Source organism: Centruroides vittatus, unplaced genomic scaffold, assembly GCF_030686945.1.
Source record: "Centruroides vittatus isolate TY-2023 unplaced genomic scaffold, ASM3068694v2 contig_927, whole genome shotgun sequence".
NCBI lineage: Eukaryota > Metazoa > Arthropoda > Arachnida > Scorpiones > Buthidae > Centruroides > Centruroides vittatus.
This window is the reverse complement of record NW_027122613.1, coordinates 1,182,916-1,471,273: the sequence shown is the minus strand read 5'-3', so window position 1 is coordinate 1,471,273 and position 288,358 is coordinate 1,182,916. Positions and strand designations below refer to the sequence as shown.

Below are 288,358 nucleotides of genomic sequence, written 5' to 3'. Positions count from 1 at the left end.
CTTACTGTCGAGCTTCTAGCAAGAAATTACTAATTCTACAAAAATCTTTGCAACACTGGGAAAAGACAGTCGAGTTAACAAGAAGAAACTAAAGAAGAAGAAAAAAAATGTTAAAAACATTTTTTGGAGAAAGGCTAAGAAAGAAAAAGAATTTGGACTGAAAATTCATAAACGAATCTATTAAGACAGACTTCTTATATAAATTAATTCTTTTTTCTTCACTAAATAATTAATTTGTCTTCAGTAATAGATTTAATGATGTTTTCTTTTAAATTTCCTTTTAAATTACTTTAATTTTAAAATATATTTTTTTTTATCTGTTAATAGTATAATTAATTAAGTTTTTAGTATAATAATTGCGAATAATCTTCAAATATTATTTTTATATTTTTCAGAAAATCAACGATATTCAATACTGTATATAAGTTATGTACAGAAGTATAAACACAATTTAAAATTAATGGAAAATTAAATTAATAATTTTTAAAAAATGAGGGGAAGAATGCAAATTTGAGAAAATGCGATGTACAGTATGATGAATGCATAATTTTATTGTATATAATGTTATAAAATGTATATATTTTATTATAAAATCGATTGAAAATATCAAATATTCGTATATATATTCTATATACGTCTAAAATAATGCTTGTCTGTCTTCTATAGTCTATCTATTATTCAATAAAACATCAGAAACCAATTCAAAACAAAATATAAATTTACTTTATTTATATAAATAAATCAATATATATATATATATGAAAAAATTTTACTTTTCCTTACATAATAACGAGGTATATTGACGAACAAGTCTTTGACATTTTATAACATTTAAAACTATATTTTCGATTAAATTTTACAAGATAATTAATCAGATTCTATAACTTTAATCAGTAGTAGCTTAAAGCTTCCTATTAACTGTAATAAGGTAATTAAAACATCAATCGATCTAAAGCATGTCTCTAAATATACCCACTTATATCTAATTTAGAAACGATGATGAATTTATAGATAGTTGTTGTATAACAGGTTTGAGTGAGGTAACATTTTATCACAACTATATGCTTATTATAAAAGATGTTTAAGAGCAATTATAACACCTCGTTTTGGTATTAGTTGTATCAACAGCGGGTGATTTCATTCAAATTCCGTCTGAATGCATTAGCAAATAACCTCTCATCTGTGATCGCTTAACCTTATTTAAATTTCAACGTCTGACGCATATTTTAGCATGAAAGTGCTGTTGAGACAGTAGAAGGGCTGTCGATCAATAACACTACTGTTTTGATTCAAAAAACCCACAGATCGATGCCGTCAGTTTGGCTTTAATGATTTTGTCTACCATTAGTTGGACTGTAATGTTATGTAGAGACAGAAAAGGGGCGGCTGTAAAACAATTATTGATCTTATTATTCACAAACTCTAAATGCGGTTATTGATAAGGATTAAATTTTCAAAACTTATAAAATATATCATTAACGACTTCAAAGAAAAGGTGGAAGGAAAAAAAATTAATAAATCGAGCAAAATTTATTATTTAAATGTAGAATTCTTGTAAGGAAATTGTTATGAATTTGTCACACGAGTTTTAAATGATTTTTTTATAATATTTATTATAGTAAAATTGACGAAATTGCTTTATAAAATAACAAAAGAAATGCTTTTACTGAAAAGGGATGAGAAAATTTAATAACGAAGTATCTATTCAACTAAATCTGATCATCATCACTCCAAGAGAAGCCTATCATTTCAGATTAGATCTTTATGCTATTATCCCACTCTCCATCGTTTTTAGTCTTCTTGCACTCTCATCCTATTTTTTTTTTCTTTTTCTTGCTTCCTTGATCAGTAACTAAGAGAAAAATGACATTAATAACACTACAGAACAAAATTAAACATATAAATAAAATTATTAAAAATGACTAGATCATATAAATCTCACAATATAGCAATTTCAACTTGTAAATATATATATATATATATATATATATATATATATAATTTAAAAGAAATTCTATATTTACTTATATTATTATTGATTTGATGGAAGACGAAGATATTTCTCATCAGTTTGAATCGTTTCGGTTTCTTTAAATCCAACACACGTTTGACTCTGTGACCCTTTCAATGAAGCACATGTTTCAGAAAATTGCTGGCGTAAAAAGAAAAACCTTCTAACCAGCATTCCGACAATTGTGGCTTGTTGGGTATTGAAGAGTGAAGCCACAAGGGAACACACTTTAACACTGGTACAGTTTTAGCCTCTCTAGCCTGTGGTCATGAATAATACATGGTGTCTTCCTTCGTCTCTAGTTTTCCTGCAGCTAATTCACCTAGATAACAAACGCACACCATGCTAAAGCTTTCCCCAAAGGTCAGACAGGAGTCTAGTATCGATTTTCACTACATCGATAGTACTTGGTATATTGCCCCAAGCTAGAATAAGGGTGTGAATCGCTTCACACACGCACAACACCGCTACAACGTTCAATAAATGTTGTCGTCTGGTTGGAAATAGGTCTTTCCTCTTAAAATGTCTGCGAAAGCCAGGAGTCAATCTATCTAAGTGTCTTTTCTACGTTTCTTAAGTAGAAAAACGGGATGGGGATTGAAACGAATTTTCTTTCATAAATCTGCATTTCCTGAGACGGGATGGACTTCCCAGATTTCTTTTTCCTCCTCCAAATGCACTTTACTTTCAATACGTTTCTGTCACCACTCCATTTTTCTCTTATTTTTTTTTTCTGTTTTTATTTAAAATATCATCATTCCTTTTACCTTTCAATCTCTATCTCTTATTTGTATTGTAAGATGCTTTAGATGATTTAGAGTAAATAAAATGTGCTTTAAGATGCTTCATTTTTGATGCGTATATATAGCAAATATATTAATAAAATAAATAACAAAACTTTTCAGCGGCGATATTCTGATGAAAAACATTAAAATAAATAGCGTAAACAAAGGTAAATTCGTAATTAAAAATGTTTAAAATAAATTTAATTTCCCTTAAAATATTTTTAATGCATTCATAAAAGTTTAAGAAAACTTTAAGAAAATGTAAAATTTATTAATAAATTCAAGTTTTCAAACGTTAGAAAAATGTAAATGTTAGAAAATCCAACCGTTTCACATCTTGAAGCCTTTACACAAACACATTTAATCTCCCTATTCTTCTTCCTCTTCCTCATCTTCTTCCTTCCCCGACTTTCAGATGAATTTATTTTGAAAAATTTAACAATCGCATTTAATATTTGTTTAGCCAACTTTTAATAAATTTATCATTAATAATTCTTTGCTCAAATAATTAAAGAAAAACAATAATAATCACCATATATAATTTCGAGAAGATAAAGCTAAAGAATAATAGATGATGGCATATTATTGTATGGCAGCTTTCAAGTGCAAAGTATGGTATCAATAAAAGGGGATAACTTCTGATTTGGTACCTGGTTTGTGTATTGGAGTAGAAAATTTGACACAATCCAACTCTTATCTGACGAGTTTTCTTATATATATTTTTATTATTTGATATTATTTTTTTTATCCTTCTTTTCTTTCTTACCTCCACTGTGAATTCTTAGACAATTTAAGGATGCTTCTCTAATGAAAAAAATGGAAAAGATGTAAATAATCACTCATGGAAATGAATTAAATCTGTATTTTCTTTGTTTTAAACATAATTTTAATAAAATTTTGTATTGATTTTATGTATTTTATAAATGTATAAAAATTAATTTTATTTGTAAATACACAAAGGAATCGATTTAATGTAGTTTTAATAGGAAAGAAGGATATTAAAATACGTCTTTTAATAGCTTATAATTTGCATATTTTAATTCTCTCGGAGGAAATTATCGAATACATTAAATTTTTACGCACAAAAATTTATTTAAAATAGATTTAAATTAAAAATTGTCCAAAAAGTGATTATTTAAATCAATTTTTATAAAAATTAAATTAATTTAATAAATAAAATAAAATCTAAAGTTTCTTATAAAAATTAGTTATACCAAACCGAATTTTTAATATAAAAATTATATTTAAAGTAAATTACGAAAGAATAAATAATTTACTTAAAATTTATGCTATTTTACGACCATAAATGACATAAAATTCGCTTAATTTTCTGGAAATTTTAATTGCCATATTTAATTTTTCTACTAAATAATACGCATTTAAAGGAGACGATAAAATAAACTTGGAGATAAAGGAATAAATTTGATAAATATCCGAATAGTCAACTATTCAGAATAAGATTTTTAACATCTAAATTTAATAGCGTAAACACTAATTCCGCCTTAATAACGGGATGTAACAAGATAACAACATTGTCCACAAACACTTCATAAGAAAAAGTATAAAAGTGCGACGTGTTTCGACATATTTTATCTTCTCACCCTAATGACATCCATAAGAGCAATTGAATATTCATGAAGCAGTTTTATAACCAAACTGCTTGATCAAAATGGAAATCGGGTATATTGAAGCCCAGCTTTAAGATACTTTCGTTCTTACAGAAATGAATCTAAACAGTTGCCAGGCGGGTGGTAGTTTTACATAAATTGAAACGGTTTCTGGGTAGTGGGTAGCACAGATAGCGTAGCTAACTCCTTGTGTTTTACGACTATCATACAGCTAAGACCTGTAGGTCAATAGCGGAGTTTGCATAGCTATTTTAACGCCTTGCTTGTTTTTCCAACCTGAAGAAGGGAAGAAAGGAGAATGTCTCCATTCTCTATCGTGTTTCTGCAGTAACGATCGTTAGATCTGGTCCAACATTTCATCTGGATGCGTGAACATTCTCAAAACTGCTGGATATAATGTTTGTTCAGGAAGTCGAAGCTACTTCTACCGGAAAGTTTCTTCTCTTTTTTTTTTATTTCTTCTTCTTCTTCTTCTTTTTTTAAAGCACCCTGACGGCTTTTTCCAGGTTTTGCCTGCAAGACGAAAAGGAAATAAATGACAAGGCGACAGAAAGAAAATTTTTAAGACTGATTTTTCAATGTATTTACTTAAGATTCCGTCTTGATATTTGAGTCTTGCAAATTGAAACTATGTCTTTTCTTCTAACATGTAAATGTTTGTCGGTAAAGATGTGTTTGATTTCTACTTCGATAGACTTGATTTTTATTATATCTTTTTAATTTCTTGTTTGATTTTTCTTATTATAGTAAATTAATAATAAATAAGTTAAGTTGTAATTAAATTTCTTAAATCAATATCTTTTATTAAAATTTTCTATGGTATTTTTTCGACTGCCATACGCATGCTTTACCTTTTCTTTTCTTTTTTATTTGTTTTTATTGAATATCTATATTTTTTCCGTATTCATATCAGGTGTTATCGAACATCTGTTTTGCCTGTTTCTTGAAAATTGTTATTGATCTCCCTTCATTCATTATTACTTTCTTAGCTTCATTTATTCCACGTTTTTACATTAATTTCGTATTATTTTACATCAGAATTCTTTCAACTTATAGCAGATTTATAATATATAAATTTTTAGTTCAGATTTATGTAAGGAAAAAAATAAGAGAATTAGAGCCCGGAAGGGAAAAAATGTAGAGAAAGAACAAGTGTTTTTATAAATGAGCCATAAATTACAAAACGCGGAAAAAAATTAATATAAAGAATGCAATAAAAATAAAATATATAAGGGAAAAAATGGAGGGTTTTTATAGATATATCATGCAGGTTAAGCTTTATTTCCTCCATTAAAACCTCTTAGGCTTTCATCACTAGAGAAAGAGAGAAAATAGAAATTTCTCGAACGTCAAATAGCTGACACTTAGTGAAAGAAAGACAAATAGAAGAAGAAAAATCGTGATAAGTACTGTTGAAAATCAGTAATACGTGATCTCTAGCAGAGTTTTATTTCGAAACGGGCTATCGATAAATTGGCACCATTGGCACACTCTCCCAGTGCAGTCAGTCACAGCTGTGACGTTGGAGCTTGTGTCCAGTCAATCTGATCGAGAGGTCGAGCGATCGATGCATCAGGTCGATATTTTGTGCTGGAATCCAATAAAGTCTGTCCGGCCAGCACACCCCACTTACACAGGATTGACGCTCTACTGAACTGTAAAAGTCAATGGGCCATGTCACCAGTTTGGCCCTCATTTATCAAGAAAAAGATGATGGGATGTAACAGTTACCAACAGTTTGTTTGTAGTACTATAGTATTTTAATCGGTATATTAAAGTCATTTATTCCGATGGGATTTTCATATTTTTAAGGGTAGAAGAAGGAACCGTTTGGGTTTGAAGCAGTTCATTAAACATCGTTTCAAGTGGCCCGAAGAGGATAAGACGGCTCGTTCTACTTGATAAAATTGCATCTTTATGGTGTAATTTCCAATTGGAATTAAGCTGTTTGTTTTGCTACACGATAAAATTAATCGAGTAATATAAGTGAAGCAAACAAACTGCGCTTGTTTAGTTATATTTAGCAACAAAAATAGCTTAGATATGTCGGATATAATGACTTCCCATTTAAGGTATTTAATTGCTGCTTTGCTACTGAGATAAGAAAATGGAGTATTATATGTTAAATGCAATATCCTAAACAATAAAAGTGAAAAATTAATTTAGAATATTTGTGTGCCTAACATTAACGTTGCTTATCTTTTAAAAATTACTTGTTTTACAATAGAGATGTACTATTTTGTTGTTGGATAATTATGAAAAGCATTTAATTGTTATATAGAAACGAACCATTCATGTGTAAGGCAATCTGTTAACCCTTTTTTCCCCTCCCTTTTAACGAGATAAAAAGAAGAAAATAAATTATTAAACTAGTAAGGAAGTTGATTAACATAGTAATTAAGAAATTAAATAATAATAAAGTGTTATAAATTATATAATAAGGAAGCAAATGTGATCTTAAAGCATTATGAAGGAAGGAAGCATATATAATAAGGAAGGAATAGTTAAGACAAAATAATAATTAACTTCCTTATTTGTCTACTTAATCCCGTATCGTGTCATTAAAACCAGCCTTATATTCATTAAACACATCCAGCAAAGTTCCTTAAAATAATATTAAATAAAATATCAAACTATAAATTTCCAGAAAAATTAATATTAATCGGAAAATACTTCAGTTCTTCATCAAGGCGAAGCTTCACTTCATCAGGTGCCATTTTTATTCCTTCTTATCCCATCTACGATGGGAACTTGTGCATTAAGACGATTGAGTGTGAGACAATTGTAATCCTTTATCAGTTTGCCGAGCTACTGTAATTCATAATGACGTCTTTAAGGAAGTATCCTGAGCATCCCACTCATCATTTGGATGGTTGCTGACAATGTCCTGCCATTCTTCATGTCTGCATTCGCCTTAACAGAAAAGGCAGTAAATTTATACTTTACGTTAAAACGGTTATTGCTTCTCTTTGTGTGTTTATCACCAACAGTTCGTTTTTTTTCCTCCCCCTTCCTTCCTTCATCCTCCTCTCTAAACCTGTCTGATGTTTATGCTACAACCTTGTTATTAACAATATACATTGAATATTTTTCATGATATATTTATGAAAAATTACATAAAAGATTTAAATATTTGGTTATAAATTTAAATAAATGTTCTATAATTAATATTTATACGTATCATTAAAGCTTCCTTACTGAGTAAATTGTAACATGTTTAATATCTTTGTAACGTTCTCGGTTAATTATTGTTATTTATCTATCCTTTAGATTTAGTTATAATTCTTAATAAGTTTATTTTTATTCGAAATAAAATATAATTAAATTGTCTTATTCGTTTTGGCAAAATGGAAAATTTTTTTAAATGTAATTTAAATTATAATATAATAAAATTTTTAAAAATACGTTAATAATTTTATTAAATTAATTGAAATAAATATTGTATATTTAACTATTTTATATAATTTTTGTGCGATTTTATTACTGATTTTTATAAATTTCGCGTTAATTTATGCCCTTGAAAGAGAACAGAAATGCTGTAAGGAAAGAAAAATATCGAAAGAAACTGTGGTTAACCTATAAAAAAAACCTTATTTTTACATATTAAATTTAGAATAAACTACATTATATTGTGGTTTTTACATCGTGAATTTTTAATTTTATCTCTTTACCAATAAATATTTAAATTGGTTTCTTCAACTATCACCAAGAATGGAAAAAAGTTCAAAAGTTGGTTGTTTAAACTATCACCAGATGGCGATAAACTGATAGTTCCCATGTGTCCTAACACCAGTAAGTCGTTTCGACTTAAACTTTCTGAAGAAAAACTCATTTCCGATATACGTTATCCACGAGAGAAAGAGAAAATAGAAGATAAAAACCATTTTATAATCAACCAAATGATCATTCTTGAAGAAAATCTTTTAACTTATCTGACACACTTCACCTACTTTTTTCGTTCTCAACGTATATAAATACCTATTTCTTAGCTCGTTTTGTACTGGTTTCCTCAGATTTGATTAAATCCCTCATACAGACTGAAGTGTGTCCTTCTCCTAGATCTTCCGTGATTATAGGAGGTCTCTTCCCCCTGCTGGGCATTGCTATGGGTTTCCACTTGCCATTTATCAATGTCACACAACAACGGGGACAGTATATACTCTAAAACCTGGCCATAACCGTTTTAATTCAATAATACCATCAGCAAAATGGTAAGAATCTTTTACAACCTGCACATCTTCCGACATATCTGAAGGCCATCTCTTCCTCTATTTTCAGTATCATTTTACATATATTCAATCATCGAGCAGCTTCCTACATAATATTTAATTTATGAATGCTTTAGAATGTTCAGAAACATGAAGAATCCTTTCAACTTTACCTGTTTCTACACTCGCATATCTCTGACTTAACCTATTTAAATTTAATTAACTAATTTGCCGAATGCCACAGTAATTTATCTAATTGGAATAGCCAAGAAAATAGCATTTTCTTGGCATCTTTTATGTTAATTTCTGCAAAAAAAAAAAATAAATAAATAGAAAATAAATAAAATAAAAGCACAATAGAGTGAAAATGGTTTAGAGGTATTCGAAACCCATATACGGATGAATTTTCCAATATTAATAACTTTAAAAGTTAAAATGCTATTGAATGGTTTCCATCTCTAAAGTGTAGTGGAACGTGAATTATATATATATATATGTAAAAAAAGAAAAAAAAAAAGATGTGCGAGGCCTCAAAAGGAAATGGTACAAACCAAGCCAAAGAAGTTGCATGAAAAGCTTTAGAAGTGCAGTGTGGTTATGCCTGGAAACTGCATGGGTGACACAGTGAGACTTTTCTACAATGACAAAGGCTTGTTGGTGACATAAAAAACGAGTGTCTGTCAGCTTTTTGTAAAAAGGGGAAGCGAGATTTAGTTCCAATCCACAGAATAGAATGCCTTTTGTCGATTTTTATTTAGTCCCCGTTTGAATTTTAAGGTAAAAATCTGTCACGTTATGCGGGATAAGTGAAATAATGATACGAAGAAAGAGAAGAATGAATCTTCTTCTTTGTTATTAATATGAATTGAAATTTTTCTCTGCGGGAGTTAATTTTGTATGGAGGAAGATGCATAACTTAATATACAGTTCTGCTTTATTTATATATAATTTATTTTAATATAAAATGAGCATTTAGAAGAAAATTCTTTCATATTAAAAATTTATGAAGGGTTTATAAAATTATATTAAAAACTTTGCCTTTTATATAAAAATAAAATAAAGTGCAAAAATATCGGATTTGCTAATAAATTTAGCGTTGTAAAATTAGAAAATTAATACTGTATTAAAAATTAAACAACATACAAATTTATTTTTAAAGAATTAATAAAATTAGCCATGAAGATTGGTTAACGTTTCTATCGATTAAAAAAATAGTCTTTTCAATGTAATCTATGTATTATTTGATGCAAATTTTTAGTTATTCTGACACAAAAAAGGAGTGTTAATAAAGTTAAAATTTAATGCCCGTTATCAATACAAGTCAGTTCATTAATTAACTAATTCTATCGACTAAAGAATTTAAAATGGTCACGCTTGAAAAATTTTTCGAATAAGACTTTTTTTTTTAGAATTTGCTTGGGGAGAAAGTATTGTTTGGCCATTTTTATTTAAATTGAAAATTCTAACAAAAGAAAAGCAGGAGAGGTAGCCGGGGATCAGAAAGAGGAGGAAACATCTGCTCTTTCTCCGCATCCCCCAAATATCTACTCAAATATTCATTTATCTAACTTTATAAGGATAGAAGGGCAAAAAACGATATATATATATATATATATATTAAATTTTTATTTTAACTCTTTTACTTTTAATTATCGAGAATTTTAAGAATCAATTTATTTTCTAATCGTTCCCGGAGGAAAAATTTTCTGGAAATCAATCGGTCTCCGGATATCTAGAAATTGGCATGAAACGAGCGTATGAATTGCATTATCCAATTTTATAGGATGAAAAGCGCTGCATCTGTTTTGAATGAATGATTGCCGTTGAAGGCTTCATTAAACCAAAAACTATTGTCCACGTTGCATATACTCGGATGTACCATTGTAGTGCGGTATTAGCGGAGTCATGACTTTACTGGATATAGAGAAAACTTCCATCTTTTCCGCTCTTGCTCTTCTCTACATCCTCCAAATCCCCTTTTGGTCACTAAAGCATAATTGGCTGCGGTGCGCTTGTCGCAACAAAGTGAGTTATTCCTGATAAGCGGATTTCTATGGTTTCCACTTCGCTGCACATAATCGAGTAATTCTCCGTCCATTCTCTTTTCCAACTACTCTGAGTGGATTTTCTTTCCTTCTTTATTCTACCTATAGGAATTATTGCGAATATTCTTCTATGTTTGCACCCATATGCACAGATGAATGATTGTGCATCTGTAGAAATCTATTTCTTTTTACTTGATTGCTAAACATCTATAATCAGTTCATTAAAGAAAAAAAAACCAAGATAAAGTTAGTTTTATTCTGACTTTTCCTTCTTTTTTTCCACGAAAATTAATAAAACTACTCTTGATTATTTTTAAGTATCGAGTTTTTTAATGAAAGTACAAATCTCCTTCACCCTTCAAGGAGAGTGAACAGAAGAGCACTTGCTGGGATGTGCTTCTCCACAATTTTTAAATCTTGTAGGAGAAAAAAAATGTAAGATTAATCGAAAGGTATTTTATAATCAAGCTTGTTATTCTTGTTAAGGTCTTTCTAAAGAGGAAAAAAATATGAATTTTTTATTAGTTACTAGCACAGCGTGGTATTACATTTAATATTTTAATGTTGACTATATCAGCAATAATTTCTGTATTTTATGACCACAACATTGTTCAGTTTTCAGCATTTTAATATAGAATTTCTGTCGACGAAAGTAAGCTATAGTTTCTATTATCGCTAGGAATTAAATCTTAGTAATGCTTTGTTTATATGCAATCAATGTATTCTCATAGTTCATTTCTAGAATTCAAGGTTAGTAAACATATTAACAATATAAATATCTTAAAAACATAAATATAATATCGAATTTTTACAGCGCTATACAAACATTTAAAGATCTAGAAAATTGAAAAACTATATATATATATATATATGAAACCGAAAATTAATATTTAATGTTTTAATTTTGAAATATTAGATTTTCTTTCTTTTATTGTATTAATCTTTCTTACTTATAAACTTCAATTTTCTTTTCCTCCCATCTTATTGCATAGTATTAACGAGAGGAAAGGAGCTTTAATATCCACCTGCAACCGGAAACAAACCTCGTAAAAATTTATGAGAAACGGTTATAAAACGACGAGAGAAAGAAAAAAAAAAGGAAAAAAAAAAAGGAGATGGGAAAACACCAAAAATGATTGATTCTTGTTATTGCGTTTATCTTCAGAATCTAAAATGAACCTGGACATCAAACCAAATTCCAACCCGCTTATCCAAGAAGAAAAGTTGATATATATGTGCGTTGATTTTCTTCGTCCCCTCTTCAATTTTTACTTTCGTTTCTTATTTCTCGATCGATTCATATACTACTTTACTCTTTCCATTGCTGTGAAAGAAAATTACTAAAATTAAAGGCTTGATGTATTTTGAAAAGTGCTCATTTTACTGTGCTTTCTGCTGAGTTAAGTATAGGAGAAGCTTCCTTTGTCAGGAATTGATGCACCGAAATTGAGAGTTTTACCACCAGAGGTGAAGGATTAATATTTTTCTTGAGATGAAAATCTGTCAGATTTGCAACAGTGTAGGATAATACTATGGAGATAATGGTTCTTAGGACAGAAGACATTTTTAAGTTTGCAACACTACGAACAGTTCTTCTATGAGAATCGAGGCTGCAATTTAAATATCACCTTTCCTTTAATGCAGCTTTTCGTATGCTTTAGTATTAATCTTAATTCAAAAAAGATGCTTGAATTTGAATAAATATCTGATATTAAAATGTATTTTTCTTTAAAGTAATGCAGAATATAAGAGAAACGGAACAATATTATTGCAGAAAAAACATTAGTTGTGGCAAATTACACTTATTAAATGCATGTGGAGTGAATAAATCGTAGGGGGAAAAAAAACCTCTCCAAAATCGAATAACATTATTAAAAGAAAAGTAAAGTAGAAGAAAATAAGCCCACTTCTGGAAGAAGAAACTAGAAGGAAACTACAATCTTTCCCAAGTTTAACAAAAGTGCTTTGCTTGTTATTAGATAACAAAGCACTTTTATGAAACTCATATTACCTAGAGTCAATGGTTGGAAAATTCTCAAAATTTGTATATATTTAACGTTCTAACACTTATAAAAAAAAATCCAAAAGGAAGGAGTAAGCTCTGGGTGATGAAAACTCAATTCAAAATCAAATCTTCAAGATAAAAAAAACCGAAATCATTTGTCAATTAATCTTAACCTTATCATAAAAATGAAAATGTAAAAAAACAAAACAAAAAAAATTCGAACCTCGAAAGCGATTCTAATGCACAAGAGACTGTGCCCCACAGAGGGATTAAAGAAAGAAGCAAAGCCCTTTTACAAAACGAGCAGCGATTGATGTTATTGAAGAAACATTTTTCGAGTTTAAATGGAAAGGATTAAAGAGAAATATTCTTTAACAATTCTTCGTAGGAAGATTGTGCGGATCAAGCGTGTTAAATTTATTTAATGGGTTTCCTGTCAAAGTGTTATTAGTCCTTTGCTCTTCTGCAGCAGAAAAAGGAATTTCTATTGATTAACCTTAACAGTTTGTGTGCTTCGAGTGAAGAAACGAGAAAATGGTACGTCCATTTGAAGGAAATAGATTGCACGTTTTATTGTATCTCACAACTGCTTCCTCCACTTACAAGCAAAATTAATGAGATATTATCAACGATAGCTGGCTAAAAAAGTTAATTAATCGTAACAAAGAAAGGAATTTGTTTAAAATATTTTCATTCTTTCGTTTTTGGTATTAAAGATATATATTTTTTTTAATTTGATAAACTGGCAATTCCTATTATTTATTACTTAATTGCTTCATCTCTTTGTTAGTTTATGCATTTTTGACTTTCATTCGTTTCTGCTTTTAAAAATCATTTATAATAGTAATATTTGATTATGTTGGGAAATAGCTACGTAATTTTTCATTTTTTCAAACAATAAAAAGAAATTTAATATTTTAAAGAATAATGTTGATTTGAAACCCTTTTCTAACTACAATATACTCGTCTTGGGCGTGTTTAATATTATATGTTAATAATAAAACTTCGAAATTAATTTTTTTGTCATTATTGTATAAATTTATTATTATATCGTAACAATAAAGTTTATACAATTGTGCTGCTTTAATGGAACCTCACGTCTTTCATTGTTAACCTTACAACAATCAAGATTTGGGGGTGAAGAACTGAGGCACTCGAACTATGTCCGCTGAGAGACGTAACATACGACAATTTTGGACTTTTTTAAAATAAAAATTTAATTCTTTCTGTTTTAATAAGCTTACTTTATATTTCTAAATTATATTTTCCAGAAAAAAACTCAAAAATTCCATCGAAATTTGTAGATTCCATTGCTAATTTATTGTTTGAAAACTTTACATAAAAAGATTGGAATAATTTAGTAGAATATTTGTATTTTTAGCTCTTGTAAAACTAAAAAATAAAGAAAATTCAATACGAAACATGGATATTATTCTTAAGATTAATTAAACAAACCATTTAACCGAGAAAAACTATGTCCAGAAATATTTTTTAAGCTGTCTATGCAGCCCGTGACTGTTATTGATAAGTTGAATACTGCTTGCTTACTCCCTAGTCTACAATATATTATTAAACTTTCTATCAAAAAATGTAGTATGGTCCTTATTTTAAAAGATAAGAAAGAATTTTTTACAAAAGATAAATAATAAAGCTTGTATTGCTTTAAAACGAATAGTAGCGAGTAAAATAAAAAAATAAAAATAATAAATAATACTGTTTATAACTTACGTGAAAGTAAATAAATTTAAAAAAATAATATTTAAGATATCTTAAAAAAATACAAATATAAAATATAAAGTGAATATTGGAAGAAAAGAATGGAATAAATACAATTTAATGAAACAAAAATATATAATATAAGCCTATATATATATATATATATATATATATATGTGTGTGTGTGTGTGTGTGTGTGTGTGTGTGTGTGTATAATATTGATATTGGACAGATTCAGCAAGTAATTTCAATATTTAAATTTAATGATAGGCTGTAGAGAAAGAGACGACAAAGAAGGAAAACAAATCTTAGTGGACAAAAGAAAAACAAGTAGAATATCATAAGCCTCGGAGGAAAAGGAGAGAGAACTATTACTACAGCATCAACGAAAACTATAAATGAAATAAAATGGAATAAATATGAAATTGTTAAAAATTAGAATAGAATAAAAATCGAAAAAAAAAGCTATAAAGGCAAAAATCTGAATATTTTAAACTAACATTTTTCGAAAATACGTGCAAAACGTCCGGAGGAATATTTCCAATTTATGTAAAATATCTCGCCGAACGGTGATCATTATAACATTATTACATTTATAGAAAAAAGAATAATAATAAAGATATTCCAAAATTTTATTTTGCTAAAAAATAAGAATGGTAAAAGAAGGAGATACTACTACTATATATATATATATATTATTAAAATTCAAGCACAGCCATTGCCAACGAACGTTTGAGCTCATCTATCAAGAAAATTGTTTTGTGTCGTTTCTCTAAGCGAATTACATTTTACTGTTTTGCATAAAATCTTGCTTTTGTCGTCTGTCAGACTTTTATAAAATTCACAAATCACCCTAATGTATTAAAATAATGCATAATAAATAAAATGCTTACATAATCAATGACGTTTCCATTCGATTTTCCTTTTTTCCCCGATTCCTATAAGGAGTATTGAGATAATGTTAATTTTTTTTCAGAAAATTTATTATTATCGTTATTATTAGAAAAATAAAAAATAAATAAATAAAACGAAATTTCTAAAAAAAAACAAAAAAAAATTTCGAATTGAATTAAACATCTGTACAATTTTTTCTCATTAACTACATTAATGCATTCGAGTAAATTTTATGAATAAAAATATTTTATAAAAGGTTGATTATTTCTCTTCATGAAGACGAGACAAATGTTTCCGAAGAATTTAATTTTGGCAAAAGATATTTGCATATTATTTGCAGTTCTCGAAAGAGCATTTTGTGCCTTCGGGACAAAATTCTCATTTCTCTTAATAAATTTCCTGAATGGAAATGAAAATTTTAAACAAGCTCTTATCGCATCTTTACATCGAATATTTTATCTTATTTATTTATTTATTTATTTTCGAATATGTGTTTTCAATATGTCTCCCGGAATTTTATTATAACTTCGCATCAGATTTTCCAATACTTTATTGTTTATTTTTTGTTCTTTTTTTTCCTGTAATACAGTCGTGTAATAGGTGCTTTAATAAGTAAAAAAAATGTTCGACACGTTCGATAAATCCGAAGAGAAAACGGTGAATAAGAAAACACGAGATGGAAAACTAATAAAATAAAAAATCAGTATAGAAGAGTGTAGTGAATATACTAGAAGAAAGCACGAATAACATAGATAAGAGTAACATAGAATGAAGTGTAAAGCTGCTATGAAAGATTAGAGATTAAAGTGTAAGCAGGTATACTATGAGAGAAGAAAGAGAGTGAAAAAAAAAAAGGAAATTATAAAAGATTGAGCGAATTTAAAAAAGCAGAAGCCATATGAAAAGCACGAATCGTGATTATAGACCTAAGTAGTGTATTGGTTAATGCACGAGAAAAGAGCATAATCTAACATAATAATAAAATAAAAGGTAAGATCAGAAGAAGAGGAGAGAAAACAGAAAGCATATGAAGAGTGTGAGCGAACACAGAAAACACGAGAGTAGAGCACGATCGAATATAGAAGACAGAATACTAGACGGGTAAGCAAACACAGGAAAAAAAAAACACAAGAGAGGAGAGCGAGAGCATATTCTAAACATAAATAGGAATCACGTGCAACGATGATAAACACGAAACAGAGAGTAAAAAAAAATCAAAGTAACAAATTAACAGAAATAAATATTAATCCGGTCGCATGCGATCTCGAAACCAGACGTATTAAATGACAAAAAATAAACAATAAAAAAAGCGAGGTCGTCTTTTAATAATAATAGCAAACACTAATAAGATAGGAATAATATTAATTAGACGTAAGTTATTCCCTGGTGTATTGTAAAAGCCAAACAAAGTAACGAACGCATTCTTCATTATCCAAATTTTTATCTGGGATCGGTACATCAAAAGACAGAATCACGCAACAAAGACGCGAAACTGCACTATTAATATACATTTTGACTAATGACCGTAAAGCACGAAGCAATTTTTGCAATATCAGCACTCTTTATGACGTCATTACTTTCTCATCGACGGGTGCTGCCATCTGTTTTATTGCATTATAACCAATTTAAAAATATATATATATATATATTTTTCCTAATTTTCAGAAAGGGTGAAAAGATTAAAAAAAAAAATATATATATATATATATAATATATTATATAAATATATATAAATATGAGAACTTCATTTTTGATCGTCTTGCCGAAGATGTAGAAATAAATTTTCTCCAATAAATATTCTCTTATCCGTCAGAAAAGAAGTAGAAAGAATTTCTTCCAAGAAAATATATCGAGCACATAAATTCCATTATATCACGTGGTGTGAAGAGATTATCAATGGTAGAAGTGGGTTGCAGCGTGTCTTTCTGTCTGTTTAAGTGCAGCCTTCGACTTCATACTTAAAAAACTTTTTTTTCCTCTCTCTCTCTCTCTCTCTCTATAGCAGAAAGGTGATTCGTTGGTGCAAAGTTTCGAATCGATTTTGTAATTTAGATAAGAAATAGCGATGAATGTTTTCTTTTGCGAAGGTGGTTCGACCGACTCTTTTCCCTTCGTCCTTTGCCTGTTTTCCTACACAACTAGACATTCATTTAAGAGACGAAATAATAAGAATCGTTTCCATTTCCGATTTTGCATCGTTGTTTCTTTCGATCCAATCGCTCTTTCCACTTTTTAAACTGCATCTATCGAATCTAGCTTAACCGTTCTTTCTTCTTCCCCCTTCCCTCGTTTTTTTTTAATGTAAAATATTCTGAACTCGTGACTTTCCACTTGCCATTAACCTTACGGACATTCTATTCATTTTTATCTCTAATCACATGCTTTGCTGTATATATTATTTACTGTATCCATTATCGCGTGAACTTATTTAGACGGGGTCATGATTGCATGATTTTTCTATTCATTTTTTAACTACATTATGCCATGTTTACTAAAGGTGATATCCTATGATTTTCCTCTTCTTTTATTTTATTGATTTCTTAATTATAATATACGTAATTTATTTTATTAATTTATAAAACATTTTTTAAGACTATTTTATATAATATTTATTAAAGATAATTAAGAGTTTTAGCTGCGTAATTTTCCAAATTATTTTTAATTGCTTGGCGTCATTTTTTAATTAATATTTCTTACGTAATTTGATTTATTAAATTATTTTACTTATATAATTTTTTTAATTAAGAAAATAAGATCAAGTAATTAATTAATTTAATTTTTAAGAACTTATTTATGCTTACTTCTAATTATGCTATATTAATAATAATTATATTTAATTACGGGATTTTTATACACATATTTAATATATTAAATGCATAATTTTATATGCGTGTATTTAAAATTAATGTTATAACTTTTTTCTTTTTTTAAAAATAGCCAGGCAATTAAATGTAGAAGATATTTATAAAGTATAATTTACTAAAAATGAACATGCACGTATTTGAGTCACGTTATCATTATTTATGCTTCCTTTCGGCTTATAAACTCGTCATTAACGATTTGTTTTGCCATGTGACTCACTTTCTGGACACATCAATGTAGATTTCTTTTCCATTCCAGTCACATAATTATAACTCGACTCTTATCTTCTTATCACATGACTAATAGTTCATTACGCATCCAAGACACGTGATTACTAATTAATTCTCAGTTTATTTAGACTTCAGTCGCATGATTATCACTTGCATTTTTTTTTTCCGGCTCTTTCCTTCCACTCACGTCAATTTTTCCTCTTTCTAACAAATTATTTCATTTACGAAATATTTTAAAAGTTACTCCTTGTTTTTTTATCTTATCAGATAGTAGCATGACTTGAATTAATTTTCATTTGATACATAATCATCTGCATGAAAATAAATTTAAACAGAGATAAATACGTCAACCCTTTCTTATGCATCACGCGATTTTTGCCACTCATCCATTTTTATTTATGTAAGAACAGAAATTAAAATTAATTCGTTTTATCTAAATAATCGATGAAGATAAAGGAAAATAGAAAGTAGAGAATTTAGCTCGGAGATCTTTAAAATTTTATTATTCCCAATACAATTATAGTAAAGTAATAAACCATCTTAAAAGTTTGCAAATTGCAAAAGTAAATTGGTACGTCACATAGCTACCATCATCATAAAGATGTCATAACTGATTGAAGCAGTATTGTTTGGTAAAAGGATTATATCTTAGAGGAAAGGAACTTCATCAGCACTGATCACTTTAAGACCTCCTGTGTTGACTATTAAGCTAATTGGAGACGGTAATTGCAACCATTACTTTATAGAATATAGCTGGTAGGTATTCATTATCACTTAATGATAATAGTCTTTGATATATATGACGTTCACGTCTTTAATTCCAATTCATTCCGTTCACTCGATTTGTATTTTCTATTGTTTCTTACTTGGCACATGGCTCCTTTGTCATTTTTCACTAAACAATTTTCGAACGGATCTCTTCATCAACATTATTAGTTCCTCCTCCTATCACTTCATCATCGTCATTTCTCTTTCTAAACTCGTGTCAAATATTGAAAACTTTTTCTTACGTGTCAAAAATTTCTAAATCACAAAACATAATTTTTCTTATTTTTTTCTTGTGTCTTCAGTTGTGTGATTAACTTTAAATTTTCTTCGGCCGATAACTTTAAAATCACCTCGAGCTACTGGACACTAACTTTCATACTCTTTATCATTTATCACGGGCGTGCGAGTCACTTTTTTCTTCTTTGTTCTTAATCACGTGGTTATCATAAATTATCTCAGGTTTAACCAATTAAAAAGAAAGCCTTTCTTTTCTCGTAATTCAAAAAAATAAATCGTTTTCTTAAAAATAATGAACGATATTGTAACAGAATGCCTTGATTGAATTCTCCATATCTAATCCCCTTTTCCCCCTTTGGGGTTAAATGAGAATGAAAGTAAATTTAGTCATAAATTTGACAAATAGATATCTTTGCTGTCACATTGATGAAAAATTTGACGTCTCCCATTGCTCATACTACTACTACTACTACATCTGTGCACATTTTCAAATATATTTTGTAGCAGATGTCTTCTGAATAACGATCAAAAGGTTTTTAGAAAAAAATATATATATGTGTATTCAAATGGGTGGAAATTAATGACAAAGTTTGTTAAATCGATAGAGTTTGCACTCATTTCTTCTCTAAAACAAACTGAAAGAATTATCGAGCGTCGATTTGCCTTCTTATCCTAGAATTATTGATATTAACGGAGAAATTATGTTCTAATGATTAATTGTCGTGGAAATGCAACTTCAAATAGTTTCAATTCGTATAAATTAGTAGTTTCCTCGAGTTGATGAGGTTTTTTCTATTATTAACGACATTTATTCTGAAAGGAACTCTTTTACTTTCCTATTTATATTACGTATTAACAGACAAATCGATGACGAAAAGAGAAATTGGAATTGGACTGAGTATCTACCTCTTTATCTCGTTGATAATCCACAAAATGGATAATCAATATCAAAGAATTTACACCTTGAAATTTAAGTATGAAAAGATAAAGAAACTTTTGTCTAGTCCATTGTTAAAAGTATTATTAGGATTTGGTTCAAAGAAAGAAGAAGTATAAAGCTGAAATACACAAAACCTTTTTTTATTTTCCTTTGAAATTTACTATTCTTATAAATTTAAACATTATCCATCAATAAATTAAAATAATGTTTCTTTACTTTAAAGCAATCGTAAGCTACAAACTTCGAAAGTATAAAACAATATAAATTGTCTTAAGAAAATGATTCAAACTTGGGATGAATTAAAATTGAAACCAGCCGAAAATTTTTTAATCTGCATACAGCACTCTTTACCACTCACCCCTCAGGCATTTGAATATAACAGAGAGTCACTCTCTAAGGACTCGGTTAATGAAGCTCTCATTATGTGCATGTTGTCATTATCTGATACTGTCCAAAAATGATGCGACAACAGTTTGCTGTTCCCCAAGGGAATTTATGGTTTTCCTCCCCTAATAAGTCTGATGGTGATGCCAATTAACTAGGATCTTCCCATGTCTAATGGCAACCTGTCGTTGCAGCTTTAATACTGTCATCCAGAGATTCTCACAGCTACCTTCTATGATTGATCATGTTTAGTTGTGTTTAAACTGTGATGTTAACAATAACAATAGTAGAAAATCGTCACATACGAGGCATTAATTTATTTCTGATAACGTGTGACATTTTCGTGTAGTTGCGGAATTACAGAAAGGGTAAAGTAACGTGACATTCGGTGACGTGTTCTATTAACGTCACAAATGGCGTCTGTAACCGAATCTTCCTAATTACCCCTTTAGTGAATCCTCTTCGGCTTCCGAAATTAGTACTCAATGTGATTGGACTCGGTTAATTGTCTTTTTCTTTTTTTCTTTGTTCTTTTTTTCTATTTTTGCCTTATGGGTTGTTATAAATTAGAGGAGAGAACTGTCATTTGTAATTGGGGTGTTAAACGGACTATCGTATTACGTTATGCAGGATTACTCGTAGGGATTAATACTGAATTATTAGAGGTGCTTACACCGACGAGACAATAAGATGTGTCAAACTGACAATAAATACGTTCTCGTTTATTTGTTCCATTCGTTATATTTGTCGTATGTGAATAATTACATCTAATAAAATTACCCTATTGAATTAAATTATTGTTAAAAAAATTACAAACATTTCGACATTAATAGTTAATTTTAAAATTATTTTAATACTACCAAAACTATAATAGATATTAAATTTCATCCCATCTTCCTGAATAATTAATCTAATATTTTAAAAATTTAATTTATTATGGAAAAAAACAAACTTCAAAATCTGGCTTACAACTTAAAATATACATAAATTTATAAGTCAAATTAGTTAATTACTCAGAAGCAATTTCAATATCGAGCGACTAAAAACGTGGATAAAAAATTTTAAAAAAATGAATTTAAATATATATTAATATTGAAAATATGCAAAAAAAATTAAATTACTTGACATTTAAAAATTCAACATTTTCTTATAATTGTATATAAGGGAGTGTAGGTTGATTAATTACGATCAATAAATCTACGCTCATAAATCGATAAATTTACATCAAACATGATATAAACGTATGTAAGATGTCTGAAATTTTAAATTTAATTTTAAAATAATTTTCGAAAAAATATTCATTAAAAACATACGCATGGACATACGAACGGAAAACAGTATTAAAATTAATATTTTTAACGCTAAAAAATTATTTAAAACCATAATAAACGTGTATAGGTGCTACATTTATTAAATACAAAATATTTTTTTATCAATTTTAAAGCATTAAAAAGGAAAAAGAAAAGAAAACTGTAAATTTAAAATGACGAATTTCGCGACACGTGGAAGAAATATCATCCGAAATATATCAATTTAAAAAATAACCAAGAAATACACAATCTAAAACATATAAATTTCATAGAAAAAAACCCAGAAAATTCAAAATGTGTATATATATATATATAAATAGATCAATTTAAAGAAATGTACGTCGTGAAAAATGTCAATATCAGGAAATATACCTTACATTTTTGTAGGAAAAAATATACATCTTACATAAGTTATATTTTTAAGACGTTACATAGGAAAATATCAATATCAAAAAACATATATATAACACAAAAAAACGCACATGAAACTATTGCAAGCTTGTAAAGACGTCGATCAATATCAATACCTGCAGCTTTAAAATATATATATATATATATTATTATAAGAAAAGGATAGTAATCCAAATCTGTTAATAGAAAACAGGAAACAGTAATATTAATGTATTTCCATTGATTAATATTTATTTTTAAGTTTGTGGAAGTGATGTTAAAGCACCATTCAGTTGTGATAGCTATTAAATAAGACTTGGTGAAAGGAGTAAAATCGAATATTTATTACATTTACAGAAGAAAAAAGTAAAAGAAAGAAAGAAAATCCAATTTAATTTCCTGAATAAAAGAGAAAGCAATCAAAGCAAAAAATATTTGTATAAATATCACTTTAGTAAAACATGAGAAATCTCATCATCCGACGTTCTTTTCTTCTTCACTCTTCAATTATTTCACAACTTCAATTCTTTCAATCCTTCTGCATTTCTTTGAATATTATCTTAAATAATGAATGCTCCAGAGGAAGGTATTTTTGAAAACATTCAAAACTTGCCAAAACACTCTTATTAAAATCGCCATATATATATATATATATACATGTATATTATTATTATTACTGCTTCTATCTATCCTATTGTTTAATGTCTGCTTACAAATGTTCTACTTAAAATAAGTAAAAACAAATATATAAGTTAAAGGAAATAAATATATATTTCTGTATTTTGAAATATTAAATTTTCAGAAAAATATGTATAAAAAATAATAAATATTATTTACTGTTTATATATTTATTGAAGAAAAAATTTTCCAACATAACTTTTAGGTAGAAACGTCTGTAAAAAAAAAAAAAAAAAAAAAAAGTCTAATTATGTATTCTATAAAATACACTGCAACAATAGTAAAATTTTCTAAACATATTCAACCCGCTAAACATAAATATTTTATAATCGCGTTTGAAAAATTGAATGGATAAATAAAAAAAGTATTATTCAACCCGAACTAGACAATTCGCTGTATGATAAACGGAATGCCAAACAGATAATGACAAATATAGATTGGTTTAGCTAAAACGAAAGCAACGTTCCGAGTAAATTTGATATTAAAAATAAATATAATATTAACTTTATACAAAAATAAATAAATAAATAAATTCTTAAGTTTTTCTTTCATTTTAAGTAAAAAATTATTTTTAAATTTTCTATAATTATTATTATTATCTCCAATAACGTCAACCTCTCAACAACGGCCATCTCTAAACGGTCGCCATTTTTTTTTTTTCTGGAAATTTTTTTGAAGAAAAATGCATAAAAATAACCTCCCAACAACGGCCATTTTTTAATGTTTCCGTCAATGGTTGTTGTTCAGAGGTTTGACTGTGTAATATAACTTGATATACATCATTTTATACTTTTTTATGATGTTAATTGATGCGGAAGATGCTTAACCTAAGTATTAAAATTAACCGAAAAAAAAAATATTTTTCTTGATAAAATTTTAAAAATTTTATTTAAATCAAGAATTGACAAATTACATTTTAAAAAAACGAAGCTAATTGTAAAATGCATGAATATATTGAACCAAATTAATAAAAACTGAATTATTGTATTAAAACGAATGCCATAAAATATGACATTAAATTTGTCATTTTATGAAATGCGTATATAGGCTTATATATATACATATAAAAAAAGTAGATTTTAATAACGAAGAGAAGGGAAAGAAAAAATTTCAATATCGAGAAAAGAAACAGCAGGAAACTTTTCAATATCAGAAAGTCGTTTTGCAAAAATTTATTCGACCGCAAACATTAAATTCTAAAATATACATTCGTTTTTCTGATTCAACATTAACTGGCACAAGTTATTTATATCGCTGGCCCTCTATCGAATTTCGATCTTTTAAATGCTATACAATGAGAAAAATTTCGAAAGTCACAAACTTCATTTAAGCGAGAAAAATACAATTTGAATGAAGAGAGAATAGAAAGGAGAAATTCGTTGTAACTTGCCATCTTTAATAGAAGAATGGAGACAACTATTGAAGTTCGGCCCTTTAGTGATTCCAGTTAATGAAATTACGTCGTTTTTCGACCTGTCCTGCATAATTGTTCTTTTAATCAAGCATAATAAGTCCTTCGTGACCATAAATGTGAGTCACTCGTAATCTGATCATGTTGGTAGCAGAGCAGCAACCGATTTGTCTGGCTTCTCTATACACCGACTTTAATCACGTCTCTTACGCAAGATTTTCCTCTATCTTTTCTTTGTGATGTGTCAAAATTTGTAAATGAAATATTCTCGCTCGATGAATTAAGTAGAATTAATATTTAATAAGTTTGTTTGTTTTTCATCGCATCGTTTCACCCTCCCAATGCTGTTAATGAGACTTGTAAATCCAACAGAGACTTACTGTAAATGTCAGAGAAGAAGTAAATTTAAATTTATCACATAAATTTAATAGGAAATCTTGCCTTACAAGTATTCATTATGTGAATATTATAAAATGAAATTTTCGAAAATATAAATTTGTAACAGTAAACTGGCAAAGGTTAATTACTACTACCCTGCTTAAATTTCGTAATAATAAATTGAAATTTAATAATTGTAATTTATTTAATTCGTTTTTAAATGTTTTCGGAAATAAATTTTGCTTTTCTAATTTATTTTTTTTATTATTATTATTATTTAATTATTTTGTAAGTAACACATTTTATAAAATGAATTAAAAAATAATCAAATTTCACTTTAATAACAATTAGATTTTAATTTTAATAATAATCACATTTCATTTTCATAATCAGTTTTATATTTTAAGAAATTTATTTCACTTTAACGATAATCACTTTCATTTTGGTAATTACTTTAAATCTTAATGGCAATTAAGTAAATTATTCGTAAGCAGCTAATTACTAATAAAGACTTTTAAATTAGAGGAAAAATAAAATAAAATTAAAGATTAGAAAAATTATAATTTCCTATAAAATAAATTCTTAAAATATATATATATATATATGTATATATGCATAAATATAAGTTTAATTATTTCGTAAATTAGTCTTTTATTTTATATCATTAATACTAAATTATCATAGGAGAAAGGTGATTTTTTAACTTATAATATGAAAGGTTGCTCAGATCTTTTTTCTTTTTGGTTAATTTGTAGATGCTACCATAAATTTCAATATTATTATACTATATTAACATTTTTTCTTCATTTTTTAAACTTTAAAATACAAGAAACTTTTCCAACTTAAGCATTCTCCTGGAAATAGCAATAGTGAATCAGTTTGGATGTAATGCAATGTCTTACAAAAGATATGAGGCTTTTTAAGAAACTACCTATTACGACCGAAAGTTATTTTTATCACTTGTACCCGAACATTGATTCTTTTTAAGTGCAATACTTTTTCCAGCCTACGGACTTTTTTCAAGCAAGTAAAATGTCTTTGCTTGTTGATGTAAAGGCTAACCTGGATACATCTCAAATGTCTTCCCCTGGAGCATAAGTTGAAGTAACATTCCGAAAAACCTTTAAGAGAACCACAGTCGAGAAGGGGAACAAAATAAATTTACTTTGTAAAGCTCGAAGCCAACAATACCGATTGTCTATTTTCCGGAAAAAAAAAGTATATAGTGAAACGACTCGGAGAGAAAAGAATATTTCCAATAACAGATTGAATAGCATCTCTGTGCTAGATAGTATCGTTTGAATAAATATGAAATACCGGACGTAGATGATCCTGACTGGTAGGAACCTACTATTTTTCACAGATTTATGGAGCCCAGAACGGTTGGGTAATGCGGGCTAAGGATCAGCCGGGGCTACATTCGTATGCAACAGAAGTCGAACAGGATTTGGTAGACTGCAGCGATTCTTCTCCCCAAGAGGTTCTCCTCTCCCTCTAATCCTTTCCGGACTTCCTCCCCTTTTTCCGGCCTAGAGGGGAGAGTAGAGTGGAATTTTACGGATGAGGTATGTAAAGGTACATTTTTCACTGACTGTCATAATTTGCCAAGCGTCTCCCTGATCTCTGCATTTTACTCCCCCCATTCGTACCCATCCATCCCCTTTCCTCTGCTTACCCACCTACTCTTCTTTACTACGCTGCTAGGCGAAAAACACAAGGTTCTCTAGCCAAACCTTGTGGTTAATACAACTTTATTTTCTAGTGAGTTATGACCTCGTTACAAAGCAGCTTCTCCGTCGTAAAAATGTCTAGCTTTACGCTCCGACAACGCTACTCCACTTGATCATTCCAGTAGCTGTAATGGTCCCAAATTGAATACCGTCGCACCCTATAATTCGGACATAATTAACATCTGTCTGTTATGCCTAGTTATGGTTTCGAGTGGTATAATTTTCCTTCAAGAAGCAATCGAGTATAGTTAAAACTTATCACTACTTATCCATATAACCAGCTAGTTGAAGAAAAGTCTTCTTATCGCCAGTTTTAAGATAAGCTCTTGATTTTCTACTCTGTGATAAATTAAGTGGAATCGTGATATTAAGATGAAGATAAAAATGTTAAATTGCTTCGTATCTGTCCAATTATCAGCGTAAGATATTTTAAATTATCGCAGATGCTTTTAAGTATTCTTAATCCGTAATAATTGCACGTTGTTTATTTTAAATTACTTTTCGTGTAGTAAAAATTTAATTCTTTATTTAAATAATGATATTTTATAAACAGTTTATTATTTTACAAATTTTAACATTTTCTCCTCTTACGCTACATGTTATGATGAAAACTAATTAAAGTAATTAGCTTTTCATAAACAACCATTAAGAAATGAAAGTTAATCCTTAGTAAAAAAAGAAAAAAGAAAGGTTATAATTGGAGTATTTTCGAGATAAAACTAAGAGAAAAGAAAAAAAGAAAAAAAGAAACAACAAAGTCTTTGATGAGAGTAAGATTGATAACTCAGTAGATCGGTTTTAAGTAAAAATAAAAATAGTTTTTACTTGAATTCTGAAAACATTCTCCTAGTTTTTTCCTTTTAAATACAGTAAAATCAATCAACCAAAATAATTTTCGATTACTTTGATAAAAAGTAGATATAATAAATTTCATTATTTTAGTTACTTCTATCATTTTAGACATATTAATCTCTTTAAAAAAAATAAATATATATATATATATTTTAAAATCCGAAATAAGATTTCTCTTATTAAATTTCTGATATATAGATATAAGTATTATTATAATAATTTAAAATAAATTATCAAAATTATTTGCTTATTTTCAATTCAGTTCAGGAGGCAGAGAATTTTATCAAATGCATAAATATATACTAAATTATGCAAAATATAAACACGATAATAACATAAAAATGTTTAAATAATAATATTATTATTACAGGAATACATACTTATAATAAAATATAATATTTTTATATTTAAAATAATTGTAAGTGTCAATCTGAAAAACATATCTAACGCTTATAGTTTTAGCAATGTCAACCAGACTCAGCAAATGAGAAATAAATTATTTAATCACTTTACGCTTGCTGAAGAATATTTATTTAAATCTTCACGAACGTTTTCAACCTAATTTTTATAGGTCTTCATCAGGGGTAATATCGTATTCGAGCCTTTTTAAATGGAACGTTTCATAATATACCGTTCGAAAACAAATAAATTAAACATATAAATTTAATGTTTTCTGCTCCTAAGTTTGTTTTCGACATTAAAGAAGCACAGACAGATAGCCAGACGGACGAGAATTTATAGGTCTACAGTTTTTTTTTTAAATTGTATTCCAAAATTGTATAAATCATTTTAATTTTAATTTATATTATAATTATTATAACGATATAATATAGAATTTCGACGATTATATAGTAATTAAGACAGTTTTTTTTTTAAATTTATTGTTAATAATAATCAATTAAAAAATAGAAAAATATTATTAATAAAAATAAATTTTCATTGATTTAAAATTAGAAAAAGAAAAATCTTATTCTAAAGTTTATAAATTTTCATTTATCTTCTATTAATACGGTATGTATTCATATTATTAATTTAGAAAGCGATAATTAATATAAATAGGTGGAAGATAATTTTTTGACAATGAATAATTTCGTACGAGCTTATTAGAAATTATATATATAAACTCGTATGATAAGAGTTAAAACTGACGACAGTTATTTCTATACTGTATAATTGATAGTTACTGTCAAGCGAACGTGTTGCTGCATCTGATTGTTTTCTCGACAGAAAATGAAATTTCTAACTTTGAACAGTCTTTGATAATTTATCACAAATACTTGCTGTCACAAAATGTCGATATTTTCTCAGTCATTTGAATTACTTGTGAACAGGTCGTTCTATATATATGCATACAGATGGCACATATTTAAAGCCAAACAGTCGTTTAGTGAAAACATTAAGAAAGAGATTGCTTCTTGGCCTTTTCTCAAACGATTTGGATAATTTATGTAACCTTTTCGGCTTTGGTCTTCATTTGGTTCGTTGCCTTGATTACACTTCCCGGTTTGTTCTAATGAATAGATCCAATGGACTTTTTTATTTGATGTTTTACTCGTTAGTTTACTTTAACTTGTTTCCTTCTTTTTTTTTTTTTGTTCTTTCTTCTTCTTCTTTTATATGTCATTCTTAATTTCTGAAGAATGTGTTTCGTTATTTTTGCCTTCTATTTCCTTCTTTTAATCTTTTCATCTTTAGTATTTTTCTATATAGAGAAGACTATTTCCTTGTTTTTATCTGATGCTAAGAAATTTATATTTTCTATTAATTTTTTATATCTGATTTTTCTTTTACTTTAACTCAGAATTGATATTTATTTCTTCTCCGAAAAATATTTTTTTTAGAATCATAAAAAAAAATTAGTTCTTGTTCTCGTATATATTATTTTTTATTTACTTTTAATGCAAAGTAGCATCTACTTTACTAATTTTCTCTTTATTTTTCGAATTACATTCAATATCTTTCTAATTATTATTCCGTTCTTCCATCATAATTACTTGTATTTCCATCATATCAAATGCAATTCTTCCTGTTTTAATATTCTAAATTGTGTAAAATTCAAATCAATTCTTAATTTAAAGTAAAATTTCAATAGATAATCTTATTACCAACCCCACATTACTTTTCTAAGTGTCTAGCTTTTTCAATTATTGAAAAAAAAAGCAATAAAGAATTTAATTATTTTCTTCTCTTAAAGCATAAACTTTTATTTTAAAATATGGATTCGGCCTTCAACCTTTACAAGTAAATTTTTATTCTTATAAATTATCAATAAAAAATATTTTTGGACATTTAATATTGCTGTTGAAACTTTAATCTTCTTCAACATTAAAATATTGGCAGTAATAAGACCTTTAACATTCATGCATCTCTTGCACTTAACTTTATTATACATAACTTCTTTCACACCCCCGGAGATCGTATAACTAAAATAAACAGTTATAAATTTAAATTTTCTTTAAAACTAGACTGTGTAAATTCTTGTAATGTTACAATTTCAGAAAGTAAACAGTAACACGTTGAGTAAAGATACTGTGAAGGTAAACGTATCGATTGTTGAGAAGCATCGAGAGTTATTGAAGCTTTTCTATGCCAAAACATAATCCAACAAAGTTTTTCCAAAATATCATATAGAATGAGAGTTTCGGGAAGTAAGCTCATTCCACACATTTTAATTTTTTTATATACTTTCTTCAAATACTACATTGAAAATTTACGACTCTCTTCTCGACGGTATGATTTGACTAAGGTACTGTACATATTCACACCTCGACATTCCCACTCCTTTATATCCTGCTTTGTAATAAAGGGCGGGTTATGTTCTCGCTATCCTTAACCCCCGTGGTTGTAATTGGGCAGCATCCCCCTTGTTTCCAAGGCAACCAATCCCCACCCAACTTCCACGAGGCTTTACTAGAATAAAGGTAATTTCCTTCAGTTGTGTGATGGCTAAATGCGGTTCGTGATTGAGAAATGGAAACTTCTAGATGTGGTTTATTCGAGTTGCATGCAGATATTAACTTAAGTTTTTTCGTTTCTGTAAATTTGAAATGACTTGTTTCACTTTGCGTCTATGCATTTTTTATATCCTTTGTGGAAATATTAAACTATTTACGAAAAAGAAAAAAACTTGCAGATTTCCTATATTTATTTATATTGCTAGAAAATATATATTTATGCACACACGATGCGGTTCACAGAAAAAAAAACAATCTTAAGCTAAATTGTGTCATTAATAATTTGAAGCATTCAAATTTTAAATATTTAATTTTGTTTCTCTCGATTAAAAAAAATACTTACTATTTCATATTTTTAAACTCGATTGCGGTATTTTTTTTTAATTTTAAACTAGTTTAACTGCCTTCCTTCATTAGAATTACATAATTTCCAATTTACCCCCAACCTATTCTCTTTCTAGCGCTAAAAATAACGTCAGTCTTCAACACATCAAATTAACAGGGAAAATTTTATTAAAAACAAAAATTTACTTTAGCAATTTGTCTTTCTCTTTTTATTTAAATTTTTAATCATCACTTGATGCGTTTCTAATAAGTTTTTCACGTTTTTTTCTTTGTTAGAAAGGATGGTTTTTAAAGGATGTAATCACAAAGTTACTTCACGAATTGACAAGACGTAATATCGAGTTAGGAAGTTAGCGGTTAACGTAGACATGCCGTAAATTAGATGACCATCGGAGGAAAATGAAAAATCTGTCATAGACGAGCGAAAGACGTCAGATTGTAAACTTAAATGAAGGAAAAGAAAAGCAACCAACGTTTCTCCTATGGTTGTTGACTCTATTCATTCACAGCTTCTTCCATTTTGCTAAAATGTGGCATAGAATGAATGAAAGGACAAGTTATTACACACGTGATTTAATTTTCGACGTCGAAAGTAAATGTCAACGTTATTAAATTGCCGAAAGTTTCGGATGCGATAATGACGTGGAATGGTGTTTAATTTGACGGTTCTGTCCGAGAATTTCGGATGAGAAAACGGGTAAAACACTGCAATAACGTTCTGCAGCTGACTCAGCCTCCTATATATGTTGATAGAATTTTTTTACGATTTTCTTCGATAACTCAGAAGGTGGCTAAAGTGACGATAAGCTTTCTAGCTTGAAGATGAAACAACAAGCTGTTCTTTCCTACTCCCAAATCACTATAAACTGGAAATGCTCTTAAACTTTATACTTTTAAATGCGTTCAACGCCACATCAGTTACTAAAGGTTTTTCTCCATTTCTTTTTACCGTTTTTATATTGGCGAAAATCCCATTTTAACTTTTATAACTTTTTAAAATTAAATCACTTGCGTTGCTTTAAAAGCAATTAACAGACTTTCTTATTTTTTATTATATTATAATTTAATTTAAAACGTCTGCAAATACAGAGCTAATTTTACAATTTATACAGAAAAAAATTAAGCTATGCAGTGAAGTATCTTCAATAAAGGAGAAGAGACATTTACAGGGGCTTGTTTATCATTTTTATTTTTAATCTGAGAAATTCAGGATTGTAAAAATGTTAATATTTTATATCTTTTATATGCTTCTATAACAAATTAATAGCTATATTGATATTAATTTGTGGGAATTATTAAAATTTACGTATTATTAGTAGTACTTAAGTATATTAACGTGCATTAGGCTATATCAATACTTAATGGATTATTGCATTTTAAGTATTATTATTTCAAAAATTGTTTAAAATTTAACGAATTTATTAATTTTAATATGTTATTTATTGTATTTTTAATGTAAAAATAATTTCTGAAAATTATTTAGAATAAACATGTTAAAATATTTTTTCTTTGGTACTGATATTTCTGGAGCAATGTGATTTCGTAAAACATGAAAAATGCGTAGAAGTGGTTACAACTTTTTGAATGATTTATAAAAAATAAAATAGGAACCGTATAAAGAGAACATATAAACAACAATGTTTGGTAAAGTTCAGCAATGACTCCATAATCTTCGAAGCAATCCATATGCCGTTTCTCCATTCGTTTTGCGATCTTGTTGTATGATAATCACTCACTTGATATTTCTACTCGGAGAGTGTTATCCTACAATGCACATTGCATCACAATCAACTGCAGAGGAAATATCGATCAGACAGTTCGCCGCCCCTGATTTGGATTCACTAGCTTGACATTTCCAAATTTTCTAGCAGATATCGGCACAAGAAATCACATTATAATAACAAAACCCAACCTTTTTATTGCCATTGAGTGAATGGCTGGCTTGTTTCCGAAGATTGTTTGCTGCTGTTTTGTTTTTTTTTTTTTTTTCAATAGAGGTTAGAGGCGATATAAAATTAAATTGACGATTTACAATTTCAATAAAACTGTAAAATTACAAATTATTTAAGAGAATTTTAAAACATTTTATGGAAAAATATAGCATTTTATTTTTAAAATATGTTTTATAAAAATGTTGTAGATCGTATCTTTGAAGATATAAATGCAAATTAGAAAGTTTTTAATTTTTAATAAAAATTTATAGCCGAGTTTTAAGCATATTAAACATAATTCTGTATTCGATGAATATTTTAAAGTTTAAATCCTATCTATTCTGCATTAAGAATTAAACAAGAGATAGATGAAATTAAAGTGAATGAATTATCAACCGGAAATTATTCCTCAGTCATTTATCGTGTTTCTATTTATAGCGAGATAAATAAACGGAGTTAAACAAGTCCTCAATCATCAGTTCCATTGACATATTCAATCCGACATCATGCTTCGTCCAATAATGCGACAGATTAGTGGAGTCCCGATGGGAATTATCTTGTATATACCCTCATGTCACACGAATTCCAGCAACTTATTGGTAAACGGAAAACATCTGTTCTCAGCCGGAAAATCCACATTAAAAAAAGAGTATATAAATACGCAAAATCGCATAAAAAACCCACAATCAAATCTTGCGAAAATTGATATATAATTTTATTATAAACTGTTGAATTTTATAAGAAAAGTATTTCCTACTTTCGCTGGAAAATCGTAAAATGTTTTCGTGAAATATATTTTTTTAAATTGCTGAAGAAGCATTTATATTTCGAGCTTGAATATAGTTGGAAGAAATCTTTATATTCCTCAGCAAAGAAACTGTTCTTTTCTTTACTACCTCATAAAATATTTATAGTTTAATACTAAAAAATTTTAATATTTTTTAATATATGTGATTCAGAAATTTACAGCTTAATAGTTTAAAATATTGCTCATTGATATGCATGACAGGAAAAAAGATATATAAAAATTCTATGTAGTATTTTATTATCATAATTAATATCGAAAACAGAATAAAACCGAATGTTTATAATATTGTTAAAGCTAAGTGGTTATGATTATGAATATAATGAAGCGCATGTTCATAACTATAATCATGATAATGAGCAATCATTATATCTCGGAAAATAGATTAATGATCTTGATAATACTTGATCATTAGATCTATATCTCATAAAATTGATTCTGGAAGCACATGAAACATAATTGAAAAGTTTATTATGCATTTTATTCATTTTTATTTATATAAATTTTAATAAGAAAAAAAATTATTGTTTATTGAATTTTTAAATATAAACTATATTTAAAGTTAAGAAATGAGTGATAATATCTAATAAAAACAAAATCAAAAGATAAAAAATAAATTTATAATGTATATTTTTTAAATTTCTTACAAAGGAATTTCATTAAGTATAGAAATTTTTCTATAAATAATTTTAAAAAGAGAGAGAGAAAATTCTTTATTTAAAATGAAATTTAATTGATAAAATGGAGTTGAATATTCATATTAAGATGTTCCGAATAGCGAAAATTGAACTCTATTTCTTCGTTTAACTAGTTGAAATATTCTATAAATGTTCAATTATCTTGGTAGCATAAGTAAAGAATAACTTTGAAGTTTCAGTAAGAAGAAGAAGAAGAAAGAGAAATCGAAATCAACATTAAGCTCTATATCTTTTACAAATTTGACAAATTGGCTTAACTTTCTCCAATCTTGCTATTTGATTTTTTTTATCTGCTATTGTCTTTTTTTTATAATGGTCAGAATTTTTTATTCTCTGCCTCCAATAAACTTAAGTTCATCTAAGTTGGAAGATGATGAGGAAAGTTAGGTCGAGTCCGTTTTCGCTCTTACAGTCTTTCTGATCAAATGACTGCAGAAAAGTATTTTCGTTTGCAGTAACAGAGAAAAAAAGTATTGAATTTTCTCCTAAAGTTATTTCCCGTCTGAGGCTGTCCAATCAGCTTGAGAGACGGTTTGTGCCTTGCCATTACATATGTCAATGGAAAGAAAATAAACTCGCCTATCTTCCATTCGTTTTTCCCTCATCGTTACAGAGTCCCAGTTTTCTTCTGAATCTCTGTTCTCCAAAAATTGGAGCGGGAATAGTTTGCTTGCAGAAAGTCTCACTCCTTTTCCAAAACTTTTCTTGCCAGGCCAATTGGAAAAGTGAAGTGTGGCTTTGCAGTTTGTTTTGGTGAATTTTTTCCTCCCTTACTGTTTTTTTTTTGTATTATATTTTTGCCTATAGGCATTCGATGAAATTTTTTGTTTAGTATTTACCAGAATACTTTCTGAATTGAAACATTTATTTATACTTTAGAAAATAATTTAATTTATATTCCAGAAACGTTTAGCTTTATAAATTACTAACTTAAAACTTAATACATAAGTATTAAAAATTCTTGAAAAATAATAAAATTTTCTACTACATTTTCTAAAAATATATCTCATAACTAAATTTAAGTAAAGTTCTTAGATATTAAAGTAAAATTAAAATGTTTATAAAACAAGACTTTGATACTGTTGAGATAATAATGTCGGAGTAATTTAAAGAAAAAGTGAGCTTAGTTATAGTTTTCTTAAAGAGTTTTCTTCTTATAAATTTAAGTGCTTACATACTTTCGTATCTCACATTATTTTAAGGAGAAATAAGGCAATCATTCACGTGAGAAACAGTTTAGATCTTTCGGCCAAGACTTTAACATATATCAGACGTTTACTCTTTATATCGATTCCAATATTTTAGAAGGAAATTGTAATTTCCTTTCTCGTAAGTGTACCAACGATGAGATTGAATTTCTGTGAAATCTAGTCGTGATTAATGTTTTCCCTTGAAACATGTCATTGTGACAAATGTTTGCTTTCTTTACTCTTGCATCAAACAAAAGAGAAATTGGGTGAATTGAAAGTTTTGTAGTTTTTGCTGTTGATACTTTTAAAAAATGTTCAGAGTTCTTTCATAAATATCCAATTTTTCGACGTGATCTAATAAATCTTTTATGTCTAATCGTATTCAAACAGTTATTTTTGAGTGTAGAAGAATAACAGTTTCATCCCCTTTAGTAACAGCACATCCTGATAAACTTCCATTCTTTATATTCGTCTTTCTTCATATATAAAGTATAAACCTTTGTTTTTTAAATTAGAATTTAATGTTAAATATTTTAATATTTAATCTTAACACACATAGATTAATCTGTGTTTATTTTAAACAGAATTTCATAATTTTATTAGTTCGAAAGAGGGGAAAAAAATATATCAAAACTCACAAAAATAAGCTTTTCTCGTTAGGAACGAGAAAAAGGATCATTTAGAAGGATTTTTTTCTAAAATCGCTAAACAAATACGCATATTAATAGAAAAATAAGAGGTGTTGGCTTATTAAAATGGCCAAATTTTCACTACAAAAATCGTGTTAACATGGAGAAAACATTAATTAACCGGATAGGAAAGCTCATTAAGGAAACACTTTAACCAAAACTTAAACCATCAAGATCGTTATAGAAAATCTCAGCATGTGACTTCGTTGGCTCATTAGAACTTTCTTGGAACATTTTTCAAGTTTTTAACAGCTACTCCAGAGATCATAAAAAGTGTTCAATCAAGCAAATTAAACAATCCAATCTGGGGGAAGCAATCACTCTGAAGATTGCAGTGTGCGTCTATAAAAAGGGATTTAATGTAGCGACCATGCCCTATAAGTGTTGTAATGTGATAGCTCCACCTACGTCCGTGAATCACGGCTCTTATCAAAGAATGGGTGGAGTTGCTGAACTCCCTTGGGTATGACTCATTGGCAATACACTGCCGTCAATTTGAACGTGCCAGTATTTTAACACAGGTACAGGTTGTAGTACATTCCTGTTGCATTTGTATCGCGTGACAATAGTAAATCATTGTGGAAACCAAATTGAAATCAATATAAAGAAGTTTTATAAAGCAGGAAGCCGAATGAACAGATCCATCAACTCTCTTTTCTTCCTTCCAAGTTTTCTACTCTCTCTCTCTCTCTCTTTTTCCAGATGAAAATTTGTATCATAAATTATCGGATTTTTCAGTAAATCAGGAAATTCTATTAAATTTTTCAAAAAGGAAAAATTTATGATGGAAGTATTGTTTATGATCCATATATTGGGATATCTATACAGTAAGGTTTATATTGCTTTCGAATAATCCGTCCAGATGAAAATAATAAAACAAAAAAAATATCTCGTAATTTCTCATTTGGATGAATTTCTTAACATAAAATAAAAAATTATTTTTTTAATACTAAATTTCGGCTTTTTTACTTAAAGTAATTTGCTTTACGCCGTTAAATTCGTATATAAAACGTTAAAAAATAATATTCGATTCGTAAGACAAACTTGTTTTTTTTATTTATTTATTTAAAGTAATAAATTTTTAAGAAAAATAATAAAATATTATTTGTTTAAAAAAATAAATAAATAAAAAGGAAAACACTTTTATGATAGTATAATTATGCAAAACCGAACGTTATCATTGGGATCGTGACACGAATTCAAAGAAACCTTACGAAGGAGAGACTCGTTAATTTTCTGATTCAACTATTGTCTGTTAAAAAATGGGTTCTTAAAGAATACAACCGAAGGTTTTATAATATATTAAAGCAAGGAGGAGAGTGTCTTAAATGCAAACATTCGAAGAGATGATGAGAAGTGCTTCATTTAACAACCGAGATCCTTCTTTTCTATTCACCAAAACAAGCAAGTTTTACTGATGCAAGTCCAACGACTGATGACCTAAACTATCGTAAAGGTTTTCACGTAATTGTTGGTGTGTTTCTAATGACAAAGAAGTTGAGAAATCTCCGTATCCAAGTGATGCCATTACTCAAGTCTTTTAATGGAGATTTCTTTAGCAATTCTAGTATAACATTGCGCTAAATGTGAAATTCCCTGCTAAAATCCTATCCTTAATTATCAGATTCCTTTAATGATGTAGTCATTTTATCCTTAAAGAGATCCATAGTCTTTTCGCCTCCTTAGGAGCCAAGACGTTTGGCTAAAGTGTTGTAAACTAGAGACTAGAATCTTGTTAATCCGCCTTCTCTTTGTGTTGGACATGACTGTCCAAACGATCGATGAAAAAAACTCTTCTTGTTTTGTTTACTGCATTTAAATTCTATTTTTAAAAACAAAAAATAATAATTTGTAGTTTGTTTTTTTTCAAAATAAATTCACTTCTTTTATTTTTAATTATTTAATGAAATTTACATTTTATAATTAACTTTTTTTAACCTCCGAATCACACACAACATTTGCATTTTATGTAATTATCAATTTAAAATTTTATTTATTACAATTTTACAAAAAAAAAAAAATCTGTCAAATTGCACTAAAAATAATCAATTTTTATTAAAAAATTCAATTTTCACAAAGCTATTTTATTATTATTTTTAAAAATAAATTTAATAAAACAAATTCCGATGAAAATAAATGTTTTGAGGCCATTAGGAAAATAAAATATCATTTTTTGATATATATATAATATTTTAAAATGTATACAAAGTTAAAATTAACGATTTTAATTAAAATAATTACACAAAATATCATTATTTTATAATATACATCGAATATTATACTCTTGAGTATAAGGCTATTAGAACAAATTCCTTTACTTTAATTATTATTTTTATTGAGATTTTAAGGTAATTTATGTAGGAAATATATTTTTCAGTCTTTCTTTTTATTATTTTATTCTCAAAGGTATAATTTATTTCGATTGTATCTTATTAGAAATAGTGATAAATACCGTTCTAAGCGCATCAGCTTACTAAGTAACATCTAGAGTGACTGATATCCTCAATATAGGTAACTTTAATGACGGATCATGGATATAAAATCGTTCTTGCGAATACATTCCTGAGAGTAAGATAGAATAAAAAAGGGGGGAATAAAAATGCCGAGTTTCTTCCCCCACTTTCCAACGTTTCAAAATTTCTTCTGGCAAACCTCTATTTTTCTTTTTTTCCTCTTTCCTTTTTTTTTTTTTTTTAAACTTATAGAGAATGGAAGATGAACTTTTGCTACTTAAGTATTCTGTTCAAATCCCTTCTCATATGTCACATTCACAAATGTCAGAAAATTTCTTTCTAGAACGCGCAAAACCCTTTTTCTTTCATTTATTACTGCTGGAGGTCCAGAGACAGGTTGAGGATAAATCTCGATGCTGTCCATACATCATCATCCCAGAAGAGAAGAAAAGCTTCTCGATCATTTCTGTATGAAAAAAAAAAGAAAAGAAAAATTATATAAAAACTTTCTTCGGGGCAATAAGTTTTATTACAGATATTTTTCCTCTTGGTGTAATTTATTATCGATTTTTTTTATATATTTTTTTTTATCCACTTTAAAAATACTTTATTTTTAAAATGGAGTAAATTGTGCGGATACTAAATCGTTTTAACTTTATTACATTTAAAAAAAATGTATTTATATATTTTACATATTACATATTTTTATCAAATACTTTCAAAGTTTTTAATGTTCCTCTCTCTTTTTTTTAGAATAATTCTTTAAATTCTTTAATTTATGCAGTGGAAACTTCCACTGTGGAAATATGAGTGAATAATTATGCTTTCGTTTATAATTACTATACACTTGATTGCTTATTATACATTTTAATTAATTTTTGATTAATTAATTTATTAAATTTTTTAATATTTTAAGAAATTGAATTTTAATTTCGAAAGAAAAAAAAAAAGAGTTTTTACTCGTCTCTACTCTTACGCGAGAGAACAATTAGAAGTGATATAAAGGAGTAAAAAATTTAAATCATAAATATTTTATATTACTTTATTAAGGAATTAATAAACTAATTAAGTAGTTTATAAGCTAAGTTAAAGATATATATAAAGTCTAATTGCTTATACACAAATGATTAAAGAAGTTAAGGTAGAAATTAATATTAAAAAGAACTAATTTATCTCCTTATCCATCACGACGTCAAGATGCCTTTCAAAACAATAATATTTTATTTGTATCGAAGCTAAGCTATTTTATATCAAAGGAAAAGTATATAATCTCCAGACGCAGCATCTTGTAAATAGTATATATGCGGGTGAATCATTTTTCAAGTAAGTTTATATGCTATCTACAATTTTTTGGGTTGTTTACACTAGATGGAGCAGCGTTCTTTGCACAGGCGTGCCTTATTTTAATCATAATCTACGTCGAAAGAGAAGCAGGAAATGTAATTCACTCTCTCTGGGAGGCGCTTCTCTGATTTTATAGCCTTCTACCATTGTAGCTTCACGCAGTTTCATTGAAAGTAACACATCTTATTCTCTATGGTGTTGAAAGCGCAGACTTGGCCTCTTTATCTTTACTAGAATGGTTTATAGTGTCTTCTAACAACTTCAAAATATTCTGCTCCTTTATATCGTACATCTTGTACGACACTTTTTAAGCATTAAATATAAAATATTTTTATTTAATTTACTTCTACGAATTTTAATATTAAATAATCTTAATTTAGACACGTTTTTTTTACTATTTTTTTATAAATTCGATTTAAAAAATCAAATTTTTTAAATAAATTTTAAAATATTTTAATTATTTATATTTAAAGATAATTTCTCATCATTTAATTTAGATTTAGATATATTAAATTATATATACTGTATATATATATTAATAAATATTTTCTAAACTCGACTTTATAAAATTAATTTCCTATCAAGAAAATTATTTTAAAGGGATATATTTAATTAATTTCTAATATTTACAACTATAAATATCCTTTACTAATTAGAAGTTTGTATAAATGATTACTTCATTTTACATAATAATTAATTATCGTTTTGTGTAGGCACTAAATTCATATAACTATGCTATAAACTGACCGACCTCGTATATATATAAATATAAAGTGTGTTACCTTCTAAACAGGGTTTCAAGTTTTATCAGCATTGAAGACATGTTTATCAAACGTTGCTCAAGATAAAGGGCGAATAACAATAAGAATATTTATTCAGTAACCAAATTTTTAGGCTCGAACGTAAGTGAACCAAGCACCAAACTAGTTTTTATAGGTAATAAATCCATTTTTATATTCTAAAATAACGACATTTTCATATTATAATGATCGAGTCGAGGTATTTTTTTATACGAGTTATACTTTAATGTCTAAGAAAATGACTATATTTTTTTACTATTATAATTTCTATTTTCTTTTTTTTTTAATTTTTAATTGTTATAATTTATGACCGATCGAATTATTATGATCATAAAAATATTTTTTTAAGGATTTAACTGCATTTTTATTCGATAACCACGGTTATAAAAGATTTATGGGTTATATTTATGGAAGTAAAGTGAATTTGCCTAGGGTATAGAATAAGAGAAGGTCCTGATATAAGTCGAATGTATTATGGAAGAAAGTTCCATCCTTTATAACGTAGGATGGTAGATGACATCGGTTATTTTCTTCTCATGATAGCATTTTATCATCTATGCCTCTTCACTTTTACAAAATGGCAGAACAGGTAAGAATGGAACATCTACTTTCCACTTATACTTGTCAAGAATTGTCTGAGTCATTCCAACGACGTTTTCTAAGAAAGTTGAAGACGTAGAAGCTTATCTAAATTTCAGCAATGTCGCTCTCGGCACTAGTCTAGGGTGATCAGAAGACCAATTTATACGTCATCCAGTCGATGTGAAGGAATGAATTATGGGCACCAAGAGTAGGTGTCGCCCCGTTGTGGCGTGGCTTATCTCGATCACCTCCAGTCAGAAGTAGGAAAGGCACATCATACAGAGCTTAGTTCGTGCCGCTTAACGTCTGCGCTGAAAGAGAAAGAGCACATAGCGTAGGAATTGTTTATAAAAAGAACAGAGATGGCTGATTGTTCGTCGTGTAGAAGGATGAAAAATGTGCCGTAAAGATTAGGAAAAATTGAGAAATTCGATCGATTTTTCATATATTTCACGTTTCCTCCCCATCTCGGACAGAAATTTTTAAAATAAGGGGCGGCTAAAATCTATGCCTTTTCGTGTCATCTCAATTACCCACGCCTGTCATTAGCAGAAGCTGAGGGTCAGCTGGTCCTCCTGTTTTGTCGTTCTAGTTCCAGACGCTACTGTCAGTCGAAAAGCAGTCAAGATAAACATTCCGACAATTTATACGCTAGATTTAACTATTTATGATCATCCGAAATGGGCACTTCCTTTCCAAAAACCTTCCGAAGTTATTCTATTAAACTGTCTCCGCTCCTTTGATAAACACACAATTTTACTAATAAATTACTTATATTTTTATTAAATGTTAAAGTAACAGTTATTCTTCTATTTATTCCATTTAAAATTTAGCATTTTAGATGCATTTTATGCATTATATCGCGTGCGACAGCTCTTTAAAAGTTGTACTGTACGTAATAAACCCATTTTGCGAAGTAAATATTCGTTAGTATTTAAAGTAAATGAAATTTAGCATCTCTTCTTCAAGCAAATTAAATAAATTTAAGTTTGAGTTATCAGAATTAATTAAGTTCTCCTTAGAGAAAGTACGCAAAACTTCAGGTAGAGCATGGGCGATGATAAATGGCTTCCAATAGAAAGGTGTAAGTAAAGTTAGGATAAGATATAAGTATGAATATATTAAGATAAAGCTACGGGATGATACAAATAAAATTATGATACATTCGCTAAAGAATAAACGATTGCAATAACTCCATTACCGAACAATATACTCAAAGAAATATCGTGTAACAGGACATTTGTCGATGTTATTGGTAACGTCGTCAGTCTTGTGACTGTATCTACAAATAACTGGTGTTATCAGCCGCCTCGAACATAGACAGACAACAGTTTCGTTCAATAAATGATGTCACAACTTCCTCTGGCAGAATGAAACCTGCCATGTTCGGAAATGAACGTGATAACATTACTTGCAAAGGCGGATATTACTCATTGGCGTACCAGATAAGAAACCAACGAGAGATTTGCTTCTTAACCCCCCTTTTTTATATGTTGAGAAATAGCATATAATATTTATACATTTGATACATGCTTCGCATTTGTAACGACTGTAGAATCCATTATGGAGAAGAATGAGTTTGAATTGGGAGGAAATGAGAGCGGGACGTCTTCTCCCAATTTAGAATTGGATGTTACGTTTTTCCTTGTATGTGTTTTTTTTTTCTGTGGGAGGTAGAAGTGAATAGTTTAGTTATAAATCTGGAATGGAAACTTATTTCAACCGAATTTTATTTATGAAAGCGACGTTAGTTTCTCAGAATATGTAACAACGGAAATGAGGAAAAAAGCTATCTCCGGGGCATTTAACAGTCTCCATTTTTGCAAATAATGCAAACATTTCGAATGTATAACCTTCTTTCTTGACAAATTATGACATTGGAAGAAGAAAGAGCTCTTAAATTCTTTGTTTTTTTTTTGTAATTTCACTATTATTTTGTTTAGTAATTGCATATAATTAAGTATTTGAAAATTATTTTTCTGTTCTGTTTAGGTTAATCAAGTTAATCAACAATAGAATAATATTTTTCTGCAACTTTCCTGTATATATACCTCTTTATTAAGAAAGTAGACATGTATAGCCTACAACGATCCTTAAAAATTTGTCTAATTATTAACTCACTTTCCTAAGAAAGAAAAAAAAATCAGTTCAAATTATTATTATTGATAAAAATTTTTTTCTACGTAAAAACGAATTAAATTTGCCTTTTCTTTTTACTGAAATATAATCTCAAATACCTTCTGTATAAAATCATGTTGCATCCAAAATTATTGATGTATTTTAAGTTATTCTAAAGCTGGTCGTATTTATATCATTTACTAATTATCCGAAATTGGAAAGGGATGAAAGAAAAATACAATACGTTAGCTATATCACTATTTTATCCGATATTTCTTCATAATTTGAAGTTAAGAAAGTGAAAGAAATTGTAGAATTGATGTTCATCTTAGATATTTCTTTGCAGAAGCTCAATTACTGCAACCATCATTCATTGATTCTTCTCCTCCCTTCTTTAGCCTGGAGCAAACTTGTGATGGAATCAAAACACTTGGTGTGCAAGCCACAAACAAAATGCCGCTGGTGGTCTCTCGATTCATTTCCACTTAGTATCTGACAGGACGGAACACAAACATCGGAATTCGGACGGAAAACCTGGAATATAAATCGTCTCCTACTTTCGTTCTAAGTCTATTTTTAGCTTCAGGCAAATAAGCAAACCTACCAGGATTGATATAATGTTCTTTATGCTCAAACCCAATGTGTGGAGTGCTCTATAACTTTTTTAACCTGGTTAAGTATTCAGAACAAACTTCCTTCCTTCCTATTGACTTTAAATTTTTTCCGCGCAGTAAAGATTTTCCTCTCGCGACTATGCAAACTTTATACAGTTTAATGAATCTTGTCATCGAATATTCCTCTCCCCCTCTCTAACTTCCTAAAGTTAAGGGAAAAATATATAAATTTTTCTTGCGTATTTTCTGACATATTTACTACCTCAAACAACTGAAAAGATAAATATAACCTTCGTTAACTCAGCTTCGTATTTTGTAATGCTTCTTGTAATAATTCTTGTAAATTTCTATTCGAGCTAAACTTTTGCGTAATTAAAGATTTTAATATAGAATATATTTCGTAAACGACTAGAGGAAAATTATCACGGATAAATTTATATCTTTCTAAGCTTAGGCGAAATCATGGGATGAAGTGCCTTGTGCTTCTCATGCAAATCACGTTATCAGTCACAAGCTTTCGCTTTCTGTCGCCAGATGTCGTTTATGTTTTGGGCATGCGCAATAAATAGCAACTGGAGCTGTACTTCTATAAATGTGACCCCCCATCCCTCGAATTCCTCTTGCAGCATCCATCTAAAAGTTTGAAATTCGAATAAAACTTTATTTTAAAAAAAAGATATATATTCTAATATTTAAATCAAGAACTGGATTTTTGAATCTGAAAAAAGACTGTATATATTTTTTAACCTCTTAAAACTTTATTAATATCTCTTAAACTGTCTTCATAAATTATTTTTCTTTCTTAAGACTTCATTACGCAATTAGAAAAGATAGGAGAGAGAGAGAGAGGATCATATAAATAGTAATTTTGAGACTAAGGTCATAAACTATACAAAATTGGGAGGAGAAAATTGACGTATTTTAAGAGGGATTTTTCTTTCTTTTTTCCTTCGTGTAAGAGAACTAAACAGGTGTTTGGAAAAGCGCAACTTCTATCTCAAAAAAACCACTAAAGAAACAAAAATATTTATATATATATTTCCACTGAAAAGTAAAATCAGAAAGGAAAAAAAAAAAGAAAAGAAAATTTTCCCCATCTCATTTGAATAAAGTAAAGACAGAAATCAAATTACTTCCACTCCTACAAAACATGGACCTATTTTATTTTTAAAATCTCGTCATAAGACAAACAAGGATCGTCATGTCGGACTTGCTTATAAACCATGTAAGCTTATGTACACTATCTAAGGATAAAAAAAAAAAGAAGAGGAAGAAAGAAGAATCTTCCATATCTAATCTCTCGGTTTTGGAATTTTTAGTGTTCTTGGACCGGTGTGATGGATTACACGCAATAAAAAATGCCAGAGTTCACATAAAATGGACTCGGTAGACAGAGCAGCTTGAAAGCCCGGAGGGAACCGAAGAGAAAAATTCCACTCTCCAAAATTCTGCGCGTACTTCTCTATCCATTAGATTTTATACGTCATACTGCACCATTTTCATATGCATATAATAAAAAGTAAGTATTTCGATAAATATACTGCGCTATAAATGCGGAAAATGTTTGGTTAAAACCATTCAACTTCTGATTTTCTGAGGGATGGGTTGTTGCTGCTTGATTTATTCTAAATAAACGTGATGCCTCGCTACTTTTTTCAACGCTATACGAGGATAAATCAAGTGGTCTAGACCGTAAACTGCGTTTTTTCTTCTTGTTTTTTTAATTATCGGGTTGAAAATCACATAGCTTGCTAGGTTTTTTTTCCTGTTCTTTTTGCAGGAATTATATAATGTAGACAAGCCATATTGCTCGTAAATTACATCCTCCTCTTCTTTAAGCTGTGGTAAATATACCGTTTACTTAAATTAATGCTAATTAACGTATCTTTAGAAATTATTTCCACTTTCTAAAATGTCTTCTTCAATTTAATTTTTTTTTTTTTTTAATTTTATATTCGGTTAAAGTCAACAAAATTTTTGTTTGTCTTTATGAAATGTTAGAAGAGAGAAAAATTAAATAAGGTTTAAAAGTATGAAAATATCTCATATTTTGATGTAAATATTTAAAAAAATAATAATTAAAAACTATTATTTTTTCTTGTTTATCTTTTCAAAGTTTATAATTTCGAGAAATGAGAATAAAAATTATATATATTTATTTATTTTTAAATATAAAAATAGAAGTTTAGAAGTATGAAAAAAATTCATTATTTTTCGAATTAAAAATTTAAGAAATTTAATATATAAAAAAATAATAATAATAATAATAATAATAATAATTAAATGTTTAGGATATTAAAATTAATCAGTATATTAATTAAAAATCTTCACGTATATTTTATGCAATTTAATAATCATTTTAGTAGAAATTTAACTCAATTTAAATGTACGATTTCCAATTTAGAATCTTAAACATTATTTTTAAGACAGATCAATAAAACAGAATCTAAACTTACCGAACAAGAAAAAGTTTACTGTAAAGCTCTATCGCAATCTGGAGAAAGAGTAAAACTTTTCCATTTTCTATTAAAGGAGGGAGGGTCTAAATAGCAAAAGTTTGATTTCCTTTAACTAAATAAGAATCTTTAATAGTTGATTTCCATAGGGGTTCGATTACGGTAATTAGAGAAAGAAAAACTCTTTTTAACTTCCGTCGTTTGAAATATTTTCGAGACACGTCTACACAACATTTTCTCGAGAGTCCATTGCGGACTCATTCGTTGTTTCTATGAAAGAATTCCAATTTGTTAAGTTCCTGATACGACTATTATCCCATTGGCTGAAACTAATTAAAGATTGAGACGAGTTCAGCCTCGCACTCCATCATGATGTCATCGAACCAGTTGAAGGAAGCCGTTACTATCTTCCACCCCCTCACTTCATTAATATCACCTATCGATTTTTATATTGTTTTTTGTTTATTCCTTCCAATTATTTTTCTCTATAAACTTTACGGGAAAATTACCTAGAGACATTCTTTCGTTTGTCTTTAATTAACTCTATAAAATTCTTATTTACAGTTTCATATATTATTTTCTCAATTTTTTCCCTCTCATCTTAACTCACTTGGGATTTTAATTCCTCTTACTCTTTTTTTATTATTATTATTCTCCTTTTTTTCAGTCTGGAGTGTTGATTAAGCGTTACGTAACGAATAATAATAAGCAGATGTTATTGAATATTCACTTTTTAAAATTTTATAATCGAGTTTTAAAGTAATAATATATATTTTATATTTTTAAATTCAATCTAATTTTAAATTTTTCGTGTTTAAATACCGTATCACTCAATAATTTTTTAGACGTCTGAAAAGTTACAACATAAAATATTAAATTTTAATTCGATGAAACGGATAAAGTATTTATTTTTAATATTAAATAAAATAAAAGTTTTGAAAATTTAATTGAATAAAATCAAATTTTTCAACCTGTTTTTGATTGAAACATTAACTTTTATTTGCGGTCTTTCACAAAATCTAGACACGAAGTTGTATAAAGATCAAGGGAAGAAAAAAATAAATAAATCTGATAACGCCGGGGTTTTTTTTTATATTTATATATATATATTTATTTCTTAAGCTATATTTATTCCTAAGGGAGTGATAGTAACGTGCTTCTGCACTTCTAACTGCAACCTGTTCGATGATAGGAGGAAAAAAAAAAAAATCCATTTATCCTTTAACAATTTATTGTTAAAGGTTAAATGTTTATCGTGGGAATTCTTTAGTTTTAACGAAGTGTACCTTACGACTTATTACGACTTCATCGTTAGAGAATTCTCACTCAACTCGTTATGCTCAGGAAAGTTATGTTTCCTTATCGCTAATGCGCGACGAAGGAATTGGATCGAATTAACAGTCAGTCTATTGTTAGGATGTGAATTGGGTGAGTGACGGTCATTAGTAAGGATCGTCATCTTGACGCCAGATGACTGCGTTTTGTCCCGAGTTGGTAACAGATCAATTCGTCTCACAGCAACTCTCTCTTTCACTTCTTTTACAAAAAAAAAGAAAAAAAAAATACTCTTATACCAGCTGAAGGTGATTGATAGGCCTAATATGGGCAATGGCGATTAGCTATGATGGAAGGTAGGACCAGATGGTTCAATAACCGTCGACTGACACCGTCTTGCAGTCAGAATAAAAGGACTACAATTTCCATTTGCACCCCTTTAATTCTTAACGCTTGAAATTTTTTCCCCCTTTGTTAAATATAATATCGTAGATTTTTGATTCGCCTGCAACTAGATTCTTCGATAATTGATAATCGGTGAGTTAATTGAAGTGTAGAAAAGTTTCGACCCGACCGAACAGGTTGGGGTTGGAAGTTTCCTGTTACATCACTTCCTTGGCAGAACTTAATTAAACGGTAACTAACTTAATAAAGTAAAAATTTAGTCACCATGTCCTTCTCTGATTAGATTCTGATACAAATCTTATTCAAAGTATCTTATTATCAAAGATAATTTGTCAATTCTCTAGATTGTACGTCTGCCACTTTGCTGTAATAAGACAGTATCGAATGGCATACGTTTTAGCCTAATTACTTCAAGTAGACAAGTGTCGAGTGCACAGAAATCAGTTTATCGTCTCTAATATTATAACACGTCGCGACGCGTCGCTTAGCTCTCCATGCGTCATGACGCGATTGTAATCTATATATATATATATGAGATTATTTAATTATACTTATCAAAGATTATCGTAAAATTCGATTATTTATAACGTTGCACTACTTAAATATGTATAAAAATCATTATTTGATGGGTGTTTAAAACTAGATATAAGGTTCAAAATTTAACGATTATTTATAGGCGATTTTAGCTGTTAAGAGAGAATAATTTATAGTTTATATTTAAGTTATATATTTTATAAAGTATCGAATTGCATTGCGTTGCTCACTGCAAAAACATTCGTTTACGCGAATCGATAGAACTAAATTAGTTGGCTGTATCGACGTCTAAATTTACCTATTAGTAAGACAGGTCCTATCTAAAAAGTGTAAGGATAGTTTCACACTTTATCCGTTAAAAGATTCAGACACCGAGATCCACCTTTAAGACCACAAGTGGAGGAATAGAAAATCGAATGATTTATGCCCCGTCAGACGATGGCGAAAAGAAGAGTGTTTTGTCTTACATTTATCTTCTTCCCCTTCCAAGTTTCTTATCTACGGAGGAGAAAGATTAGCCGCTGGTGCATCCACACCTTACCGACAACTCCAATTTACTGGCCAACAAAGTAACATTTCACTGAGCACCCTAAATTTACTGTTAAAGTTACTCCACAATACTCCTATTCGTTAATGGTTAGATAAAATTGCTTTTAAGAAATGGAAAAATCTTTGCATTCCAATAATGAGAATCTTTCCTCCGTTTTGCAGTTTTCGTTCTAATTTAATTTAAGTATGAATTGCTTTTATTTTCTTCTGTAATTTTACAAGATTTGAACATTGGGATAATTTCTCTTAGGATGCGGAGCTTTTCAGTCAGACGTGGCAAACAAAAGCCAGGAAGTCACCTATCCTAACAATGGATAACAAAGATGAGTCTGACAGTTCACGTCTATTCCAATAAGTGGGCGGTGTTCACGCTAAATTTCACCAACTTGGGGTTAGGGTGAAAAAAGGCGGACACCGAATTCGGCACCAAAATGACTCACCAATTTAAAAGTCACTTGCGAAGGGGGAACCGAGGGGACCAAGGTCCTCCGTCCCTACTGACACGTTGCCCAAGGGGTGGGTGAGACTCCAGTTACTGTCATGAATCACAGAGATCTAGTGAAAAGATGGGGTGGGAAATACGCACGAGCCATTGAGTTCGCGATGCTGTGTGTCGTCCCCCTTCGTGAGACAATAGACTGAGTCAGTCAACTTTTAAACAAAGTACTGATTTCGTTGGAGTATAATGAAGTGCATAAAACTTCGATGTCCGATAGAAAGACAGTTGTAATGTGTGGCCACGTCACACGAGGCCCCGAGCTCTTTAGATCCATACTAGTTTGGGAAGAACCCACCTGTTATCGGGCTTATTTTTCTGAACTATTATTGCTGTACTAGCGATTAAGCTTAAACAGTTCCTTCTCAAAATAATTTTTCCCCTGTCGTTTTAACCGTAACGTCCTTTTTTACCAGAGTTTTTTAATATATAAATATCTTATTTTTCTTCAAATGCACTTTACCAAAAGACGTCTTTATATCGAAACTCCGAGAGATCCATTGGAAAAATTAAAAAGAAAGTTTTGTAAATTTAATTTTGAAAATGTTTCTTGTACGATTCTTTTCTTTTCTCTAGAAGTTTTTGTTTGTCGAAGTACATAGCACCGATTAAGGAAACAGAAAAAATGGGGACATATTAGCTTCTTTCAGTTACTTTTCTTTGTTTTTTTTACGAATTTCTTTCTGATTTCTCTTGTAATTCACGAGAATCGACAACGGAAAGAAATTTTTCTGTACAGATAATAGATAGAACAAGAAACAATAGTGTAAGTTTGATAAGGAAAATTTCAGTCGTTCGAATTGCCGAGCAAGCATCCGAAGGAAAAAAAAAAAAAGTTGAGATGATTGATGGTGCTTCTAAGCAAAATGTCTCTTTGTCGCCTTTATCGTAGACACAACCTTTTAGCTTCCTAGTAAATTTTCCACCAGTGTTGTCGGGTTACATGCCTAGTAATGCATTAGCAGTCGGGTAGTCTTCTCCACTTAAGAATTTTCTTTGAAAAGTCTCTAAGGATAAAATGTGTAATGGTCGAAGGTACAAGACATCACACCTCCTTTCGTACCATCGTTAAAAAAGAAATTACTAGACAAATTGAAACAAATCATCTACTTCTTTTTTTTTATTTACTAAACACTCCTTTATCCGGGAGTTCAAATTTACAAAGAAAAATAAAGCAAATTACTATATTTGCAAGGGAAAAAAAAAAAGAATTCTGTCAGATCGTTTTAGATGATTAACCGTTTTCTTTCCGAGTAGATCATTAACATGGGAAGTAATGTTAGTATCGATAGAATCTTTCCCAAGACGAAAATTGTTACTGAAGCAACTCTATAACCACTGAAGATTCGATAGATCTATCGCCCCAGAGGCCTACTCCTTCTGATAGCCATTATAGATCTTCGTGAGGATGTCCTCTTTTTTTAAAACTTTTAAATTAAATTGCTTCTTTTTTTATGGAAGGGAGTGCTCATAATGCCATTTTTAATTAGAAAATTAATAAATTATAAATTTAATTTATATTAATTAAAACTTTTTTAATTAAAAAATGAAAATTGCTGAAAAATTTATTATTAAGAAACATTATTGTAATGAGTAAGTTAGGATAATGCATCATTTAATGGAGAAAGTTTTAGATGAATAAATGCAGAATAAGTAGAAAAATATTTATAAATATTCTCTCTTTTTTTCCTCTCTTCTTTAAAAGTCTGAATTTTTTTTATAATATTAAATTTAACGTTTTCTTAACGAAAACATCACGAAAAATTAGGAAAAGAAGTGTTATTTACGACCAAATTTATATAATATGATATTCTAAATCCCCATTTTAAAGTATATACCGTCGATTTATGAAAAAAAACTGCATTTAATTGTAATATAAAAATATTCTTAATGCCAGAAATAATATCGAAATTCTCGAAGTAAGTTATGGAAAGATCAAAATTTCTAAAGGAAAATGCATTAATGCATGGAGACATTTTAATAAAAATTCTATCAGGCGAAAGATATAAAATATTGAGGCAATCGAATGCCACAAAATTCTATAAAATCAAAGATATTGTAGATCTTTTTATTCGAAATGCAGCGAATCTTTCCTTAATCGTCGAAGATATGTCTAATATATTATATCTATGAAAGAGAAAGAAATCGGCTGATATTGCGATCAAAAGAGCATTTATAGGCCTATTAAATGGATCATAAGTCACTACAATGTAGTTATTTATGTTTCACTACAGTATTATAGAGGATTTCTCACATTGGCTATAAATATCGTCTTACACACGCTCGATATAGGGTCAATAGGAATGAGACACACAATTCTAATTTCTATACCGCAGCAAAAGAAATGGAAAAAGGAAATTTTCTCTAAATTGGGTAAACTTTCTACTGCTTAGAATTCCTAAAGCATTTACTTTTCTTGATGGGTGAGCCACATTTCATGTGAGCATGAACTGTGCAATCTAATACACCCAGACCATCGTGGCACGAATTTAAAGTACGCATTCCGTTCGGAAATAGAAATTTTTTATTATTATTCTAGTTAAATTTTCTTAGTAACAAGAACAAAATATTTTTTTATATATATAAAAAATGACAATCTATTATCATTTAACTGGTGGCATAGGTTCACGGAGTCCCCCGAGATTTATGATGGTTGGAAAGAAACAAAGCAGTTGCGATTCCGAAATAGCCGACATTATTTTTGGACTTTCACCATCTCTCTTCTGGTCTTATTCCGGAGATTGGTTGAATCTTTATCAGACAAAGTCCATCTTTTTTCCTTTAAATCACTCTCGCCTTTTTGTTGCATCTTGACTCTACTTCTATTTCATATATTTCAAGCTTAGGTTTGAGATACTTTTTTCGTATCGAGTGTGAAGTCTGTTACTAGACATAGTAGAAAGCGTGTCGATCTGAAACCGTAGCCCCCATTCACGTGTAGATATCTTGTTATAAAGCATTCCGATGCAAGAGATTGAGAAGGACATTAGAAACATCTAGATAGCTCCCTCAACTTCCGCCCTCATATGACACTAGAGCTATTGTCAAAAAACTATAGCAAGGTCTACCTTACTAAAGAAAGAAGAATCCAAATAGGAGCTTTAGAAGTCCTGAAAGTATACAGATAACAAAAAAAAAATTCTAGGGATTTCTTACTACTTTCGTCTGGGATTTAAGAAAGTTTGTAACTTCGATATCCCACAAAATGTGTGTAGCTTTAGTCCTATCAGATTTTTAGGGTTTTTTTTTTTTTCTTTTTTTCTTACTGCAGAAGAGATCGAACGTTGCAAATATTGCTTGTATTGTAGAGTGCCATAGAATGTTGTGGCAGCTGGCAAGTGAACTCTTTTAAGTAAGCAAATAATTGATCAATCTTTGAACACCGTTCCGTGTTCTCTGCATTAACAATATAATAGAAGAGTTCCTTACCGTTATGAATTTTTTATATCCAGAATTTTGTTCAGTAAATCGCTACCTTCAATTCTATTGATCTCTTGCTAAAGCTTTGTCAAATAATTATTTTATTTGGCTGCAAACTTTCAACTTAATTCAAAAAGTTTCTCAAGAATCCAAAGAGAAACAAATAAATACTACAAAGTTTTTATCTATAAAATTATTATTATTTTTTTAAATCTAGAAATTTTTTCACTATAATTCTTTATTTTCTCTACCATGTTAATTTTCTACAACATTCTCTAATAATATTTCAATTAAATATTAATTTAATTTAAAATTAAAAAATAAAATAAAAGCTTATAAATTTACAACTAATACCGGTTTATTAATATCTAAAAACGTGTAAATGAATCAAAGCTCTCCTAAATATAGATTTAGTAATCAATCTTGAAGGTAGTCGACCTGTATAACAAGTCAAGATTCGACTAAAGATGGGATGGAAACAAAACAATGGGCTCTAAAGGGGAATAAAACGGCTTTAAAGTGACACACCTTCTGATTTAAAAAAAGATTACCCCTTAACTTGCACCGTCAATTTGGCAATGATGCATGACGCTCTCTAATGTTACTGTTCAATGATAAATGTTCAGTCATAACATTGCTAAGTATCGAATTGTTTAAATATCGGTTTATGTATGTATGTATATATATATATATATATATATATATATACAGTTTGTTTTCTCGAAATGGTAGAGACAAGACATAAACCGAGCCCACCAATTACACCTGGTTCAAAGATGAAGCTGATAAAATCCGACTCCTCCCTAATTTTCTAGTGATACCTATACTCATTTCCAATTGTAATGAAGAAAAGAATATGAATCAGTCGTTTTCGAACCCCTCCCAAGATATATTTATATTTATCTTATCTAAAGCATAAGGAAAATATTCCTTTCTGAAATTTGTTTAGTTGGAATTTCTATAAGTATTTGCCTTGCTCTTGACTGGGGAGGAATGAAGGATGCTATGCAACCCTATCTTTCCTTTTGCTAAAGGTGAGGTGTTTACCTTCTTGGGTGGTCGAAGAGATCTATTATTTGTAGAATACATCTTGCATCTGGCAAATACCCTAATATTTGCTAGTTTATTTGAAGAGGAGTCTGTTTAGTTTACGGGAGATTCTTAAAGGTTAAGATGTTTATTTACTCGAAAATGACAAGTTAGACCCTTTAAATCATCTTAAAACTGCTCTTTAATGTATGAAGAAAATTAGTGATATTTATATAAGTTAACAAAATATTTAACTTTTAACGTAATTCGCCTATTCATACACTCGATATAAACCATTAAAAATAATTAAATTCATTTAATGATATCAATTTTAAATGAAAATTGCCTTTAAAATAATAATCATTTCAAGTTATTAATGCATAAAAATTATACCAAAAAAATTTAAAATATTATAAATAAAATCTTATATTTTACAAAAAAAATTTTTTTTCAGAATAAAATTCATATTTTATATTTTATATTTTAAAATATTTATATCTGTAGTTTAAAATCATTCAATATTCAAAATGTTATTTTTTTTCTATCACTTCCTACATCTTTTTTCAAGCCATAGAAATGTTTTAAAATAAGTTATTTTCAAAACTTTATCGCAAAAGACCTTTTTAAAATGACTAAAAGAGTATTATATCATCCATAAAAATATTAAATAAAATGTCGGATATTTTAAAATTTTACTTTTTAACACGCCTAATGCTTTCTAAAGTATATATATATATTTATTTATTTATATATATATTTATATATATTTATTTATTTATTTATATTTTATCCTTATTTTTTTATAAGACGAATAGTTAAAAAGTTTTTTTAAAAAAAATATACTTTTATAAGAGTATATTTAGATTTAAATGCAAAGGCATTTCTGCCAAGTGAAGCAGCAAACTTTACTTTATACATCAATTTCCTAGAAGCGACAAAACTAACGGAAATGCTTTAGCTTAAATATCACAGATATCTGGAATATTGACTGTACAGTATAAGTTCCGTATCAGCTGCACCTGACGCACTTCTGTTCCCAAGGCAACTCCGGGAGAAAATTACAGGTGTAATGACAACGTGTAGCCAGGGTGCAGCGTGACAGCACTTCCTCACCACTCGTCAATTTCCCTGTCGAAAAATGTCACTACCCTTCATCCGTTGAAGATCCTCTTATTCTTTTTTCTTAACCTGTTTTTTCCTGCTTTTTTTTCTTGGATAACGTCAAAAAATAAACTTTTTTTTTACTGATATTTCAGGTCTTATACGGTGTCAGTTTCTTGTTAATATTTTAAAGTTGTTTTCTAAGATTAACTCGTATTTCTTGTTATTACTTGATAAATTTCTTACGCTTGCTGGCGTTTAGATGCGTTAATATGCGTGTAACGTCGCGTAAATTCATAAACAAAATTGGAAACTGTAAAAAAATATATATATATACTGTAAAGGAAGCATGCGAGAGAATAACAGATAAGTTAACAATAAAAAGTTACAACTAGAAACGTTTATTGCAAAATTATAAGAGCAGAAAGCGTAGAGGAAACGAAACGAATAACATTTAGACAAGGAAATAACAAAGCAACAAATAAGAAAGTGAGCAGAAGCATAATAATTTGGAATATAATTAGAGCAGTTTGTTCACTTGAAAGACCTTTAACGACGAAACAGACGTTGCTAACGCAAACGGGATACAGTTCTGCAGATAAAGTTCTTAGCATCAGTTATGCAGGAGGCGACATTGGTCGAGTCAGAATTCTAGTCACACGAAGGACGAAATAGGTATCTTCTGTCTCAGTGTGAACAATAGGAAATAGTCTTGGTTACCATCGAAGTATTTACAGCTTTGGATGGCAGTCCCTGCGCTTATACGGTGGCAAAATCACCAACTGCTTCGCCTCGCTAGAGTATTGTTAAGAAATGTGTTTTCCTCGATCGCCTTCTTCTTACGTGATCAGAATTGTTGCCATCTCCTGGGTATACTGCAACTTCATCTCTCTGGACACTCGCTGTCAAGTCGGACGTCAAATTGAATCTGTGATATTTCTTTTAAGTCAACACTAATAAATGATTCGCTCGGTTAAATACTACACGCGACTTTCTTTTTATCTATGTAAATAATGTTTCGGTTATGTTTAAGCAAAATTCTTTCTCCTATCCAATATTTCTTCATTCCTCCTATCAAGGATATTCATCTTTATTTTTATAACGTGATACGCCCTTTATCTGAAGCTTTATGTTTCCTTCAGAGATAAATCCCTCTTATAATTCTGTTTTGTTAATCTTTTAATCCTCCATTATTTATAAATTTCGTAATATTTATCAGATTCTTTTCAAAATAATAAATAAAAAAACGTGAAGTTAGACAGAAGAAAATAACAAAAATTACAATAAATTCTTCAACTTTTATATTTTTACTATATCAAATTAAATTGTCTATAACAATATTTTCCTCGTCGATTTCGGTAAATTATATTTTAAGATTTATGCTAAACCCATAAAATATTAAGAAGTTGAACTCGACTTCAACTTATCTCGAAGGACATTGATTGAACTTGAGTTTATCTTATTAATGGAAACAAACTCTCATCGATCCATAATTAAATTAGGAATCCAATTAGTTTTAATTATTTGATTAGTAACTTTGTAAAGTTTTGCGTTCGGTTTTAGATTGGATAGATTATTATTCTTTTTATTGATTTTTATGTTGGGATAGATTCTAAGTTATTAATATAATCGAATTTTGTTTCGATCTAAAATGATAAATTAATCACGGTTTAGTGACATCTTCGTTTATATTTTCTCTCAACTACTTCTCCCCCTATTTTTTTTTATTGTATTTTATTTTTGTTTATGCTCCTTTCATTCAATATGTTGTTTGTCTACCCTCCTTTAGCATTTACGCCATCTCCTAAAATAATCTCTACATTCTTCCTCCTTTATTTTTGATTTTTGTTTTTCTTGTCACGTGTCCAATATTTTTACTTTACATCGCTTCCTTCTACAGTTTTCAATTTTGAAAATTTGTTTTTGTAATTACTTCTTTATTAACGTTACTCTATATAATACGTTCCCTCTTCTCTAATCGTTATAATTTTCGATTTGTATTGCCCAAATCGTCGATTTTTCCCTCCAGCAAATTATTTTTCCTCTTCCAACATTAATTTTTTTTTCTTCTTCTTTTCTTCTCTGACATCATTAAACTTTGCTCTTCTCGATCCCACAAAATTTTGTTCTCGTTTCGATCCCAAAACTTTTCCTGCTCTCCCTCTCTTCAGCATTCTTCTCTCCTCTTCATCCACAGAAAAGCATAAAATAAAGTCACGTTCGAGAAGGCGTTAACACGAATTTGTTTAAGAATAAAAGTCACTGCTAAGTTATTTTCTTAACCCAGAACTGAGTGAGAAAAGATTTGTTTATTCAGCTTATCTTTTAAGTCTTAACCTGTCTGGAAAAAGGGAAGGAAAAGTCTTTCTCCGACTGTGATACATCATCTAGAAATGTTTCCTCGCTGTCCGATCTATCTACACCTTGGTGACACTGAAGGATGAAGCACGCTAAAAGCTAAGGACAAATTAATGTTGTAAAGTGATAGGACACATCACCTTGTCACTAATATCGTATGCTGTGTTTATATATTTTCCATAGACACTATTAAAATTGATAACTCTATCAGACTTATTGGCAACTAGCGGTTATCATCACTTCTCTTTATTATCTTTCCATAATAATTTCTTTGTAAATCGATCCAGTTTGAAGAAATATAATGGTATTTTTAAGAAAAATAATTTTAATAATTCTGTGAATCAATATTAAATACTATAGGCTAAATATGGCTTTGTTAGCTTAATTAAAATAACTCAACAAAATAAATAAACTAATTAAAGTGGTGTTAAATATAAAATCTAGCCTTATATAATTATTAAAATAATATATAAATCGATGTTAAACTGTAATAAAAGTTTATTTTATTTAAATTTCATTTTAATTTTTAAATTATACCCTTAACATTTTCCAATTCAAACTCGTCTTTATGTAATAGTCAGCCTTCCTTTTATTTGGAAACACAAAATAATAACAACTGTAATAAAATGTAAGTTATCCTACAAGTATAAGATAAAATTTAATATTTTAATTTAAAAAAAAATATATAATTTTTAAGTTATAAATCTAAAAATTAATAATAAAAGTTAACAGATTTATATGATTTTTCTCCATCGTAACTCTTTTAAATACAGATTAATTTTTTAGATTTGATATCTTTTTCTCCTTGTAATATTTTTAAAATTTTCTGGCTTTTCCAGTCAGAAAAGAACTATTCTCACAAATTATCTCTACCATTTTTTTAAGAGGAAAAAAAAATCTAAAATAAATTCAATTTTTGTAATTTCTTACATCAACTTTTCTGCCAAAACAAAAATAAGATAAAACTTTGTTCTTGCCAATTTTTCCAACCGAAACAATTCCAAAATTACTATATTACTGTTTTTTCTTTATATATATATAGGCCTATAAGCTACATATAAATATATATATATTGCTCTATATATTTCTAGAAAAAGGATGATAAATTTTACTATACTGCAAACATGAAAAAGATAAGATATTCTGCAACATTATTCACTCTTCTTTTAGACATTTAAAACTAGAAACATCGCGACACGATTTATAAACGCCACTCTAGTAGAATATATAAAAGATCAGGCGACCAATTGTCTGCCTGTTTACAGTAAACACGCGACAGAATATCCCCCTCCTTCGTTAACTGAGTTATGCAGATTTTAAAACATGGTAGAGTCAATAGGTATCGACGTTGGGTTAAGGCAAAAGGGGCTCAAATAAAACCAGAATTTCTTTATATACTCCAGTGGTTTGTATAACAAATATTCCAGTGTATCTTTTTATGTGATATTTTTAGTTAAAATCCGTAAAGAAACCACCAATGAATCACCTAAACTTCTTTCGTGTCCGGCTTTGACGTCTCGAAGAAAAGAAGTCGGTTTACTTAGCATAAGAGGTCAAACAGTAGCTTGAAATGGGAATGCGTAATTTGTCAGGATCTAGTAGAGAATAAGAAGTCAGAATAAAAGAAAAGGAGGGGGAAAAGGGCTCACGTGCTATGTCACGTGGGACGTGAAGTCAGTGGGATAGGCAGCGTAATAAATTAGGTTATCGTAAGGCCCCACGTCTTGGCGACCTCTCCTATCCCTAGGGAAAAAGACCGTCTAAGATCGAATCTTGAGAGTTTCTCTTTGGGCAGGTGTACTTTGTCACTGTCCCGATTTCTGGTCACGGCTGACCTCGAGAAACATAGCACGATCCATAATGGATTTCGCTTGTCATATGCTTTATATAAACTTTCCAAAAATTTTATATAGGTGTGTGTGAATCTTCTTTACATAAATACATTGCTTATGATAAATATATAATAAAATTTAACCGATTTAAAATAAAATTCTACCCATTTTTTTAAAAATGATTAACTGTTTATCAGTTTATAAGGGTAGAAAATGAGATTCGATAGAAATTCGTTCGAGTAAATACATCAAAGTTGACAGCATTAACGACACACAACCATATTAATATGTATAGTTTTAATTTAATATTAATAAACGTTGAATAAAGATGTTTGAAACGTGATTCTTTTAATAATTACTTCTTTGAACGTGAACTGCAAAACACATTTGACAAGCAAACCTTTGATAAAAGAAGTGTTTGACATTGCCGAAACGCCTTTATTCTATTTTGTTTCGTCGCTTCTTTTCCTGTTTTTTAATTAATTATAATTATCTTTCTGTCATTATATTTGTTTATTGATTTCTGTTTTGTACGAGTGGAAGCGGAGGAGGGAGAAGAGGGGGAGAAAAAAGAGATTTAATTAGACATAAGAGTTATATTCGCTAAGTATCGTTTGTGCATGCTTTATCATAGAATCGCGATCACCCCTCGCAAACAAAATGTTCAAGTGCACGTGTCCTATTAGTAAAATGGACGTTTGTACATGTCACAGTCAACATAGGCACATTCTATCATGAAATGCTACACTTTGCTTATTCCATATACTAGCAAAATCCATAAGTGAGGTAACATTATTCAAAAGTGTATATAAAACTAAATAAAATATTAACCATTGTTTCTTCTATAAGTATATAAAATTTAAAATATTTAAATTGTATAATATAAAAATCATGATAATTTTATGTCATATCAGTAGATTTTAATTAGATTCTAATTCAAAGATACGCTATCTTCTGAATTTTATCTCGTATATTATACACTCGACAAATAATTAAATACATTAATATTAAATCGTGTCTTAAATATATTTATATTTACTATAAACTAATCATTTCATATTAGAAAAAATATCTTATTCGCCTTTAATAATATTTGATTATGAAAATTATATTTCGTACTTTTAATCAAAAGAAAATTATCATAATTATCTCCCTTTGGGTATCTTCTATGACCTATAATCTTTTTTTTTTTTTTCCTCTGTAGCTTTTAATGATAAGCTATAGAAAATGAGTTGCAAAAATAATATATATATGTGTGTGTGTTTTTTTTATTTTTTCAATCAAAAAAATACATTAAAAATTCTATTTATTTTTCATTTTTATCAATTTTTATTCTGTATTTTTTCCCATAAAAAATAAAATGGAATTTTAAAAAATTTATTTCTTACGTGAGACTACACAGAAAGAAGAAATACTTTAAAAGATTTCAAGTATCTTTTAATAAAAATTATATAAATATCATTTTATAAGAAATATTTCTTTAAATAATTAAAAAATAATAATTTTTTTAAAGAATTATTTTATCAGAATTATTAATTTTTAAATTATAATAAAGTATAAATGTTACGTATATTTAATTCACTTAATTTATTAAAAAAAAAATTAAATAATTGAATTTAAAAAATATTAAATAAATTAGATATAAAAATAATTTATTATTTATTTATTTATTTATAAGAATATAAATTTTGCAAGATGATAAAATTTGTTTTTGATCTTTGAAATTTATAACTAACATAAATATTTTTTTGTATGTTTTACATAATAAGCTACAAGATATATATATATATATATATATATAAACGGTTTTCTTTTCTATTTGTTTCAAATAAATAAAAAACATTTTTCCTTCGTGTTTTCCAACATATCAAAAGATCTTAGGTCCTGTATGGTAAAGTATTCTTGACAATAAAGCTCATGAAAAATAGAAGAAAGTAAAAATTCACTGAACCGAACTAGTTTATAAATAGAAACTTTTCTTTTGAAATTAAATGGTGTTTTAATGTTTAAAGGGATTAAGAAAAATATTTAATAAATAATTTCGTATTAAATTAATTAAATAGTTGATAAACGAAGACTCACCCTCCCTTTCTCTTGCTATTCTTAACTTTAGAGAAGAGATTTTTCGAAACAAATCTGACATAATAATATAATATTATTGTTGAATTTTAACATTTATGACGATGTTAGATTTGTTTAAATGAAACAAATTAAATTTGATGAAAGAGTAAAATAATATCCGAGGAGATTTAAACACAATTGGCTCGAAAATGAGAGAGATGAGTGAGTACTTATCACAACAGCGGATTTAACTGCCAAGTTCTGGTTTGTCGAGATAACGAGAATAATTCTCATCATTTTAGTCGCTGACTAGACTTAAAGACTCCACTACCAAATGCCATGTACAGAGATATCGTACTTGGCTTCTAAGTGACCCGTATAGGTCTATATTGTAAGTGTTAGATAGCGAGTTTCATAATGCTTGTGCCTAAGGGGAGGTTTCCCTTTGGCAACCAGAGGAAAATCCCCAATAGAAAACGGTGCGGTTGAATGTGGCAGGAAGGGTAAGTGTTCGTATTGTCATGCTCCCAGCTTCCACTTCACATGACTTCTCCCGTCCTGTCCAGGGGTTGGGTCACATCTTTTGTCCCCGATAGTGGACCGAACTCGGTCGGGTCGTGAGTCATCATGAGTGACAGTTGCAGGATCACGCTCCGTTGGTCCGTTTTTGTCACGTAATCCTGCAGTTCTCTAGGAACCATGAATGCGCCAACCTTTGTCGGTCGGACGAAAAGAGCGTTTTTTTTTTTATATCGTGCGGATTTCGCTTTTTTCTCTTTCTCTCTTCTTATAAGCTGTTTTCGTTTCCCATCATCAGATTTACAGATCTGTGGTCCTTCACTTCAGTAGGATTACACAGATTAGGGCGAGTGGATTGATTAAATATCCGTATAATGTAGGCTACCAATAAAGGGTGGATGGGATAGTCTCAATCCCTTAAGTGGAAACTTCCTTTTTAGAGAAGCGCCACCCTATTTTAATACTTTTATCTCGAAATCTTCTCTTTTTTCCCCATCAACAATTAGATAAATTAATATATTTGAAAACAAAATAACCGGCATCGACCTCGCAACACTGATAAAAAACAGTTTCTTGAGAACTCCCCTCAATTGTTTGTGTAAATGTGAAAGTGGGAGTTTTTTCATGCACGACAGACAAACAGTAGCAGGAATTGGAGTATCATAAATGCAATTAAGCTAATTTGCATCTATGTTGGCTCGGTGTTCCGCCCTATTTAGGTACTATAAAGATCTGGTACACGTTGATGGACTTGTCATTAGCAGAAAGCTATGAGGAAGATAATTAAAGGTCCCTAGCGTGTATCTCCTTGTATTCTATGAATCTCCCCAACAACCAATGCAGATTATTGATAGAAATGCAATACACGCTCAATGAGAAGATGGAGAAAGCTTTCTTGTAAAAATTATATTCCTTCCTTTCTTTATAAATTAAATTAGGATTAACGATTGCTATAAATTAGTAGGTTAGGCCAATATTTCATATAAACTGGCATCGGTGACAAAAGTTATTAATAACCGTAGCAATAAATGAGTCTGTGTCAATAGGGGTCCATAAAGGAGCCCGATGTATAACTTATGATGTCATTACAAGACAGAAACAGCGTGGCCTCGTACTTAAAGTAAATATGTGACGTGTATGTGTGCAGAATGTGTTAGTTTCCATCAGTAAAATGGCAACCGCTCCCCAGGGTCTTTTGGGATGGAAGAGACATGATACCACGGAAAGTCGATCGTCAATTTGCAATTAAAAAGCGATAAAAGTCTGATGATAAATGAATGACATCTCCCACAATAGAGACAAATCAACTCGATTCAGTAGAAGGTCTTTAGCCTCGGAGCCATACACTTTTTTTTCTATGATTCATCCCAAATTAAGCGTTTGTTACCGAATATGTTTAAACTTATCAACCTTCCTTCATTGAATATGACTCAATCATTGACTCATAGAATTTCAATTCCTTGCAGCTTATCATAAATAATTCCTATACTCCATTAAAGCTCCACCAAAATGAATGTTTGATATTTCATTCCAGATTTACCATAGAAGAAAAATAGGGATAAGGAAGAGGGAAAAAAGTTGGCTAACACCTCTAGGTGATGAAAGTTCGTCGCACCGATGCATGATTAACGCTGTGGGAAATAGCTGTGGTTAGCTTACTTCGTTTGTTACTAGTAATCAAGCAGTTAATTTGGCGGCTATGTTCGAGACTAACTATGTCCCGAGAGAATGGCACAATTTATTGCTCACCTTACACGTCCAGAAGTAAGTAAACAGATCGATTAGTAAGGTGGTCACCTCTTTTCCGAACGACGTCCGTCAGAAGACAAATCCTTCTGAACATTTCCCGTACAAACAAATGACCAAGGACTTACTCTCTATTCTAGGGCAGAAAACACTATTTATTTATCCACTTCCTTTTTACAAGAAGTGCTGCTGCGGTCTGAGAATCACAGTTTTCAATTATCCTTAATTGCTCCGAATAGATGGTGATGTATAAGTAAAGAGAGCTAGTTTGTGAGCTCTGTTTCAAGAATTCCAATTTATTCCATTAGCAGTTCTTTTGTTAGAGCTGAACAAAGCCGAAAAGTTTTGATAGCCAATTTGCAGTTTCTGTTCCTTTGTAAATGAGAATTGTAAGGGTTTACCTCGCATAACAATCGAGTTTACAGCCGTGGCAAGTCTTTATATCCACTTTTGTATCGATATAGTTGAAGGTTTATAAGATAGAAAGCGTCAGATTTGTGGTAATCGACGAGACAGAACTCTATTTTGCTGCCACAAACTATCAACATCATCATCGATTGATAGCTGTCAGTTGCGAGCTTCGGACCCAACGAAAGACCGAATCTATTGCCACTTCGCCGGCTACGTCTTATATATGATTTGATCCATTTTATTCAATGGTACGAAACAAACAACAAGCATGACCATTTGTTAAAAGTGGACAGCTGGTGATGAGTTTCACATTATTACATTAGTTTAAATTACTGGAGCCATTTAAACATATTAAATTGTGTCGAGTGGTAAAATTTTACACTGCTCTGAACATTCTGTTCTGTCTGGGTAGTTAATTATTCCAGAATTTGCTGACAGCACCTTCTCGTATAATATCCGAACAAGACTTGAACCGTTTGATGAATATTCGCAACGTGTAAATTGCATAATTAGCCTGTAGGCTTTTCAGTGTACAGTCTACAATCTACCATAAATTGAAATATTACACTTTGATTAATGCCTTAATTAGACTTTCATTAGCCTTTTTTGCTTATTTAAAACATAACCCAGTTGATCTTCACAATTAATCTGTTTATAATTGAAAATTAAAATTATTTATTCTATTTGCACGAACTTAAATTCCTTTTTAGAGAAATAATCCATTAAAACTAAACACATTTGTCGCTTTATAATAATAACAAAGCATATTTTTTTCTTCATAAATTAATCCAAATAACAAAAAATTGTTTTTAGAAAGGATTTTCCTGTTATTAAAACTGGTGATGTGAAGTGAATAGCATCGCTATGCTGCTGCTCCACTTATTTATTTATTTATTTTTGTATAAAATAAGCAAATTTATTTAATTTATGGCTGAATATTCTAATAAATTTTAAGAAGATTTAGCTCTTGTTATAAATAATAAATTATTTATAAAATTATAAAAGTGTTTGATATTCTTTTGTTGTAAGTGTTGTTTCATATTTCATACAACTCCAATCAAGTATACACAACACATTCTTTTCATGTTTTAACAAAACAAGTGATTTAAAATGACTAATTAATTTACCTCATCCTCTTAATTCACTTCTTCATCCTAACACGTGTTTTGCTCCCATTTTTCATTTTCTCGGTTACTTTCCAACATTCCTCCTCAAACGCCCACGCTACCTTATCACAAAATAACTCTTCTGAATACATCACATCTCTTTTATTCTCTACTAATCGTTTCTTAGATAAATACTTTATTCATTTCTAAAAATTGCATTCATATTTAAAAAAAAGAAGAAGAAATCAAATTAAGAAACTTTAACAGAATAAAAATTTAAAAATTAATCTTGTGTAACAAGTAATTCCTCTGATGAATATAATAAAAGAAAAACTGGAGAAAGGGGAAAGTAAAATCGTTTGGAATCGCTTCTTCTACATAAATCACTACTCAAATGTCTGCGAATTTATCACAGATGCAAACAACGACTTATGGAAGAGCGTGTCCCTCTTTCTTAAAGGATCCGAAACAATCCTAAAGTGATTATCAACAATACAATCTACGTTCTTGGAAAAGATCCTTTTGCTCCCTCCTATCATTATGGTAATGGAGGGCATCCCTTAATGATCGTTTGGTATTTGGGTAAATCACTTGGCTTCTTTGTAGCTTGCTACCATGGCTAAATAAACGTGTAATGACGCGTATTCAGTCAGTCTTGTCAAAGCTTGGAATGGGTGATGGTTAAGTGCTACCATTAAAGATCAGTTTGGCGTTTTAATGTTTATAGCGTTACTTCTACCTTCGCCATAGAAGTAATATCTGCGTAACGTTACACTTTGTAGCTACTTAAAGCTTTGTATCAATTGGCTTTACTTTTTTTTTATACGTCCTTCCTTCATATGCTTGTCTTGAATCTTGTAAGGGATTAAGTCTTGTTGCCTCTTCATGCTCTGATTGCTTCAATTTTTTCGGTTACAGTTAGTAACTATCCTATTCTTTTCTGTTAGAAAATCTTCGACAAATTTTAATTTTAACCAAGTAAATAAAGAATATCGCAACAACTTTAGTAGTTCTTAAATAAAAATAATAAATCGAGCGAGTGAGCGTGCAACAAGTAAATACATAGAGCTATTTTGTAGATCCGAGAACATTAATACTAGTCAGAAAACAATAGCTGCTGCTCGTAACTGGAATAAGTTTGATAACAGAAAAGAAGAAAAACTTTCAACATGCATATTTAATGCTAAAATAACAAATTTAAACTAATCTTGACGGTTTTATTATGTTAAAATTTATAAATTAATTAACTGGCTATAAAACAAAATTTAACATAACAAAAATAAGAAAAGAAACAGAATCCAGATATTATCGATCGGTAAGCAGTAGAAGCTTAAAAGCCATGGACTAGTTGTCATTGAATAGCTTCTAAAGAGAAGTTTGCGTAGTGCACTTATCATTCTTTTTAGCTTCCCTCATTAAACTATTGGTCACCTTCTTCATTCCGCTCCCTTGAACACTATTCTGTTTAGTTTTCGGCGGGTTTGTGTTTAAATGGCACTCTCATTTCCCTACTGTTGTGCATACAAAAAGGTAAGACTGCCTAATCCACAGCTGGTTGTGTGCATGTTGTCTCCTGATAAGGCGGATTCAACAGACGGCTTTCAATTGTTTTCTTTCTTAGAAACTTCGTGTCTTGTCAGATAAGAGAACCTTTAGTCCATGCATCTTTCCATCTACTTCTTTGTTGCAGATGAAAGATTCTTCTAGATCTATTCAGTGGTTATTTTGGTTTAAATTTTAATTCGTAAATTCGATCTCTTGTTTATTTAACATCTTAATTTATATGAATTTTAATTTAGAATAATTAATCTTTTAAGCATTCAAAAATAATAAAGAAATTCTAATTAAATAGTCGAAAGATTATGTAAATAAAATTAAATATATATAGGCCTATATATATTTTAATTTTTAATTTTATAAAGAAATTTACCATAATTTTCTTCAATGAACAAACACAAAATATTTTTAAAAATCCACAAATGAATACACTTTTTACGACAATTTTATGTTAAAAAATAATCTAACAAAACTAATACATTAAAGTTTTATTACTATAATAAAACTATTCGCGATAACTTAACTGAATATGCTTTAATGATAAACAGAACCAAAAAAACTAAGAAACGTTGTAATCAATTGTCTAAAAAATTTGCATAAGATTCGCAAGGATTTGCAGCTTACCCAGGACGGTGGTAAAAAAGCATTTTACAAATTGAAATTATCTCTAGATCTATCTAGATTTATTTGAGACTCGAATCAGATTATGAAAAACTAAAGAAAGAAATGGAAAAAAAGAGGTGTTGGCCCTCTTATCTCATAACGGTATAGAATAGAACATAGTTTTATTCCTCGCACAACATCCAGATGTAGTTTTGGGTGTGACCCCAACCATCGGTATGCCATGCGATGTCAGCAGCGATCTCATCAATCATGACCCAGACATTGAAAATTACAGCATCCGAGCAAATCGGCTTCAGTCCCTAATAAATTTCGTGTGACGATCACGTCATATGCTAATTAATTGTTCTGCCCTATCGATGCACCACATCACCTCTTCAAACTTACAACATGGCTTTTTTTTATATTACTATAACAGCCTTCCAGATGTAGTCTGCTTTAAATGCTGTCATTACTGTATGACATTAACGTTCGGGATCTAGACATTTGAGTGCAATGACTTCCGATGTGATAAGGCTAGACAAGAAAGAAGTGGCGACTTTATTTCATTTGCTGCATCCGATTCCACCCCTAAATAGTCTCTTCGCCATTTATCGAATTTTTTACGCTAATTGGGGGTAGTAAGAAGAGGCGAAACGTTGTAATAAAGTCATTCAGATAAATTATGCCAAATGAAGATTATCTTTTGATATTTCTTCCGATGCTAAACGTCAAATATGCACCCTTAGGGCGTGTGTAATATTTCCGGAATACAGTTTTATTTTTATTGAAACACTTTGCTTATACATGTACTTATTAAGAAAAACTGCTCTCTGAATATTGATTGTTTGTACTGCATAATAAAAATTTGGCTTGTTTTCATTCTGGTTTTATCTATTTTATTGCCCGTTATGAAAGTTGTTTTATATCGTAAAAACCATAAAGAAAAATTGCTCTTAATTATTCTAAATTATAAATGTTCTTTCTTCTTATTATTGGCGCCTTCAAACGTTTTATGGATAGCTATAATGCTCCAGAAAGGTAGAGAGCGTTTAATGATTTACATAGAACACTATCAGGCAACATAATTTTATCACACCTAACATGATTAATTCTTATCTTAAGCACGGCTTATTGTACATTTAATGCAATATAAGCTACATAAAAACATTTTATACAAACTAAAATATATGTAAGGATTGCATTGTGAGACATATCTTCGTCTCACATCTCCCTACATATCCAGAAGCCACGAAAATGTGGGCAGATTTAAGCCGCATCACTTTTATGGGTTCAATATTGTATTGCAAAGATTATTATACCGTTATGTGAAGCAATTCATTGAGTCTCCATATTGATAAAGATAAAGTTAACCAACCTCTTTTATGTAAAATAATTACTTTAAACAAGATCTTCGACATAGATGAATCATCGATCCACGCTGCTTAACAGTTGTACATTCAATTGTTATCTTTCCCCCTGTACGAAATATGGATTTATACTTAATGATTTCGAGCAACATTTCTCGTAATAATGAAAGTTAAGTATGGAATAAGTAAAATATATTTTTAACATGTATTTGAAAAGTTGATCAAATGTTAGTAGAAAATAAAGTATTTTTAATATTCATGAATCATATTGATTAATTCAGGCATGAAGTGTGACACACTTAATGATTCAGGGACACAGTGGAATAGTGACGTTTTGTTATCCATCATCATGATGGATACATAATCTTAACCAGCATATAGGGCTTCAAAATAATCGGTTATTTCTGTAATAAGCTTATAATTACTAGACGAGACTGTGAACGACCCCATAATCAGCCCCCCTTATTAATAATTTCGGTACGAAACTCCCCAGGCCCTATAAATCTTAACGTTGTTAATAATAGGAGTTTTACTATTATTTATTCGATAATTTATTTACTTGGTATAACTTTTATAACAATAGCTCGGTACAGTAAAGCTATACAATGTTTCTGGGGATCAATTTGATTGTGAAGAGCGTTGTCGAGGCAGTCACGAGTGCTACCGTCTGAACACGGGGAGTTAAAACACTTGAAACTTGGCGAATAACACGATCCACTCGATCTACCTCAGCATCCCATTAACAAGGACTTATATTGAATATTCCCAGCTCTTCTCACGAATAAGATCTTCAACGGTTGGAACTGTGGCTCCATTGGGAAGAAAATTGTTAAGTACAGACTTCACAGAACATTTAATAGGCTTTTGCCATTTCTAAGAAGTTTTAAACTGCATATTAATTAGGTGCATCAGGAAATATATCTTCTGAGATTCTACAATTGCTCTCTAAGTTGGTAAAGAATAGAGAAATTCTACATCAAATATTTCTTCCTAGAATAATTTTTAAGTGTAGAGTGGGAAAGTTTTAGATTAGTGAGGAAGAAAGACCACCCATTCCGTTTGAAAAGTTGTTTTACGATCTAAGAGTACCCCAAAAGATCAAACAAACATAGGAAGTCAACATATAGAATCAGTCATCTCGGGCGTGGTCTTCAGATAACTAGAGCCTTTTCTAATTTACCACATTCTCCTCTCTATTACTACATATACCGGACCTTATCACAGTTGAACAAGAAACGTGTCCAGGGACAGACAAGCCGACTGACCGAGCTTGCAATTAGGCACAACCGATCCTAGTGGTGAGAGGAGATAGCCCACTTTTTTCCACGTCCCACCGAGTTTATCGATACCATTAATCAGCTACGTTTGCAAAAGTTTCTCCCTAGCGAACTGAAAACCCCTACAGCATTTGGTGATATAATTACAGTTTTGTCTTCGATAAGTACAAAACTTTTCTTTTTCTCTATTTTTTTAACATTCTTTTTAATGACATTTCTTTAAAAGTTTAAAAGAGTAGAACGTCTCTTCGCTTAGATGCTTACATCGTTTTTCATACTGTTTATTATCCAGATATGGTATACTAAATTGTAGAGGCTGTATTGCTGACAAATTGTTCTTAAAATGTTCAGAAAGGCGTAGAAGAACGAATGTCATACATATCAAATAACGCTTTATCATCTCGTGTATGAGTAAGGTACTGTACTTTATATACATGAAAATTATTGCATACTCTCCCCCTTTAAGACTTACTTTTTTATTTTCTGCTTGATTAATCTTTTGAGAACAAAACGTTAAATAGACAATTCCAGGACATAAATGCTTCAAATCCATTCATGAAGTGGTAAATTTTGGAAATTTGCATTTATAAATGATTAAATTTTCAAACCATTCTCCTCCGTTCCTGTTGAGAGCTTGAGGGGAAAAGTTAATATAGATTTGTACCACCCCATCTCTTAAAAAGGAGAGAATTAAATTAATAGAATGCTTTCCATAACTGCAGAAACATATGGGGAAGTAGAGCTGATAGTAAATGTCACTCAACGCAACTCTAATTGCAACTCTTGCTCTCCTTTTCAGCTATATAATCACCGAGGAGATTATGTTATTGTGAGGAGGAAATGCAGGATGGCAGTAAGCATTGTGTCTATGGCATCATCTGCAGAATGGCGGTGTCATATAAGTAGTCAACAGGGCCATATGTCTTAAAGGGGGAAAGAATTTTCCTCTCCCTCTGCCAGGGAGGATAATATGTCGCAGCATAGCCGGACAGATGGGAGAAGTTGTTTTAGGAATTATGGGTAAAACTAGACCCTTGTCTGTTTTTCTCTTATTTCTCCACCAACAAAAACCCCAAATTGGAAACAGACGGTGGGATGATGTTACGTAAGAAAAAGGGCCCCCTACAGGAAAAAAGAGAAGGTTACCCACCGAGTACGGAGAATGTGGGTGGCAGCTCCACATTAACAATAGTCGATGAGCATGAATAGAAGCAGTCAATTTTAGATATCTCATTTCGTTTAGAACTCCTGACGTTTCGTGTGATGAAATGGATAAAAAGGAAATTAGAGCTGATTCTTTATCTAATTATTTCCTCTAGGATGTCAGATATGCTGGATTAAACACGTATAAATGTGACGGGTTGGCTATCTGAACAGAGATCGGGACTGGCCAGAGAAACGCATGGACAGTTCTCTTTGAACGATTTTCATCACGCTTCATTTAGAACAATTTGTGAACGTCGTTTTGTAGAAGATACGATTCCCTATCTGGGAAGTCAGCATTGCAGTCACTTAACTGAAACTAATTAGATTTTACAAAGAGAATATCGTACCTACTCATATTTGTAGGGCGAATTTAATATGATTGTTTACTTGTTTGCACAATGCAATTAATGTAAATTTTGGCTTAGTGCATTGATTTAATTATTTTCAATTTCGGTAGAATTTTACGATTCACATCAGATGAGTTATGAATTTGAATTATGTTTATGAATTATAAAAATTGTCGAAAAATAACATGTAAAATGTATTATTTTAAAATTAACCCGTAACTAAAGCTCTAGGCGTAAATGCATTTAGATTCAAACTGAAAGTTGTTGTGACTTCTAAAATCTCATTTGAACTTTGAATATTAAAAATAATACTTAGTTTCTAAACAAGTAACCAAGAAATGCAATAGAGGAAGTTGTTAAAAGTTGAAAATGGGGTGCGACAAGGGAAAATGTTTTTTTAAATACACCAATACCACGATATACTGCTATAGAATATAGTCAACATATTGCTCTTTAGCAGCTCTTTGGCAAAGAGTCGACCGAGACTCGCATCTTCCCCAATGGCCATTCATAGCCCTTGATGTCGACAAGAAAATGTCCAAGTTTGACGCAAATCCTTGTCACTCGAGCAGTAAACCTACTTATCAGTCAGACGCAGGCAAACTTACTTAAGGATACTCAAAAGAGTACCTTCGCCAATCTACGGCTCAAGCTTATAACTATTCCCATCGCCTTTAGCTTTATCCCCTCCAGAAAAGCAATGAGCCGTGCCATATAAAAACATAACTTGACAAACTGTTGCCATGGTAACACACACAGCATGCGAACGTCCAGGGAACAAGAAGATTTTTCAGACCAAGTGTATATCAGTAATATGGTTTCCACGTTCTTTGTCTACTTAACATTTCGCGATACTACCTTTAAATGTCGTCTTCGATTTTAAGTCTCTAATAACATTCCTGCTCGTTTCTGCAGAAACGATTCTTTCGCATAAGAACGAAAATAGATCCAACACACTGTAACAAATGCTTGTTAAGCACCCGATTCGTGTAGTTTTAGCATTATAGAAATCCGACTTCTTTGTACCGTTCACAAAGCTTAAAATAAATTAAGTAAAAATATCGAAAGAAACGATGAAAAGCGCTGAAGAATAATTAACTTTCTTTTAATGCGATAGGCAAAAAATCTTTATAAAAACAGCTTAGTCTAGCTTTAGAACTTTAAAAAGATCTAAGTCCTTGGAATAACGCAGGAGAATTAAATAAACCTTTTGTGAAAGACGGTCACTATGTGGGGAGTAAAGGCACACACAATCGACCAAGCAGCCATCGATTAGTTGCAGCAGCTACCGTTCCTGCTTCTGAAACTAACGAGAACCCGATATAAATATTTCACAGTCTACACTCTGTAAGTATTGCAGCAGAAATAAGCTTGACGTGACGGCCTCTTGTCACGATACATCGACGAGTTTGTCTTTGCCATTTCCATTCCAAGGCTTTTACTCCTCACATATGTGATGAAGCCTTTCCAGGTTATAAAAATGACGAGATATGTAGCCACCATAAAAAAAAGGAAACCGTAGCAATGTTTTTTTCCCTGCATACTTGTCAACTCTTCTACGTTGTTACTGCCGAACGGTCGAAGAAATAAATTTTCCTAAAGTTTAACTTGGTTGTGAATTAAAAAATAATAATGAGATTTGTAAGAAAAGTAAAGATACTATCCGACCTCCTTCCTATTATAGATATTACTAATCCATTGAAAATAATCTAAAGGATACTTTAAAGTGTGTAACGGATAATGATAAGCAAAGTCCATTCTTAAGAGAGGAAAAGTCTAATCGATCCTTACACAGAAACTCGACAAATAAATGCATTTATTAAGAAGCAGCTAGCGAAGTCGAAAGACGGTGTCAATAAGAATGTCAATGGAGAGTAGTAGAGAGAGAGAAGTAAAGTCGATAGAGAAGATATTTATCCTCAAAACTTGTGTAATGACGGTTGGTAATGTCAAAATCGACTGGCGCAAACAAAACAGTCGATGCAATTTAAGAGAAGCAGAGACTATCCCTTACGCGGCCGGGGAGACTAGTTGTAATCCAAGTAAAGCAATTATCTAGTTGAAGTGAGACTGTGTTGTCGACTAAAGCCTCTGGTCAGACATTTACTACTACGCCGCTATCCGGATGGGCAATATGGGGAATCCCTTTTGCTTGTTCCATTCACGCGATCAGGTTGGCAGCAAACGTGATTAAAACGTCCCTCGAATGCTATCTCTGTCGCCCTCTGCCAATGTCACCTCTCAGTCAGCTTAATCTGCAATCCATCGATTGAAGCGATTGTCTGCACAGAAATATTCCGAGCGTGTCTTCAGTTAATCTGCAAAGCAAATAAAACCACAGAACCGTACGAATGAATGTTTGAACTCGTCTACGTAGTTCTGTTCCAATATCGAGCATTCGATCGAATCCGGAGTGTCTGTGTTGTGATTGAAGAAACATGGATGGTGTACTTGTGCCTCAATTTTCTATTGTGTGTACTCGATGCTGATACGCTTTACTGGATGAGGAAATTGTCGGGTGTCCGCTTACTCTTGCTTCACGCCGGCACAACAGCAAAATCGATAAGTGTTGATGGTCAGTTTTTAATAATCTCTTTAGATGGCGAGAGATGATGCATCTCCCTATTATAAAAAAAAATCTTTTGGTAATAGTGGTATACAAAGGCTGGGGAGGAAGTAATTTACCATCGAAGTTTTCTCGCCTCAAGAAAATTGGCAATAGACCTTTTGTTAACGCATTCGATATTAATTCGGAAATAAAGTTTAAGTACTTTATTAAGAAAAGTAATAATATAAATTTTAATAAATATAATTAGTGAGATTTGTGTGAAGTTGTTAAACATTTGTAACAGTAAAAAGCGGCTAAAAATATGTATAACTTGAAACTTATTCTAAATCAATAATTATTGATTATAACAAAAAATAGATAATGTAATTTATATTTTAGAAAGTTATTTCGATATTTAAACATATTTTAACTAAAATTTAAACGTTTTTCTCTAAAAGTATGGTTAATTAATTAATAATTTTTAATTATCCAGTGTTAATTTCAATTATAAAGTTTCAAAATTGCAGTTTTTATGTACTGTTTGCGATTAGTACATCAAACGAGAGAAGAAAGTTTATAACTATAAACAAGAGTTGCCACCGTTCAAATAAATAGCAGAAAAAGTAAACATTTACCTACATCTAGTGACATATAGTTGGGTAAAAATCTCCTCCCTGATCCTGATCTATATCTTTCCTTCTACAATGACAACCCCTCTAGGTACGAAGGAACATATCACCAATAAACATCAGTTCCATTGTGCCAGAGATGTAGCTCAGTTAGGACCCACCTTTGCTTAACAGTGATCACACCAGAAGGGGGAAAAGTTGCGTATTGCTATCCAGCCATTCAAAATGACACAACAATCTGATTTATGATGTCCTACAAGGTTGGTGTTGGCACTCCAGACCCCCTCCTAAACTTTTGCACAAGTTCCTTTTCCCGGGTTGCAGTTTTGCCCTTCTCCGTCACTTAACACTTGACCTTTCTTGGAACCTCTCTAGTATTGCCAGACTCGGTAACAAACAGTAAATCAAGTCCTACTGTCCTTACACTTTTGGATTCCTAGCAGTTATTTCTCTCAACTGGATTTTCTCACTTCTCTTCCTGTAATAGAGCCATTCGCTCGAACAGTAACATTCTTACATAAATCTTCTTCTGGAATTTTAGAATTCTGAGTTGGCATACTAAATATATATATATTGCATAGTATAGACCTATATATTTTTACTTATGCTTGTGGAATTCTGCTTTAATTATAAATATTTGATGAATTTCACTTATATACATCCTACCACACATCCTTACTAAGAACTTCACGCGTTTTTGAAGACATACAGGATGTTAAATGTGAGATAACGAGAGAAATATCCATTCCAAGAAAGAGATAAAATACTTTATTGCTTTCAGATATTTATGTGACATTTTATCTATGTTCGTTTTTTCCTAATTTCTCTTCATATCATTCTGTTATTTTCACATTTTTGAGAATTATAAAAATAGATTTTAAAAAAGATAAGGTGATAAAAGATACATTAAACTCCATTTTAGAGAAGTACAAAGCTTCCCAGTTTGTAAAACCTTCAAAATGTAGGTTCAGCCACGATAGAAATCCTAAATTGCAGTTTCAGCAACGTCACAAAACCTCAAAGTGAATTTCTCTCTAGTGCAGCTCTACAAAATTCTATAAACTTAATGTAGTAAAGCACCATCCTCTAAAAGGAAAAAATGGACAATTGAGAAACGGGAGTAGAAACCCCTCAGACGAAATTGCAGGAGTGGTTTAATGATAAAGATTATACCTAGGTATGCCTTCCACAGTTTATTAACAACTAATGCATGAATGCTGTTCGGCAGTGATCGGTATAACTTCCTAACTTCTTACTTACTCTGCAGTTTGCATTGATTTCCGTTCAGTCCAGTATTGATTGTGAAACAACTGCTGCTCACAGAAATTTCATCAAATTCAAATAAAAGAGGGAAACCATTCTTCGGTCGGTAAATGAAAACTTAGCAGAATTTTAAGAGTTTTCCCTCATAGAATTACAAATGTTTCCTTATTGTATAACACAAGTTGAATTTAAAAGATGAAAGTGGAAAAAAGAATATTCCCATCGACGAATTTAAAACATCATTTTACACTTCGATCGATTTCTTAATAACTTATTTTGAATATCGCCCTTAAAGATCTAATTTTTCTTGAAAAATATAGTTAATGTCCTCTGGAGAAAAATCTATTAAAATTTACATATTCAGCAAAACTTACGTCAATGAGCTTTTCTCTGATACGATTTTGCATTTGCATCTCCTCGTTTGTCTTTAATATAAATCTCTCCTCCGAGGACGTTCATCAAAGAAATCTACCTTTAAATTAGATAATTTCTTATCTAATTTAAGCTTTCAAGTGTAAAAATATATTTTTAATAATTCTAATTAAAGGTTTCATTAAATTCTAAACAATATATATATATATATATATTTTTTTTTTTTCAGTTGCAAGAATCCGAAATTAAGTAGAAAGAATGTATCCCAATTTTTTCTTGTGCAAAAACATTTACTGTCTGCGTGTTTAGTGGGAACTCTGACTTGTTCTGTGGATTAGGAAGACGTCAAGAAGTCTCCTTCTACCGAGGTCAGCTCGGTCTTTGTTGGCTATTGATTTCCTTTAAATGAATTACACAATTCCAGTAGCCTGCCAGGCAAGACTCGGAGAATCTACTTCGACAATTTCTCACATCTCTCCATCCCTAGAGATTGCAACGAACTTGTTTGCCACGATTCTGGTGACTTAAGATAGTCGTTGTACCTGATAACCCACCTTTTGTGTAGGTGATAGACGTTGTATAATCTTACTAGAAAGGCTTAAGCTATACGTCTTTCAAGACTAGGCTTCCAGGTTGCAGTAAATGAAAAAATTAATGAGATACTCCAGACATTTAACTGTCTTGGGAAGGTTACCTTTCAATTACAAAGGACATAAGAAAAGATATATAATATTTTCAGAAACTCGATATGAGAAAGACTCATAAAACGGTCTTCTGTATGATTGGGATAATAAAATGTGTAATTGGAGGCTCCTCGAATGTAGTTCCTGAAGAACAAGAACATTTCTAAAGTTGTAATCCTTCAGAGATAAAGATATTAATCCAAATACCCTTTTCTGGTTTTGTGAGTCATATATCAGAATCTTATTGAAAAATTTAATGGAAGGATTCATCAAATATGCCATGATAAATCTTGTTTATAACTACAAATCTTAAAATTCTTCTATGGAATTTGTATTGATTTCTACCGGTATTTAACATTCTACAGCCATTTAATTGTTAATTAAAAATATATATCATAATTAATTTTCTAACAGGATAAAAATGCATTTAGGTAAACACTTCTAAATTCTACGAATCACATTTATTCAATGAGATCCTATATAAAACCGAAGATAATTGTAATGATAGCTTACATGAAGAATCTTAATCGCTCGAATCCTTCATCATTCGAGCGATCTTGAATATCCTAATTAAGACATTTTTCTGAGAATTCTAAACCTTTACAAACATCATCTTAATGATCACGACATTAAATTCCCTAAATTTCTCTAAATCCTTATAAATATTGAATATTTCTTTAATTTTCGATGATATTTTTGAAAATTTTAATACCGTAATCAGAAGACTAATAAGCTAAAAATTCACTGAATGGATGAAAAATCACCAGAAATACTTCCTTTTCTGTTACAATTTTTAAACAATTTTTTTAACCTTTCCGGCATAAAAAATATATAAAATTTATTTAATAATTTTTATATAATTTCATTATCTACAAGATTTTAATTCAACATTGGACTTAATAATGAAAACAAGGGAAGTAAACGAGATAGGAGCCATAATTTTAACCGATCCTAACAGATAATTCGATTGGCAATAATATTGTTAAAAGCATAATTTAACGACTTAATAAAAATTTTACTTCAATTTAAAATTGGTACAAAGAAGCTTTCTTCCTTTTTTTCATTCTCCCCTCTAAAAAAAAATGTTTCATCTTAATTCAAGTCAGACAAAGTCCATCGGAGCGAGACGTATGACTCTAAAATTCTGGCAGGGTGAAGGGAGCAATAAAACCAAGTTATCCATTTAACTTTTATGTCTGAGGGAAAACATATCCATGTTAAATAGCTACTAAAGTTGCAGATTTCGCTCAAACGTCTGTGAAAAGCTATACAATTTACTTACGTGATTTTAAAAATTTCAAACTTACAACTAAATTGTTTATCGGTTTGAAAATATATATGTGTACACATATACATATACGTGAATTCTGTAAGGAAGGTTGACGTACCGGAATGGATAACTTATGAGAAAATTTATCTACACTTTTTACTGCAAAGACAGCAAAATTTTTACTTTATTTCTTAGAGTTTTATTGCATTAATAAGGGTAATAAGCCGAGATGAAGAATGGTTTCGATTCTTTCTTTTCTGCTTCAATCGATTGTAATTTTATGTAATTTGTCTCCTACACGATACGACAGAAAAGAATAAATTTTTATACAAAAGAGAATAGTTCTTGCTTATTCAGTTACATGAATAATTTCTATTTTATTTCTTATTTCTTTTTGAATAAAAATTCAATCGTTTAATTCTCTTTTCAGAAAACTAATTTTTTATTTTCTCGTGACGATTCTATCGTTTTTATTTATGAAATTTATATTATTATTTTTTTTTCTAAGAAAGTAAATTTTTTCGTTATTTTTTTTTTTTTTTTTGTTTTAAGTATTGAATATTTTAAAACTTTCCATTCCTTTGTACGTAAACTACGTGCTGAATAGATAATAAATATGTTTGTGAAATCTTTTTTAACTTATAAATATTTAAATGATACGCATGGTAATCAAAAAATAATCTTTTGTTGTTCTTTTTACAATGTCTTCTGCTCTAAAAAGGAATCAAAAAGCAATAAATGTAAAATATATCCCAATTTTACAGGATTTTATCATCAAATGGAGTAATTTTACACTACAACAGCGTAAGGTAAAAAAGATGTTTTATAAGAGATATACTAGATAAAAAGATGTACTTTTTTAGATTTTTTAAGCGAAAATTTTCTTGTGAGAGCAGACTAAATGGAGATTTAAATTGGTACGATTTTAAAAGAATAGGAACATCAAACAAGTGCGTGCAGTAGAGCACACACCATAGAGAAAGCATCCATTAGTTTACGTGCACCGAAGTAGTAAGATACTGTAGAAATATACTTTCAAAATGGCTCCCTGCAAACAATCATTCAAAATATTATTAATGGATAAGCCCACCCGTTGCGTTTCCACCTGACTAAATCCACATTAGGATAATTTACTTTTGTCTGCCTCGTTAAAACAAAGCGTATAAATATTCTAAACATTGATTCATATCAGAATACGATATTTTAAGTTGTCCATTCAATAAGCTAACAAGGTAATGGTTATTTTTCAGGTGCCACACAAATTAAAAATAGAATTCTTGCCACTCACGTCAAAGTAAGGAAGACTTTGAGTCACAATTACCATTGTTAATATTAGGCATTCAATTATGTTCTTTCCGAAAAGAGAATGTGACAATTTATTTTATCAAACCGGATGCCAGTTGTCAAGTAGCTAAATTCTAACAAAACAAATCGTCGATCCTCTCGAAATTGCAGTTTGAAGAATTTTTAAAATTCGTGTTAATGAAGCTTATCTACTGACAGGTCATGTCCAAATTTCATTTCGCTAAACGAACAATGATAGCAAAACTTGTCATTTTGCAGACAACTAACTTATTTCCTTTCAAATTATTTGACAACTCTGTAATTTTCTCGAATTTAATGCGTCAGAAAGTCTTGCTGAATCTATGGTTTGCACCATACACGTGTTTTACTTCTTTTTTCACCCCTCTTAAATTTTTTTCTTTCCTCGAAATCGGTGAGCGTTAATCATTAAGTTTTATTACTTTGTGTAAAGAATTCGAAGAGGGCAAATTCCTAAAGTTTAAACTAAACAGGACGTGCATAAACTTTCAGTAAACCAAATTGGGTTATCTTCTTTAGGGAATGGAATCTAACGTGCTAAGAAACACGGAAAGTTTTTCTTAAAACAACAATGAAGTGTCCAACTTTACATTACCTGAATTTACAAAGACTAAAAATACACGAAATATATTTTATTATTTAATATTTTATCTATTTTTACTCTTTTAATTCTTAAAAAAAAAAAATTTTATGACAGAGATTTATCACCTTCGGCCTAGATATACGAGAACCTCTCTCTCTCTACCTTATATCACAGCATATCTTTCAGCATCAACAATGAGAACAGTTTCGTCAACGTCATAGCCATCTGCAATAGAAAGAAGAAGAAAAAAATTTGATCTCTTTTTTAACACTCGAATAATTTATAAATCGAAATATACCAAAAAGTAACAAGTAGAAAAAGAAAGTTTTATTTCATCCCTCTCTTCGGCTAAGGTCGCATTCACGGACAATCCTTTAGGTCGTTCGATTGCAATTGCAGTTCAAGACGTGGGTGTACAGTCCAACAGTTGAAGCCGCACAAGAAAACCTCGCAGCAGGACATTTTCCAGCAGGATACCATTCGGCATTCAGTTACTTCCCCATTTTCTGTATTGGACGATTAAAAAAAAGCATGGCAGAAGAGGACTTTCCTCTTGCCGGCTATCCGTCCATTAGTTTCCTTTTCAGTGCAAGGTACAGCGAAGTAATTCAAAGCGTCAGTCACAGGCGGTTTTTCTGCCATAGCTTGGTTTTTGGGTCAAGAATACTGTTGCTGGACTCGGGCAACAAGAACTCGAGCAACTTGAAATTTTCTAGGAATGCATGACAAATCTTTCCTTCTTCTTTCGGAAGCCGTTTTCATTATAAGAGATGAACCGCCCTTAATGATGCTTGTTCTACTTCATCCCCTAGTACCACCGATGCTATATTGGGAATAAAACAACTTTCTTTACAGCTCTCGTCGGAAAAATCAGACGTTATACTAGCACAGCCATATTGTCGCCGCAAATTTCTTTTATAATTTAAGAGAATTTTCTTTCTATCATTCGAGATATGTTACAGATACAACCGTATATTTAAAGTACTTAATTACTGTTTGTCATTCTTATCTTGTGTGATGTTACCGTAATGATAATTTCCGTAACCTTAATACATATAAAATACTGATTTTTCAGTAGAAAAATGGTAAAATTTTAAATAACTTTATGCAAAAATGTCTTGAAGCATCCTTCTGTTAAACGACGATTTTTAATAACTCTCACAATAAAGATTTAATTTAAAATATTTTAAAAGTTAAATATAGGCTCATACATCGTGTCAATAATATAAGAAAAAAAAAAAAAAAAAATACAAGTTTATAAATAAAATTTTCTACGCTCCACATAACATAATCCATTGCTTAATATCACGACAATGGATTATATTTTTATTTAACAAGGAGAGTTACTTAACTTCATAAATTGCCAAAGATCGTGTAGAATTTTAAAGCAAACATAACAGAAGAAAATGACGTTCATGAAGAACATGTCCATATATATAGAAGAGATGTTATTCCGAAAACATGAAAGTTTCAATAAGAAAGAGTTTGAATAATAGTGTACGATTTCAAAAACGTCTGAAGTAAAGTTAGGTAACATTTTATGACTGAGACAAACGATCTATCATTCTGTCCTCAAGAACTGGGGAGCCGTAAACAAAACTTCTATAAAGGCCACCGATGCGGTTTGAAAAGATTGAAAGGAATTGAAACATCAACCGAACAGAATTTTTCTATTCCTATCTTGGGAGCAATAACCTATATATAAGAATTGGACAGTACTTTTTTTTTTCTTAAATCTTACAAACTTGATAAAAAATTTTTTTCGTTTGATGTGTTTGAAAAAGTCTTATTTGTACCTTTTTATTTGATCATATCGCTTTCTATCTCGCGGTATTATTTTATAGCAATCATATATTTCTAAGTGTGGACTCGTAGATTTAAGGGGGGGAAATACGAGTGCAGTTCATCAGAATAACACCTTTCTAATTTTATTAGATGGTACTGATAGGTCAGAAATCTGGTCATTACACGGAGGTAGGATGATCTAGTCACTTCACTGTTGGGCATATATCGAGGTGTTTTAATTGGCAGGACCGTGGCGTGGATAATCTCGTGTTTACGACCGGACGGATGGGCACGGGTGCCCGAGGGTCGAAGATGGAGAAGGAGAAGAGGGATAGAGAAGTACTCCTTATCTAGCGATAGTCGGAAAGCAGTAAAAGTGAGACGGGGGAAGGCACTGATTGACTCTTAGTGGTGCGGGTAGGAAACGTGCGGTTTATCGCTCCACAACCCCCCCGTTCTTCGGTTCCTTTACGTCGCCCTGTGGGATCGGGTCAGATCCCTTCATTACTCCCTCACCTCGCACTCGGAAAATCTCGTCACCCCTAGATAAATACGTAATGAGATCCACGCCGTCCTTGGTAGTAAAGGTGGAAAGAAGAATATTATTTTTATTGCCGTCTGCCGTCCAATGTACAGAAACTCTTTTATTGTCTTTGCTTCTTTTCTCTCTCTCTATTACCATCTCGCGACGTGAGAACATAATGTCACTCGTACTTCGCTTTATGTAGAGTTTGGTGTTGCTGTACAACCTGATGAAAGTGTCCCACAGTTGTAAAACGCGACGAGCTATTTTATTTTGTAGACACACTTTCGTTATATAGAAAATTTATAGTCTAAACTCAATTGGTCTTCGTCCTTGTGGTTTGAGAATACAAAAACTAAAATAAATTCACTATACGTAAACTTTTTACAGTATTTCAGTATGATTTTTAAATTATTAAAAATTCTTTCCTTCACTGATTAACTAGTATAATTAATTAACATAGGCTATAATCTTTACTCATCAAGTCTCCTCTCTAAGATAATACCAAGTTTTCTGTAATTTTTACTTTTAAAATATAATTTTTAGAATTATTAAATCGAAAATTATCCTCAAACGAAGATATTTTTCTATAATTATTGACTTATAATAAACTTTTTTTTTACCTTTATAAAGATTAAGAATGGTAAATCACTTTTAAAAATATGACAAAAGAAAAATCATTTAATCATTGTTGACTCAAATTGGATTTTGTAAATTTAAAAAAGAATATCTGTTAATATTTTTTTCAAACGAGTGCTCAATTATAACTTATTTCTTTTCAACTTTGTCTGTCTAGCAGATTTAATTATAGTGTGAATAAGATTAAAATTATGAAAAAAAATTGGATTAGTAAAATAATATATTGGCTTATGTTCCAAAATAGCATTAATTCTTTTTGATAGACATAAACATAAATCCATCGAGCATTTTTATTTTATTTTTTTTTCTAAAGTTTGACTATTTTTAAATCCGAAAGAACGGGGGTTGAGAGATAGGAATAGCTGGGAACGATTTTAAAGATTTCATTCCAACTTAAGCTTGTAGGAAAACAGAAGATCTGACAGAATGGGAGAGTAAAAGTTCACTGACAGAAGTCATGTCAGTTGACAGAATGAGTTTTGCTCTTTCACTTGTTTCTCAAAACAGATATTCTTTAAAGACCTCCCACTGCTTTAGAAGGTTCCTCCTCTTCTATTAAGGAGATCTTTATCGAGATTGGGTCCTTTAGCAGGATTTCTTTTATTAGAGGATCAAAGGGCATCGCTTTCCTCTAGAGGTTCTACTATTTCTGTGTAAGACTCGAGATACCATTCGATTCATACTGGATATCAAAAAATACACTAACCAGAATTAGTATTCCTAACAACTCCCAAGATAACTTACGATAAAACTTCATTTTCTGACTCGTTAATCATTTAAACTTTAATTTAATTTTTAGAATAACTAATGAGTTTAAAAAAAAGTCACGATGTAACCAGAGGTAAAATTTTTAATGATAATTTATGTGTTGAATTGTTCTTCTTGTGTGTTTAAAGCTCGTCCACTGTAACCTTTTAAAGGTGCACACGGCAAAAGAAAACAATATAGGAAAATATATATTTGACAAGAGCATGAAGATAGTGACATCAATTATCCCCTGCAGTGGCCATAAAGCCTCACGTATTTATAGTTATGTTATTGTGGTGTAATATCCTGCAGCGATAACATGGCAAGTCTCCAGTCAGCGGATCATGGCTCCTCTTTGTTCAGAAATATTCTCTTCTGTTTGATAAATGATGAACGATATCTAAATTGTTGACCTAGAGCAACAATTTCGAGGGTTACGTGTAGCAAAGGCCAAGGGTGAAGACTTTTTTTTCCTACATTCCTCCTAAGACATAATAGTTTGCTAGTCCGATTTTCCATCTTTAAGCTAATATCTGTCTGCATTCTGAAGATATTTTGGTAAATTGGATGATATTGAAAGGCTGCTGATAGAATAAAGTGATGTGTGTGCATTCCATTTCCTGCATTAATATTATTTTTATTTCATCAGCTTATTTGTTCAATGATTTTTCGTGTAAGATACTTCTTTTTCTGCTTCTATTTTTCAATTTAATGATGTATAACCCATACTTCTTTTACTCTCTCCCATTTAACTAATAAGTCTTTTATCTTTCTTCTTTTATATAAAAAAAAAAAAAAAAAAAAAAATATTATCTTGTACTCTACCCTGGAATTCCATCGAATCTCTTCACATACGCACCTTTCCAGTTACATTGTTTAGGCTGCCCACTCTCTACCTATTCATTAGAGCTCTGATGAATACCCATCCCTATCTACGCATTCCATTGATTGTTGACGCATTATTCTACTACATTATGTTCGAAACTTCGTTGTATAACCGATATAAAGCCATAAAAAGTTGTTACTTCAGCCAACGAAACACCTAATTTATTCTCAATAATCATCTCCCACCTCTAACGCTCGTGTGAAACTTCACTCTAATGAATATTTAGTAAAGCAAATAACCGATAGATGGCACCAAACGTAAGTTTTAATTAAGAACCCCCTTAATGAATTTCTCGAGTATAAAAAAAAAACAACAAAATAATGCAGTTAATTATTGCTAAGTTAACATTAAAGCAAACACAAAGCGGTAACTATGGAAATAAATTTAGTATTTTTGATTAAAGAAAGAAAAAAAAAAATATATATATATATATATATATATATATATATATATATATATTAAAATGCCGTGTTTATCATTTTATGTGAAGAAATTTTGTTTACCTTAATTAACCTATACAATTAAAACATATCAGACGATCATCTATTTGACCTATGGCCATACCCAATGCAAACTCCATACCGATGATGGAATAATCAACGTGTAGCAGCTAATCACTTACACTACCTTCGGGAGAAGTTGAGAAATTTAGGAAATACTCTGTGAACATAGATTAATAACCAAAGCAACTATTTTAATTACGTGCTCGAAAGCAAATTTCAGAGGCAATAATTTGCTGTTTGGTGATTGATGCAATTTTGGCGACTCTTCGTTATTAATTATGATGACCGATGTAACCAGGGCACGAGTTTTAAATAATCTTCTACAAACTCATTTAATATCGAAAACTCGTCTCTGTCCTCCGTTTACAAGTTGAAAAATAGTCAAAATATTATTAATATTTTATTTTTTCATGCATAACTTGTCATCGTATTGATTCTTCGATTCATTGTTTATTCTATTTTTACCTTTAACTAAATTCTCTTCGACCGTTCAGTACTCTAAAGGCTTTTATTGTAGAAAACACGTCTTAACGCATAAAATTCAAATTTTAAAAATATTTCAAATTTACGTAAATTACGACTACTCCGTATAAATAATCCGTTATCACTTTAGTGACGTTACAAATGCAACAAAATATGTAACGTAACGCGTCACAATTGAATCAGATGCGACGTCACAATTATGTATCATTTACAAAGTCACGATTTTATATTGTTTAAGTCACGACGAAGACTATGTGACGTCATATTAACAAAGAAATGCCTGACGTCACAATAGCGAAAATTCATGACGTCGCGACAACAGCGAAACGAGTGACGTCACACTCGTGATGTCATCGAGTGGGTTGGTGTGATTTTTTTCCTTTCCTTTTCTTTTTTTCATTTATCGCAGCATCTCTGCAGCATCCAAATTACATTTCCTGCTAGATCGATGTAACTGGTGGTTTCCCCACTAGATTTCTTTATCTCCTAGCAATTTTCATATTTGATTTCTACTACAACGCTTACAAAATATATTTTCTACAAGAGAAAACTGCATTTAAAAATATAAAAAAAAGTGAAAAAATTGGAATACACAAATATAAATATATTTCTTTTTATCATCGGACCAATCTCCTGTATGTTTTCTTCAAATCGATAATTTAATTCTTTTAAGTAAAAATTCAACAGAAATAATAAAAATTTGTAAGATAAGTTCGACAAATTCAATTTTATAAAACACACATTTAGAGGGAAAAAAAAGAGAGAGGAAAAATTCTAAAATTGTACATTTACCAATGACAAATGTAGAAAAAAAAAAACATGCCCCGTAGCAAAAAATACACACGGGAACAAATTTGCGATAAATTTGTATGATTTTTATTTTTATTCTATAGTCGTGTGTGCGACAAAGTTTCCTCCAACTCGTGATATATTACGAGAGAATTCACGTGTAGCAAAGAAGGAAACTAAGAAAAGCCGATTCATCCACAGTCCACGATGTCAAAATCATAAGGATTATCAATGAACTTAGCTGTCGAGTTAGCTTCGGTATCTGTCACGAAAAATAACATTAATATTCATTTACTGCACTTGCCTCCCACAAGATACACTCGACTATAAGCTGCTGAGGAATTTTCTGCTGCAAATGTTTTTTTTTTTCCTTTCTTTAGTCTCATATAAGGCACGATATCTATATCTGTTGTAGGGTCTGGTTTTTCTCTTTACTACAACTCCTCTTCTTTTTATATATATATATATTATTTTTTTTGTTTTTCCCCATTGCATTTCAGCTTGTCCATTCGTTTTAATCGAACACGTCCTATATACATTTTCTTTATCCTCTAGTCTGTTCGCACAAAACTCCGATCCGTTCAGAAAAAAGAAAAAAAGGTATACATCTTCCACATTAATCATACTTGTCGTTTCTGTTTTACTCCATCCGCTGTCTTCCTCCGTTTTTGGATTTTTCTTTTGACCCAGCTTTATTTCTTTTCTTTTACTTTCCTTCTTTCTTTGCTATTAGTGCAATGCAGACTTGTTTTTGACAGGCAATAGAGCTGTTTCGACTTCTTTATCGCAACAATATGAATCACTATATTGCAACCGGATAATCTTTCTTATAAATCATTTAATGTACCTGACAGATTCAACATTTTGAATCAATAAAAATGTGAATGTATCGTTCTGAGGGGAGAATGTGTACACACACACACACACAGACACACACACATACACATGTATATATATATATAGTTCTATACAAGCTTCATATTAAATCCGAAGTGAAATATTTACATAAATTCATCTTATAAATGTTTCATATTTTTTCGATACATATGCATTGTAACCGGTTGATAAAAATGCTTTCGGAAAGATTAGAAAAAAAAAATAATAATATAAAAAATTCCGAATTAAATATAGATCTATTTTTATAACAAAGATTTTCATCTGAAGTCGTGAAAGCGTTGCTGTTGATATTATTATAATTTTAAATATAATCTTAAAAAGTTTGCACGAGAACAAAAGCTCTTATGTTCGTATGGATTTTGCACAGATTAGTTTACTGTTCGTTGGGATTAGCATAAATTGGCTTTCAGTTCGGCACTTGCATAGATTGAGCGGCTTTGCTGCGTGGCACGTATAGAAACTTTCAGTTAATAAGTTCTAAACTTAAACTTATTCATGATTCAAAACGAATTTTCGAGTTCAAATATATATATATTTCTTTCTCTCTCTCTCTAACCAGTTTTTAATCTTCTCCATCGTTCCTATTTAAATCAATAAAACAATTTTAGTTCGGACCTAATACGTCGATATGTTATTAAAGAAGCAAATTCGACCTCCTCGGACCAATAACTTTCTCTATCGAACACACACAAACGAAAAAAGAGAAGAGGAAATAGTCTACCAACACCAGGTAGGTAGACAAATTGCTCAGAACTAAACTATAGAAGGAGAGATCTTAAAATCAATTTACCGTTTACTATTTATATATCTGTAGGGACCTATCAGACGGAGAAGCTTAGGGATCGTTAATCCGTCTAGTGGCGAAAGTAAAAGTAAGGTAGAATCTATCTGTTCTGCCCACGCCGGCAGCCAACTTCGACAATACAAAGGAACTCAGACAGTTATCGATGATTCCCGGGGTACGTTGCGGGTTATAATTCGAAATTTAGTTATTTTAATGATGCTCCGTTATTAATTACAGAAAATCGTTTAATGCTTTCCTGTTTGACTAATTACTATAATGCCGAAGTTAAGATTAGCAACACCATAAAACTGGGTCGTGCTTCCGAGATGGAACGAATTCATATCATTCTACCTCAACCTGAGCACGTATAATTCATATTTATTCATTTTATTACGTTCTAAAATAGACGTACAATCGAAAGACATTGGAATAAATTTGCGAGTTAGGTCGATAAACATATGTAGACCTATCTATAACTACGATACAAATCTACTCGAATCGAAATCTGCTAAATACAAACTGCATAGCACGCGAGTAAGCGATCGTGATGTTTCTCGTGTGTATTTGCACACTTATAACACGTATGAAGATAAAGAGCGTGATTTGCAATGAGCAGAATGGTGCTGCACAACTTCACTTTTTTTACCGATGCCGTTTTGGCATGCTGGATATTTTAGATACTAGCTTGCATATTATAGTTCTTTCATCTAAAACTGCCTTCCATGTTAGGCCAAACGGGTCAATTTCCTGTCAAATTTTATGAGGTTGGGGTAACCGCACGCAAAACAAGCTTCTCTTCTCTGCACTGGTGCGATATGCCTAACTGGTTTGCGTAACGTTGACTTTTATTGCATACGACTGGAATCTATTTGTGGTGGGAGGAGTGAAAACCTAAGTCGGATCGATAATTCTTCAGCCGAGCTAAACTGTATCTACAGTACACCTGTGTGCATCATTGCTCTACTTATCCATCAAAACAATAGAAGTTTCGTCGGTCTGAAGTCTTTTTTATTTTTTTATATATTTTTTATTAATGGTATTTTCCAAAGTAACGTAGTTTTTCTGTTTATTTATAAAAGAAGAGCGCTTCCAACTTTAGCCACAAAAAAATAAATTTAGCACCTTTCCCACTCCAGAAAATGAGAAGAAAGATTAAAGAGGGAGATGCGTGAAAGGTTAAGAAAGTATAAATATAAATTTAAAAGAGTCGACCAGTTTATACTTGTAGTTTCTTTAGAAAAACTTCCCTAAAAAGGCCTTAAAGTTCACATATAAGTAAACACTCCTCAGGGGCCCAATTTTTTTAGAGGTTGGCTTAAATCTTAGCTCCCCCCGTAGGTAAACATGCTATTTTAAAGTCTTCTAACACGACCTAACAAAAATCATGTTCTACTACTTCGCTTAGAATCTCTTTAGTAGACGGGGGTACCTTCATACAATTCGATCTTTAAGTTGTAGAGCATCCTGTCCTCTTTAGTGAGCCGCCCTTATATTGTCCTAAGGTGTTACATTACACAACAACTGTCTAGCTCCATCACTAATACTCGTAATTAGTTACTCCATCTCAAATTTAAACCGGTGACAGGAAAAGAAAATAAATCGGGAGCACTCCATCAATGATCTCATTTTCAACTTCAACATTCTTAGAAAGTGCAGTAAATAACAGCACATCGAACAATAAGCAATTCTGTCAAGGTAAAACAATATCTGCAGTTTTTGTCAATACCTAAAGATATATTGTGACAGAATGTCACAGAAAACAGGGAGTTTAGTGTTACTCGGTATTTTCTTTTATTTCTACGAATGTTGCACATACCAGAACAGGAGAAAAAAACAAAAAACAAAAAATACTGATCCTATCACAGTTCAACCACAAGGATATATTCCAGCCACTTTGATATCCTATTGGCGTTTTCTATAGAGCTGAATTTGTTCGGAAAATCTATTTTATGGGAGACTTATTGTTTTCTTTTCTATCTACTGTTCTAGCTAGTTTTCATCTCCTAACTAGAATAGCCCGAAGACACGTTCACGTACTCCTATACTACACGTGCTTCACGTATAACAGATACCGACTCTATTATATCACCCTCTTATTATCCTTTTTTTTTCCTTCCTGCTCTCTCTCTTTCTTACAGGTCGAACGACAAACATAAAAAATTAATCATTCTTTAATTCGGCATATCATTTTCTTCATCTATTCTAAATATAAATCGTTTTACTATCATTAGAAAGATTTAAAAATACTAAAATTATCTTAGTTTATATAGAAATATTTTGGATGGATGTTGTTAAAATCATATTCTGGTCTCGAAACATAGCGTTAAATGTATTTTATAAGGCATAATTTTATCAAAATAAGTTAATTATTTTTGTAACATTTTGATACTCTTACAAGGTCAAATTCTTTAGAGAATACCTCTTCAGTATGCTGCCCTCACCTAATTTTTTTTTGCTGTATTATTATATAACATTTAAATAATTATGTTTATATCTTTATGTACTCTGAACCTTTTGGTGTAATGTAATAACCATTAAAAGGTATGTGGAAAATTCCGCTCGATAGGTAGAAACGATTGGCGCTTGAATAATGTATAAGTTCAACACTATATTTACTTGATATGGAAGAGTTAGAGACGTGTACTTAATTATTTTTCATCGAAAGAAACTGATTCCAAAGAGTGAAGTCATATTGACAGGACAATGAATCCGGGAACGGGGTGGGGTGAAGCCAAAGCAGATAGTTAAGTCACCACGCCCTGTCTCCATGCCAAAGCAGGACCAAGAAATCTAATAACGTGCCTATCTATAACCACTCCCTTGACGGCGTATCCGTCTTAAGCTGCTTTAATATGCAATTTCCATTGGGAATGGATAAACATTCACGTGTTGAAGCTTATATTGTTCCTTTTCCCGATAACATTAACATTAATTATCTTTCTACTTTTTAATTTTATGATTGCGGTCTAGGAATGCTGATCAGGTTGTTACTGCATTCTTCTTCTTCTTCTTTTTTTTTTCTTCACTTGTCTTTGAGGTGGAGTATGTTTGTTCTTTCGCTATTATTATGTTGAGTAATGCGGAGATTTCTTCAGTTATTATAATGGCATCTGTCCAATTTTAGCGTCAGGCAAACTACTACAGTAACAACAAAATCACGAAATGCCATTATAAAAAAAACAAGAGAGAACTAATCACATGCCAAATTTTTAAAAGCACGTTTCGAATATTTTTATTTAGTACACACTCTTTACAAAAGGAAGCGAGTACTTGATTTATGGCACGAATTTTGTTGATTTTCTCGTGTAAATATATATTTTTTACGCTGCTTTGTTTTTATTTTAGGTTTCTAAACGGGAGAATAAATGACATTCCACCCCCTCGATACACGATTCAATTATCATTTAAAACTCGAAACCCAAACAAAAACAACGTGGAAGTTGCCTTTAATTTTACAAAGACGGGCCAAGTACATGACAAGCCACGTCAACTCTGCGATTATTCAAAATCGTGACTCGCGTGGTCTGACAACCTTCGAGTAGATCTAAGTGAAAAGAAGTTAAATTCAAGTCCGGTAGCTTAGATTTTTGTCTGTTAATATAGAAAGTGGGCATGTACCTTCTGCCATCAGTTAAATAAGAGCTTAAATAGCTAAATAGGAGGAATTAAAAACGTATTACAATTTTATAATCGTTCGATTAATCACTAGAAATTCATTTTTTTCGGATACACAACCGGATTATCGGAGATTGCAATGTATCTATTGTTGATTTAAGATTGAATCCTGTATTACTGAACGTATACATTAGAGCTATTGTTGGAGTAGATAATAGGATTGGTCATGATTGTGTGATTTCTAGTTCTATTCCATCCTGGTAAAAAAGAAATATATCACGATGATTAATTACAATTTCTCTGTTTACCATTCTGCAACATCTATTTTTCCAATCTTTATTTTATAAAGTGCATAATTCATAAAACTATATTGTATTTCTTTCTAAAGTTATAATTTATATAAACTTGAAAAAAATCTAAACTTTTATCATTCTCCAGACTTAATAAAATTACATTTATAAAGAGAATTTATGTGTTTATATTAATTATCTTATTGTTTAAACTGGAAAATTTTGAAGTTGTTTATGCCAAAATATTAAAATAACAATAAAGAGAAAAAAATGGGAGTAGAATATTTATTTCTCGAATAAAATTCGACCTCATTTTTCATTTTTCTCGCTAGAAAATCATGGCAACAAAAGTAGATATTTTCAAAGATAGGCAGTCTATCTTCAAACATGATGCTTTTCCCCCCTTTTTCTTACTCTTCAAATATAACATAGATAAGGATTTTTATATATTTATATATAAATAAATTTTTCCAATATTTTCTTACGTTGTTTCGAAACTTTACATTAGAAATAAAATTTCATTTTATAATTATATTTAATTTTTTAAGGACAATAACAAACCCTAAGAGATTTTTCCCCCTATTTTCATTGAAATCTTGTGGAAAAAAATCAAAATATTGTCGGGAAAAAAAAAGGACACAAAAGGGAAGAAGAGAGAACTTCAAACTCAATCTGAGAATCGAACTTTAGAAATTGTTTCAATTTTCCTTCAGTAAAGAGCAATTTGTAAGAGAAGTGAAGGCCTTCTACAAAACATACATTTCTGTTAAGAGGCATAAATCTATTTTTAAAGAACCACTCACCATATTCTTAACGTGACAGTATTGGAAAATGTACCTTTTCCAGAAAGATAAATTGTAGTCGACTTAACCTATATACTTCTATTCCTCATCGAAAAAAGAATATATATATATATATATATCTCAAAAATTGATGAGTGGACTATCTTACAAAGTTTAACCTTTATAGAGTAGAAAACGAGACAGAGAAGAAAAAAATTACCAAAATAGAACAATCATATTCTGACTATAACAGAATCAAGTTTCAATGCTATCAAGATATATCTTCAAAATTCTGAAGATGCTTTCAAGATGCATTTCAACAATTGAATCTGCTTCCAGTCGTTACAGATGCACATCGAAACTTTAAGGGAAGAAGAAGAAAGAAGGAGGAGAAAAAAAGAAGTTAAAATCGTTGAAAGTAATAAGTGGCAAAAAGAAGAAGAATCAGGAGAAAAAAATATAGTTGGGAGGACTGTTTCTTTGATGTGGTGAGAGTGACAGATCTGTAAAATTCTACGTTTCATCGTCATTCTCTTCTTTTTAATAATTAAAAGTGACTCTATTGATAGAACTAGATTATACCGAGAAGAGATAAATCTCCTGCACTAAAAGAGGTTATAGCAAAGTAGACAAAAATAGATTCTTGGAGAGTATATTATTCCACTGTGATAGAAATGTTGCTTCTGATCCTACTTTCTGGGAAAGGAAACATTTTTGGAACCATTAAACTTACCAAAGGTTGTCGGCAGTCAGAACAGCTCTCTAAAACTCACTTAACCGGAAATCATAGACTAGAATCATCTGAAAGCAACAGCGAAAATTACTTCAATTCCTGGTTTTTAACGCTTCAAATTCTTTTTATTTTATTATAAGACAAAATAAGAAAGATAATTAAAAGTGGAACGTTATCAAATTGTTCTTAGACTATAAAATCGAATAAAGAAATAAAAAAGGGAAATAAAAATTTATGTAAGAGGATAATAAAAATTATTTTCTGCCATAAATTTGCTGTATTATTTGATTTTATTCTTATCAATCAGTGATTCGATTGATGAGGTTACCAAAGACATACGAGATCTAACGGCTGTGACGATTTATAGGATAATATATCTGCTTGTTTTGATTTTATTATCATTTTAGAACAGAAAAAACTTCCATTTTGTTTTTTTCCCCCTTCAAATTTTATGTCCTTTACAACTTTATTGCATTTTAAATGCTGTATTTTCACAATTTACGTTCATAAATTCTACTTCCTGAAGAAAAAATCTTTTATTTTTAAATTATAAAAAATTTTATTTACCTTTTTTTTAATTTAAATAAAATGATTTTAATGTATTTTTTAACGTTAAAAAATAAAGAATTTAAAAATATTAATTTATGTAAAATTTCTTAATTTTTTAATCCAAAAAAATTGCGTTTTTTTGTAAAAATTTTACATTTTATTAACACTTAAAAAAATAATATATTTATAAAAGAAAATTAATTTTCTAGAAAATATAAGCAAGAAATTTTTGAAAATTTTAATTTCATTCTTTTTTTTATTTACATGTAATATTTTTAATTACAAAATCATTGTCATTATATAATTAAAATAAAACAAAAATAGATCGAAGTTATGTAAGTTTATATATGTTCTTTCAATCGAACATTGTTTAAATTTAAAAGAAGATGTCTGGCATAATTTAACTGGTAAATTTATCTTATACATTCTATATAAATAAATCTTATTAAACTAAAAATAGAATATTTCCCTGTTTTGTTTGGAGGAAAAGGAAATTGAACAAGACGTTGTAGTCCTCACTCACAGTTGTTTTACTTCCTCCCCCCTCTTCTCTTACATACGTAACATTTCAAGAACAAAAATCTGGTACCGATAGGACCTATAACATATAAAAATATATATATATATACTTTATATAAGAAACAAACACGAAAAGTGATAAGGGATGACAAGCAGATTCAAGACTTTAATAACACTGTCTGATACAATGATGCCTTTGTAAGGGACAAGTGAAGGACAGGTTACAACGTATTTATTTTTCAGTCTTGCCAACGTCCGTCACCATAGTCCAGATCGCTGAACTCAACATTTATTTATAAACGTAACAGATAAGAGTCTGAGAGTTGCTTAATGTATAGACAAACGTAATGGTCATCTGTAGAATCCAAATCTAATTATGGTTAAAAGTTTAGAACGGGGTCAGACCCTCTCGATTACAAGGCGCCATATACGAAACACGAGTACAGAAAGGAAACTGTTGTAAAAATCAATGAATGCATCGTTGTCGTGTCACAATTACATATCGAGATATGTTATATATGATATATTATACTTCCTATACGGGTTATCGATATACTAATTTGCAAAAATTAACTTAAAAAACACGTGTAAATGTATCTAATTTTGTCGGGTTCTTAAACTAGGAAACCGAAATTAGATACGTAGAAACAAAAATAAATTATTAATTCCACACATTTTTAAAAAAAAAAAAAACAGAATTAATGTCTGATTTTATATATTATTAATTTTAAAAAAATAATAATAATTTATGTAAGATCAAGGGTAACGATAAACAATGTTTTCCAGATTTATTTTTATATAAAGAAGAAAGGGAGAGGGGGAGAAAAAAAATTGTAAACAGACCTAGGACAGTGTTAAAACTAATAATTTCACTTACCCAAAAACAATTTATCAGATTCCTATTAACTCGGCAAAAATTAAATTTGTAAAGGAAGTGAGAGAGAAAAAAACTGTACAAACTTTAAAAGAAAAATTAATTATACTCTATCTGATTATATAGTTTTTGTCGATTTTAAAACGTGATTATATTTTTTCCTTTTTGAAATTTAAAATAATTTAATGAGTTTAAAATTTTCTAGAATAAAAATTAAATTTGTTGAGTCGTCAATCGTCTTACATAAACACATCACTCAGTATATAACGCGTATTTTTTCCCCCCTCTCTCTCTCTCTCTTTGAGAAATTAAATGTTTTCTAAAGAATTCCTAAAGAATTTGACTCAATTGATTAACAATTATTTTGACAATGTTTTGACAGTTATTTTTTTTCTTTTTTACTCAACTTTCTCTGGTTATTCTTTAGTTTTTAACTAAAGAAAACAGAGAACATTTTGTGTACTCAATTCTCTCTTCAATTAATTACTTTCTTTTATGTTAGAAAATCTCTATAGACTCTTTGATTTCCTGTGAATACCTTGAGTTATTTACTCTAACCTTAGAATTAGCTAACTTTTAAATTTTAGGATAAGAAATACACCTAAAAATTTTTTTTAAAAATTCGATTTTATGTATTAGATTTGGAACATTTTAAATACGATAATTTTATATATAAAAAAGAAGAAATTTTATTCTAAGATCGAAAATTGAGTCTTGTAGATATCACTCAGTTAATTTGTTTTATTGTCTTATTGTTCGCATTGTTCAGCTCTTGTAAAAACTTATCATAATTACGTTTATGTTGCCGCTATAAAAACTCACATAGAGCAGCAGTAAACGTTTACTCACTTAATTTTATTTACTTTAATTGTCTTGTTTTAATTCACTTTCTTTAACGAGGTTTCTTTTTCGATACACAAATCACATTAAATAAATAAAACCGCCAGTGAAATAATTAAATTTCGTGCTAAACAATTTCATTTTTCAACCTGGTTAGGCTCTCAATAACCGAGCATTTCTGAACACGTGTTTAATGCCATTTTATCTCCTTCCTCTTGAAAAGTACTTCTGGTACGTTCCTTCTGACGAAACGAGGTGTTACATAAGATTTTATGCTGTCCAACAACGTTCTCATAAACTCCAGCAATATCGTTAACTTTATTTAAAAGAGCTATAGGCTACGGGTGGATCCTGTAGGGCTGGATAAAATGGAGAAGAAGCTCGTGTTAAACAGAGTTGTAAGACAACCTCCTAAACTAGATTTCGTATTCCTTATAGAAGTTTAGAGATATTTAACGACGTTTTTAGTGATAGATTAATTAAAGGGAAGAGATGCATCCCTAAGTCGTAAAGGAAGTCTAAAACGGACTATCACAGTGCCAAACATTGTTTTCGCCATCTACTAAAAATAAGATAGTGAGAACAGGCGTAGACCGTGTAAACATAGAAGTGCTAGCGTCACTAAAACCATTGAAAGGAGTCCCCATGATGTAAAGATTACTTTGCAAGAAGCATCTGGTGCTGCACTTTTGAGTAAAACGACTGGTTTGTTCCTAAGGTGAATATCGTTGTTGTATTCTTCTTACACAATATTCTCTCGTATATAAATATACATCTATCTGTGTGTGGACGGTACACACCCTTACTGTTTCTCTCTTTCTTTTACTATCTCGGAAACAGCGATTTACACATATTTTCCAACGTATCTTTTTACGCTGTGCGGTAAAAAGTCCATTAACTCTACTTTTGTTCAAAGATGTATGTAAATATTTACGTCACGGCACTTTAACTGTAGAAAGTACCACCTTACTTTCTTCGCAGTTGTTGATGCGATCGATTTGTCTTCTACATCACGAATATGTCACGAATTTCGAACAGGCGTGTTTTCTTCAGAGTTTCTATGATTCTGTTGTTGTTACTTAAATGATGTTTACGTGTTCTTCATCATTATACTAGCACTTATAAAACTTGCTTACAGTTCTTATTATTACTAAATTCTTTAATTTCAAAATTTGGGTATAAACTATAAGCTCCATAATGGCATTCGTGAGAATGCCACGATGATACAGGTTTCATCCATAGATTACGTTGATAATAAAAACATAAATGCAATTTTTCCTTTGTATCACACATTACAAACAGGGTGCATGATGCACGATGGTTTCATGACATTGTTCACTTTCGTTGCTACTGTAAAAATTAAGCTAGGATATAGATTACAACTCGTAAGACCTTTTCCCTTAAGAACGATCAATCAACACTGCAATAAAGTTATATATATATATATATATATAAAAAAAGCTAGTTGGTAAATATAAATCGCATTTTCTTGCCTTTCTCAAATTTTAAAAAACATGTAAGCTTCTACTGAAGCTCGAAGATTGAATTCTTTCATGTTTAACTTTCAAAACTGCACAACAATTTTTCAAAGCCCTTCGGCTTCACTATTCTATAAACTATAAGCGTAAGATGTTTTGGTTGTTTATCTTCATTTAGAAGCGAGTTTCGGCCGACATCAGCTTTCTTTACAGACTCATTAATACTTCGAAACTTGTCACACATTCCTAGCACTTCTTGGCACCATTCGATTGTTACTAATGAAAGGCATCACATTCCGCAGCTTCTTGCATCCATCTTAAAAGAACAATATCTTTGCTATCCTTCTATTCACTTCTTTCAAATCTACGGTCAAATAATTTAGATTTTTTTTTTTTTAATTTTACAAATTTTATATTTAGATGTAAAACGGAGAAAATTTTTTTTTTCACTTTCTAACAAAAGTTTTTGACGCTTCTTCAGTTCGAAAGTTTCACCGGTAAGAATATTGAGAACGTAGAAAATCGATACTGGGGTGTAGCATAATAGCAAATAAGCTTACGTTATAATAAGATATGTTCCGAATCTTAATTATTAATTAATAATTTAGATTATAAAATTTAATTAAGGGCTGACTAAATTATAATTAAACTAAATTGATTTAAATTTATCGTGCTGTAAATTGATGGCTAAGGGTGAAATAGGTGATTTATAAAAATCCAAATCTGTTCGATTATGGGATGAATTTGCTAAAATATTTTTCATTCTTATGATAATGAATGGAAAAGTGAATGGAAATTGTTTTCGATAAATCGATATTTTCCATTTAGCAACATCAATCATAAATCTGGCAAATGACACATGCGGTGCCAAAGTTAAGCCCACATTGAAATTTTAATTTTTTTTTCCTTTTCTTTTTACAAAAAAAAGTTTTTTCGAATTTTTTAAAACTTTTATATCTCTTTTGTTAGATTTTAAATTTAAATTTGTCACTGTTTCTCTGTTTTTTCGCGATAAAAAGTAACAGGGAACAAGGGAGAAAAGTGGTAAAGAAATGATACGAAACAAGGAAGAAAAAGTATCAGAAACAAGGGAGAAAAAGTGACAGGAACACGAGTTAAAAAAGAAAAGTGATAGGAAACACGAACCGAAAAATGATAGGAACATGACAGAAGAAGTAACATTTATGATTAAAACTCGGAAATATCTTATTTAACGTGAATAATAAAACACGAAAGGCTCAACTTACAAATCATAGTTTAACTTCGAAAAGAGAGAGAGAGAAGAGAAAAATCAATGTAGTGCAGCATCACTCATTATTTTCTATGACACAAACATGGAAACGTGACATCATCATCACTAGACGTGTAATTCGTCACGAATTTGGTAGTTCACTACCACCTGTGGTTTAACGAAGACGGACGATTCACCATATCTATTCTGTTAATTAATGTCAAGTCTTGCACAGCATAGCTTCTCTTCTCATTAGCATCAACGTGGAAGGTAAAGTCTCACTAAACTAAGAATATTTTTCATTTAACAAGAATTCTCTTTGATAAATGGCCATTGCTCTTAACATACGTACAGACTCAACGTATTAAAATTAACACGTTAACGTGCACATGTTGCAGATTTCTCTATTAGAAGCAACACCCGAAAGGACAGAAAATGAAAAAAAAAAATTCGAATTTATACATAATCGAATTGTATAAATTTAAATTATAGAAGGAAATTTAAAGTAAAACGAGTGATTCGCTGATTCTTAATTGAAATAATATAATTATTCTAGTTTCGAAATTAGCGAAATTAGCTTGATTTCGCTTCAAGACATTGATTACGTGTTCAATTATAAAATCAATCCCAGTCTGTCAATCAATAGCAGCTAATTATTTGGGGAAGGATGATAATTAAGCATTTTCACATTGAATGAGTCCCAAATCGATATGGCTGTAAAATAGATATAAATCCTGTACAACTCAATTCCTACACTGTAAATAGATCTATTCAATGTTTAGTGGTTCCGTTTGTTAACACCTACCCCACCCTCCGAGTTTTATATTCTATACATTAGAATATTCTCTTTAATTGGAATTTCAGAAGGAAAATGTCCTTTATTTAGAAGTTTTCTATAATGTTTTAAAAGTCTTTTATGTATAAAATGAGTTCTTATATCCAAAATTTGTTTTGTGTGTTGGTGTGCTTTTAAAATTAGAGGATATCCATAAAACAGTAACTGCTGAGAAGTAAAGAAGTTGAATTATTTGCAGAAACCTTCAAGAAACTAAAGTAAAAAAATAAAAAATAAAAACTTCTTTGACTTTTAAAAGTAGCTAGAAATTCAATAATATTTAAATGAAGTCGAGTAAATACAATAAGACAAAAAAGGAGAGGATAAGAAATGTTTATAGTGGAATATTTAAGAATTTAACGAAATTTATCTTTTTTTTCCTTTGTATTTATAAATTTAAATATTAAGGAATAATATTTATTAAGAAATAAGATGTTATCTTAGAAAAAATTGTGGTAAACAGTAGCAAAAATCAGTATTTCTTCTAACTTGTAAGTATGATGTCATGAAGTAAGGAATGAGGGGAGATGAATGGTCTGTCAGTCCCGACCCACACTTCAGCAAAAGTGTCACAGACAGGACCTTAAGATGGGCACCTTGTACTTCACATTGACTGCTAATTGCAAGATTCTGTCCACCTTCTTTGCACCTCCTGCTAATACAGTTACTAAAGTAAATAGCTTTTGGACACCGGAAATAAATAGCCTTTCTATTAAATTAGTTGCTTTTCTTTTTATTTTCGAAAAAATAAAAACATTAATCTATTTAATTGCATCAATTGTTTATTCTAATTTATTCTATTTTCAACTGATTTTTGTAAATTTTATTTGAAATCCTTTCGTTAAGTATTTTAAATTAAAACTTAGGAGACACTTTTAAATAAATAAATAAAAAAAAACTTTACGATATTAAATTATTTTGATGGATAATTTTTTTCCAATTTCTGATAGGCGAAGAAAATAAATATATTTTTTAAAAACTTATGGGCAAAAATAATAATATATCTAAGTATTTATAGCGAAACATGGATTTTCTTTTTCTAGTATGGGAGTGCAACACGTGCTCTTCTCTGTATGGTTTTAGGAAAGACTCTTCAGTTGAAAAACCTCTTCTTCAACCTTCACCCACCGTTGGTACTCGAGAGCCTAAATTTTTTATGATTAAACGCCTAATAGAACAATACGCGGGAGTTTACAGTATGTGGAAATAGTTTTAATAAAGTATACCCCGCCGAATAAAAAGGTCACTAGTAATGGTTACTAGTAGAAAGAAAGAGCAGTTTTCGCCTTCTTAGTGTAACCATATTGATATAAAAATCAATATAAACGAAAGAAATCGGTCTAACTAAACATTTGGAGTCTCTAGAGACTCGCTTCTCCGCCATTTACTGAATGGAGCAGATAAGAAGCGGGCCATAAACCAACCGCTCGGACCGGCGACGAATACGTGCTAATGCGATTAACAGTGAATGGTGTTATTGTTGCTTGTGCCATAAAGATAGGACGGTTCACTGAGAAACACGGATTTGTGGGCAGATGGGCCAAAAACTGACTAATTTCTTTGCCCGTCTTCCGCTTAAAACACGTCGGATGATTACTCTGTACCATTGTATCTTGAGGGATTAATCCTACTCTAGTCATTCTATTTATACGAAGCGAAGGTAACGTTGAGAAATTTTAGGTATCTATAGGGCCGGAGGGAGGTATAGTTTGCTGTATGGAAACGTTCCTGTATAGACGGGAGCCTCCTAAAAACTTGGCTGACTACTTAAAGAAAGGAAAAGCATAATAAAAGAAAGTTACAACTGTTTATGTTTAAAAGCTTTTTCGTGAAGTAATATAAGCAAGTTTACGTGTATAAAACACATACAGACTAGTTTATAGAACAGTATAATTTTTACTGTTATATACACGTTAACTTAATATTACATTTTTTAAATAAAGAATATGAGTACAAAGATAATTAAATTAAGTATTAAACAATGTTATTATTTTTAAAAAATTGCGAAATAAACGTGAATAAATTAAAGGGGCCAAAAAAAAAGAAAGAAAACCAATTTGAAAATGAAGAAAATACTTCTAAAAATTAAATATTCCTTTCAATTTTTATATGTAGGCTAATCTCCATAGTAATTTAATGATTTTATGAAGAGAATGATCCTTAAATTTTCTTCTTTTCTATCAAGTTTCCCCCCTTTTTTTTTCTTCTTCTTCTTCAGTTTTGTCAGTCTCACTCATTCGTAAAAAAGCATTCAAACTCGATCATAATTCAAATGATCGTCGAATTTAATTACCATCTCTATAGAGGTAGATAGAAGTCGAGCTCATTTAGAAGTACTACTATAGAAACAAGCTTTATATTTGAGTATTAGACTGGATACTACTACTTTCTAGAGTTTATCTTGACTTTAGTGCAGTTCAGTGAACTATGCAGACCCGGGTGTTTGTATTAAAACAAAGTTTTCTACTCTGATAAATCAAGTTGGACTTTAGCCAGGAAAGAAAACTTCTTTCAAAACATTATTTAACCGCATTATTCATATAATTGAGATTCTTTTTTCTTCTTTTAAAAAACTTCTCTCTTTATTATTATTATTATTATTATTTAATTAAGTCCGAATTTAATTAATTTAAAAAAAAGATAATGTATTTAAAAAATAATTTCTAATTAGTCCGATTGTAATTAAAGCAAAGCATTGTAAAGTAAATCTGAATTATTATTAGATTACATTTAATTATGACGTTAAACAATTTTCTCTCTTAATTCTTAACCGAGAGGATTCAAATGATGAATATGCACGCTAGTTTATAATAAAAGATGAAACGAGTGAAAATAAAATGCAACTTTGTTGCTGAGTAGAATGTTTATATATCGAGGAAGTTTTATATATTTAAGCATGTAAACTCTCATTTCTAGTTTAATAATTCTGTACTACTGTAAGACAAAACCAATTTTAAACATAATAAACACTTTTAAAATCACTCTAAGAATGAAAACTTTATTTAAATTATGCTCTTAAACTCTTCCATTGTCATGGCTTCATGGATTCCAGGAGAATCTGAATTAAGGGATCTCGTGTATAGTGTTGACTTCAGACTGTGTTCTTCAGGGAATTTTCGAGGGAAATATTTTCTTATAAAAGATTGGTTTAGGGCCTCCTGTTGATGGGGCCCTGGACAAATGTGAGGACAACTCCAAACCTTTCTCAAAAAGATTTTAACTGAAACGTTTTTAGGACCATTTGGGTCTTGAAAACGTTTCAATCCATTATCACAAAATTCAAATTGATTTTAAATTAATAAAAAATAAAAAAGTAAGTGTTAAAATACTATAATGGCAGTCATTTTATCATTAAAAATATATTTAAAATATAAGAAGTTATCTTTTCTAATGCTAATTATTGTTAATTATTAAATAGATATTTGATTTTCACAATCGAAAAAAAATTATTGAATGTATGCAGTGAAGTATGCTTTTCTCGAGATGAATGCATACTTATCTTCAATGTTTGAAATAATTTCTTCACTGTAGATATTTTTTGTCGTAGTTTTTCACTTTAATACTTTCTTAAAATTAGTCTCTGTTACTTACGAGGACCTTTTTTTAAAGTCAAAATTAGCTTTATTGAAACTTAAGACATGGAGCACTTTTTCAAAACTTGCTATCTTTATGAAGCACTTTCCTTAAAAATCATATTGATGTTAAAGAAAGCTTTTAAAGAAGTTACTCTTCTTTTTATTATTATACTGTTGAATACTTTTCTGGAAACCAGATGCTGCTTTAGTTATAATTTTAGATTTTTTGCAGAACCAGCACTCGATATACTAAAAAAAAACTATAGCTCGAAAGTGTGTTTACATGTTTGGCACAAAAGGCCATTGACGAATTTACCTTATCGACTTTACACCTTTTCTCCCCTATTCCCCTGTCATAAAGGACAACGGGGACTAGACTTCTAAACTGACATTTTCGTCTAATCTTCTATCCCAAAAAAACCTCTCAGGCTGGGTTATCAGTAATGACCAGACTAATCCGATAGCCAGCGTGCTGCACACTGTATCTGCATAATGGCTTCACCTACCAGAAATGGCTATCTCTGAATGGGGCCTTTTGTCACAGCCGCCAGCCAGATGTTTAGTCCGGGTTGGGACCCTGTGACTGGGAGGTGTCGTTGTGGGGCTAGGTAAACGCCAGACTGTTGTCACAATACTCAAATCATTGTCATGCTAATGCCAACTAGACGCGCCAGGTGCTGTTACTGATGGCGCCGAATCCTCTTTACTCTATGCTGAAATTCGTGTCTAATTACAGGGCAAGGGGATCCACTTAAGTACAGGTATCACTAGAGGTGTGAGTACAAATTGCTTCAGAAGGTTACACCTGAAAATAAAAGTCTTCTATCCGATTATTGGATTGCATAATGTTTTCTTTTTTTTCCTTCCCATTCTTCTTCTTCTTTCTAAATGATGAAAATAATGCCAGTTCTAGCTAATTAGTGTTATTCCCAAAGAATGCTTTTAGTCTGTAATGGTATTATCTTACGTAAAAGAGCTTTGATTTGAATATTAAATAATCTTTACTACTATTTATTAAAGAGGAGGTCGAAAAAGAGGTAATGTTACCCCAGGCGAAATTAGCTCGCACTGTCTAACCCTATAAGGGATAATTAGATCAAAATTGGTACAACGCTTGGAATTTGTATTACAAACTAATGGCTTAATTTTTATCAAAAACACACGAGTGATTTTTTTAATTATTCGATTTATTTTATCATAATTGCAAAGATATTTTTTCCAGCAATAAATTAAAAGTAAAATTTATATAAATATGATTCACAGATGTTAACACGGAGAAAAATGGAAGGAAATTGCTAGGAAAAATATTACTCTATCCCTGTGTTAGCTTCTAAAGAAGCATTAATGTGAGTTTTTACGAGTCGACATTTACCGAAATAGTTGGTACAATGATATACGATATTATAATAGGGTCATTCGTCAAGCAGTAGATTCCCAGAGGAACCTTCTACAATGGGTTGAGTCCCAGATGGTTGATGAGTAAAGCAAGGCAAGGCTTAAATTGTCTGTACTGCTACCTAATGATAGGGCTGGTGTATTCGTACCCGATATGGGCATAATAACGATGAGAAAGGGTCACAAATGTATCATATTTTTCCAGTTGGGACGAGAAATTAATTGGCATGTTATAAGGCCCTTTTCTTAATAAACAACGTGTGACTCATTGGCAATTTTTGCAACGGTCATCGTGATTTATAATCAAAAAAAGAGGGGAGGAAAATTTTGTGTATATCGCCTATTGCATCACTTCATTTGTATGATTAGGACACGTGCCTTCCTCCGACCCCCCTGGTCTCTCTCTTCCTGATACATGTACTCTGTAGTTTCTAGTGACGAGCTGGTCCAATATGGAGGGGTCAATTCTAGGGATACCTAATCAATCTCCTTCTCTTTAGAGTATCCCCTCTCCTAGTTATAGAACTCAGTAACAGTTGGTCTCAATCAAGTTCTTTTTCACCCCAATATCGAATCAAACAAAGGAAACCAGATTAAACCTTTGTCACTCGAAAAGTATTTTATGAATGGATGCTAAAAAATTGCCCTTTGAATAATTATTTTTTCTATAGGTCTATTTATGATAATTTTTAATCATAAATTTAAATTTTCTGAAATTATTAGTAAAAAAAAAACAATAGATTTGAAGACACTTTTCTCATGTCACATCTACTTATTTATACATTTTACATGAAATCAATACCAAAATTTGAATACAAAATGAGTATGTAATAATGAGATTTTTATGCAAGAATGATCAGTTAATTCGAATAAAAACACATTTCATTCATATTCAAGTGTAAAGTCAATAATAGCTACAGACATATGTTACAAGCATAACGAATTTACTCCGCCCAAATTTTGCGCTCTCTTCTCAATGGTCACACAATTATGCGGCTCTACACGTTTCTTCAAGGTGATCTAATTATGCGAAAATCTGTGCAAGATATTAATAAAATTCCAGCTTCCTTTATCAGGTCTGTTCGTGATCTAATGGAATCCATTTGACACAAAAAGACGTCTACTCCAGCGTCGAAGGAAAGGTACTTAGTGCACTTTGTCTCCATCACATTCTTTCATCGTCCGCTTTGATCATGTCTCGTACAGCATTTAATTTAATTCTTACTCTCCTAAAAATTAGATAACTCTATTTTCCGTCGACTGTTTTTCTTCTAGCATGCTACACACGTCGTGGAAGTTTGTGCGCCTCCCAACTTAAAGTACTTTTACCGCAGGCGTAGTCTGATCGACTGGAGAGTAAACAGCTCAGTTAAGGAGAATTAACCTTAACTATACGCCATACAGCTAAACTTTGTTTCTTCATCATGTCAAAGGGTATCCAGCTAAGATAAGGCGTTTTTATCCTTATCATAAATTCTTTCACTTTTAAGTAACTCGGCTATAACGAGTGTTGTTTTTACATAATGTAATTTGGATGATTTTCTCTTTATTATATCAGGTGCGAGAGCTGTACCCAATTCTTTTCTTGTTTAACACAATTAGTTTACTACACGTCTTGCTTGTTTGTTAGTACAACTTCAATTTTCTGTGCTTAATCACACCGTCTGTCTGGTAAATAAAGAACAATGTTGTAATCATAATTGAATGAGGCAAAAGAAAACGTTACGTTACGACAGTTATGCATTAAGGCATTGAGAGTAACGTAGAAAGTGGTGTACTAAGTACAGTAAATACGGTTATTGATTTTTAAAGAATATTTATGTAAATGAAGTAACGAGTGAGTTACATTAGAATTGAATTGAATGAATATATAGTTGTTCCGCTGCTATCGTATCGATGTAAGGACACAAAAATGCTTAAAAAATGATGAAAATATACGAGAAAACAATGTAAATCTTCGAATAGAAGAAAAAAAGTATAGCAATAAACTTGTATTTTTAACCAAAAGAACCGATTTAACTTAAGCCCGCATAGTTTTTGTACAGTATAGCGATGAAGAAAAGAACCTGTTACAGCAGCAATAAATCATAGATATATGACATTAAAATATACCTTCTCATATGTTAATGACAATCATTTTTGCATTGATGCTATAAGAGTAATAAAAATATAGATATCATAATGATAAACAAAAAAAAACTGACGTTAATAATAATAATAGTTATTTCAGAAACTGTAGAAAAATTGTGGAAACACTAAAGAAAAATAAGGAAAAAATAAAGTAAAATAAAAATCCATTGCTTTGTTTTATCATTAAACTTCGTCATTATCTCGATAATTCGAAATCGATAAATGATTTTCCGTTAAGGTTACATCAAGAAAAGCCATCTCTCAAAGAAACTATAAAACAAGTAAAGAAACATTTTATAAACTACTACTTTTAATCATCTTTTGAAGAGGTGCACTATATTTTATCGGTGTCGATGTTTTCCCAATTGGTAACTACCTCGGGATTGATCAGTAACTCGACAATATAAACTTGTCACAATCTATTAGTCGACTTAACGATTCCTTCTTTTAGCAACTACCACTTCTTCATAAACTGACGATAAAGACTGTTCCACCTGTCTAGAGATTTATTGCTTCATTCTTTACAAAGACCAAAGCTTGAAAGAATAAGAAAAACAGCCAACTTCGGTTTAGCGGGTCTTTGCTCCATGCGAGAAGAATTTATCGCTGGCTGACAAATGTCCTTCTGTAATAAATGAAGTAGATTCTACCCATCTCGTCATTGACTGCAATTTATTTAATTTACAACATCACTTATCTCTACTTTGCTGTTTCTTCCGAGCAATAATTAGAAAACCGCTGTAAATTTTAAATTAGATAAATTTGATGAGTGCATTTAAACATTTTCCTCTTTTAACTACTGCCAACGGTTCCAATAAAAACCATACTTTAATCTTTTAAAAAAGCTTATGAAAGGCACTGCTTTCTCTCATTTTTTTTCTAATTCGTCTTACGGTGTTTTTATGTAGCCTACTTCTCTCAATTTTCAAATTTATTCTGGTACAAAAGATCACCAAGTAGTATATTGCATTTTTGATTAGAGAGAGACCGACCATCTGAATTTATCTTCTTCTTTCTACTACTAGAACTTTTTGCCTTACTTTAAAAAATTAAAGAGAAATAAAATTTCCGACTTTTTTCGTGCGTCATTATAAAGATTCCCAAAATATTTGCCTCGGAAATTAAATAACAACCCTAAAATCAATTATAATCTGCTACTGTTTAATGGTAAGAGGAGAAGGCACTTAAATTCTTACGCTGTACTGAAATATGTAGACGGGGCGAAGGGAACATATTGTTTATATCGTCTCTCTCCCTCTTCGCTTTAAGGAAGCGTAATGGATTTAACCTTGAAAATTACCAAGATGTGCAATCCGAACGGAATTCTCTTTCCTTCTTTCAATCGGCCCTTTAAAGATTCGACTTTTTTGTAAACTCTTAGCATACCACTAGGAGAAAAAAAGGCAAGTGAATGGTTTATAGTTTCTAAGAAGTATAAATTCTACTCGAAGGATCCTCTTACAACATAAAATCTGAGTTAAGAAACTTCCTTCGAGCGGAATATTCTTCTAATAACTAGATAGACACGCGGTAATTACCACAAAGAAAACAATACGTTCCTTGTTTGTTGCCAATGGATCCGGAATTGTAGCGCGCAGATATGGTACCTCGAGATGCTTTACTTCGGTCCTCCGTCCCCGTTGACCTCACAAAGGTGGCACGGACACTGTGTCGTCTTACTCCGAGCTTGTAATCATTAATCACTAACGGTCTAGCAAATTACCCTCCCAGCTTGGAGTCCGTGATAAATTTTAACAGGTACAACAGGAGGTCATAAAGCATTCCCTTCCATCCCCACCCTTTCTCTAGCCGGACCTGTTGGCGCCTGACATCTTCCTGAATATGGTTTGCAGCCGAGTTGCAAGAGCTGGAAATTTATGACGAGAGAAGTCGACTAATCGCCTGGACTGTAGAAATTGCAAAAATTGCACTAGATAATAATTATGGGAAGATAGCGTGATATATACGAATAACGCTAGTTTGTAAGTTTTATACCAATTTTATACTATTAAAAAGTTACTTAAATGGCTTCCCTAGTGGAAAAAAATCGTTCTAATTAGGAAAGAAAAATTTTTATTTTATAATAACTCCGACTTTTGTCATCTGCTGTAAACATCCAACAGATACAGAATCGTTAGCGATTTTCATGTAAATTTAGAAATGTTATTTTAAAAATGATCGATAATCTTATCACTTACGTAATAATTTAATGATTATGTGTGCATAAAAATGAATTTTTCTGAAAGGAAAAAAAGATGAAAGAGAGAATGACCCCAGGTCATCCAGATACGAACATTAGTAATCTGTTGGAATGTCTTTCTCTTTCTCTCGATCTCATCTTAGTGTATAGAAATAATTAATGAAGAAAATTTGAATCGAATACCTGTCAAGTGTGTAGTTATAAATCACGGAACAAATTAATTTGCTGCAAAAATATTGCTGAAAAGTTTTGACATAATCTGTCATCCCATTACGTAGAGAGCAAGTTTTAAGATGAAAATGAATGGATTGGATAAAATACTAGTAACACTTGGCTGCTACTTTGAATAGTTTTAGATGACAGTTCAACAATTTTACAATCCTTACACGTTGTTTGCGAATAAATAAAGAGTTAGTAGTAGATGCATACATACGGCTTAGGGCAACAATGGAATTCTTGCAATCAACCTCATAAATTACGCCACTTTTCCTATTCTCCGTGATGATTTGCTATCCTCTAAGCATCTTTCCAAAAAGAATTATTGTTGTTGCAAGCGTTAACAATATATTTTTTTTCTTTTTGAAAGTAAAACGGAAGGGATAAATAATTGTTTCCCGAGTTAAACTGAATTTTATGCAAATGCGAATTGTTTTGAGCTGCACGATTCGATTAGGTTGTAATTTGTTTGGATGATAGATTGCGTATTGCTAGAGTGTCCTGGATGCTCTGCATCTCTTTTTACGCTCTGCTGAGCGGTCATAGGAATCTTTATGGCTTCAAAAAGTTTCCTGGAGCACAAGGATCAATTTGATGTAACCGTAATATCAAAGATGATAAAAATCATATCTAATCTCAAAATTTACGATTGTAAGGATTTTAGAAAGTCTTACGAAGTCGTTATATAAAAAATATTCATGAAAAGCGTTTTAACAGGGGAATTTTGGATGCTAATTTTCTCATTTAGGTTTCTAGTTAAGGATACGACGTATAAATGATAGACTCAGCACAATGGAAAATGCTATTAATGGAACTTTCCGCCATTATATCGTAACTTAGATGTAAAATACCGAATTGTAAATTTTAAATATTTAAGTATATCATTTTAAGATATTCAATATATATATATATTTAGAAACATTCCTGCTTTAAAAAAACCCCTGCTGAAAGTTTTATAAGCCTATTAAGTTACGAAGGAGTAACTAGGGCACATCCTGACATAATTTTGTTTTAAAAGCATAAAACTGCTAAAAATACGAAGTTATGAAAGGGCTGAAACGTGATAAATGTCGTTGTAAGCTTTATAAAGCTAATGATCCACTGCAAAATCACCAAAATTCGCCTTTTCATAATAGAATACCATTTTAGAACGATGAATGCAAAGCGATTTAGGTTCGGTTTAGTGCAATATACCAACAAAGGCATAAAATCTAGTGTCATTAGGGTCATCAAATCTGGGACGTGGCAACCAACCATCAGATGCAACTCGAGATATATGAACTCGCTTTCAACCACTTCCTCTGGGTCTTACGTCGCCACGCATTCATCCTTCCATTCATCAACTTGTCCACGTTGAAGTGCTGTTAATTGCTTTATGACAATTTAGGAATGCCTGTAATATTTTAGTATAAACTTTTCAGACAACCGAAATTCCGACATTAATATCTGATAGACTGGACTCGATGTTTGACTCTTCTTTTACGGAAAATATCGGACGTAAATAATGTAGGCAGGAGTGATATTAATTGAATTTTCTACTGTATAACAGTTTTTTAAAAATAAATAAAAATGATTAATGACTCGTCCCTTGCCAAAATTCTTCTTAAAACTTAAGTAATGGGTTATCATTAGCGTTGGCGGCTGCTTAATGGTTTGCGAGCTTCGTTCTACTCCGACCGAATCCTTTCATCTACAAAAATTTCGAGTGGATTCGAAAGTACCACGTAAATTATTCAGGCGGCCCTATAATTATTTGGCCTGGGCCAGTGTCTCCGTTATTCTCCCATTGGTGCCTCCGAAGACCATTAATAAAGAATCCTGCTTCGACCTCCAGTTCGGAACGTCACCATCATCTGGCTAATGTGTTGTAAATGGGAAGAGTAGGGAGGAAGTGAAAGTTTCCCTGGTCTCCCACAAAAATGGACTTCGCGTATATGAAAAGATCCTCGTAGAACACCCCAACGATAGAGAGTGCTCAACAGCTGAGGCATGAAGAAGGACTAATTTTTGAGATGCACTCAATGTCTGCGGATAATTTACCAATTATATAAGTAAAAAAAAAGATGTAGAAGGGCTCAAATTACTTATAATAGACGAGATAAACAAACAGAATTTACTATTATTTGTCTTATCGATAAATCATTAACTTTTCTGAACAGTAACAGCAGTTTAGAAATGTAAAAAGTTAATTTCTTATTGTATTTAAAATTTTTATTAAGTTATAATTTATGTAATTTATCTGTCTTTTTTAGTGCTGAACTTATTATATCATGGAATTCTGTCCAAGCATAATTTAGTACGAAGACCAAGAAAATGATTGGAATGAAACACGAACACAGACACGACAATACCCACACGTAAACAGTAATGTCGGCCCTCTTCAAATCACATTTTATTTATATTTTATTATTATAATGTTTATAAATAATCGCAATAAAACTCAATTTGTTGTTTTTATGCAGGACCGGTGATTACATTGGGGCCCAAATGACTGTAAATCAGTTCTTGATGCCGTTATGACGTAGAAATGCTATTAAATCTTTCATTATGAAGAACGACAATGAGAAAAGTTTGAAAAATATATCTATCACGTTCCAAACATTTATAACTGGAAATTATCCTGTTTTTATGGGTGTAAAGATCGTATGAGTAAAATTACCCAGCACAAAATCTCATATCAACCACTGATTAAGTTCTTTGTGTAGCTTATGAGTTGTTGAATAAAAACAATATTCTAAGTTGACAGGTCAAGGTTGTGGGAGATGAAGACAGATTAATATCATCACCCCACCCACTCCACAAACTAATAATTATTGAATCAAGAAGCCACTGCTGCATTTAATGCTCCTATGTCTCTTTTTACTCGATTATTTCTGCTCTCCTCGCATTTTGTTCGACCTGACTCGTTTCCTTTGGGATTTTCCAAAGTATTTAATTTGTCTTGTAATTAAACATCACTCGCTAATGGAAAATGTCTTTCATTTATTTTTTTATAATCAGGATAAATTTATTAAGATCTCATTTCGACAGGATTTTTTTTACATTAGAGTAGAAAGAACTTATTCAGTTTTAAGGGTGTAGATTTTGTATAATAAGTTCACTTGCTCTTATTACAAACAGGAAAAAAAAGATGCTGTTTCACAATAGGAGCTTCTTACACATCTACGTTTCCTAGTAATAATATCATCATAATAATAATATTTGCACTGAAAATTGAAGAACATGCTTAATTGGAATCTAATCTATTGTAACTATGGCTGTTTAGAAAGGTTTATTCATTATGTAATCATTAATAAATTGGAATACGGCTAGAACTTAGTCATATTCACCTACTCCTGAAACTCTCCAAAATATCCCTTTATCAGCTTAACGAGGATCGGGTAAACAGACGAATCAAAACAATAAAGGTTTATGCGTATTGTAAACATAAGTTAACCGACTTATAGACATATTTATTGGTTAAAATTGAATTTCAACCATAACTTTTTAAAGATAAACAGTAGAACAAAGCAGCTCAGTTGGATTCTCTTGATGGTGTCACGACTCCAATTAAACCTGGTTAATGATTAAGGAAGGAGATGTAGTAAAGTAACATCACGTATCTTGTACTCTCCTACAAACACTAATGAACCAACCACGATAACATTCAGTTAGAAATTAATAAGGATGCGCTTATTAAATATTCCATGCAAAATAGAATTAATAGGTGGCATACATTTAACTGAATTTAGTATGAATTTCACGTTTCTGAATATCATGTTGAGTAAATGCAATCCTAATGTGCATATCAATGATAAACTTCCCAATTAAATTCGTCATATGCTGCACACTAAACTACACAGATTAGATAAACAGTTTCAATATTGTAATTAAACTAATCTGATAGAGTATCAAGCTTTGTTGATCAGAAATGTTCATTCTAATAGCGCTTTATTTAATTAATAGAAAGCCGTATAAAAAATCGGTTATGTTTATTTTATAGTTTTAAAAATAGATGTTCTTTTGTAATCTCTCAAATACATTACTTTACATTTGAATTTCTCTTCTCCTTTAACAGTTTCCTTTAGTTAATACCATAAATATTCATAAATGGCATGAACAATAACCATTCAGCGACAGGTGTACATGTTTTCCGCAATAATGACATTTCTTCTTACGGTCTTCTTCCTGTTTTATTTTATAATCGAATTACCTTCTGATAATCGTCTTTTATTTGTGTAATAATTAAAAATTATGATGATAATATCATATTTTAACTTAACTGCCAGCGTATATATGATACATTCAAACCATATACGGCTTCAAAACCGTTATAACTTTAGAACAGCTCGTTTTATTTTTATGAAATTTCAGAAATAAATTACTGAAAGATAGAAAATCTCATGTACAAATTTTCATTAGAATAAATCTAACGGCCGGTTTTAAAGATAATAAAGACTGCCGCTTTCCTGCCATGTCTTTATTGATTAAGGCATAAGAAATTTCTTATTCTCGCTAATAATCAAATACCATCCTCTCACCACTGGGAAGTATAAAGTTGTAAAATGTTACAAGTTGACATTTATGTGGCATCACGTTGTTTATGCGATTCTGCTTTAGGTTCAAACGAAACATTGATTTTCTGTACATGTTCAAGTTCAACGAGCTTTATGTGTTGCAATTACGAGCATTAAATTGTAAACGAGTTTTATCGTGACAATTTATAAAGCAGGGTCCGCGAATTTTAAGGTACAATATTGAATTTTTAAAGTTGCGACATTTCATAATCGTCCTATTATCTAATGAGTTCTTCAAAAATTTTCTCCACCATTTACTTTCTTTATTCTTCTATCCCTCTTACTTTATACATTCGATTATAACCGAAATTATTCTTAGAGTGTCTATGGATCGTAAATAATATAAAATATGTCAAGAAAATTATTTAATAAGGAAAAATTGTTAAGGAAAAACGAAGAACTTATTTGTCCTCATTGAATTCAATGAGGGCAAATGAAGTAAAAATACGAATACAACGATAATAAGTACCTAAATATAATGACAAAATGAACTGATTACTTCTAATTCAAGTGGTTAAACAAACACACGGCATTTACGAATGTAAACCCTTTTTAGAAATTCATTCGACCAATTTTCTTATTACCGAATAAGTCTAGTTTTCAATTAAAAAATATCTTGTATGCTATTTAAGGTACAGTATATAAATATAAAAACGGCAAGAAATGTGTATTGTAATCAAACTGATCGAATAAAAATTACTGTACTAGATTTTTCTCCTTTGTATGTGCTATACACCGTAAGTATCGAGTTACACTCGAGCGTGGCTAGAGTAATAATCAGCAGAAAAAAAATTCCAATAACACATAAAAATAAACAGAGGAGACAAAAGAACATTACTGATCTTTATTGTAGTCAATGCTTTAAATGTTTTTATCATAACGAAATTTGTAAAAATTTAGTAGAAGAAGCCAAGTCAGTGGCACATGTCGAAAATACCACTCTTCTCGTCGAGTGCGTGCCTTAAGACTCATTGCAATGTTACCAGATGTTGAAATTTCAGGCACATTCATAAATCTAAAATTTTCATTCTCCAAACTACACAATGATAATAAAGCTTTATAAATTTTTTACTTAATATTCGTCTACGCTGCCGGTATCACAGATAATAATTTATAAACATGCCACCGATATTCAAATCAGTAGAATATAACACTTGAATAAGGTAAAACGGTAATTAATTATAGATATGTCGTTCTTTTAATACTCTAAAGTACTATCAAATTACTGTTTAAGCATATTATATTCTCTTAATGCTATCGTAATGGAGTAATCGTGAATCTCGTTTTAACCAAGCCCGATTCATTAAGTGAATTTTTAGCTCGGTAAATGTTTTATTACTAATAGGAAGCTCTTCTACTCGTTTATCAGACCCTAGAATATTATAAAAGTAACATTAACAAAGAAGTAATTATATGTATTTTGATTATAAACCCTCTCGACAACTTAAAACTGAAAGAAAAGCACTTATAACACTTCATTTTTAGAGCTATTGGAAATCTGATACGTGCTTAAGTATTATGTTAACTCTCTTATAGTCATTGATAACGTAGGAAAAGCAAATCAAAGTGTCAAGCCAGATTATAAACAATAATTGGCAGATTCTATCCTCTAAAGGCCTTTCTAGTTTAAATTAAAATAGAAGATCTGAGCCTTCTATTTCAATTATTCTATTGAACAAGTAGCTGCACCGCTTCATCAAATAAGTTTTCAATTTTCCCTTTGGGTCTTCGTTTGTTAGACTTATTAAAGGAATAGAAGGTTGTTGGATAATCCAATAAAACGAATTTATTGGATTATCCAATGGCTCTTTCCATTGAAATTATTATTTTTTCCCCTTCTTTGATTTAGATTTTTTGTTTTATCTTCTAAAACTCTTAATGTAATTTCTTAAACTAAATCGCAATTTATAGCTTTTATTCTACACACATGGCCTTTATGTTTAGTAAAAAAAAAATTATAAAAATTATTATAAAAATTTTCCTGTCTTTATTTCCCTATATATTTTCTATTGTGAATTCAAAAAATAAAATTTAAATGAATAAATATATTGATTTTTGAAAGATTTTAAGATATAAGCTAAATGGAGAGGGATTAGAAATAACCCGAGAACACAATGATAAATAGAACAGATTGGCAAAGAAAACTCGACAAGAAAGTAGAATCCTTAACCTTTCTATTAAGGAGACCCAAATGACTCTCCAGCATCAATCCCCAAATTACCCTAAAAGCCCAATGATGTTATTCGTAGATTAAATTAAAGCGCGATCTGTAGAAAACCCCAAAAGGAGAAACCCCCTGACTACTTCATTACTGGAATCAATGACAAAACAAGCCGCTAACACTAAACAACGTAATCTTTCTAATAATATATACATTCTGCAACACCATTCATCAGAACAAATATTAGCTTACGTGCAGCAACCCATCAAAACCAAACATTTGACCTCTACTAATAAAGCAACCATTTAAGTAGAAGTAAAGCAATATTTACAAGTCACCAATCGATATAAATTCAAATTTCATAATATAATACTTCATCATAACATTTAAAGATCCACGACAGCAATCGATTCCTCCTTCACAATGCTGCAGCGCAGGAGGAACAAATGTGACTTTTGTGCACGCCAACCGCAGAAATTCCAAAATTGAGCTTTTAACTCGGAATAAATTTTCAAATTTCACGCTTGAACAATTCAAAACTGTCAGAGAAAGAGAAGAAATATATATATATATATATATATATATGTATATATATATATATATACTTTTTTTTTAAGAAGAAGCAAAAGCCTGCTTCTTTGATCATCGTTTATTAGTTTCTTTTCACTAATCCTTCCTCCTCTCTTTTTTTTAATTTTTATCCTTGACCAAAAACAATCACTGTCATAAAATTGGTAAATTATATTTTGGAAATTGCTTCCCCGGTGGCTAAGGACACAAAATTTGATAATAACCTGCAGATACTTACATATTTTTATGACCTTCTATATAATTATCAGTTAGGAACAGGCTTATGAGCATCGTAAATTAGACTTAGTTGCCTTTTTCTTCCAGTTAATTGTTTATTCTTAATACCCGACAACCATCTTTTTTTTATTTTTCATATTATCTGTCTAAATATTTTACCAGATTATATAGAAAATATCGTTAAACTCCAACATAATTAAGCTAAGTAGGTCAGAAGAGAGTTTTTTATTTTTGCTTCGTAACAACATGATTATTTTTTAGTGTAGCATATGCACTTTTTCCCCTTCAATTCTTATTATATTTTCCTGTTTTTTCGTTATAATTATGTTTCTGATAATTTAAATGCAAGTACAAAGAAAATGAGATTAAATTTTAATTAATTAATTCGCGATTATTTTAAGGTTTCGCTCTGTTATTATAGAATTACGCGACTTTTAAGCTTCGTGTTCAATACATTAATCGATTTTTTTTTTGTTTTTATTGATTGTTTACTCGTTTATTTACATTACTTGTTCATTTAAAATGCTGCATACATTGTTAAAATATAAACAAATCGATGAAAACGAGAATATTTCATTGAAAAAAATCTCCAGTTAATTTTTATAAAGCATTATAAATAGATTCAGTTCTTCTCAGATCTAATATTTCTAGTATACAATAGTTAACTTCTATCTTTAATTAATCTTAACATTCATTATTGTGATGGCACTCTTTACGATTTATCATTATCCACTTTACTTTTAGTTGTTAATTAAACGAGTTAATCCGATTCTGTCTTTACTAGCTGAAACCCGCTAAACTCGATTCTTAATTAATCTTCGGGCCCGCTAATCTAGGTTCTTACTATCAATCCTCTATAGAAGTCGTTAACCCCACAGTCGGGCCTTTTATCCCCATTTCTCTCTTTGATTCCCATTAATTCTCTATTAGTAGAAATCCGGCATTTCTACTTTTATCCAACGTCTTTATACATCCTCTTAGAAGATCCGGCGATGTATGTTTTGTTTTTTTTCCACCCCTTACTCTTCCACCGTATCAAGCGCCAACGCCGAATAGGAAGGGAGCCCCGTCGTAGTTCGGGAACCTCCTGACCCATCCGTTCTCCTTTCCCCACCCTCCTACCCCAACTGAGCCATTCCGTAAGCCATAATTGGACAATAGCTCGTTGCTATGGCAGCTCCTCCCTATCAGGCTCAGGTTGCACTCCAGCCAAGGTAACAGGGTTCTTCTTTTCTCATTGTCGGTGAGGCAGTAACGCCGAAAGGAGGTGGGTCGAAAACGGAACGTCGCCGATCGAAGTCCCAGACCCTGCTCGCTATGGCAGCTCGGTGATCTTGCGCACAACCGACCAACCGCTCGTCCGTGTTGGACTGTTAGTGTGTGTGTCTTTCAACTGGAGTTTACACTCTCCGTTCGAGGAAATGTGCCAGCAGCGGTAGTACGGATGAACGTACTCGAGACTACCTTCTACGGAATTGTGGCATGGTGGGACCACTAAATTTACAACCGAGTGTCCGTCGCCCCGAGCCAAATCCATGATGTTATCCGTGCTCGTCTTCATCACCACGTGCTCGTTGACGCACGGTAAGTGATTATTTGTATGGATATACTAGTGCGAACACTTCTACCATCTTATTCATTACTCCACTTACTATTTAAGACATCTTAAAGGAGATTAAAATCGACATACCCCCTATTGAATAGTGCTCCCTCCGATATTCATCTCCTTCGAGACCGAACCGTCAAGGAAGACGGCCAATGAAGCGACGCTATCACAAAAGGCTTTGTCATCGGCGCTGTGTCTCAGATAAAGCTGCTTCCGACCCCCCTTCTAAATTCCCCTCCTCCGCATAAATGGACACCTACGAAACCAGCCAGATAGGACCGATTGAATTTGCATTTGATTAATGGACCTGGGTGATTGTATGTGGGAAGTAACAGGGATGTGGGGGAATGGGTTGACGTCTGCGTTACCATGACAATGTCACAGTCGGTAGCACTGGCTGGAATGCTACTCTACTTTTTATCCCCCGAAGAAAAGTATTTCTCGATTTTAATTGTGGTTTTTTAAAAAGATTTCTTTTTTTAAAACGCTCGTCGGATAAATTTAGTAGCGGCATCCGTTTAGAAATGAAACGCAATACGTTTTAGTGGGGTGAATGCCACTATCCTTACAAAGAGCAGAGTCCACCCCCGTCCCTAAGTAGCAATCGAAAGCGAAGAATAAACATTCTGTAAATCCCTTCTGACAATCGACAAATTAAAACTACGAGTAAATTCCCCCAATAGCTTTTAGTCTAGTTGAACTGTATATAAAGTTATACCATGTTTATTTTCATTATATCTTCGAGTCTTCTCCGCATGTGGTTGTCTACGTAACTTGACTCCATCCCTGCTCCAAACGCGACCTATGAATGACAGTTACGACGGCGCCTCTTACTCACAATGCTTACATTATATTGACCGGATAGTTAACCCGTTTTTCCTTTTTTAAAACAGGATGTTTACATAGAAGGTCAGCCAGTTGATATGCAAAATTCCGATACACACTGTGTTACCTTTAACGTTTTCTCACCGCTCCCCTGCGGCTCTTTTATAATATATATATATATATATATAAATAATAATAATTCCACTCCGTTTTCGTATATTTATACTCCCATTAAACAATTAAGTGTAGTAAAGCTGTTAAATATGTATGGAGAAAGTTGAATGCTCGCCATGTTATACGAGTAATTGAGCTATTGTTAAAGCAGCTTAAAGAAAAGATCTTGTTTGCTTCATCTTTCGATGCTGTCGATGTTATAAATGCATATTAATCGCTTCATTGCTTTTAAATAGTTAAATAAACAACGGTTCTTAATTTAAGATTATTGTTTAAAAGGATTAATAAAATTATCTTCTATTACTCGATAGAAAATTTCCAAACTTAACGGTTATTTTATTTATATTAAATATAGATTAAATATCTGATTATTCCGTTCCTAAATCCAAAGTTTTCTCTTGTTTGTTTTGAAAGCAGAACTCCGCTCGGAAGGAGCTTTACACTACAAATTTTATGCATTCCATTCTGGATAGCATCTAATGCTCTTAAAAAAATCTTTATTCTTAGTCATAATTCCTGGTTTTTATCGCTGATTTTTTAATTTTTTCTTGCCACGAACAGAGTTCTTAGTTATGTAACATGTTGCTCTCAAGTTCACAGAGAAATTTATAACTTAACATCCCCTATTTTAATTTTATAAATAACCGTCTAACGGTATTTACATCACAGTTACTACTTAATAACAATTTTTTTTTTTTTTTTAAGTTACGAAAGCAAATATTTATTAAATACTAAAAACAAAATTGTAAAACAATAGCCAATTTTCTTAATTACTACACTTTGCATTAAGAACAAGAGTTTTGTTTGTTTTTCGAGTGACTTATTTTTTTAAATGTTATCACGAACGAGAAAAATTGATGAGAGAGGAAACAAACAAACAACTAAAAAGTGAAACAAACGTGACTCACGTCTCGCCCACGTGACGTACTATCGAAATATAGGCCTAGGTATAGAAGTACACCTGTTGCGCTAAAAACTAAAGCAATGCTCGATATCTGATTTCTGTTCTTTGGCATTGACCGATTTTCTAAAACTGTTTTCGAACAGCTTTCATTATTCAAGGTCTTTCGGTCGGTGCTTTTATTGTATCAAATTGATTGACAGCACTTTAATGTCTATTATATATATATGTGTGTGTGTGTATGTGTTAGTGTTTGGTTCTTCCAATGAGTAATAATGTGTCAAGGACTTACTTAATCTTACTTTCTTTTTATACAGTAAAACAATTGATTTTTAATATATATATATATAACACATCGTTAGAATTTATAATAAGATATAATCTTTCATTTCTACCCTTTCCAGTTTAGAATTTTCTCCTTCGTGTACGAACTTACAATGACGTGTTTAAGATCCTCTTAATAATTTATGAGGTCTGTTATTTTCTTTAATAATATATATGAACAAATTAAACTTTTATGAGCAACACAGGGATGTATGAGCAGGTGTAATTCTATGATACTAAGAGCTTAAGAATATCATATACAAGATATATATATATATATATTCGTTTAATAGATCGAAGCTTAAAATTAAACTGACTGATAAAAAATTAAATTCTCGTGATGTTAAAGTCTGTATAAATTTGTATATATATATATATATATAAGGCTCACGTAAGAGAAGTACAAAAAGAGATTTTTACAGAAGAGTAAAACTTATTGCTATCTTCCAATATAAAGATTCTTTCAGTCAACTTCCATCAGAGAATTCTCGGAAAGGTAAAGTAAGATCATGGCAGCATGTCCTTCGTGTGTTGCGAGTCAGCACGGAATTGTATCGTTAGCAGCATCCATCATAACCACGTGACTGTCGCACTAATGGAGGAAGGATGGTCGCTGTCGTAGGTGTGTGAAAGTAGGATTAACTTCTTTCATTCAGCTGATGGCTTTTCATGTCGACCTGAGAACTCTGCAGTTGTACTCGGTGATACTCCCAGATAGATTTTATATAATATCTAAAGGCGATTTACTCTGTAATCCTGAGATATTGAGGCAATGAAAAAAGAGTTATAACTACCCCCATTTCCTTTACTTTCAGCTTTCTCTCTACTTAAATCTATATGCTTTACTCGGACTATAATTCTATATTGAATTTAAGTAAAAATCCGATAATAAAATGTTATTTTCTTTTTGTTAAATTCAGCTTCATCGATCGTTAATAATAGTAATAATTTTCTATATTTTTTTTGCCAAATTTAAGGCATAATTAGGCAAAACGGAGTATTATATTTTTATTATTACAATTTAAAATTTCGTATGAAACTTTAATAAAAAATCCGAAAATTTCTTAAGAACAAAGAAATTCTGTTATTTTATAACGCGACAAAACAAAAGATTTACGAGAAAAAATGTATAAATTATTAAAATATAAACTGCAAAACATCATTAGATCTTCAGAACACAATTTTTTTATTTCCCTTACGAAATAAAATGTGACACCTGCAAAGCGCTTCTCTGGCAATAAAATAAAGAAACGTTAAAATCAATTGTAAATTTTTCCTTTCCGTCTGCAGAAGTAAGGACAGATGTCTTTAATCAAGAAATGTAAACACGAAATAAAAAAAAGGGGGGGAAGATCTAAAACGATTTTTGATTGAATCGTCACAGTACTATTCCTTGTCTTCATTTTTCTTTTCTTCTTTTTTAAAGAAGGAAGTAATCTTCTGCATAAAACTTGATTCAATTCCGATGTTTGATGTTGCAAACGTGTGAAAAGACTGAATATGCATAGTAGTTCGTGTAAACATGGCGTCGATACTATGAGTAGTATTTATCTTACAACTTTGTGCTGCACACGGATAAAGAATGGTTAGCAGCTGTCTGTCTAACACGAAATCCATCACCTTATCTTCTAAAGATATATTTTCTTAAGTGAAAATTGTGTTTCCTACAGAATTGCGTATATTTTTTTCTCCCCTTCCTCCCCCGTTTCTGCAGAAATCGAATATCAGTATTGACAACTAAACAATATTTATGAAATTTGCGTGACTGGTTTCTTTTTTATATTTTGATTTCTCTTGGATTAATTCGTGTTCTGTAAATGGATAGAGTTTATTTGAATTTTTTTTCTATGCAAGATCTATAACTGTGTGTATGTTCTCTTCTTTGTACCCGTTGTTGTTGTCGTTGTTATTGTTTAAAATGGAATAATCGAAATTTTTACTTAATATTCAGGGAGAGAAACGTGTTTGTGAATAGTAAACACAATGATGTTTCGTAATAAAACGAATAAAATATGTAAGAAAAAGAAGTAAGAACGATTTTTATCATTAAACAATGGCTGGTGACCTTATGCTGTACCGGATAGACACAATGGGCAACGAAGAATTTCAATTTTTCTAAAGATTTTTAAGGTGGAATTGGAGGAATGAGAAGTTTTACATAAGGACATGCCTACTTTAATTATTTTAGTAGAAAAATTTAGGCACTCCTTATTGCTGTCACTTGGAAAATTTATAACAAGAGCACGCGTTAGGAAGTGGTAAAACAATGGATAGTAACTTTATACTGTGCTAGAGAAAACAATAGGCAATGGGCAAGTTTAAACGATCACCTTAAAATATTCAGGATAATGATTAAAACTTGAGAGGGTGTAACTATTTAAATTTTCAGTCAGGGCGTCTGGAGGCAGAGCTTTTACAAGAACAAAAACTAAGTTATTTTGCATTTTCCCACTTTTTGATTATACATTGCAGTGGCGAATTGGCCCCTTTTGTCCCGCGCACACGACCTCACCATCTGTTTTATATAAAAATTCAATAAGCGCTTCTCCGTTATGGCAAAACTAATTTTGATTCACGACTTTGCAAAATTTACACATAACGTATCAATTTGAAACCGGATTTCCTAACAATATTCCAACAATGCGAAACATGTATACAACTAATTAGCTTGTCGGTGTCACCGACCTGACGTAATCAGCAATAGCAGACATTTATGCAACACGTATCCAGAGACTAATGGATCTTAACTGACCTCCTGTCGAATGCAACTCTTGCGAGTAACGTAGCATCCTCGGGAGACCTCTACCTGTCAATGGCAGAAGGATCAGCTTTCTGTGATTAATGAATAGTGGACCAAACGTCTCTGTCACCATATTTGATTGCTAACGACGTCACAAGCATGACTCATGCCATTGTTGGAGTTTTAATATGTTCGAGTCCGTCCAGCATGCTTTATCTTAATTGGTTGTTGGAGCACAGGTTTCGACGTTACGTAGTGGGGGAAGGATCGTTGAGGGGTGCGACGTTTCAATCAAGTGGTACGTTGTTATCACGTGATGGAGGATTCTGATTACGGACCAGATATATCGTTGTCATGACGACGGTGCACGTGTGCGCAAGAAATTAGACAATGTGAACCGTGCGCTCTCCTGCAGGCGATACACAATTTTAATTATTTTCCTTTCTCTGTCACTCTCTGGAATCTTGTTCCTCCCTCCTCTTCTCTTGTTTAGTTTTACTCTGCGTAAAATTATTCGTTTTAACTTAGTAAAACGTGTAGAGAATCGAAATTGGAATTCCGTTGAACGGTACAATGGTTTTTATCCGATGCTTCCTGAATGTTTTTCTATTTATCCATTCAAGTAGCGGTCAGGAATTTCATTAGAGCTTATTTTTGACGTAATACAATGAATATTGTGCAATACAGCTACTCTTCAGTCAGATTTCTTTCTTTTCTTTGAGGTTACTTAGTATAATCCATAATGAACCAAATATAAGTTATGAAAAATAAAACTAGCTTTCATTACTTTTTGACATTTTCAAGATGGATCAGAAGAGACGAGAAGCACCGTATAAGGATACTTCACCCAACACTAATTATTTTAGTGGAATATCTAAGAGATTCCCGGTTGCGGGGGTTTTATTTAGGAAGTTTACCATGCCAAATTCTCTTCTCCAAGAACCCAAAATATTCTCCGCACCAGGAAGTCCATTATGGAATGAATGCCAAATTGCTAAATACTTTTACTTTAATCACCAATTTCCTTATCGACCATGGCTTTTAAATATCTCTCTTCCTAATAATTACAGTGTAATGCCATCTAAATTCTAGAAAATTTCTTCAAAAACAAATTCGAAATCAAAAAAAGTTATTTAATTTTAAGAATAAATAAAAAAAAAGTAAACTTCAATTTTTCTTAAACGGTTTTTGACTCAAAGAAAGCAGCAGCATCTTTAAAATTTAACAATTGAAAGAAATTAAGGAGATAGCAAGAAGAATGCCGCATTGTTTCTAGGAAAGGAAAGGGGGGGAAAAAAGAGTTAAAACGGTACGTGACGTTAGCTATCGTGACAAGTTGTACAGGGAAGACTCAGAACTGAGTTTTCTGCACAAAAAACTTAAGCGAAGGAGAGAAAGGCAGAGAGTAGACAAGATGAAGGATGAGCACTTCACAATGGCGAAGTAACGGTCTGACAATCCATCCGTTCCTCTCCAACAGAGGTGAAAATAACGTTTCCACCTCGATGTCAGATAAAGTTTCAAGTTTGCTGTTTACGTCCGTAAAATACAAACCCACTGTTTCTAATTTAGTATACCCTAAATTGGAAATATGCACGAGCAACGACAAAAAAGGAAAAAATAAATAAATTCCCAAAGGTGGTATAAACTTGTTAAACGCACTTAGAATTTGGAAAGACGAAACAAAATACGGTTTATCTATAGAATGTGTCAAAGAGTAGTTTAATTTCCTGTTGCCAGGAAAACGAAGAAGAAGATGATGATAAAAAAAAATTCCTCCATCTGTAGGGTTTGGTTCCGCTTATAGAAATATTCTTAAAGCAAGATGCTGAAGATGAAAAAAGCAAACTGTCAGCGAAGGATGCGCTCTTGACGAAACTAATTTGCCGTTTGTTTTAGTGCTATTCATCTTTTCTAGTTTCTCTTATCGCTCCTTCACTGATTTTTTCCGACGTCTCTTTATTAATTTACGTAATGCTAGTCTTTCCATTTTATAATTCACATTTATAATCATTTATTTTAAAAGGAGAAATTTGTTTCCTTATTACAGACAGAGAAGGCCACTGAAAATATTTACATTCTTTTTATAATTTAAATTAGAAGACATTCATCATTTGGTTTTTAAAATGTAGTTTACTGTAAAGTTAGTTGTAAGTTAGTCATTTTCCACTTCTTGGCTAAGAACTATGTAGCGGTTCATTCTTCCACTTCATCCCTCTTTCACGCCTTTCTGATACCACTTTCATTGTCTCAATTGTACTTCTCATTCTTTTCTCCACCACGAAATGAAACCAATGCCACTTATAATGGCTTGAACATTACTTTACCGTTTGTAGTAGCTTTACTATAAAAGAATTTCTAAAGTTACTCCAGTAATTCGGTGAAAAATTTTCTACAAGTTTAACTCGAGTAAAGTCATACATTCATAGGTTAGAGGGCATGCATCAAATAGGATGCTGCTAATTAATTAAATAAATGTACAGATTTAATATTACTAACGACGTCTGATCCTCTTGGGGATAGAATTAGCCAGATTTGCAAAATGGCTATTAACGTGGATAAAGCTGACAGGAATAAAATTTTCTCTTTGATTAATTATGCAAATCTGATACATACTTTACTAATTAAAAGTATTATCTGGTACATAATTTGTTAAATTAATATTTGAGGTTATTCTCTGACTAAAAATTATACAAGTTTACTTCGGCAGGTAATGAGTTTCTGCTTTTTTTCGATGACAAAGTATAAAAATCAATGTTTACTTGTGACTGCGGGGCTCTTTACGAGGCTCTTTTCCTTTCGGGGATTAGCAAAAGTGCTCGTATGTTATAGTTTATAAGGCTATTGATAATTCCTTAATCTTAGGAGAAAGAATTCGATGACATTTTTACACGTTGATTTTAATGAGCATCGTACCAGACTTAATCATTTATGATTCTGAGCTAATTTGAATCATTCGCTGATTAAAATGCTTATAAATCAGTAAAAGTTTGTGATAAATGTAATCTTCTAAGAGTATTTTACGACTTGGTTTTAAATTTTCTTTCCTTTCGCTACTGTAAAGTATTTGCAAATTCCCTTTGCCTCTTCATAAATAATAAAGCGGTGTAGTTTTAAAGGCTAGAGTGTAATAAAACCATTCATAAACTATTCTATGAATAGTTTATGAATAGATCCAGTACACACACTGTCAGGTTCAACGACGTAATTGGATTCCCTTCCCATCATATCTTCATCCATTAAGGTCGAAAATTACAAACTGGAAAACAGGAAATTCTTAAACAGCCACGAAGGGTGACATCTTTATCCTAGCACGTCATTCATTACCAGCATCTAGTTGAAAGGAGTGACAAGCTAGACACATGAAAGATGCATCCAGCACCACCGAGACAGATGGTGGCACATAGGAGCTGACTGAGCACATATTCTCCCTATTGATTTGTTCTAAGTGAATTACTGAAGTACTGACCGTCTCCTTTTTTTTCTTTCTCAAATGTTTGGCACAGCAACTCGCTTTCTGAACCCCCACTTACATTTTTCGAGACCACCCACGGCTTCTTTCAGATCTAACATCCACACCTGCACGCATACAAGCCCCAAGTGCTGTTATGTGTATATGGCACTAGACTCGGTCGTCGTCATGACGACCACACTAATGCCACTGCCTTTATCATGTGGGAGATTTTCCCCGGCACGCTTCGTCTACAGTTTACTGTCACTTTTACCGAGACGAGAATTTTCTTTTTTTCATTCTCCTGGAGGTTCGACTTCTCTCTATCTGCTTCTACGTCCTGCAGAGAAGGTTGCTCTTCTCCGTTTAATTTAGTGTGGGAAGGTCTTTGTATGCCAAATCAGTTCATTATCTGGAGGAAAAGGCTCTGGATTATCCAAGCGGGAGGATATAGCCAAACACAGAAAACAATGCTAATTAAACCCTAGTCTTTTACGAATTATTCAAATTACAAAGGCTATTTCCATCGTACTGTGTTACCATAGCAACATACTATCCCGATTTTTAATATAAAACAACCGAAGGCAGGAAGTTGGAGGCAAAACATCAAACAAGATAGAACAGAATATGACAGTTTCATTATAAATCTTCAAAAAATGGATTGTGATTATTATCGTACATTTATTACTAATGCATAATGTATGCTTATAATGTTTTATTAGACTCTATTTATTCTCTAGAAAGTTTATTTGTCTGCAATCGTTGATATGAGAAGCGAATAATGACTCCTACTAAAGTGGATTGCGTATAACTGGACAGAAAGGAATACGTAACAGGAAGGACATCCATTAATTACTATGTTGAGTAAAGGGATCTGTTTACAATCTTGCCTTGGGTAAACTAAAAGCAAATACCGAATCAATCAGTGTTATGTGCAGGTGTTTCCATATAAACGCTGTCTGTTCTTCCAAAGATCAATACACTTAACAAACTTTGCTTCTCAGTCCACTACCTTAGGAATAAACACTTTTAACATGAATTTTATTCCTTATATAGTTTTATATATTTCTCTATTTGTCCTTTTCAGAATTAACTTTTATAGTTAAATAATTAAAAATTTAAAATAGAAAAATATTAGTTAATGTAAAAGTTTTTAAAACGGAGAATTAGAAGCTTCGTATCTTGTTATCGTGAGGAAGTACACAATACGGCATTTCATACCAAAAATGTCGATATTACTTTATCTAATTTTAGAATTAGATTCGATGTTAACATAAAATGATGAATGTTGCTTACCTTATCCGTCGATAACGACCATAAACTCTGTAGAAAATAATGGCACTACACCCCAAAAGCAGCATATTGAACAAACATGCGAGTCTACCTTTCTTAACCAATCAATAAAAATCTACATAAAATAGTTTTATATTCGGTTTTGTTATAACCCAAGGCTAAAGGGGAAGTTTAGACCAACCTCTTCTAATCTGTAGAAGGGAAAGAATGGATCCATACTTTATGATGGTTCCTATAAATCTCGTGACTAATTGAACATCGAACGATTGGTCCCGAAGCAATAAAAGGAAGATTATAGCACGAACACACCCTGCAGATAACTTGTAAAATGAAGGCATTATTTCATATTTTCATGAGATACTTTATTCGTTTTATCGATAAAATCCGTATGGATTATGCTAATCTGACTTTAATAAATTCTATCCTTTTAAATTTAATAGTTTATCTTAACTTGTTATCGAGATAAATTGAATTTTCAAGTTAGTTTCTCCTTCATATCAGTGAATTTAATTAAAATTAATGAATCAGAAATGTGTTTTTCTCATCCATCAGATGGAATATTAAAATGGTTTTATCTTAAATTATTCATACTCGATTATCACTTCATTTATAAAACAGATTTATTTTTCTAAAAGATTTTATTAACCTTTAAAATCTTTTCAGATTATTCTGAAAAGACTAAAGACAATTGCTGTTACTTAAAGAATTTCATTAAACTTATTTGTGTAATATTCAGCGTGCACTCTATTATCTATTCTAAAGGATTCTCTTGTTGTAGTAGCGCTTTACGTAATTTTTTAAGCAAGTGTCTCGCCATGTGAGCCTTCAATTTCGATCATTATTATGTAAAATATAAAAGTGTTATTAACGAAACTCATACAAATAATTATATTTGTATGAGTTTCGTTAAGTCTTTACAGAGATGAAGGATTTAATATTCATTTGCAAATCCTTTCCGCTGTTACATCACACGCTATTCATCTTCTTTGTTCATTTCTCATTGTATCATTTTAAATTTATATATATTCTGTTTCCATTTCATTAAATTACATGTATTTTTTTAAATTTTCTATTGTAGATTCTTCAATATACAGAATTTTCATCTCTATATACGTTAACTCTTAATAATATTTACACCTTTCTGTCCCTTAGTAGATGCATTTTTTTTATCATACTTCCCATTCATTACACCTCAGTCGTATCATTATCATATCTTCATCATCCTATCATTTCCATTCTTTCTTCGCTTGTCATTTATTTATAGAATAGCCAATATTTTCCGTTATTCATCAGCGTGGTTCTTAAATTGCAACAAACAGATTACCTCTTTAAATATGGCAAAATTTAAACACGACATCCCTCTGCAATCCATCATGTTGCGCAAATTAACTTCCATCTTTTGAAACTACGTCGAGACAAGACATGGTTTATTCTCCAACAACATAGGCTAATAATCTGGATATAAAAAAAATCGCACACGGTTTCTATACCGTCTTGCCTTTTAAAAAAGTTTAAAACAAAAGAATTCCGTGCACCCAGATTACTCTTCAAAGGCGCCTTCAAACCCGACGTCATTAAGTTCTCCGCTTTCTCGAATCCATTAGAAGCGTGTCATAAACTAACATAGTCATACTAAATCGTATACATACATACACAACTACCTCACAAACACAAGAGGAACACGCATCCAACCTTGTACAAAAGCGGCAGCTGTGCCTAAGAATGTTACCGAACCTTGACATCTCTAGATTAATAACTAGTAGAAAAACAATGCTCTTATTGTGACTTTGGTTACTTCGCTTCGAGCCTATTCCTTGTTTACGACCGACGAAAGGTTGTAAAACGGACAGTCAGTCAGATATTATTTGATGTAAAGAAAATTCGCCCGGAGCCCACCTAGACTGCATAGTATTCAGATTTAGAGGAGGGTATGCCACACAAATCTTTTGCTACGACACACTTGAGGGTATTTCGTCGAATGGAAAATGGAATCAACTGTCAGCATCTAGCGTTTCCGCAACGTGTTTTTATTTTCCGGACGTTGTTCCGGAAATTTCTGGCACGGAAGGATGTGACGAGAAACGATTTCCCTTGGCATCTGTACACGATTAAGGGAATTGAATTAGAGTTGTACTGCTTCCAACTGTACCGGAGCTGGATTCTTCTTCTACTTTTTCTGATTATAATTCTACATTAATAATAAGAAAATCATTTATTTCACATAATCCACTTTGCGATTTTTATTCCGAATTTTACTACTAATAAGTTCCATTATCTTAAATTATTCTTCTCTATTTTTACATGCGGTTTACTATTTCTTTCCCCTTTTTTTCCATACGAAATTACTTTTAAATCTCTTTATTTACTTTATTTTTAAAATTACATATTTTTAGTTTTTTTTTTATATTTTTCCATTTCTATTCTTAGAAAACTATTCTTATTTTAACTTTTATCATTCAACGAAACATAATAAACGTATTCTTCATTGCTTTCCTTTCGATTATTTTGTTTTTCAGATTAACTTGGCCAAAAATGAAGTTTTTAATAATTAAAAAAAATCGTCAGAAAGAGAAAATTAAATAAAAATTCTGTTGGATAACCTAGATTTTCGATGTATTTTAAATTATAATTATAAGTAAATTAACGTTTAAAGTAGGATAAGTAAGGTTAAAACAAAAGGAAAAAAAAAAGGTTGAACAGAATAAATCAAAGTATCTATAAACTTTAATTGTTGGGTAGTAGAATCTGCTTTCGACCCAGATTCGTTGGTTTGCTATCGACAGCTGTGATCCCTAATTTCCTGGGTTGCAGGAAAGAAAAGACACCGCCCTGACATGCGAACGAATGAATCAAGATTTGCCATTCCGCATCATTAGAACACGCCACATTTTCATTTCTCTAAATTATAGTCCTAAATATGAACACTAACTGAAAACAATTTAATTAGTTTGGAATTTTCGTATTTATATTGTTTGAAAAGCGACATAAATTTCATTTTTATTGCTCCATAATTCTGATGGATATTTTAAGCACTTCTTTTGTGATTATTGTTGTTTATTTTCCGGATTTATCGCGTAGAATACCGAGAGGATGATGGTGTTTATTACGTTATTTCTGGATATTTTATTAACCAATTACTACTAACTTTTCCTTTATTATGTTTTGGTATTTTCATCGTAACTTAATAAGTGCTTCTTATATTTTGATAGGGTTTTGTTAAGTTCGTTATTTTGGCATGTTTCGCTTGAACGTACAGACTCATCAATCATCTGCCGGCGGGACACGCACATAAATGGCCTTTTTCCCTATCGTAAAATCATAAATTTGAACGATTTCAAAGGGATACAATTTAGCTTCTCGTTAGCAATACGCCCTAATGAGGATTTCGGACGATCCTTTTCTCAAAGCAGATTTCGAGCCACTTTAACTCGTTGGGGGGTCATTCTTCTAGGTTATAAAACACGCGGAGTCATAAATATTTAAGCGCAGTCAATCCATAAACTCGTCGCGTAGAGGTCAAAATATTTTATTGCCGTGTCTCCATATTTAATTTAGGGCTCGGAGTCGTGCACATAGTCATTGTATCTTGCTTTAGGACCTCCGTAGCATGGAAACAAGTCAACAAAACACAATGCCAGGCAAGGTAATCAGATAAGTCGACCCTGAGGAGCGAGGGGAGGATCAGAAACCAGGAAAAGAGATATAAGTTCAACACGGAATAATCCCTATTCTTCCAAAAACACGATACGGTCCGTGTTTGGAAATATTTCCATCAAAGATAAGACTCCACCCGAATTCACAAAGCGCAACACATCCTGAGTGATGAGTTTGTTGTCTGTAGAAACTCGTAACATAAAAGTGCATGTCCATAATTCGTGAAGGCGGATCCACGTTGCTTATCGGTTGCAAACTCCGAAATGTAGGTTTATTCCTCCGATAATGTATGAGTGTTGAGATATGGGGAATGAGATCTCTTGTCTGACGTACTTATCTGCGGTGAAGAATGGACAGTTTCCTTCCAAACGGGGTGCGATTTAATGATGCGAACTACTGGACGCGAATTACAGGTCCATTCTTACGGCCAATGACTTGGGATGCTATCATTAAGGTCTGTTCTTACTTTCCGGGTGGTGCGAACATCATTAGTGCAGCACATGTTGAGGCTCTTTTTACCGACGCCTAAATGTGGCCGGACTAGGCTTCTAGCCCAGATTAGTTTCGATAAGATAAGTAAAAGCTCACTTTGTATGCGTATGGTTATGGATGATTTAATATTCATGCAGTAGTACGGCACCGTATAATTTATGTTGAATTGTTCTGCTAGTTTTAAAATATCTTTCGGTTCTTCTTATGGGTCAAGTAACCTTAGGTTATAGCCGCACTCTTATCAATCGACTGAATTTATGTTAGGGAAGGAGATTTATTTAGAAATATTAGAAATTTACTATGCTATCACGAATACAAATTCGATAAAATATCGATCGTAACAGATAATAATTTGCAATTACAAATTTATCTTCTCTATCTTTGAATTCTCTCTAAACTCTTTAATATTGAAACAGTATTTTTTATACTCCTTTCTTTACATAATCTTAAACATTTTTCTTTCTCACGAATTTTTCCTTTCTACTGAACTGCTCCTTTGATACTCTCAAACAATAATGACACCTTCTTAGTGTAGATATCAAGATTTCACCCCATATAAAAGATATAGAGCATCTAAGATTATGCACCCTTATTCCTCGAACCAGCCCTGAACAATATGTAACACAACTGGAAGATCATTGGGGAAAACTACGTGACTTTACAAGATTTTTTTCTTTATTTTTTTTCATTCCTTTATAAAGCCTAAAGCATTTAACCTCAACCATTGTGGATGGCAGGAAAATTTCAATTTTTTTTTTCAGCGTAAACCTGTTTGACCAGCCTTTTAAAGGCAGGTGTTATCATTTAGTGAAGAGATTCAATTAATCACTTGGCAAACTCAGATCACAGTTTGAATCAATCTTGTCATATTCGTAGGTTTGTTTATGCTCATGTGTTTCTGGACACTTAAAACTGTTGTCCATCCAACGGAAATAAATTTTAAAATAAAATTATTTCTCTTAGTCATAAACTGAATATGATATCCAAAGTATTAATTTAAGTGAAGAATGAAGAATCCAGTCATCCAGAATTCGGTTTATGAACTCTAACTTAAGAGAAAATTGATCACCGGTGCTATCATTAATCAGATTATGGATCGAAATTATTTTATCTCAGTTTAAACATCGTTCGTAACTGATTTTTCATATTAGACAGTTTTTATTAAGAAAGATAAATCGAAAAATGTCTTTAGTCTTTTCATCAATAACGTCATCATCGACATCACACTTATAACTTAAATAATATGAGTGAAAATGCTTGTTAGATTAATTGTAATTTGATTATTAATACACAGAAATTGTAAAGAAAGTTTGAAATTTTTAAAAAAATAGTCAACAGTTCGATTTTCATTTAACATGGCTCTTTTCTGTCGCGCCGCGCTACGCGTTGCTCCCAAGAGACACACGAGTCACGCGATGGCGTCAGTGGGCTTTTTCCTCACAAAACTTCTAACCCAATCACGAGACACTAACTAGAAAAAAAGTCTTCAAAAATTAAACGTGCCCGTCGATAAGAATGATTAAAGGTGGTACCTACGACGTTCTTCGTACAGTACAGTACACCTACAAAACAAGATCATTAATAACATAACAGATTACTTAGTACAGACAACGGTGAGGCAATACTTATGATCTTCACCCCTACCGATTAGACACATGTGCATTAAACGAACTTAAGACTCGAAATTTTATTATCTAACATACTCGAGGCAGCGTGAGTTTGTCGCCTAATGACCCTAAATAAGGGCACTCCTCGCCCTAGACTAGGGTTGGACTGTCGCGTCCAGCTGTGTGCATATGCAGGCAGTTACAACTTCGTCTTGTCAGTTGGACCCCATGCAGGTATACGGCACGGTTGTGATTGATTGAGTAAAATGGTTATTGCAGGATGCTAATGATTCTGTCAGTTCATTTGGCCCTCACCCACCTCCAAACAACAACAACGACAGCTATTAATCTTCTGCCAGACCTTCGCCCTAGCCTTTGACTTCTAAGAAAAGATTTTCACTCTTTTCGATATATAGAAGTAGCACCTCTCCCTTTACTCTACACTTCACCACTTTATCACGCAACAAGTCCGATAACCCCCTACCGATACCCTTCCGAGTAGAATGTAGTTTTGAAGTGCACTATTCTCTTTTAATAGCTTCATGCTTTAAATGATGCAAATAGGAAACATCTGCAGGTCTCTATGATCCAAAACTAAATTACTCATTAGCTTATCTATAACCTCGTAAGCTTAATGTGAGTTCTTTGGGAAATGGTTTCATGCTTTAATTTCCGTAGAGAGTGACGAATTTGCTGCATTTAATTATAAATAGGATTTGATTTTTTTTTAAACTTTACATCACTTTTTTCATTATTAATGACTATGATATATTTCTGCTAACTCTCTTTAACTTCTCAATTAATATTAAAGTTATACTTCACACCACTTCTCTACTTCCAGTTGCATTACTGCCTTACTGAAAACAGTTGAATTACCTGAAAGAAGGAGAGAAAAACTGTTTTTTTATAATGCAAAATTCTCTATTAAAGAAGCTATTTTACAATTATTTCAGATAAATATTAGCTTAAGTGTCATCAGTTGGCACAAAATTATCACAATGCGATCAGTATACACCACATGATACAAAATGGCCGATGCCAGGTGCTAATACTATATTTAGGTCGTAAAATAGCGCTAACAGATGGTTTTAGATGGCTTGCTATGAAACTAGAATTATAATTTAGTCTGAATTCATTAAACTTATTAAGAGTTAATGGTTGACAAGCCCATTACAAGTCGCCTAAGAGCTAGCTATTTTACAAGAAGAAGAGGGAGGAAAAAAAAATCGCATTCATCTTTCATTAAAAAAATAATTAAATCCGGAACAATTCTGAAGAGTTTATAAATGAATGTATCAGCAGTATTTTTTTTTTCTTTCTGAATAATTGGAATTTTACCTGGTACCAACCATCATAAAGTTAGTCTAGTATCAACTAGTGTTATCGATCGAATAAATGTTTCAAGACTCATACATTATTCACACAACTTCTACGACAAGTGTCCACCTCCGCTCTCATAACTCCTAAGATAATAAACATCGTCTTCACCTGCTTCTCCTTTATCGTCTTTAAACGAAATGAAGAGAAATGACTAGGATTATTAGTATTAGATAATAATACGTGTTGTAATCACGCGTGATAATAGTTTGTATGGTTAATTTTATAAGAATCCCAGCTTTTTCATTTTTGGAAGCTATATTATAGATCCTGTCATCTTAATTTAACATCAAAATAAAATTTGAGGGAGGATTAAATGTGGTTTAAAAGCAAGCTATTGTTGTGTTTGCCTGTATTGTTATTCCAGTTTTAAGGGTTGACAGGGTATAGATGCTATGATAAGATGGCAAAGTTGACTTATCGTCCTTATTCTGTTTACTTTCTAATGGAAGCCAAACAACGAAGAATAAAAGGCGTTGGGAGACAGATAGTTTCCTACCTGTCTACCACCTGCCGGGTTGCAGTACGAGCGGAAAAACGTCTCCCAGTCGGAGGTGTCGCCAGCTAGCGTTCAATCACCTCATCACCCGCATCATCCGGACTCGTTAGGATCTCCTGCATACACTCGACAGACTTTACAACCGTCCAGGGCCGTAAAGCAACCAGTTGATGAGTATCGGCAAAGATGGCTCACACCCACTGAACACCTTCTTTAGCTGGGTATATAGACGGGCTTACCGTTGCTCTAAGACCGGTTACGGCAACCAATAAACGATCTCGTTTAGGATCACGTGGTGCCGGGCTGGATTTTTATTAGTCACGGAGTTCCCTTTCCCCCGAGTGTAATTTAGAGGACAGCAGAGAGAAAATGTGTTTGTGCGAGCGGGGGTGGAAATTCGTTGGAACAAGGGAACATCCGGATGATGAATGCGGCCATTACGTTCCTCCAAGAACTGCCACAGCCCTCTCTTTACCCTGATTGTGGTCAGTTGTTAGTTGTCTCCTATGGTCGATTCTCTTTTGTAACCCTGCAAATGGCTTTATAACATCTGTTTTGTTACCGTAATAGAACAGCTAACAATTAATCTATTCCGAAAATCTTGTGGGACTATTCATAAATATTTTTATTTAATCAAACTAGAGAGTCATTTAAGGAAAAACACACCCATTGCATCATTTATAGGTCATCGGTTCTGGATGACTCATTCTTATACCCAAAGCTCCCTGGAGAATACTCAGAACGTTACTTCGCCACCAACAGCTGCGACTTTATAATTTTTCCAAGAATTGTCGAATATTTATAACTCTTCCCGAGCAATAATCAACACAATTCTATATTTGGTTTTTTTATTTACTTCACACACGACCTCTCTCCAGTTTGATAAAGCTTAAGAATAAACAAACGGATGAAGAACGAGAGAAATTGTTTACATCAAAAAATAAGACAAATCTCCTTTTAAATTGAAATTCTGAAAATTATTTTCCAAGAAAATTAAAATAATATTAATTTAGTAACATTCTGTTCGTTGTTAGAGTGAGTATAAGTGAACAAATAGCCCATTTATGGTGATGTTTTCTACATATCTTTTATAAATAGTTAAAGAAAGTGAGTTTTATCGACACGCGTGACGCATTCTTTTCTCTTTTATAGTGAATACTGCGTGACAGCTTTAGGTGCTCGTTAAATGGGTATTATTCACTTTGATATGACCGGGTTGATGCCACAATAAAACGACGTGCAAAGATAAAAAAGAGCTAACCTGTTGGCCGTAATATCCAGCCAGTGTCACATTCTTACCATTCAAGATGTTTGTATTATTATGTTGTCGGGTGTTTAGCGTCAACATTTCTCACATTCTCCAGCTGTATATTTGACACATTATCGTTGCTGCATCGTTCGCACGTCTGCTTTCTAACCCTTCTCTACACTAGAACACATTTGTATTCTTCCTTCCGACCTTCTTTAATGGAAGTCGAATGGTGACAAAATATCGTAAACATGTACGGCGTTAATTATGTTTGTTTTAATAAAGTTATAACAGTTCGTTAATTAATATTTATTGTCGGAAGAGAGTGGTAAAAAAGCGACGTTTTAACAAAATAAAAATTATATTAGCAGGTTTATCCTCAGTTCGATGGCATCACCGGGAAGAGGACAGGTGTCATTGAAAAATTGCTTTCTCATTCGTCTGCTGAACGTTGTCTTCTTTCGCAGAGTTAAAGGGCTCCAATATTTTATTCATTCTCTGTAGACGAGTTCTATCTATTTCCTTTCGGTTGACCCCCGTGCCCAAGGGTGAATCTAGGATTTTAGTTCATAGCTTCGATTGCTTAAATTTGATCTATCCGCCCTTAATTATAAAGAGGGAAGAATCACTCGGGGCTCGATTTCTACCAGGATTATTGATCAAACGGAGAAGTGTCCCGTCCCTCCAATGGAAGATGATGGTGAAAGTAACGCAATAACCCCGGAGAAGATGGTAGAAAGCGGAGGATGGCAACTAGAGCAACAAATGAGGGAAATTGTAGCGTGTAGGCTCTACTCTGTAATTTCGGAATTAGTCGTAATTGGTCAACAAACACTTTCGAGACATTCTGATCAGACATCAGTGGACCGTGCCCCCATATTTCGTGTCTCACACCTGGGTGGTCAAGCACGTAATAACGGGTGATGCGAACGAGACGTAACAGTTGGCCAACGTAGAAAATGGGATAGTTGCGTGATGGACTCGCGGAAGAATCGAGGGCGAAAACAACAACTGAAATATTAACAGTATATTTACACCCTGTTTACCGGTCGTAAAGACTTTTTTTGGCGTTACGTTAAAAAAGGAAGCGGTAGTAAAGCCTCATAGTGTTACGTGTCCATCCACCCCTCGCTTCACGAATGGGTACGCCCTTGGTGCAGTGCACGACTCCCCAGCTACCTGGGGCCTCAGAGAAAGTCGGCGACTGTGTCAGTCATGCTGTGGCCATGTGTGCGGTGATCTTGGTGTTAACTCCACTTTGCTGGAACTGTCTGTACCTCCTGCTACATGCGTGGATTACATTTGCCTCTCCATGTAAGTCAAAACGTCAAACTTTAACTCGATCTCTTTAATTTTCTACACTAGGATTAGTCTAGATCTGATAGGAGGATTTCATGTTAAATGTCCACTTCGAACTGTCATCATTACATCATTTAAAAAAAATAAATTTGCTGATATTTATATAGAAAAGTTCACTTTAGATTATTATTTCTTTTTTCTTTTTTTTGGTAATATGCAAATGTTCGATTCTGAAGGAAAAAGCAAACTATTAAATTAAAGCTAGAATTGTTCTGAAACGATAAAATTCGAAAAAATATTTGAAAATTGCTTCTAGATGGAGAAGTGGAAGAAAAGAGGGGAAAAAAAGGCATTTATATCGATTTTAAACGAGAATTTTATCTTTAAAAAAATGCCTAAAAACTGCACACCTAAATAAAAATCATTGGAGTAGTTCACTAACACCATCCATATAATTATTACACGATCTAGTAAATATATAAAGAGTAAACTCGATAAAAATATTGCATATTTTTTCTAATATTATATTTAACTATTCGTGCTACACACTCGAGTGGCACATTAAATATTTAATTATTGAAAAACAAATTTTTCTTCATAAATAACGTATAAAGAGTGCTGTTGCCACTTTTCTCGATTGGCATGTTTTTTTTTTTTCATTTTATTGATGAAAAGTATACAAAGTATTACGTAGAGTGGGAAAGAGAAGTAATTTTTTACGTAACTCTAATGATTTATATCCTATTATAAATTAATGTATTCGGTGGCTAATTTAGGGCGGAACCACATAAAACATGGATTATCGAACTGTTTCATAAAATTAGAATCTCGATTTAGTTAATATTTTATTCGTTTCTATCGGAGATCTTTTTATTTATTTTTTATTGTTTTTTAGATAATTTTTAATCGCGTTAACGATTTTCGTGCATTAAATTAGCTAAATATGTTCGTAATTGGAGTTTATGTATCCTCCTTTCCTATCTAAATATGGTGAATCGAATGGAAAAACGAGTTTCCTGAGTAATTTACACATAAAATTAATTTTTCTTCGCTTTTAATAAAGTCGTTTCTCCATAAACTTTTCGATTTTTTTCTCCTCCTCCTCCTCCTCCTCCTCCTCTCATCGTGTTGTATTTAATTCGTAAGAGATGAAATCCCAGTTTTAAGTAAAGATGTACAGGATGTGAGTCGTTTCCTGTTTGTCCTGTGCATCAGTCAAAAGTTTATTTTTGACTAGAGAAATAAATCTACCGTTTTTAATGGAAACTAGTCAGCGGGAGGACGAAAATTTATGGACTGTTAGTAAGGGCTACAAGTGATTTTAAAGGAGTAAATCGTCGTGTGATCAGTTTTATGGAGAGAAAGAACTGTAAAGCACCCTCTTGCCTATCTCCTAGCTTTTTATATGCATGCCTGATTATGATTATAGATTACTATTGACCGCTCAGGGCAAGTCGGTGTAGACAGGCTGTTTGAGATGCAGCAAAGTTCAAGGCTAACGGTTGATAGGATAGATTCTGTCACCCGAATCTACTCCATCATTCACAGAATGGATTTTTTACTACTAAGGATGGATTTCCCATATTCGCTCAAACAAATCTGAAAGGGTCTCTTAAAAAAATGGCCTTGACATCATTCACCAACTTCCATAACATCTTATTATTATTTATAAAATAAACGTTGGTTGTTATAGAATTTTTATATTTTTCTTCCTATCCGCCAGAATGACATATTTTTCTTTAGATTTACAATGGAACTATTCTTATTTTCCTCTTTTGACTTTAAAAAAATGCTACCATTTCCCATTTCGCTTCAAAATACGGCTAGATCTTTAGGATATCTTTTCTCATCTCCTGCTGGAAAGATAGTATTACTGTTCATTTTTTAACTTCTACCACGATGATATATCCTATTTTCTATCGTAGTAAAAAAAGGCAGAGCCTATATTACCCCATTTCACTGAAAAAAGTGAGTAGCCTACATCGGTTTCTATTGTGAACCCGGCAAAAATATGATAGACTTTCCCACCTTTCTTCACAAAAAGCTTCTCATTTTCGCCTTTTTTGAAAGGACGTTGCTCTATTTTTCGTTATGTTCCACTTAAACCTTACCAAACTACTGCCCTTTAACACAAAGGTTAAGGTTAAAGTAGTTTTAACATAGAATAGAAATCTAGAATCTATTCTTATACGTTAAAAATCACAATACGTTGTGAATACAGGATGCTTCCGATTTTCGGACGTAATCAGTCCAATAATATAGTTAAATGTTACATAAATAGAAGAATTATAACAGGAAAGATTTGCTTTTGTACGGTAATGTATGATGCATAACACATTATTTTAAACATTAAAACCAAATGTTAAACAGAAACATACAATAAAAGTTAATTTCCACCAATTAATTTGAAACCAAAACTAATAATCGAAAATAGATTTAGGATTTTACTATATACGCATTGTCTAAAAGTTCCCTTTATCAGGAGCCGGAATTTTTGAACGAAATATCTCATTTTAGTCTCATTTATCCATTGCTCTTTAATGGCCTTAAAACTCGATTAAAGCAGCACAAAGCACACGATTCATCTCCGTCCAGGATGTCCAAGCGAGTGACAGTTTCTCATTTGAACCTATCTCTTTATAAACACAAAATATTAATATGATGTAGAGGCTTATTAACAATCTATGTAACAATATTTAACGCTTCAATTTTGAGATGCTAGAGAATCACTCTTCGAGCTTGCATCATTGTTGACACAGACTTGCAGATAGACTAGAAATATACTATAAAAATATACAATAGGAATTGATTTTTTGATATGTCGTATCTATATATAGTTTCGACTCATCTAAACATTAAAAGTGGATGAAAACAGAACAGATGCACTACAAATACGAAATAATAGATAAAATCATGAATGACCCGTGTACTATTCATTCGCATTTATTTACTAACAGCTGCTACATCCCGTGTTGACACACGTACGAGCTAGAAGTGTTGCAGTGTCATCACGCAGGGTGCAGACATCCCGTTAGGAACCGGCATAATTAGCCAACCCGACCCTAAGCGTGACACCGTCCTACTGTAATTTATTCACCCGAACCGCCTCGATATCTATCTATAAGAGTATAGAGCAACAAAGTCTTAACAATCTTGGGGAAAACTTAATTAGTCAAGTCTCGACTAGGCAGTAATAACTGACCATTAAATTTACAGAAAATTGTTAAGCAGGATTTCAGGTCGCCACAGTGACATTTATAGCCGGTTTGAAGTAACATATTACGTAGTGCAGCCACCACGTGAAAACAGTTAGCTTCAAGCACCTGTCAAGTCGGCCAGAGAATACGATCTCTTTTGCTAACCTACGACCGGATAGCAGTCATACTTCTCATGATTTACGGAAATGAGAGCATTTCTCTAATGTAACTCGGATTACAGTGTTGCCAGGTGAAGAAAGGATTCCTCTTCCTGACTAATTCTAACTCCCCTAGCTTATGTGATTAATATAGGATTACCAATCGTGACGAGGGAAAAACCTCTCGTAAATAATTCGTATAACTATCGAAAATGTCGTTTACGTTAGTTACGATCGCTAGAGTTGAATTAATAAATTACATCGTTATTAAATTCTTATAATTTGAAAACTTGTATAATTTGTTAATCTCTCGCTCCAGTTAGAAAGTATTGTCGTTCTTTTAATGGCGTGCTCCTCAAACGTTTTCGATTGTAAGGGCTTCAAGGTTGCAGATAAGAGCCTAAATTAGGTCTACTTTCAGAGATAACAAAGAAAACTTCCTTTTCACAACATCAATGTCCACTTCTATGGCCCTTTCTTTCTATATGACTGCTGTTGTAAATTCGGTTCAACTACAGCTAATTTGTAGATCGATCTTGAATTTTGTAGCCTTTTTTTCCAGAATTATACTATAAATGTTATATTATGTAAACAAAATTTATTAGAAAATTAGAGAAAAAACTCTTTTATATGTTGATTAATGTTATATATAAACAGTAACATGGCTATAAATTCTTTGAGTAGATTTAAAAAGTGATTTTTACATTATTTATCGTTTTTATTCACGTATCATATTTAAGCAATAGTTTAGTTACGTATCATATTTAAGCAATAGTTTAGTTACCAACCTTGAGTAATTAGTGACTAAACGATGCGATCGTTACTCTCTTAAAAGCTGAAAATTATAATTTTTGTCAATGGTGGCTAAATTAAATACATTAAGATTACGTTACCGATACCACTAATTACAGAATTCAGCAGCTGAAAATTCATTGACCAAATAATAACATTAAATAATAAATTAAAGATTTATTATGTTGCTAGGATTATTTATGAGAGAAAGCAAAGACAATCACGCTACTTCCATGTTTTAAACAGTCTGCTTTCATACTCAATCAATAAAGAGCATTAAGTATATATTTTAACGTGAATTCTGATAACTATCATTGTAATTTATTGCAAATTCGTCGACTCTTTATTTGTGTCGTATTAGCACGTGATTAGAAAAGTTTTCCTAGAAGGAAACTTCCCGGTAATGCACGTCGTGCAACTTTTTCGTTTCCTTCTAACTCTGTTCCTCTATTAGATTGCCAAACGAGTTTTTCGAGGTCAAAAATAATAATATCCCAATGGAGTTTCTATAGAGTAGAACCTTATTATCAATAGCCTTCTAGTTAAGTCCTCTGATCTGTAGGATAAGTTGGAAAGGAGGCGCGCTTAACAGCCATTGCTAGTAGACGTTGATGATTTTTCTCTCTTATCCTTCATCATCCGTGAAGAAGAAAAAACTTTTAACGTGATTTATTACTATAATAACTCGATTCATTTATAAACATTTTAAACGATATAAAAGCGCAACGTCGACAGCAAAAATTCTACAAATACAAAAGGTTCATAGACCCGCAGACAATTGCTGTCCGTATGCAATAGCGTGTGGAAATGTGTCCCTGTCAACTATCCATCATACGTGCACGCAATGTGATTTATTGTGTAGGCCAGACAAATTTCTATGCATTGACAATCCGAACACGTCTCTCTGCCTTATAGATCGTGAGCATCTTTTGTTGATCCATGATAAGAATGACTCACCTATGCTATACCTACTCAACGTAATAAATCGTTAAGTTTTTGAAAAAAAATATATGTATATAAATTATTCTACCACTTTAATATATTGTAAAAATTGAAACAAAGAGTAATGATTTAAAATAGTTTTTTCAGCAGTTAAAAATTATAAAACATGCAACATTGGGTGGAGTTCGATGACAGATGAAGTGGAAAGAAATAGAATTTTTAAAAAAAGGAACAAATTTATGCGCGTGTTATCCTTTCTTCGCAATAGAGACGTATGCTTTGACACATGCGAGCCACATAAGAGGTGCGAACCAGCTCTCAGTTACAGCATACACATCGTTCGATAGAGATACAACATTATCTAAAATCGTTAAACTGAATGAATAAGATAGAAGACCACACAAAAGCTGATCTATTTGTATCGATTTGTTTCGAGCCCACAGAACTCAATAACATTGGATTAACGTTTGCTTTATCTGTTGAGACGTTCATAAAGCGTGTTGCAGTCACTTATTTAGCATAACATCCAACCATGCTTTGTTTGTTCTCGTCGTCAAATAGAACATCGCTCTCCGGAGCATATAAGGAGATGTTCTGTTCCAAATATGTTTGTATAACCGACACTACCTTACTATTGTTATTCCGAGTGAATGTTTACACATTTATTAATGTAGAGACGACTAGAATGGGTTCAAAGTTAATGACACTGGCAAATCCTTCTATTGTTGCTTACTCGAAAGCTCTTTGCTTTCAACAATGGCTGTTCTACTAAACCCGCTTAATAATAATGTTTTTAGTCATCCAGAATCAAACATTTTAACTAGAACGAGTGCACTCGGTGAATGCGTCATACAACGACAGATGCAGACTGCTGCAATCATTCATTGGCATTGCAGGAGGTCGGACCAGATGTTCCGGGCGGCACTTCAGTCTCCAGGCAAATCTAACGTCGTGGCGATGTTTTTAGAGTCTCGGCACCCTACAATGTAGCCCTACAATCATCCAGGTGCCAGGAATCCTAAGGAAAGCAGTAATGAAAAGGCTTCTTTCTCACTCTCTACTGCTGCGAGGTCAGCCGAGTTTCCGAAATATGATTCTCTGGAGACGGGGTTCTTCTACTTTTGTTAGCCAACCAGCGTCGACTTAGAGATTGACCTTACTCGACTGTTAGCTAGAAACGTTTTAGACTGTTAGAAAAAGTTTCTGAGACGTACGCCAGGTCTTGTCACATGGGAGGTTTGACAACTACCAGAAACCTAGAAAGAGGCAAAGTCGTTGTTACCATCGTTTTACTTTAGGGAATTGACCTTTTCGCTTCATTCACAATGTGTATGGACACATGCCCGATTATCTGACGAATTGCGTTATTTGTTACAAGCTTTGTTCTGTCTGAAAATATCAATTATTCGATCTGCCATTCACCTTTCCAATTTAGCATTGCTCTACAAAATTAAGTTGAGATACATTCTTTTTTGTGTGTCAAAAAGGAAATAATTCCACAAAAAAAAGAAGAAAAACTTAATACTGGAAATCAAAAGTAAATTAAAAGTAATAAAACATTATAACAGCTAAAAAATCAAAATATAAATCTCTTTGTAAAAGTTTTTTAACATTTTAAAACATAATTTAACTCGATTTAAATTAAATCTCTTTTATATCACTAACAATTGAAAGTGTTAAAATTTAATTATATTTATCACAAAAAACAAATTGATAAACAAATATTTATTTTAAATATTAAAAAAAGACCTAAAAATATTAAATCATCAGCATAAAATTTCGCAAAGGACAATACAACGTCCTACTCCCTAGTCTGTGCCTCTTATTATACCGTTAAAAGAGTTCTCCACTTATTAATCAAAATGGGCTTTCGACACAAAATTTATGCAGTAATTTCTAGTCAAGGTGCTCATAACAATAAAACATTATCGTTTTTCCAATTCCCTTCATGGCAGAAAGCATTGGAGATTGTTGTAGGTCTTCCCATGCAGTTTGACTTCCCATAAAACTGACAATAAAGTGGTAGTTTTGCTCAGTTATCGCGTAAAGTAGTCTAGGTCAGTATTGGAGATTCGGACATCGACAAAAGTTACCACTTCGTAAAAAAAAGTCAAAAGACAGAGAAAGAGAGGGTGAAAAAATGAATCGAGCGGCAGCTGGCCAAAGCATCAGTAAATCAACTGAACCCTAACTCTTTTTGACATTTAGACAGAAAAGAAAAGGCGTTTCTTTCTGTTTCATTTTTCTTTTGTCAGTTTATTTTCTCTATATTTTTGTGCATTTAACAATTGACAGATATTATTGGACAATTGGTGTCTAAAATGAAAAAAAAAAAAGTAAAAGTAGACGATAATAATAAATGGCAGGACAATAATAATAAAAGAAAAGAACTCAATTTGAGCAGAGTTAGATAAAGTTTGTTACATTATACAGTAAATAAATAAATTTTTTCTTTTAATCTTTAATATATTTTATATTTATAAAATCTATATCTTTCTTTATATATATAAATATATTTGGAATTTAGAATCCTCCTATCTTCTGCTTATGAAATGTTTATAAATTTCTTCCAAAAATTAATTATTTCTTTAATATATTCTCATTAATAAACAATTATTCCTTAAAATATCATTTTATATATTTTTAACATTGTTATAATGTGAACCGTTAAAGATACTTCCATCAGTGCACTCCTCAAGTTGTGATTAAATGAAACAAAACCTCTTCGTGACTTTATCACGTTTCAGTTTTATCAAAATACCTCTTTAGAACCTTACCCAGATTTGACTGTCATTAAAAAATGCCAGACCTTGTAACCTTAGAGGATATTTTAGATTTAAAAACACCCTTCTTGCTTCGCATCACATACACTCTTAGTCCCTCCCTTTCGGGTTCATCTGCACTTCTTTAAAAATCGTAATTCATTCCGGTATCCAATTGTTAGATATATCCAAGGAATAATCTAATCTAATTGTAAAAGTGGGGTCTACTTTCAAGAATTAAATTAAGCGTGAGCTACGAAAGGAAAGAAAACACTTTGCGCCGTGTCTATGAATGCAAAACAACTCTTAAGTACGAATCACATATGGTTGTCAAGCGGTAGAATCATTCGTAATGCATGAATATTCATGATTATGTAAAGAAGAAACTTAATTAATGTCACAACTTATAATACTCATCTTACAACTAAATAGACTTTCGTTGAGCACTTATTATATAGAAATTAAGGGATTATATTGTAAATTTTAATTTGCATCCTTCACTTTTTAAATTCGATATTTAATATTGACTAAAAAACGCTACAGACTAATTGCTTTGTTTATCTCGTACGTGATACTATCGCAATATACCAACAACTTCTACTATAGCAATAGAAAAAATAAAAGTTTAATGTATTATTAAAGCACATAAGCAGACATTTCGTCTAAAAATCAATTGTTACGTGACTGGAATGTAATAGTTGTCTTTCTTACTTTATATGTGTTATTCAATAGCGAATCAATAGCGGTCAGACATATTTTCAATGTGATCCAAAATAATCGTAATTGTTTCTTTTCCTCTTGTTGTAGGCTATACCTTTGTTAATATACAAAACTGTACTTCTATAGCAACAAAATTTTGCTACCAACCTACGCTTTTGTAGAAATCAATATCAAAGTCATTTTAGTTAATAATTATCTCATTCAATGTCATTGTAGCATCGCCTCGTTAATAACTATCTTTTAAAATTTCCGTTTACATCATTAACTCACTGATAATGTTGCTACGTTGCTATAATACCCTAAAATACTATTGGACGTCCTTAAATGAAATATTATTAGAGGGTATGACGTTGTTATCATATAATTATTACCAAAAAAAAAAACAAGTTGTAGCATACTATAATAACTTGTGCAAAGTTCTAACGTGAATTTTGCTAAGTTTTAATCTTATAATAATTAAAAATCTTCGCCAGAAGATATTTAATAAATTCCGAATATACTCAAAGCATAGACAATGTTACAGCATTAGTAAAATGTATACACGTAGTAGTATCACGCTAATATAAGCACCATTAACAGATATAATATTTCTTCTGCAAACAGTTTTGTTGGGTTATACGTTCTATCGATAGAACTGCACTCTTCGAAGGGAAAATGCTGTGCACTCTTACCCATGGGCGACGTCACGTGATTCGATCGATCCCTACAGGGAATGGAGAGCAGGGCGGGGAATGCCACATTTTCAAGAGAGGGAACGAGAGACAGTAGGAGAAGCAAAGCTTAAAACGCTCGACGAGCGAGAGAATACGTGCGTGGAGAGTACGGAAGCACCGTAATGGACGTACCCAACCCGCATACGAAATAGCACGACACTGATTGGTTATCTGATGCTGTTTACTTACAGAATGCATGAAAAGCACCCTTTTGCAATATATTGTGGGATTCTCTGAATTTAGATAACGAGACGTTTATTGAACGAGATATAATTATCATTGGCTTTAAAAGTGCTCACTTCTCCGATAAATTATCTTCTTGCTACTGCAATAGCAAACGAATATAATGCACATTTAAAAATGTAATAGTATGTCAAGAAGAGCGAATATCAACATTCAAATCGATTTTATAAACTATTTAAATGTGAAATATCGCCGTAATTTACTTATAAATCGCATTTTAGAGAACGTAATTTTATTCCCCGCAAATTGATTGACGAAAAAATTATTTTTTAATCTTTTGTAACCAAATCAAACAAAAAATGTATAATTTAACATTTATTTTGAAACAAGCGAACTTATTGACCGAATATTTCAAATAATCCAATAATATTACTTCGTTTCAAAACTTCAACCAATAAAATCATTCGTTACAAAACTCGACAACCTTTATAAATTAAATGAGTTTTTATCTTCTAAATTAAGGCGGGGAGGTTGTTGTTAATATCATAAGCAGGGTGACCAAACTGCTTTCCTCAAAGGCCATTAAAAGTGTAGAGAGGAGAAGACTAAAGCGAATTTTGAGTAGAAGGTTTAATCTGCAAAGATGTCAAATATTTCTTCGGGTTTTCCCCCGTGTAGGAAAGACTGCGCATGTGTGCAACGGTGTCATTGTGTGCCGATGAACAGAGGATTCGATATTACAACAAGAAAAGTTTGAGTAGTGTTAACATTATTAAATTTTGACTCCATTAGCGATCAAATATTGAAGCGTTATCTTTTTCAGTACCGTTATTAATATAATAACAACAACAACAATAATAATATAGAATATATACCAAAATTTACATATTAAAAGATGAGAAAAATAATGAAAAAACACTTGCATATTAGAACATGCACATTAAAAAAGCAAAATAAGGCGGAAAAATGGCGTGTGTATCGTCCATTAATGAGTTTTTTTTTGTAACATCACGAAACTTATATTCGGTATATAATCAAATATTCAATAAATCAACTACTGAGTGAGGAAATTGCTCTTGTGATACTGCTTCCTTGGACTTTTGCATCACGTCAGCAGGTGTGACTGTTTCTGCGTTACCATGGCGATGTCCAAACAGCAAACCTCTCGACAACGCTACTATATATAATTGTATGCTTATTGAGTTGAGTAATAGATATGCCTATAGGCTCTTTCGCCTCTTAATCTGTGAAATTGCATCACAAAACGAAACCATTTTATATCGCACAAAGGCAAATTCCAATTAATAAATAAACAGCCATAAAACGTGAATAAACGTCACAATTCGTGCTAACAATGCATGCTCCTGTTAAATTCTCTATTGTTGAAACATGAACATGAGTTATGGAGGTTAGATAAACATGCCATGTCTATAAATTGCTTTGTTTTCTTGTTAAATAATTAATACGATTGTTCTAAACGGTGAATTTTAAATTCATAAATTTTATACGTAACTGATGATTTTATTGGATGGTAGTTTTTAAAATAGCAAATCAACGCGCTTCGTTTCAAAACTATAACCAATAGGAATCGATAATGTTTAAATTCGTTTTAAAACACTTACTAGCTTTATAACATAGCAACAAATGGCATTTATTCGATCGTAATTTTCGATTTATAAAGACAAATGAGCGTGATTCCTATAATATGACAAATAAAAATGCAGATATGATCGAAATTGCATATTATTCGCTAAAATAACGTCATGCTATGTAATTGTAGCATTTATTCAGTTTCTACACGCCACGATGAATATTAATACACTCAGAATACCTGAAATTAATCTAATCTCTGTTATCACATAAACAAAAGTTATATTCCGTGATGAAAGGCATGTTATCCTAATTTATTCTCTTTGTTGTGAATAGCATATGTAAGATAATTTTTATAAAGTGATAATTTATTATAATTATCTCAGTCGCATTTAAAATAATTCTCTTAAAATTTTTACTCGGATAATAAAGTGATTAATTATTTAATTTTAAATATATTCATTAATCATTAAGTAAGTTATTAAATAACATTAAAGTTATACAGAATCGTGGGCACGATTAATTACGATTTTACGCCCATTTGTTTTTTTTTAAAGATTAATTTTATGCACAAAATATAACGTTTAAACGATTGTGTAACGTTGTTTTCAGAGCATAAACATCTCCCACATAACTGACAATCGATAAAAATGGCAATGTTTATTTTTCGAACTCGCTTTTCTCACAGTTCACCGAACAGAACGACGGTTTCTTTATTTTACAGATAATAAATAAAAAAATAAACACGACTCATCTCTCATCTATGCTCGAACTGGTTGCGTAAACAGCGCTGCTACATCTGTTTTATTTTTATTAAGAGCGAACGAGGGATGGAAGGAAGAAGAAAAAAAAGGAAAAAAATTAATGTTTGATGGAGTAAAATGTTTATACGTGTTGTGATTTTACCGATAAGGTTTTTGTAAACTGAAATTCGCGAGAAGATCGAAAACGAAAACAGCTGTTGTTTACCGATGCTATAGTAGAGTAGGAAGAAAGAAACGGTTCCGGTCAACAAAAGACCCAAGCTGTCACATTCTTTGTTGGATGACGATTTATTTCTCCGGATGACCCCGTTTTTGGAAGTAGTAGTAGGAACTAGTGGAGTCGAAAACTGCATCGGTCCACTCTTTCACGCATCCGACACTAATTCCACTTCTAGTCGGGGTGGACACAAACTTATTAAAGTCCAAGCGACATTAATGCGCTTGGCGTGTTAACCGCATTCGTTCATGAGTAAGCAATTACATTTGCACAAAGGGATGCCGCACCTCTCACTATCAAGTCTGGTGAGCGAAACATTCGTCTTATCATGAATTCTGTGATGCAGGTGACTGAACTTTGTGGCATGTATTTTTCCCTTCAAGCCATTGTTAGACAGTAGACGATGTAATTACAAGGTAGCTCATACTGGCAGAAGATGTAATAAAATTGACTTACTCTACCGTGAATATCGAAACACAAGTAAAGTCTCCATAACATGCCATGTTTGGGTAGAGTGGATGTCACGGATTATCGACTGGAAAACGCGTCCTAATGGAAGGTTACATCAGTCGAGATAATAACTGATGAATTTTCTATTCTTCGCTGCTTTACCTCAGTTCTTGAAGCCAAGGCATAGGCAGTTTGGACAAGAGAATATTTTAAAAATGGACTCGATAAATTGCTCCATTTTTCTTTTTAAACATTTCCTATTATCTAATGGTTTTCCACGTGGTTTTTCCCTCGCGGTAGCGATTTGACTAACTCCCCATTCGCCGTCAACTCCTAGGAGGGCACTTTTGAAAATCCCGATAAACTAGATAGATTGAAAACTTTAGTGCAATGAGTCACATACCGATTCTGGTCTAAAATTATATTGAGACATCACGACTGTCAGAATTGACAAATTGTTGGCGATAGTAATAGAAAATATCATGGGTACGATGAATGGCATCAGTAGTCATGGATAATGTCAGTGAGCCTTTCAACAGTTGAATAGCCAAATCGGCCGCCTTATCTCCATCTAGCCGCTATGTGTCTGTAACAGAGGAAATAAACAGAACCCCGTCTACTTTTAGTGACTGTGAACCCGATACAACCTGACACAGGGTTTAATGGATGGTGCCGTATTATCTCCTCAATGATATATTTCTTCCGGTATTTCCCGTCAGACATTGAATTGGTGTAAACGTTTCTCACGCATTTTCGCTCGACACCATCGTGACTCACGCACCCAATTATGTAGATCGTGCGAAATATTCCGTAGTTGTAGGCTCTGATTGTGTGGGTGTTGATGGATCCTTTTGTCCCGAGCAGTTTATTTTGTTACACTACCTTATCCTCTTTACGAGAACTTTCCTCTATTCGGCCATTGGCCGCCGACTTACTACAAGAGAATATTTTCTCTTTGTGAAAGTATCCTTGCATATTTACGAGCGGTATTAAGTCTACGATCGGTTTACACTCCGGAGATGAGGCAACGTTATCTATAACGCTCGACAATTTCGGAAATCTTCGAATATTTATGTTCGATCTCCGGACTTGTTAAAACAGAAACGGTCATTCAGACACAAGAAGTGGCACTTCTTTCCCATCCTCGAGAAGGATTTGTGGCTATGCGCCGCTCTTCCTCAACAGATACTGTCATTTTCAATACTCATTAACTTTAGTGATGGCGGACGAGATGGTGTAGGCTTAGAGAGAATGGCCGCTGGCGAGAAGATTGATACCAAAGCGACCAGTCGCTCGGGCTCGTTAAGTCGGCGGTAGTTTCAAGGGGATTGTAGATGCTCGTGGCCGAGCTTCAGATGGATGCCTTGGGCTTTAAACTGTCGGTTGACATGACAGCAACCGAGGGGATTTCGTCGTTTCCTCACAACACCAGCTTGTATTAACTATCCTGTCATAACAAACCATCAACAATGAAGGACTCCTCTCCTATCTTCTATTGCGGATGTCGTAATTGAGATATTCTTAGTTATGATATCTTTATCTGTCCCTCTCCTAAGTTCGCCGATTACTTATAATAACTTTAGCTTATTTACTTTAAATAAAAGTTGCTTCGCTACGTTTCATCACTCTTTTTGCTCGAGGCACTCAAAATTCTGGTTCAATTAACATTTCTCTGGTCAGAAAATCTTCATCATCATCTTATTTACTTGTTTACAACTTAAATTTCTCTTAAATCCAATGTAATGAAACGTTATTTATAAAGAAATATCTTAAATTTTAATCGAAAATGTGTTTAAGTAAACAAATAATTCTTTTAAAAATTTCGAGATTGCAATCGAAATTATTCGCAGGTATTAAACCATTAACTTTATGGTTGAACATTCAAGAAGCAGTTGTTTATGCGAATTTCGGACAGAATCATTTTGACATTTTCCTAATCCAGTAAAGCTTCGTCCGCAACAGAGAGAAAACGGAAACAATTTAGTTTTCCATTTTCATCCTTTAGAAATCCTACCTTCTCTCTATTCTATTCACCAGATAATAGTTTCTAACGATTGTAATCGGTGACACTACCGTGATCAACGAGGACACCTCTATAATGTATATGTAATATCCTCCCTCCGGGTTACTTAATTGAGATTTAATTACCGAATTTGCAAGTAAAATTATTTCCAACAATCGCCTCTCATCCGAAGAGTTCTAACATTTGTAGATATTTCTATCGCTTTGTGGTGTAGTGTAGCTAATAGCTAAGATAACCTAACAAAATTCTATTTAGTACATGAAGTATATGCAAAGTTGAATTATGTTTTACTAAAAGAAATATGCTTTAATTATGTTGTTATATCGTAGTTGAATGCCGTATTATAGTACTAATTATGAGAATATTTTAATATATTTCCGGCTTGTTGTTTAATTTATTTTTTACTTGTGTTTCTAAATAAAACCCGTTATCGGCACTTCAACAGTAACATAAATTCACAGAAATAATAAATTAAAATTATGTTTTATTTTAATTTCCACTAGGCTATAGTACCGCATATAGTTTGGATTAAAGGAGCTTATGGAGATTTAAAAACAAATCAAAATGCTCATAATTATAAAAAATACTTTCATCAAAAGCTTAAGATTTATTAGGTTTTTAACCGTTTGACGTTTGAGAATTTATCAAGTCAGTTTTAATGAAGACTGCACAACTTGTTATGGCTTGTCAGAACTTCACCGTGATATTAAAGGTAAGTTTCATGTGACAAAAGTGACAGCAGTTGAACGGAAGAGCGAAATGGAAGGTTAATTTATCAGAGAAGAGAACAATGTGAGGTCTAAAATCTGACCCTTACACCTGCCACACGATGTAACAGTGACAGGCAACTTTGAAGCGCTGACCGCTCTCTGCAGGATATCAAGGTTCCGACACCTCACTTGTTCCACAAAATGGTGGCTAATGAAGACTGATGCGGGATCCAACCTCGTCATAACGCCCCGGTTAGCGAGACATGGACTGTTGGTCGCGCATAGGAATGACGGGATTGCGGGGTGGATTGTAGTGATGCACGAAATTTATGACACTTTTCCACCGCTTCGACCAGAACCCTCTAAAGTCTTGCTGCGAGGGGTGGGAGAAGGTCGGTCTATTGTGCAACCTTTCTACGAAAACCTCGCAGGGGACCACTAAATCAGGAGGGGGTACTGCAGCACCTGTCCACTTTGGAAGAGACCACAATCACGGTAATAAACTGGATAGAACTTATACATATATATAGCCTATATAAACATTCATACATATCATATTTTTTACTTGTTTTTTAAAGATGAATAAAATCCTATCATTTCCAGTCGGTAATTTGAGACTTCTTTTCGGTTTATTTCTTCGGTAGTGAACCGTGCTATTGTGGATTAGTTTCTCGAAGAAATTTTTAAAAATTACTTTAATGGATAACTGATGAATGGTCATCATATTAAATTACCAAAAACACTTCATCTTGTGGAGTAAACCGAGCGCTTCCAAAGTTTTTTTAATGGAGGATCTCAAGATCTCTAACAGAAAAAAATATATCTTCATTAGCCTTCACTAATTGTAGGCTTTCTCCAATTCGATAAACATTCTTCTCTTGACAAGTAGGACCGCCCAAAGTCCAGAGCAAATATAACCTCATAATCATGTTTTATCATATGTCATGGGATCCCACAAAGAAGCAATCGGGATGCGAATATGGCATATAAGCTTACAGATGGCCACGTAGAGAACTCTCTTCCTCTGGTTCAGAGTCCTTCATTACTTTTTTATCGCGAATACTTTCATTAAACAGGGCTTTAGAACAAAAGAAATACATATTTCTAGCATAACAGTGCAAGACCCTATGGGGATTTTGGGAAATATGTTTAAGAGGATAGCATTAAAGAACAGTAGAGAAAGGCAGCGACTGTATCTGGATTATTTCTAAAATTAATAAGAAGAAATATTTACTTTCTTGGAAAGATGTTAACTTAATTATTTTTATACTCTTGGCGTCCTGTTATGTTTTATAGATAATTTATTATACCCTAGGGCAGCAGGAAAAATAGAAGAATTTTAACGTGTAAGGCATGCAATACTGTATTGCCCAGTAAGTTTTATTGCATTGTAATAGCCTCTTTATTACCGATAAAAATATAAATCAGATGCCAGTAGCAAAGTTTCTTCAGAAAAAAAAATCCTGTTTTTTAACCATCATGACCTCTTTATTATACTCCACAACAAAATGTTTTTTTCCCCCCTCTCTCTTCCCTTCCACTAACTAAATGACGATATTTTTCCGGAATGTTTAAATTACGAAACGTTTTCTTCAACGACACTGATAAATTTCAAGATGATGACATCAGAGTATTATTACTATTATTATTATTGTTGTTATTGTATTATTATTATTATTATATATATATTATTATATTTTCTTAATAGATCACGAAAGGAAAAGAGGAAAAAAAAAAAAAAACATTTTAAAAGTCAAATTAAAATTCGAATTGTACTTTTGGGAAAATGCAGAAATTGATTCGTTTCTTAAGCGCCATTTTATATATAAAATGGAAGTTTTTCACGAAAATCTTCCATTTGTATTCGAGAAAAGTTTAAGTTTTATCAATAAACGTTGCAGTTTTTGTTTTAAAATTGTATTGATTTTATAGACCGTAGCAACATCTCTTCCATTCTAACAATTTTCTTTAACCTTTGCAAATATTAAACATTCGTGAAATTAAATAAATGTAATATTCTTTCATTTTAGTTTAATAGTTTTCTTTCTTAATATTTTTTTAATATATTTATCTTGAAAAACCGATATACAGTGATAAATATCCCGATTTCCCCTAGAGATTTTCACTTAGGTGAAGGCTCTCTTTCAGTTTTATCTCGACGAAATTATCTTCTACACATTATTCTGACAACGGATAAATACAGAACGATCAGAATCTATCAAAAGGCATTCACTTCTGTCACGGCTCCACTTCTTCCCTTTTTCCAAACGCCTCGACTAACACCTCAATGTGACTTATTCGGAAATTTTATCTTCCTGTCAAAAAGGCATTCTCGCCTTAATCCTTAAAGGTTTGTCAGTTTGGATCTGGATTTCGCCATTGTAGCAGCAAGAATTCCCTTTTTTTTTTTTTTTTTTTTTTTTTTTCCCTCCATCCCCTCAGTTGTAAAGTTGGTTCTATATCTAACAGGGTGTCTGCCAACCGATCGTATCTTCTCGTTTACAATGTTTTTATTGTAAATTTACAATAGAAACTTGTAAGATCACGCTGCGAGACAATATGTTAGGTGGGATTTAATTCTGAAATATATAAACGGTTGAATAAAATTAAATACAAATATCATAAATTCGGTCTCAAAATTCAATTCTTTTCAATTTTCGTCCAGTTCCTTTTTATATCCGGTGCTTGATATTAATGTTATAAACAAATTCCGGTAATAAATTAGCAAATTATTGATAAATTGTAAGGAAATTCTAACTTGGAAGTAAGGGAAAGGTGAGAAATCTGAAAGAAAATTATCATAAATTACAGGAAAAGATCCTTGTAAGATAGTCATTATACACAGATTTATATTTAAAAAGTTTAATACAGGAAAATACCATGTTGTAGGGTGATGTTGACATAATAGATAAGGAAATATTTACGTTTAGAGTAATTTTTTGATATATCGAGAGAAATTATAACTAATTTTTCCTCGAAAAAAAACAGCTTTTTTTTAAAGTAGATATATTTCGTCGAAAGTATGAAAAACACTTAAGCTTTTTAATCAATTAATTTATATTTGACTTCAGTAAAGTTTTATCATCAATCAGCAGCTTTTCTTTGACTAAGTACTTCAACAAATTTTCTTTTCTCCAGCAAATGCGATTGCGTGTAAGATTAAGGTACAAAAAAGGGGAGGGCGATTCTTTTTCGTTCCTTTGTTGGTAATTTATTTTTTATTTATTTATTTATTTTTTGATGAATCGAAAGACAATATTTTGTGAGAGTGTTTAAAGGAAAAAACAAGAAAAAATCTACGTATATATATACGTTATTTTCTTTTTCTTTTAAACTAAATCTACAAATCGAATCGAATCAAAATGCAATTTTTGTTTCATCAAAACGAATCGGAGAAAATTAAAATATTTTTTTTTAAATCGCTATTGATTAAAAAAATTAATTACGTTTATTTTAATGTGCAGAAAATTAGTTAAAGAAACAAAGGTTGAGTTTCTTGTAAATTTAAAATAAATAATGAACTAATATATTTTTTTTTTTTCCTCTTTTAAATTTGAGTGTTTATAAGTAATTTTAGCTTAGTTTATTCTAAAAATCAGCCATATAAAAGGATAATTTTTATAATAATTAGAAGGTAAAGACTCTTGTAATTAGGGATTCTTAATCTTGTAAGGAATTTTAAGGCATACTGTATCAATAGAATTATTCTTATAATACATTAATTTATTATAGGAAATTTTTATTTATAGATTATCAGACTGATATACACGGTATAAAATATTAAAAATGCATATTTTAAAACAAATATATAGAAATTTTGACGTCTATTTTTAAGTTATCGACTCTCTCTACATTAGCCGATATAAGCTTAATTTAAGCATCGAAAATCTAGATGCGTAAAGCTACTTCATCTTTCAAAATTCATAGAGATTTAATCACTACAAGAATATCGCTATAAGTAATAATATATATATATAAGGAAAAAATATGAAATATTTAGTCGCTGCCAATATCACTGGTTTTTTATGGTTTTTTATTGAAGCTATAGAGGAGAAAAAATGGCGTCAAATCTCAGCAGGTATTGCTTTACTGGTCAAAATTTCCGCTTCATGAGCCATCTCCTAACAACAGCCAGGTATTTACATTGAAAATAGGATTTTACCAAGATCCGGAAATAAATATCTGGCAGACAGGAAGAAGAGGAGAAAAAATAGAAGTTAGTGAAAAACCGGTGACGTGCGATTAATATTTAAGAGTGATAAAAATGTTTAAATCCCTTCATGCCCCCAGGGTTGCCTTATATTGCGTTTCAGAAGCCAATGTTTGGTTTTTTTTCACTGGCTGATTCAGCAAAATAGTCTCTTTTAACATCATTTTTTTTCACTTCTCATTTTGGTCCCTGTTTATGTAAAAAATTCATATATGCATTGATGAACTGATATCCAGTCAAAATTTTACTGTTTGTAATTTATAATGCGCTGCTTTTTTCACTAAAAAAACACTCTTTCTTACTTATTTTTTACATATATTTTAAACTTTTGTACAGTTTTTTCCCTCTCTAAACACTAACTTTGAATATGATAAACGGTTACTTTAATGGACTCTATAAGTCAATTTTAATTCTAGAATTGCTGTGTTTACAATTTTATAAAGTATCTTGAAAGATAATTCAACATTAAAACATTTAGCTAAAGTAGTGTTTATATAAGTTTATATAGCCTAAATTTTCTCTTGAATATCATTGATCACTTCATTAATTTCATGATTAATTCCTCTAGAAATCTAGAGTTTCGTTGTTTATATAATTAATCTTAAGATTATGACTTAAAAATAAGTAAGATCTTTATAAATTTATAGAAATTTTTAGCACATTTTAATTTAAATGATAGTAAACTTTCGAAATTTATGCTCTATTCAGAGAAAATCAGTTTAATTCAGTAAATATTTAACGTATAACTTTCTTTATCCCGCTTTTCACTGTAAGATGCACAGATTTCACTTAAAGTGAGATTGATTTTTTATATTTTTTGTTAGAACTGTTTAGCTTAAAGTATCAGATCTTATGTGCAGCCTGTCAGATGTTACAAAGGCAAGTGTCAGCTGGGAGCATAGTTTAGAAAATTGGAAGCTTAATCAGTCTACTTTGTATGTTGTATGAGTGCGAGTGCGGGAATTTAAGCCACATATTCTACCAATAACACCAATCCCGGCTAAGTTCGAGTACGTGAAAAACACCCTAAAAAGCCATCTCAAAATCGAATTTGATACCTCCTAGAGGGTGAGGAGATGCATCTGTCCACCCGAAAAGATGTCAAAATCATACAGAGAGGGTCTTTAGGTTTTCTCATCTCTCCTAGACTAAAGAACAACTCCCATTTCCGAGTGATGGATGGTAAGCTTAGAACCACCTAGCAATTTCTCTAACACCTTGACTAGGAACAGGTACGACTCGCTTCCAAGATTGACCCAATTAGAACCCCTTGTCTCTTCTCTCTCTCTCTCTCTCTCTCTCTCTTTTTTTTCTTGAAAAAAGTTCAAAGTTCAGAGGTTAGTCGCCCCAATTGTGAAGCGTGATTATACTTGACCCGACTCAGCCCTCGGGTCCATTCTATATGACAAGTTCAAAGGGAGTGAAAAATCGTTTGAGAGTGAATTACAAGCATTAATTATTATATAATCTGGGTTGTGCTTCATTTTCTTCTCTTAAAGTTATTACGGTGATTTAAAATCGGCTTTAATAATAAGATGAAGATTTATATAAGAACCACCTTAGTTAAATGATAATGAAGTTCAATACCTACTCATTATAAAACTAAGTGCCTTTACAACCCCCCAAACACTTTCCCAAAATTTCTCTTTTAGATGAAAAGACTTTCATGACTCATTTTCGTAATTAAAAATAGATCTTATTAAGTAAAATTTACGATTTTTATTTTGTAATTTTTTATCTAGACTTTCTATGGGATTCATCTTAGTTTTATAGTGTATAAACCATACTTATCTGTTCGTACGATAACTATACTTGCTTTCAGCACTAGATAAGATTATTTATTACATGTTTCATCATCTTTAAGCTATAAAACTATCTTCTATTATTGTTTGTTCATTTAACTTTTAAAATTTACACTATCCTTACAGGAATTCTCCCAATCTGGAAAGTGATTGGGAAGGAGCGTGTCGAAAGAACCGAAGTTAAAAAGCACCGCTGGAAACCACACTTTAAAATGACACGATTAGCTCCCTCTCAAAAACGAAAAATAGCCAGAAGGTGCAATAAAAAAATCCATTAAAAAATTTACTAGGATAAATATTAGCCTACGTCATCAATCAGAGTCGATCATGATTTATAAAGAAGAGATTATTATTGATCGCTGCATCTTTAATCATGTTGGAATATAAAGTAAACGCTAACTAATTAACTTCTATACAGTCGAAACTGTCGAATTAGTCTTGATTAATGAATGAGACAACTGGACTGGTCAATAATTGTCGACTGAAGTCTTTCTTTTTTTTTCCTCTCCCCCGTTCATTTATTCATTGTCGCACTTTGCTGATTTATATTCGAGTGACACCTAATTATTTTTTGGCCGAGTGCAGCGATACGCATCATTAACAACATCTATTCAAGCAGATTCTGTTTGTGAAATAGATAAGAAAGTAAATCTATGAGGCCTTCTAGGAGCTTATCAAGTAAATTTTCAGGCCTTCTAGGAATTTTTATGTCGAGGCGGATAAAAATGCACTTTTTCATTCGTCGGGGGTTGTAGAGAATCAGGAGAGAGTGTAATTTGTATGGCAGGAATATCGTGGAAAGTGGTATGTAAATGGACATTTTTGTTCCTTTCGTCTAATCGACGACATAAAATTTGACGTCGAGATGAGATACATATTAAACTTTTAAAATTAATAGGAACTGATATCATTAGAAGTTTAGGTCATCCGAGAAGATATCTAATCGGTAATTAACATAAGAATATTGAAACTTGGAAAGAATCTCCTCTCTGGGAGTAACCCTCTCGGGTATTAAAACTAACTTAACATTCTCTTTAAACATTTCTCTGTTTATTCTAGTGGAAACGTTATCCGTAAAGAAAAACGATAATTACAAACATAACTACTAAAATGCCCAAAAGGTAGTAATGCGTTTCCACCCCGAATCTAACATTCTTTACCTTTGTTAAAGCGCGTGAATAACTTCTGAGAAGATGTTCGTTCTAATCGTAATTATCCGGATGAATAAGTGGCGTGTGCGGTAATCACTATATTTGTAACAGTCGCCACACGGTCTACGAAACTTCGTTTTATAATACGTCGGACTCTGTCAAAGCAAAGCCCACAAATTGTAGGTCTGCAACTGTCCGCTCGATTGCTTTCCAGCAGTAAAAACCCCTATTGTAATATACCTACCACTTAACTCGATTCTTAAGGTTTCACCGTACAATTATAAGATTAAGTCAGATAATAATTAACTGTAAGAACTTTTAACTCCAATTACTTCTGGTCACGCATTATGATTCCCTTCCAAAATCGCACCGAAACTAAGAGAATATAGATGTAACTGTAATCAAAATTGATGCCTTATACGTCAGATAATATTGTTTATTGAGACTTTCAACCTTTCTAAGACTTACCTTGAGATAATGATCAAACACATAAAGAAAAAAGCCGTCCCGCTGTGTATGTGCAATGGCAATTTAATGCTCTCATATCAGATATACGAGTTAATCATTGGAAACTAAACAATTTTAAATAGAATCTCTGTATTTAGAAATCGTCTGTGCTATTTTTCTAGGTCTATAGGTTAGTGAATAGTTTTAACTATAAAAACACTCCCCCCCACGTAACCGCAAGCTAGGTAATTTAGTTTATATATTATTCAAAGGAATCACGAAAAATAGTGGCACAGGTGAGTCTCCTGTTGATATCCGGAGAGAAAAGTAGACATAAACGTTTAAATCATGCACGACTAAGCAATGCACAGACCATTACGAGAACTTATGACGCATACTGCCTGACCGTCAGCTACTCAGCAAGGAGCTCGGCAGGTCACGTCACAGGGTCATTTGTATTCGACATCCAAGACCCGTACCGGAGGAAGGTGATTTACCAGACCGGTTTCAACCACCCGAATTTCACACCCATCTCATCAACTGCAAACTTAAACATGTTTAGACATTCGACCTAACCTCCGACTGTATGCGCAAGGTTAATAGTCGGTGAGGAAGCAAAGTGGATTGCGATGAAGGAATATTAAAAAGGGGAGGGACGGTCTCACTTCCTACCTTTTCAATCAATGGGATTTTTGCTTACGTGCCGCATTTGCAAATATTACGAGATTGTATTCTTCGACCGTACCCTCACCCAATTGGATCACGTCTATGCTATAATTCACACAGTTAAATGTTCCACTTCTTATCTTGCATGGATATTGCTTCATTTGGAGCTCGTCAAACACAACAGGGTCCTGGGCCCACCTTCCTTTCTCAATGACACTGACTAGTTTAGAATTTAAAATTAAAGAAAACATCTTATTGCCATCGTTCTACTGCAGTCTTCATTTTCTGTTAACCTTCTTATTCGCCCTCTCCCCTTTTTTTTTTAATTAGAAATTATAAATTTAACCCTCGTAAAAGATATCTTACGAGCTGTTTCTATAGATACGCAATTACGTTGGAGAAGATTTAACTCATCATCATCCCTGAATGGAAGGTTTCCTTATTCACATTTGCGACACGTTCGTCATGCCATTTGCTTTATACTCTAACATCTTTAAATAAGGTCCTTCTAGCAAATTACAATCGACTCAATTAAGTAAAGTTTCGTCAAGCTCGAAAGTTACTGCTCTTATTCGCAAGAGTGGAGTTTAGTCATACGCCGTTAACAGCTTTACCTCCTGCCAGGATGGTCGAAGTCATTCTAATTATGTAGTAGTAATTTAATTGAAAGTCGAAAACGGTTGTCTCGTCAGAAGTTGTTTTCCCAAAAAGGAAACCTTCTCAAAAGGTTAATGACTTCTGTCTACTTTGTAAGGACGGGGTTGAAGTTGTTTAGTGTCCATGGTCATCAATATCGAGATTCGATGATTCAATTGCTCTTTAATTTAAACAAATTTGTTGATTATCGGAAAATCATTGTTAGAAGATGGAAGAGATGTACGCCCGTTTGTACAGTTCGTGCACTAAGGTAATTTACTGTTTCTAGTTTGTTAAAACTTGGAGGAAAACTCCCTTATTTTAACTATTGAATATATTCTACAACTTTTATTAGAGAATAAAGTTTTCTTCGAATTCATTTATGCTATGTAAATAACGGTTACACTAACAAGAATTTAAATGAAAAACGGCCAAAGCTCTTCGCAGACGATCTTTTACACCATCAACTTCTATTAATGTCATGTTCCTGTGCTGGTTTCATAATTTTCATAAAGAGTTATCACAAGTTCTCGTTTTCTATACTGGTTTTACAACGTCATATTCTTTTAAGTGCAAAATATTTAAATTTTAGATATAAATTTGCTCTTATATACCGGGATAGGCTTATTATAAGAAAAGTGTTTAGTTATATATATATATAATCGTTAGATATACTAAAAAATAATAGAATATAAAAGTATTCTTTAAGAAATTTCATGACAATTCTACAAGATAAAAAAGGAGAGAATGAAAAAAAAAAACTATATTAAAAATTAAATCTTAATTTACTATTTATAAAAAAGACATTAAATTCATGTTAAACATTTATTAAGAAAATTTATAGAGTTCTTGCTTCGTATAAATATACATAAAGCTGAGCATGCAACAGTAAAAGCACGTCAAAGTATTATTAGTGCTACAACTCATTGCAACGACACTAGCGTGCTTCATTCACGTCTGTCACCCCCGACAAAAGATAAATTATTAAAGAGCAACTAGCTATTATGGATAAAGTTAGAAGAATTAGTTAAAAAGCATACAAAAGTAAAAGTTTATCCTGGAGGCTATACAACATAACACGATGATTTCAGCACAAAGGGTGTATCCCTTCTCTACCCTTGACATGTTTATTATTTCGTGAGAGGGAAGTTGTTAAGTTTCGGCAGTGTTTCGATGCTTAATTATTTATGCACGGTTATGACATCACAACTCTACATTCTCCTCTCCCTCGGGGGGTGTTTTCGTAAGAGGAAACAAACCGGACACTTGTCATTCTTAGTTAACAAAATTAGAGTTATCACTTCCTTCTTCCATTTAACTTTAATACGGATTAAAACTTTACTTCTGCATCAGTAACAATGTAGCCTAAAAGGAGGAGACGTGAGTAATGTTAATGAATAAATGACACGAATTTTCAGCCAAATTTCCTTTTGCAGAAACGATCGAAACCGGGAGTTAAGCAACGATTGCACGAAAGAAGCAGAGGTAGAGGAGATGGCTAAAGATAATTAAATAATACTCTTAGTTGACCGCATGCGTATAAAAAAGAAGAAGAAGAAGAACGTCGAGAACCTAGGCTTAAAAATCATGCCTTAAATTTAGCTTAGAAGAGGAGGATTTGCATTTTTACGCCCGTTATAGTCACATAACTTAAGAGCCATTTGCAATTTTATTTTCTTCGAGGCGAGAAATTTTTAAATCTGAAGATTATTTTATAATTTGTGGAATTTCGGTATAAAATTGAATTTAAAAAAAACCAATTTTTTTTTAAATTCTGTTAAAAACACGCAAAAATTACTCGAATTTTCACTTCTTTAATTCGCTTTACACTATTGAAAAATAAAGATTGAATACATTAAAAAGCTCTTTACCAATTACAATGACTAATTCTACAACAAAAATAAAAGCATTCCTATAAAAAAAAATATATCTTAAATACGTTTAAGCTATAAAATTTCATCTCCGAAATATAAATTAAATATAAGTAACATATTTAATTCAATTTAAAGCGAAACATCGGGAAGAAACAAGAGTTAAAAGTTTCACGTAATGAAAGAAAAGTGTTCAACCTCGTCATAAATTTTTTAATTTAAAGTAATTTAGGATATGACTTTTGACGTCAGACGTAATTTTCAAATCAGGTTTTATCATTTTTAGCAATCAGGCCTTTCTGCCTTTTTCCTTAATTCAATTTATATTGAAGTAAAACTATTAAAGCTTCTTTTTGACTCGCCGACAACAACTTTGACCTAATTTATATCTCGGATCGATGTACGCATTTTGATGATATTTCTTTTTATCTGTTTGCATTCTTTTTCTCTTTTCATTTGTTACTTTAGAAAATCTTTATTAAGTAAATGCAAAAATTAAGGTCGATCGATGATTAATCCTTTTTTTCCCCCCTCTCTCCTATTATATTAGGGAGGAACTTATATCACATAAAGTTAAAAACTGAAAGGTATAAATTGGGCGAGGCATTTTTGCCACGTTTTTTCTTTCGTATATTTTAATCATTGGGGCGGAGATCTTGTAAGGTGTTTTTTTTCTCTTTCTTTCCTTCAAAAAATAAAATTTGGGTGGTGCTACAAATTCGATAACTCTATTAGAATAATGGCTGTTTTCTATAAAAATCAGTTATTGTGTTTGAAATATTTTTATTAAATTTTTGCGCCGTGTTTCGTCTTATTTACGTGTTTTCACAGTTTATAAAACTTCAAGGAGAAATCTTAAAAACAAAAGAAAAGAGAAAGAAAAAAAAATACCCCCAAACTCATTTAGGCATTGCGTCATCTACACCATACTTTTAAATTAGTTTAACTTGTTTAACACGTGTAGAAGAAGAGCATTTTTCTCTCGGTGGTGTATCATCTGATAATGCTGATGAGTATCTGACGAATATGTTTCTCATTAGCGTGTCTAACAACGTTACATCCTAGTCAAAACTCATTACTATTTTCTGACAAATAGTTTACAAGATGAGTTGGCTCTGGAACCAGAAACGACGTTTCACGTGACGACTAAATTAGATTATCAAAATCGGCTTAAGAGATAAACCAATTGTAATCAAACCTTAGCGAAAAGCTTTAATTACATTACACAACATTATCCAATGTATTAGGTAATTTATAAAATAAAGTTTGCCTCGGGTAACTGTAAAGAACTGTTTTGTACAGAAGTCGATTCCTCTGTTTTAGTGGTAACGCTTGCAGCTACTGTAAGTTCTTTCAGTATAAAACTAAAATCTTTGTAGTAGATCCCTTTCAGTCATTAGTTGAAGGGTTTCATTCATATAAATTCTCTTTGATATCTTTCCTTCATTGATCGTTAAAGCAGTTCAAAACCTCAATGAGTCTTCTAAAGATGACATTAATCAATCTCGGTTGCATTGAGTTGAATGACTTTGCTTCTTAAACACGAGGGGAATTTTTATACGACTTTATTACATATACATCTATATATATATTTTTTTTCTATTCTGTAGAAACAAAATTATTTTGTAAGGTAGATTATATTCGTTTTTTTTTTTAATTGAAACTTTAGCAGACAGTTTATTTTTGTCATTGTCTTTCTTCACAGCTCAACTCCGCCCACCGAGAATAACAGAACATCCTTCAGATGTTTTAGTGAGGAAACACGAACCCGTGACATTGAACTGTAAAGCCGAAGGTAAACCTCCTCCTACCATCGAGTGGTACCACGATGGAGAACTTGTACACAACACGGCCAACAGGATGGCCTTGCCCAGTGGTTCTCTATTCTTCTTGCACGTCATCCATAGCAAAAGGGAGCAGGACACGGGCACATACTGGTGCGTGGCACGCAACGAGGTGGGAAGAGCCAGAAGTAGAAATGCCACTTTAGAAATAGCCGGTGAGTACCGATCTTTAATTCACCTACTACCATTTGTGCCCACGCTAACGATTTTTACTTTTTTTTTTTTTTTCCTACGCGTACACTGTAATTATCCCTACAATAACATCGAACACTTTCAAGGTTTACAAATGAATCATAGACTTTAAGAGAAATCTGATGCAAATTTCGATCCCTTCAACTTCTAATTTACATAAAAAGTGTAAATTTTAACAAGAGAAGAACCAGATTTATGATAAATATTCGTAAATCTCAATCTTCATTCACTTAAATTAAAAATTATTTATTAAAACATTAAAAAAAAGCTCAGATGTATTACTTAATCATTCAGCATATGTAGACCTAAATAAAAAAAATTAAGTGAAGGTAAAGATAACTTAAAATTGCTACTCCAATATTAAATTTCGCATCTGTAAACATTTAACGGTAAACTTGAACCTATTATAAAGCATCATAACCTTGATGAAAATATATATATATATAATATATATTTACTCCGAATCTTGACGATTCAATAGTAAATTTCTGCATGTTTCTTAATATATATCTATATATTTTTTAATCGAGGAGAAGATTTATACTAGAAAAAAAAAAGTCAAGATTTTATCTGAGAAAGTGAATTAGTAAACAGAACACATCGTAATTCATAAGTTAATCTGGACTACGGTTATAAAAATCCATAAAATATATAGAGAGAGATTCGCTTTATGCATATAAAATCAAGTAAAGTCACCAAGATCGACAATAAATGTCATCACATTCCGGTATAACTGTCAGTGAAGCATCTTAATTAACTTTGAAACGTCCATATATCGACTCTTGGCTAGAAGTAGTTCTTTTTCGGCCTCATCTTATAAAGTGGCTCGTATATATTGATTTATTACCCATTATGTGATAATCATCAAGTTTTACCATAAATCAGAGACCTCGAGCACTTATCCATTACCCTAAGACATCTTAGAAGATTTTTCTGAAGTTTTTAAATTTTACAAAAATTGGGATACTTTTAATGAATTTTTCAGTTAGAATTCTATAGATTATCAGAGTTGAGAATGCTTTAAAAAAATAATAATAAAAAGTAACATTAGAAGGATCGATGGATTCGGTTTCTATCGCTGCAAAATTTTAAGAGCTCTTCACTTGATAATAAAAGTACCAAAAAGTGAGGCGGTCTATCAGAAAGCTATTAAAATATAGCCCCGTAAAATCTGGTTTTTCTACTACTAGTAGAGAGAATTCACAAGACGTTTTTGTTTTTCCAGCATTCCCCTTGTTTTTTCTAAAGACAAATTCTACTTTTTCCTCTTTTTTTTAAATGAATAAGAAACTTCTAATCAAGTCTTACTAACCACAATGCTTGATAAAGATTGAAAAGATTTATTGATTTTTTTAAACCAAGACACTAAATAAGAAATGTCTTTCGTAATACAAAAGAAAAATAATAAATGCTCTTCAATTTTTTAATAGAACCGAGAGTCCTAATCAACTTAGAATCATAAAAATCACGATAAAACTACTTCACTCTTCATTAAAATCAGTTAGGTAATCGAAAAGCTACTAATCTTTAGAGAGAAAAAAAATGCTCATGAAATCTCGTTGGGGAAACTCGCTATCAGCTACAAAACAATCATCTCTTCTTTTTATATACGTAACTATTACCGGTATTGAGAACGTTATCATCTAATAAACCATCATCCACCGCCTTTATGATGATCGCATTAAACCAAGAGCGACACAGGTGGAAAATATGCGAAGAGGACCATCTAATCTTCTCTACTGTGTCATAAATTCGGATACGTAAGTAGTAAAACAGTCATTCGTTCCGACACGCTTATTTCCGGACGTGTTGCATCCAATATGAAAATTTCACTTATCCATTCTGTTAATCCCGTTCAAACTGGTCCAGGATGAGAAACTTCTACCAAATCACAACACCCAAAAAATTACTTTTAAAGAAAAGAAAAAAAAAGATTCCAAAGTTACTATATGTATCTATATATATATATATATATATAGTATAAAAGTTGCAATTTATTTGTGCCCAAGGCTTTGGCTCGAAGAGAAGAGTGGAACTGTTGCAATAGGAGGTTTAAATGATGGTTGGCTGTGTCTATTCCTTAGGGGTCCTTATGGTAATATGGACAAGTTGTCAGATATTCTCAAAGAAGCAATTTAACTTAGATGGGTTCTATTATACGTTTGGAATTTTCCTTTACCTTTAGGCTGATTTAAAGTTTCTGTCAAAGTTTTTGATAAAGTGAAGAATGGCGATAAGTATCGATTTTGTGAAATGCGAGTGCTAGTTACATCTCTGTTTGTTATCTGTGTTTCTTAAGATAAATTTTTAATTTTATTTTGACGGAATAAATATCAATTCTTGCTACGTTAATAATGTCAAAAGATATTATAAAAACTGCAAAACTTTTTAAAATATTATCCTTTGATTACTTAAAATTGAAGATGTGCCCTTTGAAATTTATATCATTTCGAAAAACAAGGAACATCTTGGCTTTCGAACTGTCTGGAATTTGTAATTTATAATGTAGTATGTAGCAAAATTGTTTCAAAACAAAAATTTGGTAAGATAAACACGGACTTTGATACTTCCTTTCGGAGGAGGGAGATGACAATCAAGGAAAAAAAAAAAGTCGCTTAAAACGAGAGCTTATTATATATTCAGATTTTTACTTTCTATGTAGGCGAAAACTGTCCTGTATAATGTATTTCGCTAGAAAAGATACCGAATTTAATTTCATACTAATGATACAATCATTAATGTCTGGAAAATGCAACTCTCTCTCTCTCTCTCTCTTATTTGTAGACAGTTTTTTGTTCGTTCTTCCGTATATCTACTACTATACAAACAAAGCCAATGCGAGTTGGCCATCTTCCAGATCAGTTTAGCAACATTGGCCTTAATTCATCCCAGCCAGACACGGTTTGATTGCTCGGAATAGATATCATGAATAAGTTTCTTTCACTTGCGATCAAATGTATTATTTATATCACGGCAAGTGGTACATAATGTGGCCTTTTGGTATCTTACATCTCGAAAATTATAAAAATTCTCTGGATGAGATAAGAGTGGTAAATTAAGCAATTTTTATGGTAGGTCCTTTAGGGGATGGGAGGGAGAAGAAGCTACCAGCTGTAATTTGCTGTCAACACGATCGTTCTTGAAATATGCAACCTTGTACATGCCGATTTTTATCTTAGATGTACACTTCTTGCGATATTCTCATTTGAATGATTCCTTTGAGGATTCTTCGTCGCTTATTTTATTTGCAACAGGAATTAATTCGATAATAATATAGCCCCGATTTGAAAATATAAAGAAGAGTCTAGAGGCTATAGCTAAAATGGTGTTATTTTATATTTACGAGAATTTCCCCTTTATTTTCTTGAATTTAGATTTGGAATTTTACCGACGACTCCACCCTAAACAAGTCAAATCTTCTAAGAAATGCAACTCTAATAACTATAATTTCATATACACATACTTTTACGACTTAAAGAAAATAACTCTTATTAAAAATTAGCATTCATTTCAAAAGAAATAGCAAATTAAAAACAAAAATTCTTTTAGTTAAATATGCACTACACCATCTTAGACCAATGCTCTACAGCTTCTCTTAGGAGTAGATTTTTCTTTTCTTTTAATTTTAAACATAAATTTTTAATTTTTGCATCGCATTTTTTTATTTTTCAAAAACCCTTAACGCTATCGAATAACGCATCGAAGCCGCAGTTATAGAAAAACACCTCGACTAATATTATTTTTTCAATATGAACCACCATCGCTTCTCCAACTCCTTCATCGCTTCCAAGAAGAGAATAAGTGGACATAAGAAAAATTATTGAGGCAAAAATAATCCTCCACTTCCTTTTATTGATTTAACTTAGGTCGAAGGAGACACCATTATGTTGTCGGCACATCTGAGAACACCGACTTGAGAATATAAAGTATCACTCCAGTGGTGCTGTTTACTTCAACTGCTCGGCGCCAGCTTCCAAGGGACAGTGGAGTCTAATGAACTAGCTCGGAGGCCGATGGCCACGCCCTCGGAGATTAAGTGCCCCGAAGGGGGCCTTTTCATTTATACACCCCCTCACAACACCCTGGGTCGTACTATTTTGGGGTAAGAAGGGCACCTTCATTCACGCACTCATCTATCAAACTGGCTGCCGTTCCCTCTGACAACGGCGAGGTGTTAAAGGGAAACTCGTTCGACGCCTCTAACGCGAGTCTCCTTCCAAACATCATCCCCAGTTTGGATATTTAATCAGATTTTACTTTTACCCGCCAGGAATTTTTGCTTTTTTTTTTTTCTTTCCCTCTTCTTCTTCTCCTTTTTCTACTGCATGGCTAAAGGAGAAAATGCGTATCGATCCTGAAAAGAGTTAAAAAATAATCCAAAGCCGAATTACTTATTACAGTAATGAGTATTGATTAAGCTGGGAATGGGCCAGGATGGTAGCACTTGAAATGGTGCAGTTTAAATTGGATATCGTTCTTCCATCTCCTTCCTAGAATTTCGAATGTTGGGAGTTTTACTTTAGCTTTTCTATTCCCAAAGTGATTGTATTTTTGCTTTCAAGCCGTTGAGACAGCCCTCTAATAAATGTTAAGTAAAGGACTCAACTTAATCTATATTACTTGCTGGCACAAAAAGAACTTTTCGATTTTCTTTCGATTCTTATTTTTTTCTTTTATTTTATTTTTGTTCCCCTTCTCCCATTTTTATTTTCTTTGTAAAGTGCATCGATTGCTTGGGTGCAATTGCCTGTAAAACTAAACAGTTGTAAAAGTTCTGGCTTGTTTTAACCCGAATCAACTAAGCTGTCAAACGAAATATAAACAAATAAGTGCAGGAACTTGTTCAATATTTAGTTGAAAGATCATACGTTTACTTTTCTTACAAATGCTTAGATTAAGTTGGATTTCCAGTCATTTTTTTTCTTACGCAATCCTTTTTATCGCTATTAGTCATTGCTTGTAAATGGATAACTCCTGTACTGCAGGATACACAAACTATTAAGTATATTTTCGAATTTAAAAAACACCTTTAATATCTTACAAGAGCTTATGTAATTATAACAAGTATTGTCTTACGGTTCTGTGGATAATTATACTAATTTAATCTCATTTATACTGAATAAATGCAGTAGGCATGTCCTCGTTAACATAAATAGGCATCTACTTTATTCAAAACAATTAATAAGCCTATTAAAATACATAAGTAACGCCTACTTATGTATATTAAAAATATTATACTAAAAATACATCAGAAATTATTCATAAATCCAGTTCTTATATATATAAATTCTCTTTAGGCTATATGCATACAGACACAATATTTGGTTATAATATCACACAATATAGCCACGAGGTAAGTATAATTATCGTATTTTTATAGGAAAGAATAGATAAATAGGAACTTTATGTTGAAATTTTTGCTCTATTAACAATTTGTTATGTTAGTTTCAACGTTTTATATTTATAACCGAAGAAAATTGATAAATAATCAGTCGGAATGCATGTTTACAAAAATTAAAAGAAGATTCTCTAAAGATTTCGAGCCATACAACTTGCAAATAGGTCTACAGAACACTATTAACAGTCTTTTTCCCCCCTCCCCTTTTGCGAATTGTATCGCTTTAAACTAATATAAACATTATCGATATTTTCTCACAAAATTCCATTTATAGTTGCATTTAATAAACGTTTACTGATAAGATATTATGGCATTTGAAAGTTATTTTTCTTATAATAATAAAAAGCTACTACTAAGGATAATTAAATTAACATTAGCATTTTAAAAAGTGTCTTATTTCCTCTTTCATACGCAATTTTATGTGAAAAGTATTTCTATAAATAAGATTCGAGTAAGAATGTTAAGCACATAATAACGCAGACGTTCAATAGAAGAAGAGGGGCATATACACTTTTTATAAGTTAAAAAAAAACGAGAACACTTTTAACAATTTTTACCAAAGAAACTAATTTGAGCGGCATCTTTTAATGCAGTTATAAAACGATCCAAAAAGAAACACATGTTAACAAAAGTAATTCGTAGCAACATTTAATTGATAAACCCGGGCCCTATTCATTTAATTAGACCACTATAAAAAATTTACAACCGTTTCCGATGGCAATAAAGATACAAGCTAATTGTCCATCGAAAAATTGGTGGCATTCCAACATCAACATTAAAAACATCGTACAAGCTAATGACACACGGAATTAGCACATGGATGTCTGTTTGGAAAACCTGCAAAATATCTTTCGTTATAAGCCAAAAACTATTTCTAGAAACAGGAATAAAAGAGAAACCAGAAAAGAAAGAAAGAAAAAGAAAAAAAAAAAAAAATGTTCGGCTCTTCTTGAAGTGGGGCGTGTTTGACATGTGACGTGTTTCTTCAATCAACACTTCTTGTAATCGATACTGCGTGTAAATGAACGAAGTCCATCCTTACCTGACATCTCGATGTCACCTACGAGAAGTCGAGACGAGAAGAAACGTTAAAAAAAGCAACACCCCCAGCTACGAATGGTAAAGTACTTCCTGGTGTCAGGAGTAAAATTAATTCTCCGGTGCTGCACAGAATTCACGAGTTGATGAATATCACGTTGAGGCAAAAGATTATGGAGTGTTTCTTTTACCTCCAGCAGTCACGAAAAATTTAGCAGAAAGTTAAAATTAATGGACGTTGGCTATGTGTTTTTTTTTTCTCTTATTCTTTCTTTCTTACTATAAGTTTTCCTTCGTAATAAACGTAGAAGAGAAGAAGAAAATATTTAATGCATGGTGCGAGATATTCATTTGACAGTAGCATCTCTACTGGAATATTTTTAGTTACAGCTACTATATAATAACCGAAATAACTGGTGATAAGAAAACGAAGAAAAATTGGAATTTAAATTCTTTTAAATGCGAATAAATTCAATTGATAGAGTAATTGAGCTTCATAAATTGTGCAGGATGCAGCAAAAGTGGAGTGTCGTGCGAGACAAAAGTGTTTGGCAAACGAATGAAAGACTACGATTTGGGATTTTGATCGTAAATAACTATTAGAGCAATAACGATAGGTAATGAAAGTGCATTAAACGGTGCGTAGACGAAGGTATCATTATTCTTCGCCACTCGGTTGGTTATTGGCTCTCCCCAACTCGGTGCTACTCATTATTCAAGGAATTGTTTGAAATCCGTGTTCGCACAACACTTAATGGTAATACGTGATAAGAAATACCAATCTAGAAACTTTGCTCTGCTTCATATTTTGCTCATACTTAACAGTTTTACTTATAACAATTCGGTTACCTAACGAGATCGTTAACGACTGCCAAGTAAAATGCTTATTGGTAAAAGTAAAGTGATTTATTGGCATGTTGATGAAATCTGATAACGTAATTATACTATAAAGAGAGGAAAATTTGCTTAAACTGATAATTATTGTCGGTTTATGAATATTTCCACGCTTTTCTACTTCTTGGCCGTCTTTAGGAAATTTGTCATTATTCTTGGTAATGTTCTGGAATTTTGGGATTACTCGAGGTGCGTTAGGTCCCTAAAGAACTCGGGAATGTAAAATTAGGCGAAAGGAGCCGTGTTAATGGTTCAGTTAAACAAAAATGATGTCTTGATGAAGTTTAGTTGAATTTCCAAGCTAATTATCTTGCCCACACGGTTTTTAGGCAAATAATGAATATTAGATGGGGTAAGTTTATCATACATTTGTATACTTTTCATTTACTTGTTCAGAATTAAAGCATAAGAGGATAGGGGTACCGATCTTGCACGTACTGCAGCTTCTCTTATCGATTGACTCCACGTAATTAGGGTACAAAGGATTAAATTTCACCAAAATTAAATATTTATACCTCCTCTTTTTGAAGACAAAAGGGCAAACAGAAACATTTTAGATTTTTCCCTCGTCTCATCACATGGTTGACCCAAACAAATATGAACTGTTGACGAAGTACAAACCAATAGCAGAAGTGTAGAGAACAGAAAAACAGCAGCCTTTCACATGCACAGACAGACAAAAGTAGCCATTATTTCTCAATGAGGCGGGCTGCAAACTTTCCCTTGGAATCTCTACCATGCAAGTAGAGATCAAAGGCGCTGCTGTCCTCTCCGCCCAACGCTAGTCATACGACAGAGATTGGTGATCTCCTGTCATTCGTGATCAAACGTGACAGAAACCGTGGACCGAAACCGTGGGATATTTTAGGCATGTACGAACTGTTTAACCTTCCTGCCTTCCGCCCGCCAACAGCTGTGACCAATGTCGCTTCACCTTTCTTCAGGCGATAACACTTCTCCGAACCATGCCACGGATCAGATGAAATTCTTTCGGGGAATAACGCCAAATATAGATTAAATTAACCCTTGTTTCTGACAAATACGTGATAAAGAGGGAAAAAAATCCGACGTTCCAAACCTCAAAGTTTTGTAAAGTTCTAGACCATTCCCTGTCAGAAGAAACTTGAAAAAGTCATGATTTAACTCACCATCTCCGGCTGCCAAGCTTTTCTTGGCCACGCTAGATTTCTCAAAAGAATTTATTAAATTTATAGTCGCATATTGGTCGAAGAAAAATATTACCAACATCAGGGAAAGGAGAATTAAGTTCGAATCGCAATTGCCCATCCTAAACTCCGACAGGGAAAACGTATTTCTGGAGGTAGGAAAAAAAATGACTGGGACATCTGGGCCCTTCAATCAAAAAGTCACAAGACTCGCGGATAAATAGGCAAAGATAGGAAAACATTTACGAAATCGTAGGATAAAGTTAGTGGCCGAACTAGTTTTTTGCCAAGATTTACGACCAATAACGTCAAACGTATGCTGCTGCATGTGCAGAATACAAACAGTCTCCCCAGTCCGTATTGTAAGTTCCGTTGTATAGATATTTCTCGGGTTATTGGTCATAAATATGTCGAATGGGCAGGCGTCAGAAGCGGGTTTAGTTTCGCCAGTACGAAACGGATCATAAAGACAGTAAAGCATTGCTCGGTTCAAAGTCACAGCCGTGAAGAGGCGGAAGGCGCGGCAATGGAAGACTGAATAAATCTTCTTTCCTTATAATAACTGCAGGTGTAGCTTTTAACGATTTCTATACAAAGAAACAATACAGCGGAGAATACTGATATGCATAAAGCTTTATACTTTTTAATGATCTTTCGTATCCCTTTCGACCATTCGGTATGAAAATAATCTGCATCTTTTCTTCTTCTTTATGGCGTCTTGTCTTGCTAGATAACCATTCCTCTGTGTGTGCGTTGCTTAATTTAGATCTTTTGACTGACGTTACGTCAAACAGTTAGACGTTTTCTTGAATTTTTGTAAAAAGTAACTTCTTGTTTAAACGTGTCGCTTCCAACAAGCCATATAAAACAGTAAAATGTGTGGGGGAAATTTTTATAGTAAAGCTATTCTAAAAGGCATTTCTCCGGAGAACCGCAATAATTTTATACGTTGGAACTGCGGTAGTAACTTTAGCGGATACGTGTTACTACAGCTGCACCATCCACCCCCGATAACCTGCACCCCGAAAGGAAAGAATCCAACACTCTTGCAATGTTTGCCCGAAACTGTCATTCCCTCAATGCATTAGTGTACAGATCATCTTCCTCCCCTTCTTGTTAAACCGTAATGATAACAGAAGCGGCATAAGAGTAAAGAAAATCGATTTTCGGCTTAGTAAAGATTGCTAGGTTTTCGCCACACTAAGTCGGAAACAAAATCGTTAGTAAAGACAAAACTGATGGCATATTGAAGTGTTATCATCGAAACGACTTTAGAAAAGGTAGGAAGAAGAACGGAGCGATATCAGAAAAGAAAAAGATAAGAACAAAAAGATATAAAAGAGGATATTGAGTAAGATTAGTTGCTCGAACCTTCGATAAAGTTTCTGTGACAAGAGAGGAATCATTAATAAAATTATTACCAGAGACGTTAGTGTCGATAGAGAAACATTTGGGAAAATGAAGGCTGAAAGGATTCGGAGATTAATCCTACTGTTCCTCTAGGAAGATTATATCCTGGGTGTTTCCATTAAGGAGTGGGAATAGGAAGAAGCTAATGAAAAACTCTTACTTACAGAAAACAGCGTGATTTAGTTGCAGAAACATTATTGAAGGCTGACGTAGATCGGGGATAAACAATCACACATCTCGACTTCAAACACATTCCAACGATTGTTTACTTAAACGTCGTGTTAATCTTAGACGTTAATTTATTACAGAAAATTCAGATCAGAATGATCAAAATGATTTTAAATGGGTAAAATTATGTATAAGTAGGAGATAAGCGTTAAGAAAGGATCGATAGAATCGTTGCATAAATTGCACTTTACACTCGACTTAATCGAATTGGAACCCATTGCAGGCCTCTTTGAATTGTTAAATCTACTTAGCTCGTTACTTCTATCGTCGACTGATAGCATAAATTATGATCCTTAAACTTATCAGAATCCTCTTGACTTATTTTATTCGATAAGATTTTGCTCACGAAAGCATACCTCTATAAGCGCTAGCTATATAAATTCGAATAAAGTAAACATAACGTTTCGTACGGTAAACATCACGTTCTTTAAGAGCAACGTCGGGATAAACCTTCGATGTTGCACTTAGGGAGTTAGAAAAATACAATTTCTTTTGAGCCCCCTTTCTAACAGTTTACAGGTAAGCAAAATCCATTTTTAGATATGAAATTCCTTACATAAAAAAATGGAAAAGAAGCACTTCTTCGGGATATAAAAGAAAATAAACGAAGAGCTTTCAGGTATATAAACAGAGAAGCAAAGGTGTCGAAGTGGCTGAGGTGAAAAACATAAAAGAACACACTAGGTACATGTATGGGGCAGCTGGAGAACATAAGTGAGTTGTCAGCGCCCAGAAATAGTTGAAGTTAGATCTAGAAGCTGACTCAACTCGCCAGAGTCAGTCAACATTGCTTTTCTCTGTAGAAACGAATGAAAGGACAGTATGTCCTAATGCCAGTTTTTCTTTTTCTCTCTTCCTCTTCGTCTCTTTTATAGCAGTCGTGTGACTTATTTTTAGTCAAGTGTAGTCTCTCTTTTTTTTATCCAATTTTATATCTGTACGTTATCCAATTTCCGTAGAATTGTTGGCCAGAAACGATGTAATGGTTTACTATTCGGTCATTGCGCCTGCCAACTTTTTATACAGACTTCTTCCCCCCATTTATTTTTTTGCGTTGTGACCCCATTTGCGAACTTTTTTAGTGTTCCAATGATAGATTTGCCTGAAGATATTCTATATATCTAATTATGGATAAAGCTATTTTATCTTCTTTTCGTCACTTCTATGCCCCGTTGAGTAATATATATATATATATATGTATTTTTTCTGTATTGCCTAAAATATAGAAGATGAATGATGATAATTATTATCGAAAGAAATTCGTTCTGTAATTCTTAATATTCTCGAATTAATAACAACTTACAAACTTTATAATTTAAATTAAAAAATATAACTACTTATTTTAAGAGAATTGCTAAGAATTTAGGCGGAGACGTCCATTAAACTTCACTCTTTTTTTCTTATTTTATAATAAATGTGTTAAGTATAGAAAAACTCGTTTAAAAATTATAAATATGCTTTATTTTTGTTATTATTTTTTTATTTTTCTGAATAAAATTTTAAATTTTCAAAATTAAATAAATCAAAGAAAAGATTAATAACGTTACCGATTGAATATTTCCAAACCAAATTAGAGAATAAGATGAGGCAAGTCGAACAATGTTCCTCAATAAATATTTATAGACGTGCCTTCGGGGTCAAAATCAGAAAGTCAAATTTTTGAATTAAAGCAAATTAATAATATAACTTATAAGATATATAAAAAAAGAACTTTGCAATTTATTTTTAATCCAAAAATTTTACTTTCAAATTATTTCAATAATTGATTATTCATAAACAATATCTCACTGAAAGAAAAAAAGAAAAAAAAATTATTTAATTTCTTCCTGGATTGGATGCGGAAAAGACGATTAAATGAACTCTAAAATTAAAAGAAGAATTTCAAATATAGTAGTATCAAAGATGATAAGCATTACATTTATAAAATGATTGAGTTTCGTTTCAATATAAGTTATTGAATATATATAAACATTGTATTTATTTGGTGTTACGTACTCGATCATGCAATTAAAAATTCTACAAGGTCCTTATTTATTGTGCAATTTATTAATTAAAAAAGTATAAATTTTGTTAATTTTATATCTTCCTCTTCTCCTCCCTTTCCTCTTCCTCTTTTCTTCTTCTTCTTCTTCTCCCTCTTCATCCTCTATTAGCTTATCCTATTTCTATAAGAGGTTACTGCTTTTAATATGGCTCGTCCAGGTTGTCCTATCTCAAACTCCTACTCCTATTTTTTTTTTAATCACTTTCATTAATTTTATCTATTTTCAAGTTTTATAATCTTGTTTATCTATTTTATTTAATAGATTATGTGTGATTCTTTCCAATTCTCTTTTATAACTAGTTCAATTATCACTTGTATAAGCATAAAAAAATCGCTGGAAAATACAATTTCTTCTGAAAAAATCAATAACATTTGTTACTAGAAATTTAAACAGTTCTCTGGAAAACATGCCTCCGCCCAATTATCAACTTTATTTTATGTATTAACACATATTTCTCACTACACTTAACTCCTCTAATCAACTAGAAGCAAGGGAATTTGTAAATTGGCACCTGACTATTAATTGAAGGAGAGTAAAAATTGGAAAAAATGTGTTATCTAATCACAGCTAAGAATTGGTTTTATACTATACAATCTCTCGTTGTATCACACACATACACTTACTCTACTATTTTTTTCCCCTCCATCTAATTTTGCTTGTTCGTTCTGACGAACTTTGTAGGTTGTTATCTTAACTTAATTACTTCTTCTTTCTGGACTTGATTTGTGAATTCCTGAGAGAAAAGAAATTGATAAGAGGTGACTCTGCAAACTGATAACATTAACAAGAAGTTTTTTGGCTTGTTTTCTGCCTCACACTCCTGGCAAACTGAACACATTAACGCTCTCCCCTCTCTGCAGATTACACTTCCACGTAGAAACATATCTTCACATTCTTACTTTTTCTCTTTTTGGATCACCTTTTTTTTCTAAAAACAGGAGGAGGTAAAAAAAGGAAATTAGTCTGCAGCTACTAATGTCGACGAAATGAAGGTTTTAGTAAAAACATAAGAATGTATCCGACTTTTTAGATGTTTTGACACGGCTCCAGATGCTATTTATTTCGTGGAAAAAAAGAAAAATATTTGAGAAGAATTGTTATCGTAAATAATCCTTACTTTTTTTTAAAAAAAAAAGAATTAAACATGAATGACGCGTCATTATCATTGGAATGTTTGTTTTAATATTGTTGTAAAAATTCAAAACAGGAGCTTTTGATGGGCTTAAATTTTTTAACCCAAACTTCCGGTAAATTCTCTCACCTGTTACCAAATTTGCCAAAGTTTGTTTTGGGAAACAGATACGTTCGTGACCTGTCACGTATCATCTTCCAAAATTACATGTAACTTTTTTTTTTAACAGACTTATTTTTTACACATCTCAAAACATAGTCTCTTTCACCCTTACACAATCCTAAACCTTACAAAAATAACTCGCACAAATTTTATAATCTAACTTGGAAGGGATTACATTCAAAAGATTCCCTCCTTTCCTAAGTAGTTTTCATTTTAAAAACAATTACTTAATTACAAAAACAACAGTAAGAAAATCAATAAGAAACTTATGAAAACTCTTTTCTCTTGAAATGCTAATAAACTTTGCAGGGATTTTTTTTTCCTAAAGGATTTTTTCCATTAAGAACAGCTTAGACTCGAAAGAAAATTAAAGCTCTAAAGTAGAAAGAGCTTAAGATACGTCAATCGGATTTTTCTACTTCTGAAAGAAAATATTTTCAGTACACGTTCACCTGTAAACAGCCAGTATAAATCACATGTTAAAGACTCGTGCCACTTATAGACGAAGAAGGGTTCACCGAGTGCGGTAGTTAGGATGTACCAGGCGTTTTCTTCCATCAAGACAATCCACCCACCTTCACCTTCGACTCGGAAAGGGTCAGAAGAGTGAATACGTAGTAGTCCACCCCCAAAATGGGGATGGATAATAACCCCATCCCTTTATTAACATCACTTTTTATTGTTTGCACTTCAACTTAGGCTTCTCATAAATTATTAAAATTAAATATATAGTTTATCTTCCTGTAAAAGAGACGTTTTGGTAGGGATTTGTCCTCTAGTGTTAATTGGTTGTTTGCCTCCGCGCTGCACCTTGTTGTTGGAAAAGTGGACGTAATTAGAGTCACGAAGGGAACCTGTTGTGTGGTAGTTGCCGATGCGTTGACAGTTCGTGTATTTTGTCAGGTGGGATTAGTGAAGAGGACTGATTAGCGTTGACAGCATCACTGACCTAATCCTACTTTATTGAGCTAGGGCTGAGATGGTAGAAGAGCAAATTATTCGTTTTCTTTACGGGATATTTATAACTAGAAGAGATATAACGAGTTAATTTAGTTTAAAATAAAATTTAAAAATTTCTGTAAAATATGCTGGGTGAGGATTTTACTTTAAATAACTTAACAAAAGTGGACATTAAAAAAATATATATTCTCTTACTATCCTCCGAACGTTACCTTGTTCTAATATCTATATTTAGAATGTTTTAGACATAAGAAAAATTCCTTTTATCCTATATAAAGCCCGTAAGTCATCGAAATGGTCGTAAGTGCCTCTTCCATCCTAGAAGATGGTCTCCAAGGACCTCACGTGGTTAACTATGCTTTCTTCTCTCCAATAAGATGAACTGACCGGAATGTTGGTTAAAGTTATATTTAGATGAGTATAAAAGCTGCTTCGGATCGAGAATACCTTTTCTTCTCCGTATAACTTCGGAATGATGTCTGAATTCTTTTTTTTTCCCTCTCCTCTCTCTCATTCACTACCATTAACTGAAGTCGGAATTTTTAGAAAGTCCAACGATTTCTATCGCCGTATTTACCAACAGGATGTGGAATGGGAAAGACAGGAAAAATGGATGAAGTTAAGACACGTGTCCTTCTATATATAGAGGGTAATTTGCACGGGGATCTGTTGGACATTCGCTACAACCGGATCTTTCGACGAATACAGGCTCAGTTCAGAATGTCGTAGATACTTTACTTGATTCTTTTCGGTCGAAGGAAGTGATGAGTTATCTTCTAGATCACGTTGCAGTACCTCACATTAATTTCTATCCTTATTGGGTTCTTTTTGATAAATTTCCATTTTCTCTTTGAACCTGAACCAGAGTCTCCTAAATCCGCGATTCTTAAAAGTTATTGAGTTAATTTATAACTTCTGTTAATTCTTACGAGTAAATTAACACCGCAAAGTTCCGCTTACGTATTAATCTGAGGATAAAGTAAAAAATATGATACCCGGACGTGTCCACGTCAAAAATACGGTTGAGCACAAAATCTAACCAAACGAGAAGTTTTGCTAGAGAAAGAACAGATGGACCATGTCCGACCGGAATAGATATAAGTTGAGTAAGTGAAGGGAGGGTCTCCGATCACGCGTCCAGACACACCATTTCAGTCTCCGCCCAAAGGTGACCTCGTCCCACACATTCACACGCACCACCACAATTTTCAATATCATCAACTATTTATAAGTACATTGCTCCAATATTTAAACTGGTGCGTGCAACGGCCAAGAGTCCGTTTCTGGTTCTTCCTCCCCACGGCACAATGGCAGACCGATGCACTATTTTGACACCACACCTCTACAAAATGACAATTTTCGACTGGCCAAACCTGAAAAGCCGAGGTGTGGTGCTACCACGTTTTTCTTCTTCCCCTTTATTATGTAGCACATCTATAAATTTCATTACATCGGGTCGTTTACTCGACGTTTTTATAACCTTTTTCTCTATTAAAATTTCGTTATAAAAATGAAAATGGGGTGAAAATTGCCTTTATTTTCCTTAGTCGAACCGGAACTTCGAGCTTTATCCAGACCAAACGTCGAGGAGTTCCAATTAGTCGGGCGTCAGTAAGACTGGAAAATATTTCTACCGATCGATGTCTAATTTTTTGATTAGTCATTAACTTTGCCATTTGTTTTTAATCTATTGCTAATGTTATTAACAAATTTCTATTTTTTATACGTTCAATGAGTCGGTCACGAAAGCCGAAATTGCATAAATAATGCATTTCCATCGCTATACGGTTCCGCATCATAAATCTATGGATCGGTTGGCGTAAATTTTATTTTATAGCAAATTATTTCGTGAATTAATATACGTCAGTTAATAAATTAAAAATAGTAAATTAAACAAAATTCTACGTTATAAATATAGTTAAAATTTTCAAGATTCTAATGAGATCCATAAATTTTAATGAACAGGTTAGCCACGTAATCTTTTTTCTTATAATTATAATGCAATTATAAGCAATAAATTTAACTATTTTATACTTTTATATAAGTCATTCTTTATTATGTATATATAAAAAAAATTAAGTATAGGCCTATATTTATATTTGATAAGGTTTTTTTGGGGGGGGAGAAAAATTGGAATTTTGATAATCTAATTAATTAACATTGGGAAAAAAAAGCGAAAATGCGATAATTTCGTTGTCATCTCGAACAAGATTTCGTCAAAACAACGAATTAAACCTTCTTGGTTTTCTCTTTTCCCAAATGTCACAGAGATGTGCCACTTTGAATTTGATAAATTTATCTGCTGCCATTCATTGTTATTCATGAAATTATAATATGAAATATTAAATTCCTTTAGATAAATGAATAATTTCTGTCTTTTTTTTTTTAATTATTCAGTTGCTTAAATAATTTGTATCTTCAAAAATAATAATTCTATAATTTTATTACTTAATTAAATTTGGAAAAATTCGTTGGTAACTGTGATAATTTCTATATTAAAGTGAATACTTTTTACATAAATATTGTATAAAGTTCCTGGAATTTTGGTAACAAACATACATTAACTGTTGAAGGATATCTTTTAACCTTGTAGGATATTAATTTCGTACGTGGTTTTGCTATTCAGGAGTAACGAGATAGAATTTACAAGCACGAATTAATCACGCTGACACACTAACTAATCTTCACAGAATTATGAAAGACTTTAAAAATTTATTCATTCAACAAAGCTAAATTTAAACTTTAAAAAAAAAAAAAAAAAATAGTATTATAAATTACCTTATCTTTCTAACAGAGTATTAAAATATTTTGAATATTCGATCCATTGCAAATCTATATCCATCGACAGAATCTTTATTTAACATATGGAGAAGGAACATAGCCCAAAGACAATCAACGTTGAACAAAATTATGTAAAAATTATTCAGAATCCCTAAGGTAAGATCGGGACTGACGTTATCGATATTTTGCAGCATCACTTTTCTCCTTGCATATATATATCTCGATAGATACGCATCGAGAAGAATTCATTTTACTAATCGACTTTAATCACATCCGTAACACAGGTAGTGGGTAGATATTAAGGCAATTCGTTAATCTGCAGGTTTTACTAGGTGTTGCAGATAGAAATGATTTTGCTCGTCCTTCATCAATTACTTTTTCCATCGAGAATTTTTGTTGGAAGATTGTCATCCATCATCTACGCCTCTTCGCTGGCGGCTAAATGTCGTGTGTGTCCTCTGGAGCAGTATTTATTACTCTGGTTGAAGACACACAGATACAAGCATGATAATAATAAACGAAGAAGTCATTCTTGTAACTGAGAAGGTATTGTTCTTTACTGTACTTTGCTTTATTCTTGTTCATCGGTGTGAGTTGCACCACTTCACAAAAGTTAATGGATATGAGACAGTCGGTTGAAAGAAGGTGGATGTGAGCAGATTTAAACTTGTCCTCTTTGTTATTTTATTGGTTCAACCGTTTATCATCTATATTAATTATTTCGACTAAAAATAGAGGCTTTGGTTACTCGGTTTTGATGAAAGCCATTCAGCACTTAATTTTTTTCCTTAGTTAGAAAATGCATATTTTTACTTTACAATACGTTCAGAAAATAAATTAGATCATCTAAGTATCCCCCATAATAATTTTAAAGGAAGATACTCGAGTTGTTTTGTATAGAAAACTCTTTAAAATGAGCTTGGATTATCTTCTTTTTCCAGAAAAAAAATTTTTTTTTTAACATGTAAAGTATTATAACTTCTTTAAATAAATCTTTTCTTTGGCGGTTAAAATTAGTATTTTTAAATTGGTAAATAACATAAAAATAAAGAAGATAATTAAAATCAGTACATTCTATTCGATTTTCTTGAAATTCTTGTAAAATGTTCATCCTATTTCATCTCAAATCCATTCACAGATGTATATTAACTTACTCGAAAAATCCATTTACAAGAGAAAATACTTTAAATTTGAATAATTCACTTTGCCACATTCGACATCACCACGCACTTACCTTCATACATCTGCAATAGTTACACAACTATCGATGAAATTCCTATTCTCAGACTACATTGAACTAATTTAGATAATTTTTTTTTACACATTAACCATCTTAAATACGTAATTAATAGTTTAATTGATTAATCACCCGCATTAAATTGCATTTAAAATTAATAAATCACAGGATAAATGAAAGAATCTATTTTTACAGATTCAAATATTTTTGCTTCTTTTGTTAATTTTATTTTTTCAACCCGAAAGCACGGAAAAAAATGAAAAGGAATATTTGAATTTTTTGATATGAATGCTTTACGTGACTACTTCATCCTTTTTTCTAGTGTCTGACTGAAGTGTCGGTTTTTTTTTTGGGAGGTTGTATATTGATCAAATATTTGCTTTACGCAATAAAAATGTAGATCGATACGTATAAAAAAATTTATTCTAATCATAACACCACCAAATAAATATTTAGAGTTGGCAGAGGTCGAAAGATCTCGACTTGGTTCTCGATCGATATATGTTGTGGTATAAACGATAAATGTGCCATTTTGACTCTTTTATACGTAATTCGATTTGGGCGGAGCCGTCTATTTTTCGGAATTTTGTCAATGGGGTCATAAATAATTTTTCGCATCCGAAAGGGTTACTAAATCGCGCTATCGCTTATGTTACTATCCTGAAGCTTTTGGAGAAACTTTTGAGGTTTTACGCAAAGAATAAAATCCCATAACTTTTTTTATGGATAATGTCCTACTTTTTATTGAAGGAAGGACGAATCCTTTTTTTGGAAATAATACATTTTCTTTTATAAAATTTATTATTCTTTTAGAATAATTTTAACTAAATTTAATCGCGCGTAATCTAAAATTTGCATTGTTAAATCTAAATACATATTCAAATATACAGCATTTAACAATTTTTTTAAAAAATCTTTAATTCAAATTTAGAAATGTATTTTTTCTTTTTAAAATAATACAATAATTTTATTATTTTTGCAACAGAAATAGGCTATACAGAAGGAATTCCTGTCGTATTGAATTAATATTTTGATGTTTCTGTCGATTTTTAAGAGAAGGTTATTTGGAGGTGACGTTTAGTTTTGGGTGCAGTTTCGTTTGTTTTCTCTTCAGGTGCAATAATGCCAAATAGTCGAGGCATTTGGATAACAAATTACTTATGCACCATCTCTCGTATGTTCTGTGGCAAAACAGGTCGATGACGCTTCATCAGGTGTCACCTATTTCACTCACACGTCGGTGATTCTGAGGCGCCGCAAACTCCAAATCTCAACCTCGATCAGCTTGGCACTTGTTTAGGATCCGGCGTGGTTCTTGGCACTTGTTCAGATGACATCTGACACTATCATTAAGAAGTATCGCACATACCAAGAGTGTATGGCCTTGTTGAACTTAACGTGACACTTATACAGAAGATAAAGGCAACTAGCTCTGTTCAATACCCCCGAAAAAATAAAATTCAAACCTGTTGCAAACGACTATTGTATACGATGCCATTATCGAGAGAAGAGTGCATGTAACTGCAAAAAACTCTTACCAATTCTATAGAAGATGTTCGTGCCAAGAATGTTTTATGGCATAACGAATTCTTTAACTTACAGGGAGGCGTTAAAGATCCCGAAAAAGACTTTAATAAATAATTAAAACATAAAAGTAAGAGAATAAATGTTACGGTGAATAAACTCGATAATTCAAGTAGTTTATAACGCTTTAAAGAAAATTGAGTCTCTTTCATGGATAAATCTTAACTCATTTCATTTTATAAGAGTCACAAGGGCCCTATATCCCAGCTTAGTTTATTAACCAGACCGGAACTTTAATAAAAAAAATCGTGCAGTTTTCGAAATATTTATTTAAAAAATGTTGTGATAATAAAGGAAAATAAGAAATCTTTATTTTTTAAGAAGGAACAAGGCGAAAACTGTAATGAGAAGATCCTCTGTAGGGAAATATTTCACCTGTTACCATGAAAAAGAACAAACAATGATGCGAAAAGAGAATAAATTTTTCACCTTACACAGCAATATCTGCAAAAAAGCACGGAGAAGTAGGAAAAAATTCTTACTTTCCTGTAAATAGACGATGCTAGATAATTTTTTTCCCCTTCTCCCACTCCGTCGATGAGTACAGGAAAAAGACATTAGAGTTCAGGTTTGGGTCAACAACTCTCCCCGAAAAACGTCTGGAAGTATGCAAGGATATATATATATATATATATTTTTTTTTCTTTTATTTTTTTTCTCCCCACTCGCTTGACCTGTGCCCGGGAAACTAAACTTTATTCTCAAAGGCTGTTTGTTTTTAACAAGGGCGTGTTAGTCGTTTCGCTAACTCAACAAATGCCGTGATTTCCTTCTTAAAGTCTCCAGGACACGCGTACAGCTAACATATTTACTGTAAAGTATATATATTTTTCTTTATTTTCGGGGTATTAAGACGTGAAAAGGTGATGCCCCCACACCGAAGACACTATAGAAGTTCTCATTAATATATTGCAGGCAACAACGGATGAAAAATTAATCTTCTCAAAAGAAAAAAAGGAAGGAGAAATTAATTTTTAAATGTCTTTTATATTTTCTGAATGCTCTTTAATATTTTCTAAGAGTCATTGCCCTTGAATATTGCAGGAAAATATATTTTTTTTTTCCTTCCTTTTTCATTTTTCTTGTCAGTGTTGGCATGATGAGCAGTTTTATTCTTAGTCTAGCAAAATAAAAATGGAATAAAGTAGCATACTGATACGTACACCGTTTCATTACAGGAAGAGTAAGGGAAAGATGCCCATTAAGGCAATATGGCTAATGTTTGAGTTAAAATATTTTTGTGTTTTTTTAAAGGGTGGTATTAAATTCGAGAAGACAATGAGAAGTTCTTCATACCAAAGGATTATTAGAATCTTAGAGTAGGGAACATCTTTCCCTATTTAACTTCATTTAAAAAAAAAATAAATAAATAGATTTTATAAATTTTATCCCAAATTTTCGCTTATTTGTTAACACTTTATTCTTCTTTTTAATGACAATATATAAACTCGAATAGACAGCAATATCTCCATCAACCAGCAGTTAATCTAACACCAGAACGGTCCCCACACAATTAAATATAATTACAGCGGTTATTAGAGATTATTACGCATTATTAGCCATCTTAATACTATAATTATGTTCAATGTATGCCTGTTATAGATTAGAGTTGGAATAGAACAAGGTAGATCTCTAAAGAGCACCAGGGCCTCCGAGATCAGAGCTGCAACTGGCAGCAGATAGCACCGCTTGTTCCTGTCACTCGTCTATGACAAATAGACGTTGGTTGTTACGGCATTATCCTCCCCCTTCTCTACCCCTTAGAATGCCGAGAGAAGTGCAGGACAAGTCGAAAAAAAAAATCGCAGAGGGGAGGCGACCTCCTTCACATTTTGTTCGTGGGGAGAAGAAAGAATGCGCTGTGTTCGTCCCCCCCAGCGTGACCGAAAGTATTAATGTGTACGGTGTTTATTTTCACTCATTTTCCGATTGATGAGCCTTACTTTATCTATATCATTTCTTTTGCCGATAAGAGGACAAGCTCAATTGAAACTCGAACTTGTTCTTAGATTAATCACTCCGATCGGAATCGTATTTTAATTTCGTTTGTTTCCTTCCCTCTTCTTAAAAGGTCAGGAATCCGTCTTTGCTATTATGAGAATAATAAATAAATCTCATCCAATAGACAAGTACGATAAATTAAGGTGTTTTATTGCTGTGGTAGTAGTAATTATAGCATTAGATTAAATACCTCACTGCACTTTTTATCTAACAGTTAGTAGAATTTAGAAGACGTTACAAGTAGCCGAAAGGTTAATTAAAGGTTTAAATACGATATATATAATTAAAAAACTTTTAACACTTCCAGATATTTTGTTAATTAATTAAATTAAAAATGAGATTTAAGCAAAATATGTTACTTATTAAACGCCTGAAACATTCGATAAAGTAGAAATTCTGATTAAAAAATAATAATAAATTCCTAGTTTATTTATTACTTTAATAATTATAATAACTCCTATTAATTATGAAGCATTATTAATAATTTTTTTATTATTATTACTTTAATAGCATCCTTTAATTAATTATAATCTAATATAGTATTCCGTTACTATATAATTGCTAGGGGTAAAAAAACTAGATAATTAATTGTTTACTCCAATAATCGTTAATAACAATCAATTTTTTATGCTGCTAGTGGGATAAATACGTTTTATTACAATAACAAAATCCATTTTGATTAAAGATCAAGCAATACATTCATTATTGTTCTCCTAACAAGACATTTAAATTGTTAATATAGTAGGAGACTCGTGTTTTAGTTCAAGATCACGTTTTATATCAATTAAACCAGTTAGCAATAGTCATATTCCTTATTGATAGCATAATTTTCCCATTACAACGTTAAATTTAGTAGCGGTTAGTATTACCATAGTAACAAATACTTAATAACGTAATAGAAACACGCTTAAATTTAGTAATTAAAATAATGTTTAAGGATTATTAAAATTAATTTTTTTTAATGAGGGAAGACACGAAAAAGGAATGAATTTTCTTTAATTTTTTCTCCCTCCCCTAAACTAAAACTTTTTTAACTTTTAAAAATAAACATTTTTAAAGGGAAAGTAAGGAAAGAGGATAGCAAAGTTCGAAACTCTATCTGTTCGAAACGATTCAATGAAGTAATTCGAGTTTAATACTTTCGAAAGATTTTTTTCCTTGAATCGTATTCTGATGCTTTACCAGACTAACTGGGATTTAATATCTTGCGCTGCAGCAGAGAAATATATATATATATATATATAATATATATATATATAAAGTTTTTTTTGGATAGCCTTCATGGTAAAAAAAATTAAATTGTTTGCAGCAACATTGATTCTTTTTTTTTCCCTTACTTTTATACTAATATTGTTGAGTAAAGCATATTTGAATTCTTTTCGTGAAGGTCAAACCTATGAATATAAATACGTATACATTTTTTTTTTTTTTAAACGAAAAATCAATTTTAAGACAAATATAACATTTTTTAAATGTGCATTTATTGTTTTAAACGGAAGACAGTAATTTTTTGAAGATGTAGATTCTGACTCGAAGAAGGTTTTTTTTTTTAGTAGTTTTTCTCTCTCGATTTGCTGTGTTATTTACTTAGTTTAGCATTAATATTTAATAGTTTATATTCCTTAAAATTCATTAAATTTACTAGAAAATTGCTTTAAAAAAATCTTTTTTCGGAGGTTTTTCTTAAGCTTTTAATCTTCGGCTTAATGATAATTTAATTTTTATCATTTTGTCTTCTTCTCTGATGAAGTTTTTACGTTGTTGTCGTTATGGATCCAATAATTAAAAGAAACTAAACTACGGCACTGTAATTCTCTTTAAGAGGCGAAGAAATAAATCCCAGTTGTTCTATCATTTTGCACAGTTCTTTGCATTAAGGTTGTGTATGGGTTTTTCTCTCTCTTTTTTTTTCTTTTTGCCATTCATACATAAATTCGAAAGCAGTTTATTCCGCTCGAATCGTACAATTTGCAATCTCTCGTCGTATATACGGTTTAAAAAGACATCGATTTGGAGACTACGTCCCTTTACGTTAGTCTCTCATCCTTCTTTTCCTTTTAAAACGGAAGGAAAAGTGACACGGAGATTGTCGAGAAAATACGTCACGTAGACGATTTGCATGACGTTACCGAAAGAATTCTACAACAAAGAAAATGCTTTTGGTGATAAAAAATTACACTGGTTTTGTAACCCATAGAATATTAATGCAACACCCTCGGTTGCAGAAAAATATAGGTAAAGTTTTGCATTCCACCCACGACAATTACAGTTATGAATACGTCTACGTGACATACTGGCGACACTTTTACCGTAATTTTGTCGTTCAGAATAGAAAGAAAAATCTTCAACGATTGGTTATGGCGGATTTGTTTCCGGCTCTTCTACCGGTTTGCAGCTTCGAAATTTAATCTCGTTGGAGAAGGGCATTTTCTGTAGGTATTGGTTACCCAAGATTTCTCTTTCCGTACTTTTGTATGCTTGGAAGTCGATCTCCGCCCAGGGACTTCTCACTACTTTACCAACATAAATACCATTCCGATCCGACAAAGAAAAGAGCGGTCGTTTACTTCACCCCCCTTCTATCTCTTTCCTGCCTTGGAGTTCCCTAGACATCTAGGAAATAACAGTTCCGGACGTGATTTGGTTTGTATGAAGGAGACAATTCCTCCCGACTCAATCCTGCTACCAAATCCCTCACGCGTGTTTCTCGTGGTCCCCACTGATCTGATTTTAAATCGCACCAACGCTTTAATCAATACTATTCCATTAGCGAGGTTCGCTTCTCTTCTCGACGGCTTCTCCGGAAACGGGAGAATGGCTCGAAAAATACCACGGTACGTCATTTCCGTAAACCGTGCCGTCACCGGAAACACTATTTATCAGATTGGGTACCATTCTTCAATTGGTCATTCAATATCGGGTCAGTTTTTGCTTCTCGAATCTTTCTCTTAGCATCTATTGTTTTATCCCCTATTTTCTCTTCTCGTGAAAATGTCTCCATGCTATCCTCTTATTTCTACTTACTACTACTACTGTCTTTTATCATTTATCATCTCTTGTTACTACTATGCCACTAAATTTGTCGTTTGCATTCCTTTTATTCACATTCTAGCTTTATTTCTCTTTCCCATTTCCTATTTTCTTTATAATGGGACACTTATGATCTTCCTTGTCTAATTTTATTCCATTACAAAGCTCCTTTATCCTGTTTCGAACCGTTCTAGTGGAATGCGGTCAGTTTGAGAAAACGGGGCTTTAAGTATGAGTCCAGATGCTACTCCATCAATCCGCCTCTAATGGCGTGTCCGTAATGGTGGAGTTGAAAGTGGGTTGAATTTATACTTATTCTACTCGTCCAAACCTTGCTTGATGTCAACAGATAGCTCCAATAATAGATCCATTAACTACATAATCGAACTAAACTGTTCTTTGCATCTTCGGTTAGATATAAAGCCGAACTTGAACGGAAACTTTCCTCGAAACTATCAGAAATTCCGTTCCCTCGGGAGATCGGCCACATGCTCTATTCCAGCCTCTAAAGGAATAAATAAGATTCGTCGGATAGAGTTTCAAAATGTTCTACATTACCATGGGAAATTGTATTATAAAAGTAAAGATATTCTAAAGTCACATTTTCACTCCTCATATGTTTAAATCTAATAATAAAAACATTGGTTCATCTTGAAAGAGGTTTGAGTATCAGTTTACTTGCCTGAAAGAAAGCTAAACGGAGAATAAATCTCTTAATATCGAACCGATAATGAAACAGTTTTTTTTTAAATTATTAATTATATTCTAAGTTCAAAAAATCTTTTAAAAAATGTAAGTGTGGTTCATCTATATTGCAACAAACCGATCGAAATGAAGATATAATTATTGAATAATCTATCTAAATCATCAAAAAACTAAAGAAAAATTTTTGAAAAGGAACTAGGATCGGTAAAAAGTGTGGAAAAGGGATAAAAAAAAGGTCTCATTTTTTGTATATATATATATGTTTTAATGTCCGAGCAACTTAGGGCGGCCACTCTCATTTTCTCGCCATCTCTCTCCTTGACTGCAGGCAGCAATCGAAACTGTATAGCTGCCTGAACTTACCAACCGTTGCCTGGACTCCCATATTGATTTCCGATAACAGTACGTCTGTGATTGAAGACGCCTGCTGGTATGATTACGGGGAGAGGTAGAAGCTCTTTGTCTTTTTGCTCGGATATCGTGAGATTACAAGGGCTGTTGCACCCAGCCAAACTGGTAGTCCCCTTAACCCCCCTTTTAACGCTAAGCACCACTGTTGTTAAATCACTTTTAGCTTCCAGTAATTTTAAATAGTCATAACAGGTGGCTTATACCTTCTAAACATAATCATAAAGCTTTATAATTTTTTTTCTTTCTTACTTTTTCCTCCCGGTGAAACGTTTTAGTTGGAAATGTGATCTAGTTAAGAACAGGGGGGCGGGAAAGGCTTCGTTCGTACGCATTTTTCCTTAGTTATCCTTATTTATCCATCTTTCTCGGAGCTTAATTATTCTAGCAATTTATTTAAAATTATTTTCGTACAAGGATACGGCTTTAAATGTTATTTTAATAGCGTATATTGTATATACATTTATAAGATATGGATTCTCTTGAATTCGGCTATGCATTTCAATTTATTATTATACGGGATTGAAAAATAACTTGTTGCTCTTTCACGTTTTCAATATGCACACCATCTCTTCTGATATTTAAAGAATTCTCAGCTATACTAATGTATTCGGTGGTGTTACGATGCTTCAAAAAAAGTATATCCTTATGGAATCCATCATTATCTCCGAACATTTCATAAAGCAAGGTACATTAACATCAATATATATGTTCTTAGTTCTTTCCTACTCAAAGTTATTAATGGTTTGGCAGATTCTTTTTTTTTGTAAAATATGCACTTTTCGAAGTTTAAAATCTCTACTCCTCTCTGGAATCGTAAACAACGATAAAGACTAATGCAGTACCGTTAACAAAAAGAAAGCAGATGCTATACAAAGCATAATTCTTAACAATTCAGATATATTTGAAAGATTTAGATATACAGAATTTATTATATGTTGTCGATAAAGCTTAGTAATTTGATTCCACATGGCCTCTACTAGAGTTCCGGTTCGATTTGACTTTCGATACGGTACGACGAATAAAACAATGTAAGTAGAATCAATCCAATAATTCTATTTTAAAACTATTATTGGAGAAATTGGAATCTGGAACCCCGAACAGAAAATAATAGGTGGGGTAATGATTATTGAATGACGACTACTTCATTCAAAATAACAGCAGGACACGCAAATCCCCAAAGCACTGTTGGCAATAAGAGATTACGTCCCATCAATACCATCTGTTCGCATCAAGCCGCATACACCTTTGTAACTCTGGTTGCATTCAGAAAATTCCTTCCATTGTTAATAATCGATTGGCAAAAGTACTTCAACCTTGCACAAACTCTAGTTGACTTTAAGGGTTGTTATTGTTGTGTATCGGTGAGAGAAAAACATGTGCGTGACTATCTGTTTAAAAGCAATAAGTCACTAAAGTGTGGATGGTCTGTAATAAACTGGAGAACAGCTGCTGCATTACATCTCCAAGATATGTAATAATGAATTGTTTTTTCCTTTTTTACAAAAATAGAAAATGGAAAAAAATAAAAATGCATACACACACACACACACACAAACAGATATGTATATTTATATATATATATTACGCAAATTAGACATTTTTCTTCATCGTCTTTCTACTACTTTAGATAGAGTTTTAACCATTTAAACCTCATTTAAGTCTACAAATTCTTAAAGAAATTCTCAAGAAAGTTTCTGGTAAAATTTTCGAGTTTTATGCCACTTTAATTTAAGAAATTATCAAGAATGCTGCCTAATAGTTGCTTAATATGGTAATTTTTAACAATTCTTCCTTCATAATAATCTTCGTTTATGTCCTATTAAAGAAATAAGAGGCTGAAAAGAAGAAAAATAACAAGATTAATAAGAGACATTAATAATTTATATTGTTATTATTTTTACCATTCTTAAACAATTTCTTAAATGGCCTTACTGAGATAGCGCATAAAATCCTGCTCAATTGGAAGCACCAGATATTTAGTGCAAGCTGTGCCATACCTAGCGCAATTTATTATGAACTAAATAGATTAAAACATCAGCAATGATCTTAATTACTTCTCTTTTCTTAATTAAGATAATTAAAGAAGATTATTATAGCAATTAATTGAATTATGCAATTTTCTTTATAACACGAATAAAACTCGTATTTCTTTATTAACTTAGTAATCTGGTCTTAATAACTAAAATGTTTAGCGCCGAAAGAAGATTTTTACTGTAATTTTTGCACTAGATTAACTGACTGGAATGGTGTAAGATATCTGTTCGATAGCATTTCTGTAACAACGATTCATTTATGTTTTCTCCAAGGGGAGTTTAGTATGTCCATCCTTTACAGATGAGCCACCAACGGGGCAAAGCACATCCAACTGACCCCAACCTCCGTAAAATTCTTACAAACAACTTTGTTCCATATCATTGACAGAGCACAGACCGGATATTCAACAGAATTTAGAAAATACGGCGTCATGGAACACTCGGGGGTCCAAAATCATCCGTGACGCCGACTCACCGGAATCCTCAAGGATACATTCCCTCATTAAGCTTTGTTCCCAGAACTGCTGCACTGCCAACCACAGAAGTCGAAGGAACAACACACGCTGCACATTACTGAACGTGGCCTTAATTACGCTTATTATCTCGAGTTGCGTCAATGTGAGAAAGAAAACGTCAAGTCCAACCAATAACAGTTCCTAAAGAGAGTATATTAGGTCGTTAGTGCATTTGGATTTCTTCGAAACACTCATTTTCTAATTCAGTTATTAAGACGAATCATCATCTTTATCTTTTTTTCTTAAATGAAAACACGGAAGCAGCAATAAAAATTTTCGAATTTAAAAAAAACATAAATAAAATTTATTTTATTTTACACGTCTACGGCTTTAATTAGAATCAAACTACGATGTTCCATACGAGAAGATGCCTCGGGATCGACCATCTTTCCTTCTGAAGAATGACGTTTAGAGACAGCTGTATACACACATTCTGAAACGAAAAGTGTGAAAAATCATTATAATAACCAAAACTTCGACCTCCCAGTATAAAATCCTTCCTCCTCTCTGTTATTCTTCTTACTTAATATATAATTGGGAAGTAAGGTGCACAGGTGCAACCCAGTTCAGCAGTTCAGATTATTGCGTCAGCAATTAAGGTAAAAGACTTTTATGAAAAAAAAAATCAGTTAAGATTTATGGTTAAACTTAAGCTTTAATCATGACCATAGGCGGTATCTCTTGATTTTTTTCCATTCGAGCCCCAAAATCTCACCCATCGAGTTTTAACGAGGGGCGTTGCCAAAAGGAGATGAGTATTGAGGCTCCCTCTCCCAAATCCTGTTTTTATTTTGTCAAGGGCATCCGAAATTTCAAGGTGAATGTCCCATACTCAAAACCATTAATATTAAGATAATTAATAAAAGGGATAATTGCGGGTTTGACTCAATTGGTTGACAGTTTGACGCAGACCATAATTTTAATCATTTGTCAACAACGTTGGATTTTTTCTCAATACCATCTAATGGCAATGGTTCCTGGAAAGGTTCAAATTAATTTTTTTTTTCCCCATAGTTACGATTTATTACCAACATACGATATATGTGACGTTATAGTCATCTTCTTTAAGATCTATGTTATGATATTATTCGGTACTTATACTTTACTCACAAAAAATCTATTTTGGCAATTTATTGCCTCTTTACACTGCCAAAATCGCTCCATTATCGAAGAGCAAGAGCATCTTTTTTTTTCGCTCTACGAATGAAGAGGTCAAGTTGAATGACGTTTCTGAAATCTTTTAAGCATTAGTTGACGGTTAAATATTTAAAATTTGATATAAGACAGAAAATTTCTTATTTTATATTGTTTTTTTTATTAAAAAAAGAAAAGAAAAATAATAATATTGAATATATTCATATCAAACATAATTCAGCTATTCTGCGATTTGCATCATAAGCGTAAAGGGAGCCATCTTCCACTATTTTCAAACAAATGACGATCTTTCAATAAAAAGATCGTTTCTGCCTTCCTTCATAATGCCTCTCGGAAAATGAATGCGTTTCGATAATAAACGAGTTCCTATAAGACGTCGGATTTCTCCCTTTTGTTTAAGAATAATAGCAAAGAACGCATCACTCATCCTATTTTCCATTAAATAAATTGGGCACGGGTCCAAATGTTGTCACCATAGATCCGCAGTACGCTTTACAGGGAGGCAGGGGTTCACCACACCCCATCCATTCCAAGTGCATAAATCGCCCAAATCGCTTTAATCATATTTTTAGGAGTCATTACTTACCATAGCTCTTCTGTAAGATCCCAGAACTTTAGACCAAATAAAACAGGGGTAAAGTCCAGCTACTGTTCTAGATCCCTCATCGGTTTCGAGCCCCTTTTTTGTATTTATCCGAAGGGATATTAAAGGGTGAATCAGACAGAACCCTTACCGATAAGTCCCACTCTATCTACGTTGGCACCAAATTACCACTTCGGACATTACACCTTAATAACATCAGGAGAAAAAACAGTATTTTAATTTAGTCAACCGCTAATTTTGCTTTCCTTTTTTAATAAAGGCGATAAATTTTCTTCTTGCTAAATTAAAAAAAAAAAAAAAAAGGAAGAAGGCGAGAGCAATTGAAAAAGATTGCAGACGGGTCAATGAATCTCTAAGAGATCGTCTTGCATAAAGAACAAGGGTTGTTAGTTGGATTACTGATCTCCACCTGTCAATGAACGGGTGTGGCCAATAAGGACGACAGTACCTTCTACCGAGATGAGGCTTTGTGTCTGGACACATAATGAAAAGAAAATGGCTGCCTCGCCACATTGCCTCCAGCAGTAAAAGACGGGCGATGGAGGCGGAGTCGTAGGGGGTCTGAAAAAAGGAAAGAAGGAATAAAATCCGACCTGTCACGTGGTGATGAACGACAAGAGCGTCTGTTCTCCTATTCGTCAGAGAAGGTGGTGTAGGAGAATGCAGCTGTCAGCCATAATGGCTTATTCAGTTGCAGTCATTGATATCGTTGCCCGTTCGGCAGTTACGTGTTTTTCTACCAAACGTGATCTTATAAAAATCGTTTTGCAGCTGGAACCGTGTTTCACCAGCATGTCGATGTCACAACGATTTGTCGTGATAAACAGCAGTAGAAATGAAAAGTTAAAACGTTTTTTTCCCCTTTACTGTCTCCGAGCGGGCCATCGACAGACTGACATCTGTCTTCGATTCCTCACATCTCGCACATCTGCAGCCTCCGCGACGAGAAGGGCAGCGTGTCACGATTATGACCAAAGCACGCAACATTAACGGCTCCAAATTATTAAAGCTACAACCCCCTTCGAATAAGAGACCCTCCCGAGATATTCTTCGTAAGCCTTACACTGATTTAACAAAAGGGGCATCCAAGCAACTCGACTAATTTAACAAACACCCTTCATCCCACATCTAATTAATGCTCGACGAATTTTACTTTGCCGGATTCGGGATTGTTTAAAATAATTCTTTATGCCGGAGTCTGATGGAGGAGGATTTAGACCGCGGTCAATAGCGAGACAAGGAGAACAGAGGTCATTAATCACAACTGTCAATAGGTACGTAGCGAAGGCCTGAACTGTTGACTCTGGCAGATGCTGCATTTAAATGGAACTCGAGCAACATGACGCGAGGAATGACGCTATGTTCGTCGAGTCACTTTACCGTCTTTAATGGTCGGTACTAGTATGTTTGTTTTATCCGAGACAGCACTGGAATGCTTTACTTCTACACCAACTAACAACCGTGCATCGCTATGTCTAGACCGTAATCCTCGCACTCACTCTTATCTTTAACTTGAAATGAATAAGCAAAGGGAGAAAAAAGTTTTTCAAAGGACGAAAAGCCGTTGGGTAAAATTTAAATGACGATTTTTCTTTTACAACTTTACATTTAACGCCTCCTGAACTAACGCTCCAACTGCCAGAAATGATTTCCAAGTTCTTTTCACTGCGTACTTTACCGAAGCACGAGCAATTATGATGATCGTTAACATTGGCTGCGTGTTTTCTTCCAAGATGACTGGATATATACACTTACACCACGACACCTGAGTTATTTTTGGCGCCTAAGTACGGCGACGTGAATGGGAATAAGTCCTTTACACCTGGGTATCCTTCGTTTAAATCCTATACCGGCTATAAAAACGCATTTCGCTATTTTCGAAGCGGAATTTGTAGTAAAAAAATATATTAAATTTGTTTAAAAATATATTTAAAATTACGTATAAATATCAGGAAGTAGAGTCAAGTTGTAAAAAACTAAATAAATATGCTTCTAATACGAATTTTTTTTGAAAAACTTTCAACCAGCAACACTATTGAATTGTTTAAAATTTTATATAGTGTTATAATAATATAAATAAATAAATATATAATGTAAGGTTTAAATTGCACTCATTTTAACCTCATAACTCGTTATCTCTTTTCGCTTATTTCCTTATAAACTCAATTTATATGTCAGATGCAATTCCCTTTTCCATTGACTCACCATTCATTTTCTCCTCATTTCCTTTAAGTATTAGCTTTAGAAATGTTAAAATCATGATAAAATTAAGCCTGTAAAATCAATTAAAATCCTAGTTAATTCGGTTGAAAATTTGCGATAAAAAAAGTTGATTAAAATAGCTAAAATTTAATTAATTAATATATTTAGATAAAATTTCTAATTTAAAATAAAATCTTTTTACAGACGAAATATATTAAATTTATTGTTAAACGGTAGAGAAAAATTCTTCAAAAAACGTGAATAAAAGAAGGATAAAAATGGGAGGAGAGAATGAGGAAAAGAATAAATGACATATTTTAAAGTAATCGGATATAAATGGAAATAAACAAAAGTGCCAAGGAGTTATAGGGGATAAGAATGAATCGAGTTTGCATAAAGAAAAGATATACAAAAGCAAAACGATGCACAATCATAATCTTCAGCGATTCTACAAAGTTTCATTCCATCGCCCATTAAAGGAAATTCTTAAAAGAGAAAAGAAAAGAAAGAAACGTTAAAGGAATAAATATTTTAGAAATGTTTTATAGTAGCAATTTCCGTTTTAAAAGCTCTCTCTTAATTTGTTTTTGGCTAAAAAAAGAAAAAAAAAGAAATATAATAAAAAAAAATCCACTAATCTCAGAGAGACAAAATAGTCATTAATGCATTTCTGGAATAGTCGACTGTTTTATTTGACAAAAGAAGATTTCACGTGACTAATTACGACAAGTGGACCACAAATAGGAATCAAATTTGTGCAGTTCTATTTTACCAATTGCTGTTAAGACAGTTACAAGTTTTTAATAGAAGAGAAGAAAAATTCTTTGGCTTATAAGAAGTATTTGTAGAACGAAACTTGTCAGTCTTACATGCTGTAAAAGAAAAGGAAAAATCCCAAGAAGCTTCGGACCAAATTCGCTAAATATAGTTTGTCCCTGAGGTGATTTCTTCTCTTACAAACTTCTTTTTGGTTCGACTCGAAGGAACTGAAGAAGGGGAGGGGGGAAAAGACAGTAATGACCTAGCTAACGGAATTAGCGAGAAGACCGGGAGTTAGGAAAATCCAAATCGAACTAGCAAGAAAAGACAGGAAGCAAAAATGAACAAAGGAAAAAGAAAAGGAAAAAAGTCCGCATTGGGATAACTTCTGTTTACAGGACCCAAAATTGAAATAAGTCCCTACAGACGAGTAGGAAACCGTGATTTGTGTAGAGTCCTCTTATCGGGTAGATCCAATCTCTCCAAATGTATCTAAAAAGTTGGTAATTTTTTTTTCTTTTAGGAAACTCTTCTGAATCCTTTAGGAATTATATCAAAGTTCAACTCCATCGTAAAACTAAACTAGTGTAAAAATTTGGGACAACATTCCATCGAATGAATCGACTTTAAAGGATAACGTTCTTAAGCGAGAGCGGAATCCGGTGGTCGTGAACTAAATACACTTTTATTAAAGGGTTCATTGATACGAACAGAGCTTTAGGATCGATTAAGACTCTAAGAATTAAGATTTCAATGGATTAATTGATTTAAAGTATCGTCCTTCTTAAAAGTTTAACAGGAAACACGAGCTAACTTCTGATCCAGTTCTTAGATAAATCTTGTTTTAAAGATACACGCGAGAGTAAATATTAAACATATCTTGTCGACATAAAATTACAGATTTTCTGATTTTTCAATAGAGTCTAAGAGACCGCTTCAGATATTTAGTTCACTCCAGTTCTCAGTTCGCCTTAATCTAGGAGGGTCATCTGGATTGGTTGCAACCGACCTACCCCTCGGGAAAGTAAAGTATTTTACAAAAATTTTGACTATCTCGAGTGAGGAACAGAAAAGCTTTGTTTCCTCGAATATTCAAAGATCACGACTTAAATCATTCCGTTCCTATCTACTTTCCGGTTTTTATCGTCAAAAATTCCATCACGATTTGACCTTAGTCTCTTCTCGGAAGGTCACTCTCGAATTTGTAGTCCACTTGTGCCGATATACACGCTCTCGGCTCTGCATCTTTTTTTCTTGAGACCTCTTCACCAAATGCACTAGCCTGGAGTGGCATCTGTTTCGTTCATGGGAATCACCTCGACCTTTTACGGGGTGGATCCCATTTCTGAATGGAAGAACCTGTCACTAACAGACTGACCACTTCACGACACTCTCCCACTTTTGGCATAAACTTGTACCCACGATAAAATGAATACCTCTTTCTTTTGTGCTCTGTTCTAATGATAAATCGCTTCCCCCTTCCGGGAGTTAATCTAATTTTTAAAATTAACTGGAATGAAGCTGGCGAAATATAAAAAAAACACCCCTTCCCTAGTCCTTTTTTATACTTAATTCTTGTTCTCTGTTTCTGTAAATCAATATCATGGGTACTTAGATCACTCTACCATGATAAAGATTTTATAAGTCGCTATCTGGAACGTCAAAAAACATGTTTTATTCCTGGAATTTTGTGACTTTATCCCAAATTTAAAGGACATTTATAGATTTAAGATTAGAAGCTTTATTGTATCGATAACTATCGAAAATTACTTGGATTTTTTGGCACATACAGAAGTTATAGTAATATATTACAACATGAATGATTCCTTAAAAAAAGGTTCATTCATATAAAATTTGAATGAAAAAGTCTCTTATCAATTGGATTCGAAAATATTTACGATTAAACGCTTCATATAGTAGTCACCAGTTGTAGCACCTCTATTAATGACCCTCTTTGCAACACGACACCAGTACGAGAAGGAAAAAAGAAAAGGAGCAAAGTTCTTCAATAACCTCTAGAAAATGTCTAAAACAGATTAAGTAGCCTTCTAATGACCGAACAAATCTATCTAGTGTGTATATCGGACGGTAATTTCTCACAAGTGGTCGAACGAGGCGAAAGAAGAGAAGTAATGGCAACAGCTGACGTGACGGCCAGTCGTAGCTCTCAGAAATGACACCCTGTTGGAGGTAATCACACCGTACCGTGCCAAGGTGGCTCCAAAGGTGTCTGGAGTATACTTAGAGATGGGAAAGGCCATTTGACGGTGATCAAGCAAAGAGAGATGGGAAGACCCGGAGCAGAAGATAGAGACATTCAGTCCTGGTCCCTCCTAAGCTGTCACCCACAATCACAACGCGTCCGGCCTCACTCCCGAGGCCATCCATTCGTCACCCCCGGCAATTTCCCTGATGACCTTCTCTAGCACGGAATCCTCTTAGATTAAGGTTGCAGAGTCGTTTTTCCTCTTTTTCCTAGAAAGCCGTCTTTGATGGAGAATGGATATTACAGATATAATCTCGATACACGCGCCCGTATAAAATGTCCGTGCATTGCGAAAACTTGTCGAGTATTCCGGGACTAGAAAGAGATCCGAGGATTTTAGAATCGGAGGCATCAACAGGAAAGAATTTGTTTTTCCTACATTTTACGTTGTCTTCACGCAGTCGGTCGGATTTATGATGCAATTTTATAGTCTTTTATTGCATTCCTATCGTCTTGTGTCGTGAATGAAGATAAAGGAGAGTGTCTCGTGATAGTAATCACACCAGTAGTATCGTTAACTACAGAAGACATTTGAACTGAAAGAAATGTAGAAAATGTAAAGTTTCCTCCCCTCTTTCTTTATCGGTAACGATATAAGAGGACGACTTCTCTTGAAAACTGCACCATATAAAATTTCTTTTTTATATACTACTATTTTTTTGTCGTTCTCTTTGACAGTTTAACTGTGTTATCTGCAATACGCTACCCACTCGAAGAAGTCATAAGTACCTGTGAAGCTTTTACTTTATACGTTTCGACATGACTGTAAACGTTCAAAAATAGATTTTTAATAGTGAAACATCTAAAAAAAATCAACAAAATATCTCCGGGCGGTATTTCCCGTTCAACTTAAACAACCTATATTTGTTAATAGAGTTCGACCCACCTATTAGTTGAAACATGTATAATTTCACAGATCTCTTCGTAAGAAGTGAGGGAACAAGACCGCCCTAGGGTCGAGATTCAGTTTTTTTTTTTTTACTGGAAGAAGGGATTTGCCCTTCTGCAAATTCAATTTTCTGCCTGTCAAGCAGAAGTGTTGTCTTCCTGCAAAAAAACAAAAACCAGAAAAAAAAATATATGAGAGGCTTACTAAAGGAGGTTCTGACATCTAAAATGGGCCTCATCTAGTGGGCCCCCCGTGTATTTTTTGGGAATTGTATAGTAAATCACATTTTACTAAACCTTAAAAAAAACAAGAGATATAAATAATATTTCTATTTAAAGTATTTTTTGTTAAAATAACGACTATTGTTGTTATTCAACTTTTTAAAAGTTATGAAACTCTGGTAATCTATTGAAAGGAGTACTTATCTTGGAAATTTTTTTTTTCTTCCTTCTGGTGAGTTGAGAGATAAATTTCCTATTTAACTCCTGAAAATAAGAAGCTAGAGTTGGTTTCTTCATCTTCGCCAACTTATTTTCATCGTCAGATATTCCCGAAAAAGATGGAATCAGTAAATTCGACCACGGTTTAAGTTTTTAATCTACCTGCCCTCAAGTGACTAGGTTTTTTTTTTTTTAGATACTTTCTTCCGTTTTTATTTTATTTTTTTTTTCTTTTTAAGTGAAGGAATAGAAAGAAACGAATGTGGTTTTTCCCCACGGGATCACAAGTGTGCAGCGGTAGAAAATTACAGAGAGCAGAGTAGAAGGATGGAGAGTTTGGGATAGTATAGCCCATTACGCGAAAACTCTGTAAGTAGTGGGTGCAAGGAAGCGGTGCAGGAGCATCTCGTGGGGACAGTTTTCGTTAGGATACTGCCACGTCGGTTCTTTCAATTAATTCTCTTCCCCACTTTTACTGTTTGTTGTATTCCCCCTAGCAAAGCCTTCTTCTATATCGCGGAGAATAATAGCAGGGAGGAGGTATAAGAATTTAAGCTCGTGATTAAATTTCCTTCTTTAAAATGACCCAAAATTTCGTTTTAGACTAGTTTAAAATGATACAAAAATGATTTTTCAAACAATGCTTTCATTGCTGGAATAAATGCTTTAAAGGAGCATTAAGCGAGTAAATATTTTAGATGTTTCTCCTCAGAGTTAAATTTTTAAAATTGCAGAAGCTTTTTGTTTTTTAAACGTGTTACAGTTTTAAAGTGAAATTCTGATATTTTGAGATAAATTTTTGATCATTTGTAAAGATTTTTATCTGTAAGAGTGATTAATAGTGCATATTTTTAATTTTGCAATATAAAAAATTAAATATATTTAGAAAAATTGAGAAAAATATGAATTTGAACCATTGGATTGGTTTCAGTCACTCGTTATTCATCTGTTCGGATTACTCCTATTAAATCGAGGATAAAAAAGTTTAGGAATTGTGCGTAATTTATTTAAATAAATCAACGACTCCTCCTGATTTTTCTGCTCAACGTCAAAATATTGGCCATAGCTCCCATAATCGAATAAAAGAACAGAAGAAAAAATAGAATTATTTACCAATTTCCTGCTCTTTTGTGCAACTGTCCATATTGGAGAGATGCAATCTCCGGAGGCAAAGATCTTGGAGAAATTGTTTACAAGGATGAAAGAAAATGTCCAAGCGTCAAATTCTTTTGATGCGCTATCGACCAAACAGGAAATGGGGAAAAGTTGCACACCGAGGTTGGGGTGTTAGGCCAAATGAAGACGTTGGCGCATCCTTTGGCATCCCAAGACGTTTATGGTGTCAGGAAGCCATTAATCAAGAGTGCCGAGCCATGCAGGATCGAGGAGACGTAAAGGACAGCCTGGTCCACTGCGAGTAAGAAATATTCGTGGCCAGAATTCCGTGACTAGAGTTAATTCTCCGTTACCTTTAATCTTAACTACCATTTTATTCTTTACGCTTCTCCATAAAACTGTTGAAATATCTGTTCAGTTCTTTTTTTTTATTATTCTACGACAAAGACAATAATCTAGTTTTATATATTCATATATCTAATCAAAACTTTATTAAAATGCATAAAACTTCATTTCGTCCGTGTTATTCTTGGCTCGAAACGAAATATCGTTCTGCACATACCACGCCTATAATTATATATCATAAATTACAAGTTGTACCGTAGGCACGTTCACCCCCTTTAATTTTTATTCTGAAAATATATTAACTGATTATGCAGCTTTTTGGCATACCGATAATCATTAAAAATACCCTTATTTTAATACTAGGGGTGGTGGATTTCTCCGGAGGAATTTACTTCTCAACAGGATCTTCAATGATCGATAATGCGGAACCGATTGTAAATGTTTCCAGAAAGGAAAAGCGCTTAATCAATGTTTCTCAGTTGATGACACTTTGTCAAATGTCATTAAGGGATACTGATAATTAATATTACTTGTAGAATCGCTCTAAGTAAGCTACAAACTATCTAGAACATTCGCATTCTTCTAATTAAAGATAAGAACACTGCAATTTTTTTTTTAAAGTTTTGATTTTGTAACTACTATACTCTTATTTCAGATCTCCTCATATTAAATTTTCTTGAAAGGAAAAAAAAATATAAAAAAAGAAAAACTTTAACACATTTCCTCCTTTCCATCTTGGGTTTCATTCGTGTCTAACCCGTGTGACTGTCCAGAGGTGGTATTGTGTAACATTTGGGGTGGCGTAATCTCATTAGTTATAAAGCAACTGCCTTTGTATTCTTTAAAGATAATGAATGGATGTTTGGGAATGTATAATATCCATTTTTGAATTGCATTATACTTTAAAATAGTTTGACAAAATCTAAATGGTTATTTTGTGATTAATGAAAAAGGTAGTGAGAAGGTTAAAGAGATTCGATTTGAGATCCTCACCTCGCATAAAACCAAGCTATGAATCATAAACTGGAGTTGAGAATTCGAAAAAAGAAGAAAAAAAAAGTTAAAATTTAAGTTTATTACGTTTTAAATTTAAAATAGAATTACGTAGATTGTGCAAGAGAGTTTAAGATACTTTACCACTTTAATTCTGTAATCGCAAAAACAAAATTTCACAGAAGTTAGTTGAGAACACAAGTTTTATGATAGAAGGAGAAAAAAAATAATGGAAAATCGATTAACTTCCAACATTTTTAAGAAGCACAAAGCAGTATTTATATCCCTCTTTTGAACGTTTCAAAGAAAGTTGTATCGAGTCACGAAAAGAAAGCGTTGAAAAAACATTGTTGATCTCTTAAAATCCTAAACTGTTTCACCTCAGCTTGTAATTCTCTGGAGTGCCCGTAATAAAACCTTCTAATAATCCAAAATAGCCCAATTTTTAGCAGGTTAGAGATAGAGATAAAACTCTAAACCCTGAGAGAGTATTAACCGCCAAAAGTAACAAATTGGTTACAGTCGATACGTTAGTATTTGAACTCTTGCTTCAAACTATTCAGCAAAAGACCCTTGGGTACAGTGAGCATTCTTGCCATTAATTAGATGGATAGAACCCCTGAGATGGTTAGCAGTGGAGACAGATGAACAACCAAACATTTCTCATCTATCTTCACTTACTCTCTCTTCTCCTAGTAAACATTATTATTGCTATTGATAGATTCTAACGATTTTGTAATTTCCATGTTTAAGGATGTTTGCTCTATAGATTAAATTATCATCAGATAAATTATATACAAAACTTCTTTAGATAGGAGCTGAAATTATCATCGTCTCGAGTCTCCTCTTCGATTTTCTGCTTCATCGCGCTACATCATTGATAGGATAATTAATGAAGGCTGACACTTCCTGCAGATAAGGTGATGCTGATGACCATTTCTTTTAAAAACCTGTTTAAATAATTCCTGAAGTTGTGTTATCGATAAACTTTTATCCTGGTTACCATCTATTACAAAAATTTGGTGAATAGATAGGCTTTATCATGTTAATTGTTACATAATAACTGTTTATTGTCCCGATAAGCATCTTGGCTCTTTATTTTCTGCGCTATTTGAACTTTTATTTAATTTCTGATTCCGAATCTGCGATGACAGCAGGAAAAAAATCGCTATTTTTCAACTTTAAGCGAGCAAGAAATGATGCAAAAGTGTGAAAGAATGCCTTTTGTTATTTAAATTTTAAACAATTTATGTCAACTAAATGAACTAGAAACGACATGAATGGAAGAGCCAAATACATAAACAAAGCAGCAAAGCGTATATAGAACGAAAAATTAATTAAAATGAGCAGAACTTTGTTGTGTAATTCAAGATTGATATCATCATCATCGATAATAAATTACATAGATATCATTATAAATATTTCTTCCCGAATTACAACTAGATTTATTAGAATATTTGTTGGGAATAATAAGATTAGAAGATATTTTATGTGGAGTAAATCAAATTTCTGTCGACGAATTGTGTGTAAAGACTCCAACAGGCGCCAGCAGGACCATCATTAATTTCCATAAATTGCCTTTACTACAATTACCTCATCACTAGTATAGAAGTTAAAGCCCACTTTACAGATAAAATCTGTACATTCACAAATTACTAGATGATTGTATTTTGCTAAACAAATATCTAATCCATTAGGTAATTAAACAAAGATGGAAATGGCATCCAATACAAATCTCAAAAAAAAATTATTAATGATAATTACAAGAGAGGGTTGCTACGTACCAAAAATTAAAAAAAAATTCTCGGAATTCTATCCCAGAAAAAGTGTATATTTACAGATAATTTTCTTTCTAATTCTTGAATCTTCTAGAGCCTTGGCGGATTTTTGCAATCGAGGTTCAGGTGCACGGCTGTTCTCCCGCATCATCATTCAACTGAAGCATTAAAAAATCGAGGGTGTTAATGGCTATTAGACAATTATGCCGCCTATTTTGTTATTGGGGCTTCGCTTAATCACGATTTCTTTAAATAGTGGGAGATACGCCAATCAACCAATTCAGAAGGTAGGATTTGGCCTGCACTCAAATTACGGAGGGTGTAACGGCTTTTTTACAAAGTAGAGGTGTTTATCACGAAGAAAATTAAAGCATCTAACAGGAAGTAAAAAGTGGTAATTGTTCTCCTGAAAGGAATTCGGGGCTTGGTGCAAATTTGTAAATAGCATCGCAGATACGGTTTGTGTATCTCTACGTTTTTAAAGCGATTTTGCTTTACGTTAAAGATTTTGAGGGCGGAAATGATACTTTTTTTAAATCGAATTTTATATACATGTAAACTACTGAGAAGTGAGATAGGAATGTGATTCTTCAATTGAAAACGGGTGCAAACGCATCTAATCTGAAGCCCCGAGGGTCTTTTTTGTACATTTTCCAAGACCAGAATGTAGTACATTTTCAGTTAGCCTTTACAAATAATATTATACCACCGATGCAAGCATGGTTATCCACCAAATATAATTTAACTGTTTACAAATTTTTTTTTTTTTAAATCATACAACAAATATTTCAAAAAGGCGACGGGAAAAAGTTTATGAAATATGCTACACAATAATTCAATTATTATGTATTTCATAAACTTTATAAAGCCGGTATTATTTATAAACATTAATACAATACGTCTATATTTCCTGTTAATTAGTATTCATTAATTTAAATATTTATAAGCGAGGGAAGGATATTAAAAATGAATAACATAATGAAATGAATTTATTTAACTTTGTTGAACTCAAATGCACCAATGTTTTTAATTGTATTCCAGATTTAAACTTTAGAAGTTAACGTTTATTTAAGTTTTCAACTTACAAATATAAAAGTTTTGGTTAAAACAAATATTTAACAACTTCTACCCATTGCTTAGATTTAATAAACTCTCTACCGAGTCAGTGATATCGGATATCGGGCAACTGATAATCAAGGGCATTTTGCGTGATACTGTCTTTGATCACGTAAAAATATTCTCAAATTATCATCAAAGTATTCGTAACGCTTCATTAATATATCGAGCCAAGTCTCTACAACTTCAAACATGGCGGAGCAAACATGGCGTATAACACTGGATTTCACGTGAAATTGAATAATTTATAGAGAAGCATAGTTAGAAAAGTTAATTTTAAAGGATTCCCTATTGAAAAATGCCCAAGTATATCATAGTTATTTTTACTTTTTTTCGTGTTTAAAGAAGTTTTTAATTACTATAAAACATAGTTTAATTGGAGTAATCGTTAGTGTAAAAACAGCTTGTGAACAGTAAAAAATCGATATTTAACTTGTTCTTATAAATGTTTTATTAATTTTATATATATTTATTTTTTTTTCCAGTTTTACGAGATGATTTTCGTACATCCCCGAAGAATATCAGAGTTGCTATGGGAGAGACTGCAACTTTAGAATGTTCTCCGCCTAAAGGTCATCCCGATCCAAATGTTAAATGGAGGAAAGACGGAGAGATAGTTAACGTTGGAACTGGTAGGATACGTTTGATGGGTCCTGGAAATTTGGTTATATCCGACGTAAGGCAAAATGATGAAGGAAGGTATACGTGTGTGGCAGAAAACATGGCTGGAGTTAGAGAATCTATACCGGCTTTGGTGACTGTACACGGTGAGTTAAATTGAATATTATGGGTTTTCCCGTGTTCTTAGACACTATCTTCTTTTTTTTTTACATAAGTTTGTTTTACCTACTCTTTCTCTCTCCTTTAAGAAAATACTTTTTAAACTTCTATACTTTATATTATCAATAATTCTTCAAAATTCATTTTTCCTGCATAATATATATTTGCGGGAAAACAATGATGATAAATATTTGTTCTGTGATGATTATCAGATGTTTCATCTTGGGAATAAACTATTCGTTGTTCTTACTCTATGCAGGCAATTTATAATTTATTTTGAAATTCTCCAGAAAGGAAATGTGGTAAATTGTCAGGGGTCTGATAAAAAAAAAAAGAAGTCGTTTTTTTTATTTTGCTAATGATGCTGGCTTGAATATCATATAATCATTCTATCTATCTTCATAAAAAAGTGCAGGTACTTCCAATAAACTGCATAGAAAATTAGTAGATTTTTTTTTTTTTTTAATATTTCAAATTAGTAATCAAATTAAAAAATTATAAATCTATATTATAACTTGTTAAAGTAATAATTCATCATAAAAATATTGTGGATTATTATGATAGTTAATAGGTTTTTCTATTAAAATAACTTCAAGTCAGATAGTTCTCATTAAATTTTTTTTTTCTCTCTCCCATTTTTTAAAATCTGCTTTTACAAAATTAATGATAAGTCGAAAAAAAAAAATTGAAAAAGTAAAATTTCTCTCCAACCCTGTCATCTTAAATTGCAAATGATTAATCATGAAAAACATTTGAGTTAATTGAGCTTAGTCACTTCAAATATAACAAAATTTGCAAAAGATATTTGTTAAACAAATTTGTCAACATTTCTTTCTCTTATTCTTGAACACCATTAAAATTAAAATAATCAATATTTGTTACTCTTTCTCTCTTTTCATTTTTTTTTTTTTTTTAAACAACTTAACCATGTTGTCAACTTGAAAATTCTAGATTAATCTTTGAAAATCATTAAACAAGCAACATTGAGTTGCATAAAAACTTCAACATGTGAAATCCTATTAAAACAGTTTTTGGTGATTTTTTAATGTACAGATGCCGTTAATGTAATGAAATTTCCATTAAGAAAAGAAAATTCAACAAATTTATACATCTAGATTAGGTTTAATTTGTAAATTGAAAGTAGAAAAGGAAATTAAAAAAAAAATTTTAAAGAAAATCGGTTAATAAACTTAGGTGGGAAAAAAACTACATTTATGGTTCCCATTAACTGTCATATCTTTAGAAAGTAATGTGGACTTTTTATTAATAAAAGTTTTTTTTTCTTTATAAAAATTAATAAAATTAATTTTTTTTCTTGGTGATACAATAATTGGTTAATATTTTATTAAGCAAGTATTTAATAAGCAATAAATAATTGAAATATTTAAAAAAAATAAATTTAAACTTCTATTTTTGTTTTCTTTCTTTAATATGATATGCATTTAGTAAGAATTTTGAATTAAAAATATATATATATATTCGTTATATATATATTACTTTTACTGGTAAACATTCTAATTTTTATTTGAATGTTTTATTATATTTATGCTAAGAGTTAGCTTTTATTTGCCTATTGAATGTCATATATTCTTCTACACAAATAAAATTAATATATAAAGATTTAAGCTCATATAAAATTAATTTATACCTTTAAATCAGCAACGAAAACTTCAAATTTTGAAATTATACATTCCGAAATTTCTTTCCACTAAGAAATAAAATAAAAAAAAATTATTATTTTCTCAAATTACTGGCGTTTATCATATTTCTCTAAGATAATATCTTTTTGTTAACGTCTTTTATTATATTCAGAATAATAACAGATTAGAGCGAGTCATACATAATTTAATTTTTAATTTTAATCTGAATGCTTTTTGACAAAATGAATTTTTATATTTAAAATTATTAATATTTTAAAATTGAATTCTAACCATATTTATCAAAAAAGATTTAAGGATTAAAAAAATATGATTTAATCTAATGGAGTCTTGCTTCTTTTATTTCGGATATAATGAAATTTATATGTTATTTTAATAAAATAGCATCACTAAAAGCATGATTTTAATAAATAAAATGTTTTTCTTTTTTTAAATATTACAAGAATTATCTGTCAAATATATGTTTATTGGTAGACAGAGCAAATTTTTATTAACATGACATAAATAGAAGTACTAAGAAGGAATTTGGATGTAATTTTAGATGGAATCTTTACAGGAAAACTAGCATTTGTTGTCAATTCTGTATATTTTCTTCCTTCTAGTTTGAAACTAAGAATTTTTTTTAACGTACTACGGCCGTTATTTTTAAAATTTACCCGTTTATTTTACTCTTTATTGAATTATTTATAAATTTTATACAAATATATTTACGATAAAAATTTTCAAACAAATATAAATCAAAAGATAAAAATATTCATAAATTTATTAATAAAAAACAAGCAAGAGAAGATAATATACGTTAATTAGATTAATCAAATGAGTAGATTTTTTTTTAAGTGTATATACATTAAATAAATATTCCTTTCACTTTATGCTTTTGTAAATTCTAAAAAACTGAGGAATAGTTTCCAAAACAATAACATTATTTTACAGAGAAAGCAATATAATATAATAATCCAATTAATTATAACTAAATTCAAGTGTTTTCTTTGTCTTATTAGCATTAAAAAGAAAAAAAAAGAACAATCAATTATATCTAAATTATTGACCAAAATGAGCAATAAAATGTAATGTGGTAATTTAGATGAAAAATGCTCGGGTGTATTTGTTAGAGTAAATTAATTGATGATTCTAAAACTGATTATAGGTTTGAGCAAATAATACCATAAATATTGTACTGTATCATTATTGTTTGAAATGATATATATTTAAAATATCCATCTCAAATAAGGGTGGTATTAAAAAAATATATGTATCCTGTTTTGAGAGATCTTATATATATATGTATATACTTGTGTCTATTGATTATAATGTAGGAAGTATTGTAATGTTGGGTGTGTTTGGAAAAATTACTCCATTAACTCCACCCAATCATCAAAATCTCATTAGATATTCACTATTGAACATTTTCTATTTCTTATACTATAATTGTTAAATTAATACCCTATAAAGAAGAATTATAACTAATAGAATTTTTTGTTTTTAATTACAGTAAAACCATTTTTCATTAGAGAACCGGAACATATTACCGCACTTTCCAACGAGGATGTGGAATTCGAATGCCGAGTCAGCGGAGATCCTTTACCGACAATAACCTGGAGAAGACAGGATGGTAAAATGCCCATTGCAAGGTATACATATTATTATAGTAAAATGAATCTAAATACTCTAAAATACTTTTTATAAATTAGATTTGGAAATAGTTATAACATATTTGAGATATTAGTTTAAAAATATTTGAAAGTATTTTAATAATTTTAATTACTGTAAATATATATTAATAATAAAGGCAATTTTAGTATATCACTTTATGTATTTTTCATTTAATTTAAATTGAAATAAAATAATTATTAATTGAGATAGTTACAAAAATTTAATATTTAATTAAAAAAATAAAAAATTTTACAAAATTCAAATTTAATTTAATAGAAGTGTTCTAGTTCTTGATAAATGATTTTTATTTCTGTTCTGTTCTATATATATAATTTTTACAATTTCAATTTAATTTTTTTTATTAGAAGTTTACATTAAAAATTCTAAAAAATTACATGAAATTCTAAATCAGTGTAATAAAAACTTGACATTAATAAACAATAAAACTATTATAATTAAATATGATAGATACTTAAAACTTTGAAATAAATTTCTGTGTAAAAATTAATTTTGTTTTTGACATTAATAATGACACTAATGCTGTAGTTAACATGATATGAGAATGTAATAAAAAAATTAGAACAAAAAATATACTTATTTTGAAAAACTCTGATATAAATTACAGAACCTACTTACTAAATTTGGAGTTTTCGAGAGGGTGTAAGCAGCAAAAAACTGCTTGAAAAACATGATAATTTATTAAACTAACCATGAAGTCAAGATACAACCATGTGTAGCATTTCTAAAGATGTTACACTTCAAAAACTACCATAACTAATATGTGTCTAAAATTAAATTTCAGAGCCCAGATTCAAGATGATAAAAGTTTGAACATTAAAAGCGTAACCCCAGCAGATGAAGGTGTTTATATTTGTGAAGCAGAAAATCCAGTTGGTTCCATTTCATCTTCAGCAACTTTAACTGTTCATTGTAAGTGAAATTTATAATCAAAACTATTTTATCTGCTTGAATTCTAATAAAAGATAAACAAGTTTTTGCTTAAAGATTATAAATAAATTGTATTTGTAAAACTAGCTTAGAGATATAGCAAAACAAAAAAGACATTATACATATATATTATATATTTATTTATTTAATATATTTACACATTTTTTTTCTCAACTTCTTAATAAGAATAAAGACTAGTTCATTCCTAATATCAGCAATTCATTTTAAAAATGACAGTTTATATCAGTATTTGAGACACAAGCACAAGAATTGTCCACATTTGCATGCATTTCTTCCTCTCTTCTGACAGTAATTTCGCAGAACGCTGCCTTAATGAATGCTTCAGGGCACGAAAGTGTAATTAAATAAACTGAAGTTACCGTAACATCAGCATATTGTCTCAACCATGGCTGCTAATGTCCAATCCAAATTCCAACAGAACTCCTCCTCATTCTTACAGCTGTAACACTTCACTCTTAGAGAATAATAATTAAGGTCAATGGCATTAGATAGAGTGGCTATAAAGATAGCACAGGTTATACAGAGACTCCCCTGAATTATTTTCATTGAGTTTATTATATTCTTTACCATTGTTTGCTCTGCAATGAATAGCATTTGTAAACATAGAGAGATTATTAAATGATATAAGTAAATTATGCAAACACACGACTGCTGCTAAGTTTGTCTCCCAAGAAAATTTTTTGTAAATTTTAACAACAATTTGTGTGTATTGTTTACTTAAGAAAACTAAATTAAGTATAAATATGTAAAATTCATTGATAGAATCAAAAGGAAATATCATATCAATTATTAAGAAGATCTGTTTTACAAAAAAATTATTAATAAAATTTGAATTTTTTGAAAAATTTTAATTGTATAATGCATAAAAAAAACTCTGTTTTTGATTTGAATTTTCTGTGAAATTGGAAACACTTTTTCTTCAGAAAAATCCTTCAAATTAAGTTCCCCTCCATAATTTGAATTTTTATTAATTTGAAAAGTTTTTCTGCAATGAATATAAATCAATTGTCATATAAATTAAAAATTACTATATTTCTTTTTTCATTTTACAAAAGAAAAATTAGTTTCCGAATTAAAAAAAAAATATTACAATAGCCGGATTTAAATAGCTAGCATTTTAATTTTTTCGAAAAACACTAGAAAATTAACTATTCTTCCACAAATTATTTTCATTTTAAGAATTTAGACAATATATATTATGTAAAATTACTACAAAGAAATTATTAACCATAAATAATTATTTATTTATGTTATGTATAAGTTGATAAATGTAAATTATAAAGTGTATTCATCAAATAGATATTAAATATGCCATGCAAATAAAAGCCAGTAAGAAAAATTATATCATTATGCAACAATTGTATCTCTCATAAAATTGCCTTTAGCAAATGCTTCCTAGCTAAGTTTTAGATTGTAGTCAGTTACCAGACTTTCATTGAATGATAATGCTTTACTACCTACTAAACACAATAGCCTCCAGCCCTGTCAGATCTCTGTTGAAAGTCTTTTCTTTTTATTCATCCCAAAAGATGGCATTGTTCACCCTCCACCTATCTATATACTTTGAGAATGCATTAAAACTTTCTATTTATATGCTGGAAATATTTAGTACTTTGTTGCATTTCAATGGATCAACAATATTTTGGATGTATTATTATATGTAAATTTTTGTTGCATAGAGAAATTGGAAAGCAGCAAAACTAAAATATTTAAACTATTTTTCTATATAATAAAATTTATATACTTTTAAATATTTATTATATAACTTTTAAAAATAATTTTAACAGTTATTTTCCTGAAAAATATGTATTTAAATACAGAGAATCGAATTAAATTTTTTTTTTTTTTTTTTTTTATAAAAGTAAAAAATTTAATTATTTATATTTTTGTATGTTATAAATAAAGTAAAATGTTTATATAATATATAAAATACTTAATTGGCATCATTAAAATGTTTTGACATTAGCTACATCATTTTATCACAAATTCTAGAAAATCCTCAAATTTAATTCTTTCCAAATTAATCAAAATTATTCAATGATTTGTTTAAATTATGTAAACAATTAGTTAATGTTTACTTTATTTAAATCATTTCCAAAATTCGAGTTTTATTTATCATAATTAGTACATTTAATAAACCACAGAGAATTCGCATTCTGCTTGTTTTATAAAAATCATAATGTATTTTCTAATTATAAATTCAGATTTAATTTAATCAGATTTATCTTAATGGAACTTTATAATTATGTTTTGAAAATTTCTTTTAAATAATCTAATTACTAAAAACAATTTATTTAATTAGCATTTATCCTTTTTCTAATTTTATTATTTATAATATTAAAATGTTTTTAACTAGGATCAATTATAATTTAATTAATTAAAATCGTAAAGTAAATTTAAGAATTATGTTTTCATAATACAATAATTTGATTTTTAAATGCAATTAATCCTGAAATTTATTAGAATAACAATTATATATTTATTTTTAATAGCTAGACCAACATTTTTAGTAACACCGAAAGATCAAAGAGTTGGACTAAATGGAATTTCTAAATTTGAATGTGTCGCAACTGGAAATCCTCCTCCCTCTATATTTTGGACAAGAGAAGGAAATCAAGTATGTTGTAATTTTCAATAACAATTCCATTCAGTTTTTATAATAATAGTATCTGTTTAAATGTCTGTATTAAGTCATTATCAGAATATTTAAATATATGTATTGATAGTTTATTAGATTGTAATAGATTTAAATGAAGTATTCTATTCTCAATAGGCATTAATGTTTCCTGAAAGATCTTACGGGAGATTTTCTGTTACAAGAGAAGGGATGCTTATCATCAATGGGGTAATGAAAGAAGATCGTGGATATTATGTTTGTTCTGTTTTATCAGGAATAGGCTCAACAATGTCTAAAGCATATTTGGAAGTAACTGGTAAGAATGTTATCTAAGTATGATCTTGATGTGACAGTTTATTATTCTTCATTTATTACAATTGTCATTGAAATTTAAAGTTATTTCATTAATTCTAATAATTATTAAAATTTTATTATCTATAAAATTAAATAACTTTTACAATTTAGCATAATTTATTCATTAAACACAAACATCATACACATGTAAAATAGTATAGAGAATGCAAATACTACAAAGTTTTAACACAAAAGAAATAAAAATTGAGTTTTTTTTTTTTAAATTGTATACACAAGTACTAAGCATTACAGTGAATGAATTAAATACATTTATCATTTTTAGCTGTTGCAGATCTTCCTCCTCCTATTATTCGTATGGGTCCAGCTAATCAAACTCTACCACAAAGTACTGTGGCTATGTTACCTTGTGAAGCATCTGGAACTCCAAATCCAACTATTAGATGGTTAATGAATACATCTCCAGTTCCCACAAATAATCCACGTTTTGTGGTCCTAGATTCTGGTACATTACAAATCGATGGTAAGTCATATTAGTATTTTAAATGTATTTTAAAATATATTTCTGAATAGAGTCATTGAAAGCTTGGTATGGAGCTTGGAAATAGAGTGGACCCCTTTTGCCTAATTTTTTGAACAAATAAAATATGTAGAATGCTTCTTTTTTTATAATAAATAGCAAGCTTGAAGATTGTATTTTTTATAAAAAAAAATAACATTAATTCATAAGGATATATACCACTATTGGCTCCTAAGTTTTTAAGACCCAGGAAAGTATTCCTAGATCTTTCCTTTTGACAGCTATCTCTCTAAATGTATCTTGTTAAGTTCTGTTATGATTATTGCAGATCTTATATGTAAAAATAATTAGATATGTGATATTTCCCCTCGCGTAACATCGCATACCAGAGAAGGCAACGGGGAACCACTCTGGTTGTAATTTCCCCCAGGATACAGCTTGGCGCCTTACTAACCACTTATTAACCTGCGCCAGGTGCTCGCCGACGTCAGGATTTCTGATATGGCACACAGAGAGAGAGATGTGATATTTAAGAAAGTTCATTCTTAATATGAAATTAATTGAAGCTTAAGATAAAGAAAAAATCAAATAAAATCACTAAAAGTATTGTTTTAAATTTAAATATTAAAATGGTTCTTTTTTAAAAAATGAAATAATGAATTAGCAGTTATTAATTGTGAAAATGGATTTATAATTATAATGAAGTTAAGCTTAAGATGGATTATATCATCATTTCAAATAAAGATATATTAATATTGAATTATTTTATATAGAAAAATATTAAATGCAATTATATTACTGTTATATTGTGCAGAATGCTTTAATGCTTTATTTATAAAAAGGTAATTTTCATTATTGTTTATCTGCAAATAATAGTTATTACATTTACTAATTTAATTGTTGTTATCTTTAGAAAAATTGCTTCTTATTTAATGAATTACTCATAAAAATGTTTCATTGTAGATTTACAACCATCAGATTCAGGAATGTACACATGTACAGCATCTAGTGAAAGTGGAGAGACATCATGGAGTGCTTCTCTAGCAGTTGAATGTAATTAATTCTGCTAATTTTTTTTTTAAATCTGAAAGTTATAATAAATATACAGTAATTGAATTTAAAATATAACAAATTTTCTACATTAGATGAAAATTGATATAAAAGTATTATATTGAATAAATTTTTTATTTAATTACAATTTATAGCTCCCAGAAATCCTAATGTGATATTTCACAGAACACCCGATCCATCCACATTTCCTGGTCCTCCCTCTAAGCCAACGGCAGTGAATATTACTGAAACTTTGGTAACTTTGATGTGGCATCGGAATTCAAAGACAGGAGGGTCGTCTCTAATTGGATATACGGGTAAATTAACAAATTCTTACATATGTGTTCTTCCTATTTTAATTACATAAATGGAAATACGTTTATTTACAATTAAGTTGTTATAACTGAAAAAGTAAAACATAATAAAGAAAGCAATCGTTATTTCAAAACATAATTATATTACACTATCTACATCATTTTTTTTTCTTTTTGATATTAAGTATTTATAAAGAAACAACAATAAATTATTATTTTTATCTCTTTTCCAATGACAAAAATTATAGTTTTTACGTAATATATTATTATTAAAGTAAAACTTAATCTTAAGTATTTTTATCTTATAAATTTCTGAAAAATTAGTCTTAAAAATACTTTTAACTATGAAAACAATTACAGATACATTTTTTCACACTAATTTAGTTTTATGTTTATTTAGAATAATTAAAGTTTTGTAGAAAAAGTGAAATTAATATTTTAAAATAATTCATTGTTAACCAATATAATTTAAATGTGATTTTTTTACAGTGGAATATTACAGTAGTGATTTACAAAGCGGTTGGGTTACAGCAGCACACAGAGTTCCAGGAGAAACGTATGCAGTTCAAAATTTACGTCCCGATTCCCGTTATATATTTTTAGTTCGTGCTGAAAATTCTCATGGTTTAAGTCTTCCCAGTCCTACTTCAGATGTAATTAAGACATTAGGTAAAAATCTTTTTATGATGTATCAGAAATATCAGAAACATAAAATACTTTTTCTAGAAATTAATTTTAAATATATTATATATTTCATCTTTCAAATAAAATTGAAGGTAATATGGAAATTTGTTAAATCAGCAATCCGCTCTAAAATTATTTTTATAAATATATTATAGCTGGAGCTAGTGGTGTTTCATAAGAAATCTAAGAAGTATGACTTTGCCTTACCTTATTATTTTAATAATTTTTTAAAAATTTTCTGTATGAAAAATGTTATAAGACTATATTAAATAATTTATAATGTAAATCTGATGCAGAATATATGATAAAATAATCAAACTTGTTTTGAATTGATATAGATTTCTATAAACAAATTCATAAATTCTCATGATTTTTATCTTAATTTGGTTCCAACTTTTTCATCTTTTCATTCATCACATATTCATTACAGAAATGTAATTCTAGACATATTGAACTTTGTAATAATGAAGTAACTTATCCCAAATTAAGAAATTACAGATCAGATTTCTTATTGAATTTTTAAGATTTTAATACTAATCCTGTTGGCCTTATGCATGGAGCATGATTGATTGCTAACGATAAAAGATTGTTTTAATGTGATGTTATTTCTAATGCTAACATTAATGTCAATATTGTATAGAAAATAATCATTTTTTCATCAGTTGTTGGTTCCTTAATTAAAATTCACTGTTAATGATATTAAAGAAAATAAATTTTTTATCGTATAGAATACTGGATTTTAAATCGATATACAATAAAATAATATAGTATATAATAAATGCAAAATGCATCTAAGAGTTTTTAAATTGAATTTTTGTTTTAAAATATTTACAAGACATAAATTTTTAATCATACAGCAATTGTATAAACATAAAAACTTTATGTTTTTGTTATTGTTATAACTTTATAATAGCTCAAAGCCTGTTATCATACGCTAAGATATTAATTGCCTACGTTTAGTCTATATTCTGTAATTTAGTTATTATTATAGTATCAGAAATATAGTTGTTTGAATGATTAGACTTAAATTGCTATTCAGATTGCTATGATCAGTTTAATATAGAGATAAATGTTCTGTTTCGATAAAAATCACATTGAGTCAAATCAGTGTGCAGTATAAACTTAATTTAATTTCATATTTTTTTTAATATTGACTGAAAAAAATTAAAATTATCCTAATACAAATTCCAATTTTTAATATTGTATTTAATCCAGTTATCTCAGTTTCAGAAAAATTGACATACTCCTTTTGCTAATCAGTTCTTTGATTTGGTATATCTTTCATCATTTTTAATATAGTTAGAAGGGAAAAAAAATGCTACTTTAGTAATTTCTCTCGTTTTATTAATCTTTATTGATTGGATTTATGACGGATATAAAGTTAATAAAATGAAAAAAATATGGAAAGTACTATCTTCACCATCTATTAGAATTACATGATGTATAAATTTTTTTTTTTTATTAAACTGAGAAATATATTAAAATTTAATTTTTCTGATTGACTAGTTTTAATTTTTTAAAAATGGGGAATGGAAAATATATGTAGCATATAAATTTCTTAAAGAAAATTTTCATTGGATGTATATGTAATTATTTAAATATATAAAATTTTTGTCTGGTGAAATTTAATTTTACATTATCAAATTTATAATAAGTATATCAAAATACTTAATAAGCATTTTAAAAAAATTAATAAAGAGTAGATACTATTGAAAATTTATTATTCATTAATACATAAATTCCCTTGTCTTTTATTTACAGTATACAACTAAACATATTTACATAGAAAAGTAAATAAACCGATCGCATATAAAATATGTTTAATTGTTATATAATAACTTTACTTTGTTATTTAATTGTGAAATTTCAATAGAATACAATACAATTTAACGTCCTTTAAAATTTACTATAGAAATGTTTTTTTTAAAAGTAATTTATAAACAATATGTGAAAACTTTTAAAAAATTTAGTTTTGTGCGAAGAGTTTGTCAAAATATAGTGACCGAAGAAGTGAAAAAGTTAGAGTTGAAGAGATTGCCAATCAGTGGATATCTAATCTTTTCTATCTCTGACTTATCTAGAACATTTTGGAAAATAAATTGAAAAGCTAACTAATAAGAAAGTGTTATTTAATAGAAATCTTGTATTGTAACTGCTCTTTTTTCTCTGTACATTCAATAAATAAAATTAGAGATATAGGCTGCCAAGAATATAGGGTACCAACTATTAATATAAATAAATACATTACAAGTGAATATAAATGAAGAAAATTCTGTAAATCAAGAGTAAAAAAATTACTAGAAATATAAAATAAATGGATTTTATAGAAAATTTCTCATGAAATAAATTTAAAAACTGTCAAAGAATTGTGTATTATTTTAGTAAGATGGAACAAAAATTAAAAAGAAAATTGAACTCACTAGTCTCAATATAAATAAGTTATTTCTATTTCACTAAAAAAATAAATTAAGAAAGATAACTACATTATGAGAAAAATATCAATATGATTTTGATTTATATTTATATTGAGATATTCTTACATGGCTTCTTATGTAACAAGCTTGCATAGTTTGTAATTTAAAGGAATTTATTTTATCAGAAATGTATAACGTTATGTAATTAATTTAATTTTGTTTGCATATGGTTGCTATAGAAATGAAATAACTCCATTACTATGGTAACAGAATGCAGTACAGATGGATAAATGATGATCTTAATTTGTAAATTCTTGAATTTTTACTCTGAATTGTTATCGTTGAAGATAGAATTCAAATGATCCCAGAATGTTTAGGTTTTACATTTTTCATGTATTATTTCTAAATAAAACATTTGAAGAATTTTTGAGAAATGCAATGTCTTTCCAAATTTAAAAGTTATTTTAGAAAGATAAATATTCTGAAATAATTGTTAAATTAGAAATATATATTGTTGAAAATAGAAAATTCTCTTTAATTTTCTATTATAAGAAACATTATTTCGTTACTAAAATTATCTTTAAATTTCATAATTCAATAGCATTGTAATAAAGTAAATTTACATTTCCCGAGGAAATTTTATTTCTGTTTAAACTGAGAATAAACATTTTTTTTTTGGAACTTATAAATATATGTCATATTAGGTACTGATTTTGCATATAATTGTATTAATTTTTGTTGCATCAACAAATGATAAAAGAGAAAATAACTAGAAATTTTTTTTTACCTTAAATATAATTTCAAAAGTCGATTTTAGAATATTCGGTATCAAATTTTTTAAATATTTTCCACATTGTTAATTCTGAATTATTTTTTAAATTGTTATTGCCATCATTATTCTTTCTATATTAAATTTATTTAATATGAAATATGTTAAAATTAGAATGAAATTGTCACTCTAAATTGTTATAAACATTATTGGTTTAATACTTTAGATTAAATTTGTTTGTTTAAACATTGATAAATTAATGATACCATTTATTAACTTTAAATTTTCATTTAAATAACAGTATTAGTACTATTTGAATATTTTAAATTTTCTAAGTAGAAGAGTTATTGCTTTATAAATTTTAATTAAAACATAATAATAATAACACAATAAGTTTATTAAATATTTTATATAAAGAATACGACTGTATATAAATTATGGAAACAATCCTAATTTGTCAGAACTAAATTATTCATATTTTTTCTTTTTATTTTAATTTATTCTGTATGAAAAGCATTATTTAATAAAACATTGTTAAAATAACTTCTTTATTTAGAGAAACATGTTATTTTTGAAATCTGAATTTTATGTCTTGATTGCTACGTATTTTTATTCATTATTATTCTGGATACAACAATGAAACTTTAACAACTAGCTATTCAAAATTAAATTACAGTTTCTATGGAAACATATCAGATAACTTAGTTTAGCTAAAAGCTAACTCCAATGAGCAAAAAGTGAATCTTAAACAACCTTTTGTCAAATTAAGATAAAAATAACAATAAATATATGAAAGTATTACCAGTATTTTAATATTATTATAAATATAAAATTGTTTGATGCATACATTAAAAAAAAACAATCTAAAAATTCATCTCTCTTTATAAAATTTCTGAGATTTTTATTGATCTTTTAATAAATATTTAAGTTTATATTATTAATAAATATGTTGTGTTTCTTTGAATACAGAGTAAAACAATTATTTATTAATTTACGAGTGATCATAAAATTAATCATTTTCAATTGAAAATGATTAATTTTATGATCACTGGTAAATTTATTATGGTACTAAGTTTAATGCAGAAAAAACTCTTGATACTCATAAATATGTATTAGAAACTTATGTACTATTATATTATATTTAATTTTTTAATTTAATAATATATTATATCTATGATTTTTAAATATTTTTAATTGAATCGGTAAATAATTACAGTTTTTATTCATTTTAATCGAAAATAAATTGAATACAAGTTATTTTATTGTTATTAAATTTTATTACTCGTTAAAATATTTTGATGAGTTGAGAAATATTTTTATTCCAAAATTTGTTTTGTTTTGAATATTTTAATACCATTTACTATTCTCAAAACACATTATATAAGTAATGTGTTTTGTCATTAACTATATAGATAAATACGCATATATTTTAATACTCTTCTCACAATTAAAATAATAATTGAATAAATAAGGCTGAATAGTCACAATCAATATAGAAGATAAATACATGTAATAAATTCATTAATTGTCTATTGATGATTGTGTTGAAGAATTAAAATAATATACTTTAATGCAATGTTGGTTACAGTAGTTTAATGAAATTTTGAAGATGTTATAATATTTATTAATTCCGACTTTAAATTAATTACTGTCAAGTAACAGAGATGGAATTTCTGCATTCAAATGATAAAATACATAATTAATTATATGTCAATAATACTAATAATTGTTTTGTAGTAATTTGTACTAACATTATTAATTTATGGATAAGTTGTTCTTAATCATAATTGTAAATTAATTGCATTATTTTTCAATTGTAATCCATAATAGAGCGATTTCTTATTTATGGTACATTAAGAGAGCTAAATAAATAATTAAAAATGACATATTTTCGGATATATCAACGATAAAATATTCATTTTTGTCAGTATCAAATAATAAACTATAATAAATGTTCACGAACAATAAAGTTTATATATTTCGTATAAGATTCATAAATACTAATTTCCATATCTAATCAGTATTAAAGAATTACATCTGTAGTACTGGTATAGATTAGCATAATTAAATATTATGAATTAAGAATAATGATTATGTTTGTGTAAAGTTAACAAATTTTCAAATAAACAAATATATATGAGATAAAATAAAATCTCGCATATTACATAAAAACATATTGAGTATATTAATACTTTAACTTATAATACAAGAAAATTTTGTCTTACGATAAGATGTAATAATTTAACTTTAAAATCATAAGTGATCCTATGAGAGATATTTAATTCTTAGAATTTATCACATTAAGTTTTATTGGGATTAGTTTATTTACATTTAATATTATGAATATTACGGATTCACTGATACTAACAAAGTCAATAGACTAATTTTAGAAAATGTAGAGAATTGTTTTACAAAAAAATCAGATACCTAAATTAATAAAATTTTAAAAATTCTTATCATATTATAATTATTATTTATTTTTCAGCTGATATGATGATGTAACAAAATTAATTTTGTCAATTAATATTACAAAATGTAGACTTATCAGACTTTTAGACACTTTATCAATACAATCACTACTCTAATACTGGCCTAACATATAAATACTCCAACAAAGACAGCAACAACCAATAGTTTATTTAATTCATTCATATTTAGGTTCTGTTCTGTAAGTATTCATTCTATTTTATGTTCAACCTGACAATGTTTAATATGGAAGAAAACATTTGTTTTCATTAAGTTATTTCATTGTTTGCTGGTTATTGGTATCTTTGTTGGAATAATTAGTACATTTTGTAAATGGTAAATGGTGTATTCTTATACAATAATTTTGAGATTTATTTTATTCTTTGAAACATAATTAATTAATAATACTTTAAAGATATTCTTATTCTGTCTTCATACAAGACAATTTAGAGATTCTTCTTGAAAGAAAATACTCAAATAATGAATAAAACATTTAATTTAATTAAAATTGAACAAATAATATATTAATAGCAATCTAATTCATTATATTTATAAAACTTTCATATATACGGATTAAATTTTATTGAATATTACTGGTAAAAGTCAAATAGTGATTTTTCATATTCTTTAATTTTTGCAAAAATTTTATATTATAACTAACATGAAAAAATAGCACCTTTTAATCATCCAACACAAATATTTAACAAAATAAAAACATTAAAGGTGCTATTTTTTCATATTAATTCTAATTTCCAGTATAATTTAAAGTTGGTTTCTACACGATTATAACTAACTTTATTAATAGCTCAATTGTTTTTTTTTAATAATTATTATCAGTTATAAAAAGGCAATTTTATAATCAATATACTGCTTTACCTATTTATGCAATTTTAACAAGAATTTCATTGAAAATAATTATGATATATAAGTATAAATAAAATTTTAAATTAAAAAAGTATTCATCTCTTAGTAACTTCAGAACACAAAGAGGTCTTCAGTCTTTATTACCAAGTCCTTTATAATGAAAAAACCAAGCATTCTTATGTTAATAATAATTATTTTATTTATTTATTCTAGGTCTACCCCCTCATATATTGCCAGATTATGATCTAGATGAAGCAAGACTTCGTTTAAGTACCATAACAGTTGAATTGCAAGATATAAAGCCAATCAGTTCCACTGCAGTTAAACTTTACTGGAAGGTAAGTGTTAAGTTTATATAGTATTTTATAATTATGAAATACATATTAAAATACAGTCCTATGTTAAAAGGTGTTACTATTTCTTAGGATTTATTCAATAAATTAAATACTTATTTATAAAATATCCATTTTAAATGAAAAATAGAAAATTTTTATAGACCTGATTTTTCTGATGACTTATTTATTGCATTATATTTATTGTATGCAGTTAATTTTCTATTTAGTAAAGAACAAAAAGTTTACTCTGTTTATTAAAGTTTTATTAAAATAATTGAAAATAATATTATCAATAAGTTTTCACTTGCTATAAGACAGATTATATGTTCAATATGTTAAACATATATAGATAAAAATTATATTTACTGTATTTGAATATCCAGACTAGTAACAGTGAATCTTTTTCTAAAGGTGAGTCAAAATTGAAATCAAAATTTAGTAATTTCAAATTTCAAGTGAAATATTTAATTTGAGTAATTAAAAATAACAAAAAATGCTTATAAATTTTTACTTTATTTAATCTTTTAATCAGAAAAATCAGACATACAACAATAAATTCTTATAAATAAACAGAAAATAATAATTTGATTTTATAATGGAATCAAATATTTTGTTTAATGAGAAATCTGCTACTGTTTATTTGATAAGTTTCCTATTTGAAGTTTGTAATAAGTAGCATTTAAGATATTTTATGACAGCTTTAGGACATTAGTTTAGTTTTAACACTACACAAAAAATATTTGATAAATTTTAAAGCTTTGCATAATTTATAAAAACTATTAAAATAAACATTCAATTTTGGTATCTTGAAATCAACACTTGTGTCATGGATTTGTTATCACTGGTATAGACTAAGAATGATAAATTTCCTAGCTGGCATAGTGATAAGGCTAAAAATTTAAGATTGCCTTTAGACAAACAATATAAATGAAAATTCTGCAGTTATTTTCAATTTTAAATAAAATCTTTAATCATTCATAAATAAGCCATAAATTAAAATGAATAATATTGAGGTAGATATAATAAAATAAAATGAGGACAGAATTTTAAAAAGAAATAGACATGAAAGAAAATGAAGTAAAATAGAATATCCTCAAAATTTTAAAGAAAATGACTGATTGGCACTGAAAAATTCTGAAATTTATGAATAAACTTTCTTTAAATGCTTAAACAACAGAAACAAAAATTTTGTCTTCAGTAAGAAAGTTTTACTCAAAAACCTATTATCATTTATTGTATTAATTATTTATACTTTTGAAGTGATTGATATTTAATAGTATATCTGATAAATTATATAATCTTAAAAAAAATTGATTAGCAAATAATGTCAGAAACCTGTAAATCGGCATTCGTCGAGCTTTAAGAAAATAATCTTTAGTCGAAAACATTAGTTGTTATTTTTAATAGCATTTCATTGGATTGTTCTATAAATGGAACATTTTTAAACTTTAATGGTACATGAATTAGAACAAAGAATTATGAATTTGTTTTTAAATGCGGGAATTTAATGTTGATTGGTAAGAAATTATGAACAAAATATTACATCACTAGATTTAAAGAAAATTATTTATACTTGTTTATAATAATATGTCTATGCAGAAAAAAAAAATTAGTTAGCCAAACCCCTAATAAATTACAGTCTATATCAATGCACATTAGAAAGTTTATGATGAAAGGATACTCAGTATGATTTTTAAAATTTGATTTTCTTACTAAACAAGAAAATCAGTTTGACATGGAAAAGTAATCAATAATTGATTATCTAATAAAGAGAAATTTGTTTTACATATGCTGCTAAAATTAATGATGCATACTAATGTCAATAAATTTTTAAACAATCTGTTTTAGATTCAGGGTGGACAAGAATATGTTGAAGGATTCTATATTAGATTTCGAGATTTGACTGGTGGATCACAGAAATATAACATGGTCACAGTATTAAATGGTGGAGCCTCTTCTTATGTTCTTACTGACTTAAGAAAATTCACCAAGTATGAATTTTTTTTAGTTCCATTTTATAAGAGCATAGAGGGTCCACCTAGTAATTCAAAAAGTGCCCAAACATTAGAAGATGGTAATATATAATCTTTTAAATATAAATTAATAAATTTGATATTATTTACATTAATATTTTTTGTTTTAGTGCCTTCTGCACCACCTGATAATTTACATGTTCAAGTAATTAACATGACTAGTGCAGCAGTGTCTTGGTCTCCACCTCCGCCTCAGCATCGTAATGGCATTTTACAAGGTTATACTGTAAGTATAAGAGATTAAAATTATTAATTTAATAAAATTATTATTATTAATATAAGGTAATAATCATTATTTTTACAGATTCATATAATGGGGAACAGCTCTTCACTTCATTCTAATATAACAACCAATGCTACAACTACATCATTTACTTTATACAATCTTACAGCTAGTTCTGTTTATACAATACGTGCTGTTGCACGAACATCTGTTGGGATGGGACCATTTACTTCATCTGTGTCTTTAAGAATGGGTAAAAAAACTTATCTTTATATTCATTTTAAAAAAATAATGAATAAAATAATTTATTGGTTTTTGAAAATAATTTGATGAAAGATTTTGATTTATATTTCAAATTTAATATTTACAGATCCAAGTTTATTACATAATCAATTAGCTAATGGTCCTTCAGCTACCTCATTATCAAACTTTCATGACATACTTAGACAACCCTGGTGTATAGCATTAATTGGAGGATTGCTTTGTCTGCTACTTTCTATTTTTTTTGTAGTGATATTTTTACGTCGTAGATTAGCTTGGCAGAAAGCCCTTGGGGCTCACTTAACAGGTAAAGTCATTAATATCAAAAAAACTTTATAGTTGAATAAAATTAATATAGCTTCTATTTATTTATTAAAACAATATTAATTATTTATAGTTCCAGTTCATAAAGCAGAAGATATCAGGTAAAAGTCTTGACAAAATAATTTTTATAAATTACTTCATAAAAATTGATTTTTAGTTTTAGGTTTATAAAAGATAAATTAAATCATTTATGTAGTAATATTTTAATGCAATTGGTTGACTGTTTCACTTATTAAGTCACTTCCATACATGAAAAGTAACTTACACATAATATTTCTGTAGCATAAATATTTTAATTGTTATGAATATAAATTTCAACAATAGTTAGATTAATGATAATTGTAGTCTGGATATTAAAGCACATCAATTAATTTTATTAATTTACTTTCAGAGTTGGTGTTAATGCTCGTGAAGCTCTGTGGATTAATCAGGCATGGCGACCTGCTGATTCTGGTAAAGGGAATAGTATGAGTGAAACAAAACTATTGAATAAATTAGATTCATCCAGCGATCTTAATTATTCCAGGTAAATCTAATGATCTCTAAGATTTCCATACAATAGAAATTGTATAATAAAGCATTAACTTTATAAACTAATTACATAATTTATTATATAGATTAATAAATTGAAATTTGAAAATAATACAATAAATAATTTTTTGACATTATTATGGCATGATTAATTTAAAATTTAGGTATTTAGTTTATGTATAATTCTTTATTTAAAACACTATTTATAATTTTATTTTGCAAATTTCAATTTTTATAATACTTTATACAAAAAAATTTTTTTGGTTTTACTTATAATATATTTTATATTACATGTATATTAAATTTATCTATGATTTTCCATTAATATTTAAGTTTTTTAAAGGGATGAGTGAATTTTTTTTATATAAAAATATTCAAAAATATTGAAACATTTCATTTCACTCATTAATAAAATATGGAAAAACTAAATGTAAACAGTTATAATTATTGATTTTTCAATAGCTGTCAATTAAATTAAATTGATTCAAATTTTTACATCAGTTTTCAAAGAATTAATTTCCAATGTTAACTGATTAAGTAATCACACAATTAAATTAATTATAATTAATGAGTATAATTAATTTTTGAAATCACATTTAAACATTTGCATAAAGTAAGTCAAGTTATTTAATTCTTTTTAAAAAGCAAACAAAAAATTAGCATTATAAATAACTATAAAACTATTGTAACATTACAATGAAATTTTTAATATATATGTAAATTAATTATTCAACATACATAGAAGCATGTTAAAAGTTTTTAATATATGGTATAGTAAATTTACATTATTTTATTAATATATATAATTATATATACAGTATATATGTATTTATAATAAAAGTTACATTAAAATACATTAGATATATATAAAATAAAATATAATAAAAACTTCAGCTAAACTTTTATTATAATATAATTATGGTAATATTAAAAATTGTTTGAATGCTTAATTAAAATTATTTATATATACCCAAATATAACATGGAGACTGTTTCATGCCACATAGCATCAACTGTCATTATTAAAAATAAATAATCAATAAAAATCCAACAGAAAATGATTAATTTTTATTATTTACAATTAAAATTTTAGATTATTAGAAATATTATTTTCATTTGATTTATATAAACAGATGTATCAATACATATGACATGAATATTTGTTATTCCTCTCAAAAATCAGACACTATATATTTTTTCTATTTTATGTACCGTATATTTCCACGGATAAGACGACAGTTGAATCATAAAAAAAAGCCCCCAAAATCTGGGGTCGTCTTATAGGACAGATACAAAAAAATTAGATTGAAATTTATATAAATTAAAACCATTATAAAAAAACGGACAAACCGTAATTATTTACTAGTAGAGAGTAGGGCATGTCCACAAAATAGAATAACCCGTACGACGTTTTTGTGAATAGTCAAGGTCATTACCCGAATGTGCAAATCAGCGTGAACGTTTGCAACAATAGCAAGGCAGAAAATAAAATTTGTTCATTCAAAAAATTACGAATAGGACATAATTCTGTATACACTATACAGTATTATTATCCAGATGATGATCACCGATCTAAACTAAATTCATAGGCCATTGATAGTTTGGAGGTCGTCTTATAGGACAGATATATGCTAAAACTATAAAACTTTGTCGAAAATTTATACCTCGTCTTATCTGAAGGTCATCTTATCCGTGCAAATATACGGTTATTAATAATTACTAATTATTAATTTTAGATAGTCTCTGAACAATATTTATGGGAATTACTTCTGAATTATATAAATACTATCATATAATTTTTTAATTCTGTTTTTAATGTTATCATACCTAATACTATATTAATAATAATTATAATAATAATTTTATAATAAAATAATATTAGACTGTTTTAATGTTAAAAAAAGTCATCAAACTTTAATCTTTCATATAAAATTTCTACCAAAAATCAATACAAAGTTTTTGAGGTGAAATATGAAAATTGTAACAAACATAAAATTTATTTTTCCATACATATTTCATCAAAATGATCTTATTTTGTAAGATACAATTAGAAAACTTTAAGATAAATTTCTCAAACATTTTTAAAATAATAATTTATTTCATTTAAAAAAATTATTTTATTTAATTTGCATCTAATCCCACATTTTTAGTTTAATCTCCTGAAAGTTTTTCTCCTTAAAGTCTTTCTTCCTATTAAGAATTGTTTCTATCTTTGGTAAAAATAAAAAGTTGTGGAACATTAAATAAGAAATATTGAAAGCATGAGATAACAGCTATGCCATTTTTTAAAAAATATCTACATATATAAAGTAATGTCAAAACAAAGCACATATTACCATAGTGGTGAAAACAGTTTTCATTGAATCAATTCTCTTAGTATATATCTTTCTGTAAACATCACATAATAGCCAATACTTTTATTTAAATGTTTTATAATATTAATTTGAATCAGATTTTTACTGTTGTATATATTTATATATATATAAACATTCTTCATATTTTTTATATCATTTTAAGTAATCTTAGAATAAAAAAAATTTTTCTTTTGTTTATTATTTTATAGTATTTAAGCAATTTTGTTCAGTATTTTCAAAGGAAAGCTATTTTACATCAGTTAATGGTTATTTGTATTGATTTATTACAACAAATTTTATGTAAATATTAATAGACTAAAAAAAATTATTTTAATTAAAATTGTTTATGCAGAAAAACTACATATTAATTCTGTAACTTTAAATTTATAGTATAAAGATTTAATTCTGAATTTATTCAAAATGTAATTTTATTTTTAAATTAATTAATTAATTAAAACTCTGTAATCTAAAATAAAATATTAAATTAAATATAAAAATATTAGAAGTTTTCATAAGATTAACTGATAAAAATAAATTATTAGCAGACGTTAGGAATTTTGTATAAAAGAGATTTAACACTTCAGAAATTTTAATTGCATTTGTCATGCCATAATATTTAAAAATGGATTAGTTTAGAAATAAAATTAGTAAATAAATTGTTTAAGATGCTTCCCTCTTAAATTATCACAGTGTTTATTCTCCCCTATTATGTAGTGTCAGTGCTCCTGATTATGCAGAAGTAGATACACATAATATGACAACATTTTATAAGAAAGAACTTCCATCCATACCTGCACCTTATGCTACTACAACATTGATTAATCCACCTGTTCAGAAACATTTAAGTGGCTCTGTAAGTATTAAATGTTTCCAGTAAATTTAATTTAATAATTATTTTATTAAAAAATTTACTTAAAATATTTCTTAGGTATAAACTGGATAAATTAATAAATTTGCTCAGTTTACAGAATGACTTATATGTAGAACTAACTGAGAAGTAACATAAAAATTTTAAATATGATATTTCTACATAAATCTTTGTACAGGTGACTTAAATATATATACATATATATAATATATATATAGATTTTCTTGTACAGTATATATATTTTAATATAATATTGATTCTGTCTAATAGAATGTTAAGATTTTGTTCATTCAGAATAGCATTATTCTAAATGTCTATGTGCAAACACTAATATTTTCTTTTATGTTTACCAGTACAAAGGAAATATTTAATCAAGAAATGTCAAATATTCATCATATTATTTTCATAACAAAGAATATTTTAATATTTTCTTCTTAAATGTTTGATTATGATTCAAAGTTTTTATTAATATATATTAATGTAATTTGACAAATGAATTTTATAAACTGTTTCTTTTGGTATCAGTTTTCCATGCCAATTATTTTATTTTGACTGCACCAATCAATACACAATTGAAAATTTAGCAATATATCAATGTATGATTACAAAATATTTGATACCCTAAGATATATTAATATAAAATGTATGTAATTTATATCTAAATAATATGGTATGTTTATCAGTTAATAATTCTTGTGTCAATACCGTCATATCATACCATTATATTACATAAAAATGTATTCATGATTAAATTTTCATATAGACATAATTTATCACAATATTGTTGTGAATGAAATGATGAAAAGAAACCATAGGCATTGATCCATAAATGATAAAGAGGACATATGCCCAAATATTCTTGTACTGGTAAATTGTCCCCTTCCCAAACCTATGTATATATTTTTACTTTATATCATACTACAAAAATTGAAATGAGTACAATGTACACGACAGATACACCTTATTTTTTATATCCACTCAAAACCCAACAATGAGAACTTTTTCTTACTCATAGACTCATATTGTGTGCACAATGCACTACTCCAAGAGTGAAAATTAACTCTTCACATATCACTGGTTAACTTGATCCCAATTGGCCTGACTCCTTCAATATATATACAGATTGACACTCAAGTAATGAACTATTTCATATATTGAATTAAATATAAAGTTTTTTTAATTTAAATTTATTTCTAATGTAATTATCTTGTGCTTTAGTTACACAGATGATATACTAAGAAACAGGCATTAATGTTTTTGTCCTGATTTGAAATGTTGATAAGAAAAATTTAATAGAATGATGCAAGTGCCTGGCATTTGCTTGGGCTTTTGAGTGAGTGGAGGATTGGTGAGGTTGGGTTATTAGTATTTTTTTATAAGGTTTTGGAGAATATTCATGCCAAATTTTGTTGTGGATATATTGAATAGTATAGAACCCTTTAATTTAAGTTAAGAGGGATGGGCTTTAGGGGTGATTGCACTTCCACCACTCAAGTTAACATTAAAGATCAGAGCTGTAGTCAAGCTCATCAGGAACCCTGACATTAAAAAACAGTTGGTTAGTGGAATGAGATTTGTTATATATGGTTTGTTCAACAACATAATTAATGTTGAGATCCTGATGGGCAAACTGTTCACATGTTTCCTCAGATACTACTAACTCCAAGCAATAACACTTTTCCTTTTACAATGGGACTTCAATTTCCCATCATTCAGGCATTCACCATGTCAAGGACAGATGCTTGGAAAAGTTGGTGTTTATTTATCAGATCTGGTTTTCAGTCATGGTATGTTTTGTTGCCTTTTCCTCATCCAGACAGGCAAAGGATACCATCAATGTATCCTTACCAAATTTGGTATGAATATTCTTTAACACCTTATAAAAAATACTGTGAGTTTTAGGAGGTGGGAAAATTTTCTACTGTTTCATCCTTTTGCTTTGGGGTTACCAGGACTCCTTGGCCCCCCTCTAGGAGCATCATTGCAAACATTTGCTAATAAGTATGTATAGCCATGAGATTAGACAAGGATATTAAGAACATGGTCTATAAATATCAGAATTGACGACTCAATCAACACATTTCACAAAAAATAAGTACATCACCACAGAAAGTGCTAAATAATTCTGTTAAAAATTATCTAAAATTTGCAGGCTTATTCTAAGGTAGCTTATTTGTTACAGATGCATTTTAAAAATGTTAAAAATAGAAACTGTAAGATCATTGGTAACAAATGAAATCAAGATTCTGCAACATATCATTCATTGATGGTAAATGTGATAATTAATGTTTAGTGTCAGATAATAGTAGATCCTTCATATTAGTTGGAATTTATGGATGATAACAGACATTTACATTGAATTTATGATTTTACAATAGCTTCTTTTGAACACTTATCACATGAACTGAACAAATGATGAAAAGCTTGAAAACCATATGAAGATGATAATTAAAAATAATGTGCATCTCAAATTAACAACATTTTTGCTTATATAGCATTTTGATTTAAAAGCAATAAAAAAGCTGATTATGGACAGAAAAACTGCTCAGATGTCTAAACATAAACATAGAAAATTATGACTCAGAGTGTGATAATATACTCAAAATAGCATATTGGAAATTCAAGTTGAAGGATTATGTAGTTGAAAAGAAATTATCATCAACAGACAAATAAAATTATAGTCCACATTATAATCTTTCAACTTACTACAAGGGAAAATGGGGCACTTGCCTCCCTTGGAATCTAATAAAGAATTCCACAAATTATAATTGTAAAAATGATTCAGATATGTTAAAAATTAAATAATGTATTGATGTAATTTGTCTCCAAGCTTTGTCTCCCTAAAAATTTTTCTGCAGATGCTTATATACCCTCAAGAGATGCTAGGATTTAGGTAAGGAAGGTACAGTGTCCTAATTTACCAATACAGAATAACGAGAGACATATACACATGATTGAGATGGCAAGAAACTAACTTGGAACAAGTAGATGCTAGATATACTTGGAAAGAAAAGAAAAATAATTGTCATTAGAAAATGCAACAAGTGATCAAGAAAAAGTTGAGGAAATTCTGACAGATTAATGACCTTTAACTAATGTCACCAACTACCAACTGATCTCAGAGATTACATTAGTTTTTAGGGAAGTGAAGGGATGTAGTATTGCTAAATTCTTTTTTAAGATACAAGAGGATTATGACAAAACAACTGATTAGTTTAATACTACATTTCCTTGATTCTAACATGCCATTGATTCGAAGACATGCTTTTACTCTGAATAAAAATGTGCATCTTAGGATCAAGGAAATATAGTATATTAATTCATCATTATCTGATTGATTTATGAATGCGTATGAATGCGTTCTAAAATGTAATAAATAAATAGAACTTAAACTAATAAGTTTAATAAAGATGAATTAATTAGCTTTTAAAATTGTTGCTGTGAAGAAATAATTTTACAGTAAATTTATGTCATTTTCAAGAATCAAATATTTAAATGCTGTTTAGATGATAAAGTATATATGTAAATTTTCAAAATTAATTCTATGTAATATTAAAGCTATATTGAATAATTTTTATATTTAAAGTTTACATAATATTTAAATTAAATTTATGTATATATTTTTTTAAATTTAGGTCCACGATGGAAAAAGTAGTGGATCCGAAATCAGTCGAAAGTCTGATAAAGGATTTGATTTAGATGCAAGATATAATGATGGTATTTATTTAAAATTAATAATAATACAAATACATTAACTGTTTATAGAAAGAGATGATTTGTTACAAATAGACATTACGCCAACATAGATATTAAATACAACACAGAATTGAATTAAAGAAGAAATCAAATAAAATATTCTAAAATGATAAAAACTTTTAGTTAGTTCATTTTAATGTATCTATTTTTATCGTCACAATATAAATTTATTCTATTAATTCTAAAATTCTTAAGAATTTTGAAGTATGAAAAACATATGACCAAATGATGATTAAAACATGAAATATTTGTACAAAGTACATTTATCGTAACTAATGATGAATCAATGGATTAACAGATCTATGCTCTCCATTAATTCATATTTATAACTACCGTACTTTCCGGCATATAAGACAACTGGGCATATAAGATGACCCCCAACTTTTACAGTTAAAACATAGAGTTTGGGATATACTCGCCATATAAGACTACCATACTTTCCGGCGTATAAGACGACCCCCAACTTTTGAGAAGATTTTCCTGGGTTAAAAAGTCGTCTTATACGTCGGAAAATACGGTAATTATGATTTTTCACAGATCTAAATTTTTGAAACTAACAATTCTTTTGTGTTTAAATAGAATGTTTTTAATGCTAAAACCAGTGAAATTTCAGAAACTTAATTTTAATAATTTTTCTTTTTTTGAAAGATTTATTAAATGGCAATTTAACTGTTTTCTTATCAGCAAATAAATTAGTATCTAAATTGATTTTTGGCTTTTAATATCATTAAGTGGTAAAGCAATTAAAAAGAATTTGTTTCTGAAATAAAAAAGGATTATTTATTATCATAAAAAATGGATATAATGTGAAAAAAAAATGAAAATTGGATATCATATTTAATAATAGAAAATACCTATAAAAAATAGATATTTAATTTTAAATTATGTTTACTTTTTCAGTGAAAATAAATAAGTTTCATTTATGTAATAGTAAATTTTCATCACATAAATAATCTCAAACAACTATAATTCAAAATCTTTTTATTTTAATTTAAAAATGAAAACTTTTTGTAAGATATTGATCTAAAGTTTTATAAAATTTTCAAGAAATCTTTTATAAGGACACTTCAACATTAAAATAATAAGCCCAAAAATAATTTTAGCACTTTAAAATCAATCTTTAAACTGTTGATAGATTTATAAAATGTTATTTACTAGTATTACTGCTTTTGGAAATTTTTACTTTTCTGCTGATATATATATATATATATATAATGGAAGGAAAGTATGGCAATTGGTCAAAAAATGACCCCCTAAGATTTTTACACTTTTGGGCTCTGGGATACCTTGAAATGTCGAAAAATGCAAAAAAATTTTGGGTGTTTTTTTCTGTGATTGTTAGTGTGTGGGGGGGCATGATTTTGTTCACCCTCTTTGAAGCTTAACATCTCTGGGGTTTTTGTCGAAAATTTCTGAAATTTTGCACAGAGATTTAATGTATTAGTGGATCAATGCTATTAAATTTTGGTGGTTAAAGGTCAAGGAGTGGGGGATAAAGGGGGTCGTGTGTATCTCCAGTAGGGTAAGACTTAATGACGATGTTATTAGCCTTTACAATTTTTTATAAAACCCGTCCAGTCTCAAAATTAATCTTTTTGCCATTTTGTAATAATTAAAAATATAAAAAAATTTTTAATAAATTATGTTAACAGTTGGCACTACCAAATGCTGTGGAGAAAGTTAAGCAACTCATTGCTGGATTTTATTTATTTGATTTTACAAACTATAGCAATTAGTAATCTAATAGAAGAATGTTCATCTTCATGTATTTATACAAAAATACTATTAACAAAGATTTATATTACAATTTTCATATTTTTACTATCCCTAGCTGTTATAGAATATAACATAAAGTATAGTGATCAGTCAAATTTTGACACCCCTAGATTTTTGCATTTCTGGATATTTTGATACTCCATGAGCCAAAAATATAAAAAAAAACCTCTTACAAAATTTTGTGTGGGTGTGTCAATGTCTATCTATATAATAATCGAGATGAGTTGATAATAATAATAATAATAATAATCAGCGCAGAGCCCAAACGGTTAGGAGTTGAAAGTTGAAATTTGGTACACAGTTAGGGTATGTCACGAGAATGCACACTAAGAAGGGATTTTTCGAAATTCCTCCCCACAAAGGAGAGGAGACAGGATTAAGGCTTAATACTTCCATCAACAATGGAAGTGTTATGTAACAATGGAAGTGTTAAGGAAAAGTGATGTGCAAGATGCAGATGCAGTTTTTTTCGTTTTTGCGGGAAATCGAATGTATTTTTAGTCCCATCTAAAAATTCTCTAATTAGTCTGGAAACAGGGGGACCCAATTCTTGCATTCTGTGAAAATGGATAAGGTTGACTATAATGTAATAATCTTAATCTTCGCTATTGTTACTTTTGCCCGAGCAATGCCGGGCATACCGGCTAGTTTATATATATCTCAGGACTGGATGAACTAAAACTTTTGAAATTTAGGGTTATTTCTATGGGTAGATGGGGCATTGATGCTATTAAATTTTGGTGGTTAAAGGTCAAAGGATAGAGGAGGGTCACATGTCATATCTCAATTTGGGTCAGACTTAATGAAAATGTTACTTATTATTGGCATTAACAACGTTTTTAAAAATCCACCCCACCCTCAAAAATAAGCCTTTTGCTTTTTCATACTAATTAATGATAAAAATATTATCTTTAAATAAAATCTCATAACAGATGGCACCAAATATAATTCTAAATTTAAGCCATATTCATAAAGGTTGCTTATTTTGTCTATTGTAAGCTTTTATGTGAATTTGATGACACATCTGGTCAAAAATAGTAGAGCTTTAGTATCGTTTACATTTAAATTTCTCTATTTAAGCTGCTATTATTATTTAAATTTTATACCATAGTATAACTTATCAAACTTTCTTTCTGGTCCTGTTAACTTCATTTAAGCGTTGGAATGTTATGCAAGAACCCTTGCCAACTTTTTTTAAATTTTTGTTGCTAAAATTATTAAATTTTATCCAGTTATAAATTAATGACTTTCACACTTAATTTTTGTAAAAAGTCTTCATAACTTTAATCAGATTAAGAATTTCTTTATACAAATAGCCAACTTTTGTATTTCAGATGGAGTAACTGATCAATTATTAGAACCAGAAAAACTTGCAAGTCCTGCCAGTGATTCTGGTAGCTATACAACAGGTAATTTTAAATAATATACATAATAAAAATATATTGTTAAAACAATCATTAATTTATTTTAAATGAACATATTTTAATGAACATTACTGTTTATATTTTTCACATTTAATATATATTTTCTTGAACAGCATAATAACATGAAATATAAATTAATTCTGTACAGAAGAAAGAAAATTTTATAATTTATTTATATTATTTAATATATTATACATTATATAATATAATTTATATACAGTCCCATAAATTATGATTGTAAGCATTGTATTATAAATATATATACTGTATATATCTTTAGATTTAATCATATATCTTGGTTTTAGATGAATATGGAATGCCGGTAAGAAAAAAACGACTGAAACCTTTAAGACCAGCGCCAAAAGCACCAGTAGTAAATTGGGCTGATTTGATCCCTCCGCCACCTGAGCATCCTCCCAGTGAAGCTGGTTCTCCTCCCGAAACTCCACCATCTCATAGAGCACCCTCTCCTATAAGCAGAGCTTTAAAAGCTCAAGTAAATAGAAAAATTTTTTAATTTGTGTATTTATAAATATATTTTAGAATAAATAATATTGTATGTCCTAAAATGCTTGTTGCTGTTTGAGTGTTTATAAAAATGTGTTTAAATGAATTCTGATTTAAATTATAATAAATATTTTTATATTATTACTTTTCTTCATGATTAGTATTATAACTTGCAGTATTTACAAATTAAATTTTGAATTCTATTTATATTAGAATAGAAGAAGACTATTATATTCTATTATATTCAATAGAAAACTAGATTTTTAAAATAAAAAGTTAATTTCAAATAATTCAAAAATAATTATGAAAATTATATATCTCATATAGTTACACAATTACATTTCATAAAATTCCATATTTAAGTTCTCAACACAATTTTACAACAATAATTCTTTTATCTAATCTGATAAGTTGTAAACAAATAACTATTCATCAAACCCAATAATAATAATCAATTACATCATCCACTGCCGTAAATAATCGGGCTATAAGCGATTAAAGATAATAAATAAATTTGGCATTTGAGGTAGGCATTAGGTGCCATCTCTTTTTAAAATTAATAATTATAATAATTTAAATAAATTTAGATTAAACTGGAAGAAAAGAATTGGCCCGAAGCAGGACTCGAACCCACAACTCCCGCTTACCGTGCGGTCGCGTTGCCAGTTACGCTACCCGGACCTTCGGTCCGATCTCTTCTTCCAGTATATATAAGCCAAAGCGTTTATATATTTAATCGTTTTTCAGCCCAATTATTTACGGCAGTGGATGATGTAATTGACTGATAAGTTGTTTTTATCAATTATCTTTTGTTCAAAGAGTCCAACAATTCAAAATTATGTGGCAAAAACTCAAGATTGTATAAGATGTAGTTCCTAATATTTCTTAATTTGTTTGTTTCATTGTAATAAATCAACTTTGACAGTATGATATTGAAGAATATAGTTTCCACGATTCTTTCATATTTTTTCATCTGGTATTAAATCACTAGTGCTATTTATTTGTCTTGTTTGAAAGTAAAATTATAAAATTCACACAAAAGTTTCTTAGAATTTTTTTTAAAGAATGTTTTATTTTTATAAAAGATTCAGTTAAACTATATTGAGTTTTAAGTACTTGTTTCATATATTAATATTTCAGAAATTATTAGAAGTTATAATATAATGTCCATTTTGGTAACAATGTTTATACCTAACATGGAATTTTTGAAATGAGATATCTGATACATAATTATTAATGATGACATTTTATTATAATATAGTTGACTCAAAATTAAAATTTTAATAACCATTTTTATGCATTACAGCACAAATATCTCTTATTTTTATCTTAAAAAATTTACTATTAGAATTTTTTCTGAAAATTATATTTTAATTATGTAAATTGTTATGACTAACCCAAATAATTGTTTAATAGTTAACCTTTCAATATCCAATATTCAAATTATATGCAAAAAATTATTTTTTGATGTGTTTTCATGCCTAAATTATTGGAAAAAATAATAGAATAGATTATTGTGTTTGAAACATCCAAAATATTATCTAGTTTTTATGTAACTCATATATGATGCAATGTTATTAGTGATTTGAACAATAATTATTAAAAGATACTGTGAAACTGGATAAGATTACATTAAAAGTACCAACTAATACCTGTAATCCAGTTAAAATAAGCCAATTTATTATAAGAATAAACATTTTTAACTGTGTTTAACATCCATCTTCAAGTTATGGAATGTTACATAAAACAAAATTTAAATAAAATAGAGCGTGATAAATTCATGCTGTGTAAAAGAATATTGAAAACAAATAAAATACAAAACATTATAACAGGAGTTAAATGAACTACAAATAAAAATAATAAATATAAAAAGAAAAATAAAAATAACTAAAAATATAAATAAGATTATAAGAGTTCATAGGATACGTTTGTAAAGTCAAACGAGTTAAACGTGTTAGTAATGAATCGTTCGAAAAGTAGTAGTCTCGCTCAGTGCGCATGCTCTGCGGTAATGACGTTTCAAACGAAACTCTAACGAAGCTCACGAAGGAAAGAGTTAGTTTACTTCGTTAAGAAAATGGCGTCCGATGATATTGATGCTTCTAAAGCTACTCAAGTGTTTAAATTGTGAATTAACCTTTCAGCAGTGGGAGAGTCAGGTATGGTTCTATCCCTTAGTAGTGGAGAATATACCCGAAAAATTTTTAAAGTATTTTTTCACGCAATTTTTCTCATTTCCGTTTTAGAAAAAGTATTTGTAAACAGTTATGTCTAGTAAAGAAAAGTCTTTTTTTATTGTTACATAATTCATTTTTTATGTGAATTTTTTTTTGCGGTAGTTTTTGGCTAGATTTTGGTGATACCCCCAAAAGAATTTAACGTATATATACGTTCCTCACCACTGCCACATGATCGCCCTCGACGTATATATACGTCCCTCACTGCTGAGTGGTTAAAAGGTGAAATGATTAAAATAACTGTCCACCCGAAGCAATCTAAGAAAAATATTTTGGATAAGGCTGCACTAGCAACATTCATATCTTTGATTTTAGAAACAGCCATTTAGTTATAAACGAATCGTTTGAAAAGTCTAACGAAATAAGAATAATGTTGACATCATTCTCGTTTAACTCGTTCGACTTTACGAACGTACTCATTAATAGTCTTCCATGCATGGAATACTGAAGATGGGTCCTTAAAATTAACAGCAAAACCATTAACTTTATATTTTGTTCTATATAACATTCCATAACCTGATGATGACTGTTAAACACTTGAAACAGTTGAAAACATTTGTTCTTATAATAAATTGATTTATTTTAACTGGATTACAGGTGTTAGTTGGTGCTTTTAATATTAATAAATGTAATTTTTATTATTTAGCTGTTTGAAATTTTTTGAGAGAAATTTCAGAAATTCTTTGAAAACGTAAAAGAAAAGTCAATTGTGAGAAATTATTGTTATTAGATAAAAGAGGCTTTTTTGAAATTTTGGACATCATCCAATGTAATCAAAGTTCTCCTTCATTTCAACATTGAATGTTGGAATGATATTTTTTATTCAAACTATGTTTTAATGTTACTGGTTAGACTTCATTTGTTGTCATTTTTCTTGCAATTTATCACTTTAGAAGAAAAAGAAATTTTCTTTGCCAAATGCATTTGTTAGATCATTTTTTTTTAAAGTTAGAAAAATTTATAAAATTTGCTGTCCAAATTTTGTATTACTTCTATTCCAATTTGTTAAATAGTTACTGTATTTTCTTGCCTATAACTCAAGGTATATATAACAGTTAATGATGTATAACCAGCAAAATTTGCTAGAAAATAAACTTTTGCATAACCCACCCCATTATATATCCTGCACCTACGGAAGCACTCATTGCTCCATAGGTACAATTGCTCCAGTCATAATTGCAGTTTTAAATTATTGGTAGATAACCCATCATATAACTTCCAACCCGTTCAAATTGTCTTTTAAACAAAGACACCTCATGAGTTATACATACAAAAATACAAAACCATCATAAGAATATTCATCTGTAATATTTTGTTTAAAGTCTAAAATCTTGAAAGTCATTAGTAGTAATTATTAATATTGATAAGTAACTATATGTGTTCTAAAAATTCATATGTATGTTATATGGGCTTACATTTTATATTAAATATATTTATTTTTGTTCTGCATGTTTCTATTTTTGTACTGAATTTACATTTATATTTAAATGTCAATGGTATTCCATTTAATTTTTCTTCTACAAATTAAACTGAAATGATTACATTTTTAATGGTGTAAATTGAAAATAGTTATGTTCTGATATCCCAATGATGGCTGCAAAAACGGCTGAAAACATTCAATTTTCCTAATTAAATATTGCTGGTAAAGTTTTTTACTGTTTACCATTATAAGTAACCAGTTAAGAATATTTTTTATCATGTGAAGGTATTGTCAGCCAAAGATTAAATATAACTTGTAGAAATTCTAAAAATTATTTCTATTAATCAGAGATTTTGAAAGAAAAAGTTTAAGAGAGATTGCAACATCCTAAATTATTGGTCTATTATAATATAAAAGTACTTAAAATTTTAAACAGAAATGCATAAGACTTCTTACAGAGTACACTGACAATTCAAAAAAATAAAAAGAAAATAATTAATAAATAATACATTAATTTTGAGTTAAATTTCAATTTTTTCCATGTAAAAATTTTTTAAGAATGAGTGAATAAATCTTAAAATCCAATTTATATGCCAAAAACTGTACTGTTTTATAAACAAAAGGGAAGAAATGCCAGTCTCCATCATAATGGAACTAAACAAATATTTATCTATTCAAAATCATATTAAATAGATATTTTCAAGTGATACCAGAAAGAAATCAGGCAAAAATTCTGTCTACATAAACCCAGTCTTGACAAAAATAAAAACTTTTTGTCAATACTGTTATCTATATTGCTACTTTTATCCTTCAATACCTATTTTATATTAACTGAATGCGTTAAGCATATCAAATTTTCAATAGTTTATACATAAGAATATAAAAAACAACAAAAGAATTATATGTTTTACTTGATTTGAGGAATATAAGGATGATTATTCTGAAATCTTTTAGATAAATTGCCTATGAAGAATTTTTGAATGGATGTTTTTCTTTTCTCTCTTTAAAATGAAAGTCTGAATACAAAAATAGCTTTGTAAACAACTTGCATATTTTAAACTCACTTTAATCTTAGCCTTGAAATTATAAAATGTATTGTAGTATATTATACATATCTGAAATGACTGTTTGATTCATAAATTAAATAAATATAAAATTATCCAAAATTTTGTTATAGAAAAATATTTACTTTAAATTCATATTTTTTGTTTTGTGTAAATAAAACAAAAAAATTATGTAACATATAACTAACTGTTCAAAGAATTAAAAAAAATAGAAAAATATAATCTCAAAAATACAGGTACTCCTCACTTTATGACCGAGTTCCGTTCTGACGACCACGTTGTTAAGCGAATTGGTCGATAAGCGAGGAGCTTGCGCTGGGAATATAGGATCGTTGTAAAATTATACGAATTATGCAACAAACTTCAAATTTATTCATAAAAAGACTATTATACTATAGTGTGCATGTCACCATGGTATAATAGTGTGCATGTCACCATTTGCCACTGACTGACACTCAAGCTGAGAAAGGGGATTCCCCAAATTGCAGGTCAAAACTCGATTGGTCGTAAGTGCGAGTGGTCGTTAAGCGGATAGGTCGTAAAGTGAGAAATACCTGTATTCTTCCTTAGTAAATTTCTGAAGTCAATTACATTAAGCTGCATCATGAATATTAACTTCTGTAAATATATTGCAATAACTTTCTTATTTCATCTTCAGATGCTAATATTAAAAGCTAATAGTCATGAATAAAATAAAAATTATTTGAACATATTGTATTAATATATTTGGTTTTTAAATGCCTTACATTTACCCAGTAATGCATAGTATATAACATCAAACAATGTAACAAACAATTAAGAGGCACTAGATATCTTTATTAGATTCATTATTAATTATTAATTGTAAAATGTTGCTTTATTAGAAAAAGGCATTTCATTTTCTTAAATAGTTTTATGTCTACATACCCTAGCTGTTTGTGTGTCAATAATCAAACTATTCTAACATTGATAATGCAATTACATTATATGATTAAAAATATTAACTTACAGTTATGGAGGAAAGAATTTTTTGATTTTTCTTTTGCTGCATACATCTAGGATGAAACAATTATCACTATAATATTATGCTATTAAGTAGTTACTTACACATTTATTCCCTAATAATTATTATGTAAGATACTATAGATATGCAATTTCTCTCTTTAGTATGTAAATTATGATTCTGACTTTTTAACAGAAATGAGTTCAATCTTTGTTTTTATTATTTTATATGTTTTAAAAAATTATTTTAATGACTTAACACTAATTTTTGTGGCACTTATGAATTCAAACATAATCATAAATAAGTCAAAATGGTATCAAATGACTATAGCTTAAGCCCAGTTAATTAATCATGTCTTTTTGTTATGCATTTTGCTTTCAGAATGTGTTATTTTTTAAAACAATATATAAAAATATTCTATAAAAAATACATATATTTATATTGTACTGTATCATAACATAGAATGCACTTAGTACTTTCATTTTTAAAATTAATAAAAATATTTTAATATACATACAATATTATATGCCTTTCCTGATATGGTGAAATAAATAAATATTATTTTCTAACAAAAATTCATGAAAACATTCAAAATTAATAATGGTAAAAAACAAGACGAATCAAAACTTCTAAATAATTAATATATGTAATAAAACTAATTTTAACAGTTATAGTGTAAAATATCAAATTGTATAATTGTATCTATTGATTCAATTTTTATTATTAATTAAAAATAATGAAACATGAAGTAAATTAATGTATATATTTTATTAGTTTTGAATTACAAACTTTTTAAAAACGTTAAAATGATATATTCAAAAGCAAAATTATTTTATGATTAAAGAAAGACAAATTAGAAAAATTCCATTAATTGAAATTAATGATTATATATTTTCATTTTTGTTTTTCTAGTTATATATATACTTTTTAATTAGAAATCTAAAATTGATAGTCACTATTTTATTCTATATAGCTGAAACATATTACTGGTTTATGCATTTATTACATACTGCTGAATTATGAAAGATTTATCATTTTTTGTAAGTCAAGACTAAAAAATAACTATTTTAATAGGAATACGTGTATATAATTTCTAATTTATTTTCTATAGAAGACACTTTCTAATAGAAAACTCATAATGTGTTATAAAAACAAATTTCAACTTGATATAATTACAGTTCTTAATCAGATCAACAGAAGAATGAAATTCATTAAAATATATATGTAAATATATATACAGAATATATGGCATTTGGCAAATGATAAGAATGAGAGAAATAATCCAAATTGATATAATTAGCAAATAGTAAATTTTTAATGTTTCACTAATGATTTATTATTAAAACTGTTTCATTTCTTTATTTTGTTCCATTCCTGACACAAACTGAAAGAATAAAATTTGATTAATACTGGTAATCATGTTAATCAACGATCTAACTGCTATAAAATTAGATGCAAATTCACTTAGAAGAGCAGACACAAAATTAAAGATAAATATAGAGAAACAAATTTTCTGGTAGTAACATTTCACACAGTAGATATAAATTTTATTTTTGTCTATTTAATTTGACTTTTTTTTCATTTTGCTCAAGAAATTTTTGTGTTAGTAAGATTACTTTTTCTACTAATTGTGGTGAAAAATACTCAAGAAAACTTCTTCACTATTTAACACACTTATGCATAAAAAGATCAAAAAGCAATACAGTAAATGTAGAAGTTTGGATAACATGTATTTAAATTAATAGGTTAATGAAAAAATTTATCTTTTAAATAATATAAATATACAAATAAATTTAAATTTCTGGATGCAATGAAGAGTTTTAGTTGTCCAAAAGCAGTTATGTATAAATATTTACTTGCTAAATTTCCTGTTTTGTATCATTGATTACAAAACTCCATCATACCATTTTGTAATACAAGTACTGCATTTATATTAAAGCTAATGTAATTGGCTTCTTTAGATATAATTTTATTACCAAATTGATAAGTTTATATTCTTCATATATTTATGATATAAAATTGTATAGAGCTGTTATATGTTAGTTAATTTTTTTTGCCAAATAATTTATAGGCATTGAAACAGAAGTTTAGTTACTTATATGTTTTGTTATATATATTTTTAGTTTAATATTTCTGATTAATAATGTAACTATTAATATTATTAATACATTAATTAATACAATTACATAATACAATTAACACATTATTAATAGCTTCTAGTCATTAGATAATAATAATTAATCAATTCTGTAATAATTTATAATTTATTTCATGATATATGAATAATTACATATTAAAAGTAAAATATATTACAGTTAAACTTTTATTTCTTTGATTTTAAAGAAAAAGTTGAGAATGTAACAATTGAAAATTTTAAAAATATAATTTAAAATTAATTTATTGTGTTATTAAATAAACATTATGTTAAAATATTTTAAAAATTTGTTTCATTATAGATGATCTCAGGAGGTATACAGTCTATGTCTCGTTCTCCTCTGTCTTCGTGTGGTTTCCAGTCACCAGTTGGAAGTAAACATAATACTGCATCTCCCCGTAGCACATTGACCCGCTCTGCTGCTGAAGCAGATCGTGGTCCCACACCACCTATTATGACAAATGCAAGAATTCCAGGAATAAATTTATCTTATCAACGTCCACTTATGCCTTCAGCATCTTCTTGTTCCCAGTCTCAAACTTTTGGTTCTAATCCACTAATGGATAGGGGTATCCAATCATCATTGCCATCATTGATAAGTGAACCTCATTCAAATCCAAGTCCTAGACTAAGGCGATCAGGTCCAGAAAATACCATAAACTTACCTCTTACAGGTATTTCTTTTTATCATTAATTTTGATTTAAATAATAACTAATTTATTCTAATAAGCTTATGAAATAACCAAAAAATAAGTGGAATAAAGTAAAACACTTAATAAAAAATCCGCCTTGTTAATCTAAAGCAAAGAAATTTATTAAACAAAAATGTTTTTTAACTACTCAAAACTGAGAATATGTTAATAAACACTGCACATATAACCAATATCCAATGAGAAGAAATTACAAGAAAGCAAACATTTTTATCCATGTTTTCATCAGTTAGCTTGATGATGCCCATTAAACATGGATGAAAATATTTGCTTTCTTGTAATTTCTTTTCACTGGATTAATATCCAGTGAGCAGTGTGCAGTGTTTAAAAATGTTTTGACCCAATTAATATATTAGCCTCACAAGCAAAGAATAAATAGAACTAAGCTTATAGAATACACAGGGTATGCCACTCGAAAGTCTCCAATTTTAATTTTGCCATAAAAAATGAATGGTTAAGATATATATAAAAACAACAAAGTAATACCTGACAGGAAAACTCATCAAATTTTATTGAGATTTTTTTCATACTGCAAGATGGTGCAGAAGTTTAATTGTGAGTGTTATTGTCCAGTCATGGCTTCACCATGGGAAAAAGTACAGGCTATAATCTAGTATGCTTGATAGCATGGCCACCAAGATACACTGATCAGACCCCTTAGATTTTTTTTGTGGGTTTACATGAAAAATATGGTTTATGCAACTTTGTTCAGAGATGTTAAGGATCTTCAGGATCAACCACTCCCACTGTGAGACAGGACATGCTACAGCATACATAACAGGAAATTACCTACTGTCTTGATGACGTCATTGTGATTGCTGAAGCACACATACAATGTGGTAATTTTTTAAATGAAATTTGGCGAGTTTTTCTTTCTTATAAAATCTTTGGTGAACTTATATCTTTAACTGTTAATATTTTATAGCCAAACCAAATTGGATACTTTCGAAAAACACCCTGTATTCAAAACTTAAAAAATATATTTTAATAAGCATATTTTGTTTGTTTATAGTAGGTCCATACCATCCTCTTGATGGTGATTCAGATATTGAAGGCCTACCTGGTTATGCATCAGGTGACATTTGCCTAAGAAATAATCCACATAGTCCAGAATCTAGTGTTGGAGGTGATACTGATTATGCACCTAGTCAGGGTAAAATTTTTTATATTGACAATTCCTATAAAATTATTAGGTACTAATTATAAATAATTCTTTCGTAACAGGTTTAGTTCCATCTTGGGCGAGTGTCACTGATCAAAGTAATAGCTCTTGTACAAGTGCAAGGTCTAGTGCTGCTAGCTCAACAGATGGATCATTTTATACAGATGCTGATTTTGCAAGTGCAGTTGCAAGGGCTGCACAAAATGCAGGATTTAGGGTAGATGGATCTTTAATTATTGATCCAAGCAATGGTAAGAACTATTGTTTCAATTCAAAATTTAAACTAGAATAAAAAATCAAAAATTGTAGCTTTATTGGCTTTAATATCATGTTTATTGAAGTTATCTAAAATAGATTATAACAATAAAATAAATGGTATAATTGAATATAAAAAATAGGTAATGCAAAAATTGTAATTTTGTAACTTTTAGAAATTATTACGATTTGACTATAAGGCTGAACCAGCAAATAAGCAGCCAGGGCAATCAGCCGTGCTGTTTTTTGGCTGGTTATTTATTGATCCATTCTAACAGGATAATGTATTACATACATTCTTAATTAACCTCATATAAAATATTTTCTATTGCCTTTCTTTATATCTTTTTTTATAATAACATCTAATTTTGCAAGCAAGAAATCAAAATATTAACAAGCACTTTTGATTCATTTTACATTAATATAACTAACAAGAATATTTGTGTTTGCATTAATACCAATGAATAATATACTAGAGACAAAAGTTTGCTGTGCACGGTGCCAGGGAACTTGATATTTCAAAAGGAGATTTATATAGAAATTTAATAATAATTAATTTGCATCATTTTGCTAATATTCATCATTTATTATTGTCCATTGGGAATTTATTCCCTCATTTTGCTGATATTCACTAATAATAATAATTTTAAATTTAATAAATAAAATATAATCTTTACATGTAACAATATTATAATTTTCAATTAAATAATATATAAATAACCTGAATTATTAATTTGTCACCTATTACCTATATTATTTTGTTTTATTTACATTACAGTTATAATGAAAATAAATTAATTTTATCTGATAGACTTAAAAATAATATAATATAAAAAATCAAAGTTTTCATGAACTCAAAATTCTAAAACAAAAATAATTAATTATAATGCATATATATATATATACATAGGTAAAAATAAATATTAATTTATATATATACATAGGTAAAAATAAATATTAATTTTTACATAAATATGTATTTGAATAGTTGCTCCTAACATTAAAATTATTTGGTAATTAACAAATCAATTATTAAATTATTTTAAGAATAATGTAATTTGTGAGTAAATTACATACTTTAAACAGAAACTCAAAAATAGAAAGAATTTAAATATAAATTTATGAAAAATATAATCTGTCTTAGAGACTACTAAACAGAAAGTTGTTGTTAATTAATTATTAGTAGTTGTTAATTAAAATTAATTATCTCCATTGGAATGCTTTTGAAAAACTTTCAATATTTTTAGTTTTAAAAATTATATTAGATCATAATGTAATATGTGTGAATTTAAAAACATAATGAAAAACATATTTAAATTATATACTTATATATGTAAACACATACAATATATGATAACATTCGTAACCCAATTTATTAGAATAATATGACATTTTTTATCAGGCTGTTTTCAGTCTAAATTCAAAACAAAGTAATTTGGCTAGAGGTAGATGGTAGATGGTATCATCTTGAGATAAGTTTAGTAATTATAAATAAATTAATTAATTTTAATTTAATTTAGAATATTCTGAAAGAAAAGGATGTGTCCAAAGTGGGACTCGAACCTGCAACTCCTGCTTATCATATTGTTATGTTGTCAGTTATGTAACCCGAACCTTCATCCAATCTTCATTTCCAGAATCATTAATTAATTTAGATATAACCACAATGGTAAGTGACCAGTATGGTTTATATCTAAATTAATCAAAGGCTCTGGAAGTGAAGATTGGATGAAAGTCCATATAGTGTAACTTGGTGACAGAACTGCACAGTAAACATGAGTTGTGAGTGCAAGTCTAGCTTTGGGCCAATTTTTCTTCCAGAGTATTCTAAATTAAATTAAAATTAATTAATTAATTTATAATTATTAAATATATGATAAGATGGCAACCTAACCACGTACCTCTAGCTAAACTACTTTGCTTGAAATTATTAATTAGATTTAAAATAATCCAATAAAAAAATCTAACAGATCATTTGCTTATTCTAATATCTAAGCAAATATGTGTTTTTTTTACATAATATTTGATATATTTTTTATTTTATTTTAAATACTACTTTTTATATAAATTATATTAAAAAATTTTAAAATACAGCAAAATACAATAAATGGACTTTATTACAGAAAAATTTTAAAACTTTTTTTATAACTCCTTTTACATCAATACATATTTGTTTATAAATTTAAAAACTAACAAATTTTGTAAGTTTATTATATCATTTTACTGTATTAATATATTTATATCATTTTCTTAAAGTAAGTTAAAGCTAATTCATTTTTATGAACAATCTTTCAATATAGCTTAGAATTAAAGAAAATAAATGATACAACACTGGCTTAAATCAAGAAGTCAGTAAGATTGAATTGAGAGACATTTCATATTTTTTAAAACAAATTCATCAGAATCAAAAATGATAAACGATGAAATTGTATCACAATTTGATGAATATAAAATATTTCAAAATTAAATGAATAATTTCCATGAATTTTTATCTCTTAAAATAGAAATAGTAATAAACACTAAACATCATATATTTAAATTAGTTCATTAATCTCACTAGAGGTCATTCAAATATGATGTCACCAATTTTAAGTGCTTTTTAATACCTACCAATTCTCTGTCACATTTTGTCACCAATTTTTAAATACCTCCTCCATGTTGATGTCAAACTTGATCTGCAACCTTGATATTAAAATCAAGCACTTTTGTAAAACAGATCTACAGTACATTAATTTATTCACATTTCCTATCAAGGCAAGGGTAATTTTGAAAATAAGCCAGTTAAAAAAAAAATTCACACAGCAGAAATCTGTTGAAATTGTACTAAGTAACTCTTAGACCAGGGGTTGGCAACCTATGGCACTCGTGCCAAACATGGCACATGGGACTATTTTCAGTGGCACTCTGATTAAATAGAAACATAATAAAAATTATATTTTAATTATTAATTACACATTTAAATGGAAGTCATAGTTCAGTGAAAGCCGTAGTACATTAAAAACATCTCTTGTTCGTATATTTCTATTACACCACATGCATTTACACTCTGTGTCAGCCATTTACGTGTTATACGCTTCACATGTAAGAACATAATTCAATTAACAACTTAACTTCAAAATTATACATTTTTGAAGTTTGTTATAATCGGATTAATTTTGATAACATATATAATAAACTTGGTAGAATCATGTCAGCACTTGGAGTAACATTTGGCACAACACTGCTGAAAGGTTGCTGACCCATCCTAGACTAAAGCTAATATGTTATATACTGGTGTATCTTTCAGTGGTATCTTTATCTGTAATCTGTATCTGTAAAGGTTAAATTGGTGCCATTATCCTTTCATATTAAAAGCTCTACTAGAACATTTCCAATAGAGCATATTTAATACAGTGTTTCTACTATAGTGTGACTACTGTACTTAAATAAGCAAGAACTTGCTATGTGATCATTGATCAAACACTTTTGTATAATGATTTAGATTAAAAAAATTATTTCAAACAGAAAAATTTTTGAGAATCTTTAGTACATCATCATTCTACTAACACCCCCATCCTCTGTCACAATCTGTCACACAATTTTTACATATTTCCCTCCCCAGTACAGATGTCATGTTTGAATGATCCCCTGAAATTGAAGTAACAAAACTTAGTTAAATGATTAGAATCAATTAAACAAAACTAGGTAAAAGCTAATGCATTAACATATTTCATATCTGGATTAGAAAAATCCTTTTTTACACTAAAGTTAAAGAATAATTTTTAAATCTCTGTCTATTTTCTTTCATGTTTTATTACACAAATCCTTAGATATAGATACATTCCTTCCTTTCATTTACAGTATTCAGGATATTAATTCATAATTGCAGGTTATATATTTGAAATTCTCCAACCATTTTAAAAGGATAATCTCTATGACATTGCAACAAATAGATAAATTCTATTTTACTCTAATCTGTTGAAAATTCAGTGGGGTGTATAAATTGCCATAAAATTCAAATAATACTCCAACTTTTCATAATTATACAAAAACGTACTTTATTAAAGTCATAAAAATAATAGGAGATTTTTTAAGATAAAATTAAATACTTTTGGACTGATTAAGCTTATCTTCAAAACATATTAAGATCTGGAAAGATTTCAATATGTTTCTCTATAATCTGAAAGATCTGGAAAGTACAGGAAGCTTTAAGTAAACAGCATCAAAAGAATTAAGGAGAAAACAAAGCATAGAAAAGATTTATAAGAAAAACAAAATGAACAACTATTGTGTTTTAATGTAAATTCTTTTAATTAGAATACAAATTAAAATTCATAAAAGATGGCTAGTACTTTTGATAAGTAAGACAAATTGTGTTGAAATTGTGTGTTAACTATTTAAATTATCATTCCTGAAAGTATGTTGCTGTAGAAACAATTTTGTTTTTTTTTTAAATTAGTTCTAAAATGGAATACTCTAAATACGATTTTCTCTTGAAAATGAACTATTGTATTTCTGAAAGTTTTTGAGAATTTAGATCTTTCATAATAACTTTGTTAATAAATCACCAAACAATCGCCTAAATATCAGGCTACTTAAATGATTGGTACAAAGTAATTTGTCACTAGAGGTAGACGTTAGGTGCCATCTCTTAATAAAATTAATAATTATAATTAAATAAATAAATTATTAAATAAAATTTAGGACCTTCTGGAATAAAAGAACTGACCCAGGATGGGGCTTGAACCTGCAATCTCCGCTTGCCGTGCATGCGCTTGCCAGTTACGCCACCCGGACCCCAAGCAAGTCTTTGCTTCCAGAAGTATATTAATTTAGATATAACCTTACTTGGTTAAGTATGGCGCTGGCTGGGGACAACTCCTACACCCATGGCCAGAGACCATCTCCACAATGGCACTCAGCCAGCTATCGCATTACCCAGCCATCTATTATTAAGAGATGGAGCCTAACGTCTACCTCTAGTGACAAATTACTTTGTACCAATCATTTAAGTAGCCATATAGTAGCCCGATATTTAGGCAATCGTTTAGTGATTTATTATATACTCATTGGGCTTTGAGTTGTTATTATTTGTATAACTTTGTTAAATAAGATTTTATCTTTGAAAATGTTAATTCTTAGCGTTCTATTGTTGGTTTCATAATCTAAGACATAACTGTTTTATTTAAGATTATAAGCAATCATATTCAGTAAAATGAAAAAAAAATCCATCATTTAGATTGAAATTAAAATAAAGAGATTATTTAGTAGTGCTATTTAATTGGATTTACATTAGTTGTCTATTAACATGTTTTCTTTCATGATTATAGATGTATATGTTGTATTTTATAAAAATCAGTATTTATAAGGTTAAAATTTCAAATTTAGAAATAGGATTATGAAATGCTGAATTATTAATATAATTAGAAATTCAGGATTTCACAATACCATTTCTAAATTTGAAATTAATACTGTAAAATTAATGGTTTGAGATTTTATATCTGTAGTTATTTGAATGTAATATATATTTCTAAATGAGGCATCGAAATTTTGAAATTCAACTTAATATAATTTTCTCATAACTTTAAGAACACAGTAAAATATAATGCAATAAGGGAATTTTTACATGAAATATATATTTTAGTAGAGAAAAAACATATCCCTCGGCACCGTGCACCCAGACCATCCAGTCCATATAGCACAGACAGCAATGTTAGTGCAGCAATTAGCCAACGTCCTCATCCAAAGCCTAGGAGAAAACAACATCCATCAGAAAATAAATCTAATGCAGGTAATTTTATTATAATATATTTTCATGAGTCAAATTGAAATATAGAAGGTAAAATCTCATAAATTAAAATTATATGGATCTTTTATTTTTTATTCAAAAATTAAAACACAAAACAAATTGATAAATTAATACTTTAATAATTTTAGTTGAAATACTGAAGGTGATATTTGAGTATTTAATCTTGTTATATGTTTAAATAAAAAGGAGTTTGTTTATCAAAGAGTGAAAATAGCTTTATTATTAATTTAAAATTATATATTATTTTATATTTATTAAAACTCTTATTTAACTTTTTAAATCTTAGTACAGATGTTAACTGGTTATAACTAAAACTTCCTCTACTCAGTCCCATTTTGGATGAAATCTAACTGATTTTAATGATTTGATTCTGAAGAATATGTTTTTCAGAATGTGGATATAATACAATTTTGTAAAAAAATTAATTCTAATTTTAGATATAAAAAAAAAGATCATCTTGCATCTACAGATGTTTCTGCTCAGTCAGTGGGTAATTAAAATTTTGCATCAGCTGTAATTTTATTAAGCATATACAGAATTCCCATTTGTCAAATTTCCAATGCCAAAATGATAATAAAATAGGTACAGCTATTAAATAACATTAATCTGTTAGGAAAAAGTTATATTACAGCCTCTCTTGTTTCAAGTTAATGTATGGCACTATGCTAAAATATGCAAATAGAGGAGAGATTCACTTTTTCCTTGTACTAAAATAATTTATTTTTAATCACAAGTTGTCTTATATAGGTTCTGGAGGACATATCTTCCAAATTTCATTTCATTTCATTTATTAGATAGCATTCCCATAGCAATGAATAGGAAAAATTTAATAATAACTGTTTAATAATACATATATTTATATACATCTGCAAAATAAATAAAATAATTACAAGTATTTTTATTATCTGCATATCGTAACAGCATACAGAAATTGTTGTCATGGTATTTTTCAATTATGCTAATTAAAATGCAATTGAATTTTATTACTAACTAAAAAAACTGTGCTCTTATTATTATAAACTTTATTTTAATTTCTTGTTTCTAAAACTGACAATATTGAAAATGAAGTTATCTTTTAGAGAAGTTTACAACAAAATAATAACTTACAATTTATTAAAATACATTTTGGATACAAATCATTGGTTTTGTTGAGTGACCAAGAGCATTATCTGAAATTAACAGAAGTATAAATTCAAGATTTATGTAGCAAAATGAATGCAATTCATTTTGCTACATAAATCTTGAATTTTCTGATTGAAATAAATTTATGTCAATCAGAATAAATTTATTTCAATCAGAAAACTTGGATCCAAGTGATTCTAAACATACTAAGCACCTACTCAGTATATTTAGAAAAGCTGTCAATGAAGAAATATTACAGGCAGAAATAAAAAAAAATTGTTAAATAATTGAGGACATGCAATAAATCTCAATGTATCATAAATAAGTATTGTTGAAATCCTTCATTGTCTTGAAATGATTGCAAAAAAATGACGTTTAAGTTTTGTATACATTAAGTGAAAAAAGAAATTCGATTGAATATCATAATATATTGCACTGTGAAATTGTTAAAAAAAAAATTTATGTTTTGATCTAAAAAATACTAAATTAAACTTTCATTTGGTGCAAAGAGTTGCAATAACTCAAGTTTTTGGAAAAATAATAATGATTTTAGTATCAAATCAGTAAATACAATAACTCAAGAACTGTGTTAATCAGAACTATAATGACCAGGATTTCCCTGTAATTATATTTATTTTATTCAATAATATTAATTTGCAATTTTGTTTAAAATCATTAGTCATTGATTCAAGAAAGCTTTCGTATAAACTCTATTTTCCGCCTTAATTTGTCCAGCATACAGTTAAATTTTCATAAAAACGTTTTCGATCACTTTTAGCGATCTTCATCAGTTACGGAATTACAAAAAACGAACAAAAATTCGAATTTAAAAAGATCGAACGTTTCAGTAAAAAAACGCAACTCCGTTCGCAACTCCGCACGTTTTTATGAAAATTTAACTGTATGCTGGACAAATTAAGGCGGAAAATAGAGTTTATACGAATATAGTTCCAGTAAGCATTTCTTATTATAAGAAAGCTTTCATTTCTGCTATACATTACTATAACATTTCTTATATTTTGACTAACTGTCTATTGCAAATATTTTGATATATCATGTATTTGATGTGTCAAAACTTTTACTATTTATATCTTATTGGGGAAAGAATAAGTTTTAAAAAAGCCTGTAAATTTTAGTTATTTTCTGATACTTAATCATCTTGTTCTGGTTTGTACTAGTATTTTTGTACATTATTTATTATATTTATAATTAATTTAATACTTTAAATATAATATTTATTGTTTTTATATATTTATTCAAGTACATTAATAATTGATGCAGAAAAAATTATATAAATAGCATATCTATTTTAATCGTGTTATGAGGTGTTTAGAAAAATTTTTCCATTTATCATCTCAAGATGATCAATCACTAATTAATCAATTCAATTACCAATCGAGCCAATTAGTTGATTAAAATATTTTTTAATATTTTAATGCCAATGCCAAATTAAGATGATATTGAATTCTATGGACATAAATTCATAAAAAAATCATAATTTTATTATGTTTTCATGTCTTTAATTTTAAAATAGTAACAAATTAAGAGTAAACATATGAATTTAATTTACAAATTGAATAAACAGATTATGAATATATATTGTATCATGTAGGCCAATATGCATCTTCTATGTCCTCTCCACCTACATCAGATAGAACAGGAATTACAGGACCAATTGAGAGGTCTCAGTTCCAATCAGAAACCTCTCCACATATTCTTGCTATGCAAAATGGCAGTGGTGAGTAATATTTATTTATGTTAATATTTTTAATTTGTTAAAATTTAATTAAATGAAACCATAGATGTTAATTATGGTAATATTTATTATAATATAAAAATAATTTAAAGTGGGTGTTAATTATTTAAATAAGCACAGTGCAAGAAATTTGAAAAACAAAGCCTTATCATCATGCAGACATATTAATATAAGCCAAATACTTTTACATTTACTGTGTCTTCAACTTTATAATTTACTGTTCATCTTCAAAATAAAATCAAAAAATTACTAAATTTCCATATTCTAACATTTGAAAATCAAATGATATGATTATTTATAGCTATAACAACATTATAAAAACAAAACCTAATATTCTACCTATTAGCAAATATTTCAATCTTTATAACTCTAAAAACATTTTATCCATTATCTCTATTACCAACTGCTTCTATCAAAGAAAAAAATTGACATTCTTCTCCTTAATAATCTTATCTAACAATGAGTTTTTTGTAAACTTAAAAGAATTGAAGATTCACAAGATTGTAATATTTTCAAGTTTACACCTTTTTGCTTAACTTTCCTTTTTTTCACAACTCATAGAATTTATGCTAATATGAACAACATAACAAAAGTCTGTTCTAGAGAATCATTTATAAATATTACAAAAAGTATTTAGCTTTCTTTCTATACTTCTAAACTTCAAACAGATTGATCATAAACATTCATACAAAATCTCCTTTACTAATCTAACACTCATTTCAACTATAAATGCCAGTAGTGAATTAGTGGGAATTCTGTTATTTAATAAAACTTTAAATTTTAAATTAATGAATTTTTTCAGCAAGCCTTTCTTCAAAGTCCATCAAAGACAAGTATTGTAATTTTGTGTGGATAACCAGTGGTGGCATATAACTCATAACAGTGTGTACCCCACAGAAAATTGCTAGAACAGAAATAAAACATTTGCACAATCCCTGCATTGTATATTTCATGCCTCTGGAGCAGTTACCGAAATATAACACTTAATTGTATGCAGTCTAGATATTTTAATCTTTGAGATGATACTATTTTTCTATTACATTTCATTGCAGATGTAATTATAAAATAAATGAAAAAATAGGCATACTAATACTCTTAAACTTTTTGTTTAGAAGATACAAATGTCTACCAAATGACAAAAATGTGCCATACCACTGAGATTGTCAACTTTCTTGTACAAAAAAGGACATGGTTATAAATGTTCTCTATTGTACAATGTCTGAGCAAAGTAGTTTGTTATAAATATTTGTTGGCTAATTGTAAATTATAAGACATTAAATAGACAATAAATAGGGTTTTAAAGTCAATGTTAGAATTATTATCAATTGTTGCAAATGCTACCCAAATTAAGCCTCTAAATTTTATTTGCTTGTTTCATCTAATAGTAGTGTCTTCCTTTTTTCTGTTACTTTAATGAGTAATAAAAACAAAGCTATTACTTTAAAATAAAGTAAAATATTGAAACATTGCTTGCCAGCAATATTTCAGAGGTAATAAAGTAAAATTAAACAAAAACAAACAATTAAAATTTTACTCAAAAGGAGGACATTGATGAAAGTGGATTCAAATGCATACTATATTTGACATAGGGACAAGGGACACAAACATGCAAACACACACGTGCGCACATGCACACACATACAAAAGCACAGCTCAAGACTTTATTCAACTACCTTGACAAACAAGCAGTTGGGGGTGACTAGAAGAATGGAACAGAGTGGGGTGAGTCACCTACTACATAATGCATAAAGAGTGTATCATAAATCTAACCTTTCAACACTTCATTGAAGTAGACCAGCCCCTTCTAGCTTTCACTGAAGGCAGATGGCTCTACCTGCTCTTTGCCATGGCTTCACCTCACCTGCTATAATCTTTAGCTTCAAATGTAATTTTTCATTTAAAATACTCAATAATTAAATCTGCTTTTACAGATCAATTTGTTTTTCTTTTGGAAATTATAAAGAATAGATTGTATCGAACCTACAGACCCACCTGTCCTTGTCTCTGGCTCCACTCACCCTTCAACCTTAACTATGCTCCTGCAACATTTCCACAATTTGTCGAGCAGTGAATCTTTATTGTTCAAGTATTGATGTACATCTCTTGGAGCAATAGTATTAATAGAATTTATCTGCAGGTACAGCCTTTGTGAGAGAATCAGCTACCATTTCCTTTGTGTCAAGTTTCAATATTTTTATTTTGTTATTTATTATTTATAACAGTGCCACAGATCACATGGTGTTGTACTGTACTGTACATCAATATATTTATTCCTAGCATGAAATCACAGTTCTTACTTAAGTTGATGGCACTTTTGTTGTTGTTTCTTGATATCTTCAATCTGTTGATCTTTTGTTGCAGCAGATAAGGCCATATACACATATTTTGTCTCATTTGTTGACCAGGTGATTGTTTTTTTACTTTTTCAAGTTATTACCCCTCCAGCAAGGATAAACATGATGGTACTTGTAGATTTTTGATCAGTTGGGCATCCATCAGTCAGAGTCACAGAACCCTATCATTTTAGCATTTCCATCTTTACTACAAATTAATTTTGTATTAAAAATGTCATGTAAATATCTCCTGACACATTTTGCTGCTGTTCAACAATTTCTAGGATAGGAGCAGAGGTGATATTCAGCAGGTTTGCACAGGTTCGGCCGAACCTGTTGTTAAAATTTTCAGTTTTCCGAACCTTGTTAAACACACGGAACATTTTTCAGTGGTTTTGTTTCTTTTAAAAAATATATTAAAATATACGTATTATACTCTGTAATACTACTAAACTAGAGCCTTATACCCTGTTCGCACCGAGCATTTCAATCTAGATTGTGAGCAAGGTCGGAGACTATGTCTTGGTGCGATCTCTCTCCACCGTTTCAATCTCGACTGAAACGAGGTTTAATCGCAATCGATTCAAGAGAGTTCTTGAAACTAGATCCAGTCATAAGAGAGATCCTACAATCTCACATGCGTGAGATAATACAAGATGGCTGTAGAAAACGTGTCGGGCTATGGACAGCAAAATAAAAAGGATATTGTATTGTATTTTGAGAGATGATGACATCTGTCTATTATCAGCAGTGCCATTTGGGGTGAAAAATTTCTCTGCCTAAAATAAAAAAATAAAAAAAAAAGTCGACAGCACTAATATACTATTGTTACCTGGTCTCTTCGCCCAGGGCTCGTTACATTCCAAATACGCCACTGATTATCAGATATATCGCAAGAAAAGGTATTGTATTTACTTCTAGCCAAAACTTCCATTTCGTTTGTTGGTGATTGTCAGGGAAAAATTTTCTGCTAGCAAACCCTTTATTAAATATTTCGAATATCACCACCGGATAGGAGCAATATTGGCAGAATGCTTCTGCCACTTGAGTAAATCAGGATATATACTATTAGCTACATGCAGTAAATTTCTAATGGCAAACTTGTAAAGATAAGCTTCTGTCTCATTTTGTGAGTCCTTATCATGTAGAGACATTGACTTGCTTAGTTTTTCATTTAAGTCTAGTAGTGTAGCAACTGGTCTGTAATCATGCATATTAAACCCTTTAAGAATATTCTCAATTCTTGATCTAAAGTTGTAATGCCTCTCCTCTGTCTCAATTAATTAGTCACTGTTTTGATTAAACTGAATCATGCAGATGGAAATGTCTCATCCATCCAGAGTATATTCCATACTTTTACTGTTAATCTTGAACAGAATAAAGAACTACAGCATTAAGGTCTCTTATTCATCCAGATCATTCTGCAACAGCTGCTGAATTTGAGAGATAGTAATACATAATATTCTGAATAATTTTGTGGATACGGCAACAAGCTTATCCAATGTTTGTACAATGAGCTGAACATTAGCACTTTTCATTGCATTTGGCATCCTGTCTTCTTCCAGTTTTATTTCCATTGCTTCAGTCAGCCGTATGCCAACAAGCTTTTGTCTTTTTCTGGGTTTCACTTCCAATGACCCAGTTTCTTCAAATTTTAGAATCACTTTTCATAAGCCATGCAGAGATTGGATGTCTTCAAAGCTTATTCAACAACTTAAATCTCTACAAAGCTTCTGGTACAGAATTTTTGTTTTTGTAAAAGAATTTCACCAATAAAATATATTCTTCTAAACTTAGTCATTTTGAACTAACTTCAATTTAAGAGAACTGTTAATGAAAGGTAATGTAGAGATTGTTTAAATAATGCTACTTGATAAGAGTGATGATATGTTACATAAAATTTGTTTAGCTGGTCTTACATACCATAAAATGCTTTCTGGCAGTGATTTATAGAACTGATTTTTTGTGAATTTCCTTTCTATGATCTTATTAAGAGATACAAAAATGTGTGATCCCGTTAAGCATTTTTTGCTGCAAACTGCACTGAATACATGACCTTTTATTATAGACATTCTGTACAACATGCATATGTAATAATTATAATAATATAACTATAGCCCTTTTAAATTTAATATTTATGATAAATGGTATTTATCAATGCTAACATTATTTGATTTTCAAATGTTAGAATATTAAATTTTAATTTTTTTTTAAATGCTATTTTGAAATTATGGTTTTTATTATATTTCTAAAGATGGATAGTAAGTTCAGAAATATTTAGGTTGTTTCACTATTATTATATACATATGTTATACTTTAATCAAATAATGTCTATGAAGATTTTAATAATTTAGATTATTAATTATTTTTATAAGATTTATGATTTCTGGTCAATTAAATTTCATAAAATTTAAATAAACTTTTATAAAATTTAAGAAGTTTATGCATAAATGAACTAAAACTTTAAAAATTTTTATTTAAATATTATTAATATATTCACAATGTCAAAAAATAAATTCATTAATCTATAACAAAGATATCAAATATTAAATTAGACAAAAATGTTCTGTGATGAATCTTTCTGGACCATAATTATTTAATCATTATATTAAAATTTTATTAGTATTTTGTGTTTTATCATATCATTTCTTTTAGGTATTTCTTGTAATTCAGTGTTATTTTATTCCAGTTATTTTTAAAATGTAGTCTTTCTGCTTAAACTGTATTTTAGGATTTGTTACGGTTATTTAATAATGTTTCCTGTATAATCTAAAATATTATCACCTTGAAAAATAAGCCTTCTTCAACTATAGTTTATTTGCTGATAAAACTGAACAGTTTTCTAAAATTCCAAACATTACATTTCAAAAAACAAATCCCATGTTTATTCATAAGCTACTTATCCACAAGTAATTGTTCTGATTGGATTAATAGTCTGGAAATGTTCAGAATATGAATAATTGTAAATAATTTAATACCTATTTATTGATACAAAATATTAAGTAAGGAACTTTGGTCAAATAAAATATTCTTTATCATCTCTGTCATCAAAGCATATTTTTGCAGACTTTCTTCGTCAAATGGAAATTTTTCAATTATAAATTAATTTATTTTACAAGCGGTATCATATCCAGATATCATCATAAGTTGGGTCCTGGGAAAGATTTATCCATAAATTTTAGTTTTTGCTTTTTGTAGATAAATCTGAAAAGATTTATATGCATACATATATATGAAGGGTTCAAGTGTAAAAGATAATAAGTGCCATTTCCTTCAGTATGTTACAATGTATTCTAACAGCTAAACAGCAATGTATTTCAATTTAAATATTATGTCTACTTTTTAACTATAACATTCACTTTATTCTGGTTAAAGAAAATAAAGCAGAAACCTATTTAATATGTTTAATTTTTGCATTTTCTCTGAACTTACATTATAGTGCTTACATTATTTTTTATATCCAACCCCTTCATCTGTAAAAGTATATTTCAGAAAAAGTGTTTTGTGTTTTTGTTATATTTAATTTAGTTATTCATTTTAAACTTTTGTTAAAAGGATGTGTGTCCCCTCTATCCTCCACTGAATAAATTTATGTTTACCAAGTAAGTTTATATTGTGGCTTTTCTGTCACACTTAAGGTTACCTAGCATTTCTGAGAGGATGGCATTTTTTATTTGCTGTTTACTGTACAATCTGATGTATTTATTCATCTTGCCTTACTCTTCATTAATAACATTTGAAATTTTCATCTAATTTTTTATCAGCATTTTATAATTATAATCATTGTCATCATCAGTCATTGATCAATCTAAAAATTTCTAAATGATAGCTTTGAAATGATTAGAACCTTATGGTAATCTCAAGAATTACTTTAAAATTTAAATTATCTCAAGTGTCAATTTACAATCTATTATTTTATCTAAGCATTTAAAAGAACTTATAGAACTTATTTAAATCCCAAAGAAAACCCAACCATATACCCAAAGAAAATTGCTAAAACAAAAATAAAATCTTTGCATAATCTGCCCCACTGTATGTATATCCTGCAATTGTGGGAGCAGTCATTGTTCCCAAAGGTGAAATTTGTGAATGAGTTCATGATTGCAATTTAAAATCAGAACATAAACTGCATTCTTTTTCAAATTGTCTTTTAAACAAAAATACAGTAATTATAATTGTTTAGGAATTTGAAAAAATGATAAGTTTCATTAAGTATTATTTAAAAATCATTTAAAAATTCTAATGAAAATGAAAATCTCTCTATTGAAGATAGAGAACAGGAAAAAATCTTCAAAAATATTTAGATTAATAAATAACTAACAATCTATAAGTTTTATTTTGGTCATTAATTATGCTTTTATATGCTAAATAATTGATGTTTCATATGTAAATTGTATCTACTATAAATTAAGTACATTTTTGCTAAGTTAAATATTGTAGATTACTTAGATACAGAGTTATCAAATATCTTTCTTAAATTAATTCTATTTTAAATGTTTATTTTCAAGCCAAGTTAATGAATTTCATTTTTTGACCAAAAATATTTTGTTATTTACATAAAGATTACTAAATTGTTATTATATATTACTTATTTTACCATTTTTTTAACAAAATTTTATGCTTATATATAAATTTAAAGGTTTATTTAGAATTATATTTTTTAAAAATATTAAATGATTTTGACCAGACATCGTAACTAAATAAAATTAGGGTTTAAATAAAAATATCTATAAATTAAGTTGAATTTTTCATATAATTAGATGATATTCCAGCCTACAACAAACCAAACTTTCCTACCTGTTCAAGTCCCTCTGCTTCTTTTGGACGACGCAGGAGAGAATTTGGAATTGGGATGAATGGACTGCCAATGTCACCACATAGTACTTTATCAAACATGTCGGAGAAGGATTCCTATGGTGTGAAATCAATGCCTTCACGATTGGAAGAAAAAGATGTAAGTTACTTTTCAAACAATAATATTTTAAAATGGCATTTTTTTAATTTGTTAAAAGATTCATTACTTATGTACTCATTAAAAATTTTATCATAAATAAGACAATTATAACAAGACATAATAATATAACAAATATGAACAGAAGTAAGTATTGATGTATATAGGGTATTCACTTAAACATCTATCCAGTGCAAAATAGATCTTTCCAGCATTGCACAAGTGTATGCATGTAGTACATGCTTGTTCTAGCACTAAAATAACAAAAGGGAATTAATTTAAGGTGATTTAGCATAACAAACAAGTAATCTTTGACTGTAAAGGACAAAAACAATATTGCAGAAATTGATACAAAAAGTGATATTTATGTTGACCCATTGTATTGTTGTATTACCACTGAAGACCCATTTTCTCTAAGAAAATGGGTCTTCAGTGGCAATACAAAGACGTAGACAGTTGATTGTGGCATAATGGATGACATATAGTATTCCTGATGTCACCATTTCATAAGCCTTGTATGCCTTGTATACCAACATTACATGATATTGCTGGGTACATATCATACACCAATGCTTTTAGATAATCCCGGAGTAAAAAACTTCAGAGGATCAAGTTTGGGAATGTAATGACCATATATTGGGGATATATTACCCTATCAAGTGGTTGTTAAACCACTCTGCTAGCCACTGATACATCTGGCAAGTACTATATTGGCATGATACTAAACCTGATTTAGTTGATCCAATCAAGCCATTCATTCACTGTTGTGTTTAGGATGTTCAGATATCAGTCACTATTCAGGATGCTGTCACGAATATGGGACCAACAAACTGCTTACCCAAAATTCCACACTAGATGTTTAGCTGCTCTCATAGGCATGGAGAATACAGTGGGCAGTCGTATACAAAGATTTTATTTTTGTTTTAGCAATTTTCTGTGCATTTTACACCACTGATATATACTGCTGTAAATTGTATTTATGAAAATGCAGTATTTGTTTTGAAAAATAAGTAGCAAAACAAAAAGTATAAAAATAAAACAATAAAAGAATATGTAAAAATGTTTGGTTAATTAAAAAATTTAATTTACATTATGAATATGATACTTTTAGTTCAGATGAAACCATTTTTCAGCTAATCTTAAAAAATTTATTAAAAACACACAAATTTTTTAAATAACATTTTAAAATGAGCATTTATATTACATTTAAACTTTTATATTGTGTTTTCTATTATTGGATTCTAATTATTTTTATCCTACTTTATATAATTGTTATAAATATTAATTAATTTATTTTATGTTCCTTTTTACATTAATGTTTGAATATTTGACCATTAATGCAATCTCTTAAATCAGTTATCTACATTTTTCTATAATAATTGTTATCCAAATATTTTAAGAAAATAAATGATTAGAGAAGAATGTATTTAGATAACTAAATATTTAGCTTAATTTTTAGATGTAATAAACTTAAGTAAAAATAAATAAAAAATCAAATTCAGCTTATTCTAAATTCTATTATAATATTATATATATATCCTTCTATATATATTAATATTATAATATCCTTACCTCCCACTCTTTCTTTCTGTCCTGTGGACACTAAGAGGGCCTTTTGATCAAGCCCATTGTGGATTTGGTGAGGATCTCAATGAGGCAGTCATGTGGTGAGGGATGGGACCTGACATGTCCAGGACAAACCATCTAAATAAAAATTCTATCTGGATTCATTCCCAGATCCCCAGACAAGTGAACCATTCAGCCATCTGGTTATCTTCAATATTACAGAAATAGTAATGAATTAAGACCTTCCAGGACTCCTAAGCATAGAAGATTAGGGGTCCCTCTATGTAATTGTAGATATAGAATTATTTATAAATTATGCTATACAATTTCAATGGTAAAATTGCTTTATTTCTTCCAATTTCAGGCCCCAGGACTTGGGGCAAGCATATACCTCATGTGCCTAGTGGGCAATCTAACCCTGTATAGAAGTTGCAATTTTGATGAGTAATTTTTTATATGCATTTCAAAATTTATTGTTATGAAATTAATAACTTAGTGAAAATTATATATCATTATTTAGAAAATGGTTTGAAATCATTTTTTTATAAACTTGAGAAAAAGTATAATTTTATTTATAGATTAGAAAATTTTTGTAGAAATTGCTATATCTACTGTAATTCAGACAAAAACTTTTTTCACTTAATTAAATAAAATATTGAGAAATTAATTTGAATCATAGCGTTTTATATCAATTAGAATGTTTGAAAAATATTACATTTATTCAAAGCAAATTATTCAACTTTATTAACATTATTGTTTCATTAAACTACATTTTTAATGTATTTATTTTAAATTATTTCAGACTCCCGTCATCTGACCTTTATATTTCAAAGGAGAAGAGAAAATTCTAACAGGGATGCAAAGGCCAGTTATTAAAGATATGCTGTGACAGAGACATCTTATGTGCCTCTCAGGAGTTAGGCCATATTCCACTCTAACTTTATGTTCTCACTCTGTCAGTGTTGCAAATTAGCTGTGGGGGCAGTGCATGCCTCGAAGATATTAAATGCTCAACAGTGGTTACAGAAAAGATGATGGAGAGTTAAGTCTGTGTTTCATTCTCAAGAGGAAATTATATTGTGTTTCAAATTGAAGTCGACCTACTGACGTGCCAAATAGGGATTTGCAATAATGACTAATGCTGCCTTCTCAATTTTGGCTGTGCTCAAGCAGAACAATGTTCTACAAAAGTGATGAGTGGTGCAATTTCAGCACGACGATTTCAGCATATCATACAGCCGACGACATTTTGCTAAATGTTGGAAGAGGAAGTTATCAAATATGTTGCACATAATGAGTTAAATTGGCCACTAACTTCTGTTGCATTGCACAGAGTGAGCACAGAACTTAATTTATTCCCCGTGACTATTGTGGTTACTGTTGTGTATCAGATGTACAGTTAGGGACACCTAGAACATTAGAAAAATTGTTCCAAATTCAGTCTTCTATGTAAATATTTATCTGTTGCTTTACAGCCATGAAAATCTGTTTTATCGAGTCGTAAAAGTACCTACGGTACTTCGGTCGGCAGAGTTGTATGCACAGGCAAACATGCAAAATGAATCTGATAATTTTTAGGGGTATACAGGGTTTTATATTACTTATCAATATGCAACATGACATTACTTTGATATTTGGTCATTTAAAAATTTTGTCACGAACTGCAGCTAGCCATAATATGTTTTTTAAATGACTGACAGTTTTCAGAATTTAATTGAAAATCAAATATTGTTATATTTCAAGTTTCCTCATTATAAAATGAAAGTGATCTTTTACATGTTTATGCAAATTAATGCCTTTGAAATCAATGAGGTCTGATGAATAGTTTTTCCATATGGAAGGACAAAATCAGTGCCATTCCTTTATACAATCATGTGCGGAACATGCTAAATGTATTTTTTGTGTCGTAGTAAGGCAGACCATTGTAGTAATTTTTATAAACATACAGATAAATACCAAAATACAAATCCTGAAAACTGCCAGATTCTGACACAAGAACAATAGCAATACAAAGAAATATGGCAAAGTTATGCAGTTTATGATAACAAAACAAAATTCTGTAATTGCCTGTTGCCAAGTTGTACATACTGATTTCCATTCAAGTATGGTTTTGTGAATAATTAAAAGTTTGTAAACTGAATGTCAACCAAGTTAAAATTTACATCAGTCTGTGAGAAATGAAGCATATCCTGAAGGTGCCCTTTTATGAAGATATACTGGTAATCTAAGTGTTTTATGGCTTGTGTGATAGACAACTAGATATCACCAACAGTGATAACTTACTCCATCTCTGCTTGGTATATTTACCAAGTAGATCTTTTCTCCCTGTTCTCTGTATGCTGTTGGTGATATTATTATTATTATATGAAACAGCATTCTAGAGATGTGAAGTATTGAATGTTGATTACCAGAGGTGTGAACAGAATCACATGACTGTGACTGGAGGCATTGCTTGTTAATGTTTGTAAACATTAGAGGATGTTCCTGTTAAAAAAAAAAAAAAAAAACAGCAATAAACTGTACAGAAGAGCTTAATCATTACATTCTGAATTACATATAAAATAACTCTTCTAACATTCATAAATTATTAATCTCTCAATATCCTGTTTATCAATACAAAAACTTTTTCAAGCCTAAATTTGCTAATAATTTATAATAAGAAAATTATTGTATCCAATATCTCAAATCTGTAACCAATTGAATCTTCAATATAATATTGCAGATATGGTATGCAAATAATCAATATATACACAAGCAGTGTGAGAATATAATTGCAAAAAAAAATGAAATTTTATATATACATAGTATTTTAAATGTTTACAAATTGTATATAATTTTTTCAAATACAGGCAATTATATTTTAATTGCTTAAAAATCAGTAATTTCATTTATATAAAAGAGTTTTATATGAAAATTTACTATGCACCATTTTTCTATTAGAATAGAATATTTCAGGGAATCTTTATAGTTAAATTTAATAATTAAATTTATATGAAAAGAACTGTATAAGAGAAGTAGAGTTGTGCTAGATGATTCAAAACTCAAAAAATAATAATACTAATTTACATTAAAATTTAGAATTTTTGAACTGAAAGAAAAATATCTGAAGCTCTGTTGGAAATAATGTATCTTGACATCAAATTTAAAATATTATTTTCTGAAAGCATTTTATAATATAATTATTAATTCAGATTCCACTTGTGCCTCTTTAAGATAATTTATTAATTTATGCCTCTTTGTTTACTTACAACAGCAGTTAAGTAACAAATCAATAATTGTTACATAACTGGTGTAAACACACAGTTTCTCCAGTCACAGTCTTTAATAAATAACATTTTACATAGAGATATGTTAGGGGCAGAGTACTGAGAAAATTTGTTACACAAGATGTTCTTTGAAGCGACTGCCAACAAAAATTGTTCAAGTCAAATTTTTTGTTACTCTGCTGCTTACATTCATTGATGACAATATCAGAAAAAAATTGTTGTACTTGACAAAGGTGAGTCCTGTGCCATGTGTTGATTTCGTGATTGTACAGTCAACAAGTCATTTTGTAAAAAAAAAAACAAAAAAATAAGAAAAATCTATAAAGTCTGTAAGAAAGTTGCTGTACTCATCCTGTAGATCTGTGTTAAAAGTTGCATGTACATGAACAACAGTGAAATGGGGAGACTCGTTAAAAATTGCCTTTCATTTTTACATTGTGTTTGTCTATTACTTATTATTTAATTTACATAACAAGAATATTTGACATTAAAAAACAAATAAACTATCTACCAAATCCATTCAAAACATAATTGTATTTAAAAACACTTATTTTTTCAAACTGCAAACTTTTTTTAAAGTATTAAAAGGCTTTTTTAATATGAGATCTCTAATTATCTTTTATTCCATCTCTCTATTAATTTAATTATATGTTGAATTTATAGATACAAAAATTATATTTAGGCTAATGAACATTTCCTTTAAAGTTACTCATTTTACTTTCTCACCACACCAGGCTGTGTAAATACAATACTCACAACCAATAACCGATGTGAAAAATCCAAAAACGGCAAACATTTTCAATGGCCCTCCTGGGCTCTTCATCAAGCTTAATTTGTTTAATGTGGTAATATGAATTGCCATGCCATAGACAAGGCTCTCTACAGCATGACAATTCATATTAGACGAGGAATCTTAAATTAATTAATACTATATTCATAATTAAGTGATAAATTTAATTATTATAACGTGCACACATCGTATCCCCATTGGTCGAAAGATTATTCGAAGCAGCTCGTGGATTCCTTCCACATTTGGAATTTTTGGAAGCAGGGCATGTTCCAAATTTTAAAAACCTTCTAATTAAAGAATCCAGTTCCAATTGAAGAAACAAATTAAGCCTGATGAAGAGCCCATCGAAAACGTTGCCGTTTTTGGATTTTTCACACCGGTTTTTGGTTATTCGTTGTGAGTATTGTAGCTACTCATTATGATTGCAACTTCAATTCTAGTATTAATTGCATAATTTCAATTATATTATTCAATAATACATATTAGAACTGCATTTCTCCATCACCTTTAAGATATTACACTAAATAACAGTACAGTCGCTAGAGATTGCTGAATCATGCTCCCTTATCCAAAGTAACTAGCAAACCAGGAGATTGTTCATCATATTGCAATCTCTCCATCTCATGAGTTTGTTATAAAATTCATTATTACATAATTTTAATGTGCTTATTGATTTCCATTCTTATAACATCAATTTTATCAAATAATCAATTTTATCAAATAATTTTATCAAATAATCAATACATAGAGAAAATTTACCAGTCGGATTACTTTCACTTCTTTGCATAAACACATAAGAAGCCTAGCTGAAAAAGATGCAAACATCCTTGTTCTAAAAATTCTGAATGCTCTCTAATTGGACTAGTAAACTACTAACATTCCAAGGCAAAAGGTTCTATTTCAAGTATCACACCTAATTCGTATCTATAAAAGATACTAATTAAGTATGATATCAAGTATGCAACTTGATTTTCAAATTTTTTAGTGAAAGAACCTATCTTGGGGCATCAGACTAGAGTTAAAAACGAATAAGTACAGTACTGCAAGTTATTTTCTATCAAATATTCTTGCAATACAGTAGACCCCCCTATAACACGGGTTCGTATAACATGCTAAAAGAGACTCGTATAACACGGTAAAACGTCATCGCCGACTCGTGTCACTACAGGATTGATCGAATCTGGACTAATAGCGGATATTGTACAAACAGTTGAGTTTAAACGAGCACTGGACCTACTAAAAACCATTTATTATTTAACGGCCATCAAAATTATATTTTTATTAATGATGTCTCCAAAGTTCAGCGAAGTTTTCGCAGAAAAATAACTTATCGGGAAACACGCGCCCGCCGTTCCGCGACGAAAACAAGCTTAAGCAATGCCATTGTCGAACGGTGCACACTCGGTAAGTAATCCTACAATTTTTTGTTTATAGCATACTTTATATGGATTATTCCCAAAAAATTATACTTGATTTGGAAATATTGAGTCAAATTAGTCTAGAATCGATTGATTTTTCGGAAGAAAACTTTTCAAACAGCCGCTACCTTTCAGATAGCCCCTAAACTATTGACCGCTAATGTGCACTATAAGCTAATATTTGTGATGTGCGCATGTCACGTGTAAGTAATTTGCATCTTTTGATACTGCCAGTATGCATCATCCAACGAGCTAGAATATATTACATAGACTGGCTGTGACCTTAGGTGGCAATGACGTGTACTATTGACCGCCATTTTACTTTAAGTCAAAACATTGAAGTCTATACCACGTGTTGGGCAGGATTATCACTTTAGAATCTATTTATCTCTTCTAAATCTAGATTGTTTTGTTTGCCCTCGATTTTCTAGATTTAGGCAATTAGATAAGTGATATAAATCGAGATTGTTTCATCTTAAATTTAGTTATTTTCTAAATGTTATTTAATTATTATAAAGTAGGTAGGATCAGAGTTTAAAGTGATAAGTGTAGTACTTAAAACTCTTCCTTTCCTTTGTACACTTTTACACAACGAGTTAGAATATTCTAAATCGTTACCTTTACACAATACAAATGGCACTTCCTTTGACTAAAAGGAAAATGGCGGACGTATATTCAATCTTCTTTAATCATGGCGTCGCTACAGCCACTCTATATTGATTTTTTCGGACATTTTTTTTCTTTTGCAGAATATAAGTAATGTTCTTGTGTTTTTATTATAGTTATAGTTTATTTGTGAAAATTTCAACTTGTAAAAATATTTACAATGAAAAACTACATTTTGACCTTTGTCATGTTATCATCCACATTATTGAAGTTAAAATCCTTCTAAGAGGTAATAAAGAGCTAATAATCCTCGGAGAAAATAGGTTAATGGCTGCAATCTTCATATGAACCAGATAGAAAGAAAGAAAAAGCTAATCGCCAGTAAGTGAAAGAGACTGATATTTAGAAACTGTACCATTAGTATGTGTACAAATTGTGCACTACATGCATCATTCTGGATAACAAATGTATATTAACATGAACTAACCTTTCGTTCGTTATGTTGTAGACAATAACCTTAGACACTGAAGCCGTGAGCCTGAAGAGGGATTGGAAAATTACCAATCTGAAACGCATTGTTAAATAGGCGAAATAAAGTAAACTGTTTTAATCTTAATGTCTGTTAATCAAATAATTAAGAAAGACATGATAAATATCATTAGTCTCACTATTGGAAGAACAAACCTTTAATTAAATTTTTTATATTTTTAATTATTATCGAATGGCAAAGAGCTTAATTTTGAGAGTAGTGATGAGTTTAAAAAAATTGTGAATGTTAGTAACAAATAACATCTTCATTAAGTCCGACCTCTTTCGAGATATGACACATGACAACCTTCTATCTCTCCACCTCTTTAATATTAAGGACCATTGATGTTGTTAATTTTAGTGGTTAAAGAAAGAAATGTTTTTTTTTATTTACTTTCAAAATTAAAAAAAAACGAAGTAGGGTCATTTAACTCGCACCATCTTAGTTAAGTGTTAAAACTCTTTCTTCCTTTTGCACAATTCTGCACAAAGAGTTAGAATATTCTAACCCGTTACTTTTACGCAACACAAATACGTTGCCCGTTGACTAAAAGGAAAATGGCGGACGCGTATTCAATTTTCCTTAAACACAGTGTCGCTTCAGTCACTCTATGTAATATATTCTAATTCGTTGGCGAGGACATTGATTCAAGAATTAAAATTAATAATAAATTTATTTTTATTTCGTATTTATTAAAATATATATAATTATAATTAAAAAAACTAAACCGAAATTTTTATATCATTTGCATATTTTATCGCTGGTTTTCAAATTAATTTCTTATAATGGTTAATTATATTAATAATTATATTTATGTGCTTATAGATTACATACGTCAATAATTATTTTCCAGTAATTATCGTATATTACTTAATTTTAATTGAAAGGATGTACGTAATTAGTAATAAGTAATTAGTGACGTAACAATTCATAACAACAATGGCGGAAAGGTGGCAGAGGATTAAATCATTAGATTAGAAATAGATAAGTGCATTCAATACGAATTTAATATCATTTCTTGTGTAATTAAAACAGAATTATAGATACAATACTTCTCGTATTAATTAAAAAGAAACAGGTAAAAATAAATTTTTGACGAAATTTATAAGGTATTTGAATTAATTGATTAACCCATATTTATATAAAATATATTTGTAAAAAATCAAATAAATAAATTAATTAAATTTAAATTTAATATTAAATATTACTTTATTTAAAATTATTTTAAAAAATTGACCGACAGATGGCGCCAAGCAAACGTTCAAATATTTGAATGTAATTTTAATATTATTTTTAATATATTTTCATTTTTTAAAATGATTTATTAAAAAAACATATACATAAAAAAGGAATTTGAGCATGAAATCTACTTTTATAAAAAAAAAAGAAATGCGTCCAATCGATCATTTTTTGAGATGTTATTTTATTGGCTCAAAATGAACACGTGACGACGATTTGAAAATTTAAAATAAATTTCTACGTACGTAAGGAAAAGAAAGGATTGTTTGAAAATTAATTTCCCTTCGTTTCGTATAAGTTAAAGAACAATTAAGAAGTGTTTGTTTAATGTATTTAAACGAAAGGGCGTTTCTAATTTATGTTAGAAATCACGATTCGCATTCGTCTCAGTTTAGCTTTTGTTGACAGCGAAACCAATTACAGAACGTCAATGCTGTCACTTGAATATAAATGACACATCAATGCTAGATGGACTGAATCTTTAAACCCTGCTATCTATGTACTCCACGTAAACTTACCTTTATCACATAAAAATAAAGCATAATTTGTAAACGATCCTTAAGTGATCCGTTAAAATTGATAAACGTTATTCCCGAAAGACTAAATTTTATTTATTTATTTTAATTTAAATAGATATAAGTAGAAATTTTTATATATTCCGTCGGCCAATTGGCTAATTAGCTCATCGAATATTTCATAACAGCGATGGCAAATCGTTGACACGAATCACACGTGCCGCCGATTTGGACGAGATATTCCCGACACACCCAAAAAATAAATAAATAAAATGCAAATTTTTAATATATTTTGCTCGAGACCGCTTAAAAATACCAATTAAAAACTTAATTTCGAAAAATAATAATAAAAATTCGCACCAGATGTGTGTTTTTCTAACTTTTTTTTTAAAAAAATTAATACGCAGATTGTGTGTTTAGAATTGTAATTTCTTCTCGCCACTTCTTCGAATAAAGTAAACAAATAGCAAAAACGTACGTAACAATTCCGATCGTAATTAATAATCGATGTACAGTACTTCGGGGAAACAACGTACTGTACATTACGTCATGTAGGCTAACACGTCAATGAAGTTATTAACTTGATAAAAGTAATTGGTTGCGCCGTAATTAATATTTCTCCGATTTAATCCTTTGATTATAGTGTTATAATCACAAATAAACGAAGAAAAATTGGTTAAGGTTACCTATGGTTCCAAGATGGCGGCTCGTCTGATTCCAGCAAGGAAACAGTGGGGACGCACGTTCTAACCTAACCTAACCTATTCTAATAATTTTTTTGGTAATAATTATGGTAATTTATTAGAATAGGTTATGTTAAAACGTGCGTCCCCACTGTTTCCCTTCTTCTATTTGCTGGAATCAGAGACGAGTCGCCATCTTAGAACCATAGGTAACATTAACCGAAAAGTTTAATAAATGGATTTTATATGTTACAAGATTTTAAAACGTTGGCATTAAGTTATGATGTGAACATACTTAAAATACAGCAATGAGTGTATTATTTTAATTTAAATTTTATAAATTATATTGATTTAAATACATTCAAATACTGTAAAATTTTTAAACGGTTATATTTTCAAATTAATAATTAGAACTTATAATAGTACACAGAATACAAAAGTAACTTTTGTATTCTGTGTACTATTATAAGTTCTGTGTACTATTACAAATGCCACACAAACTTAATTATATTTTGTCAATACTACTAAAAAAAATTAGATTTAATTAATTAATGTTTAAAAATAGAGAAATTAGAATTATAAGTGATGATTTTTTTTTTAAATACGAAGGTTCATCCTTTTCTAAGTAATCTGTTTTATAATCTGTATTAAAGTTTAATTAAAAATTTATTGAATTTTTAAGTTCATCTTCCTCGTGTTTAATTTTTTTCCTCCCGATAAGATCAATTTAATTTTAACGTATTGAATTTTAAATAATTTCTTAACAGACTTCAAGAAATCATCATTTAGCATTGATTCTCTCTCTCTCTCTCTCTCTCCTTTTCAAATATAAGATAATTAATTGTAATTTCTGTTGTATTTTTATTAATTAATCTTCCTCGGTATTGAAGGAATATTATAATTTAGCTTGTATGTCATTTGTAAAATACTTTTTTCAATCTCTTTAATTAGTAGAAGTAGACTGTATCTTTCGCATATTAAAGAATATTAATCTACATATTTATTAATGGGAGGCATAATTATTATAAATTTAGTATAACATCCACTAATTAGCCCGTTTCATCATTAATAAATTAAAATATGGTGTTAAAAAATGAAGGATGGCATAAGGCAAAGATTTTAATATAAATAATAATAGATGACCATCTGTCTTAGACTGTATGTATATATATATATACGTACAGTACACGTATACGCAAATACTTATTAATTTATATGAATGTAAAAATATTTAATTTTAATATTATATAAATAGTATTATTATGGTAATGTTTGTATAGAAAATTTTGTTAATTTCTTAAAGGTGACATCTAGAAAGGCGTAGACCCTCCTCAACACCATTTTTGTTTCGATAATTCGTCATCGACCAACCTGTATTCGTCGTTGGAGAAAGGTGAGTGGGCGTTATATATATTATTTTAAGGCGGTTAAGGTTCTACCGTTGAGAAATTATCTCGGTGAAAAAATATAAGATACGAGTTTACGGAAGGTTTACGTGCCAAAGAATCGGTGGTATATATGTACATAATTTAAGCAAAATATGCAGACCGAGACACTTCCAACGCATAAGAAATTAAGTAAAACGTGATGAGCATAACAGTATAATCCGACTTTAATTTTCTCTAAGTATAAAATTACGATTTTTCTACCAGAAGAAAACATGCAAAGTATCGTTTACTTGCACTAAAATTGGTTGCGCCGGGCACGTTTTGCGTTACATCATCCGAAAATAGCATTACGCATTTCGGATTTTTTTTCTTTTTTTTTTAACCTCTACGAAGAGAGTAAAAGTTCTCCATCTACCTTGACCTGGTCAAATTTTTGTCGTTTATCGTTAACCTGCTGATCCCCTCACCTCTGTATACGTGAAGAAATCAGTTAATGCGTGGGAAAAAATAGTTTCTAGTTGTACACTCTGTTTTATCTCGCCCCGAGATTCTTGGCGGTCCAAAAGAGAGAAGTTAATGAAATGGAAGGGCCTTCATCGTGGCTTTTCTTCTAGTTTAGTTTTACACAATCATTTACGAAGTATTAAGATGTATTTTCTTTGAAGGATATTATGAATTCCTTATTAACTAGGGATTTACTTGATAATCTTAAGTCGATAATTGCGTGATCGATAAAAATGCAAATTACATCGTCGAGGCATTAGGTTTATTTGAAAAAAAAATGAAAAAAATGTCGACGTTTCCCAGAAAGACAAAGCCTAACCTACAAGTGTCATCTCCTTTCTTATCTGATGTATTTTTGAACAGATTAAACAACGAAGACGTGACATCGAGTAATTCTTGTATGTAAGACTCATTCTGTGAAGGTGCACCACACTTTACACGATCTGACCCTTCTTAATCCGATGCAATAATGTCCGCAGCCTACATCCATTCTTCATGGCTCTTCTGCTGGAAATTTGAAGTCATGTCCAGCGTTCATGTCATTTTGTCACATTCTTTGTTTAATCTTCCTTGTTTTAGCTTTTATTTTTTTATTTTTAATCTGGTCTTCCTTGTTTTATATTAAGAAACTAGATAAGAAATGCATCGAATGAATTTCGATGAGTTTCTTAAGGACCACTAAGAATAGACTTAAGTGAACCCAGCGATAAAATAACGATTAGAATAACCAACGAGAGGTGAAAATTAAGTACAGATACTGTAAAGAAAATGAACTATATCTCGGTTTAGTACATAATCTTTATAGTCTACTCCCATTGATTATTCTAATCATTCTTTTATCACTTTGCTCGGTTTGACCTTCAAACTTTACAAGGATCGCTTCTTTCTTTTTAATTTTTTTAAAGCAATTATCACTCCCTGTTTCGAATATTACTTGCTTATTATGCCCGAAGATATAGATTTTCCGTATAGTAACCCATATTATCTTTCAACAAGGCTCTTTTGACTAAAGAAAGCGTTTCCGATGAGATTCTAGATAATGTCGTAGATTGTATCGTGAAGAACTAAGGACATGACTTTGTTAACCTGTTATGCATATTCTCTTAGGGAAAATGTTAAATACGTTAATTAATAGAGGTCTTTGACTCAGTATACGAGCGGGTATAACGTTTAAGAGCTCAGAATTTGTCAAATGTGGTAATAAAACACTGGTTTTTTTCTTCGTGAGTGTTTAAAAGATGCAGTCTTAATTTGTAATCTGACAAGTTTGGTCTGGCTAGACATTTAGATTGAGTCGCCTTACGAATAAGTAAAGACCCATGTGGCCGGATAAATAGATTTATAAAATTTAGCGAACTCCCAAGGTGGACGAGGTCTTCTCATTAGGAAAGAATAAATGACCGAAAAGGTAATCTTAAATCGATTCACTTGGCATCTGGTAACTTAAAAAAGAAGAAGAAGAAAAAGGATCCTCTCTATTGACCTAAGGCCCCATTTATTATTCCATTTTATACAATATTAGCCTTTTTAATCTTCAAAAGCGATGGCAGGAAAATTAATCTCTCTAACACGATGCAAATTAGCATTATTCCCTGTTAACGTTTCTGAATATAAAATGGGGTCACTCCCTGCATCAGAGGCGGTATTACACGAAAGGCACAGGCTACGCCTTAGAAAGAAGCTCATCCCATCTGGAACCGACTTTCTTCCCCCGAGCATCAAAGTTGTATATGATGGGCGTGGTGGACCGTAGAGACAGATGTGCTGTATGGCAAATTTTCTTGTCTCTGCAGCATCCTTCATAAATCAAGCTACACTGCCAATTATCGAGACACGCTTTGGCTTACACACGTCGAAAGAAGTTCAAAGTCACCGACTGGGGGGGATGAAATCTGTCAGTGGAATGTCTCTTAAAGAAGGGCGAGGTTTTTATATAAATGGAGAAGGTGGGAGCCATCTTTAACTCGACTATTGTGAGAATTAACCGCCAGCTACTCCTCTTCTTCTTATTTACAACCCCGTTCCCGATTTAAATAACAAATATTCTGATCGATTAATATCGCGGTTGAAAGGAGATGAATGTTAAACAGCTGCATTTAAGCTCCGAATATTCACCTCCTCTTTTGTTCTTCTTCAAAATGTTTTATTATTTTCGGGGTCACTTTTTCTCGTAAATAAGTCGAAAGTTTAAGGATCATCGCCGGTATCTTCGCTAAGAATCTCTTTTTAAGTCGTAAGTTTGTTGGATAGAAATTTATCGCTTCGAAGACAGTGCGAAGATAGTTTAAGGATGAATCGTGATGAAAATTGAATTACTTTATCCAAATTATTGTTGCTTCTTTGACCTTTAACAGTTTGATCCTCGTTGAAAAGTGTTTTTGCCTTTTTAAATTATTTTAATTCCTTTCGAATTTCTTACCAGCTAAAAGTTACCACCATATTTAGTAAGTTCAAAATTGTTCGATAAATATTAGGTTTTTAGCTCTATTCTGTAAAACTTTAATGCGAAAAAATGACTTACAGTTCTATATTTTAATTCAGAAATTTTAAAAGTATTTGTTTTCTTCGTGTCAAATGATTGAAATGGAATGGTATTCTATATGTAAACTGTAGGAGAATCATGGAAAATGGCAGAGTCAAAAGAATAAAATTTCAAATATTTTGTTGACATGGTATTTATAAAGTTATTCTGATAGTAAGCAATAAATAATTCTAAAAATTTCTGTATGAGATCTTAAAAGCATCTTAATTTTAGTTGTAGTAAACAACATATCAAATTGAAATAGGCCTATATATTTTAGCAAACGTTAGTTGCCTCAGCTAAAAATACTTTTCTTTTGTGGAATGTTTTATGTAATTGTCGCATGGGTTTTGAGATGACCAATGTAGTTAAACTCTATTTAAGAGCCTGGGCATTTTTAAATTAAATTAGCCAATCACAATGTCGAGAAATAAGCAAAAAGCGAACAGGAAGAGGCAATGATAAATCATCTATCAACAGATTCACAAGACTTGTGTGAACTCACAACAGACGGTAAAGAAGAGGGGATGGCTAAACGATAAAAAAGTCCCATTATAAATATAATTAAGAGCAGTCCCCGTGGGAGTCTAGCACCAATACTTCAGAAGTTGTGCCAGATGTAGCCAGTTAACAAAAGTAGGCGTTTCTGTCCCTCCCATTCCTTCTGTTCGAAAGTTAGTAACAAGACAGATAAGGAGGACTCCCTACCTTACACCTTGCTGCTCATCTTTTACAGAATTAATTAAGCAGAAGCAAAGTACCGTAATATGGCTTTTAACGCCTTGTAAGACCTATTAGTTACCCATTTCTGGTTATTGTGTCAGCTGTTGAACGTCTGAGGGTAGTCGTTGGAGCGTGGAGTAATGGATCTTTTTTTTTATTATTATTATTCAACTCCCGAGCACGGTGAAGTGATTTTTAACTTATTAAATAGTGTGTGTGGCTAGCGGTGAAGAAGGCCACCAAAGTTAATTATCCGAAAATTAAGTCCTAGATTGTTGTTTCCGAAACACCCAGACGAGTTGAGGTTGTTGATTTCGGCGTAAAGTAAAGTAACAAGACCCCCCAGAAAGTCTGTGGTATTTTTTCCCTTCTTCGGTCTGATCGAAGGGTCCTGTTTTACCACGTGATTAGTGGATGTTTGTAAGAGGTCCGAAAACAGATTTTAGGACCGGCCGCGGGGTATATGTGCATTTACGAGCGAGGGACCGTATGTCACCCCCGACTGTCGAGGTTACAAATGTGACCAGTACGGATTTCATTTACGACTCGTCGACCATTGGAAAGTCGCAGAATGAATGTCTGGTATGTAGTGATGGATAGGATGCAGATATCTCTTCCATTCCCACGACTAGTCCTTTTGTAATCTCTGAGAAACACGCAGAGTTCTTCTTTCGGATATATAAATAAAAAGGCAAAGATGTATCCGTGCTGATATACTTTGTAAGGGTTGTTTTTATCTCCATAATCGCTGGTAAAGTAACTCGTTGTTTGTAATAACAATGCTAAACAAACTTGTTTTCATTAATTCCAAATATTAAAAATGGGCTGCATTGTTTAATAATATACTTTAATTTTCAGTTTAATATTATAAAAAATACTTTGTAACTTTCTTAATACGTTCATAAACATGTTTTTTTCTAATATAAAATACAATTTAACACGACCGAAGTCGAATAGGTTCTTATACTTTTGACAAAGAAAAGTTTCGAATATCGAAAAGTTTGAGGTTTATGTATGTTTTCCTCCCATTTAATTCAGACTTTCGTAAAACTGGTTCTAAAATTCTAAAATAGATAAGATTTACGTAATACTAGAAGTTAAAATAAATGGTTTATATCAAGAAATTACATCAGTCAGACCTGTCCCGTGTGGATTTAGTATATTAAAATTTAACTGCCGTAACCGATACATAAGATATTCTTAAATAATTATTATTAATTAAGAATTGATTTCGGGCTAATTATTTACTAAATTTGATTTTAAAAATGAACAAAAATAATGCATTTAAACAAAACATCTACGCCCCAAGCTCTTACCTCACAGGTAAGGAACCTCACTTCGACAGAAAATAAATCTTTGTATTACGTGCTACGAGATTAATGAATGGATTTTTATAGAGAGAGAAGTAATTTTGAGAATTAAGTATTTTTAATAAGGTTTCAATCCGAAGAGTTTCGGCAAAGATCAGAGCAGAAAGCTTAGAAGTAATGGAGATCGGAGATGAATGCCCGAGGATACACAGCGATATATCAAACAAGAGACACCCAAAACTGAAATGAATAGATAGCATTCACGGTCTAATGGACACGGAATTAAAAGGGATTTATACTATTTTATACATCCGGAGATACACATGCCATATGCTCTGCTATTTTTCATTTAAGTTCTTCTTCCTCAATAAATGTGGAGATTAATCGATTAAACTCATTAAAAAGAAAGGCCTATGGGCTCACGAATTCTAAAAGTTATTTACTTTGTTCTGGGTTCCTCTGATTTTTAGTGTGTTGCTTCAAGATAATATAATACCATCATATTGAAATGCGATATTATTATTATTATATATAGAGTATTTACTTATCTATTATGTAGAACAATTTAGAAGTTTGTACATTGTCCTACACAATTTAGATTCTGTACTACAAATTTTGGATTTTTTCCTACAGTTTATCTCAATCTTATCTCACATTTCTATAGTAAATGACTTAAATAAATTATATTTTTTTTTCTAAAAAAATTTACATTAATTTTAATGCAATGAATTAATTTTAATAAAAATGTCCGTAAATAAAGTGTAGCATTGCATAGCAACTAGAAGTTTATTACGAAGGCTCTTTTAAAGACGGTTAACTTTTTTCCATATGAATAAATTATAAGGGAAAAAACAAAGAAAGAAAAAGAAAAAAACGCTTAACTTTATGAACTGTTTGTCACACGGCGCTTAAGGGAAAGACCCTCTTTAACCCTATATGAGAGTCGAATGCAGATTTCGATACAGGCTATTAACTAGCAATATCAGACAGGTGATATTGGCATCCACATGCAAACTTCCTGTTGCAATCAGGATCAGGATGATGACATCAGTGGTCAGTTTGTCACCGAAAAAGGTGGCGCGTGCTGGCCTCATGCATTTCCGGCGCAAGCACCTGCCTCCCCGCCATCTGGTGACTCTCCGTAATGATGGCTCCCGGCTTGTACAAGTCAACAATTGCATCAACGTTGGACAATTATTGTCTCGTAGAGACAGTAGAGCAGGTGGGCCATCTCCTCACCTGTCTGCAATCGATACACTAAACTTCTTGTGCCGATCGCTCCATAATAGGTACGACTAATAAGAGATAATCCAGTTGTTAAAACGAATTTGGATTGAGTATTTATCTTTTTTTTTCCGACCGAAGAACTTATACGTTTATTAATAACGTTGCTCGATTTCAATTTACTTAATATTAATTTTTTTATATACAAAAGTCCTTATCCCTCGTAACCTTCTGTCGATTACTCTGGTAATGGGAAACATTTGAAGAATGTAGCTAAGCTAACTCGTCATACCGAAGATCTTTTATTGGAAGAAGTATTCGAGTTCTCTACATTTATAAGACAGAAAAGAATATTGTTTTCTATAATTTCTACGGCACTCAAGATCGTTTTCTAAAGTTTATCAATAGGAAATCATATTTATCTAAAAAAGAGGAAAATATCTGGTATTTATATTCCCATTTTCCAATCCTCAATATGTTTGTTTTTTAGAAAAGTGTAATCACAGTTTAATAAATAAATAAATCTATATATATATATTCATGTCTATAGAAGTAACCGGCACGAAACGAAAATCAAGAATGCATTTATTAATAAGAAAAATATTAAAGTGTCATTAGCCATACGGTGCATTTTTCTATAGAGACATACCCGACGAAAACAGATTACTAGGAGGGATTTTTCATTGACACTGATGAAATAGGAGGTCTCCAAGTCCGTATGACCTTTGGCGATTCTTCTGTCTCTCTCTTTCTCCAACTGTATGGTTGGAAATAATGATAGCAATCGTGATGAGATTCTGTTAGAGGAAAAAAGTTCCACCTACTTCTATCATTTTAAGATAGAATTGGACCTACCTTTCCGCTCCAGGCACAGAAGGTCATTGATATGTAGCGCATTATGAGTGAGGCAGAAATTTTCTTGTTTTATTTATATTTATAGAAGACAGTATCTTTATTTATGAAATATAATGTTACGAAGACATTTAGGAGATTCCAGTTTGACTTTTTTTTTTCTTTGCCGGCCACAACCTGATCTAGAACGTTAATGCTAAAGAACAATATCACAAAATTTAAAAAGAAATGCAAGTTTCTCTCTCTCTCTATAACAAATGGATTCGTAAATCGAAAGATGTTAATGCGGTTTATTTGCATAATGATGTTGCAGGACTGCGTTTTGGTAATCGAGGCATACGTTTGAAACAAATCACTACGTTACAATCTCGCTTTTACTACAGAACGATTAGAATCTTAACTTTTGGAAACAGAAAATTTATTTCTGTCTCTAATTTACGAAATTCATTTCTACACCCAACAGCTAGAGTACGATTCACACGGCGCGCATCAACAATTGCGCGCCTTAGATCATATTTTGGCAAAGATGCAAACGATGGTCGATTGCACCCCGGATCCACTTCATTGATTAATCGAATAATTAGTCTTGTTTTTTTTCCTGCTGGACATTTAAAAATATGCTGCAGGTCCGTGAGAAAAAGTAAAGCAGGTGAATTTTGTCCACCGGACCACATAGGGATTCGTTAAAGTGTCTATCTTACTGGCGTCACGTCCTAAATATCTTCACTCGTGTAATAACGACACCTGCTATAAATTTGAAGGGTTTTCTACCAGCCATATGTCGCACATAACGATAAAACTTTGTAAAGTTTTGAAACACGACTATAATAGATACAAAAGCAAAAAAAGAAAACGTTAATTATTCTGTTATAAATCAATAGAAGGACGAGATTTACGGGTTTGAACTTAATTTTTGAAGTTTTTAAAGATTACATTTTCTTTATAGAAGTTCCCTTTTTTTTTATATTTCAATAAAATCTCTTCCAGATGTGTATATATAAATATATATATATTAAAAAATCTCTTCTATTTAGCCTTTTTAAATAGCCTTTAGTTAAAATAGGTTAATGATAAATAAATAGAACTGGTTCCATTGTGTGAGCCTTTGAAATTCAATTAGCAGAAGGAAATTATTAAGTTTTAAAACTCGTTGAGCCTAAAGGGTTGAATTAAATACTTTATAGCGATTTGTTGGCGATGGTAACGCGATAATGAGTAATAGTTACAGCTGTTATATTTTTCTTTATTAATTCTGGCCGATAAAAATTTTTACAATGTAGAAAGTAAACAAGAAACGAGGCATTTAAGAATCGCCGTCACATGACTTTTAACTAAATAAGCTGCTTTGACCTGAATTACAATGCTTCAAGATTAAAAAGTACGATAAAGTCCGCTAAAATACGAATTTGCAGTCATTAAACGGGTTGGAGCATAATTGTAATCGTTTAATCTCCTAGCACTTTAGAAGAACTTCCGTCGAGAAATAAACTTACACAAGTCCTTTAGCGAATACTTTATTTCCTTTCGAAGTATAAATAGGATTAAATAAGCACCAGCGACAAACAACCCGAAGGCATTCTAGTATACTATGAGGCAACGTTTGATTTCTCAGTTATTTTCTAAAGAATTGCGTGCCACAGATGGCCGATCCCTCAGACCTTCCGGCTACACTCTCTAAAGTCAATCCACCTCGATATTTAGATAAATTATGTTAGTTCATGTCCGTGATGGATCAGAGAACACAACGAAATAGAAAAAGTTTTTTTCCGGATTCAGTCCTTTATTATTATTATTATTAACTTTTATGTATATTGGGTTCCTCCTCGAAGATGGCTCACGTAAATATTCTCTCTATAAAGTATAGCAAATGCCAATACACTAACTCATTTACAAAGTCGATTCTCTCGAGAATAATAACTGCCCCTTGTAATTATTCTAACTATAAATTATTTAACGGGTCCTCCGTAATAAAATAGCAAACCACATGGATATTCGAGTTCTTTGTTAAAGAAATGGTCCATGCAACAGGTTTATTTGTTGCTCGAAAACAATCGAGGAAGGAAAGAAGAAAAAAAAAACACACAAAATCACACGTTATCGAGAATACTATTTATGGCAACTTCCAAAAAAGTGTCAAAAATAAAAAAAAAGACAACACACGACTTCGTCAATTGTCAAAGCTTCTACCATCTGCCGAAGTAATTCGAACGAATCGACACCTGAATCGTTTTTTTTAATTTGTTTTTTAACAAGACTAGGAAAGAAGACATAAAAACTAAAAATCCAGAAACTCGTGTCCTGTGTGAACATGGTCGGACATTAAGATAAGACCAAATAAGATGACAAATGAAAGAGAAAGTTCGGTCTAATACGACACTGGAAATGGAATAAAGTAGCCGGTCTGGAGTTTTGTTTCGTCAGTATCAGATTTCCTAAAGACATTAATACCCATGTGTCACAGAGACAATCACCGTGCAGGTGCTTGTGTGACTCGCGGCTCTTACCTGGCTGTTTGCTGCCGCCCAGTCATGGATTGCCGGATCTTTGGCAGCGAGGTGCTATTAAGACACCAGGTCAGAAACCCACAGGGTTGACTGAAACCACCTGCAGTCCAAGTTATCATCACTAACGAAAAATAACCGTTGTGTCTACGGTATTAGGGGAAAACGGCCATTTACACGCTGCCGATGCGACTGTTTTGCTCTCTTGTCGGGTGTTAATCTATGTTATTTGATAGGGGTTGGGTGCGTTACTTTGTTTCGACAAAACGG

General features: G+C 30.5%; 1 protein-coding gene and 1 long non-coding RNA gene across 7 annotated transcripts; one reads left to right on the top strand and one right to left on the bottom strand.

Annotated features, from left to right (window-relative positions):
* Window positions 1-118,343: 118,343 nt before the first annotated feature.
* LOC136984741 (roundabout homolog 1-like) lies at window positions 118,344-271,718 on the top strand. 6 transcript variants are annotated; one of them, XM_067281846.1, is made up of 29 exons: window positions 118,344-118,717; window positions 166,334-166,627; window positions 209,543-209,824; window positions 212,988-213,126; window positions 213,951-214,078; window positions 216,610-216,734; window positions 216,891-217,050; window positions 217,372-217,569; window positions 218,530-218,619; window positions 218,772-218,933; window positions 219,420-219,599; window positions 226,341-226,465; window positions 228,311-228,536; window positions 228,606-228,721; window positions 228,800-228,971; window positions 229,089-229,286; window positions 229,377-229,404; window positions 229,695-229,829; window positions 232,878-233,040; window positions 236,691-236,772; window positions 239,922-239,996; window positions 240,317-240,507; window positions 248,678-249,050; window positions 250,099-250,239; window positions 250,311-250,499; window positions 256,127-256,273; window positions 259,026-259,151; window positions 266,263-266,456; window positions 268,822-271,718. In XM_067281846.1, exons 1-29 carry the CDS (start codon window positions 118,669-118,671, stop codon window positions 268,834-268,836), a joined length of 4,503 nt encoding a protein of 1,500 aa, XP_067137947.1. In that variant the 5' UTR covers window positions 118,344-118,668; the 3' UTR covers window positions 268,837-271,718. The 6 variants fall into 6 exon arrangements, with proteins under 6 accessions (XP_067137947.1, XP_067137946.1, XP_067137944.1 ...); XM_067281845.1 differs by lacking the exon at window positions 118,344-118,717 and adding an exon at window positions 138,450-138,639 and having other exon boundaries at window positions 232,902-233,040; XM_067281843.1 differs by lacking the exon at window positions 118,344-118,717 and adding an exon at window positions 138,450-138,639 and having other exon boundaries at window positions 256,130-256,273.
* On the bottom strand, window positions 217,298-227,908 carry LOC136984746 (uncharacterized). Its single transcript, XR_010882233.1, has 3 exons — window positions 227,798-227,908; window positions 218,763-218,917; window positions 217,298-217,548 (listed from the first exon to the last, which is right to left on the bottom strand). It is a non-coding gene; the product is annotated as an uncharacterized lncRNA (long non-coding RNA).
* Window positions 271,719-288,358: the final 16,640 nt, after the last annotated feature.

Excerpts from the sequence above, each read along its gene's own strand:
- LOC136984741 (XM_067281842.1), top strand. The coding sequence starts at position 138,465 with ATGGGTACGCCCTTGGTGCAGTGCACGACTCCCCAGCTACCTGGGGCC. Across the intron at positions 233,041-236,690 it reads AGAAACATTTAAGTGGCTCT|GTCCACGATGGAAAAAGTAG; the intron begins GTAAGTATTAAA and ends TTTTAAATTTAG. Across the intron at positions 236,773-239,921 it reads AGATGCAAGATATAATGATG|ATGGAGTAACTGATCAATTA; the intron begins GTATTTATTTAA and ends TTTGTATTTCAG.